The 288,358-nt window shown below is 35.2% G+C and overlaps 2 protein-coding genes across 2 annotated transcripts; one reads left to right on the top strand and one right to left on the bottom strand.

Annotated features, from left to right (window-relative positions):
- Nucleotides 1–109,680: 109,680 nt before the first annotated feature.
- Nucleotides 109,681–283,885, bottom strand: CDC73 (cell division cycle 73). The gene is made up of 17 exons (XM_001367480.4): nt 283,370–283,885; nt 277,532–277,637; nt 275,578–275,647; nt 273,289–273,351; nt 273,150–273,202; nt 264,914–265,002; nt 260,675–260,891; nt 223,950–224,048; nt 222,317–222,395; nt 200,625–200,689; nt 146,842–146,899; nt 139,141–139,176; nt 138,239–138,326; nt 130,609–130,770; nt 129,111–129,211; nt 113,413–113,554; nt 109,681–112,724 (listed from the first exon to the last, which is right to left on the bottom strand). The coding sequence occupies exons 1-17, from the start codon at nt 283,498–283,500 to the stop codon at nt 112,688–112,690; spliced, it is 1,596 nt and encodes a 531-aa protein (XP_001367517.1). The 5' UTR covers nt 283,501–283,885; the 3' UTR covers nt 109,681–112,687.
- Nucleotides 171,843–179,679, top strand: B3GALT2 (beta-1,3-galactosyltransferase 2). Its single transcript, XM_056815676.1, has 3 exons — nt 171,843–171,980; nt 172,211–172,435; nt 177,021–179,679. The coding sequence occupies exon 3, from the start codon at nt 177,156–177,158 to the stop codon at nt 178,422–178,424; it is 1,269 nt and encodes a 422-aa protein (XP_056671654.1). The 5' UTR covers nt 171,843–171,980; nt 172,211–172,435; nt 177,021–177,155; the 3' UTR covers nt 178,425–179,679.
- Nucleotides 283,886–288,358: the final 4,473 nt, after the last annotated feature.

Below are 288,358 nucleotides of genomic sequence, written 5' to 3'. Positions count from 1 at the left end.
GTATTTCATATTTTCTTTCTTCCTTTTAAAAAACCATTGCCTTCTGTCTCAGAGTCAATGCTATGTACTGGTTTTAAGATAGAAGAGCATTAAAGACTAGGCAAAGGGGGTTAAGTGACTTGCCCACAGTCACACATCTAGGAAGTGTCTGAGGCCAAATTTGAACCCAGGACCTCCCATCTCCAGGACTGGCTTTCTATCCACTGAGCCACCAACTTCCCCATTCTCATATTCTTTTAACAAAAACTGATCAGTCTATTCCTCAAGAGCCAACTCCAGTTCCTTTTTTTTTATAAGACCAAATTTATATACTTTTTTATAAGACCAAACTTATATACATCTCAGCAGTACATTCCAGATGTCAATGTAAATTAACTATGCTCAATCAATAATCTGTAACCTAATCAGAAGTTATTTTTAACATTCATCCTTGAAGTTAGCAAAATAACTTGTCTGTAATTCTTTTTACTCCCTTGAGTTAATGATAATAAATTATTTCTTTTTTTTTAAATAATGTGATAGTATGGGGGGAGGGGAGGGAAAAGGAAAGGAGGAAGAAAAAACTAATTTAAAATTTTAACCTTCCAATACATTTTGCCCTGTTTTTTCCTCAACATACGCACACCCTCCTCCCCATTTCCATCAGTCTTCTCTTCTCCAAGTTATATATCCTTATTTTCTTCAACCAGTCCTCATTTATCATGAACTCAAGACCCTTTACCATCCTAGTGACATTTTTCTGGATGAAGTGCAATTTATCCATGTCCTTCAATAGTCTGAAAACAAGTAAGGATAGAAAAGGTGAAACTTTCTGATAGAAAAAGTAGGCTGGTCTCTCTTCCTCTACTATTGAAATATGGAAACTAAGGGTGGGGTGGGGAAACTAGATATTAAAATGTACACTCATTAAACCAGCTGAAAAAGCAATTGTGCCAACCGAGATCGCCACTGTATTGACTTTACAGAGTCTGCTTCAATGTCCACACCTTCTAATCGTGGAATTTCCTTTCATTTCAGTTCCCCACAGAGGCAAGCTCTGATTCCACTAGCATACATGGCTTCTGAAATTTTGAAACTGAGCCCCTTATGTCAGAAAGCCAATCCTAACGTCAAACAATCAGCCCCTCCTCTCATGTTCCTTGCCCAGAAATTGATAGGGCAGTGCCTCAGCGGGCAGTTAATTGACCCAGGCTCTCCTACATTCTGTCTCCTACATGAAGACTCAACAAGAATCCTCCTCTGGCATCTACAGGGTGGATATCAATTTACCTCTAACTCAGCACATTCCAAGTTAGTGTATTTGCTCTTTAAAAACAAAATAAAGTGTGAACACATATTTACAACTAGAAGATAACCTAACTCATTAAAATAATAATTGAAAGTTTCATTTTTTTTTTTAGACCACTCATCAGGGCTTAAGTAAGATTTATGGAAGTCGCTACTTCAAGTTGACAAATGAATGTCTTAGAGACATGGCAGCTGGCAGCAAGACACACAAGTACTCACAACAGCCCTCGGGCTTTTTTCTAAAGCCTCTTCAACACCCAGCCTTTTTCTCCTCCTTCCTTCTAAGCTTTCAACTCCGATAACTGTTTATTTCCCTTTCATTGCTCTTTCTTGTAGGAGTTTTATTGGGTCTGAATGTAGCAGAATTCAAAGGAAATAAATAAGGATGTTTGTGTACATATCTTTTCTACTCTTTGAGTTATACATGTATACACACACATCCATACACATGGGAGGCAGCTTGGTACACTAGGGAGGCAGCTGGTTAGAGTGGAAAGAGCCCTGACTATAAAAAGTATCTAGTTTCAAATTCTTTTTCCAACACAGTGCCTGGGTGGCTTTGGGCAAATCACTCAATGTCTCTGGGCTTTGGTTTCCTCATCTGTAAAATGAAGAGCCCAGACTCGATGCTCTCTGAAGTTCCTTCTATCATCTTTCTCTCGCCTTTTTCTGGGTGTGTAAGCACATATATGAACATATACATAGTCTAAAACATATATGTATATCTATAGGTCTGTGAGACTGTGGGCATATATATGCATGTATATATGTGTGTATGTATTAATATATGTATATATATGCTTTTGTATGTTAGAGGCATATATATGTATGTATAAAGAAAAGAAGGCCAGTTTGGGAGTTAGAAAGGCCAGAGTTCAAGTTCTTTCTCTAACACATACTAGTAATGTGATCTATAGCAAAGTTCCTCAAGGCATTGCCAATCTACATTGGTAGAAGTTGGTGGATTTTCCATATCTCAGACCTGGACCACAGTAAAAAAAAAAAATGTATGAGTATGTATAAATCTATACTATATGTATGTGTGAGTGGATAGGAGGATGGGCAGATGGATGGATGGATGGATGGATGGATGGATGGATGGATGGATGGATGCAACATTCCTTCTGGGCCATTCTGTTGGCCCATTATTCCTAGAGGGAAGAATGCTACTTCTCCCATCTGCATTTTACTGTTAGTTAACCATCAGGGAGAAAGTTTTCTAACTATGTCATTTATAAGCCTCAAGCCATTATGCCTTCCACAATACTGATTGATCAGTTGGCATCAATTAGTTTTACAAAGAGATATTTACTGAGACAAAATAGCAAGAGCAAAAATTACAAAAATATTCCCCAAGCCAAGGTGAACTCTCTTCTCTTCACACAAATAGTCCAGGAGAAGTGATTGAAATCTAAAGAACAAAAGTAACAAGGCACAAAATGGGAGGAACCAGAGGGATCAAGGGCTACCTCTCAACTTAGGGATGTAAGAGTCCTTTTCTCCCTTCGCATGGTCCCCAAGTTCATTTTGGTGCATCAGAAGAATGACTTTCTTGTTCACCTGGGCTGACTGCTTCCTGGCCATGGTATCTTGGATAACAAAATCAATCTACTATTGGTCCGAGTCAAACATATAAGCTTAGGTCTTCTGTGAGGCTCACCACCAGACATAGCTGCTACTACTGTTGCTGTTGACTGATTGCTGGTGAGAACTCTTCGATCTCCCAAATTCACTGGCCTCCTGGGCAGTCCTCTCAGAATACTCATTTTACCTATAGCCAGGAAAGAAGAAACACAAAAGAATCAAAAGTGCCAGGAGCTTCGGGGAACATGTCGACTGAATAGAAGATAAAACAGTAGTTCTCACCCCAGCTGCCTGGGCAAAAGGACTCAGAGGAGGGTGAATCTATCTTTTTTGTAAGTGAATTCATTTGGCTTTGTGCCTCTTGAGTCATCAGTCCTTTGGTCTCCTAAAGCATTTAGAAGACTTTTTGTCACCACATGGTTTAAACCTTTAGGTCATTATAGTTGCATTTGGCTTCTAAAATTTGACATATTGGATTGTCAGCAGGCAGAGAATGTCTGCATGTTCCAAAGACTGGGCCCTATACAACCAGTAAAAGGTCAAATGACTGAGGAATAAAAGGTTGATCTTCTGAGCATATCAATGTATTAAGCAATGCCTACCAATTGCCCAAGAAATTGAGACCAAGCCCCTTCCTGGGCTTAGTGTTCAATCCTAAACATAAGGGGAGACACAATTTTACACAATAAAAACAATTAATAAAAAGAGACAAATTAATTAAAGGAAAATGACATAATTGCTAAGTGGATGATATATTAGGGACTTTCCAAATTCAGAGGGGGAGAACAAATAGGTTCAATTCCCTGAAGTTAAGGGGGGAAAGGGTCCCACTCCTCAAAAAAAAATCTGTAAATAACCAAAGAAACATGGAAACAATAACTGATTGATTAGTATGGGGCCAATTTTCCAATAAAACATATGGGTTGCTTGAGATGTACAATTACAGAGAAAACTCCTTCCATCAATCTTAGTATTTGACTGCATTTCTAGTCAGCATAACCTAGGTCCTTGGTTTAGGGTCTCTAAATAGTAACTACATATGGTTCACTTTCCCAGCCATGCAGGACTAGATTCAAACAATGTAATAAGGTTTTCTTCCAATTCCCAGAATTGAATAAACTTTTTTCACAAAATAGAATTTGGACTAGGCCCATAATTGAATAGCAAGGGAAATAGACTAGCTCTACAGTGGTCACAAGATGGAGCCGGTATGGTTCACTCAGTTCCCACAATTAACCACTTGTTGTCCTCATATCCTCAATTCCTTAAATTTTCTCATAACTTTCCTCAGAATCCTCATCGACAAGTCACGCAATTATATATGGGTTATATAAACATACATATACAATAAAATGTAGAATAGAAGAAATAGAAAAAGATATAAGATTTATATTTTTTATTTTTGCTATGAAATATACCTCCCAAATTCCTTTCTCTAACATTAAGTTTGCAAAATGGAGTCCCAAAACATCATTTTGTCAGGGTTTATTTTTTTACATTTTTTTCAACTTGTTCTTTGACTGTAATCCATCATACCTGCAAAGCTTATTATGTGCCATGTAATTTTGACTCAAACATAAATACTTTACATGTCTCCCAGGGAAAATAGAATATTCTTGCATACTTTACTAGACATCAAAGTTAGAAAAGCATTAGTCAGGATTCACCTACTTTGCTCAGATTCTAAAATAACCTTAAGGAATCTTGGAAATAAGCTCATTCAAGTCCCTAGTTTCAGAAATGAAAAAAGTGAGACCCAGATAAGGTAACTTAATTGAAATCACATAGCTAGTGCAAAAGTAGTCCCAAACCCAGGTTTTCTGAATCTTGTTCTAGTTCTCTTTAGTGAGCCACATTGTCTCAGGTTCTATTTCTTCATTTTTATGTTATGGCTTATTTTATTTGTTTTTATGTTATTTATCTTATGAGGAAAACACATAGGGACATTTTTATGTTAAATAAGAAGGTGAGAGATGTGCTAAACATTATCTCATAGCTACTCATCCTGAAATAAACACTGAAATCCTGAATACCAAAATATTAGAAGCCTAAGAATAGCAATTAGGAAAAAAAATCACTTTCTAATAAGCCAACCAAGCTGTCTTCACTTGTGTAAATTGGCTGGGCTGGTGAATGATGGAGATAAACTAAGTTATATTGAAAGACTATATCTATCACTTTTTTACATTCAAAGATGGCAGTCTGGTGATGTCATTGAATCTCAATTTCAGAATTGCATCTATAGACTATTTCAACATAAAAAAATTCCATTAAAATATGTCCTAAAAGTAGTTACACAGTCATTGCGTGGAGATCTACAATAAAGATGAATCCACTACCTTCCAAGGAAGCCCATTTCATTTTTTGAATAGTTCTAAATATTAAACAAATATTTCTTACCTTGTATTTCTTTGTAGTTTCCAATTATTTCTAGTTCTGCCCTGAAGAGTCAACTAGATCAAGTCTACTCCCTCTACCATGATAACCCTTAAACTACTTAAAGACAATTATGATGTTCTCCTTGAAACTTCTCTTCAACCAAACTAACCACTCTTCACTTATTCAATCTATCCTCAGGAAGTTATTTTTCCTCCCCTGAACAGAAATTAGCTTTTCAATCTCTTCCCTAAAATGTGGCACTCAGAACTGAATAAAGTACTCCAGATGCAGCTTAAGCATGACATGTAAGAAATAAAGAAATCTCTGGGCCTTAATTCTGAACTGAAACTGACTTTATTAGGCAAATAGAGTCAGTGGTCCATCACTATTCCCAGTTTGTGATGAAAGACATCTTATGGATGTTCACAATTTGTGTTTATAGGATTTTGACAGTTGGTACAACTCATTGATTAATATCCAATATTCAAAATATGTTAGCTATAGTTAACAAATTCTAGTGCAAATTCCAAGTGCTTTATTGATCCTGTCACTACTATCTTCATATAATATTTTAGGGAAAGACTTATTGTTATTATAACAGACAATAAATCACAAGAAGAAATTTAAAGGTACACAAAGTTGTCTCTTTGATTCATAAAATCTGAGGACTCCACTACTGACAGATATTTCTAGAAAGGCAAATACTAGTCCTACTTTTACAACTGGATCTATGATTGCTTCTGTTATCTTAATTCAAAATCAGGAGATAGTAAAGATGTGTACTTGACATATGAATCTCTTAAGCCATCTCTCTCCTTATCTGTCACAGTTAATAAACAACTGGGACCAGCCTTTTTAACTTTCTAGTTACATATACTACATAAAGGATTATATAAGATGAATTAATTTCATACTAAATGATATAAAAAGAAATTAAATGAAATAAATGTAAGTTAAGTTATTCAAACAAAACAGTGGTACTAATGCCTTCTTATTCCTGGAAATGATACCTATTGACTTGACTCCATATACATATATATGTATACATGTATGTGCATATATATATATATATATATATATATATATGATATAGATGTGGTATCAAGTGGCAAGATCCATACATAAATACTAACTTCACATTTAATTCCTTGAGGTTGTAGGAATTAAAATTAAGGATTTGACTAAAATAAATGAAGATTATAGATAATAGAGGTGGTTGCCAATTTAAAGTATTATTGCTCAAAATTGAAATGACTTTAATAACGTTTATTTACAAAAGAGGTGGAAAGAATGAAAGCAGAGAAATACAAAAGGGTAGAGAAGACATTAGCCTAACTAAAAAAAAAAAAAAACCTTCAACTGGAATTAAACTCTCTCCAGAAGCCAGTAAAGGAAAGTTGGCTATTTACTCACCCAAGTTCCCTCCAAGAGGCAGGTCAAGACCATGACTCAAGCTGAAGGTAACTCCTGAGGCCGATGTTCTTCCTTAATCTGACTTCCTTCTTGAAGTCCAACTCCTTGAAGCCAACTTCCTTCTTGGAGTCAACTTCTCTAGCCCCAGAAATTCAGGGTCTTTTATAGTGGCTTCTTGTCCCTTCCCCTTTTCACAAGGGCCAATCACAGCTTCCAAATTGTCTAGCACTTACCAGGGGGTTAGTGTCTGTAGGATTGATTTCTCATCTTCTGAAGGTTAAGTTCTCCAAAAAGATTCACAGTTTCCTGGCTGATTGAGTTTCTGAGGGTATGAATTCACTAAGTGGTTTAAGATCTCCTCAACCTAGCTCAAACTTGTAAAGTAGACAAAAGAAAATTAATCCTGTTTTCATAATCTAGTGAGGTACTAAGTAGGCATACTTAAGTTATTGCTAATTCAGAATAGACAATAGAGTAAAGAATTCTCTTTCACAAGGTGCATGATCTTATTGCTTCTAGAGTCTTATCTGTTTCTCATCTGTGCATCTATGCTCCAGTTGAGTCACTGTCTCTCTGTTGATTAGGTAGCAGTATCTCAAGAAAATCTAAAACTTAACTCCACTTCCAACATTCCATCATCATATCACATAGCTTGAGTCAGTGCTTTACTCTTTCTTCTATCCTGAGGCTTATAGCTTACCATTAGCAACTGTTTAGGCAGATATTTCTCCTTTTTTCAAAATTTTATCAGTACAGATATTCCCTCTGTAAGAGTAAAATTAATATCTAATAACTCTAAGTATTATATTTTATAAGGTTTGTTAATAATCACTTGAAGTTCATTGCTGGTGGAGCTGTGAACTGATCCAACCATTCTGGAGGGCAATTTGGAACTATGCCCAAAGGGCAACAAAAGAATATCTACCCTTTGACCCAGCCATAGCACTGCTGGGACTGTACCCCAAAGAGATAATGGACACAAAGACTTGTACAAAAATATTCATAGCTGCGCTCTTTGTGGTGGCCCAAAACTGGAAAACGAGGGGATGCCCATCAATTGGGGAATGGCTGAACAAACTGTGGTATATGTTGGTGATGGAGTACTATTGTGCTAAAAGGAATAATAAACTGGAGGAGTTCCATGGAGACTGGAACAACCTCCAGGAAGTGATGCAGAGTGAGAGGAGCAGAACCAGGAGAACATTGTACACAGAGACTAATACACTGTGGTATAATCGAATGTAATGGACTTCTCCATTAGTGGCGGTGGAATGTCCCTGAACAACTTGCAGGGATCCAGGAGAAAAAAACACCATTCATAAGCAAAGGATAAACTATGGGAGTGGAAACACCGAGAAAAAGCAACTGCCTGAATACAGAGGTTGAGGGGACATGACAGAGGATAGACTCTAAATGAACACTCTAATGCAAATACTATCAACAAAGCAATGGGTTCAAATCCAGAAAACATCTAATGCCCAGTGGACTTACGCGTCGGCTATGGGGGGGTGGGGGGGAGGAAAAGAAAATGATCTATGTCTTTAACGAATAATGCTTGGAAACGATCAAATAAAATATATTTTTTAAAAAATCACTTGAAGTAGAAAGAAAATAAACTAAAAGAAATGGAAGTTCAAATCTAATTATCTAACAAAAGTTAAACCCACATGTGTAGATTCTACTGCCTGGAATAAAGCCATGTTTCCCAGCCATGATCAGGGGAAATGAGAGAGAGGGAAGAGCTACACAAAACTTATATCCTCCCTACATTAGCACATAATGTGAGAAGGAACATGGGAAGCTGGAATTTAGAGTCATGGGAAGAAAACTCTAATTATACACCTCCAATAATTTTATGAACTGCCATGGCCAAAAAAAAAATTATTACTTTGGATGAATTATCTAGTAATAGTCTCTTAGCTGGTCCTCAGAAAATAGATATATATCCTTTCCTCCGATCCCTATTTAAAGTGCTTCCAATTTGTTTTGGTATTCCAGAATTTACACTCTACTGACAATTTTTGAAAACACTGTATTAACTCCATCCAAATGCTACAATGGGACACCAAATGTCAGAACTTATGTGACTGGTGGCGTATTTGTATATCCCATTATTTATCTATACCCTATGAGTCCAAACAAAAAAGAATGGCAACAAATTGAATTGATTTGAGAAAAATGATTGTATCTCATAAAGTTACTCTTAATAGACTTATCTCTACATTTGATGTTCAGTATGGCCTTTGGGTGATGTTCAGGATTGGATTACCCCTAAAAGGAAATTAAGTGTAAGAGATATAATCTGTGTTCTGACTATGTAGATTATGTGTGTCAACATGAGTCTGTCCAGATGTGAAATGAGTCTGTCCAGATGTCCTTCCTCTTCAGAAGGAAAGTGTGAATAAATATCTCTAGTCTCCTCTCCAACCAATCTTCTCCAAGTTTGACTGATTCCTGCCAAGAGGACATCAAGAAGTTGGGACCAGAATCTGCCTTTCCTCTCAGAGGAAAAATAGTACTGGGACTAGAATCACACTTATTCATATTCCTAAAACTTGTTAGTCTAGGGGAAATAATGTTTAGGTTCAAGCTAAGCTCATGATCACTATTCCTTACTGAAAAAAAAAGTGCCCCAAGCTATACATGAAGGGTTTAACTCCCTTCCCACCAAATGCCAGTTCCACAATGAATGGATATAGTGAATAGCTAATAAATCCATTAATCCAAACTGCTACCAGAAAACTGTACAGTTGAGAATATATACCAAACAATACAAACTCTCCCATTGGGGGTGAAATATCTCGGTTCAACCAAGATACAGAGTCCCGGATTTCACTCAAAGGGAAATTTCCTGAAGACGATCATTAGTATAGTAAGTTAAGAATAAGAACATAATAGAGGCCCTAGTTCTTCCATATATTGGTTTCTTCCCCAAGTCTTTATCTCCTTTCAGAGAGCTGAAGAGAATCTTAAACTATATGTTTTCTTTTTCAAAGCTGGAAATCAAAAGACCAATTCTCTCTTCTCTCAAACTCTCAGTTACTACTCTTCATGCAGGTAATGAGCTTTGAGGAATCTCTACCACTGAGGAGAATCTTAAGCAAATGGACTTTAAGCCAAAGGTGACCTAAATATATTCTTAATGGCCTATGTAACAATCTATATTGTTTTTTTTATTCTGGAAGGTACATCAAAGGCCTCCTGTAGATTTCCTCCCTTCCCACCAATTGTATCAGTCACAGTTCATCAGTTGCTCCTAATGATGAAGAATTGCCTCCACTACTCTGCAAAAGCTTTCTTCTCTTCACAATTCTTGTTGTCTCCTAGCCCTCCTTCATCTTCCTGTCTCCTGCCTCTTTGCTTAGCTCTCTGAAAGTGATCTCCATCCCAGAAAAGTGTCCATTATCTATCAGCTTTCTGGCACTCATTCTACTAGCTGCTTTCTGCAGTTCAATTCATCTCCAGCATATGGTGTTCATCCCCATTTCCTAGAGAAAAATACATCCATAACTCTTAGACATTTATTTATGCATGATCCCTAGAGTCCCAAATGTCTCCAGATATCTTTATTGAAATTCTTGCACCTTTAAGTTGGGGATAAAGGCTCCAAAGATGGAAAAGCATGGTAAAGTAGAAAGGACTTTTGCTCCAGTCATAGGACATAGGTTTGAATCAAACCCCTAGTGCTTTGTGATTTGGGGCAAGTCATTTAACTTCCATACAATTAAAAGGTTCAATCAGATGGTTTCTGAAGTTTCTTCCAGCTCCAAATCTATCCTTTAAATGGATCTGGTTATTCCTATCCATAGCAAGAGGATATTGAACTGCGATAATAGAAACTGGGGCATGATGTAAGATATATGAGTCCACCCTGGATCAGCACTTATGATGAATATGCAGGAGCACATCTTTGTAGGTGTGCTTACATGTTCCTGATGTGAAAACATACCTTAGAAGCCAAATTTAGTATCTGTATAGATGGGGTAAGGGGTAATTTCTTGATAATAAAAGAATTAGCCATCTGTTCAGAGAGAGCTGGTGTGAGTATTCAGGTGAAAACACAGCTGCTCAAAAGTTCAAAATGAATTTAAAACCTTATTTACAAGTAGAGTAGGTAAAAGAGAAAGTCGGGTTTTCATGTAACAGTCTACATTCAGTGTATTTTCCCCATCGAAGCCTAATAAGATTATCAGAACTCCCTTTGCAGCCAAAACTTTATAGCCCTTCATCTCTTCAGTTCTCTTTGTGCTTTTAAACAAAGAAAATAAAACAATAAAACATTTTTATCTGCTTTTATAACCTGCTTCTATGTGAAAATCCCCTGAGGGAATCTCTATTCTCTTTTTGCTTAAAATTCACTAGTATTGCTTCTCTCTTGTTTATTTTCCCTTCTTGATGTTCATTTTCCTTCTCTCTGACTAGTGGTGTCAGATAATCTCTATCCCCGAGAGAACAGCAAAGGTCAATGCAGAGGAAGTTGAGTCTGTAAGTAAGAGAAGTCACAAAAGGTCTCAAACTAAGCTTAGCAATATTTTTTTGGAAGCCAGAGGAGAAAGGGAGGAGGAGGCCAATAACATAATATCTGATACTATCTGGCCCCAGTATTTTATCTCATCCCAGAATGAGCTGTGCAGTTCTGATACTGAGACCTTGGGACCTGAAAAATACATTTTTACCTATGCCTAAAGAAAAGAGTATTATAGTGAAGCCTTATGCTTGAAACAAATCAATGGTGATATATCCTACTTGGTGTGACCATTATGTTAATTGATAATGATAGTTGCTATTATTATAGGTAATAATAAGTTATTAAAAAGAAATAATTTTCAACCAATATGGAGTCAGAGGGACCTAGGTTCCAAATGCCCCTTCTTTCCAGAATCTCAAAAATCACAGAAGTTAGAAAAGACCTCATAGGCCCTCTTGTCCAACTCATACTTGAACAAGTATTCCTGTCCATAATAGTTCAACAAGTCTTTGCTTGAAGATTAGTAGTGAAAGACAACCCACCTCTTCCAAAGGTATCTCCTTCTACTTTTTGATAATTTACATTGGTAGAATATCTTTCCTTACCTTAAGCCTAGATTTGCCTCTATGAAATTCTATCTCTACACCTAGTTTTACCTTCTGGGGAATGTCTAAAGAATAATTCAAAACAGAGTAAACCAAAACTCTTTTCCACATGACAGCCTTGGGAAAACCACTTCATAAAAATAAATTTCTTTTTCTTTAAAAAAAATAAGAAGGAGGAAGAGGAGGAGGAGGAGGAGAAGGAGAAGAAGAAGAAGAAGAAGAAGAAGAAGAAAGAAGAAGAAGAAGAAGAAGAAGAAGAAGAAGAAGAAGAAGAAGAAGAAGAAGAAGAAGAAGAAGAAGAAGAAGAAGAAGAAGAAGAAGAAGAAGAAGAAGAAGAAGAAGAAGAAGAAGAAGAAGAAGAAGAAGAAGAAGAAGAAGAAGAAGAAGAAGAAGAAGAAGAAGAAGAAGAAGAAGAAGAAGAAGAAGAAGAAGAAGAAGAAGAAGAAGAAGAAGAAGAAGAAGAAGAAAGAAGAAGAAATGGGTATTGACTAGATCATCTCCAGTATTTCCTCCAATGTTTAATCCTAGGACCTCCATATGATTCTCTTCCCCAGCATTTGGAAAGCAAATTTCTCTGGCCTTAGTATTCACTTAGAGCAAATCCTCCATGTAAATGGAAAACCAATTTACACATGAAATGCCGGCTACAGCAATTCACAAAGTCTATTCACCTCCAGAACATCTTTAATGTCAGCAGGTAGATGATATTTAAATAATTCCTGTGGGAACTACCAGCACTGAAATCTCTAATGCAAATTTATATTTTGACACTAACCTTATATTCATCTCCATTATGAAATCCACTGTCGAGAAGTGGATAGAACATCATCACAGTTATATTGTGGTCAGTGGTAAATAAGACAGTTTTATTGTGGTCAGTGGTAAATAAATAAATTCTGGGTGAATGCATCTACTGTTGAAGTTTAATTTCTAAATACTACTCTACTGCCCATTGTGTAGCTTTTAGGGGAATAAAAACAATTGAATTTAATAGAAATCAATTATACCATTTACTTAGGATTATCTACACTCATGGAGTTAATGTTATCTTAATTTGGAAATTCATATACAAAACAAATCCTTAAAGATATCTTTTGCTTCACAGTTCTATTCAGCATCAATGAAATGTTTTCTCTATGACCTTTTTCAAATTCTCTCCATTTCCTAATATCCCAAGTCTCAACTAGAAACTAGAAAATTTCTACCAAATGTTTATTCTTTGGCAAACATTTCCTGAGCCCCTGTTAAAGCTGCTAAAATTATGAAGGTTTTCTTGTTTACTTCTGTGCTAAGTGTACCAGCCTCAGCAATAACATTGCAGCATTGCTCTGGGAATATGGTTTGTAATGCAAACTTTGCTATAGGACCAGAAAAATGATATACTCAGGTCTAATTGGTAATACTCAAAAGCAGTAAGAAGGGTTTTGCCTTGTTTTTTAAGCTTTCACTTCACATTACTTTTTTTTTAAATGAAATAAAAGTATTCATAGTTCAAACAACATTTTTAACCAGATTATTAAAAGCATCATTCTTCCCATTCATTGAAAGGTAAGAAATGCAAAAAGTCAAGAATAGAATTTGGACTAGCTTTTAGTTACCAATCTCCTTTGCCAGTTTTCTTTTACCCTAAATACCCAATTTTTCAATTTAGTATTAGACTAATTATATTTCACTTTGTATTTGAGATGATTCTTTCTCAGGACAGAAATAAAATGTTTTAAATGGAATATCTATATGGATCCTAAAGTATAATTTTGTGACTAGTTTGAGAATTATTCTAATTTTCAATGTAAAAATTCACCTTAGAAATTAATACTTTTAAGACACCCCAATGAAATACTAGGCATCTAATTTAAAAGGTTCTTTAAATGTTATTAATGTGCCCATATTATTTCTTCCATGATACCTTCACTGGCTCCCCAGGTAGAAGAGATCTCTTTCTCCTTGAGTCCTTCAGGCCATTCTTTTTTTAATTTGCATTATTGTTATTAGTACACTTAATATCATAGGTTTAGAGATGGAATAAACCTTGGAAGCCATCTATTCCATCTTATACAGGCTGAAATTGAAGTCCAAGGAAAAGCGACTTGCCACAGGTCAGAGAGGTAGTAAACTTCAGAGGAAGAATTTGAACCCAGATTGTCTGCCATTAGAGTCAGCGCCGTGTCCAATATAGCACACCCCCTCCATGTTGCTCGTCCTGTTCCAGCATTATAAACACTTTAAAAGACTTCCTTGAAAGAAGTAATATGAAGGAAGGGCCATTGTTTTATCTTTGTGCACCTTGGCCTAGCACAATGTCATATACGTAATGAACTTTATGCATATTGTTTAATTAATCAATTTCTTGCTAAGCCCATAGAATATTTTGGAAATCAGTTCTGAGACTCTCTTCCTAAAGCAGTTTGTAATGGCATAAGCTAAAAGTGTTGGTACAGAGTTCAGCTAAAGAAGATTACTGTACTTAAATATCAAATCAGCACTTATGCTGCAATGATCCGTTCAGGGGTAGAATGTTTCTTCATTAGAACTGTGATAAAGGATGGAAAGGTTTGTAATTTGCAAAACTGTGCAAAAACTGAAAAGTGAAAACCTAGGTATGATTGACAGTGGCATGTGACCAGGGTCACATGGGAGCCTGAGCAGCAGGTTCTGGGAAGACTCCATCTAGCCCCAATGGATTTTTTTCTTCAGGGCTCCTGAGGAAGTCAAGAGGAAGGTCTGAAGAGGATTTCCTGGTGTTGAACTGAGGAAGAATTCCTGTATCTGGCTGCTGGCAGCATTCAGTCTCACTTGGACATCAGGACTTGCTTAGACATCTAACAACAACAGATCCTGGCTCTAACTGGTTTTAAGCCCCTGCTATGATATTTGGGTATTTTGTTAAGTTCTTTTAGTTTAGTAACCTAGTTAGCATAGTTAGTTTTTTGAATAAGAACAAGCATAAGTAAATCCCTAAGCCCTTATTCCTTCCACTTCCAAACAATAAAGTAGATTTTTATATGGTTTTTCCTCTTGTGTTTCCCTTATCCAAAATCCTATCCTTAGAGAACTGAGTGGAAAGTTACTACCTACTGATTAGATAGACAAATTAGTCACTGATCTCAATATTTTATGCTGCTTCAGAACTGTTTCCCTCTCCTTTTTTCCTTCTGCTTGAAAACTACAAAAAAGTGAATTGGAACTTCCACTTTAAGATGGCACTATGAAAGATTATAAAGGATCTCAAATCTCTGCATGTACACTAGCAAAAATGTAAAAAGATTACCAGAACAAATAATGATAAAAAAAGTACAGAGATACAAAAGTAAGTAATTTTATCCATCTAGGCCTAACCAAAAAAAAAAAAAATCTGAAGCCTGGGAGACCTCTGTCCCATGAAAGCCAGTGAGAATTCAGATGAATTAGCAATAATTCTTCCAGTGTTCTAATTATCAGTGCTCTGAGTGCCTAAAATATGCAACTCTATATTTGGAGGGAGCAAGAAGCCCAAGAAAGTAAGAAGTAGAAATTTTCAGTTCTTTGACCACTTTGATCACAGATACAGGATCAAGAGACAATAATACTCTTTTCTAAGTTGCTCCACAAGATCCTGAAGAATAGTGTTCTAAGTACAGAATAGGTTAGCCAGCTTCATTTCTATCAGCACTCCCAGCTTGGACATGCCAAGAAAAGTGAAGCCAGAGACAGGACCACAAGAAATATAGATTAGCATCAATGGTTACCTCATCATCCCATATATGAATGGTAAAGGAGCAGGTACAAGCTCAGGCAAAAAGTTTCAAGTAGAAAAATAAAACTAGAGATATGAGTATACAGAAGAAAACACTAAGTCTAAGTACTCAGAAAAAATTATTATGAGTCAAAAGCCCTTCAGAAAGGAACCAGAAGGACAATAAACAATTTAAAACAGAAAGTGGAAAACCTTATTCAAGTAATAGGTTCCCTGAAAATAAGAATTAAGCAGCCATAACTTCCATATGACATAAAGAAGTGTTAGAACAAAACTCATCTTTCAAAACAAACATAATAAAATGTAAAACACATATTATAAGAAATAAACAAACTAGAAAGCAGGTCAAGAAGAGATCATTTAAGAATCTTTGGACTCCCTGAAAAGTGTATAATTGAAAATCTGTTATCCTAAAGAAAAGAACAACATTTCCCAGGAGCCAACTACTTCCTGTCATTATGTACTTCCTGTAGACAGAGGATATAATACGAGGAAGAGGAGAATCCTGCCTCTTCTTAGGCTTGCAGCCAGTGGTAATGGTGGTTAGTGGGGATTGTAAAAATGACTAAACAGTCATAGGCACATGGTTTTTATTTTGTACACTCTTTAATCCTTGATTTCTAATTATCTTTAATAAACCTCCATAAAATATAATATTTCTATTATTAGAGATTTAATTTTTACAGTTGGTGACCAAAAGGGTCAAGAAACTTTCTCAAATTTTTTTAAGATAGCCTAGATAACTTTTTTAAGCCATGTACTCCTCCCAAGGGTTTTTGCCCACCCAACCCACCCTCGCAATTCTGACTCTCTTTGGAGCTGCTGCATTTTTTTTTCCTACTTTCTGCCTGGTTGTTTGCTCTCCTTACTGGCCAGGCTATTTTTAGCCTGGGGACTCTTGGTGAAGAAGAGATAAACTGCTTCTCTCACCCAACTGCTTGAGTCCTTCATTCCTCGTTCCTTATTCCTGACTCTGGCGTTGCTGATACTGTTTCCTCCTGACCTTCTCGACCCAGATCGCTCACCAACCCAGGCCCTGACCCCAGTGACTTCTGTTCTGAAAATCAGCCTCTGACCAGACTCTGACCCCTACTGCTTTTGCTGATTTCTGCCACCAAGAAGCTAGGAGTCAGGGCAGGTGGTAAAAAAACTGGGGTGTTCTTCCCTTAGGCAACAATTAGCCTCAACATGGCAGGGTACTTTGGGGTTGGGGGGAAGAGGAGAAGGAAAAGACTCTTCCAAACAGGAAGGTGATTACAAGCTTGGCATATTCTGTGAAAGAGCAGTGCATTGCTTATTTCAAACATCTTCTACCATTCATTAGTGCACTGATCCTTTTACTTATCTTACCTGAGATTCAGGGGAGAAATTCATCTCCCTACAACTCTTTGCCATTTTGGCCTGCCCAGTTTGAGATTCCTAAAACCTATGCTTTCCCTCACTGTGGGATATCCCACAGTACTGACAAAAGGAATCTGAATGGATAGAGAAAGGAACTTTAAGAAACTGTAGGTGAAGATTTTAAGTCTTTTCAGACTCCATTGTTTTTATGAAAGTCTCTGTATTTTATTGTATTTTGCTGATTGTTTTGTTTAAGATTTAATTCTGTTGTTTTAAGTTCATATATTAATATATTTGATACTGTTCTGTTATACTGAATCATTTTAATCTACTGTATTTTAATTATTAGCTATATTCTATTACCTTTCCCCTATGGCTACTGAACAAAATATTGTAAAAGCCCATAAACATTTTTTTCCATTTTTCATTTCCTAATTGTCACATAGATGATGGATAGACTCAACCTGGCTAACAACCTTTGGAGAATTTAATGAGCTAAGAACTTAAGTGGTAATTCTAAGGGGCCTTCAAAATTAACTTTAATTAACTAGTGGTTTCTGAATGGATGATTTTTTGTTACATTTATATTATAAAGAATGTTGTATTAAAGGTAGAGAAACAAAGAAATATTCCTACCAAGGTGTTTCTATGAAGCAGGAAGCCAAAAAGAGCTCCTGCAAAACTCTTCAGTTTAATTTACTTTCACCAGAACAATCTAGATTTCTTGTTGATGTTCTAGACCAAAATAAATTTTACTTGTTTAGAAATATATTTGCCAAGGTTGAAATATTTTCTATATCTGTAAAAATTGTGACAAATATCCATCAGTTCATAGGTTTCTTTTTTGTCATACAGCAACTTATATGAAATATGGTAGTGGGTTTGTTTGCTATTATAATTAATTGGACTATTGCGAATTTGGAGGACTTTGGAACTCCTTTGAATGTGCATTATCTACTGTATTACTGTTTGATTCTGAAAATCATTTGTATTCACACAGAGGTTAAGTTAAAAAAGAAATGGATCTCTTTTGGGGGTGAGAAAGCTTTGTATTCTACCTTTTCTTAGCTGACACAGTGTGTCAATGATTGTAAGCTATATATTTTTTTATTTTTAAAACTTTTTATTGTTGTTTTTCCTTGCATGTGCAATATAGTATCTGAGTTTTATTTTTTCTGTCCTTTTTATATTTGAAGCACATGTCACCAGTACTGAGAAGATCTTCTTTAAGTTTTTTGATTTTTGCAGTAATTTAAGTTTAAAATGCATTTGCTATAATGTCAATGCATACCCAAAAAGCTTGAGACTATAAAAATGATGCTACTGATTGTTTAAAAAAAATTATGGGGCTTTGCTTAATGATTCTGTCTGATTCTAGGACAAGAGAATACAAAAAGAGCCATTACACAGTGCCAAAGAAACACAAAGCTAACCTGCATAGTGGCAATCGAGCACAAGATCAAAGAGACCAACCAATCTCAATGGTATTGCTGAAAATTTTGAGCCAAGACAAGGGGACTTGAATTTGTTTGGGGTTCGAGGTTGCAGCTGTTTAACATGTGTTAAAGGCAGGTCTTCCTTGTCCTATTCTACCAAGAATTTCAAATTGGGCTCCTTCCTGGTTCCTCTAATCTAGTCCCTTTTCTGTCTTTCATGCTGTGGCAAACTTTCTATAGTTCTGGCTACTGATTGAGTAAATGCATAATTGCTTAAATCATTTTAACTGGGCCCTGATTCAAGGACCTGTTATGGATTTATTTTTCCTTTACTTAGAATTTTTACACATAAGACTTTGATAGTCTATATTTCATCCAGAAATTATCTTTTTTTATTTTGATGTTTTTGATTTCTCTTTCCAGTTGATTTATATACCTCATAACTCAGCCATGCATTCCTAATTGATGCCTGGTTTTTTCAATACCCTTTTCAGGGGGAATGTATCATTATTATTTGTATATATGTATATATTGTATATATTGTACATATATATGTACAATAATTATTATTATTATAAATTAAAGTTTAAATTCTTTTTGAGAGTAATTTTAGGATAAGAAACATGCTACCTCTCCAAATCCGGAAAGTGTTTCAAACAGTTGTTTGAAGAAGCCACCATTAAGATGCCTGCACAGACCACATGCTGCACCAGAAGATCCAGAGTGAACTTTGGAATGTGGTCATTTGAACTGTGTGGGTTTGAATATATTTGGGTTTTTTTGTATGTATATTCTTATGCTGAAGGGGACTGCCCCTTAACTGGCTTTTTGTCAATGTGCCTAGCAATCATTGGTTTTGTTTTCTTTTCCTCTTATCCTCAAATTATTGTAATTTCAAAATTGGTATGTTTATAAGACCCATCAGAGAGACTAGTCTTCCTTGACTCTTGGGGGGAATGTATAATTGAAAATCTGTTACCCTAAAGAAAAGAACAACATTTCCCGGGAGCCCACTGACTTCCTGTCATTATTTACTTCCTATAGAGAGAATATATAATGTGAGGATGGGGAGAGTCCTGCCTCTTCTTGGGCTTGTAGCCAGCAGTGATGGTGGTGAGTGGGGATTGTAAAAATGGCTAACAGTCATGGGCATGTGGTTTTTATTTTGTATCCTCTTTATTCCTTGATTTCTAATGATCTTTAATAAACCTCCATAAAATATAATATTTCTATTATTAGAGATTTAAATTTTACAAAAGCATGACCAAAATAAAACTTACATGCCATAATTTTAGACTATAACTAAAAAGTGTTGAAAACTATTAGAACCAGAAGGCAAAATAAAAATAGGGAGGAAATCCCTGATCATCCTTTGAAAGAAGCCGTTCTTTCTACAATTTCTAGGTCAAAGAAGAAATACTGTAAACAAACAGAAAGAAGAGTTCATGTGCCAAGTAATCACACCAAGGAATCACACTCAGGAGTACACAAGACTTGTCACCAATGACCATAAAGGAGAAAAATTCTTGGATTACAATATGTGAAAAGGCAAAAGATAAAAGCTTATGATCAAGAATGAAGAGACAGTTTTTAGATGAAGAAATCAAGCCATATGCAACTGTATGAAAAAATGTTCTAAATCATTATTTAGTAGAGAAAAGCAAATCAAAATAATTCTGAAATATCTCACACCTATCAGATTGGCTAAAATGATAAAAGTGCAAAATGATAAATGTTGGAAGGGATGTAGAAAACAGGGACACTAATAAACTGTTAATGAAAAAATACAACCATTTAGGAGAGCAATCTGGAATTATACCCAAAGAGTTTTAAAACTGTGTTTACCTTTTGATCTAGCAATATCACTATAAGGTTTATTTTTTAAGATGATCAAGGAAAAAGGAAAAGAACTATATGTTCTAAAATATTTATAGTAGTCCTCTTTGTGGTGGCAAAGAAATAGAAATTGAGGGGATGATCATCAATTGGGAAATGAATAAGCAAGTTGTAGCATATGATTGTGATTACTGTGCCATAAGAAATGATGAATATGTTAAATTTTAGAAAAACATCAAAAGATCTATCTGTAATTATAAAGACTAAACTGGCAGAACCAAGAGAATGTTCTATATAGCAACAGAAATATTGTGTGAATAATGATTTGTGTATATCCACCTCCAGAGAAAGAACTGATAAATAGAAATAAGATATATAATACATACATATTACATACATATAATATGCATATATATTACACATATGCATCTATGTCGAATGATACCTTCTCTAATGGAAGTATGCGAAGGAGAGTATTTTAACTAGGTATTTTAATGTAACAAACAAATAAATAAACTTAAATCTAAAAAAAAAGAATAAATCACCCTGTAAAGTTAATTATAATTCCATATGGAAAATATTTGTATTTGATGGTAAGAAATGATGATGGGAACTATTGCAGAATAGAGTGAATATAATCAGGGTAACAATTTATATGATATCATATTTTTTTCTTATTTCGGGAAAGGTGATTTATATTTTCTTTGACTTGTTTAATGCATTCCTAAATAATTGACTCAGCCACGTGTATATCCCATACTACGTTTATTGCTGTAAGACATTATGTACAATGTTTTGTGTTAGCATCAAGTTATGTAGGCGCTAATGCACAGGATTAGATCCATGACACTCCTAAGGTGGGGGGGGGGATGTCAAGCTATTCTAAAGGTTCATAATTCTTTGTTTTAAGGTTTTGTAAAGCAATTTGAGGGAAAGATGTTGCCAGTGACCTGGACCAGGAAAGCAGAATATACTGGAGAAAGTGCTATAAGGACCATCATAATTCCAGATGACCTAAAGAGGTGACATCAATAAAAAGATACACCCCCAAATCAGACACTACATCATGAGACTGAGTAAGCCCTTTGATATGATGAAATGAACTGTGAGGGTTGTGTCACCCATCCTTTTAGTCTACCTGATACACCAATATTTTATTGTGATTATAAAACCCCTGTGCCAAAAAAGATGAATGCCCCCAGTGACTCCTTGTTTTCAACATTGCTATCATTCATTTTTAAGATGTTAAGAAACATCCCAATAGAAATGTATAATACCTTTTTGGGCCCTTATGTATCCTGGGGAAAAAATCCTGAAATGTGTAGATATCATGCATGGAATGATTCATTGGGGAGACTTAATATGTCTCCCAATTAGTCAGTAGGGGAAAATGGAAAGTTAATATTAATCTGAACCCCCTTTTGGCACACCAAAACAACTTTTTGATTTAAAGCAAAAAAATCTTACATCTGAACCTCTGAAACATATCGCTCTGAATTGTGGAGTCCTCTCTCTTCACATCTGCTATGCTAGGAAATGTTATGCATGCTCTGTGAAGTCATTCTAAAACCCAGATGGTTATTCCTAGCATCCAGAAGACCTATCTCTTCCCTAGGCTGAAGTCTGAGTCTGCCAGTGAAGGGGCATGGGAAAGGGGCTTCACCAAGACATTAACTGGATAAAGGGAGAGGAAATTATTCACTTCTTGTGGAACCATGAACTGAGCAGCTAGCAGAGGAGGCAGCTAAGAGAGCTAGACACATGGGGTTCAGGGTTTTCTCTTTCCTTCTCTGGTCCACTCTTTATTATCTTAGAAATAATTACAAAATTAGTTATGGTCAACAGAGAATTTTAATTGTAAATATATCAACACTATAATAATATTTTCAAAAATTTTTTAAACTTTGATCAATGTAATGACCATGATTCCATAAGACCAATGACAAAATATTTTACTCATCTCCTGAGAAGGAAAGGTAATGGAAATAGGGTACAGAATGAGACATTTTTAGACATGGCCAAAGCAGGAATTTGTTTTGCTTGATTGTATGTATTTGTCACAAGCTTTCTTTTTCCCTTTTTTCCCTGAATGGTGGGGTAGGATGGAAATATTTTTTCATTTAAATATATTTTTCATTTTTTAAAGAAATCAATGAGAAATAAGGGAATTAAAAATAATGAATAAAATTTTTTTCTGGGAGTTTGTGAAAGAGGATGATAGGAACTGGTTAAGGTTCTTTCAGGTTAGGAGAGATTTGAGCACGTTTCTAGGCAATGAGAATAAAACCCGTATATGAGAAGAGTTTGAATATGAAAATAAAAACGTGCATTATCCAATCTTTTGAGGGGTAACTCATACCAAGAATTCTGTCCTAAATGGGGAAAAGGACTTGGGAAAGAGTATTGAGTAAAGGTGGGATGACATATTATCAACATTCATGATATTATATATGAGATTCTGAGTAAGGTATGGATTGTACTAAGTGATAACTGAGGATTATCTGAACTCTGGTATTCTATATCTTCCAACAAGGGAGAACCAGAGAACCTGGGCCAAAAACTAAGGAAATCTAGACACGAGGTAGACCTGCATCAGGAATTCAGGCAGCAGCTCAAATTATCTTATCAGGGTGATTTGGAGACTTGAAAATTGGGAGCCAAACCAAAAAATTAAACACAGAGAAACCCCTTCCAGAAGGGCTCAAGATGTGAGCTCTACTCATTCCAGGAGCCAATCCCCATGCCAGGATTTTGCTTTTCAGGCCCTTTTTATATTTAATTGTAACCCTAACTCCCTAGTCCCACCCCCTAATCTACTGCTTGTAGTGAGACTAAACTGTATTTCATTTTACATTTTTAAAAATATCCTCCCATCCCTCTTTCCATCTTATTCTGACAACCATCCCACCCCCAATCCTTTTTTTTTTCAGCAAGATGAGAAAGTTATATCCTTTATTAACATTTGTCTCTTCTTTCATCTTGCTAGATTTCTCCTAGGAACACTTCCTGAAAAGTTTGGCTGACTCAAGCTATCTTCTTACTTGGCAAAATGGAATGCAACTGTTCAAAATGTTACCCTATATAACTTACAGTAAAATAAGGCTAAGTGCTCCCCATGTGAGTGGAATGAATCAATATAGTAAATGCTTTGGGAATACTTGCCTTGGGAAGCATGGCTCTGATAAATATCGGATCTAATGAGTTACAAGGTTTAATCTAGCACCTCCCTTAGAAATACATTTCTGGATTTCCTCCTGGCTCAAGGGAAGAATTGATAACAGTCTTTAGTTGTCTCATTTTCTAAAAATGGTTCTTCACTGCTATACCATAAGGAATGGTTAAGGGCAGGTTCTGGATTTGTGATTTCATTGGCACAGGGAACTTTCAGAAAAGGAAATGCTCTCTCCTCCAATCCAGGTGAGCCCCTTCAGAAATATTTAATATTGGAGAGTCATGCAAAGCAATGAGAGATTTAAATGACTCACAGCTGGTGGGTGTCAGAGATGAGATTTCAAATCCAGCTCTTCTTAGCTTCAAGGCTCGCCCTCCATTCACTCGGTCATGCCTCTTCTCAATAAATAACTGCAAAAGGTAGAGGCAAAGGCAGAGGTAAGTATAGATGACTGAGTGTTGCTAGAAAAAGGGGAGACAAAGGCCAGACTTTGCCTGATCTTAGCTTCTGGTCCTATACATTTTTTTCCTTTCATTCACATGCATGAGGAAGGGAAGGGATTAAGCATGTATATAAATATAAGTAGTGCATAGGTAAATAGATTTATATGTGTATTGAAAAATTGGGGAGGAGGGACACAAAGAGAGTCTTGGGATTTTGCTGGAATGATAGCCTATAATGATACTGACTGGTCATAGTTTAGTGATCAAAAGGTAAGCAGGAGTTGTAAGCCCTTTCAAAACCTGAGAGAGAGGAAAGACCTATATTGACAACCTGCCTTTGATGACAAGAAAATAAGACTCCAAAAAATAGAATTAATCCTAAAAGCATGAGTTATCTAGAGCTGCTTTGTGTTCCAAAAAGTTTGGCATCTGGGACAAAGAATCTCCTTCTATAAAGAGGATCTTCTCTATATAGTAAATCTTATTCTATAGAGAATTCTAGCCAAGGTTAAGGGAAAGCAAAAGATCCCTTATGGAAGAAAAATCACTTAATTTTTTTTCTGCTTTGATAATTTGTTGCCTTAAACTTTTTTCTTTTCTTTTTTTAATGTATCAAAAAAAATCTTTAGGATTTTGAAATAAAAAGAATAATGGCACACCTTTCTTGACATCTTATGAAAAAAAGTTAGCAGCTCAGCTAAGGACTCTAGCTAAAGTCCCAAACTAGAAACCAATAAAAAGACCCAACATCTCATGTATGGTGCAGTCTAGTCTAACAACAGTCAGCCATGAAGTCACATGAGCAATCATATGTCAGATTAGATGACCTCTTAAATCTCTCTAAAGTAGAACCCATGTACCAAAGAACAATTAACTGTGACCACAAAACTAATATGTTAACCAACAGCCATTCAAGACCAGGGAACAATGCCTATAAAAGACTAAATTCCAGTCCACACATTTAGAAAAGACTTAGAATAACTGCATGTTATATATGATCAGCATGAAAAAGCCCTGGAAGGAGCATAATGATAATATTACCCAAAAGATATCATCAACCCAAGTGTCAAAGGCATGGAGTCCTGCACACATGTGCCCTGACCATAACTGTTCTCTTTATGTGTGTCTCTCTGTGTTTGTTCCCTAAAAGTGCCCATTCTTCCTATTGGTTAGGAATATTGGCAGTATACTATGAAAGTGCACATTTTTATTTCTATTTGGTTTTTTTATATATATATTGGACATTGATATATAGGAGCTAGTAAGATAATCCTTTTTACTAATACAGATCTGTAATTGTTTTGCAATTTACAGTCTTAGAAAGTATCTGAGGGGAACTGAGAAGTTAAATGATTTTTCAGACTCACACAGTATGGCCAGAGAAAGGACTTGAACCCAGGGCTTTCTCCAAAGCCAGTCTTCTATCCACCACACCAGACACATCCCTTCTCCTTTCTGTAAATAATCTATAGACTACACTAGAAACTGGCTTGTGCCTGTAGGTCATTTTGCTTATGTTTTTTCAGGGTTAGGGTGAGGGTTCCTATTCCTGGCAGGGAATGCTTGTGCGTTATTTTAAATGTTTATTATTTCAACCAAATATGTCAATAGATTTTTTTAAATTCCTAAACTTATTTACTTTGTAAATTTTTATACTTCATTTAAAATGACTGAGTTGAAAATAGTGATTTTTTTACAACAGAATTCAATATAGGTGCCTTGCTAATTTTTTTAAAGGGTAGGAGATGGAGTAGGTAGGTGACTCAGTGGATTAACAGCCAAGCCTAAAGAGAACTGGGTTCAAATCTGATCTCACAGACACTTCTTAGCATCTACTCTGCCAATACTGTTATAGAGTGTAGCCAGGGTAGAGATAAGGGACGTTATTTATTCTTCTCTCTCCCATCAAGAGAAGCAGGTGATGGCAATTTGTCATCGAAACATATGGGAAAGTTAGCTTTAAAGGAGAAATCTTAAAAATAGAACTTACAAGTTTAACAGACAAGTAGACACCAGTACACTAACAGACTTTATCTAGCAACAGTTAGAAAAGACAATATGGGTATGCCATATTTATTATAAAAAGATAGTTGATTAAGTCAATGAATATTTATTAAGCTCCTACTGTGTGCCAGGCACTATACTAAGCTCTTAAGGTCTTGTTGAGAAAACTGATAGTCCTTGATCTCAAAGAACTCACAACCTAAAAGGGGAAGACAATATATAAAAAGAATCTGTGGTAAGGGAGGAGAAAGAAGGGAGGGTATGAAATCTTGAAGTTTGGTGGTAGTACCTTTACCTCTCTCCAGTGGAAAATCTGGGACATCTTTAATATCCACCCTGCATCCTTTCCAATCAAAAGCAGGGGGGAGCCCCAAAGGCAAGGAGTACAGAGAAGGTGTGAATTTCAGAGCTGATTCAGTCTTGAAAGAAGATGAGTTTATGGAGACAATGATAAACTTGAGAAGAACAAAGAGATGGGAAATGATGAGGGAGCTGTCCTTGACCCCATCCCCAAATAGATGTTCTGGGAGGGTCTCTCCAATGTTCACCCTCCATCTCTCTAATCAAAGGCAGTAGTCAAATCAAGTAATCAAAGGTACCTCAGGAGCTTGGGAGAAAATTCATAGAAAAGTCTCATGAGACCAAACTCACCTTGAAAATGGAAATTTTTGTTTCTTCAGAAGCATGAGTTCAGAATCTAACCTTTTTAACAGGAGGGAGATTTGTAGAGCAGCACCCCATGGGTAATCCCAACTTAAGAGATATACAGTTTGAAAATTCAAAGATCAAACCTTTTAGAGAGGGGGGAAAAGGCTTCCTGATGAACATGCTTCTGGGAGAAAAAGAATATTGTCCACACAGTTCCTTCTGCAGCAACTAGATGTTGATGTAAAGATAGTGCTAACCCTGGAATGAAAAAGACCTGAATTCATATTCAATCTCAGATACTTACTAATTGTGTGACCCTGAGAAAGTCATGAATTCTTCCTGTCTTCTGTTTCCACAACATAAAATAGGGATAAGAGCATCATCCACCTATTGGGTTGTGATGAGAATCAAATGAGATAATATTTGTAAAACACTTGGCACAGTTCCAGGTGTATAATAAATGCTATACACATTATTATCCCCCCATACAATTTCAAAAAGAAAGTTAGTGAATTTTTTGGATGATCCAGGTTCACTGGGAAGAAAACTGTTTATTCAGAAGTCTCCAATGTATATTTAAATTTTCTTTTTTGTATATTTCATTTTTTGCAATTACATATAAGAACTATTTTTGGCATTCATTTTTTAAATGTTGAGTTCAAAATTCTCTCACTCTTACCTCACCACCACCACCCCTTCATTTAGAAGGCAAGTAATCCAATACAGGTTATATATGTGTAGTCATGCAAAGCATATTTTCACATTAGTCATGTTATGAAAGAAAAAAAAACACCTAAAAAAAAGTCCAAAACAATAGTTTCTTGAAAGTATGGTTGGATATGCATTTAGGTTCTATCAGGTTTTTGTTTTTTTTTTTTCTTGAGGTGGATAGCTTTTTTTTATCATAAGTTCTTCAATACAAAATTGGATCCTTCTGGCGCTGAAAACAGCTAAATCATTGACAGTTGATCATTGTACAATATAGCTATTTCTATGGACAATGTTCTACTTGTTCTGCTCACTTCACTTTCCATCAATTCAGGTAAGTCTTGGTAAGAGAGTTTTTATTAATTTCTCCTTTTTATATTTAAGAGGAAAAGGAGTGATAGATAATATTTTTCAGTGTGAGACCCCCTGCTGTTCAGGTTGTCAGTTAGTGAGAGTTAGAAGGATGCAGCAGATGGGAGTTAGTCAGTTGCAGAGAGTTGCAAAGGGTTTTTTTTGTTCCTGGGTCTCCAGGGAAGAGGTTGTGCTGCTAGCATTCTCTCTGGTTGGAGGCAGAGAAATGAATTAAGACCTTCACAGCCTTATTGGTTATTAATAACTTGGGTAAATGAGGTATATAGATAGTGGTTATATTTAAGATAGTGAGCATAGGAGAGTAGACAAGGGCTTCAGCCTAGCAGAAGATACTACCCTTTGAGGCAGATAGATTTAGGGGTTTTTTAGAAAAATTTAGTTAGGATTGGGATCTGGGGTATAGGTACAAAGTATTATAAGTTTACTTTCACTTTCCTCCTTCCTATTTCCTATCCATATTTCCTAATATAAACTAAGTGTTTTGCATTTAATAAACTACTCACTGGCTTTTGTTCCAACTTCAACTTCAAAAAATTTAACCCTTCACAGTCTTTGCTGTATTTTTTCTGAAAGCATCCTGCTTATCATTTATTATAGCACAATAATATTTCATCACAATCATAAACCACAACTTGTTAGACCATGCCCCAATTAATGAGCATCCCCTCAATTTCCAGTTCCTTGTCATCATAAAAAGAGCTGCTATAAATATATAAATATGCTATAAATATTTTTTGTATTCCAAGATCCTTTTCCTTTGTTTCAATCTCTTTGGGATACAGAGCTATAGTTGCATTGCTGGGTCAAAGATAGTATGCAGTATGCCCTTTGGGCCTAGTTCCATATTGCTCTTCACAATGGTTGAAGTTCACAATACATTAGTGTCCCAATTTTCCAATATTTCCTCCCAAAATTGTCATTTTTTTCTATCATATTAGCCTTTCTGATAGGTGTTGTGCCATAAGAAATGATGAACAGATTATTTTTTTTACCTTGGAAAGAACTACATGAGATAATTAAGAAATGAGTAGGACAAAAGAACATTATACACAGCCACAGATTAAATATTTGAAGAATAATTTGTGAATATACACCTCCCCCAGAGGATAAACTGAGAAGTGGAAACATGAAAGACAAAATATAGACACATTTCTGTTTGTCAAGTGATGCTTTCTATGGCATGAGAACGGGAAGGAGGGTTGAGATGCCTGGAAAAAAATTATATTCGGAATAATTTTAATCTGCTACATAGGAGATAATAACTTAGAGTTGTTTTAATTTGTATATCCATAATCAATAGTTATCTAGAGGATGTTTTATATGACTAAAGATAGCTTTGATTTCTTCATCTGAAAACTACTTGTTCATATCCTTTGACCTTTTATGAATTGGCAAATAGTTTTATGCTTATAAATTTGACTCATTTCCCTGTGTAAATTTGAAAAATTAGATCCTTATTAGAGAAATTTGCTGCAAAAGGTTTTTTCCCAAGTTTTCTTCTTTCTTTCTAATCTCAACAGCACTGGTTTTGTTTGTGCAAAGCCTTTTAAAAATATAATCAAAATTACCTATTTTACATCCTGTAATGCTCTCTGTCTCTTATTTGGTCACAAATTCTTCCCTCATCCATAAATCTGACAGGTAAACTATTCTGTATACCCTTTAGGTGCACTTTCTAGTTTTCCCAAAAAGCTTTTGTCAGGTAGTGAGTTCTTGTTCCAAAATCTTTGTATTCATCAAATATTAGATTACAATGGTCATTTACTATTGAATATTACATACCTTACCTATTCTACTGATCCACCACTCATTTCCTTAGTACCAGATTGTTTTGGTGATCATTGTTTTGTAATACAATTTGATTTCTGGAATTGCTAGCTACCTTCATATACTTTTTTATTGATTCCTTTGGTATTCTTAATCTTTTGTTCTTCCAGATTAATTTTCATTATTTTTTCTAGATCTATAAAATATGTTTGGTAATTTTATTAGTTTGGCACTGAATAAGTACATTACTTTAGGTAGAATTGACACTTTTAATATATAAGTTCTATCTACCCATGAGCAATTAATATTTTTTCCAATTGTTTAGATGTGACTGTGTAAAAAAAAATGTTTTCTAATTGTGTTTATATGGTTCCTGGGTTTATCTTGGGACAGATAGATTCTCAAATATTTTATATTGTCTGCAGTTATCTCAAATGGAATTTCTCTTTCTATCTCTTGCTGTTGGACTTTGTTGGTAATATATAAAAATGCTAATGGTTTGTGTGGATTTATTTTATAACCTACAACTTTGCTAAAGTGTTGAATTATTTCAAGTAGCTTTTTAATTGATTCTCTAGGATTCTCCAAGTATACTATCTTATAATCTTAAAAGAGTAATAGTTTTGTTTCCTTATTGCCTATTCTAATTTCTTCAACTTCTTTTTCTTCTCTTACTGCTATAGCTAGCATATCTAGTACAATATTGAATAATACTGGTGATCATAAACATCCTTTCCTCACCCCAGATCTTATTGGGAAGGTTTCCAATATCCTTATTACAGATAAAGCTTGCTTATGTTTTAGATAGATTTTACTTATCATTTTAAGGAAAGCTACAATAATTCCTATGGTTTCTAGCGTGTTTTTTTTAATAAGGAACAGGTATTGTATTTGGTCAAAAGCTTTTTCTGCCTTTCCTGAGATAACCATACAACTTTAATTGTCAATAATGCTGAAGGTTTTCATAATATTGAAGCAGTTCTGCATTTCTTGTACAGATCCCACCTGATCTAATATATGATCTTTGTGATATAGTGCTATAATCTCTTTGCTAGTATTTTACTTAAGTTTTACCCATTCTCATTCCCAGTTATGATTACTGTGTATTTCCCTCCCTCCAATTTTCCTCAGTTCTTCTCTCCTTTTACCTTGTCCTTCCTCAAAAGTGCTTTGCTTCTAACCACTGCTTCCTCCAATCCACCCACCTTTCTATCAGCTCCCCTCTTCTTGTCCCCCTTCCCCTCCTACTTGCCTGAAGAATAAGATAGATATACCCAATCAAGTATGGAAAGTTCAACCAATTCAATGAAAATAAGATTTGAGTATTGCCCCCCACCATCATCCCCATCTTTCCTTCCATTGTAAAAGCTGTTTCACACCTCTTTTGTGTGAGATAATTTACTCTATTCTGCCTCTTCCTTCTCCCTTCTCCCATTGTTTCCCTCTTTCTCACTCACTAATTTTGTATTCTTGGATATCAGCCCATCAGTCTACTCAAATCTGTGCCCTCTGCCTATGCATATTCCTCTTAATTGTCCTAATAATGATTAAATACCTAGGAGTTATCAGTATCACCTTCCATTATATAAGAATGCAAACAGTTTAACTTTATTGAATCCTTTATGACTTTTCTTTCATATTTACTTTTTTATGCTTCTCTTATGTCTTTTCTTTGAAAATCAAAATCTTATCTTGAATAATTGAAAGTCTTCTAGTTCATTAAATATCAATTTTCCCCTTAAAAGATTATACCCAGTTTCATTGTTTATGTACTGCTGGTTATAATCCTAGTTCTTTTGCTTTCTTGAATATCATATTCCAAGCCCTCCAATCCTATAATATAAAAGCTGCTAAATCTTGTGTAATCCTAAAGGTAGCTTCATGATATTGGAATTGTTTCTTTCTGACTACTTGCAGTATTTTATCCTTGACCTGGGACCTCTGGAATTTGAGTATTACATTCCTAGTAGTTTTCACTTTGGGGATCTTTTTTAGAAGTTGATCACTGGATTCTTTCCATTTCTATTTTACTCTCTGGTTCTGGGATATATTAAGGCAGCTTTCCCTGATAATTTCTTGAAATAGGACATGTAGGCTCTTTTTTATGATCATGGCATTCAGGTAGTCTAAAAGATTTTAAATCATCTCTCCTAGATCTAAGTTCTAGGTCAATTATTTTTCCAATGAGATATTTCTTCTATACATTTTGTTATATTTTGTTATTCTTTTGATTCCATTTGATTGTTTCTTGATGAATCATGGAGTCATTAGTTTCCACTTGACCATTTCTATTTGGATTTTTTTTTCTCTTTGACCATTTGTAAGGAATTTTTTTGAGTGAGCTTTTGTACCTCCTTTTCCATTTAGCTAATTCTATTTTTTAGGGAGTGGTTTTCTTCAGTGGATTTTTGTATATTTCGTTCCATTTTTGGTTCTTCCTTTACTAAGTGATGACTCTTTTTTTCATGATTCTCTTGCATTTCTCTCATTTTTCTCTCCAATTTTTCTTCTACCTCTAACATTTTATTTTTTTAATACTTTTTGAGCCCTCCAAGCTATTCTTTTCTGGAACTGACACTAAGTCATATTTTTCATTGAGATTTTTCATGTAGCCACTTTTGCTATCTTTGTGTTTTGACAATTTGTCTCTGTTACTTTAGTAACTTCTTTGGTCAGGTTCTTTTTTTTTGTTTTGCTTTGTTGCTCTTTTTCTTACCCATTTCTTGACTTTTAACTTTATGTTAAATTTATGCTCTGCTCCTGAGGTTGAAGAAGCACTATACCAAGCTTCAGGTTTTTAATGCTGCTATTTTTAGAACTAATTCTGGAGACCTACGTGTTTTTAGTTTTTCCAAGATATCTAAAGGGAGGTGTGATTATTGCTCTCCTGAACTGTGTGCTGGTCTGTAAGCAACTCCAAGTACTGTTTTCTACCCTGGAACTATGACTAGTATCACTATTCCCTTGCAGATCATGTTCTAGTATGTCAGTGCTTCTGCTCATCCTGGAACTATGACCTGGACCTATGACCAAAATCCCTGTATATGCAATGCAACAGAGTCCTGCACCCTTGCTAGCAAAGTGTCCCCTATATTCTCCTTTTGTCTATTACTGTCCTTATTGTCTATGAGTTAAGGGTATCAGAAGTCATCACAGCTGTTTAGTCCTTCCAGAGGCCTGCACTGGTTTGCCAGGGTGCTGCCCATGCTGGACTTCATTCCCCTCTCATTTTTTCTTCTCACTTCCCTCTCACATCAGACCTATCATGTCAACCTAAGTTGCGTTGGGCTGAAAATTTCTTTCACCTCACCCTTTTGTTGGTTCTGCCACTCTATAATTTATTTTGTGGCATTATTTTAAAATTGTTTGAAGGAGACTTTTGAAGTGTTCAGGTGAGTCTCTGCCCTTTCTCTGCCATCTTGACTCCATTCCCAATATTTACCTTTCAAGAAGATTCTAAAACACATTCATACTATAATTCTTGTCTAGAGGGAAGGCTAGAGGGAAATTAATTCACCATATTATCAAATGGTTTCATTTGGGGAATGGAGGAGGGAATATAATATGAGTGCCTTGTGTGTTTTCTGCATCTGTTGATGAGTTCCTCTGAGTCTTTTGAAACTTATCCTTTCTTTCCATTTTGGTAAAATAAAAACTTATCCTTTAATTAATAAGAATTAATAACTTCAGTGTTTATTTGGTAATTAGTGTTTCCTTTCCCCAGGGAATGTCTATCCCAGGTTCAAGAATCATTTTGATTTCTAAACTATGGTTCTAAACATTTCTAAAACTGTGGTTCAGGAGTTCCTATTAATGAGTTTCCTCTCAATAGGACACAATTAACTTAAGGCAAAGGCATTTACTGAAATAGTATGGTCAGAACTAACCAATTCCCCTATAAACCTGAGGCACATTCCTAAAAATAGACATGGTGTCAGTGAGAAGATTGGATATATAGAGATCACAAGAAGAAAGGCACATACAAGAGAATACATGAGACCAAGGAACTAGAGGAGGCACAATTCAAACCTTTAGTGCTGAAAAGCCGCTGATATCCTCAAACTGTTTTCATTTACCTTAGTCAAAGGGTAACCACTGAATGATGTTTCTCTGCTTGTCTATAATGACTACTGCCTCCAACTCCTGCCTCCACTGAAAGGCAAGCTTAATTTACTGCTCTGTCATTTCTTACTCTTGTATCAGCAAGAAGCTCTGGTGCCTGCCATAAGCATGCAGCATCTTTACTCAAAGCACCATACACACTTCTCTTCTAACTAGCCTGATCAATTCTGGTCCATGGTTAGACTCCCTGGAACTGCGTAATTTCTGATCCTCTACATAAATGTTTAGGATTCAGGAAACAATGTTCTTAAATTCTCTTTGTAGGCTGCATAAAAGATGTCATTGCCAATGTTTGGGCTGGGGTCCCAAACAAGAAAAGACAAATTTCTTTTCTTTGCTACTCTCTATAAGAAACATGATAGGAAAAACAAAGAACCCTTTTAGGAGCTAAATTCTCCCTTCATAGCTAGATTATTTCTCAACTTCCAGAGCTCACTTACTTGACAGGAGCCAGCTTGCTTATTTTATGTATACTCAAGAACCATGACCAATCCTCCTAGCCGATCACTAAAAACACCCTATGTGGTATCATTTGATTCCATTTAATGGCCAAAGCCCTATGACCTCATCAGGTCAATAGAGGAACTTTTTCACATCTTACTGTTAGATTGTAGGAAAATTCAACCCCTCCTTTATATCATATTTTTTAAACTTTTTTCAGGATGCTAGAGCTGAAAAGATAGCACTCTGTGCGAATTATGAAAAACTAAACCCAGGATCATAACTAGAAGTGTGCCTCTGTAACCCCTTGTTGAAAAGAATTTCTGAGGGAATGAAGCAGTCACCAGCAAATCAGTTTCTTGGAACAATGAGGCATAGTTTTCTAAAACAGTAAATCACTGTGATTTCTTTCTTTATTTTCTCACCTTGAAGAACTGCTACTAGGTTCATTGGGGCTGCAGTACTGCATCACTCACTCTCTGCTCTGTACAGCAAACATGCTATTTGGATTGGGTTCAGGCCTGCTGAGGCTGTCTTTAATGAAAGGGGTTAAGCTCCCTTTCCTCACACTCTTTGGCTTATTACCTCTTCTCACCAATGCTCCAGAGGATGTTTTACTTTTTGGCTCTTGTCTAAGGGCTCCCCAGAAAGGGGAAGTGAAAGGAAAAAATGTAGGCAATAGACAATAGGAATCAGATACGGAGCAGGTAATTTATTCCTATACACAAAAAGAAAAGTAAATACAGGACATTCATAAACATACATTTCATAAAAAAAATAAACTTAAAAGAAGATTCAATAACTTAGCTTATAACTACTGGTACAATCTTCTGAGAGGCTAATACTCAAACCCCATCAGAACATAGTGCAGTCTGCAAAATTGCTAATTATCTTACATTTTACCTTGGCTCTGCATTAATGTTGTATTCCAAGCCTACAACTCCTCTGAAATTTCATACTATGCTGGTTCCACAATCAGTCATGTTTACTTCTGCCAAAACCAATTGCTTTTATTTCCACAACTAATCACTCCTCTCATTAAACTCAAGATCTCCAGACCAATTGTACTCTATGCCTCAAAGTCTGGATATAGTTGCCTCTAGACATGTTCAAATCCCTTATTCAAGAAGGAAACATATCCCCAATACCAGGAGAAAAGTCAAAGCAAAGAGGCATTCAGCTGTAAACTATTCTTTCTTATCACTAAGATAGAACTCCATGATTCTTTTCACTGTCATGAGGAAGGGGTAGGACTAAGAGACCATTCAAAGTCCATCTTATACAAGTACTAAGTTTTCCTCCTAGCTCTAGCCCATGACCTGTTTATGAGACAAAACTCACTTGATTTGACAGGGAGCAGCCCCAAAGAGTTCCCATGGGACATGCCAGAGCCAAGAAGGTGACTCTGAGAATGTTCCTGGGATGGGCCTTTCTCTCCATATATTTCCCTTTCTCCTTTCTCCTTCTTTCTTCCTCCCTTCCTCTTCACATCTCTGTCTGAATGTCTGTCTCTCTCTCTGTATGTGTCTCTGTTGCTTTGTCTCTGTCTTTCTGCCTCTCTGGCTATCTCTGTCTCTGTCTATCTGCCTGGCCATCTGTCTGTCTATCTGTCTCTGTTTCTCTCTTTCCTCTATCTCTGTCTCTTTCTCTCTCTCCCCTGCTCTGGACAACATAAAATTAAGAAAGAAAAAAACTGAATTGAAGCATCTCAGAAGCTACCCATTCAGAACACAGAGGTAACTAAGGTTGAATATAACCTGATCCTCTTCAGAAAAATCCTAGTATTGCCAGGTTAGAATCATTGCAATTCCTTTTTCCTGCCAAGCTTGTCCTTTAAGTAACCTCTCCCTATATAGGATAGATTGAGCATCTCTCAGCAATGCTGACCAACTGGAAACTGAATAAAATGTCTACTCAGAAGAGAGAGCTAAGGCCATATTCTAAAAATGACATACAGATGGCATATAGAGCACATGCAGGATCTTAAATAACTGCTTTTCCAAATGGGCAGGCTTGAGTTACAGCAGAGCAAGGGAGTTTATTTGGCATGAAGACAAGAACTATACTTATAGCTCCTGACCATCAACTAGCTTTCTAGAGGCCTCAGCAAAATTCTTGGTGCCTTCTGACTGAGCTTTTTCCTTACCCAAACATAGATATTTCCACATCAGATAGCAGAAGAATAAGAAAGTATTAATTTAGGGATGGAGCCTATAAAGGTCTGGATTATACTCAGTTTCCCCTCCCTGTCAAGAGCTAGTTTAACTCTCATGAACACCCAGTTCAGGAATCCTAGAGTTTAATCTCCTCTACTCAATATCTAAAGAATGTACTTGCCTATATTCCTAAATGTCACAGTTGTAACTAGGGTGGGATGATCAGGATTTTTAACTAGAGCATTGAAATTTAGAGTGCTGACAGCACCATCTCAGAAGGTACTTCCTTTTGTGGCCACACTTCCTCCCTCAGCTCTCTGCCTGTTGCTCCCAAGCAGCAGCCAATCCATTCAAAACATATCAATCTTGTCATGGGTTGGGGCACACCTTTCCAACCTCAATTAAATACTCCCTTTCTCCCCAGTCCTTGACCCAAACACAAAAATCTTACATATAACTCTGATAAGTCATCTCCTCTGTGATCTTGTATCCAAGAGCACAAAGATTCCAAGTCAGCAGAGACTAAGAACTTTGGCACCTCACCCCCATCATCAAACTCCATACTTATAGGGAAAATCTCTCAAATTCTGAAGTTGGATCCAAACTCCTAGAGCTGAATTTTGTTCTACAGGCAGTTTTCAGGCTGGCGTCCTATACAGACTACTACATGGAGCTCAGCAGATAAGAAAAGAAAAAGAGGAAGAATTTCAGACTCTTATAAACATACATTTACATCATTTCCTTGAGATATACAAAATAAACTCACCTATTGCTTTCTTATTCCTTTCATGAGTTATTGGGGATTTGAATGTTTATCCAAAACAACAATGATGTGAGAAGTCATTGAGTCATTTTTGTAAAGCGTGCCTAACTCCTTAGAGGAGAAAATGTTATACAAACTATTGTGGGTATAATGATTAATTATTATGCTATTCTCTAACATTGTAGCAATGAGTCAAATTGGAGCCAAGTTTCATATAAGTCAAGGGAACTTTATCTGCAGACTCGACTATGTTAAAGCTTTATAGCGAGATATGAAACATCAATTAAAACTGAAATATATAAAGAGATTATCACAGATGACTCCTCTGTGCTAAAAGAAACACAGCAAAGTGGAAGGAGGGGGGAAATACCAGCTAGAAGATTAAATTTCCTTAAGATGCCAAAGACCTTTAATTTACCATTTTAATCAACCTTTAAGGGCAGTGGGTAATTTTCTGCAGCCCCCTTTTTTAACACACAATTAGGGACAGGACATGCTTAGGCTGACATGTTTCTTTTATTAATTTCTTATCTTTATGCTAAGGAATAAGACACAAGGGTAAAGGGATTAAAAAAGTAGGTTTATTAAGGCAACCACTTCATATGAGAAACTAATAGCTGAAAAAAAATTCCAACAGATACTTTAAAAACCCAACTAGGACTAATCTTTGTTTTCCATCCTTCAGAAAACACATTGAAGAACCCGTGCAACTGTAAATAATTGTGCTCTGGGAATAAATCTACAATGAAGTGCTTTCTAATTTTCATCTGAAAAATCCCAAAGCAGGGGTGGCAGTCCTCCATTTCCTGGGATCCCATCCTTCCCTTAATTCAAGTGTACTGTAACTCTTTTCTATGTGCTCCTGAGCCTTTATCCACTAGCTCTGAAAAAGTGAAGCAAAAGTCACTTTTCTCTACAACGTGCAACATTGGATTTTGGTGAAAACTGTAGCATTGAGTGCTTGGATTGAGTACAGTGAGTCTTTAGCTGTGATAACTCTAAGAGGAAAAAAATGGTACTTTATGAGGAATTTTCTCTTACCCTGAGCAAGACATGCCACTTGGGAAAAGAATCCCATTTGTTCAGGTACCCAGGCAGAGCCTGAGTTTTACCACAGAATTTCAAACCTAGTGATTTTAGAAAGCTTACAAGTCAGGGCTGATCCAATTTTTTACGTCTGTCATAGTTGCTCAGCAAGTTTCCATCACCACTCCCTCATTCTCCTGAAAGGTAGGTGGTTCGTAAAAGAAAAATAAATTTGACGTGTAGCTGTAATGACGAAGCCTAGAACCAGAGAAGTGAGAAAATTGACCTTGCTCCCTCCTCAGCAGAGGTAGAGGTAACTGTGGGAATATTGAATATGCTGTCCAAAACACTGGTTGATGATGTTGATGCTGATTGGTTTTTACTAAAATGCTCCCCCCCCCCCTTTTCTTTTTATACCCTTACCTTTAGTTTTAGTATCAATTCTAGGACAGAAGAGAAGCAAGGGTTAGGCAATGGGAGTTAAGTGACTTGTCCAGGATCACAAATCTAGGAAGTATTTCCTAGAGGTTAGATTTGAACTCCAATCCTCCCAACTCCAGGTATAGTGTTCTATCCATTGGGCTATCCAGCTGTTCCTTCCCTCTCTCTTTTTCAAGAGAAGTAGTCTGACAGTGAACAAAGAGCTGGCTTTAAGGCCAGGAAGAACAGAGTTTAAATCCTCTCCAAGACACATATTGGCTATGTACCTCTTGTTAAATCATTTAGCAATAATGTTAGTATTATAAGCAAATAAAATAAATAAATAAAAATAAAATAAAAATAAATAAAAAAACTGGCAAAAGGTTCCTCACTCCAATGTTTCTGTATCAATGAAATCACAGGTCCTGTCTCCCCATCCTTTTTTCTCTTTCTTACAAAAGATGATTTGTTGAGGATTGGGGCAGGAGAGAGAAAGAATATTTGGAAAGGAAGGTGATATAAAAATGAAGAGTTAAAATAAAAATAAGACAAAATTTTAGAAAAGAGAAAACACTAAGTGATTCTTAAAATGAGGTAAAAGAAAAATGAGAAACATTTTTAAATTATAGAAATCATGAAAATAAGATTTCTTTAAGGCAAAATTTCACCAGGTCAATTAGATAAGAATAACAGGATTGTTTCAGGCCCTCCCACTCAACTTTATCCCACTATGGACCACTGTGCCCCCCATTGCAAGCAGAGGATATGGGTTTTAGCTCAAAGACCACTTGGAAAATATTCAAAGTCCAGTATTCCCCATGATATATCATTATATCTTTATGATTCCACTCCAGCTGACCTCAGCTAATTGTTTTTTACCTTTCCTTATATTCCTGTCACATGATACAAGGCTTAGTACAAAGTAAGTACTTAACAAATGTTTGTTGGTGATATGTCATCACAAGATCATAGATTTAGCGCTGGAAGAGACCACGATATAAAAGTTTAATTTGCAGTTAATTATCAGTTTCCAAGTGATCAGTTTGACTATACCTCTTTGCCTATAGAGTCTAGAGGTGCACACTGGCAAACGAAGATCCTTATTGGTTTCAAATGACAAGGGGTGACTGAAATGGTTAACTGATTGGACCGCCAGAAACTGGGCTATATTGGAATGAGTTATCCCTTTACACCAGCCTAAAAGTGGAACAACATTATCCTATCTCCCCAATTTTCATCTTTTCAAACTTTCTTCTTGTTCTTTTCTTCTGGAATGCCAAAGTTCCTGAATTCTATGCATGCTGGGAAAGGAAAACAATTTCTCTCCTTCTTCGCTACTACTTCAATCATTCCTGGTTATTTATAGTGATCTGTAGCAGAAATGCCCAAGTATTGCAATATTTTTTCAAGTTCAAGACAGTTAGGGCACTGTCTCTTCCCAAACTTTCCATTCTAGGCTCCTCACAGCTCTGTATCCACATATACATACTAAGACAAATCCTGGGAGACCCTTGTGCTCTAGAGTCATTTAACTAGAATTCTCTGACTCATTTTGGTTCCCAACCTGGATTCCCAGGAAGAATCATTTAAAGCTTAAGCTTGAACTAAAACCTAGGATCTCCCCAAAACTGAGAACTTGGTGTACAGTGTAAATGAGGGGAATTAAAGAGTTATCAATTTCCTCCCCACCAAAAATTTAAAAATAAAAATGCTTACTTCAAGATACTATAAGCACCCATTAACAAAGCCTTTAAACAAATAATGGTAACCTAGAACTTCTGTTAAATTCTCCCATGAGAGTGAAAATTAAAATATTAAAACATAAAACATCATTCAAGACTGGTGAAAAGGCACTTCACCTTCCTCCCAACCCTCATTGGAGTCCACAGAGTAGTCATACATGATTCACATTCTTATAGGAAGAAGGAAAAGAGACAGAGATAGAGATAGAGACAGAGAAAGATAAAGATAAAGATGGAAGTGGAGGTGGATAGTCAAAAAGAGAGAGACAAGCAGACAGCAAAAGCTGTGTCACTTTTAAAAGTCTATTAAGCAGATAGCTCTTCCAGGCTCAATGGCTCATCCTCTTGATATAGATTCTCTTGTTACCAACTCAGGGCCAAGGAACCAATAAAGGAATTACTTCCACAAACCCTAAAGTACCTGATTCCTTAAACACAGAGTCGAGTCAGTGTAGCAACCAGTTGGATGTAGCCAAGGCTGCTGAGTATATCTCCATTCATGCTTCGTGGAACATATCATAATCTACTATCCTAATCCGAACTGCCTAGGAATAACAGATTCTTCTATTTGGGGCTAGCAGGGATCCCAGAGGTCATCTAGTTTATATATATGAAGAAACTGAGGCTCGTAGATCACAGGATCACACAAGCCAACTAAATACTCATGCTTGTATATAACCTGAGGGGACCAGATTGTGATTTTACCCCACTAAAAGAGGTCAAAAGCCACAGCACATGGTAGAAGTTGACATGACATGTGAACCCCTTCATGGTCCAAGAGGGTAATTCACAGGCAATATCCTGAACCTAATCCTTCTAATTAGAGGAAGAAAAGAAGGGGAAATCTCCTAAGCAGTATAATTCCAGAATCTAGCCTTCTAAGCAGAGTAAGAAAATGTCCTGGGCAATGTCAGCTTTGGGGATTGCCTAGTGAATAATTCTCAGTTGGAGAGTTCCTGCATTTGAGTCTGAGACCTTCTGTAGAGAGGAAGGGATTTCCTGAATAATGTGCTTCCTAGACAAAGAAGAAAATCACCCAGGTGAAGAAACAACGAAGTCATTTCCCATTACACACACACACACACACACACACACACACACACACACACACACACACACACACACACACATTCCCACTATTAACCATGTGATTTGATCTGTGCTAGTCATGGGTGTTGCTTGTTCAACAACCCCCAAATATGAGTGTCCTTCTGATGAAAAGAAATTTATGGACCATTTGGATGCTTTGTATGTGTGTGTTATGAATCTGCTTATGAACTCATAAATTCTTTGAGCTCTTTACATGTTTTCTGAATCTCTTTACAAGTTTTTGTGAGTCCATTGAACCCTCTGCATTTTCAGTAGAGTAATATAAAATCTTCCCCATACCTGATACTTAGATTGTTACCTTGAGCACTTATATGAAAATTAGGCTCCTTTTAGCCACCTCTGTAGAAACTCAAACTCAACCTATATACTTGGTATATACATAGTACCAGAACCATGTGAGCTCAGGGTCTGCGGGGTCAGGATATGGCAGGGTCTTAGTCATGGATTAAATATGTCAACATACATTATCAATAGTAAATGACTGTATAAATGTTGAGAAATAGCATGGTGTAATGGAAAAGAATAAATTTTGCTCATGAGATTCAAACAAAAGATGGTAACTTCCTCATCACTGTCAAGAAAACAAATTTTGAAGTCAGAAAGATCTGTTTTCAAGTCATGCTTCTAACACATACTGATTATGTGACAGTGGATATACTGATGACTAAGTTTATCAAGGTGTCAACGGTCTACATTAATGAATGGATTTTTCACACTGGGAGTCACCCACACAAGCAAAAAATGAAAGGGACATAACAGAAAAACACAAGAAGGTAATTACCAATTTACCTTAGTAGCACTAACAGTCATTTGATTTGTGAAAATGGGTGGAGGAAGACTGCAGAAACTCTGGACTTGCCTGTGGTGAACATCTTTTCCAAAGGTAAAATTAGGACACATGATATGACCAAAGATTTTTCTTCTAGTTTGCTGGCACCAGTGGCACAGCATTTGTGAGTTTTATGACTAGAAATGACATAGCCAATCAGCATCACTGAATTGCTGCCAGGACCTCACCATCTGCACTCCATGTATAATATATACCCTGTGCATAGCAAAAGGCATCCATATACAGATGAGCATGTTCACTTCTAGGTAGGCAAATTTTCTTCAGACTGCAAGTTTACATCTTTTTTGACCATTCATGATTTTGTGGCACACACACACACACACGTACACACACACATACATATACATATATATATAATTAGAAAGTTTACAGATTTCTTATCTGAATTTTAATTTAGTTTACATTCAAAAAGCATTTATTAGGAGATGCATTTTAGGAGGATGGTGGGATAGGACAAAAGATGATTTCAATTTCTAAATTCTCCCACAAATAATTAAAAATAGTACCTCTGAGTGATCTTTAAAGCAACAAAAATGGTTGAGTCATGGAAAAACAATTGTCCAGCATAAGCTAATTTGGGAACAAACCAGAAGGGATCTAGGTGGCTGTCTGAGGACCAAATAAGTAGACAAGCGGCAGCTAAGTAGGCTATAGCCACAGCTTTGGAATCTTCAATCAATTGACTGTGGGATTGGTCACCTGACTGGAAGAAGACTGTGAGGCCTACTGTGCACTGACTAGATACTGTATCAAGCTGTGGCTGCAGAAGAGGAGAAGCAAATATATACAAATTAGTGAGCCCTGGAGGAATGGAACTCCTGATTAAAGTTTCAGGAGAGGGGTAAGAAAATGCTCATGGCCTCTGGAAAAATCACAGGGAGTAAGAATGTTGAAAGTGATAGTGTTGCTGAGGATGTTGCAACATAGAAATTAGAAGAATCAAGAAAACCCCCAGAGAGCTCAGGAAAGAATAACAAAAACAAAAACAACATTAGCATAAAACTAGACCCCAAGTCATTATCCCCCATATATAGGAAGAAAAATCTGACACTAATATAAAATTTTTAGGAAGAAATGGGCCACTAAAAATTAAAAATTAAAAAAATGAGTTTGCAAAAGAGAAAGAACTCAACTGTAGATAATTTTCTTGAAAATAAAGATCAGAGTTTAAATTCAGAAGAGATTAAAATTAAAGCATCCACTTTCAAAATTTCAAAGAAAACATAAAATGGACACAAGCCCCCAAAACAGTTCCTAGGAGAGCTTTAAAAATACTTTAAAACCAAAAAAAGAGAAATTGAAGAAAAATTAGAAGAAAAAAACAAAAACCATGAAGGAAAATTATGAAAGATAAACCAAATGAGGGAAAAAAATTACAAAAATTCACCAAAGAAAATGATTCATTAAAAATTAGAATTGGGCAACGACCAGCTAAGAATTTCTTAAGACAAGAAATAATGAAACTAAATTTTAAAAATGAAAAAATATAAAAGAATACAAAACATTACAAAAATCTTGGACAAGGGGAAGCTAACAACTTATTAAATCAACAATAAATAATGAAAATAAATATAATGGAATGAATCATTCAAAAAAATTTAATTGGGTGAAGAGGGATAAAATGGAATAATTTTCCCACATAAAAAAGGCATGAATGAAAGAAATTTTATAGTGAAGGGAAGAAAGGGATTGAGGACTGGTAATACTAGTATATTATTCTCATTGATTCTCAGTAAAAAAAAAAAAAAGAATAGTACATACATGTAGAAGGGTAAATTTTTTCTTAACTTACAAGGAGATAGGACAAATGATAAAGATTAAGAAAAAGAATTTTAGAAAAGCATGTAAATTAAGAAAAAAAGAAGGCCAGGGAAAAAGATAAGAGGGAAGCATCAAGATAGTTTATATTTACAAATAAGAGAGTAATCAAGGGATAGGTGAGGGGCTCATAGAAGGATAAATAGATTATCAAGTAGGAGGGTAAGCGAAGTAAACAAGGGAGGGAAACTTAGAAGGGTAGAGGAGGAAAATAAGAGAGGGGTTAAAGAGGGGTTTAGGGAAGTAGTGGTTAAAGGAAAATTAGATTTCTGAAGAGGAATGAGAAAAAGAGAGGCAAAGAAAGAAACAGAGTGAAAGGAAATATAATGGAGGAAAATATACAACTGATAATTATTAATTTGAATGTGAATAGGTTGAATACACCCATAAAATGGAAATAGAAAGCAGAATGTATCAAAAACCAAAACCAAACAAAATATTGCTTACAAGAAACATGTTTTAAAATGAGAATCATGGGGAAAGTTAGGTGGCTCAATGTATTGAAAGCCTATCCTGATATTCTAGAACCAGAAGACAAATTAGGAATTGAAAAAATCCACTAGTCACCTCCTGAAAGAAATCCCAAAAGGTTAATTCCCAGGAATATTACATCCAAATTCCAGAATTTCAAGGTTAAGGAGAAAATATTGCAAGCAGCCAAAAAAGAATAATTCAAATATTATGGACAATGGTCAGAATAGCATAAGATTTCACAGCTTTTATATTAAAGGAAGAGGGGGGGCCTAGATTATGATATTCAGAGGGCAAAAGAGCCAGGACTTCAACCAAAAATCACTTCACCAGCAAAACTGAGTATAATCCTTTAGGGAGGAAAATGGATATTCACTCAAACAGAGGACTTTCAAATATTCCTTATGAAAAGATCAAAACTGAATGGTAAATTTGACTCTCAGATATAAAACTAAAGAGAAACATAAAAAGGTAAACCAGAGAAAGAAATCAAAAGACATTCAATGAGGTTAAGCTGTTTATGTACCTATATGGGAAGATGATTCTTATAACTCTAAGAACTTAATCATGATTAAGATAGTTAGAAAGTGCGTAGGACAAATGTGTAAATTTAATATGAAGGTATGATATAAAAAAATAAAATTCAGGCATGAGAAAAAGGAATGCATTGTCAGGAGACAGGAAGGGAAAAAAAGAGTGGGGATGAATTATTGCATATAAAAGAGGTATGAAAGAGCTTTTGTGGTGTAGGGGAAGATGAGGGATATGGGCTGGAGATTATGTGAACCTTCCTCTCATCAGAATTCGATCAATAAGGGAAGAACATATATATTCAATTGAGTATAGAAATCTATCTACCCTATAGGAAAGTAGAAGGAGAAAGGGATAAAGAAAGAAATGGAGCTAATAGAAAAGAGGGCAAATTGGAAGAGATGATAGTCAGAAACTAAATAGGGAGAAATAGGATGGAGAGTAATACATGGTAATCAAAATGGTGCAAAAAAATTATATATTTCTCTAATAAAGTCCTCATTTCTTAAATATGGAGAGAAATTAGTTGAATGAATAAAAATACAAGTCATTCCCCAAATGATAAATGATCAAAGGATAGGAATAAGCAGTTCTCAAAATAATTAAAGGTCTGTATAATCAAGCAAAAAAAATGTGCTCAATCACTATTAATTAGAGAAATGTAAATTAACTCTCAAGTAATACCTCAAAAATCTCAGATGGGCTATTATGAGGCAAAAAATAAAATGATAAAACTTGGAGGGGATGTGGGAAAATTGAGGCACTGATAAATTGTTGGGGAAATTGTGAATTGATTCAACCATTTTGGAGAACAAGTTGGATCTATGTCTAAAGGGCTATAAAATAGTATATACCCTTTGATCCAGCAATACCATTACTAAGTTGTATCCCAAAGAGATAGAAAACAAAAAAGGGAAGAACTTATATGTATGAAAATATTTAAAGCAGTTCTCTTTGGAGGAGCAAATAGTTTGAAAGGGAGAGGATACCCATCAATTGGGGAATGGCTAAGTAAGTTATACTTCATTGTAATTGTGCTATAAAAAAATGACAAGCAAAAGGAGCTCAGAAAAACCTGGAGAGACTTACATAAACTGAAGCAGAGTGAAATGAGCAGAACTAGGAGGACAGTGTATATAGTGACAGGAACATTGTACAATGAACAACAGTGAATGGCTTTTGCTAGTCTCAGGAATACAATGATCCAAAACAATCCCAGCAGCCTCATGATAAAACATGTCATCTGATTCCAAAGAAGGAACTGATGGAACTTGAATCCAGGCCAAAGCAATGTTTTTTCACTTTCTTTTCTTTGTTTTTTCATTTCCTTCCACAAAAAGATTAATAGGGGGAAATGTTTTACATGATTGAACATATAAAATCTATGAGTCTGCTTACAATATCAATAGGTGAGGGATTAGAGGTAGAGAACCTGAAACTCAAAATTCTTTTTAAATTGTTCTAAACTAGAGGCATTGTGGGAAGATGGCAGAATAGAATGTGAATCTTTCTCAGCCTAATACCACCATCCCCCAAACAACCAAAAATAACTCCACAGATTCGAATTTAAAAGTGTCAAAAACAGATGGGAGTTGAGAGTGAAGCTAAACAGCCTGGAAAACCAGGAAGGAAGTTTTCTAACTTCCCTGGCCTCAATCTCACCTCCTGGGAACAAAAATAGAACAAACCATGGGAATCAACAAGGTAACCCCAGGAGGAAGGATGATAACCCCACCTTATTTGCTCAGCTGAATAGCCTGCATCCGTGAGGATACCACTGGAATCCCCAGGCAGAGGGGCGTAGAAGTAGTTGTGTTTTCTGGGGCCTCTGCTCCAGAGATTCCCAATGCCCCTTAGCTAGGGATCAAAGGAGTGTACACCGTGGAGCCTGCAGGTGCTAGGTCTGAGGGCAGGAACTTAAGCCCTAGTGCTAGTAGGAAAACAAGGAACTTTGGAGACCCAAGGAACATGAACCAGACACCTATTCTCTCCCAGGCTATAGCAGTAGGAGAAGAGGAGTAAGGAAGGAATGTACATTGGTGAGAGTGATTGCTGAGGGATTTGGGCCCCATCAGCTATGGTCATTCCCAGGAAAGTGGAGTCCCTGGTTGCTGCCACAGAGGAAAGAAGACTGCGTTTTGCTTGCAAAGGTAATTGCAGAACTGCTCACAGGCTCTGGTCAGAACACCTGAGGTCAGTCTTGTGCTGGGGCTTGAATAAGGGACCCAATATTACATAAGATCCTGGACTATAAACTGAAATAATTAAATAGGACCCAGGCAAAAACAAACACTCGCAAAAAATCCTGAAACCTAAGTTAACGTACCCCAGCAAACTAGTCCAGTAAAAAGTCAATAATTAAATCTATTGGCCTGGTCACTAAAATTTAAAAGATAAAATAATTTAAATGAGCAAGCAAAGGAGGAAAAAAAAACAACTATTGAATGCTATTATAGGTGGGGACAGAAAAAATGTTGGCTCAAGCCCAGAGAATAGTGAAGTAAAAATACTTACTTTAAAAACATCAAAGAAGTACAATAAAAAGCCATTAGCTCAAAAGAAAACTTTTTGGAAGAGCTTTAAAAAGATCTCAAAATCAAATGAGATAGGTTGAGGAAAATTAGAAAAAAATAAGAGCAACTCAAGAAAATCAATAAAATCATGAAAGATCACTCAAATAGAAAAAGAGATCCAGAAATTCATGGAAGAAAATAATCTTTTAAGAACTAGAATTGGTTATGGGGAAGCTAATGATTGCCTAAGACAATAAGAAATAATAAAGCAAAATCAAAGGAATGAAATACTAGAGGAGAATATTAACTATCTTATCTCAAAAACAACTGACCTATGTTCCTGTGTATATTTCATATCTATGGTCTCTCTGGTATAGGGAATTTCCTAAAGAGAAACTGGTTTCTACTAATATGTAGGGAATTTCTTAGAGAGAAACTTGTTTCTACTAATGTATTGTAACAATTGTTCTGTAATTTTTCATTTTAAAGAATTGTATGGGGCACTCAGATTCTTGCTCAGGCCAAGAGTTATGCTTTATCAGGGGCAAGATTTAAACCCAAGTCTTCCTGACTCAAAAGCCATCTCTCTCCACTATGCTAAATTGCTTCTGTGCCTAAGAATGTGGGGCTTAGGAATATTTTCAGTGAACCATCCTCTGAGGCACTGGAGACCAGCATATTTTGAAGATAGAATTATCTCTCCCCTTGCCTATTTTTAAATAAATCAACCAAAAACTTTAACACCCCTACTTAACACTAAGTAAGGGAGTTTCCAAGTCATTTACTAACATGGGTGACAACACCAGATGTGACTGACCACCCCCTGGGTAGTACTAAGCAGATTGATAGACTGCAATTGGTCCCCATAAAGTGGAGGAAGGGACAGGAAGTGACATGGGGAAAGGACTATAAAAAGGCCTGAACTTCCTGCCCAAGGAGTCTTTGGCTTGAAGCTTTGGCTTGGGACTTGGCGTGGAACTTTGGATCATGAACTGCTTCTGGTAAGACTGCTCCTGGATCTTCTTCTTTGGAGTTCATCTTGGGTGAGTGAGTAGCTAACCATCCTTTCCTAACTTCTGGAAAGATTAGGTCCAGAGAGGCCTTACCCTCTTGAAGGAGGCTACATAGGTGGAATCCCCTGTTAATTTACCACCAGGTCCTCCAGCTGAGGGTTATCAAGCCCTGCCAGGGTTGCTCCAGACACCGGAGCAATATTTAGTGTGATAGACTAGACATTTTCTCTACCCTCTTTATATTTCTCTACTTTCACTCTTTTCATCTCTTTATAAATAAACTACTGAAAGTCATTTTGTCTTCAGCTATAATATTTTCAAATTGGTGACCACCATATTATTTTAGAATCCTCATTTATTTAGTCAAACTCTAAATTTAATTCCTTACAATATATCTGTTTCTGCCAAGAGCTCCTGAAGGAATGCTCTATCACTGCACACATAGGTTAGGCTATGAAGATCTACTCCAAAGGACTTAATTTTCATTTATTTCACTTTATTTCTTCTTTATATCATTTATTATAAATCCAAGTCATCTCATATAAACCTTTAGGTAGTGACTATAATGCTTTTCCAGTTGTTAAGCAAATAAGATAAGGAGGAAGTTTGTATAAAGTTCCTGTTATCAAATCTAGAATGTACAACTTGACTGAATCCTGAATAAAAATAAAGAAATATTAGTTGCTTTAATGTCAATAATAGGATGCTCAGATTTCATCTTTAAATCTGTTTCCAGAGTCAGTGAAGATGATAAGATCAAAATGTCTCTTACTAGTTTTTGTCTGAGAGTAGTAGCTACAGAACCAATAAAATGCATGAACTTTGTACTAAAATGGAGCAACTATTAGTTAACCTGCTTTGAACATCTGGTCCATGGATTCAGCTACCTGCATTGATTGTCAAAATCCTATAAAGACAACTGCACATCCAAAAGATGTCTTTGCCTCAGGGTAGATATGTTTAGATCTCCAGCTCTACTTTCCACAGTTAAAGATGAATCTTTACCTCCAAATGATGGCCAGTTTTTCTTTATTTCTTACAACTCTCAGGCATTCTCAACTGAGGGAAATTCATGTCTTCCTCTGCCATGTCTACTTCTCCTTAGACAAGGCACTTTACCTCTCTGGACCTCAATTCCCTCATCTGTAAAATGTGAATATTCACACCTATACATATCAAGTATTTGCATTTATATATACATATAGATATATTATAACATATAATACCTGAATATATTTCCCTATCTTGAAAGGCCCTATGGATAGACATTGAGCTAAGCTTAGAAGGTAGAGCAGGTATTTAATAATTGCAAAGTATGTTCACAAGTTCCAAGGTTCTCAATTGTCTTCATAATGTTCTGATTATGCTCATCATGAATACTTTGATATGATAGGAACAAATAACCCTAACCCTAAGTACGCCTAACACGATATTTCTTGTTACCTTTTTAAAGAGAATACAAACTAACTCCACCAACTATTTCTTTTTCTTCTCCCAGGAGAACATACTATCAAACCTTCCATGTACCTGCAACTTCTTTATATGTTCTGATTGCATTGATGTTGGAAGTATCACTGTTGATGAGCTTCAATTTCTCTAGTATTAAGTAGATTTGATCATTAGGCAAGAAGTTCATGTTTAGAGTGAAAAGAGTGAAGTTAATGTTTAAAATTCTCTTAAAAAACAAGCCACTGAATAACATGCAAAAAAAATTGAAAGTGCCGGATCTTAACAGATAGGGAACTGATCAGTTACCCATTATGGGAGTCATTTCTATATCACTCAAATGCATACAGTTAGATGATCAACTTTTAAAAGCCAGATTGAAATCAGCACCAAATTAGAAAGAATAAAAATGAGGAGAAGACTTGGCACACATTTAATACAGCTCCAACTTGACCTATTTTTAAAAGTTAATGTAAGTTGTGTAAAAAAATACCTGAAAAAATATTCCAAGTCACTAATAAGAAGGGAAATGCAAATTAAAACAATTTTGAAATACCACATTATACAAGCCAGCAACGAAGGGAAAAGATGTGAAAACATTGCTGGAGGTGCTACGGGAAGACAAGAACACTAGCTCACTATTGGTGGAGCTGTGAATTGGTTCAACTGCTCTGAAAAACAGTTTGAAATTATTCAAGAAAAGTTACTAAATTGCTCATACCCTTTGACATGGATTCTACTACTGGCACAATAACTAAATAAGGTTGCTGACAACCAGAAAAGATGCATTTTACAGTGTTAACAGAATTCTTCATGATAAAAATCTGAGGCAAAATACATATGCCCAACAGTTGAGAAATAGCTCAGCAAATAATGTATAAGAATTATAAAAATGATGTCCATTATCACCAATATTATTTAATATAGTATTAGAAATGCTAACAAGAGCAAAAAGAAAAGAAAAAGAAACTGAAAAAATCAGAATGGAACTTTGAGCAGATGTCCATCAATTGGAGAATGACTAGACAAATCGTGGCATACGATTGTAATGGCATATTACTGTACTGTAAGAAACAATGAGCAGATTAATTAAAAAACACTTTTAAAGATCTACATGAAGTAACAAAGGCTGAAATGAGTAGAACTAAGAGAACATTACATGCAGTTATAGAACTAATATTTGAAGAATTGTTTATGAATGTCTACTCGGAAATGAAGTGAACAACAAAAACACAAAAGACACAATAAATAAATATACATATATATATATATATACATATATAGGTCAAGGGTTCTATGCCCCCAATGCAGCTATATAATTAATAGTCAAAAAATTATTTGTGAATATCTACTTCCAGAAAATGAAGTGAAGAATAGAAATATGAAAGATACAATAAATAAATAAATTTGTGCGCGCACATGCACGTGTGTGTGTGTGTGTGTGTGTGTGTGTGTGTGTGTGTGTGTGTGTGTGTAGGTAGAGGGCTCTATGCCCCAATTCTGGAAAACTCTTCATTCCCCATATCCCACCCCACCTTCCTCACTCCCCTCCTTCATTCTCCCTACTTACCCCCTTTCTAACTGTGCCTGGAGCCTTTTGCTTCCTGGAAGCCTCTGCCCAGAACACATTTCATTCCCTTCCTGGATCAGCCCATTATTCACCTCCCTTTGTTAGAAAAATATATTAACTGCTACTTGTCTTTAAGCTGAGCTGTTCCAGCACTAGACTGCCTACTCCACATGTGCATGTAGGTCTTTGCTTACCTCCTGACTTTTACAGACATGCTATTCCTAAAGTATTCCTCCCCAGACAGAAAGAGGGACTTCAGCCTGGTAGGGCTCATCCTTGGCACAGTGCCCCTCAGCTAATCTTCCTCTTGGATTTCATAAGGGTCTGTGCTTAGGATAGTGCCTCTCATGTTGTTCCCCATCAGGGTAAGAGAGAACTACATTCCATAGGGTTCCTGCCTCAGTTTACAGAATGTAATAAAATAGTACTGATGATAAATGAATGGCAATGGTACAAAGTGTGACTAGAGGAGTGACCTGATCACACCTCTACTACATAAAAAGTATTTTGGCATCTTTGTGACAGCTAGATTGGAGAGGAAAGGAAAAATGAGGCAGGGCCATAGATTTGGGAGGCTACTGAAATAGTCTGAATAAGACTTTATGAGGTCCCAAACTAGGGTAATTATATTGTAAGTGGAGATAAAGGGAGAGATTTGAGAGAATGTCTGGGTTAAATCAATTTAAAATGTTTTGAAAGAAGACAATGGAATTTTCGAAGGAAAAAATATCCCAAAGGATATTTAACCTGGAGGAAGAAATGATTCAAGAATACAAGTGATAGATATCTTCAAGTATAGAAAAGGAGACCAAGTGGAAGAGGCAAGAGACTTTACATGAGAGAAGATGGCAGGATCAAAATATACATGCTAATGGCAATTATGTAAATGAAGACAACATTTAATGGCAAGCAAAAATCTGATCAAATGTAAAGGATATGATTGGTACTAACCTTGCTAATGTTGTTACACACTTCATTTTTTAACAAACAAATTTCAAATATGTAAAGATACATCTGTTGCCATTTGAAAACACTTTTACATTCTGTTTTGTCAAACCATGTGAGTAGAATATTCTGTGTAGATGATTGGTTTAAGTATGAGCTGGACTATCTTCTACATCAAAACAAAAGTCATCAATAAACAAGCAAGTTGTAAAGAGGTTGGTTTGAGCTCTATGTAAGGGGGAAAGGTCTAGTAAGTAGAACTATTCAAGAATTAAATGAGCTGCTTTGGAAGACAGTTAGGTAATGCAGTCAGTAGAGCACTAGATCTGGAGTCAGGAAGACTCGAGTTCAAATCCAGCCTCAGACACTTACTAGCACTAGGACCCTGGGAAAAAAATCATTTAACCTTGACTTTCCTCAGTTTTCTTAACTATAAAATGGACATAATAACAGGATCTTCTTTGCAGGATTTTGAGGAGGATCAAAAGACAAAATTTCTGAAGCACTTAACTTTATATAGTGCCTGGAACATTTTGTTGCTGTTGTTGAATCATTTCAGACTCTTTGTGACCCGATTTGGCATTTTCTTGGCAAAGAAATTGAAGTGGTTTGCCATTTCCTTCTCCAGCTCATTTTGTAGATGAGGAAATTTAAGCAAACAGGGTTAAGTGACTTGCCCATAGTCACACAGTCATGAAATATCTAAGGCTACATTTGAACTCAGGTCTTTTTTGACCCCACACTCCAAACTCTATCCACTGTGCCACCCACCAAGCTCCCCTAGCACATAGTAAAGAGTATATAAATGCTTATTCCCCTCCCCTTAACACCTTGGTAGTGTAAGGCTAGTGTGAAGGTGAGGAGCTCACTGAAAGTTTCCCACATAGGGCCTAAATAATCACTTGCCAACAATAAAGTAGAAGGAATTTTTGTTCAAAAACAGGTCATAATAGATGTCTTTTGAGGTCTCTTCTAAGGTTAAGAGTCCACTATGCTGTGAAGATAACAGTTTCTTTTAACATGTTAATGGAGGGGGGCAAGTAGATGGCTCAAGGACTGAAAAACAACAGGACTAGAGATGGGAGGTCCTAGGTTCAAATCTGATCTCAACACTTTCTAGCCATGTGACCCTGGACAAGTCATTTTACTCCCATTGCCAAGAAAGAAAGAGAGAGACAGAGACAGAGAGAGACAGAGACAGAGAGACAGAGACAGAGAGAGAGAGAGGGAGGGAGGGAGAGAGAGAGAGACAGAGACAGAGAGAGACAGAGACAGAGAGAGACAGAGACAGAGAGAGACAGAGACAGAGAGACAGAGACAGAGAGAGAGAGAGAGAGGGAGGGAGGAAGGGAAGGAGAGAGAGGGAGAGAGGGAGGGAGGGAGGGAAGGAGGGAAGAAAGTAGGGAGAGAGGAGGAGGGAGGGAGTGAGAGAGAGGAAGGAAGGAAGGAAGGAAGGAAGGAAGGAAGGAAGGAAGGAAGGAAGGAAGGAAGGAAGGAAGGAAGGAAGGAAGGAAGGAAGGAAGGAAGGAAGGAAGGAAGGAAGGAAGGAAGGAAGGAAGGAAGGAAGGAAGGAAGGAAGGAAGGAAGGAAGGAAGGAAGGAAGGAAGGAAGGAAGGAAGGAAGGAAGGAAGGAAGGAAGGAAGGAAGGAAGGAAGGAAGGAAGGAAGGAAGGAAGGAAGGAAGGAAGGAAGGAAGGAAGGAAGGAAGGAAGGAAGGAAGGAAGGAAGGAAGGAAGGAAGGAAGGAAGAACATGTTAATGATACTTACTTGTGTGGAAAAGAAATAAGACTGACAGTTTGTGGGGGAAGGGGCATCTGGAAGTGGCTATTGGGTCTTGTGACTAGCACTTCCTTCCTGCCAGGTTGGTCTTGCTTCCGCATGTGGGAGGAGAGAGGAGCTTGATCAGCCCAGTCTGGTGTGGTGTGCCTCTTTTAGTTCAGCCCGAAGATTCAGGCCCAAACACTTCTGAAGGTCAGACCTGTTCTTGTTTGCTTTTTTGTCTACTGCTAAGATTCTGAATTAGACAAAGCAAGGACTGATATAGAGTAGATGGGAGTGGGAAAAACTCTCTGCCAGCCTCTGGGCCTGGCCTCAACTCTGTAGCTGAGGAAAAAACTCCAATCCCAACTGGTTACTAAACTTTATATTATTTGAATTTGCAGTCAGATAAGTGGACTATCTTTTCTGGTCATAGAGGGAGCTGAACTTCAGTTTAGTCATTCCAGGACAAACAGTCCTTATTGGACCCCTGCCGCTTCCTCTCAGCAGGGGGCATCTCTCTCCTTTGATTCACCGAGCAATATTCCCTCTCTCCCCTCAACTCCTACATACCCCATACAAACCTCCCATTATTCCCCATTTTTCCAATCCTCCATTATCCTTTCCCAATAAATATAACACTTGCAATTCCTGACTCTTAGAAAAGGTGAGTCTCTTCAGACTTTGGGTGTTCCTGATTTCCAGCTTAAAGAGAAGATGGAAGATGGCAATCTGATTTCAAGTTGCTGGAGGAAAAGTCTCTAGAAAGAAGCTGACATGAGAGGAAATGAAAGTGTCCATCATTTGCTACATCAAAAACTTCAAAGAATTCTCCTTGAGTAAGATCTGGGACTCTGTTGGCTCAACCAAGTTACCTTGCTCTACATCATCTGCTATAAATTCATGTGTGTGTGTGTGTGTGTGTGTGTGTGTGTGTGTGTGTGTGTGTGTGCACAGTCTTATTTGTATGTATATATGTATATATATTATTTTCTCTGAAGTCTGTTTTGTAATAGAGTTGAGTAAATGGGTTTCTTGGATAAGTACTGTGTATGTTCATTTTGAAGCTGGTATTTGGTGGGAAAGAGAACAAGATTTGGATAGAAAGCTTGGGTTTCTGCTTCCTCCATTAATCAAATAGCAGTTAATCAGAAGTTAGTTTGAACCTTAAATTCATATCCCCTAGACAAGAGTTGTCAAACCTTTTTCCAGTTTGAGTACCCAGAGGACAAATCTGAGGTGTCTGTGAGCCCTGGGCAATAGGACAGAGGGTTGGGGCATGCAAAAATTGTCCTCAGCTGCTGGGAAGAGGGGGAATGGAGCAGCTCCCCAAGTGCTGTGCATGTCTATTACAGCTTGGCCGATGAGGCCCTACACTGGAGATGGAGAATCTTTTAGAGATGGAGTGCTATGCCCCACCTCCACCTGCCCCCCCAGACAATGAGTGTCACACCCCCATCTCCCACCTCACCCCCCCACAACCACCCCTTACCCCAGACAGGGGAGGGAGGAAGTACTCCTGGGTAGAAGGGTGGGTGATGGGAGAAATGTATTCAGGTGACTGTGGAGCCCCAGTGCTCCACTCCCCTCTAGCTATGTACCACACTGTGAGTTCTGCTCCCCTCAGACCTAGCTCCTTTCCAAACCTACCACAGGAATCATCTTCACCACAGACTCAACAGGCATCCATCACACCACACCCTCACACAGCAAGTGAGCCCCTCCCTCCTCTTATCCCAGACAAGGGAGGAAGGAAGCACCCCCATTGCACTACTGGGCAGAGGCATACGTCATGTGAGGAATGTCCTCAGCACGTGGAGGGGGGAGGGGAATAGCTCCACCCCAGTCTCTCTGGCATTCTAGTAGTGCCCACAGAGAATACTCTGTGTGCCCTTGGTTTGCCATCACTGCCCTAAACTAACAACATTTAAGGAAGCAGATAGACAAAATTCTAACCACCAATCACTGACTTCCATTCTTGGAAAAAATTAAAATCTCTCCCTTAGAGAAAGATGGAGTAGAAGAGACTAGAGATGTCTATTCTACCTCTTTTCAAGTCATATAATAACATCCCTCCATGCTAACAATGGGAGGCAGACCTTACAACACACAGATATAACTTCTCTTTACTATGAGAGTACTCTGTGATGTATGGGTATAGTTCTTCTGATGCTGGAGTCAGCTGACAAGAGGTAAGGAAGAGGGGGAAGGGGCTGGTAAAGTTCCTCTCAGGGACCTGCTTTTTCTTCCTCTTCTGGCTCCAATTATTAAACTTTAAAATCTTCAGCTCCTAAACTGGCACCTTCCACCTCTTGAATAACAAATTTGTAAACTAACTTTCTGTTTTTGTACATAGGCTCAAAGGATATAATTTATTCTCTCCAATAATCACAAAATGTTTCCTATATAGGGACAATGACCTTTGTCCAATGACCGAAGCCCTATAATCTTTTCAAATTAATTGGGTATTTCTTCTCACTGTGGTGAGGTTGTAGAAAAATTCCTTAACACTTGCTTTACAAATTGTTATTATAATCTAGGTCTTTGATTACATTAATTGAGGTGGGGTAGGTAGAACCCTGTTCCTTAACAATAGAAAATGCTCAGAAAAACAAGTAGAAAACTCCCAGGAATATAAAATAGTACACAATCCACTCTTGCTGAAATAAGTCCCCCATATAATAAGTTTTCACTGTTGAATAAAATATAGAATCCCATTTGTCTGACTGGCATTTGACCTACTTAAAGAGAAGAATATGAAACACCACAAGTTTGAGCCTGGAATGAATTAGAGTACAAACAATAGGGACATTGATTACAAACAATAAGAATCTGTCCTTGGCCCTGTTCTTTTGAACATTTTTACCATAAATGGCACCGCTATTCATTTTGGCCCAAATACAAAACTGAGAGGAATAGCTAATGAATTGGATGACAAAAGTGGGATCCAAAACAGGCTTAAATCATAAGATGAATCTAATAATATAAAAAGCAATAAAGGTAAATATAAAGTTCTATTCACAGATTCCAAAAATCAATGCTACAATCAAGGGTGGGGCACTTTGGCTATATAAAAGTCCATTTTTTTTAAATCTAAGGGTTTTAATGAGTCAGAACTATAATTTGAAAATCTAAAAATATCAAATATAATATTGAACTACATTAATGGAAGCATAATGTTTATAATGAGGAAAGTTACCTTACTGGATTCTCCTCTAATCAGATCGTATCTGAAGCATTGGATCTATTTTTTAAAAGTCATCAGAAAATTAGAATTTAGCCACTAAGGTCGGAGAGATCTCAAAAACACAATATATAAGAATTGTATGCTTCACCTGAATAAAATTTAAAAAATAAGCCTGAGATGAAATCTATTTAGTGTCTTCAAATATTCAAAAGCCTATCTTTGAAAGAAAGGTTGGACTTTGTTACGCAAACTTAGGGTGGAGTTCAGATGACTAGCATTCAGTAACACTGGGATAGGTTAGAATGCTTTATTTATAACTCATAATTAGGTACAGAATTGGACAGCACCCCAATTCTGTCTGGGATAGAGTCACATGTGGCCTCCCTTGCCTCCACAGTCCCACATGGTGGCAACAACATAGTGACCAGGATATAGAGTGGGAAGTCCTTTCCAGGACCTACCTTAATTGCTGGTATGATGACGAGGTCAGGGAGTATGAATCAAGAGCAAAAGGTGCAGTTCCTAAAAATTAACCAGGAAAGTCTACTCAGGATGAGAGAGGTGAGTGTGTAACTGTCAATCAGCAGGCATTCAGGAGAATCTTAGTTGAGAGTTCTAATGAGAACTGGTTATAGTTTAAGCCTTCAGCTTACTGGAGCAGTGTAATAGGAGATGGTCTTAGGAGAATAGGACCATAAACTCATCTAGTGGTTCAGATTGACTCTGCTTGCTCACAAAGGGCACAATCAGAAACAGTGAACTCTGCAAGAAGAAGACCATCAGATATAAGGAATAACTTGCTAATAATTGCAATTGTCCCAAAATGGAACCATTGTGGGAATTCTGTCATTCTTTGTCTTTTCATTCCCAGTACCTTGCACAGCTCCTGACATATAGGAGGCGCTTAATAAATGTTTGTTGATAAAATGATAAATTAAGCTCATCAAAAAGATCATGAGGTAGGTCATAAGCCAAGTATGGATAAAGATTTATCAGGAATGTTGCAGAGGGCTTTTCTGTCTGAGGTCCCTTCAAAATCTAAGATTATGCAATTGTATGATTTTTTTGTTGTTGTTATTCTAACACTTCTGTCAAGGCAGCAAAGTGATGGCTAAACACAGTAACAAAACAGCCAAGCATTGCAGTCTACGAAGAAGAGACTTAGTGGTATAATGTAGCTTTGTCAATTATCTTGTCACCCAGCAATTGCAAACAGTAACTGTCATCCCAAACTATAAGTGATTTATATATGAGGCTACAAGAGCACTTAAAATCTGAAATGTAATGAAATGAGATATACTAACAGATTGCATGTTCTGTGGTTATTACCACAGAGAATAAAAAAGAGCAACTTTCAACAAGAAATAACTATTTAAGAGCAATCAGCTCCAAAGCATGAATCGCTTCCCACCTCCCAACTCCAAGAATATTCAGTCAATAGATCAATCTGACTAGCTAATCATCCCTTGGTAATTTACCCAGAGTAACAATAGATTCAGCACTCTTATTGCTTGCCAGTCTGTTTCCAGCTGACAAAATCCCAAAGTCTTTGCTAGAGGCAAGAAAGAAACAGCAAATTCAAGGTAGGTTATAAGCGTTAGCTCTAGTGACTAAATGTGTGATGACCAATTATAATAGGAAGCAATCTTCACATTTCTCAAGGCCTGACCTTCAGAATACCATTTTTAAATGGAAGTATTTCAACATTTATGCTTCCTGTTGCTAAAACCCAAAAGAAAACAAGTTCTGAACAATAAAAGAATCAGGGATCAATCACATACCTAGCTCATTCATCAGTAACATCATACATCCACTGTTCCTAATACTTACTTCCTATCTATCTACCCATCTATCCATCTATCTGTCTGTCTGTCTGTCTGTCTATATTTCTTTCTATTTATTGACATTACATTGGTAGGGATTTTATGAGTGCTTAGTGACGTATTAATATCTACTGTTCCTTCTCACTTCTGTTGCTTTCATTTTCTACAGGCTTTAAAGGTGGTATAGTGTGCTGGTCTTGGCATCAACAAGACCATGGTTCAAATCCTGCCTCTTCTCTTGCTAGGCAATAATGTAGATTTTTCCAAGCCTTATCTATGACATGAAAAGAATAGCAACTACCTCAGCAGGTGAGGATCATAGATTAATGGATAGAAAAGTCATCAGAAGTTATAAAATCCAAACTCTCATCCCCACTTTACAGATTAAGAAAACAAAGTCACAGGAAATTAAGTGCCTTGTTCAAATTGACAGAGGTTAATAAGTAACAGAGATAGGATTTGAACCCAGGTCTTCAGCTCCAAAAGCCAATATTCTTTCCACTACACCATAATTAAGTGATAATGGACATAAAGTGTTTTAAATATAGGAAAGCGCTATATAAATGTTCATTTTGATTATGTGTTCTACTAGTCTTCTTACTCCATTATAGAAATAACATCCTGCTCTTGTTGAAAATTTCCCACCAGTTGTATTCTTTTGGACTAGTCTTTATCTTGGCCCCAAGTAACCTCATCATCAGGAAATGCTATATCATTAGAGATTTCTTCACCTTTAATATTTATACCTCATTAATACTGGCTACCTCTCTGGTTAGAAGACTGAAGAACCCCTCTGAAAGCTTCCATTTAAAAAGAGTTTCCAAGCCAGTGACCTTTTCATTTCCCACCAACTATACTCTTTTGAAATGGATTCCATCATCCTGTAGCAGCCTGCATGTCTTCCCTGCTCCTTTACAGCTTCCTTTTGTGTGAGATCTCCTCCCCTTAGATTACTTGAGAGCAAAAACTGTCCTTTTTCATATCTGTTTCATCAGGGGTTAACACTGTACCTGACACACAGTAAATGCTTAGTAAACATCTATTGGCTCCTCCTTCGTTTCATTCTAGTTTCAATGTCAGTCCACTTTTGATCCATAGATTCTGACTCTTGTCTTCCTGCCCTTTGTTTGACTTCATCCTTTATCTTTTTCATTCTTAGTCTGACTTTGATGCCATCTTCTGATTTTGCTTTTACGCTATTAGCTAAGCTACTGTTTTTTCCTTACATGCTCCCCTGCATTGTCCACTCTCAAGCACATGAGGGTAAAGAGAGTGTAAAGCTATCTCAGCATTCATTTTCCAGGCTTCCTCAATATAAATTCCCTCTTACTCTTCACCTGTCCAACTTGATGCCTTTGCGCAAAGCTAAGCAAACTAGGCTAGCTCAGCTCAGTTGGAAACCTATCATACATAATTGAACATAATATGAAACAACTGTGAATTATTCTTGCTCATCAGGAGGAGACATTGTGTTCTTTATTTAATGAGTGAGTGAGAGAAAGAGAGAGAGAGAGAGAGAGAGAGAGAGAGAGAGAGAGAGAGAGAGAAAGAGAGAGAACAGACAAAAGGAAAGACCAAATTCCAGATCATAAAGAGGAGGCAGAGCTGAATTCTTGTTATCTTTATGTAGTTCAGTGAACATTAAAAATCTCCAATGTAAGGGCTAAGTAGGAAGATGAGAATTTTCTTTAGAAATAGAAATCATGGGGAGAGTCTGATGCTTGAGGATGAATTTGGTACCCATTGAAGAAACTGCTTTTTAATTCTTTCACTGCCAAGGGGCAATTGCAATCTTGGTAGACTTTATGAAGCAAGGTTGATCTACTGCACACCCTTTATTGTATTTTTCTATCGGGATAACCCCAGTGAACCACACATATCTAGCTTTTCTCAACACATCTTATATTTTTTGTTGAAAGAAACTACAATTTTGTGGAAATTCCCACACACAAGGAGCACAAAAATCTCTTGAAAATGTAAAACTATTCAGATCTGCTTGACCTATGCAGCTGAACCATGCTGTCCCAACATCAACAAGGCCACACTGACTATAAATTAAACTATAGCACATGAACCAGAATCTCCTAGACTCTGGATTATTCTCATACCTATTAATAGAAAACACATTAAGCAATTTAAACACTCTTTAATAGATCAAAATAATATTTGGCATCGTAGCATCAACCAACTTTGCCTAAGGCTACTATGTCATAGGTAGCTTGTGATCTGCATTGGTGGAGGGAGTTTCCACATAGGAAGTTCCCATGCTAATGAAATGGCACAACCTTTTCTTATTCATATACTGAGCATCAAAGGAAGGAAATGAACACTGGCTCTGGAGTCAGAGGACCTGAGTTCAAATCTTACCTCTACTGTTAACTGCTTATATGACCTTGGGAAAATTATCTACCCATTCCATGCCTCAAGGTTGTACTTAATAGTCTCTGTGGTCCACTGAAGTTCTGGTCTATAATTTTATGAACTATAAATTTCTTGAGAGCAAAGCCTTTGTCGCTAATGTCCTTGCAGCCTCAGGACTAAATATATATACTATTTGCATATTGTAATATTTCATTGTACTTTTGATCTCATGAATGCAGATAATCCCTCCCCTAGTACAGATTGTAGCCCTCTCTCTCCCACCAACACATGGTCAATATGGCTCTTGTTTCTGCCTTTATACAAATCTTTTACAGAATATCAACCCAAATCACTTTCTTTTACTCCTTTAATGTTTCATGGACACATACAATTTTGAATTAGTGAAAACCTCAGTCTCCCAGTATTCACATATACTAAGGCTAATAAACTCAGAAAGTAGGCATTACCCACTCCAACCCCATCACCACCACCCCTAGCCTTTTGTTGGAAGGTTCAGGGGTATATTGACTCAGCCAAGATCATACGACTAATAAGTTGTTGTTCTATCATTTATGTCTTCACTTTAGTCACTACTAGACTGTAGAAGATCAGGGACTCGGTTAGTCTTTTTTCCCTGTCCAATTCAATAAGTATTTGTTGAATGAATGTGTGAAATATAAACATAACCACCAATTCAACAGGTATCTGTGGGAAAATATAGTAAAATCAACTTAGCTTTGGGGTTACAAAAAACAATGAAATTTATGTGCCCTCCTACCGCCACAATAACCTCAGTTTGTCACTTGTTTGAAAGGATGCTTGTTGTTTTGTAATGAGAGAAGGTGAAAGTTGTAGGAAGTAAATAAATGTCCTTCCATAAATCCCACATCACACACCTGAACTGATTTGACATAATGTCTTCACAATCTGCTTCTATGCAAATGACTTCACAGAGACTTTTAAAGATTAATCAAGGGCACTTAAACACTTGGTTGTACCTACTGGCTTTCATTTGAAATCAGGAAAAAAAGGGATTTTTTATGAGAAAGCTGATTCATGACAATTCCATTATTTCATAGCCTACATCTGTATCAATCTTGGCAACCCCACAGTGTCCTAGCTTTACTTTTTATGATAACAATAAAGTTAACTTAAAAGGAAAAGAAAGCTCTTAGTTTCTCATATAAAACTTGTTCTCTACCAGATTGACTGGTCAGGACGTGTAGACTCATGAGAGAAACATTACTTTGAGGAGGAGGAAGAAAAAGGAAAACTTTCTGAAATGTTTCTCCATTATCTAGAATGCCCATTCACCTGCTGAACTCAGGGGAATACTTCAGGAGTCTGCTAGATAACACTGGTTATTAGCTGTCTTGTGATGTTTTATCTGCTATTCCAATATTTGGCTCTTGTGAGGGAAGTTATAAGACCAAAGGCACTTTATTGTCAGTGGAAATTTAAGTGGAATCTGTGGACATAACATTGAATCCTGGTACTTATCCAAGTAGTCTAACGTTACAGAAAAAGGATGGAAAATGAATTCCTCAGTAAGAAAGGTAGAAGCAGGAAAAGATGGAATGCACAGTAGTACATCTGCCCAAGAAGAAGAAGAAATGCAAGAATCTGATATTTGTTCTGACAAAATGAAATTTATTTTAAAAAAATGAGAATTGTCCAAAGGAACAGTTTGGATCTTTAGCCTGGAGGGTTTGACAGGTATCTTTTTTGTTATTAACACAAAGCAGGCAGGATAACTGCCAAACAGGTTGGTTTTTCCTTCTGTAAGGCATTTGTCTAATCATTTTAAGACATTTACAATTTAGCAGTTGACAATATGGCCAGAATTTAAGAATCTCAGAACTGGAAGGATCTTCAGAGGTAATTTGATCCAATCCAGACCTGAGTAGGTATCTCTACATCCTCACCAAGTGATCATCCAGCCTCCATGAAGACTACTAATGAGAGGGACTGTGGGGGATCTCTCATTGTTTTTCTTTACAGTAATTATAATATCTACCTCTTTATAATGTCTTCCTATTTGATTAGTGACAATACAGAAAGAGCATCAAATCTGAACTCAGAAGACCTGAGTCTGAGACCCTACTCTGATACTTATTAGCTTTAGAGTAGGTGTATTACCCATCATGCCTTCTTGTAGCAGGTGGCCCTTATACCTACATTTCTTGCAAGTCTTATGCAAAATTGCCTTCCCTCCATAAAGCCTTCCCTTAACAAGTTAACTCGGGGTTCCCTCCCCCACTTTGCACTTACAATAAAGGGCAATAACTTTAACACTTAATATTCTTATTTGTTTTATGATTTAGCCTTCCCTTTTCAGTATACTATAATTTTTTGAGAAAAGCAATATTTTATAATCTTTTCCTTTTTGGTGCATAGCAGAATGCAAAACATATAATGTCAAATTTGTTGATTGATTGATCAAAAATGCCCACCTCTTGATGTAGCTTTTCTAATTTACAATAATTATAATAATATTTTACATTTCTTTGGCACTTCAAGGTTTACACAGCAATGTACTTACAGCCACTCTGGGAAATAGGTAATGTAAATATCATTTCCCCATTATTACAGATGAAGAAACTGGAGCTTGGAAAAATTAAATGTTTTGTCCATGTGTTGGCACTAGAATTTGAAACAAGATTTACAAGTCCAGATTGATTTCAATAACATTAGCTTTTAACCTTTCCAGGTTTTGTTTTTGTATTTTTCGTGAGATTTACCCATAGTCTGTTTTGCCCTTCTTCAATGTTACTCTGTTAAAGACTAAATAATAATTAAAATGTGAGAATAATTTTCATGAGAATCACTAACCTCAATTAAAGAATAATTCTTAGCAATTAGTTGTGATTATGACCTGAGTTAAATAAATCAAATCAAATAGCAAAAGATTATTTTTTCCTATTGTCTTCATTTTAATTACCAATATGAGATGTGTGTATAAAATATATATAAACACATACTATATTAATTATATTGTTATATATATATACATATGGGTCATGCATTTTCCAAAAAATCTTGTTTCTATAAAATTTGAGTGTGATATATAATTGTTATTATTTTAAATTAGTCACATATATGTATATGTATGTGTGTATATGCATATACATAAAAAATAATAGCTAATATGTAGCACATACTATGTGCCATTTTATAGATGAGGAAACTGAGGCAAATAGAGGGTAAGTGAATTTCCCAGAGTCTTGCAGCTAGTAAGCATTTGAGGCTGAATTTGAACTTAAGTCTTCTTGACTCTGTATGTTGACTAAATAAAGTTTATTCACTTGAGATGACCAGAAGAGTAAAAGAAATTTTTAAATGATGTATAAGGATAAGTTGAAGGAAACAGATAAGTTTAACATGAGCAAGAAATGACTTGGTGAAGAGGGAGTGAAAACTCAATATTTCTCTTCAAGTATTTTAAGATCTTCTCTCATAGAAAAATGATTAAACTCTACTTGGCCTCAGTGGACAAAGGCAGGAAGGATTGGAGTGTTCAAAGGTAGTTTTCAGCTCAATGCATGGTTCATCTGTCTAAAACTAGAGGTGTCCCAAAATGGGATTGGTTACCTCAGGAAAGAGTGGGTTCTGTCTTACTAGAAGTCTTCAATTGAGAGCTAGCCAACCCCTAAGTGAGATATTGAAGGAATTCCCTTTTGGACATAGGTTGAACTGAGAGCCCTTCCTGCTCTGAGATTGTTTCTTTCTGAACTTAGCTAGGCCAGGACCTGTGAAAGAGGAATAATGCGGAGACTTGAGGGACAGAGCCTGGAGGACACACAAAGGTTTGCATCCACGGCTGGGGATGGTGAAGGAGGTTTGGAATCTTGAGGGAACAGGAGATTCCAGGGGGAGACAGTTAATCTCTCTCTTGCCTGAGAAAACCAAGGGTGACAGGCTGATCAGAGATTCCTCTCCTGAGCCATACAAAATCCCTCACTAATTCTAATCACCATTTTCACCCCAAAGATAGCAAGAGTTGTGGCAAATCCTGAGAAGAAGAACAGCATCAGAAGATCTCACACAGCTCCTGTGACCCCCTGAGTCTGAACATTGACTCTGCTGTGCTAAGATCAGGGGTCGCCAAACCCTGAGTCTCTTAGAGACCAGGCTGACAAGCCTGGGTCTCTCAACTATGGGGGGAGGGAGAAAGATATTTTTAGACAGACAGGGGCTTTCCTTACCCTCTTTCCTATAAACTCCTACCTGCAGACCTCTTGTTTATCTTACTCCTAACCAACATTTGTTAGAATAAAGTGTCAGTTATCTTAAATTGACTTCCTTGTCATATTGAAGGGGGAGAGAGGAGATTTCTCTCTCTTTCCCCAAGGGAAAAGGTTCACCCTTTAATCAACTATTAGAGGGGAGTAAAGGTAGGGTTAGTGGAGAGACATATTTGAAGAAGACTGAAGGGGATTTCTGGATTCATCTACTCTTCCTCCATTATGCCCAAACCAACCCTCTAATATGTACCTTGGACAGCATCTAGACATTGTATCACCAAACTCATACTCAATGACTGCAGCTCTGTAGGACTACCTGGGGTTTGAACCTCACCAGTATTGCCTTTGACAACCTGGGACTAACATCAGATTACACTGATACATTGAGGCAAGGCTTTAAAGGAGAAAATATGATCTCAGACTAATATAATTAATGTTTTTCTTTTTCTTTATTTTTTTAAACTCTTAACTTATGTCTTGGAATTGATACTAAGTATAGGTTCCAAGGCAGAAGAGCAATAAGGGCTACACAATTGGGGTTAAATGACTTGCTCAGAGTCACATAGCTAGGAAGCTTAGGAAGCTAAGGGAATATTTGAACCCAGTATTTCCCATTTCCAGGCCTGGCTCTCCATCCACTGAGTCATCTACCTGCCCCAGTTTTCAACTAAATTAAAACCCATGCTACAATGAGGTCAAAAATGACCACGCCAAAAGGTTGGGCTGTAGTGATAGCTAACAAAATCAATGTAGAATGTGTTTCTCCTTGGGAATTGATTCTGGATGAGAAGTATTTCTTTCTATCTTCTGATTGTTTTTCTTGAAGTTACTAGGCACTTAAAAATATAGCAATCAGACTTTCTTCAAGTGAAAAAAAAAACCATTTTTTTGTCCCCATTGCAATTGTCTGCATGGTCATGCATGGTGATCTCTTGTTCCTGTGCTCTCAAAAGCATAGAATGTGTCCAGTCCCAATCATCTGTAAACTTCCTCTTGAGCTGATATTCTGACAAGCGCCTGCTCTGCTAAAGTTGTTCTAAGACATTTCTCATTCGGCAGAGGAGTCAGAGTAACCAGAGATTTCATGTATCACCTCCCTGCCAATCCATATTTTCACTTCTGTGGTTTTCAATGACAGGCAGTTTGATGCATACACCTCTGTATGAAGAGGCAGCAACCCTTTCATCCCCTCAAATTTGACTTGAAAACTAGATAGGAAACACTACTCTCACTATCACTTTTGACATCACAATATTTCTGCCCCCAATCATTTCTACCTTATGCAATTAGGGTGGGTGTTACAAAAGATGTCTGGTGAAATGGAACTCGGAAAATATACTAAAAATTAAAATTTTAACATTCCTCTCTGGATTTACAGACTGATACGTGTGTGTGTGTGTGTGTGTGTGTGTGTGTGTGTGTGTGTGTGTGTGTGTTTCAGGTGATCTTTGATTTGGTCTGTTTCACAAATCTAAAACTATCCAAAGCTCTTTCTATTTAAGGCAAAAGAGGAAAAGGAAAACGAAATGCTTTTGGAACAGTAATTCAAAACACATGCCATTCTGACCTTAGGATGAGAAGACTTAGAGCTAAATGTTGCCATATGGGTATCTAGTCCAACTCCTTAATTTTATGGCTGAGAAAAATGATACCTATTGATGTCAAGTGACTAGACCAAGCTCACATAGCAAGCCAGGAATTAAATCTATAAGTATGAATCTATAAATATTAAGTTTCGGGAAAATAGAAAGGGAAATTAAGAGGCTGCCTCCAACTTTTGTAAGCAGAACAAAGATAGGTGCTCTAGATTCAGTAATAAAGAACCCTACCCCATCCAGTTTTACACACCTCCCTGGGACTTACCAAAGCATTTGTCAATTCATGTTATTAGTTGTGGCCTCACCTTCATACTCTTAGAATCTCTTGTCTCTGTCAAGACTCATTTCAACAACTCTAAAAATGGCTAACAGCTATATATTATTTTAAGGTTTGAAAAGGACTGTATATGTATTTGCACATTTGTAAAGAAAAGATCTGAGCAAACATTGTGTAGAAGGAAATAGTGAAAGAAGAAAAGGCAGGTAAAGGAGCAGAAATCAAAATGCTGGGAAATACACAGCTAGTAATCATAACTCTGAATGTGAATGGAATGAACTCACCCATAAAACGCAAGCGAATAGCAGAGTGGATTAGAGTCCAAAACCCTACCATATGCTGTCTACAAGAAACACATATGAGAAAGGTAGATACATATAGGGTGAAAGTAAGAGGGTGGAGCCAAATCTATTGGGCATCAACTGACAAAAAGAAGGAAAAAATGCAAAGGAAGGAGGACTTGCAGTCCCAGATCTCAAACTATACTATAAAGCAGTGGTTATCAAAACAATTTGGTACTGGCTAAGAGACAGAAAGGAGGATCAGTGGAATAGACTTGGCATAAATGATCTCAGCAAGACAGTTAATGACAAACCCAAAGACCCCAGCTTTTGGGACAAAAATCCATTATTTGATAAAAACTGCTGGGAAAATTAGAAGACAGTGTGGAAGAGATTAGGTTTGGATCAACACCTCACACCCTACACCAAGATAAATTCAGAATGGGTGAATGACTTGAACATAAAGAAGGAAACTATAAGTAAATTAGGTGAACACAGAATAGTATACCTGTTAGACCTTTGGGAAGGAAAGATTTTAAAAAGCAAGACTTAGAAAGAGTCACATAATGTAAAATAAATAATTTTGATTATATCCAATTAAAAAGTTTTTGTACAAACAAAACCAATGTAACTAAAATCAGAAGGGTAGCAACAAATTGGGAAACAATCTTCATAAAAACCTCTGACAAAGGTTTAATTACTCAAATTTACAAAGAGCTAAATCAATTGTACAAAAAAATCAAGCCATTCTCCAATTGATAAATGGGCAAGGGACATGAACAGGCAGTTTTCAGCCAAAGAAATCAAAACTATTAATAAGCACATGAAAAAATGTTCTACATCTCTTATAATCAGAGAGATGCAAATCAAAACAACTCTGAGGTATCACCTCACACATAGCAGATTGGCTAACATAACAGCTATGAAAAGTAATGAATGCTGGAGGGGATGTGGCAAAGTAGGGACACTAATTCATTGCTGGTGGAGTTGTGAACTGATCCAACCATTCTGGAGGGCAATTTGGAACTATGCCCAAAGGGCGATAAAAGACTGTCTGCCCTTTGATCCAGCCATAGCACTACTGGGCTTGTACCCCAAAGAGATAATAAGGAAAAAGACTTGTACAAGAATATTCATAGCTGCACTCTTTGTGGTGGCCAAAAATTGGAAAATGAGGGGATGCCCTTCAATTGGGGAATGCCTGAACAAATTGTGGTATATGTTGGTGACGGAATACTATTGTGCTAAAAGGAATAATAAAGTGGAGGAATTCCATGGAGACTGGAACTACATCCAGGAAGTGATGCAGAGCGAAAGGAGCAGAACCAGGAAAACATTGTACACAGAGACTGATACATTGTGGTACAATCGAAGGTAATGGACTTCTCCATTAGTGGCAATGCAGTGTCCCTGAACAATCTGCAGGGATCTAAAAAACACTATCCACAAGCAGAAGATAAACTGTGGGAGTAGAAACACCAATGAAAAGCAACTGCTTGACTACAGGGGTGGAGGGGATATGACTCAGGAGAGACTCTAAATGAACACCCTAATGCAAATACCAACAACATGGAAATGGGTTTGAATCAAGAACACATGTGATACCCAGTGGAATTGCGCATGGGCTATGGGAGAGGTGGTGGGAGGGAGAGGAGGGAAGAAAAGAAAATGATCTTTGTTTGCAATGAATAATGTTTGGAAATGACCAAATAAAAATTTTTTTAAAATGGAAAAAAAAAGAAAAGATCTGGAAGGACATAACTTCTGAGTACATTGGCTTTCATATGAGGCATACGAGTCATACAGAGTCAATAGGTCTGTAGACATACCCGGTGTGGTATGAGATCCTAAGCTATGGCATCAACATGATTTTTACAAAAGAAAAAAAAAAGCAAAGCTGGGGATTACACCAAAAATACTTTTAACAAGGGAACAAAGGGTAAAAATAAACTGAGGAGTGAACACACAAGGGGAATTCCACTATAGATGGATTTGTAGGATTTCACTCGTGTGGAATGGAAGTGAAGGGAGGTGTATCTAAAGTGGGACTACTAGTGATTCTAATACAGGATCGGTTTAAAGTCTATGTCTATCATGCTTTCATCTGTTTTGGAAAGTGAGTTGTGATAAGCTCCTCAGAAAGAGGTTCTAGAGTCCATGGGGCAAGAAATCTCCATCCTCTTGACTAGTTTGCCATTGGTCTAGAAAAATGAATTTCAAAAGGGTAATGGAGAAGGATTTTGATAGCCATTCTTTAATATATATATATGTGTGTGTGTGTGTGTGTGTGTGTGTGTGTGTGTGTGTATACTTATATCTAAATAATTCATGTGATTATCTCCTTACATGAGTATATTATGTTTAAATGATTATTTTCCCAATAATCCTAAATTCTAAAATTGACAACTCTGAGACTATTTCTTACTACAAAGTCAGAGCAATCAGTAACAGTAGCTCATTCTAAATTGAACGTATCACATTCGAGTTCACAATAATCCTAGGAGGAGGTACTATTATTATCCTTATTTTACAATATTTTTTAACATTTTTCAATTACATGTAGAAACAATTTTTGACAATTGTTTTCTGACATTTTGTGATTCATATTTTCTCCCTTCCCTTTCCCTACCCAAAGTTGGTATAAATGGTCTGACATAGGTTATACCAATGCTTTTATGAACATATCACAAATACATTAAAAAAACTCATTAAAGAAATAAAGGAACATAAGGATCTCTACAGGATACCTGTTGACTTTGTAATATTATCTCTGTTTTATTGAATTTTTATTTATTTTGTTAAATATTTTCCAATTACATTTTAATCTAGCTCAGGCCATACTCAGTTCTACATGAGTTTTTTCCTGATCCTGCCAGGTTCTAATTGGAGATTGCTAGCTGATACAATGGCTAGAGTTCTAGACGGGGATGCTGAAGGGCCTGAGTTCAAAAGTGGCTTCAGTGTAAAATAGGGATGATAATAGCCCTTATCTTCCAGGATTGTTTTGAGGATCAAATGAAACCGTATTTGTAAATTGCTTGGCACAATGACTTGTTTACAGCAGACCCTAAAAATCCAGCTGTGCTCACAAATGCATGAGAAAGATGGAATTGGAACAAATCACTAGAATCTCAATAAATGTTTCTTTCCAATACCCTACCACTCAAAATTAATGATAACACTAGATAGAATTTGTATAGAATTTTAAGTTTTGCAAGTTTTATTCTTACAAAAACCCTGGGAGGCAAGTACTATTGCTTTTATTCCCATTTCCCGGACTAGAATACTGAGTAAAAGTTACTGAGGTTAAGTTGCTTGTCCAGGAACACACAGACACTAAATGTCTTACGGCAGTATCTAAACTCAAATATTCCTAACTCTAGGTCAGATACTCTATCCAATGAGCCACCTAGTTGCTTTCTATTTATAATGTATAGATAATGCACATACTCATACTCCATTTAAATATAAACTCCTTGAGGGCAGGGGTGATTTCATTTTTTGTTTTTATTAATCCCCAGAACCTAGCAGAGAGCTTGGATGTGGGAGATGTTTAATAAGTGCTTGTTGATTGAACCTTGTTCAACTTCTTATGTTCTTAACCGTCAAACAAGCCTCCCTAGAACTTTGTCCGTTATTATAATATCTAATCTTTGCCCCCACCCAACTGTGATCTGTCTGGACACTGAGTCCTTTCCTTCTTTGGGGCCAAACGCCTATTTTTGGTCTTGCTGAATCACTATCTGTGAAGAGAAAGCTTGCTTGATAATGGAGGATGTTCTGTTTTCAATATATTTTCTTCAACCAAAAATTCAGAAGGCAGATTGTCTTTGCATTTGTAAACTCTGATTAGCTTTATCTTGATGTTTCTAGATTGAGACTTGTTAACAAAACTCCTAGGGGGAAGATTCCCCCTTCAGAGTCCATCCCCTAAAACCCCAAGAGTAAATAGGGCATTGTTCATTAGCTCAACACCAATAAATCATGTACACAAATCTTGAATGATGGAGGATTATATTTGATTCCCATAAGATTAAAATGCACATTGTATATTTAGGGGAGATGTTCATTTAAATCAACCTTGCAGATCTACCCCCAATGTCTTTGCAGATGGTTTAGCTACTTTTAAAAAAGCAGACCCTAAAAATCTAGCTGTGCTCACAAATGCATGAGAAAGTGGAATTGGAATAAATCACTAGAATCTCAATGCCAACCACAAGACAGAAGTCCTGAGCAACACCAAAAGCAGAAAATGAAAGAGAAGACACATGAGGCTGATGCCCAGGAAGAAAAGCAGATGTACGTGCTTCTCACAACACAGGAGACAACTCAGCAAGAAAGAAGAAAGGTCTATATCTTTATTTTTTCAACTAGAAGTCATGCAATGTAAGTTGAATGTTTACCTGTTTTATTCTTTGAACCAGAGGTCATGGAATATAGGCCAAATGTCAGATGCATATTTCTGGGCTCAGATTCACCTCCCTAGAAATACTCTTTTTTAAAGACCTGCCACTACGATCCAAATTCTTCTAATACCTTGGGAGTGAATTGCATTCTAAATTCTATGTAAGTGCCTCCTAAGGAGTATGCTGGCGTTAGCTTGGGCCAGCTTGAAAGCCAATTTCAACATGAACATTTAGGCCTCAAAAATGCTACAAACCAAGCTTAATTTATTGTTTTGTCAACTGTCTAGACTTAAGAAAGTGATGGAGAAAATGTCAATAATACAAAATAAAATGAAAAATACATTGTGCTTTTTGGAGGGTCAATTTGCCATCACATCTATGCCTGCAATCCTCTGGTTCCCTGGGAATTATTACGCTTTATGAAATAGTCTGGTTTATGTCAGAGAAGTTTGGTCCTGTCATCAACCCAAAGATATTCACTTGTCTCAGACCTACCATTCTAGCAGAGACTGACCCTTTTCACTTTTCACCAGGTTTACAAGACCAAAAAGAGGACAGATGAGAACTGCACAAAATAAAGGTTTCACACTACACCATTGAAGGAGTACTTACTCCAATAAAATAATAAATCCCTTGGTGTAGGGAAAGTAAATATAATTTTGCTCACTTCATTTCAGAGTACAAGAAAATATCAATCATTTCTCAGGAACTAATATAACAATAGTAGCTTCCATTTATTTAGATTTTCACAGTTTATAAAGTACTTTCACATAAATTATCTCATTGGGCCCTTACAACCAAACTATGATGTAGGCAAGGTCATATGTTATTATTATTCCCATTTTCCAGGTGAGAAAATTATGACTCATTTGCCCCAGGTCACATGACTAATAAACAATGGTGCTGGGAATAAAACCTAGATTGTCTGTCTTCCAGCCAAAATCTTCTTCCAATATGGATTCTGTTTCAGGAACACTTTTTAAAAAATTCTTCAGTGAATTTAAGCATGGATGGAACCTTTCTTTTAATAATAACATCAAAATGCAGTACTATCCTTTCAGAATAGAAGAGTCTATAAATAATAATTTCTAAAACATGAAGAATAACATTAAGGTTCAGTTTCTCCTGTCTGAGCTTTTGTGACCTTGATCTTCTGGCTCTCTCTCTCTATAGGTTCAAACTCTCTTCCTCCTCCCTATTTCTATATATTTCTGTTGAGAGCACCACCACCCTTCTGGTGACACAGATTCACAACTTTGGAGTCGTGCACGACTCTCCACCTTTATTGAACTCCCATAAATTATCAATTGCCAAGTCTTATTGATTTTACCTCCATAATAATTCTCACCTCTGTCCTCTTTCTGTCCCCTCATACATACATCATTCCAGTTCAGGATCTCATTACCTGGATTATTACCATACTAGATCAGTTTCTTCCTCCACCACCAATCCATCTTCCACACATAGCTTTCTACCTCTGGTGTACATATTGAAGATCAATTCTGCCCCTGCCCTTGGTAACTGGCTTCCCAGAATCATTTTCATGGCCTCCTTCATTTTTGTCTCTCTTTATTATTAATTGATTATTACTTGAGGTCTTCCACTTTTCCCATCCCTGTGGAGTTTGTGTCCCAAGCTCCAAGGTCTCTCCTACTCCAAACTGAATTTGTCTTGGTGTTTGTCCCAGGCCCCAGAAGCTAGTTATGATTCTTTGTAGGCCCTTAATAAATTGTAATTTCCTATAGTGTAAGGAATATTTGCCCATAGTAAGTATTTTAATAATACTTCCTGAAATGAAATGAACTTGTTGAACTGAAAAATCAAAGTAGGGACTAAAAGACAAAAAATACCCATTCTTTGGAATAAAAGCATGTTAATATATTCTATATAAGGAGGGGCAGTTAACTGGGCTCAGGAAGCAATAAAGTACCCTGAATATTTTTAATGAATCTTGGGAAAAGATATATCTATAAAATATTAAAAACAAGTAGAAAAGGAGCCTCCCTTAAAACTCATTATTCAATTTGTGCTTCAATTTTGATGGCAGTGGTTTCACCCCAAAACATTGTCTAGTAGCCCCAATAAATGGCAATTATGACTACCATAGCAGACCACAGTATTAGTTGTAACATATTTCCCCATTAGATCTTTTCTAGGCTCTAACTGCCAGGATTTTAACAGTTAGAAAATGGTTGTTATCCCCACACGCTTTGCTTCTAGCTAATAGGATCCAAGATGACTAGATCCTATCGCTGACAGCCCTAATACAGCCTCCCTTTTACAATAGCCTCTCTTCCTCAGTTTTCCAACTGATCAGAGTGGCAGTTGGTAACTGACTTGTACTCCCCCCCACCAGGAGTCAAGATGTTTTTGATCCTGTGTGGAAACCCCTAGGCAGAGCCAATGACTATGGTTGCTAGCCTCAGGAGTTACAACTGACAGTTGGTGACAGTTAGTGACAGTTGGTCACTAAATCTTTTTTTAAATGAGGGTTCTTTGAAATCTAGGGTGCCATTTGTATTTGAGGGGTTGTTTAGTTGTAAGCAAGGGGTTCAGTATTTCAGAATAGAGAGAGAGGAGAAGAGTGGAGAACCCCCCCTTCTCAAAGTGGGGTTTAAGGGAGATAGCAGATGTAATGAGTTGGCTCAGAGAGAGGAGAGGGGGGTTGAATATTTTCCCCCTTCTGCCTTCCCTCCTTAGCTATGTCTGCTCTCTCAGATTTGCTCTTGTCCCTCTTGTCCCCCCCTCCACTAATCAAGAACAAAGGATCTCCCCTTGATCTATTCACTCACACTTGATTCACAGCTTGGGGAAAAAGATAACCATTTAATGTCAACTTAACTCAATCTGGATAATACAAAGAATAATTGGCAGGGAAAGAATGGGAAAGGAAAGTGGGGGAAAAGGGGTCCCTGTCTCTATCTAAAACCCTTTTCCTTCCCTCCTCAAGTTTGGGGGGAACTCAGGCCTTGGCAGCCTGAACCCCCTGAGAGAAAGTCAGGTTGACTCACCCTGGGTTTGGCCCCTTGGCCACAGTTCAGACTCAGGGCAACAGGAGCTGAAGTAAAGTTGGACAGAGATTTAAAATGTCTTTCTTAGGTTTCCTCTTCAATAGTCTTTTCAATTGGGGAATGTTGGGGGGAAAGATTTCCCATCACAAGCAGGAAAAAGTGAGTAACCCTCAGGAGAAAGTCTTTTTCAATCTTCTCTCTTTGACTTCTTCCTACTGAGAGCCCAACTGCTCTTCCCACCAGAATCTTCTGCTCCTCCAGATTTCCCCCTCCTGTTGCCCCTCCCCCCATCAAGGTGATCAGTTCCACACACTCTTCAGTCTATCACTTTTCTTATGTGCCAGCCTCTGTCACAATATACCCTTTGTTTGCTTTTCAAGGAAAATGAAGTATTTATTTATTGAAGAGACAGCTGGAATAATGGGGAAAGGGCTGGATTTGAAGTCAGAGGATCCAAGTTCAAATTTGATATCTATATACTAACTTGTGACATTAGATAAATCACTTAACTTTTATTGTCTCAATTCCAGACTACAAAATTAGGAAGTTGGAATAAAAGACTTTTTAGACACCTTCTAATTCTAAATTCTGTGATACTCTAACAACATTTATTTCACTCTAAATGAGTCTAGCCTTTCTGCAAGAACTGAGCATGACCCTGGTTTTCCAAGGTGGATTCTAAATTCGAGAACTAGAAAGTTAGAAAAGGAAATCCTATTAGTCTATAAATCCTTAGATTATAGATCTGGTGATAGAATATGATCTGAAGATCACTCTAATTTCAAAGAGTCTCATCTCCAGAGGATTGCTACAAGATCATAAGATTTCTTAGCTCCAGAAATTTATATAATCCATCTAGTAACACATGTTTGGAGAGCAAAGATGTGAATGGGACTGAAATCTGCATTCGTGGAAAGAATAGCCCATCAACGAAATCACATTTTTGAAGTACTGAAGAAACTATAGCTTTGCTGAATATTTTCATCAGCTATTATCTGATATCATTATGATGTTGCTTTCAGAAACTGAAAGATAGATATAGATATAAATGTAAATACAGTTTTAGATGTAGATGTTATTGTTCATCCTCTGTTTTCAAAGTCTTGACTTGTAAGCAAAATGGATTTCACACAAAGATGTCGGCCTCACTTTCTCTTCCAGTCATTGAAATCCAGTGGCAGGACAAAAGTCAGGACAACTGACAATGGTCCAGGATGCAGTATCCTTGGTGACCTTTAATGCCTGACCAAGCTCTAGGTGTTTCACAGCACCTACTTCAGCTGACGTCATGGTCATTGAAAAAAATTGTTCTCATTCACCCATTTTTCCAGGGGAAGTCTTCACATGTTTGGGGTATACATTCCCCTAAGTAACTGATGGAGTTTAAGTCCTATAAATCGCCCTCAACCTAGTTTAGCTATATATGTAGATATAGACAGTAAAATACACCAGTATATATATATATATATATATATATGTATATATATATATATATATATAGCCCCTGATTAGGATGAATCACGAATCCCCTGAAGTAGTCACATTACTTGAATTTTTTTAGCCTTGAATTAACTACCATTTCTTAAAATAAGTTATAAGTTCTAATACTAGAGATTCTAATACATGAGATCACTTCAAAGAATCCATGATGTATCTTATGTACCTATTTTATGTGTATATATGAACACATTAATATTACTAGACATTAATATATATGCACACAAATATATGTGTTTGTACACACATGTGTATGTATATAGTACATATGTGTATACGTGCATCTAAGTTGATATTAATGGAAATAGAAGCCCATATTTTAACTTGAAGGTTGTTGAAATTTCCATCAAGCCTTTTTTGCACTGTGTGGACCCTTCTGTGCTCATTCAGCTTTAGATCTTTCCTACTAAGACTGACAATAAGGAAAGCTATTGCAATAGCATTTTTTGTGATGTAGCCATTAGTCTACTAGGAATTGGATTGAGAACAACGCATTTTACACAGAATATCCAGCTATTGGATGATAACATTCAATCACTATCATGTTGTACTGGATTTGGAGCAATAAAAAAAGAGTGGTATGCAGCTAATGCTTGAATTCCCTGGGGAATCCAGACCCCATCTTGTCCCTTTTTTTAATCTGAACATTTTTCAACTTAGAATATAGCTAGTCAGATTAATTTGATAATTAATATTACTTCAAAGAGACTAATAAGAGAGGTAATAAGATATAGTTCAAAGAGCACCAACTCAAGTGTCAAAGAGCCTAACTTAAATTCTACCCCTGATATTGACTGCCTCTACTTGGTCCCTACCCTCAGTTTCCTGCTCTGAAAAGGAATTGTATAAGATGGTGCCTGAGGTTCTTTCTAGTTCTAGATTTATGATGCTACAAAGTTTAAAGTAATAGAAGTTGGATTTTTGGCAATGACATGCCACAAAGAAATTTTAAAGTTAATTATCAAAAATAATAATTTAAAAAACTGTCATGAGTTCATGAACTCTTGGAATATGGAGCCTTGGCATGAAACCATCCTTGGAGATTATTTATCCAGAAATTCTTAACCTGGGATGTGAACTTAATTTTTTTTTCTATTTGTATTTTAGCATAATATTTTCTCTTATAATATTGTGTTTAATTTTATGCATGTAGAAATATCATTCTTAAAAGTGTAAAGGGAGAAAGGGGCTAATTTTAAAAGGGTTGGACTGGATTATTTAAGAGTATGGTCACCAGGAATTTAATTTATTTCAAAGAGTTTTATTTACAAAATGTAGAAAGAGTAAAATAAGAAAAATTAGAGAGAGGATAAGGTAAGTCTCTCCTGAGGTTGGTTTTTTGTTTTTTTGTTTTGTTTTGTTTTGTTTTTCAGAAAATCCAGCAATTAAGAGTCAGCTTTTCACTCACCACTTGTCAGTTCAAAGGAAGAGATTTTACAACAGCCTCACCAGGAACAGGTCCAGCCTCTACTCCAAAGAATGAAGAATCGTCTCCAGTCTCCACTTTCAAAGAATGAAGAACTCTCTCTCACATGAAGTGACACCTCCTTTTAAAGATGCTTCTTTGGCATAACTTCCTGTGCATTCCCCTAATGTTATGTCTACCAATCACAGTTGAAGCTTTGCTTTAAGACTTCCTGGGGCAGTTAGTTTAATTCTGATTCATCACCCACTACTGCACAGGTGGGTCACGGGCCTCCCACTTAATGATTAAGTGTGATGTTTATACTTTTGGTGATTTGGTCTAAAATCTCCATACTCAACTTTTAAGTAGGGTATTTACACTTTTGGTGATTAGACCTAAAAATAGGCAGGTGTTAGTGGGGGACTAACTAGACTGGGGGAAAGCGACCTCAGCAAGACAGTATACGATAAACCCAAAGATCCCAGCTTTTGGGACAAAAATCCACTATTCGATAAAAACTGCTGGGAAAATTGGAAGACAGTGTGGGAGAGACTAGGAATAGATCAACACCTCACACCCTACACCAAGATAAATTCAAAATGGGTGAGTGACTTAAACATAAAGAAGGAAACCATAAGTAAATTGGGTAAACACAGAATAGTATACATGTCAGACCTTTGGGAGGGGAAAGGCTTTAAAACCAAGCAAGATATAGAAAGAATCACAAAATGTAAAATAAATAATTTTGACTACATCAAACTAAAAAGCTTTTGTACAAACAAAACCAATATAACTAAAATCAGAAGGGAAACAACAAATTGGGAAACAATCTTCATAGAAACCTCTGACAAAGGTTTAATTACTCATATTTATAAAGAGCTAAATCAATTGTACAAAAAATCAAGCCATTCTCCAATTGATAAATGGGCAAGGGAAATGGATAGGCAGTTCTCAGATAAAGAAATCAAAACTATTAACAAGCACATGAAGAAGTGTTCTACATCTCTTATAATCAGAGAGATGCAAATCAAAACAACTCTGAGGTATCACCTCACACCTAGCAGATTGGCTAACATAACAGCAAAGGAAAGTAATGAATGCTGGAGGGGATGTGGCAAAATAGGGACATTAATTCATTGCTGGTGGAGCTGTGAACTGATCCAACCATTCTGGAGGGCAATTTGGAACTATGCCCAAAGGGTGCTAAAAGAATATCTACCCTTTGACCCAGCCATAGCACTGCTGGGTCTGTACCCCAAAGAGATAATGGACACAAAGACTTGTACAAAAATATTCATAGCTGCGCTCTTTGTGGTGGCCCAAAACTGGAAAATGAGGGGATGCCCATCAATTGGGGAATGGCTGAACAAACTGTGGTATATGTTGGTGATGGAGTACTATTGTGCTAAAAGGAATAATAAAGTGGAGAAGTTCCATGGAGACTGGAACAACCTCCAGGAAGTGATGCAGAGCGAGAGGAGCAGAACCAGGAGAACATTGTACACAGAGACAAACACACTGTGGTATCATCGAACGTAATGGACTTCTCCACTGGTGGTGGTGTAATGTCCCTGAACAACTTGCAGGGACCCAGGAGAAAAAAACACCATTCATAAGCAAAGGATAAACTATGGGAGTGGAAACACCGAGAAAAAGCAACTGCCTGAATACAGAGGTTGAGGGGACATGACAGAGGATAGACTCTAAATGAACACTCTGATGCAAATACTATCAACAAAGCAATGGGTTCAAATCAAGAAAACATCTAATGCCCAGTGGACTTACGCGTCGGCTATGGGGGGTGGGGGGGGGGAGGAAAAGAAAATGATCTATGTCTTTAACGAATAATGCTTGGAAATGATCAAATAAAATATATTTAAAAAAAATAGGCAGGTGTTGAAATTTTAATCTTCACAATCAGAGGAGAGTTAATTTTAATCTTCACAAAAGAGATCCAAAGACTATGCCCCTGCCAACTTCTTTCCCCACCAAAATATACACAACTACTCCTACTCTTTCTCTTTATTCTCACACACTGAAAGAACAACTGTATTCTGCCTATGATCCTCAAAGAAAATAAAGGTAATGGCTCTTATTTCAAAATTATAAGGGTCTATCATTTTGTTGAAGTTGGTAATTACTATCCCTGAATCAGATCTCAACTCTAGATATTACAACTCATCAAATGAGATTAAATATCTATGTATAAATACACATATATGTGTGTGTTTATCTAAACAGAGAAATATATACATACATATAAGTATAGATAAACTATATTATTTTTCTCATCTTAAAGTACTATATAAATATTAGTTATTATTAAGAAGACTGTTTACTAAGATATAAATCAACATTGGAAAAAATGTTCATACTCTCCATATTAATTTATGGACTTCAGTCCATACCAATGGTTTTGTAAAATAAGAACAGGGGAAGAGGGGTTTAGATTGAGAAATATAGATAGATAAATAAATAGTCTAAAATTCAAGTGACTCTTTTGAAAGAAATAAACAAAGTTGCCTAGCATATAGTAAGCATTTAATAAATATGTTTAATATTACTAATTAATAATATATTCTTTAATTATTTTAAGTAGATGAAAAATTGATTAGTGATTATTATTAATAAATAATTGACTGGGTGGCAAAAAAGTGATGAAGGTAGACTTCTAGACTTTACAGGATATTACAAAATGATTATCATATGACAGTGCACTCCTTTCAAGGGGATATTATCCTAATAGAAAAAAAAAACACAAGTTAAAGCAATTCCCTAGTACCAGCCTGACAGTCATCAAAATGCCCCGTTGTTTTCAGTTAGTACTAGCATATACACACATGTGTGTATAGGTATATATAAATACATATATACCTACAGGTATATAGATGCACACACATATATCCAAGTTGATAGGAATGGAAATAGAAATGCATATTTTAACTTTTTTGTTTAATATTTTATTTTCCTCCAATTACATGCAAAAACAAATTTTAACATTTTTTAAAATCTCAAGTTCCAAATTCTCTCTCTAATTCCCATCCTCCCTCTCTCATTCCTTATATCATTCCTCCTTCCCCCTTCCCAAGACAGCAAGCATATATTTTAACTTCTAAGGTACTTCGAAGGCATATTCCATTCCTTGAGCAACTGCAAATTGGTAAGATCTTTTTGAAAAGAAGTCCAGCAGCACACCAAAATAGTTCCAGAAATAATCACACCCTTTGACTCAAAAATCCCATGTAGGGAATCAAGTGATTTTGTTTGCTGATGAGAAGCTGAGTAAAGGTCACTACTTCTACCTAGGTCTTTTCAGGATTGCTGCCAAGTTAATTTACATGGAGACCAAATTGAATGTGTGGAGATCCAAAATAGTTAATTTACGAGTTCAACAGAAATTAAAAGGAATTATAGATCATATCTCAAATAAGAAAGGCAGCAGAGGTAATAGGTAAAGTACCAGTCTTGAAGTCAGCAAGACTTGGGTTCAAGTGTTAATTGGGGTTCAGGAAGTTTATTGATCTTTCCAACCACTTAGCAGCAAATGGTCTTTAAATTGAAGAGTGGCATTTCTAGTAAGTTAGCAGCTACACTAGAAAATGAAAACACACATACACACAATTGAGTTATCTGAAATCAAATTTAGAGATGCAAAATTTAGGGGTGCCGCAGATTGGTCCTCAGCTTGTCCCATTCAGGGCATTTATCTCCAGCTCTTTCAGGTTCCATTCAGACCTATTGCTGAAACTTACTGATATTAAATGAAAACCTTTTGAAGGCAGGTCCTCAGAGCTGGCAACAGCCTGAAAATGGGTCTTTGATTTTTCTTAATATGCAGCCAGGAATCAATCCAGCTTGCTTACCTGGACTATGTTCCATTAATCAGTCCCGGACCTACCGAAATCCACACTAATGGGAGCTTGTGGGATCCGATCTTAAGTCTGTGAAAGGATATTCTAAAGTGATTGGATTCAATATGGAAAAGGTGGGGTGAGACCTTCAGATGGATGCTTTTACATATGAGCTCTTGTCAATTGTGAGAACTGACAGAGACCTTGGTTTGACATTTATAATTCATCATAATCTGTCTCCAATTTACCTTTCCATTCTTCTTCCACATTACTTCCTTTAAAGTACTCTATATCTCAATCAAATGTCTTTATTTTATATCACTAGTACATAATCTGCAACATCCCACCTCTAGGTTTTTACATAAACTTGTCCAGAATACTTTCTCCCTTTCTATTTCTTAAAATACCTAGCTATCTTCAAAGCTGAATTCAAGTGCCACAAAGTGTTTCTGAGTTCCCCACTCCACCCACAAGTTTTTAATACTTTGTAAAATTACTTTGTTTTCATTTATCTGTGTATATGATGTATCCCCTTATTCTAGCATGTTAATAGATTAAGACCTATCTTGTTTTCCTTCTTATATCCCCAGGGCTAGTTTAGTGCCTTGCATCTATCTATTAAGGGATCAACATATTATTTCAGAATGTAATTTAAATGAATAGCCAATTGTTGGGATTTGGTAGAATTATAAAGAAGCAAATCATGGATATGATCTGGGTAGAATCCAAATTGCAATTGCCCCAAAGGTCAATAAAGAGTCACATCATAGGCACAAGGAGACTACAACACAATCTCAGTGTTGACCCAAGAATGAGAAATCATGAAATTACAATAGGAGGGCATGGGCTCAAGGGGTAACAAAGGGATTAGCTGAATGGTCCATTGAGTGTTACCCACAAAATGCAGTTGGACCCTCTGGGGAATGTACCTCAAAACAAGGATAAATGAATGTGGATAGATTGTGCTCAGATTGTGCTCGCATCAGTGAGATTGCTGATCTGTTACATCATTATGGTATCCCTTCTTATTTTTACCGCTACTTTTGTCTTTATAACTTTTGCCATTGTTTCCTTCCCAATCTTTCTACACTCAATCAGCCTTTTTTGCATTATCTAGAGATAGCATATTTGGAAGCTACTGAGAATACATCCTGGATCTAAATAAATATGCATAATTGACCCCATGCATTTAGAATCTATTTTCACAATGGATCCGCCAACAGCAATTTAACTTTTTCCCAAGATGGGGGAGAAGGGGTTTGAATATCCTTTCTAACACAAGCTAACTATAGGCAGTGCCCTGAAGGACTTATTCACAACCACTTCAATGACTTGTAACAGTGATACATTTTGACCTTGCTTTATAGTTCTGTTTTCAATGATCCAATATACTTAGCTTTCAGGGTAAGATGCCCTTCAAATACCGTTAGCACTAGCATTGCCTTTTCCTGAAGAGCTTCGGGCTTCTTACTCTATAAAACCAATAATCAAGTATTCATTGATTCTGTGGCCATCCAACTCCATTTTAAGCATCTCACCTTTGCTGTATTGGGGAAATTTTGTCTTAAAAGTGTTTGTTACTTCAGTGTAAAAGTAACATTTCCCAATTACACACTTCTCGTGGATTTCAAAAGGACTGGATTTCATTTTTTTTCTCTTTATGCATTTGTGTTCATTGGCATATCAAAAATTGAATGTTTCATCAGTATTTCCAACATGGCTTAGGACCTGCCATATCATTCAACCAAAATGTCATTGAAATAAAATGATAATAATATTTATATAGCATTTAGTATGTATCAAGAACTGTACTAAATACTTTCCAGATATTATGTCCTTTGATACAACCAGCCTATTATTATCTCCATTTTAAATATGAGAAAACTGAGGCAAACAGAGGTTAAGTAATTGCCCAAGGTCACACATATAGTAAATGTCTGAGGAAGGATTTTAAACTCAAGTCTTAATAACTCCTATCCAAATATGCTATCCACTGTACCATCTAACTTCCCCAAAATGACAATTAAAGATACAAATGCTTGTATCCAAAGCAAAAAGACACTTTTTTGATGAGTGAGTCTCCAGTCTTTTTCCAATGCCTGCTTTAAAGGTCTTCTAAGGCATTTTAAACTTGATGACAATTTTCTTTTTTAATAATATTTTATTCCCCCATTACATGTAAACACAATTTTAATTTTTTTTTTACTTCTAAAATTTATCACTTCTTCTGAACTGCCCACCCTCACTGGCTCTTTTTCCTTCTTCCCTGAAATAGTAAGCAACATGATAAAGATTTTACATGTGTACTAATGTGAAATAGTAGTCATTTTATGAAAGAGATCATGAATGAAAACGAAGAAAGAAAATGAAATAAAGTATATTTCAATCTGCATTTAGAGTCCATCAATTATTTCACTGAGTGCAGATGGCATTTTTCATCTCAAGTCTATGGAATTATCTTGGATCGCTGTGTCGCTTAGAATAATTAGGTCATTCACAATTGTTCATGAAGAAATATTGCTGTCACTATATGCAATGTTTTTCTGCTTCTGCTCACTTCACTTTGCATTAGTTCATGAAAGTCTTTCCAGATTTTTCTGAAATCATTCTACTTGTTATTTCTTATATCACAGTAGTATTCCTTAACTATTACATACTATAACTTGTTCCATCATTCCCCATTTGATGGACAACCCTGTAATTTCCAATTCTTTTCTACCATAAAAAGAGCTACGATATTTTTTCTACAAATAGGTCATTTTCTCTTTTTTTTTTATTTCTTTGGGATACAGACCTAGTAATGGTATTGACGGGTCAAAGGATATGCATGATTTTAGAGTCCTTTGAGCATAGTTTCAAACTGCTCTCCAGAATAGTTGGATCAGATCACAATTCCATCAACAGAGAATTAGTATCCCAATTTTCCCGCATCCCCTTCAACATTTATCATTTTCCTTTTCTGTCACAGTAACAGATCAGATGAGTGTGAGGTGGTACCTCAGAGTTGTTTTCATTTGAATTTCTCTAATCAAGAGTAATTTAGAACATTTTTATATGCCTATAGATGACTTTGATTTCTTCATCTGAAAACTGCCTGTTTACATCCTTTGACCATTTATCAATTGGTGTTGACTTTTACTTTTGTAAATTTGACTTTTATCCAAATATTTGAGAAATTTGTCCCTTATCAGAGATAATTGTGGTAAGAAATTTTCTCAACTCTCTGCTTTCCTTCTAATATTCATTTCATTTACTTGCACAAACCCTTTTTAACAATAAATATTTTCAATTTTACATTTTATAATGCTACTATTTGTTATTAAATTCTTCCTTTATCCATAGATCTGACAGGTTAACTATTTTTATAGTATCACTCTTTATATTTACATCATGTAGCTCAGTTGACCTCATCTTAGTATAAAGTATAAGATGTTGGTCTACTCCCAGTCTCTGCCATACTATCTTCCAATTTTCCCAACAGTTCTTGTCAGACAGTGAATTCTTGTCCCAAAAGTTTGGATCTTTTTATTTATCAAACATTAAATTATTATGATTATTTATTACTAGATTTGTGTACTTATCTATTACACTGATCCAGTATTCTTTTCCTTCTCAGGACCAGATTATAATTAAGTTCATAGAGTTCGTGGCTTTGTTTTGGCAGGTGGATTCCCAGGTATTTTATATTATCTAATGTTAAGTTAAATGGAATTTCTTTGTCCACTTCTTGCTGTTGGACTTTGTAATATAGAGTAATGATGATATGTGAGTTTATTTTATATCTTGGAACTTTGCTAAAATTGTTAATAATTTCAACAATTTTTTTAGTTGATTCTTTAGGATTCTCCAAGTATATCATCTGAAAAGAAGGATAGTTTTGTTTCCTCCTTTCCTATTCTAATTGCTTCAATTTCTTTTTCTTCTCTTGTTGATATAGCATTTCTAGTAAAATATTGAATAATAGTATTGATAATGGACATCCTTGCTTCACTGCTAATCTTACTGGGAAGGCTTCTAGCTTATTCTCATTACAGATATTATTTGCTATTGGTTTTAAATTGAGATTATCATTTTAAAGAAAGCTCCATTTATTCTTGTGCTTTCTATTGTTTTAAATAGGAATGGGTGTTATTTGTCAAAAGTGTTTTCTATATCTACTGAGATAATCATATGATTTCTGTTGGTTTTGTTATTGATGTCATTAATGAGAATGATAGTTTTCCTAATACTGAACCATCTCTGTATTCCTGGTATAAAATCCAACTAGTCACAGTGAAATAATCTTGGAGATATATTATTGAATCTCATTGCTAGCATTTTATTTAAAATCTTTTCATTAATATTCATTAGGGAAATTGATCTATAGTTTTCAGTCTCTGATTTTGTTCTTTGGGTATCAGCACCATATTTTTGTCTTGAAAGAAACTGGTAGGACTCCTTCTTTGTGTATTTCTCCAAATAATTTGTATAGGGTTGTTATTAATTGTTCTTTAAATGCTTTGTGAAATTCACTGATGAATCTATCTGGCTCTGGGAACAGTTCAGTCTTGAATTTCTTTTTCTAAGATACAATTAAGTATTCTATTTCCTCTTCCGTTAATCTGGGCAGTTTACATGTTTTTGTAAATATTCATACATTTCACTTAGATTATCAAATTATTGGCATGGAATTTGATCAAATAACTCTTAATAATTGCTTTAATTTCCTCTTATTGGTGGTGAACTTTTTTGCTTTTTATTCCATTTTTTATACTGGTAATTTCACTTTCTTTTTTTATTTATTATCAAATTATTTAATGGTTAATCTATTTATTGAGGGGGTCATAAAACTAGCTTTTATCTTCATTTATTAGTTCAATGATTTTCTTATTTTCAATTTTATTGATCTCACATTTAATTTTCAAGATTTCCAATTTGATGTTTAAATTATGGTTCTTAATTTGTTCTTTTTCCAACTTTTTTTTTGTTACATGACCAATTCACTGATCTGTTCTTTCTGAAATTTATTGATATAAGCACTTCAATACATGAATTTTCTGCTAAGTACTACTTTGATTACATTCCATAAATTTTGGTATGTTGTCTCTTAATTTTCTTCAATGAAATTATTTCTATAATTTATTCTTTGATCCTTTCATTCTTTATAATTAGATTATTTGGGTTCCAATTAATTTTAATCTCTTTCCATGACCCTTTATTGAATATAATTTTAATTGCATAATGATCTGGAAAAGGTGCACTTAAAACTTTGATTTTTCTGCATTTATTTGTGAAGTTTTATGCCCCAATGCATATGTGTATGTGTGGGTATGTGTGTCTATATATGTGTACACATCAATGTATATATATATATGTGTGTGTGTATACATATATATATGTGGGGGTGGAGTGGAAGTATCTGTATGTGTCTGTCTAGATTATTCTGTCAGCCAGTAAACAAGCCCTTACCATGGGCAGAGCACTATGCTAAGTTTTAGGGATACAAAGAAAAACAAAAATAGTCCCTGTCCTCAAGAAGCTCACAACCTAATGGAAAGGTCACTGATTTTCTACCCTTTTTGTACTAGACACAAGATGCCTTCAGTAAAGAAAGGTGGGAGTAAGCTTGCATCTGGGGAATCTGAAGAACTGCACTTCTAGTAATGCATGCACTGCCTCAAAGCATTTGATCCAACAAACATACATTTTATAGTCTCTTTAATTTCGAATTTTACTTAGAAGCTAAAGTTTGAATCAACAACAATATAATTGTTCTGTCATTCATCATATTAGCAATGCACAAGCTTTCTATTTTGCTCCTGATCTAACTTATATTTCTCTTACACTGGCCTTCTTGAGACCATTTGAGAAATCTTCCACATTCTCCTTCTTCAGGAATTACTATTGCCTTTAATTCATTTATACCTCAAACCTCTATAGTTGATTTTCAGTTGATGTCTAATTACTTATTTTGTTCTTTGTTGTGTTTTGATACCTTGTATCATCTTAACCTTTTTAATACTATTTCCAATTACTGATTTTTTAAAATCTATAATTTCTAGCATGCTTTTATTTTTCAGATTCTTTTCCATGCATGTTTTTGATCTTTTTAATCAATATTTCATTTCAGTTTTCTGCTGTGTTCACAGTCTAAATATGTTGATATAATTATTCAGAGTCTTTCTGCAATTCTTCTATGATTCTCTTTGGTCATTTTTGCCATCTAGCTTTTTGATGCTTATCCTTAGGTGCTTTCTTCTTTCCTCCTATGGCTCTTATAGTGACAAAGGCTGCCAGATAGTATTATACTCTAGTTCCTAAATTTTTTTTTTACAATTTCTGTCAAATAATGTGATAAAATATATTACTTCTAGTTATAGCTACTACCAGCTCTTAAAAATTATCTGTTTTGGTTTAATTAATCTATAAGTTGCATTCATGCCATCAAACCCAAATGGAGCTATTTGGAATTCCAATCTAAGAATATCCTTCTCCTTTTTCAAAATTATTTGAGATATTGGTGCTGTCTTGTCCTATATTTTATTACTACATATAATTTCTAGAGTTCACAGGAAGTGATGATTTTTCTATATAATGCTATGTTGGTGTGAGGATAAGGAATACGGGATAAGGTAGTCATCATCAATTCATTCCAGAAGGGTGTAGGAATTTTTAATAATAATCAAAAGGGAGGGGAAAGGAAAAAAAAAAAGGTTCTTTCATTCAAGTGAGCAGAGAAAAGAGAGACAGAGACTCATACCTGCAGTACTTTACCAAAAGCACAAGCTCTGAAAAAAAAGAGCCCTGCAGCGTGGTTCTCAGCCAAATTTATCTCCTAAGCATCCTTATGTAAAATGAGGACGTAACTTAAAAGGATGCTGGGAATGTAGCTCAGGTGTTGCAAATTTTCCATCTGTACACATCCCCCTGTGATCCTTTGGGAGATTAGTCTTCTCAATGGATCATTTTAAACATAATTAAGGTACATACAATTTTACAAAGGGAAAATACAACAACTTGAGATAAGGAAACAAATGGGAATCAAGAACAAAACCAATTAGGGGGCAGTCCCCTTTGGTACAACAAAGTACATATAAACAAATGTATTTAACCCCCCAAAGTTCAGTTCTCCACATTCAGTTTTGCTCAGGAACTCCTGGAGGAGCGTTGCAATCTCTGCAGGAATCTCCATGGCATTTTCTGTAAGGAAATCAGTGTATAGATTCTGGGAGGCAGCAAATTTCTTATCCTTAAATTTTGTTTTTCTCAAAAGGAACTTAAACCTTTTTCATCACACACACACACACAAAAAAAAATACATTCCCTCCCTGAAGAGGATACAGGGATACATACAGGAATCACACAGCAATACATGGTCAAGTCATAGGGCATATGGATCATTTATCAAAAACATGAAAGAATTCAAAGAAATATAACCTCTGAGTGAAATATAGAATATCAAAAATGTGAAAAAAATTTTAGGAAAAAAGGGAGAAAAAATTCACAAATCATAACAGGTTCTTGTAGTGATCCATGTCCCATAAGCCTGCAATGACAATTACTCACTAACCCAATTTAGCATTCTGGACTACAGTAAGTAGTGAAAGAAAATAGAAAAAAAAATAGGTCTCGAAAAAAAAAAAAGGAAATGGCATTCCCTGGGATTTGACCCTTTTTTCCACTTTCAAGGATAATGGAGCCAGTCAGAACAATCAATGTAATATACTTGATAAAGAGTGTGGTACAAGGAAGTCCTGCATTTAACACATGTCAAACAGCTGCAACCTTGAGTCTCACACATGATTAAGTCCTTGTGCTCTTTGCCCAGAATGTCATCAATCCCTATAGGACTGGTTTGGTTTTTTACCTTTTGTGCTTATATGGTACTTTGCAGGTCAAGTTTTGTGCTCCTTTGTAGTCCATTTTTCCTTGATTTAGACATATTCATTGAGCAAAAATATATCTCATGATATAACTTAGTGGCAGGTTGAAAGTACAAAGCTTTCTGGGTACATGTCTATATGCTAGGCAAATAGACATCGTAGGTTATTCTATTCCAAAAAGTAAAGCAGTTTAAAAAATCTTTTCAATATTGGTGACATGTACTTTAAATATAAAAAATGAAAGAAAAACTCAAATACTGTATCACACATGCAGGAAGAAAAATAATAATGAAAAAATATCAAAATTGCATATGTTTCAAAATTACAGAGCTGAAATATAAAGGCTACTTGCTGAAAAATAAGATTAATTTCCTCCTTAACTTGCCATGATTCACAGTGTGAGTGCAAATGTGGTAGATAAAGTAATGGAGGTATAGCAACAATAATATATTTAAGAGAAAAAAATTTACAGAAAGCATAAACTGTTATGAAAGGCACATCAGGTCAATATAGGTCACTAATATAGTGATTCGGGGTTTTTTTTTTTTTGAGGCAATACATATATTGTTCTATAAGGGCAATTTGTTCAAGTAGGATTAAATTAAGTCCAATAAAAAATACAGATCCAGCAATAGAGAAGTCTTATCATGATTAATAGTCAAAAAAAAAGCAATGTGACAAGTAAGGTGTTACAAATGAAGATAGTAAGAGGGTAGACATGCACTGTATTCAAAACCCATTTCTTCTTCTTTGGTACTATTTGTAGGGGAGACAAAATTGAAAAGGTTTAGCATCAGCAAAAACAATAGAGTTTAAGGAACATCACCTTCTGCCCCATGTGGAGAGACAGTAGAACCCTGAGTATTTTGTGGACAATCTCCACTAAGGATATACTGTGGAGGGATCATTTGGTTTGGTTTATCAGTTATTTGATTTAAATTTCTAGAATTGCTATCAGTTCTAAAATTGCAATTTCTAAATTCATTATGGTAATTATAATTTCTATATCTATTATTCCACTGATTATTGTTTCTGATTACTACAATTCATCATTATGTGGCCCTTCTTTCCACAGAAGTGGCAGGTAAGGAATCGATAATTGGGTTCTTGGGGAGGGACAAGTGGCATTGGTTGAGTATCATGCTGTTTTTTTTGTTTATCAATTCTTTCAATTAAAGATTTTAATTCTATCTGGATCTTTTCTAGTAGATCATTAGTTTTTTATTGTTTTTCTTTATTGCCTTTGAAGACATAAGCATCAGTTCACCTTAGCTCATCAATGTCCATTTCAGGCCACTTTGAGCAATTTGTTTTAAAATAAATCTTGGAGTACTGTGGAACAGTTGTTTACAAAATGTCTTTTTATATGTCTAATACCACTTTCTGTAGAAATATCAAGGTCTAGGTACCTACCTCCCAGTTCAAGGAGCCTATCCATAAATTTGGCAGGTGGCTTATCATCAGATTGTTTCAAGCATTCACATTTAGTCCAACCATCAGGTCTTTCTGAACACTCCCTCATTACTTTTAAAATGGCGTCCCTAGCATGTTGTAGTTGAATATGTTCATCTTGATCGTTATAGTCCCAATGGGATCTACAGGTGGCCAGTGTGGTTCATTGCACCCTCAGGCCTTATTAACACCAGAGATGATCTTATCCCTCTCACGTTCTGTCAAATAGGCATGGAACAATTGTTCAACATCCTCATAAGAAGGATCAAAATGAAAGAATATATTGGTCACTTTTTTGTGACAAGGATAGGCTCATATTCATAACTGGAAACATGTCATTTAAATTCTTTAACATCCTGCAGTGTGAAAAGTCTATGTTGTCTTAATGTTAAAGCATCCCCATTTGGTGCTAATGTGGGCACTTCTCCTAAGGGGAAAATAATGTTGTAGGAATCATTCAGTGCTTGTGGTTCTCTAGGAAGTGTCTGTGTGGATACTGAGGTAGTACAAGTAGGTACCTGTATGATAGGGGATGGGGTTTTTGGGGGGCTGGGATTGGTAGTGGGGTGAGAGAAGGGAAAGGGGCATCAAGAGAAGGAGAAAGAGAGGGAGTTTTAGTCAAGAGTTGCTCAAAATGAGAGGATATTTTCCATCTGAGATATACAAGAAGAGTCCATCTGTGTTTCAGGAGAAATGGGATTTTCCTCTCTAAGTAGTTTGGGAACAGGCTTGTAAAAATTTGAATTAGACATTTGAATGGGATCCTCCTTTTCTATTGGATCGTGTAAAGAGTGTTTAGAATTTTCCAACTCTAGTTTCTACTGCTTGTATTTTTGCTTGCAATTTCTGCTTTTCAATCTTTTGTATCTTGATATTAATAGGAAAAGAAGAATTTATAGCAGCATTAGGAAAAGGAGCAATTTGGGAACCTTAATGATTTCCAATTTGACAAAAGACAAGAGGCTTTCTTATAGAGAAGCGATCATGTTGTTCTGTTTTTATTCTCTACAATGATATAGCATGGCTGTATTGGATTGTTTTTTAGTTGCTATATGTATATATATATATATATATATTTTTTTTTAATTGGTTCAGCCTTTAAGGGGAAGAAAGGTAGCACTGCAGGTCAGCAGAAAAGGGGAAAAAAATAAAACAAAACTGAGTGCTCAATATTAGCCTCTAGTGGCAGGGGTGAGGAGGTTTAAATCAAGGATTTGGGGCTGGAGTGGGAAGAGGTTTTTTGTTTTTTAGAGGGAGTATAGGAAGCTGGGTAGGGTATTTTTTGGAACAGGATTTAATTAGGAGAGAGGACTAGTACCCCCATGAAAAGGGTAAATGAATCCCCCTCCACTGGACTGGGATTTGGGGGGCAGGGAATGTAAAGCTTACCAGTATCAGGAACAGCAAGCAGCAGTGACAACAAGTTAGCAGGAACAGCTTCTGTGAGGGAGAGACCCAGCTACCCGGCCCTCCTGGTGGGCAGGTGTAGGCAATGATCCTGAGAAGGCTTTGAAGGGTTTTCAGAAGAGAGAAGGGAGAAGAGATAAGGAAAGGGAGAGAGAGAAAACCATGGCAGGAGAAGAAATCTGGTTCCTCTAGTTCTTAGTCCCTTCATGGTCACCAAAAATTATAGGAATTTTTAATAATAATCAAAAGGGAGGGGAAAGAAGAAAGGTCCTTTCAGTCAAGTGAGCAGAGCAAAGAGAGACAGAGACTCACACCTACAGCACTTTACCAAAAGCACAAGCTCTGAAAAAAATAAAAATAGCCCCACAGTGTGGGTCTCAGCCAAATTTATCTCCTAAGCATCCATATGTAAAATGAGGACATAACTTAAAAGGATGCTGGGAACGTAGCTCAGGTGTTGCAAATTTTCCATTTGCACAAGGCCAAGTACCAAAAGGGTCAAGTACCAAATGAATTTTTCCCATAAGGAATGATGTAAATTGAATTAATTCACTCAAGACACCCAGAAAACACAGATTTTAGAAGACATTATACACATTGGGTTATATTTTATTAATAAACATTAATATACATAGACATAAATGAAAAGCAATCATTAGGCAAAATAATTTTATTTTATTATATATATTTATTTATAATAAATATTATTAATTTGTTAATATACCTATATTGAGAGGGATTCATGGTCAAAGGGAAGAGTATGGAGAAATGCTATTATCTGAAAGAGGAGTCCTGTTCCATAACATCTGAGGGAATCCTGGAGTTCTTTGTCTTTCTCTTTTATGTCCCTCTGCTTGAGATTCACTGGGTATAAGTTTCACAAAAAAAAATTATCCAGTGATATTTGGTTTTGTCTACATTTTTTAAATCCTCTAAAGTAGGAAATGGTCTGATCATTTCACAAATTTACAATTCTTCTTGTTAAAGTTTTATCAGGGTGATATTTTTCAACAATGTTTTGCACTTCTACCCATTTTGCACACATTTCCTTGATTAATGAACTGAGGATATCCTCCTTTGTCTCCTCCTCACCTGATGAAAACTCTCCTGCTCCCTCTAAAGTTCCTGAAGTTCCTTAATGTTGGGCTCCTGTAGCACTTCATTAACTCCTTTATTTCAGCTGGAGTGGCCATATGCTTCCTGAGTCATGACATCAAGTTCTAGCAAGTGCATCAAGTACCAAGCAAACATTGAACACTGTGACAACTTTTTTTTCTCATCAAAATGTGTTGAATACCAAATTCCATGAGTTCCAAAGTCTAGTAACAAGTTTTAACTGTAATCTCAGATTCAATTTTTTCCTCCTTTCAACTTTATTAGCTCCTAAATTTCATCTTTTATTTGCTCTAATTTAGACTTAGAGAGGAAGTTATTTTTTATTAGTATACTGCATTGGTCAGTAAAAGCCTGTTATGTGACTTGGGGAGTCATTTTTTTTGGGGGGGTAGCATTTGTATCCAATTTCAATACTGAACCTAATAAAAGATGATGCCTATGCATTTGGTACTGCCCCTCCTGCCCCATTTTGGGCTTCCTTTTGTGTATTGTCTTTCCTCATTAGATTATAAACAACTTGAGGATAGGGACTGCCTTTTGAAAAGAAATTTGCACCTCCCCCCTCCCCCATGTAGGCTAGAGACTGGAATATGGTAGTTACTTAATAAATACTTACTGAGTTTTTAGTGAGTTAGTGTGAAGAAATGCTAACTCACCATGCAGGATAACACATTTGGTGAACTGAGGTAGCTGATAGAAGTTTGAGGTATGTGTATGTATTCTTTTTATGCTTGGTTCAACTGAGCCTAGTTTTCTGTTCAACAATGATGAAATAAAGCATATGTTAACAGAAAATTCAGGGTATGCTCAATAGGGAATCACTAGAGATTATTGCATAGCAGAATGACATGATTAGCCCCATACTTTAAGAAGGATGATTTGAGAGCTGAGTGGAGGATAGAATAGGGTGAGGAGATACTAGAAAGGAAGACCAATTAGTTGGATATTGCAATAGTCCAGACTTAAGGTAATAAGGGCCTGTGCCAGGGTGATAGTGTTGGAAGAGAGGAGGCATATATGAGAAGGGTCTTTCAAAGCACCAAATTCCTGTAGATATACACATTGTAAGGCACTCAACTTCCTTAACAGAATATCTCTACTCTCATATGAGCAATTATTAGTGGTCCCTCCTCTAAACATTGATGCACAATTTATCCCTTTCCCCCTTTTTCAAATCCTCCCTTTGCCTCCTTGTCCACTTTCTTATAGGTATTCTTGAAGGACTAAAGAAATTTTCATTCATGATTAGCCTTGATTTGATTAGGATTCATCACAGATTTCCCTCATTTTCTTCCCTTCTTCCCCTTATTATACATGATAGCATAGGACATATTCTGTCATTTAGACCTGAAATTATATTCTGTAACTTATTCCTCCTCAAATGTCCAAGTTCCATTGACCAGTACCTCTCACAGCCCTTCCCCAAAACCTTGCTTTATTCTCTTCCCCTTGCCTTCCTGGTTCCATATTGACCAATCTTTTCAAAGGTCCATCCTGTGTCCCTTCCCTCTTACCTTTTCTTTTAATTCTTATTCCATCCATCTTTCTAAAAATTCCTTCTTTATCCCCTTATGCTCTTTTACTTCTTGATGAGTTCAGTTATAAAAATCCCTCCCTAAACTGTCCTTAGAATCTCTCCCTTATCCCCACACCCTAACCCCACACACTTCTTGACATGTAATCCCCTATAGGTATCCTTTCCTTCCCTACCCTTTCTTATCCTTTTGTTCTTCTTTCTCTTAACCCACCCTTCCTTTTCTTATTCCCTCAGTCCCCCAGAGACTCCAAATCACTCCCTTATTCCAGCCCCCTTTCCTCCTGTTTCCCTGTACTTTAAAAAGATTTTTACTCTTCTAATTATTAATTATCTTCTCTCATTATCCCAGTTCTGATGAGTAGGGTTCTAGTACCACCAGCTCTCCAGTCATTTCTCTTCCTCTATGATAGTCATTCAATTCTACCTCCTTCTAATCTACATTCATTATCACCAGTCTATGCCACTACCATCACTACATTCCCTACCAATGGCTCATTCCATTACATTCACCCTGACCTCAAGTCTTCCATCTACATATGCCTCTTTAAAATACCATTTTTTAAAAAATGGCAGTGATGTCATTCCCAGCTATAGATGCCATTTTCTTAAACATAAAGCAAACAATTTGACCTTTGGGGTTACTTACAATTAGTCTTCATCATTACTTTTGTATGTTGCTTATAGAACAAATTTTCTGCTGAGTTCTGGATTTTCCCTCATGTTGCATAATTTCTAAGCACAGGAACACAAATAAGAGAAACAAAGTCTCCAAGTCAAAAACAAATAGGTTTATTGGGAGAGGGCCAATCTCACAATAAAGCCAGATTTCTGGTCAAGACAAAAAGACCAAAAGCCTTGTGAGAGGACTTCTTTTATGCCCAAAGAATTAGACAACTTATATACCAGTTTAAAAATAATTCAGGACAATGACAAATATAGAGATGTAGATTGGTTGAAATAGTCAGGAAATACGTCTCATTGGTAAATGAAGTCACTTGATAACTTGAAAGTCACTTCATAGACAAGTGGGGAGTTGGGGAGCCTGGAATGATGATGTAAAGAAGAGTGGGTGGTGCTTTGAACCCAGGGTCAGGCCTAGTGATGTATCTTGGGTCACAAGTTCAAGACCATAATTATTGCTGAGGATGTATGATATAGCAAATTAAAATAAGGCCTGAAATTGACGCCCAGAGTTGAGACCCATGCTACCAACAATTAACTATGCTAAACTTAATTCAAAATCTTAGACTTAAAGGAATAAAAGGCCTATTAAAATTATCACTTATGCTAATAATTTTAACTATCCTAGAGTTATAATTATGATTATCTTAATACTATTGCTAATATTAAAATCTAATCCTCATAGGGTAGGGAAATTTTCACTCTTACTCAGGAAGAGTTGAAACTCCTTTAGTTTGTAAATTATCTATTTTTTGCTTTTTGTAATTATATTCACATTTGCTGAATAAGTTATTCTTTGTTGTAAGCCCAGTTCTTTTGCTCTATGAAATGCTGTGTTCCATTTCTGGTGTTCTTTTACTGCTGTGGTTAAGCTTTGTGTTATTCTAACTGTATTTAATTTTTTTTTCTTGTTGCTTATAGTATTTTCTCCTTAACCTGGAAGCTATGGAACTTAGCAATGATGTTGCTATGAATTTTCATCTTTTGGCCACTCTGAGGTGGTGGTTGGTGGATTCTCTCCATTTCTATTTTACCCTTTGATTCTACAGTTTCTGGGCAGTTTTCCTTATGGTTTTTTGGAGTATAGTATCTAAACTCCTTTTTTATCACAACTTATCAAGGAATTTACAATCCAGTGGAGGTAGACATATAAAAGGAAGCAGGAAGGTGGGTGTACATCTTGTTTTGTGGAATTTAAACCAAGCAAGAGCTGCACATGGAAAATAGAGTGGGCTGGGAGTCAAAATTGTGCTCTCTATAAAGGAAAGCTTTGGGAGGAGTTTAGTGTTCTTCCCTCCATACCTCTAATGAGAGGGGAGAGGAGGCTGAGGAAAATGAGAAGATATTGATTATCAAAGGTTGATATAGCAGCATAGTGATGAAATTAGGGATATTCAGTTTAATCACCGAGGAACATCTTATTATGGAGTTGAAATCAAGATTTGCTTATGGAGAATATGGATATCTGGAAAACATTCCCTTTTCACCTTTACATTTAATTCAAGGAATAGCTTAAAAATCACTTTTTTAGATCTCCCCAGTTCCTACTGTCATTCTTTCCTCACTAACTACTTTGTATTTTTCATACAGAGCAGGTGGCACAATGAAGAGAGACCTATGCTTAGAATCAGGGATTTATCTTCATAAGTTCAAATCTAGCCCCCAACACATACTGTGTGACCTTGGGCAAGTCACTTCACCCTGTTTGCCCCAGTTCCTCATGAGCGAGAGAAAGGACATGGCAAATTGATCTAGTAGAAAAGAAAATCCACAAATGGGGTCATAGAGAGTCAAATATAACTGAAGTCATTTTACACAGAGTGTCCTTCAGTAAAATGTAAACTTAATTGAGGGCAGGGATTGTTTCATTCCTTCCATTGTAATTCCTAGCATCTAGAGGTTCGGGAATTTAAACTTAAATCTAAACACCTAGTATTTTAAAAGTACTTATTGATTATCATTTAAACATTGGCAAAATTCTGAGTGATTCTGATTGAGCTTGATGTCAGAAAGCTCACAAAACTCACTTCTAAAAGTTTTGAACTATGTGGCAATAATCTTAGGCAACACCCTAAGAGTATAAGTTAAAAGACTGATGCCCCACTTTCAATTTTGTTTACATCACTTAATAAAAGTAATCTACTGCCTTTTTGACTTAAAAATGTTTTCTGAAGCCATAAGAACACACTTTTTAAAAAATGATTATTCCATAATCAAGTAGCTGAACTTCATAAAACTCTTGATTTTTAAAAAATTCTTACTTTCCATCTTAGAATCAATACTAAGTATCTATCCAAGGCAGAAGAGTCGTAAGGGCTAGGCAACTGGGTTGAGTGACTCGCCCACTGTCACAAAGCTAGGAAGTGTCTCCAGGCTTGGCTGTCTATCCTCTGAGCCATCTAGCTGCCCCAACTCTCAACCTGTAAAAAATGTAAAGTTGTGATTTTTATCTGCTTAGCCATTTCTTAATTACAAATTCAGATACCCATCTAAACCAGAAAGCCAAAGGAACTGAAGAGTTCACTAAAATTCACGTTTTAGTAAGCACTTATGAACTGAATTAAAATTAAATTCAAATACGGTTCATTAAACTTCATAAAAGGAATTTTGTTACAGAGTTTCACACATATTACTTCTAGAACTACTTATTATACCACTAATGATCTGATCCTGCCCAAATGTTTATTTTAATTTTTAATTAGTTAAAACCAAAAGGCTTGCTAAAATGTAAAAATAAGGCTATTAATAAAGACACATCTTAATATATTAGAATGAAGGATACCTGATTATAACAAGATAGTAAATTCAAAAGAGAACATATCCCTTCTTACCATATCCTATGGGAAGGGAACTGCTCCCCCCATTATTTCAGTTTGTTTTGATGTAATCAATCAGCATTTACCATTGAGATGTGCAGGAACAGACAGGCTCTCAGAGAAATAAAGTTCAAACTAACGACATGGGAAACTGATTCCACAAGCATTGCCCTCCTGGGCAGTGCCAGGCAAATTAAGGAACTATGATTGGTTCCTGAGATGTGATGTGGGAGAGCTAGTGGATGGAGAAAACTGCCTATAAAGAAGAGACCAAAGGTCCACTGACACTCTTGCACTCTTCTGACTAGAGATTGGACCTGAAGGAGTCTTTATCCATGGTGAGCTTAAATCCATCAGAACAGCAATTAGGCTATTTAGCTAGGCAACTCTCTACCTCTTTCCCACAATTCCCTCTCTTTACTATCACTACTTTGATGTAATAAAGCTACTAAAGCTACTAATAGCATCATAATTTAATTTTAAATATTACAATCCCAAAGTTTTATCATTTATTAAAAAAAAACTAATATTAAAGCTTTCCTATCCACAACTTTAAAATTCCAAATAACTTGTTAGTTTTTCTTGGAAAATAGCATATACCTTGCTACTTTTAAGAAAACCTAATAATAATAATACTGGTAAGCTCCAACAAAATTCATTTAATGCTACAAACTGCCATAAGATTAAATTCTTCATAGATGTGTGTCATATATCAATGAATCCAAAAGTCATCTATTAAATGCCTGCTATTTGTCAGGTACTATGCAAAATGCTAAGGATTTAAGTACAAAGAATAAAATCCTACTTGCAAAATGCTTCAGAAAAAAAGTTCTGTATATTATCAAATTGTAATAACTACTTAATTTTTTAGCACACCTACATCAGGGCACTGGATCTGGAGTCAGAAGACCTAGGTTTGACACTTGCTTTTACTCCTAGGAAGTGATGGGCAAATTTTTCTCTGGACCTCAATTTCCTTATTTGTGTCAGACCAAGATAATTATTCAAGTCCCCATCTCTCAACCTATGATCTTCTAATGTTCTGCCCCATATTAAAAACTCTAGCCATGAGACAAAGGTCTCTTCTTTCTGAAGTTCAAATATAGTGTTTTGTTTTCTTAAACCCCAAATTGAAACATGAAAGAATCCAGTTCAAAATGGCATAAAAATAAAAGTAATTTAATTAGCCCATATGGCTAGTTCAAATTTCAGCTTTATTCAAGCTACTTGCTAAGGGATAAACACAAATCTGCACTCAGAATGTCACACAACTTGATCATTAAACACTATTCCTGCTGTGTGTATGCTGACTACAGTATATATTAAGCACTATAATCAAGTTTCCCATTTAAGTGGTTTTTAGATAAATTTAAGTAGAGGGAAATAGAATTAAATGGATACAAACAAAATCCCTAAAGAGTGACAATTTGTTGGAGATTTTACATATTATCTACTTATTTTTAAGTTTTGGCAACAAAACTAGTTTAAATTCATTAGCTTTCCTCATTTAAGAAGGCTTACTGAATTCTTTGTAAATGTTCACATTTACAAGGCTTGAAGTGCTTAATACAGTATCTGTAAGTATATCTGCAAATTCTAAAATATACTTTTAACCTCAGTTCTGAAAAATACACAATCTAAAATAATATAGCCTCTTGAAGTTGCCCTTTCCCCATGCCTTCTCCCTATCAATATTTGCTTTTTACCAATAATTACAGTAAATGTCATTTCTATCATCAAAGCCAAGGGATGATGACTTTTCTTTTTGATTGGTAAACTACCTCAAACACCAGATTCCTGTATAATATTCCACCCCTACACCCAAACATAATCAATAAACATTCATTAAGCTCAATGTGCATGTTGAAACCCTCTAGAACAAAGACAAGACTTGGCGAAGATTATGAATCTGGGATTGAATTCATTGAAGAAGGGGAGTGGCCTGAAAGTCTAAAACCAACCATTACCAGGATTTTGATAATTATGTGGTCAGTGAATTGTGTGAATCTCAAAAGGGGAGGAATAACAACAATAGGAATAGGTAGAGAAAATGAAAGTGGTAATGGTAAGCAAGTACTAAAACTTCTTATCTTTACTCACTAGAGAATCAGGGGAATGGGTAAAAGTGCAGTCAGCATCAGAAAGAATGGTCTATGTCATCAGAAGACTGCCAAGTCTTAGAAAGAAAAGATGGAGTGGGAAAACAAGATTTAATTTGAAAGCAAATTTGTTGACTATGGAGCAGCCATTGAAGAGGACACAATGGAAGCCTTGAGTAACATGGTGGGGGTGGGGTTAGTAGAATGGGAAAAAGGAATCAAGCAGTGGGGAATAGGGACTGGAGTCTGGATAATGACTGATGAGAGTTCAGAATCACTAGATGGGAGAGTATGACCAGGGGGAGTTAAAACACTAAATGAAATCTCTAATTTTCAACTTTAAGAGCATATAAAATCAGGGAGGGGGGAGAGATTCTTTCAGTTCCAAATTCAAATTGGGGAGCTGGAATTTAGTATAGGAGTGGTGATACTCTCCTTCCCCCCCAAGACAGATCAGGCTGGAAACTTGATGGAATGACACATCTCTTCTTTCCAAAGCTGTTGATTAGGCAGGAGATTCTTCATGTAGGAGAATGGCGGGATGTTAGTTGGCACCCACCTATCCCCTTCTCACTCCCACAAGAGACTGGAGAACAAGATTTGTGGAAATTAAACAGGAGTGCAACAGGAAATGATGGCATGGCACTGAATTCTCCACCTCCCACTCTCACCAAAGAATTGTAGGGACCAGGCAGGAGACAAGGAACATAAAAATTCTTTCTTTGGAAAAAAGAAAAAGTATTTTTTTCCAATTAAAAAAAATTAATTGCACGTAGAAATAATTGATCTTTTTTTTTTGACATCTTAGAATTCAAGTTTTTCCCTCTCTATCTTTACCCCTCCCCAAGGTGGTAAATAGTCTGATAAAGGTTATACCTGTACTTTCATGTAACACTTATTTCCATATTACTTATGTCACGATACAATAAAATCTCATGAAGGAAACATAGTGGAAAATAGTATGTTTTCAACTGCACTCAGATTCTGACAGTTCCTTCTTTGGATGTGGATTTTCATCATGCCCTAGAAACTTGATTTGCTGATAATGGTTTACTTCTTCACAAATGATAATCATATATTTTTTGCTACTGAATGCATTATTTTCCTGGTACTGCTCACTTCACTTTTCTTCAGTTTTTATACATCTTAACAGCTTTTTCTAAACTTATTGTTCATTGTTCTTTATGATCCAACAGTATTTCATTATAATCATATGCCACAATTTGTTCATCCATTCCCCCAGTGATGCACAATTCTTCATGTTCTGATTCTTTGTCACTACTTATATATATATGCTAAAAATATTTTGGCACAGGCAGATTTGGGATACAGACCTAATAGTGAGATTACTAGGTCAAAAGACATAGTTCTGTGGCCCTTTGGAAGTGGCTCCATATGTTCTAAAGAACTGTTGCATTAATTCACAATTCCATGAACAGGGTATTAATATCCCAATTTTCCCTTATTTCCTCCAACATTTATAATTTTTCCTTTTTAGTTATGTTAGCCAATCTGGTGAGTGTGAGGTGGTATCTGAGTTATTTGGTTTTTATTTCTTTTATCAAATAGATTGGGAGCATTTTTTAAAATATGGCCAAGGATAGTTTTACTTTCTTCTATTGAGAACTGCCTGTTCATATCCTTAGACCATTTTTCAGTTGGGGAATGCTTTGTATTCTTATGAATTTTACTAAGTTTTCTAACATATTTGAGAAATGAGACTTTTCTCAGAGACACTTGGCTATTAATGCCCACCCTCCGCCACCAATTTGTTTCCTTGATAATCTTGATTGCATCGGTTCTATTTGTACAAAACCTTTTTCATTCAATGTAATCATAATTATCTCTTTCACTTTTTGAAATGTTCTCTGTCCTTTGATCATAAATTTTTCTCTTATACATAAGTTTGACAAGTTTTCCTCTAATTTGTTTAGGTTGTCACAATTATTTTCTAGATCAAGTATCTATTTTGACTTTATCCTGGTGTATGTATGGTGAGATGTTGGTCCATGCCATACTACTTTCTCCCAACAGTCTTTGTCAAATAGAGAATTCTTTCTCCAAAAGTTTGGACCTTTGGGTTTATTAAACAGTTTCTATGGACATTAACTGTCATAAATTTACCTAATTGGTTTCATTGATCCACCACTCTATTTTTTAGCCAGTACCAGACTGCTTTGAAGATTACCACTTTATAGTATAGAATGAGATCTGGTATAACCAGACCTTCCTTCCCCCCCACCCCCCAATTAACTCCCTTGATATCTTTGGCCTTTTCTTCTTTCAAATAGCATTCTTTCTAGTTCTATGAAATCTTTGGATAGCTTGATTGGTATAGTATTTAGGTAGGATTCATTTTCACTCTTGGCTTAGTCTATCCATAATCAATTAATGTTTTGTCTTGTTTTTCTAATTATTTGGGTATGATGCTGTGTTGTGTTCTGTCCTTGTGTTCCTGTAGTTCTGGGTTTGTTTCGATAGCTATACTCTCAGGTATTTTATATTGCCTAGAGTCATTTTGAATGGAATTTCCTTTTCTATCTCTTGCTGTTGGATTTTGTTGGTGATAAACAGAAACACTGATGATTTATGTGTTTGTTTTATATCCCGTGACTTTGCTAAAGTTATTTCTACTCTTTTGTTTTTGTTTTTGTTTATTCTCAGCATACTATCATATCATCTGTAAAAAGCTGGAACTTTTTTTCTTCATTGCATATTATAACTACCCTAATTTCTTTTTCTGCTCCTACAAAGCAAGCATTTCCAGTACAATATTAAATAATAGTGGTGATTGATAACAGACATCCTTGACTTAACCCTGATCTTACTGGGAAGAGTTTTAGATAATTCCCATTACAGATAATGCTTGCTGATGTTTTATATGCCATTTACCACTTTATTGATGGTTTTGTGAATACTGAAATCATTCCTGCATTCCTGTTATAAAAATCCACTTGACTGAGGTATACAGTTCTTGTGATATCTCATTGCAGGTATTTTATTTAAAAGTTTTTGCATCAATGTTCATTATGGAGATTGGTTTTCTAAGTTTTAGCTTTTATTGGTTTTAGGTATTGATACCATATTTATATCATAAAATGAGTTTGGAAGGATTCCTTCTTCCCCTTTTTTTCTATGTAATATTAGAATTAGTTGTCCTTTAAATGTGTGGTGGAATTCACTTGTGAATCTATCTCCTAATTCCCTACAGGGTAAAGTAACTAACTATAGCTATACTACATATATATAGGTATACTTGGAGCTAGTTCAGAAGAGTTAATTTTTTCCTCTAGGAGGATTGCTTTTCTAGGTATTTAATTCGGAATTGTAGTCCCAGGTCTATTGCTTTCAGAATATTATATTCCATGCCTCCCAGTCCTTTACTGTAGAAGTCGTTAGGTGCTATGTAATCCCAATTGTGGCTCCATAATATTTGAATCGTTTCCTTCTAGCTCCTCACAGTACTTTTCCTTGGCATGGGCATTCTGTAATTTAGCTACAATAGTCTTGGAATATTTTATTTTACAGTTTCTTTCAGAAGATTGGCAGATTCTCTCAGTTTCTATTTCCCCCTCTTGTTTGAGGTCATTGGGATAGTTTTAAAATAATTTCAGGTAATATGGTATCTAGGTTCTTTTTTTGTCCATGGCTTTCAGGTATTCTGATGATTCATGAATCTCTCCTGGATCTATTTTCCAGGTCAGCTGTTTTTGTAATAAGGTACTTTAGATTTTCTTCTTTTTTTTTCAATTGTTTCCCTTTTGTTTCCTGATGTCATTGGCTCATTCACCTGATTCTAATTTTTAGGAAGTTGTTTTCTTCCTTGAGTTTTTATGCTTCCCTTTCCATTTGGCCTTCTCTATTCTTTAAAAAGTTTTCTTTAGTGCCTTTTTTGACTCTCATTTCTATTTGGTCTATTCTATTTCTTAGGAAGCCTTTTCTTCACTGTATTTTTTTTGCCTCCCTTTCCTTTTGTCCTATTCATTTTTAGGGAGTCAAATTAAATTATTTCCCAAGTGTTGAGTGTTTCTACCGAGTCTCTTATTTAATTTTTAAACTTCTTTTAAAGATCTTCCAAGGGTTCTTTTGGGGTCTGACATCGTTTCACACTTTCCTTTGAGGCTTCATGTTTACCTTTTTGCATTGTTCTCTTCTGAGTTCATATTTTGATCTTCCCTGTCAAGAAAATAATTTCTAAAACCGGAGTTTTTCTTTTGTTCATTTTCCTATTCCCCCCACCTCCCATTACCTAATCTATCTGTTGTGGTACATCTCTGTTCCTGGTGTAGAGGACATACTGCTCCAAATTTGCAGAATATTCTTCTCTGGTAGTCCCAGCTGTTTCTCACATTGTCTATTGAGGTGCTGACCCTGATAACTTGCTCTGAGGAAGTTTGCAGCTATTTTGTCTAGCACCACCTGTTTCCAGTTTCCCCATTATTTCATGGGTTGGGCTGGTTCCTTGCTCTGGGATCTGCTGCTATATGGTTTCCTGTAATTCTCAATCCTCCTCTCTGCCCCTTTGTGGCCTCAGGGCTCTACTGCTATGTGGAAGTGAGTAGGTTCCTGAAGTTCCCAGTTCCCTTCTCTGCTGGCCTTTCTATAATGACCAGTCATCATAAACTTACTCTACTAGAGGAACACATGGATATTCTTGCTATAAAGAGAACCCACAAAGAAATCTCAAGGAACAGAAGGGCACCTGGCAAGAAAAATGAATAAAGGAATTGACATTGATTTTTGTTAGACATGGAAAGGCAACAGGGAAAAAATATATTATACATTTATATTATACCACATATATTTTTAAATATACATTTATTCTATGTAATATTTTAATATAATTAATATAATTTTAAATATTATACACCCTCTCGATATTTTAAACCCTTACCTTCAGTCTTAGAATCAATACTCTCTGTTGGTTCCAAGACAGAAGATTTATAAGGGATAGGCAATGAGGGTTAAATGACTTGCCCACGGTCAAACAGCTAGGCGAACCTCAATCCACTGAGCCACCCAGCTACCCCCAACAAGAAATGCTTTGTGAGACAAACTCTTTGTAGGTTTGTGGAGGTCTTAATGAATGAATTATGCAAAAATTCTATGAAGATTTGAACTTGAACATTCAAACATCTTCCAAAGTAATTAAACAGGTAACGACATTCTGTAACTTAAATGGGAAAATGGACGCAGGGGAGTATGTTTTTGGGAAACACAATTAACAATCAATCAATAAAAGAAGGCAATGCATATTACAATGTATGAATATAATAACCCCCTTTTTAGGAAAATCATTGGAAAGCAATAGAGTGAGTAGCAATCAAGCGTTATTTGTAAGAAAAAAGCCTATTTTGAGAGGAAAAAAAAAACATTAGAAAGTATATGTAAAAAAGGCTGCAGAACAGTTGAGGATTTGTATTGAAAAAGGAAACTTCCTCAATGGGAGTTTCCTTTAATCACTGGAATTATAGATTCATATCCCTGCTCTAATATTATATAAAAAATAAAGAATTTAAAAGAAACAGACCTGCAAATAACTGTAATGGCTGATCTTGGAACCTGAGAAGAGTTAAAGACATGTTCCTCCTGCCCTTCATATCGCTGGAATACGTCAAGTGCATGAATATACTATCAGATATAGTCTGTGTAGTGGTTAATTTTGCTTTGCTGTTTTTTTTTTGTTAGACAATTGTAATGCTAATGAGGTGAGATGCCATATACAGAAATGACAATGTGCAAAAAAAAATCGATTAAAAACTAAAAAGAAGTAAATCTGATATTTTCAGTCTCTTTTTTTAACATTGGCCTATTTTATCATTAGGGAATTATAGTAGTAGAAACTCCCTCCAACCAATGTAGTTCAACTCTGTACTTTGTTTTAGATCACTGAGAAGGTAAGTGATTTATTTATTGTTATAGAGAGACAAAACTTGAATCTAGGTCTTCCTGATTACAAGATTGATGCTCTGTATGCTAGGTCTGAACTATGTCAGGTAGCTTCTCTCAAAAATGAGACATGCATGAAAAGCCCTGATTCTTTTATCATTTGTTGCTCTTGTGAGTGAAGACAAATTGGGCAATAAATAGACTGACACAGTAAATCTGTTATGTGCCCATGGGCAAATCATACCGTGAGCATCATTTTCCTTATTGACAAAATTCAGAGATCTGTAGTACCTACATCACAGGGTGGCAAAAATCTAGTGCTATAATCTAGTGCTGACAAGTGAGTTATTATCAAAATATATTTGTACAAGGAAATCCAGGGAAACTTCAGGAAGAACATTTGGAGAAGGATCAAATAAAGAAAAGCAAAATCAATACATATTAGGATTTATTTATAGTCTGGCCAACAAAAGAAAAGGAATGATGTATTCCAGAAGCAGATTATTCTCACAGAAAAAGGATAGGGTAATGACAGAGAACTTCAATTATCTTGACAACTTAGTTGAGATAATAGGGGTTCATAAAGAACAGGTCATACCAAGCTAACCATCTTTTTTTTCCCTTCTCCAAGTTTAACTAGTCTGGTGGGAATGTCACAGAGGTAGTAATATACTTGAATTTATTAGTCAAACCATTTAAAGACATCTCTTTGCAATCCTCATGGACATGTCAGAAAATTATAGGCTGGAAGAAATTATTATTAGATGGTTTTTAGAACTTGTAAAATGATTAGACCAAAAATGATATGGTCTTCAAGGATATGTTACCTAAAACGTCCAGGCATATGGGTTCATGAGATCTAACTGAGGGCCTGCTTTATTGGTAGTCTTAAGTTCTATAAAGAATAATAAAGACTTGTTTGGAAGATTTATTGAGATGGAAGATGAAAACAAATGGAGGAGTTAAGACCTGCAAAAACAGTGGCAATGCCCATACTCCATAGTAATAAAATAAATGCATTTAAATAATTATGGATATGTTGAATAAAAGACACAAAAAGAGCATGAATTAGGTCCAGATTGAGAAGTAGAATGGACTGGATTACATTTGGGAAATATGTGGTATGTGGGTATTATATCTACCAGTTGAGATCTCAATCATCCCCCCAAATTCCTCTATTTCTTTCCACAATTTCCAGATGACTTTTCTTTAAAAAACAAAACAAAACAAAACAAAATCACAACAGGGATACCAATAGCCATTGAACTATTCATATCTCATACTTGTGACAAGAAAAAGAAGTGATTTGATCTCATATTGAGAATGTAAAGCCTAAGAGTGTCTCACTCATGAGACATAAAAAGACCTTTTTGAAGAAGACTTCCAGAACTTTCAGTGGATCTTATATTTAGGATTTCTGATGGAAGAGCAAGCAAGAATCACAAGGGATGAGAAAATGTGATAAGGTTACCTACCAGTTTACATAAATGGCACATTAATTAAAATTACAAACTTACCTTAGTACCAAATAAGAGTCTTTTTTTCATTAATGTAGAATCCTTTACTATCTGGAAAGTGGGTTACTAATAGAAAAAAAGTATATTAACTATGCAAGCAGTGGCATTTTAAAAGATAGAAAGTAAGATAGAAAGCTATCTTCAAAGTCAGAAAGACCTGAGTTCAAATCCTAACTAACCTACACTGACTGTGTGATCCTGGACAAGTCAATTGACCTCTTACGTGTTCCAACAAGTTCTCTTAGACAATAAGAGTCTCCTATGTTGGTAAATTAAAAATTCATCAAATGCAGTGAAAAACTCAGCCCCTCTCCCTATCTCCACCCTTACCCCCATCTTCTTTTGAAAAAAGAATCTTCCATTAATTTAGGCTCCCTGTATTAATGCTCCAATGGTCAAAATAACTAAATAAACCAAATTCGAGTAGAAGTAATAGTTAAAATTCAAAATGAAGCAATGAAAACAAATGAAATTAATCAACTTTTCCATTTTTTTCTACACTAATAAAAAATAGCAGTTTTCTATCAACATTTCAAAATACACAAAGCCAAATTTCTATGACATATTATGTATAAACTTTAACCTAATAGGGCAACCATTTCCTAAGGCTGAGATTTAAATTTTTTCATGAACACATTGCTTTAATAAAGTACTCTGCATTAGTATGGCTTTTGCATTAAAATGAGCACAGTCCCAAAACATTAAATTTCAAAACCAGAGTGTAAGCTATTTTTTACTATTTTTTTACTATTTAAGCTTACTATTAAGTAAGCTATTTATAATTTTAACACTCTCTTTATAAAAAGTTTTGCAAAGTTAGATACTAACCTTCATTAGCTTTTTTGTTGTTTTTGTTCTGTCATTCAGTCATATCTGACTCTTCCTAATTCCTTGTATCATCTATAGGCTGCCAGAGCCTGCCAGGCACTTCTATCCTCAACTATTTCCTGAAGTCTGTCCAAACTCAGGTTTGTTGCTTTCTTGACTCAATCCATCTCATCTGCTAACTTCTACTTTTGCCTTTAATCTTTTCCAACATAAGGGTATTTTCCAATGAGTTTTTATCTTCTCATTATGTGGCCAAAGTATTTAAGCTTCAGTTTCAGTATTTGATCTTCCAATGAATATAGTCTGAATTTCTTAAGGTATATTGACTGATTTAATCTTGTTATCCAGGGAACTCTCAAAAGTCAGCCTTTTTAGAAAGGGGATAATGCTGTAAAGTTTTATACACTAATTAAAATAAATCCAAAAGCAAATGAGACAGATGTTTATCCAACAGAAATATTACATTAAGCTTTAACCATTAATGAGCCTCATTAGAAACATCTATAGTATATCAACATATTGCCTTTAGGTAATGATAAGAATATAGGTTAATAAAAAAATTTTAAAAAAGCAAGAAAAAATGAACCTCTTATTATTCCCACCCTTAAAAAAAAAAAAAGAAGAAGCTTGTAGCTCAAACTCAATTGTGAGTCACAAAAGAATTTTATTTAGGAAAAATATTTCCTGCAATTGACTACTAGATTATCAATCCTACTTAAGTGGAGGATTTAATTTTTAGTGTACAGATTCATTAAAAAATGACCCGTTAATTTTCAAAAGTGAAGTGCTTCTGTTTTATTCTGCATGGCAGATAAGAAATGGTTGTACTTCTTTCCACCTTAAATATTCAAGAAATGTTTCCTTTTAAAAATATAATTCCTCTTCCTCCTCTATCATTCCCCCAACCCATTACTCTAGGATTAATGAAACATTGCCTTGTCTTTTAAAGTTAACATTTGATATGAAACAAGGGAAACAAACTATAAGCTTTAATACTAATTAAAAATGAAACATATATTAAACATTGTTTAAATATTAAACAGTAAAATTCTTCCTTCTACATTAAATAAGTATTGACATCTTAATTTGTCATTAATGGGACGCTGAAAAGACCACTGCCCACACTACCACCAAGTGATCAGGGCAAATGGCAACCAATAGGAAAAAAAAAGAAACATAATATCAAAACTAATATTTGTAAGTTTTCAATGTCAATTTACATTTGAAAATAAATTTCTTAAAACCACCAAATTCAGGAGTGTGTCCTGCACAAATGAAATTCAATTTTTGAAATTCAATTTTCTCTTTACAGAGGCTGAAAAAGTATCTCTAATCATAGTAACTAATCTTATAGTCATGTTTATGCATTAAATTCATAATTCTGCTTTTTAAAATTTTGTTTATGCATCTTCATTCCCTGTAAAATTATGTTTTTGTATGCCAATAGCAACTAGTTGTATAATCAAAGTAACACATGAGACTGCAATCAAAGTGCATCATTCATTCATGCAACAAATATTTACTGAGAGCTTACTATGTGCAAGGCACTGTGCTATGTGCTGCTGTAAGACTCATAATGACTTTTCATGTGTGAATGAATAGCGATTGCCAGATATGTCTGCTTCCCACACAAAGTTCATTGCTCTAAGATGGAAATCAGGTACTCAACTTCAAAACAAAAACCATACAAGTCCACACAAACTACAGAGTATTTCCATTTTCTCTAATATTTCTTACAGTATTTGAGTCTGTGCGCATATAGATATAAGGCAAATTAAAGGGAAAATAAATCCTGATGAAAGTGTGTGTTTTCATAGTTGCAAAAATTGAAATTGATAACACATCTATAGGTATACATATTTAAAGTATTTATGGAAAAGGTAGTTGGTACCTACATATAGTAGTCTTAACAAGGATAACTAATGGTTCTTTATCATTACAGTTTGTAACCCAGGACCACAGCATTTTATCATGACAAGATTTTTACAAAATACATAATTATGCCTTAAGACTCAGAAAACAAATCAACACTGCTGAGTAATTGTGCCATGGAAAACTCAAATATCTACCTGGGGAGAGAGAGTTAGAGGAGAGAGGATTGTCCCAATTTTTCAAAAATAGAAAAACCCTGTAATACAAAATTCAACCAGAAATTTTTTTCTAGAGTTTGAGACTTCTACACAGCAAACATTCTTTTTTTTCTTCACTACTACTATAGAATTTCTGTGATTAAAAAAATTTCCCAATTCTGTACTATGTTTAAATTTCAACATGAGTCCTAAGCAATGCCAGTATAGCACAGATGAAAGTGCATTTCATTTTATAAGAGCCATGCTACCCAAAAGAGGTGGTTGGAGAAAATAATGTAAAACAGAATGATTATTAATTACTCAACTTATGAAAACTCCTGAGAGGATCCTGATACTCTGAATTAATGAAAGAGGAAACGAGGAGTGAAAAATATTACCTGGTTGGACACCTCAGATACAACAGTCTAAATCTTTATTTAAAGTGGAGAAATAGGAAATGGGTATACCCTTTCCAGAAAGTTAAAAAAGAGGATTTATACCTATTTTATATAATAGAAAGGGAACACATAGATATACAGGTGTTCTTTTATACTTGTGTTGTGTTCATAATTTTAAAGGAAATAAATGTTCTTTGGTGCACGGGAAATTTTTATCAATACTAGTGGATAGCATGGGATAGGAAATCCAAGACCAAGATATAAAGAAAGAATGGCTTAAAATCTCTTTGCCACCAAAAAGAATGAAAATAATGAAGGCTAAGCATTTTATGTTTCTATGACTAATACAATGAATGAATATTCCACTTCTGAAAATTACACTCTGGCTCTCAAAATAAAATGTATTACAACCTATTTAATCTCTAGGTTTGGACTTCCATTTGGAAAGGTATTCCAGTATATGCTTCAATAAACATTCTAAGTTTTAAATCACTGAAATCAGTGGGAAGAACAAACATTCATTAAATGTTTCCATAATAAAGATTTCTTAGATTGAACAGTACAGCCACAGCCAAAGGGTGGTTCTTGATTTTTCATTATCCCTCTTTAAACAAAGACTTGACAGAATATATAGTACACATACAGGTTGACATTTTGATTCACTCAAAATAGTCAATTCATTTTGCTTAGTTTTTCAAATTCTAAGACTAAAATTTAATATCATTCACAACATAGTATTTTCCAAAAGTAAAACAATGGAGCAATGAAAAAAATCAGAAAATTGGAAGCAAAGTGGCTAAGAGCCTCATTACATCTATATATACACACGTGTAATCTGTATTTATCTTCTAAGGAGGAACAAAACTTTTTAAGTGATGCTAATTTAAACCAATGGAGAAAACCTCTATCAAAATATACAATTTCCATTACAGACTAGAAGGCTAATATTATTATTATTATTAAAAAAATACTTGTAAGCAAAAAACTTTTGCTTATAATGATGACAGATATCATCCTGTCAAAGCATGAAGCATCAAATAAGGTCTTAGAAAAAAGATTCATTTGTGACCTTCATTTGTAAAGTTCTTGACAAATTCATAAATCAAGAGCTTCAGTCCCCACATTGGAGCAGTTTCATGCTTCGTAATCCAAATTTTTAGGAGGGGAAATGGTAGCCAAGTAATTCAGAATCTCAAATGGGATTTATGCTTCACCATGTACCTGTAAAATAAATAAAAACAAAAAGTATTACATTAAATCACTGTAAATCAGTATAGTAGGAAGGCAAAGGAAATGAGTTCAAGTCTTTCCCTTGCCATTAACTGCCTATGTGACCTTGGTCAAGCAATTTTATCTTACTGACCTGAGTTTCCTATCCATAAAAGGGGCTAGATGACCTCTGAGGTATTTTCCAGCGTAGATCTATGAGTAAATATGAAATGCAAGTAGCCAAAAATTTTGAACTAGAAAGGTATACATATTAAGCAATGTGTAGGGGTGCTGGATTTTAGAATAATAATGAGAGAGGAAGGGAGAGAAGAAAGGTAAAGGGGTCAGGGTGTGCCACCCAGGCCAGAATCAAGATGACTTGAGTTCAAATCTAAATTCTGCCACTTCCTAGCTGTATGACCTTGGGCAAGCACTTTTCCCACTTTGCCTAGCCCCTACCTTTCTATCTTACAGTTGTTACTAAGGTTAAGGTTTAAAAAAACTATTTTATGTATAAAATACATAGGAATTTTAAACATACACATATACATTCTCTCTCTCTCTCTCTCTCTCTCTCTCTCTCTCTCTCTCTCTCTCTCTCACACATATCCCTACTTTCAAGTTTACAATGTAAGTGGGAAAACAAATAAGTTTGACAATTAAAGAGTAATACATCTTTAGTTTTATTATTTAGATTTACCTGTCCAATGTTTCCCAAAAACGCAAAAACACTGGTCTGTCCAAATGACGTTTGTGGTAGCTTAATTCTAATACTGTTACATCCCATTTCTGTACATTTGGATCTAGGCGTACTTCATCATACTTTAGATGAAAGGCTTTAACTACAAGGTAAAGAAAATAAAGATTAGACTCCAAGAAAAATTATGGCATTCTACACATGAGATAAAAACAACAATTCATTTATGTAATAAGAGAAATAGACCAGACAGTACATAAAATTCAGTAATTCTTCTATGTATGCATTATAGTTATGGTTCAGAAGAAGTTTTGATTGCTATTTCAGGCAAAACAAATACCTTTTTTTTAATCATCGGAGTCAGAACAAAAGGGAAAAATTACAATTCTGTCTATGTGTGATAAAATCAAATTTTCATGACACTTTACAATTTAAAATACAAAAGAAGGAAAGTGAATGAAATGATGGCATTAATATGGCAACTAATCTGGAAATGATGTGGATTCAAAACATAACTATGGCATATTGTATATTTTTAAATTCATTTTCTAAAAAAGTTACCTCATATGAAAAAGACCAAAAGGAAAAAAAGTAGCATGACCAATATTTATAGCTGAGATGTCTCTTTTATTATGTCATTTAAAATTAATTAACTACTGAAATAAGTATTTTATAACTGAAGATATTAAAACTTGCATTATAACAGAAGTAAAATTTCTACTCATAGCAGATTTCAAAGGATTAGAAAATTATACAAGAATAATAAATTGCCTGGAATCTGAGAACATGCTAATGGAAAGATATTTCAAGAATAGCCTTAGCAATACCTTTGATAATTCTCATTTTGATGTAAAAAACACAACATAAAGCATTCCATAATGACTACAGTTTATACTGTGGATTCAGATTTGTGGCTTCAATGGAGAAATGGAATGGTAAGTATAATAAAAGTCCTTCCATCAACATGGATCAGCAAACTGCAATTTACACCCAAGAGTGGCCAGAAGAACTTAGAAGTTATGTCACTTGCTCATAGTCTAAGAGCTGGTATATGGTGGTGGCCAAAAAAAAAAAAATCAGCCCAGATTTTCCAGAATGCTAAGACTAGCTCTGTTATACACCATTATTGTTTGATGATGATGATGATGATGATGTTGACGACGAAGAAGACAAAAGATGAAGATGATGATGAAGAAGAAGAAGATGATGATGATGACAGAGCAGTTACTTGAAGACTATGTGCTAATTTGTAAAAGAACAGTGATATGTAGATAGAGTGCTGGGCCTAGAATCAGGAAGACTTAAGTTCAACTTTAATCTCAGATGCTAGTTATGAGACCCTGAAGCAAGTTTAACCCCCCATTTGCCTCTGTTTTTTTCCCCCCGAACTATAAAATGGGGCTAATAACAGCACCTTCTTTGCAGGTTCAAATAAGACAGTATTTATAAAGTACTCAACATATTTCAATAATCCATCCACAAAAGCACCACTATATCTGAAGCATTTAAAAATATTCATTTTGAGAGATAGACTTCCAGTCAAGATGGCGGCATAGAAGCAGCGAGAGTTCAGACCTCAGAAACCCTTCCTTACCAATCGCAAACAGAGTGCTACTAGGCCACCGAAATTCAAGCTGAACAACAGGATAGACCTGGGGAAACCTCCTCCTGGACCTGGATCAAAAGGTACCACACCCCAAAAGCCAGAACCCTAGATCACTCGGATCTAAGGGGTAGACAGAAAGAAGGTCCCAGGACCCATCCCCCCCCCCCCCAACCCAGAGTGCTGAGCCCACGGCAGCAGGAGGAACCTCAGGGCTCTGAGGACTCACCTTGAAAGCAACCTGAGCCAGGCTCCGGGGCCCCCAACACAGATGGCAGGGAAACATCGAGAGAAGGGGGAAGCCTGTAGCCCCCTGGATGGGTCCTTCCATCTGAGCCTCAAGGGAGGTCCCACCTTTAGGGCACCAGCTGAACCCAATCCCATCAGGAGCCCTCAGAGCTACTGAAAGGACAGAAAACTCAGGGCTGGCAAAGGGGTTGCTCCAAAGAGCTTTCCTTGAAAGTAACCTGGGCCAGTTTCCGGGCATTCAACACAGACTGTGGAAGAAGAGGTTGCTGCTTTTTTTTTCTTCCTTTTTTTGGCTCCGGGATCATTCTGCTCACACCACCTGAACCTAATCCCATCAGGAGCCCTCAGAGTCCAGGCAAGCCACTACCCCTCCCCCCTTAGAGAGCAGGGTCTTCTGAAAAAACAGAAACCTAGAGCAAAGTCAAGATGGCAGCCTAGAAGGAGCATAGACCTGGCAGCCTGGCCAGAGCTTTGGAGATCCTCCATATCTGCTCCAGCCGTTCAGGAAGTTCAAAACTCAAAGTAAACCCAGCCCAACTAAGCTGAACTCAAACCCATCAAAAGTCTCCAGAACACAGGGAAGCCCAGGCTCCCCATCCATCCTCATTGGCTGCTGGACTTTAAGCCAATCAAAAGCCTCCAGAAAAGAGGAAAGCTCAAACCCCCAACAACCCTCCCCCAGAGATCCTCTGTTAAAGCTCCAAGAGGGGAGACTGATAGAAGTCCCCCCAAAAAATGAGAGGAACAAGAGCACAGACAAATACAGGGAGGAAAGAAGGGGTGAATTTGAACAAACAACAGAAACAGAAGAAAGAAACTACAATAGACAGCTACTACTCACCAGATGGAACAGAGGGGGAGAGATCAGCAAACGATAAACCAGAAATGCCAGCGAATTGGAAACAGGCTGTGGAAGAACTCAAAGCACAACTAAGAGAGGCTTAAGACAACTGGGAAAAGAACTGAAAAATTAAGATAAGTTATCTGGAAACAGAGGCACTTGAGCTAAAACAAGAAAATTGTGTCCTGAAAGCCAAAATCATCCAGCTGGAAAATGAGGCAAAGGAGATGAAAGACGAGATAAAGAGGATGAAAGATGATCTTCAAAGAAAATCAGACCAGAAGGAAAAAGACGACCAAAAAGCCAGAGATGAAATCCAATCTTTAAGAACCAGAGTAAAACAACTAGAATGAAGTGACCTCACAAGGCAACAGGACACAAAACAAAAAGAATTAAAAATTTGAGGAAAATGTGAAGCATCTCATTCACAAAACAGACGATTTAGAAAATCCTTCAAGAAGAGACAATTTAAGAATAATTGGACTACCAGAAGACCATGACAAAAGAAAAAGCCTGGACATAATACTAGAGGAAATTATCCAGGAAAACTGTCCCGAGATCCTAGAACAAGAAGGGAAAGTGGAGATTGAAAGAATCCACAGATCACCCCCTGTATTTAATCCCCAACTGACAACACCAAGAAATGTTATAGACAAATTCAAAAACAATCAGATTAAAGAACAGGTATTAAAAGCTGCCAAGAAGAAGCCATTCAGATACCATGGAAACATGGTGAGGATAACACAGGATCTGTCTGCATCCACACTGAAGGACCGAAAGGCATAGAATACGATATTCCGGAAAGCAAGGGAACTAGGCCTACAGCCAAGAATAAAATACCCATCAAAACTGACTATATTCTCACAGGGGAAAGTATAGTCATTTAACACAACAGAAGAGTTCCAAGCATTCATAAATAAAAGACCAGACTTGAACAGAAAATCTGAAGTCCAATCACAGAACTCAAGAGAATCATCAAAAGGTAATTAAAAAAGAGGGGAAAAACAACAACAACAAAAAAGTTTTTTTAAGAGACTCAATAAGTTAAAATGATATGTATCCCTATAAGAAAAGAGGTCATTGGCAACTCTTAAAAACTGTTGCTATCACCTAAGCAGCTAGAAGAACTACACTTAGAGGGAACAGTGACAAACTGTATAGGATGAAAGGACAAGACATAAATAGGTATATAGATATATGAATGTATAAATACATATACATGTGTGTGTGTATACACACACACACACACACACACACACACACACACACATGACTAAAGCTAAAAAAGAAAAGAGGTTATGACTAAAAGAAATGGGAAAAGAAACAAATGGGGGTAAATTTATATGTCACAAAGAAGCTCATGGTGAGAGGGGGGAGAACATCGATATACTGGAAGGGTAAAGAGGTTGGAGATATGAAATACTTAACCCTTACGTACTTTGAAACTGACCCAAAGAGGGAAGAACAATCCAATCCATTGCGGAAGAGAATAGATTTGCGCCCTATAGGGGAGTAGAAGGGTAAAAAACAGACTGGTGGGGAGGGAAGCAGTACAAGGGAGGGGGGGGGAGATTTTAAAAAGACTACAGGAGAAAATAAGGGAGGGAATAAAAAGGGTGGGGGGTAGAAAGGGAAATACAAGGGGGACTGATTTAAAGTAAATCACTGGACTAAAAGTTAGACCTGAAGAAGAAAGGTTAGAATTAGGGAAGGATATCAAAATGCCAGGGAGTCCACAAGTGACAGTCTCATGACGTTGAACGTGAATGGGATGAACTCACCCATAAAAAGTAGACGAATAGAGGAATGGATTAGAATCCAAAACCCTACCATATGTTGTCTTCAAGAAACACACATGAGGCGAGTTGACACCCACAAGGTCAGAATTAAAGGATGGAGTAAGACCTTCTGGGCCTCAACTGACAGAAGGCAGGAGTGGCAATCATGATATCTGATAAAGCCAAAGCAAAAATAAACCTGATCAAAAGAGATAGGGAAGGTAATTATATTTTGTTAAAAGGGACGTTAGATAATGAGGAAATATCACTAATCAACATGTATGCACCAAATAATATAGCACCCAAATTTCTAATGGAGAAACTGGGAGAATTGAAGGAAGAAATAGACAGTAAAACCATATTAGTGGGAGACGTGAACCAACCATTATCAAATTTAGATAAATCAAATCAAAAAATAAATAAGAAAGAGGTAAAAGAAGTGAATGAAATCTTAGAAAAATTAGAATAGACATATGGAGAAAAATAAATAGGGATAAAAAGGAATACACCTTCTTCTCAGCACCACATGACACATTCACAAAGACTGACCATACATTAGGTCACAGAAACATGGCACACAAATGCAGAAAAACAGAAATAATAAATGCAGCCTTTTCAGACCACAAGGCAATAAAAATAACGATCAGTAATGGTACATGGAAAACCAAATAAAAACTTAATTGGAAACTAAACAATATGATACTCCAAAATCGTTAAGTTAGAGAAGAAATTATAGAAACAATTAATAATTTCATCAAGGAAAATAACAATGGAGAGACATCCTTTCAAACCTTTTGGGATGCAGCCAAAGCAGTAATCAGAGGTAAATTCATATCCCTGAGTGCATAAATGAACAAACTAGGGAGAGCAGAGATCAATCAATTGAAAATGCAAATTAAAATACTCGAAAGTGATGAAATTATAACCCCCCGGCAGAAAATCAAACTAGATATCCTAAAAATTAAAATCGAAAGTGATAGAACTATTGACTTAATAAATATGACAAGAAGCTGGTACTTTGAAAAAACAAACAAAATAGACAAAGTACTGGTCAATATAATTAAAAAAAGGAAGAAAAGCAAATTAACAGCATCAAAGATGAAAAGGGGGACATCAACTCTGATGAAGAGGAAATTAAGGCAATCATTAAAAATTACTTTGCCCAATTATATGGCAATAAATATACCAATTTAAGTGATATGGATGCATATATACAAAAATACAAACTGCCTAGACTAACAGAAGAGGAAATAGAATTCTTAAATAATCCCATATCAGAAAATGAAATCCAACAAGCCATCAAAGAACTTCCTAAGAAAAAGTCCCCAGGGCCTGATGGATTCACCAGTGAATTCTATCAAACATTCAGAGAACAGTTAATCCCAATACTATACAAACTATTTGACATAATAAGCAAAGAGGGAGTTCTACCAAACTCCTTTTATGACACAAACATGGTAGTGATTCCAAAACCAGGCAGCTCAAAAACAGAGAAAGAAAACTATAGACCAATCTCCCTAATGAATATAGATGCAAAAATCTTAAATAGGATACTAGCAAAAAGACTCCAGCAAGTGATTAGAAAGGTCATCCACCATGATCAAGTAGGATTTATACCAGGGATGCAGGGCTGGTTCAACATTAGGAAAACCATCCACATAATTGACCACATCAACAAGCAAACCAACAAGAACCACATGATTAACTCAATAGATGCAGAAAAAGCCTTTGATAAAATACAACACCCATTCCTATTAAAAACACTAGAAAGCATAGGAATAGAAGGGTTGTTCCTAAAAAATAATAAACAGTATATATCTAAAACCATCAGCTAATATCATCTGCAATGGGGATAAACTAGATGCATTCCCATTAAGATCAGGAGTGAAACAAGGATGCCCATTATCACCTCTACTATTTGACATTGTACTAGAAACACTAGCAGTAGCAATTAGAGAAGAAAAAGAAATTGAAGGCATCAAAATAGGCAAGGCGGAGACCAAGTTATCACTCTTTGCAGATGACATGATGGTCTACTTAAAGAATCCTAGAGATTCAACCAAAAAGCTAATTGAAATAATCAACAACTTTAGCAAAGTTGCAGGATACAAAATAAACCTACATAAGTCATCAGTTTTTCTATATATGTCCAACACAGCTCAGCAGCAAAAACTAGAAAGAGAAATCCCATTCAAAATCACCTTAGACAAAATAAAATACCTAGGAATCTATCTCCCGAGACAAACACAGGAACTATATGAACACAACTACAAAACACTCTCCACACAACTAAAACTAGACTTGAGCAATTGGAAAAACATTAACTGCTCATGGATAGGACGAGCCAATATAATAAAAATGACCATCCTACCCAAACTTATTTATCTATTTAGTGCTATACCCATGGAACTCCCAAAAAATTTCTTTCCTGATTTAGAAAAAACCATAACAAAATTCATTTGGAATAACAAAAGATCAAGGATATCCAGGGAAATAATGGGAAAAAAAAACAAATGAGAGGGGCCTTGCAGTCCCAGACCTCAAAGTATATTACAAAGCAGCAGTCATCAAAACAATTTGGTACTGGCTAAGAGACAGAAAGGAGGATCAGTGGAATAGACTGGGGGCAAGCGACCTCAGCAAGACAGTATACGATAAACCCAAAGATCCCAGCTTTTGGGACAAAACTCCACTATTCAATAAAAAACTGCTGGGAAAATTGCAAGACAGTGTGGGAGAGATTAGGAATTGATCCACACCTCACACCCTACACCAAGATAAATTCAAAATGGGTGAAAGACTTAAACATAAAGAAGGAAACCATAAGTAAATGGGGTAAACACAGCATAGTATACATGTCTGACCTTTGGGAGGGGAAAAACTTTAAAACCAAGCAAGACATAGAAAGAATCACAAAATGTAAAATAAATAATTTTGACTACATCAAATTAAAAAGCTTTTGTACAAACAAAACCAATGAAACTAAAATCAGAAGGAAAACAACATATTGGGAAAAAAATCTTCATAAAAACCTCTGACAAAGGTTTAATTACTCAAAAAATCAAGCCATTCCCCAATTGATAAATGGGCAAGGGACATGGATAGGCAGTTTTCAGATAAAGAAATCAAAACTATTAATAAGCACATTAAGAAGTGTTCTAAATCTCTTATACTCAGAGAGATGCAAATCAAAACAACTCTGAGGTATCACCTCACACCTAGCAGATTGGCTAACATGACAGCTATGGAAAGTAATGAATGCTAGAGGGGATGTGGCAAAGTAGGGACATTAATTCATTGCTGGTGGAGTTGTGAACTGATCCAACCATTCTGGAGGACAATTTGGAACTATGCACAAAGGGAGATAAAAGAATGTCTACCCTTTGATCCAGCCGTAGCACTGCTGGGTCTGTACCCCAAAGAGATAATGGACAAAAAGACTTGTACAAAAATATTCATAGCTGCGCTCTTTGTGGTGGCCCAAAACTGGAAAACGAGGGGATGCCCATCAATTGGGGAATGGCTGAACAAACTGTGGTATATGTTGGTGATGGAATATTATTGTGCAAAAAGGAATAATAAAGTGGAGGAATTCCACGGAGACTGGAACGACCTCCAGGAAGTGATGCAGACCGAGAGGAGCAGAACCAGGAAAACATTGTACACAGAGACAAACACACTGTGGTATAATCGAACGTAATGGACTTCTCCATTAGTGTAATGTCCCTGAACAATCTGCAGGGATCTAGGAGAAAAAACACTATCCATAAGCAGAGGACAAACTGTGGGAGTAGAAACACTGAGAAAAAGCAACTGCCTGACTACAGAGGTTGAGGGGACATGACAGAGGAGAGACTCTAAATGAACACTCTAATGCAAATATTAACAACATGGCAATAGGTTTGAATCAAGAACACATGTGATACCCAGTGGAATCACGCATCGGCTATGGGGGGTGGGGGGAGGAAAAGAATATTATCTTTGTCTTTAATGAATAATGCATGGAAATGATCAAATAAAATACTATAAAATTTAAAAAAACATATTCATTTTGTGCTTTTTTGTATTAAACTATACTCTCACATATTCTCAACAAAAATATAAGAAATTACATTTTGCTTATAAAGAAATTCATAGATTCATGTCAACTCAATAAATATTTATTCAATGGAAGCATTGTACAATGGAAAGAGTTAAAAGTTTCAAGTAAAAGACCTATGAAAAAATCTTGGCTCCTCCACTTAGAACTTTCAGGACCTTAATAACTTGCAATAAATCACTTAATCTCTTTCAGGCTCATTTTTATTATTTTTAAAATAAAGACATTAGTTAGACTAGATAACCTCTAAACCTCAGTTCTAAATCTATTATTTTATGAGTGATGTTATATTTACTGGAGAAAAGACTTTGAAGAGTGAAAGAACAGGGGATAAGGAAGGTTTTTATCAGGGTATGGAAGAGTTGAGGGGAGAGAAGGAATATTGATGCTGGTGAGGCAAAGGAGAGTGATGTCCCCTGCTGAGAGGCAGCAGCAGGGGTCCGATAAGGACTCTTTGTCATTGAATGACTGAACTGATGTTCAGCTCCCTCTTTGCCCCAGAAAAGATAGTCCACTTATCTGACTGTGAATTCAAATAAGATAAAGTTTAATAACCAGTTTGGATTTTAGAAATATCAGGAATGAGGAGCAAGTGATGTCCCTAAATAAGGTTGGAGCCTCCTCAGCTTTAGAGCTAATGCCAGGCCTCACAGGCTAGTGGAGGGTTTCTCCCACTCCCATCCTCTGCACTAGTTTTGTCAACTTCAGAATCTTAGCAGTAGACAGAAAGCAACAAGAAAGTCTGGCCTTCAGAGCTGGTTGGGCCTAAATGTTCGGATTGAACCAAGTAGAAGCTCTCCTAATCCAGACTGAGAAGCCAACAATTTTCCACCTCCAATACCAGAAAGGAAGTCAAGCCCCGCAGGAAGGAAGTGCTAGTCACAAGACCCAACTGCCACTCCCAGTTGCCCCTTCTCCCAACAACTGTCAGTCTTGACAATTTCTTCTCTCTTGATATTCCCACTGTTGCTTATTCCAACACAGTGGCAGAAAGTTCAGAACTTGTTCTTTCTTGTTTCCTTTCTACATTGAGGTACTATGGATATAAAAAGAAATGAAAATGCTTGCTGCCTTTAAATAGTTTACATTCTACTGGAGGAGGAAATGGTTAGATAAGGAAGACAATATAAAACAATTTTAAAAAGTAGAGTATGGAAGAAGGGTGATTATCACACAAAGAGCTCTAGAAATTTCTGAGGAAGAGGTTTCTAAGCTAGGGAAATCAGGAAAATATTCATGGAGGGAGTGAAAGAAAAAAAAATCTTATAACAGTGCAGAATCAAGATGCTGGCTTAGTAGCAGCAAAAGCTGAAACTATTCTGACCTGCCATATCAATCTTTAAAAAGCACCTCAAAAAGATAGGAACCAAAACCAAACATCAAGATGGAGTCACAGGCCTCTCCCTCTGAACAAAGCTTAAAAGGTAGGCAGAAAGAGTTGATGGGGGGGAAGAGCCTAAAACAAATCTACACAGACCTCCCACTCCCTACCTATAGCACTGGGATTTATGATTATGTATAGGCTAACTTTGGAACCCTGGGATGGGGGCTTTTCCAATAGAAATGCACCTCAGACACAATCCTTGAGGTCCTGAGCCAGTGCAACAGGTGGAAGGGAGGACCAAAGGCCTATCTGGCTGGGCATCTTCCGGCCTCACTGGCATGAAAGATTAGCTCATCCTGCCTAATCCAGTAAAGCAGCAGAGAGAGAATCAATAAGCCTGCTTCAGTCAAGATTTAGCACCAGGGAACATTAGCTCAACTGGCCTAACCTAATAAACCAACAGAGGAGAGACCTTATAGCCTACAGGCAAAATAAATGAATAAATGAATTAACAAACTAATGAATGAAAAAACAAACAAATAAGTAAATGAAGCAAAATTAAAGGCTATGAAAATGAGTAACCAACAGAAAAAGAAGCTATCAAAAATTTCTACAAGGAAAAAAGACACAAGAGCAGAAGAAACAGAGGATGACAGGATACAAGAAAGTATAAGGAAAACCTAAAAAAACAAAAACAAACAAAAAAAAACAAAAAAAGGAAATTGGGTTCATACTCTGGAAGAAATCAAAAAGGAATTCAGAAATCAAACTAAAAAGGTTTTTAAAAAGGCAAAAAGAAAACAACAGCTTAAAAAGTAAAATTAGTCAACTGGAAAAGGCACAAAAAACAAATGAAGAGAAGAGTTCCTAAAAAACCAGAATTGACCTACTGGAAAAAAGGGGCAAAAAAATCATATGAAGAAAAGACATGAAAAGAAGAATGGAACAAATGGAAAAGGAGGATCAGATGATCAGGAAAGAAATTCAGTCCTTAAAAATTAGAATTAGGCAAATAGAATCAAATGACTTCATGAAACATTAAGAAACAATAAAACAAAAAGTTATATCCCATAAGTGGATAAAGAACTAATACAACAGAAGGGAAGAAAAGGGCAGTGATGAGTAATACTTAATTAAACCATACTCTCATTAGAATTGGTTCAAAGCGAAAAACAGCCAGATCAAGATCAAATCAAGATGGAGGGGAATGCACAGATGATAATCATAACTGTGAATATAAATAGGATGAACTCACCCATAAAATGGAAGAGGATAGCAGAATGGATGAAAAACTAGAATCCTACCATATATGTTGTTTACAAGAAACACATTTGAGACAGGTAGACATACAAAGAGTAAAGGTAAGAGACTAGAGCAAAATATATTGGGCTTCAACTAAGACAAAGAAATAGAGTAGCAATCCTGATCTCAGCAAAAATAGATCTGATTAAAAACATATAAGGAAGGAAATTAAATCTAGGTAAAAGCTGGTGTAGATAATGAGGAAAATCAGTACTCGACATATATGCAACAAATGGTATAGCATCCAGATTTTTAAAGGAGAAACTAAAGAAGCTTAAGGAGGAAATAGACAAGAAACCATATTAATTCAAGACCTCAACCTTCTCCTATCAGAACTAGATGAATCAAATTAAAAAAAAAATTAGAGTGAGTACATATCTGGAGAAAATTGAATAGGGATAAAAAAGGAATATATCTTCTTTTCAGTAGCACATAGTACATATACAAAGAATGATCATCTGCTAGGGCATAAAAACATCACAACCAAATGCAGTAAAAATAAATGCAACATTTTCAGATTATAATGTGAAAAATTATACTTAATAAAGGTCCATGAAGAGGCAAACTGAAAATTAATTGGAAACTAAATAATCTAATTGTTCAAAACTGACGAGTCAAAGGGCAAATCTTAAAAATAATTACTGATTTCATTGAACAAAATGGCAATGAGAAGACAAACTAAAGAGCAAACTAAAAATTCCCAGATAAAGACTAAATTGGAAATCCTAAAAAATCAAAGGAGAAATTAGTAAAATTAAAAGAACTAATGAACTAATAAATAAGATGAGGATTTGGGTCTATGAAAAAAACATTAAGTAATGGTTAATTTGATTTTTTTTAAAAGAAAATCAAATCATGGGTATCAAAAATAAAAAGGGGTGATTTCATTTCTAATGAAGATAAAATTAAGGCAATTACTGAAAGCTATTTTGCCCAATTATATAACAATAAATATGACAATCTAGATGAAATGGATGCATATTTACAAAAATAGAAGTTGCCTAGATTAACAAAAGAGGAAATAAAATACTTAAATGATCCCATCTTAGCAGAAGAAATTAACAAACTATTAATGAACTCCCAAAGAAAACATCTCCAGGGCCACATGGATTCATAACTGAACTCTATAAAACATTTAAGAAACAACTAATTCTAATACTATGTAAACTATCTGACGAAACAGTCACAGAAGGAGTCTTACCAAATTCTTTTAATGACACAAATGTGGTACTGATACCCAAGCCAGGAAGATAAAAAACATAAAAGAAAACTATTGACCACTCTCCTTAACAAACACAGATGCAAAAATCTTAAATAAAATACTAGCAAGTTATCACAAGAATATTTCAGTATAACCAGTAGGATTTATACCAAGAATGCAAGGCTGGTTTAATATTAGGAAAATCATCCTTTTAACAGACCATTATCAATAACCAAACTAATAGTAATCATATGATTATTTCAATAGATGCAGGAAAAAAAGAGGGCAGATGGGTGGCTCAGTGGATTTGGAAAGCCAGGCCTAGAAATGGGAGATCATAGGTTCATGGGCTCGGATACTTCCTACCTTTGTTAACCTGGGCAAGTCACTTAACACCCATCACCTAGTCCCTACTGCTCTTCTGCCTTGGAACCAATACACAGTAATGATTCTAAGACAGAAGGTAAAGGTTTAAAAAAAAAAAATAGATGCAGAAAAAGGCCTATGACAAACTATAATACTCATTCCTATTGGAAACACTAGAAAGCATAGGAATAAAAGGGCCTTTCCTCAAAATAATAAGTAGTATTTATTCAAAACCAGCAGCAAGAATCATCTGCAATGGGGATAAATTGAAGTCTTCTCAAAAAGATTGGGAGTGAAAGGATACCCCATTATAACCACTATTATTTAATATTGTACTAGAAATGTTAGCTATAGCAATTAGAGAAGAAAAAGAAATTGAAGGAATTAAAGAAGGCAGTAAGGAAACTAAATTATCTGTCTTTGCAGAGGATATGATGGTATACTTAGGGAATCCTAGAAAATTAACTAAAAAACTAGTGGAAATAACAACTTTAGCAAAGTTGAAGGATACAAAATAAATCCACATCAATCATCAGCATTTCTTTGCATTTCCAACAAAACTCAGTAACAAGCTTTAGAAAAAGAAACTCCATTTAAAATCACTCTAGACAATATAAAATATTTGGGAATCTCTTTGGCAAGACAAACTCAAATATTATATGAACACAATTACAAACACTTCACACAAATAAAACTAGATCTAAACAACTGGAAAAATATTAATTGCTCATTGGGTAGGATGAGCTACTATAATAAAAATGTCAATCCTACCCTAAACTAATTTACTTAATTTAGTGCCATACGAATCAAACTACCAAAAAAATTTATGAAACTAGAAAAAAATAGTAACAAAATTCATCTAGAAGATCAAAAGATCAAGAATATAAAGGGAATTAATAATAATAATAAAAAAAAAGGGATTGGAGGGTGGCCTAGCAGTACCAGATCTTAAACTGTACTAATAAAGCAGTGATCATCAAAAAAATGTAGTACTGACTAAGATATAGAAGGGTAGATCAATGGAATAGACTAGGGGCAAATGACCTCAGCAAGCTAGTGTTTGATAAACACAAAGATCCCAGCTTTTGGAAGAACTCATTATCTGAAAAAAAACTTCTGGGAAATTTGGAAAAAACAAGGGTGAATATTAGGTCTAGATCAGCATGTCACACCCTATACTAAGATAAGTTCAAAATGGGTATATAACTTAATCATAAAAATGATATTATAAGTAAAGTAAGTGGACATAGATTAGTATACCTGTCAGATCTCTGAAGAGGGGGAAATTTTAAGAACAAATGAGAGAATATTAAAAGATATAAAATGGACAATTTTGATTATATTAAGTTTTAAAAATTTTGCACAAACAAAGGCAATAAAACCAAGATTAGAAGGGAAGCAACATGAGAAAAAAATTTTATAACAAATTTCTCTGATAAAGATCTAATTTCTCAAATAAAGGACTAAGTCAAATTTATAAGAATCCAAATCAGTCCCTAATCAACAAAAGGTCATGGAATATGAATAGGCAGTTTTCAGATGAAGAAATCAAAACTATCAAAAGCTATATGAAAAAATATTCTAAATCCCTGTATTAGAGAAATGCAAATCAAAACAACCCTGAGTTACTACCTCACACCTAGAAGATAACTGGCCAGTATGACAGGAAAGTGAAATGAAAAATATTGGAGGGGAAGTAGCAAAATTGGGACATTAATGCATTGCTGGTGGAGTTGTGAATTAGTTCAACCATTCTGGAAGGCAATTTGTAACTATACTCAAAGTGCTTTAAAAAGAATGCATGCCCTTTGATCCAGCTATACTATTACTGTGTTTGTACTCCAAAGAGATAAAAAAAATATGGATGGACAAAAATACTTATACCTGAGGTTTTTGTAGTGGCAAAAAATTGGAAAATATGGGGTGTGTTGTCCCACATTTGGGGAATAGCTAAATAAACAGTGGTATATGACAGTGATAGAATGTTATTATGCTATAAGGAATGATGAACTGTTTGATTTCTATAAGAACTACAAAGAACTGATGTAAAGTGGCATAAGTAGAACCATGAAAACATTGTACACAGAAACTGTCTCATTGTGGGATGATCAACTGTAATTGACTCAGCAATGCAAAGATCCAGAACAATTCTGAGGGACTAATGAGAAAGAACACTACCCACAACTAGAGAAAAAACTGTGGGAGTGGAAATGCAGAAGAAAACATGATTTATCACTCGTTTATAAGGATATATGATTTGGGGCTTGGGTTTTAAAAGACTACTATGAAAATAAGTTTTGAGAGATAATACATGTATAACCCAGTAGAATTGCTTATCTACTACAGGAAGGGGGAGGGTAGAGGGGAGGGAGACAACCTGAATCATGTAATCATGGGTGGGGAGGGGGGAATAAGAAGAGAAAAGAAAGAAATCTTACAATCACAACAAACTTGCTAAACCTAGATTAATGTTATGGATAAGAAAAGTGAGTTCTTTTTTAGTTTAAAAATTTCCAGCTGTAAAACTTACATGTAACATTTTACAAATTACCAATATAGAAATGAACTGAATTGTCTCAATGGCAAACACTATGAGTACTGAAAGCATAAAAAACAATGTACTCAGTTTGTTGGGTGTATATAAAATCTAGAACAGAGAACTGTCAACATCAAATACTAAGGTCATTTATTGATTTTACTTGGATCTTTCAATCGAATCATGTATTCAATGCCAAACATGTAACTGGAAACATGTCAGGTTTTAGGGATACAAATTAAAAGCCAGACAGCTGTAGTCCTCACATCTATGAACGTACATATGTGTGACAACAAAAACAAAAAATACAATTACTTTTTCTACTGAATTTCTAGGGGGGGAAATTGTCATTCATAAATATTATAAGGGGGAAATAATATCAAAGAAAAATGAGAAACTAACTTTTAGCAAATATGTCAACTGGTGATCCATCGGGTAATAGCCATGGCCAACCTTTGAACTGCCATGCAGGCCCCTGTACAAAAACTGCCACAACACGATCCCTATAAATTGAAAAGGAAAAGACACTCTTTATTAAAGACCTTGAGTTTTAGTTACTGTAAATCCCTAAAGAACCAGTCTCATATTTATTCATGTGATAGAATCTGCTGTCAACACTACTGAGAGGCAAACAGAGCACATTAGCATAATTTCTCTTTATAATGACACTGTTATAGCACATTAATGACTGCTATACCACCAGTGCATCTGCTTTTTTGCAGTTATATGTCTTTTCAGCATAAATACACATAAAGCTATTTTTATGTGTGATCCTTCTGGCCTTTTATGCCTATTCTTTTGCTAACTGCAAACTGATCTTAAATTTCACACATTTTTTGATTGTTACCAGAATTAACTGACATTAATACATTACCCTTTAATTTTTAAAAACTCTATGTCCATTCAAAAAAAAAAGGAAAGAAAATATTATAGTATTATAAAACAGATGCTGAAAATATTGAAGAGAAAGTCTTATAATGCTAAATAAATGTGAGATAAAGTTTATTTTTTAAACACAGTGGATACATTTGTAATCTCCACTTTCATTCTAGTGGTTGCAACAACTGCCCTGCTAGTGCAATACTCAATGGTGATATTAAAGAGAAATAAGGTGAATGTACTATTTAACTACTTGCTTCACAGTGAGATTACAGATCTCAAGCTAAAAAGGATCTTAGAAGCAAAGTAGTTCTAAATACTGGTTTTACATAGAAGGAAACTACAGTTTGAGAAAGTCAAGTAACTTGCCCAAGATAACATCAGTTATAAGAGCAAGCTCAATATTTAAATCAGGTTCCTCTAAAAATTGTTGGTACTCATTCAATTGTACAATATTATTATACTTAACACTAAATTACAGAGCGTAAGAGTGTGTGTATGTGTGTGTAATTCTATTTAAACAGTTTAAAAGTATGTTCTTATCCTATGTAAAAGAAGTATTACAGGTCATAAAAGATTTAAATGTCTCAAATAATTTAAGTAAATTAACACATTTAATTCTGCTTTGCCAAAAGAAGTTAATGACCATATTGAAGTACATATAATTGGTAGAAATATCCAAATAAATACTTTTTTTAAAAGTGTATGTTCGTTCATGCATGCATATGTATAATTATTTATTTATACAAATTATTTATATTCATTGAGCTTTCAGAAAGACAAGTGTCCTATAAGTAAAAGCTAATATAATCTTATTTTTTCCAATTTAAATAAGAATATTTAATATATAATTAAAAACAAACTACTCTTTTTCTAAGTTAAAACAGATTTAGATTTCAAAAGACAAAAATTGGTTATACTGTGAAACTATGATGATGAAACTTGAGAGGATCTGAATTTAACAACAAATTGAAGATTTAAAAAAAAAAATTAATGAAATATTTTAAATTGTATGTCTTACCAGTCTTGAGGCATAAGTTTGAGGGGCTGATCTACTACCCGATAGGGGACTGTCACACTTATAGCAGTGCCCCCGGGCTGCATCTGATCTTTCCGTCTCTGGATGAGTGTTTCATTTTCTCTCTGGCAGCCTTGTTTTTTCTTCTCATCTGATGGAACAAATCTTCCAGAAAACAAAAATCAAAGAAGAGATCAGTATCATAAAATATCAGAGTTGGAATGGACTTCATAGGCCATCTAATCTAAGTCATAATCAAATACTATTATTTTAATTCCCACAGTTTCATAACAGATTTTAAATAATACTAATTTTCAAAGACTGGTCAAATTTGAGCATTAAAGTCAAAAGAAAACTTTTATTGTAGAAAATGTATAAAGTTTAACCTGGTAAAATTCTCCTTACTTTATATGTACAAAAATTATTAATGCTTAAGAATAAGACATGAGGGGGCAGCTGGCTAGCTAAGTGGATTGAGAGCCAGGCCTAGAGATGGGAGGTCATAGGTTCAAATCTGGCTTCAGATACTTCTCAGTGTGACCCTGGGCAAGTCACTTGACCTTCATTGCCTAGCCCTTACTATTCTTCTGTCTTGGAGCCATACACAATACACAGTATTGGCTCCAAGACAGAAGGTAAGGGTTTAAAAAAAAAAGAATAAGACATGTCTATGTTTTTAAACAGTACTTACCATTCTGAAGGATATAATACTAAAAACTGCTAATATCACTTGGGAATTTTGAAAGGTAACATTTAATTGTTTTTCATATTCACATTATCATATCGTCTCTGCTTTAATTAGCCACCCCTATTCAAACCTATTACTTCAACATTCACCAAGTGCTTCAAAGAAGTATTACTAGTGCCATGTAAGTATTTATATTATATTACTCACTAACAAACTTAACTTACAATGGTACCCTGACAAAAGTGAGGGACCTGGAGGAGGGAGAGTGAAAAAGCACATATTAAATCTAAGGGAATATACTCAAGGGAAATTGTCCTTATGTTTGCTCTCATTACTATTTAAAAAAAAAAAAGCTCACCAATCTTATAAACTGTTAATGCTGTGGTCAGAAAAATGCTTAATGATGATGAGTCACTAAATGTCAGTTATCCCTTTCCTAAGTGTCCCATACTTATTCTTCATGCAAGGTAAACAATATACATGTTCATAGAAATAAAGAATGTTTACAACATAACTAATCTATCTCAAACCTCTTTAATTCCACGGGCACTTAGGTTATCTTACTATTTTACTTAGGACTTATGATCATTTCAGTATGAGCTTCTCTTTCCTAAGTGTCTTGTACTTATTCTATATTAAGGTAAATAATATACCTGTTAACAGAAGTAAAGAATGCTTACATCATAACTAATCTATCTCAAACCTCTTTAATTCCTTGGGAACTTGGGTTGTCTTACTATTTTACTATGGACTTATGATCACTTTGGTTACAAGCTTTATTTAGGCATATATACAATTCCTGTAGGCATTATACTTAGCATAAAAAGCCAAAACAATCCATACATTTTATGAATTATTAGTTTACATTAAAGCCAATATAATTTAACAAATACTTAAGTATCCATTATGTATAATGTTCTGTGCTAAAGCACTATATGATACCAAAACAGAGCCCTCAATAAGTTTATAGGACAGCACTCAAAGAATAGGTGGGTTTATAAAGTAGTCTCTTATTTTTAAAGATCTAAATCTCCCTATAAACATCTTAGAAATAAACATGCGAAAGAAAACTATATTAATGCTGGGAAAGAAAAATATTATAAGAGCTATGTTTTAGAAAAAATGTTATTTAAAATTATCTATAGCCTTGAAATTTCATAATTATTAATACTTCAAATTGATATGTAATTCAACAGAAGCCTCTGAAGCAAAAGTCCACCAATAAAATATTATTCAATAAACAGAGCCAAAAAGCATCCAGACCAAGAGAAAAAATGTTATCAGTCTAGAAGATATACATTTTCTAGATTCTTTATTCCTAAATAGTATTTCTGCCAAACAATGCCTTCTCATGAAGGTGATAATCTAAAACTGCTGTCTCAATGTCAGTCTCTTAACTCCACCCCCCCCCACCCACATGCAAGCACACATACACACAGAGAATAATAAGGGCACCAGTGATAGAGAGGATAAGTAAACAATACTCATTCTTCAGGAGGAGCTATCTATGTAGCCCGAATCATCCTTTTCTCTTCAATACTCTCTTCTCTCTTGGGTTTTGGGAGCACTGCTCTCTCCTGTTTCTCTTCCTACCTGTCTAATTACTCCTTTCTCCTTTGCTGTACTATCATTCAAGTCATGCACACTAACCATGGGTCAAGGCCCTTCTTTTCTTTATCCTATTCCCTTTGTGATCTTATCAGGTCCCAAGGTATTAATTGTCATCTCTATGCAGATGAGTCTCAGATCTAATTGTTCAGTCCTAATCTCTCTCCCAACCTCTGGTCTTGCATATCCAACTAGGTATTTTGAAATGGATGTCCTGTAGCTATCTCAAATTCAACCTGTCCAAACCTGAATTCATTATCTTTCTCACCAAACCTTCACTTCTCTTGCAGACTTTCCTACTACTGTCAAAAGACACACATTCCTCAGTCACAAAGCCTTAAAATTAGATGTCATCCTCAACTCCTTATCTCTCATCTCCCATACCAAATCAATTCCTATCATTTCTACCTTGACAACATCTTTCCAGTATGCTCTCTTCTCTCCTCTGACACTCCACTACCCCAGGTACAGGCCCTCATCCCTTCATTCCTGGACCACTGCAATAGCCTATTGTTTAATTTCCCTGCCTCATCTTTCCCTACTCAAAGTCAAATTGATTTTCCAAAAGTACAGAGCTCACCATATTCATCAAATAAGTTCAATAAACTCCAGTGTTGCCCTATTACCTTTCAGATCAAAAAGGAAATCACTTTTTGACTTGTAAAGTCCTTCATAATCTGGTCCATTTCTCTTTTTCTGGATTTCTTACAGTTACTCCACTCCATCTACTCTGCAATACAGTGACACAGCTTTGCTCTTTCTTCCTTGCATACAATGCTCCAACTCTCAGCACTAAGCATTTTCACTGGCTATCCCACAAAAGTAGGGCTCTCTTCCATTACCCCTCAAATATCAGCTATAACCTACATTCTGCAAGAAGTCATTACCAGCCCTTCATTGCAGTGCCTTCTCTTTAGAGACTACTACCTCTGCTTGTGCATAGTTGTATGCATGCTATCTCCGTCAAGGTGAATTCCTTAATAGGTGGGCCAGGAGCTTTTCTGGTCTTTCTTTAATTCCCTAGAGCTTAGCATAGTGTCTTAATGGATGGAATCAACTAAGGAAATAAAAATTAACATGACATGCAGCTGCTTCACTCCTAAGAAGTCAAAGCCAAACTAACTCTTAACAATGGGTGCCATGGTTTTGCTATTTCTACAACTGCAGTTCTTGAAGCATCTTGTTACAATAAATGTCTCTTCCTGTGGCTAGATGTACCTGATGGAAAGGTCAAATCAAGTAAAGTAACCACTCCTCTCAGAAACAACAGAAAAAATTCAGCCAATTTTGTTTAATAGAATACTTTAACATAAAGTCTTAAAGTAATCTAACTTTCATTGCTTTCCTATGTGACTGATGAGTCACAGGTGGGAACTGAACCCAAGTATTCTGGCTCCAGATCCAGGAAAACTAGTACCTCTGACAAGACAGCTTGCAGAGTAATTTCCTCTTATGGCATTCATCTGCCACTCAGCTCTCACCTATGGCTCTAAGAAGCATGTGCTGCTGCCACATCCCAGGAAACCATCTCAACAGGCAGGCTAAACCAGGTTAAGGATAACCCACAGACCTTAAACCCATCCAGTGAGTTAAGGGGATGTCTACCCCAAGCAAATGAAGACTTTCCCTGGTTTAAGGGGCAGATGAGAACAATGTATTCCATTGGCCATGAAGGTGGTAGAAATGAGTGATGTATAGTGCTTAGAGCTTGGTTAGACATTGAAGAAATCAAGGTCAACCACTGCAACCCAAACCATCACCAGATACCTTGACTTTTGTCTTGCCCCTGGACTTCAATGATTCTGGAAGAGAAAGTAAGGCCCACAACTCTGTCTCACTTAAATCCTATCTATGCAGAAATCAAAAGGCATCTTTGAATATGAGTTTGAGGAAATAATGCTTAGGCGAATGACCTAGGCCTTTCTCCTTAAGTCAGTCTTTAATCATTCACCACAAGATCCTTCCAAGCAAAACTCTTAGTGTTCAGAGAGACCCTCCAGTTCAGCTCAGGAAGCTGACCCAAGTTCAGCCACGGAGAGAGAGAACAGCTTTCAATTCAGCTCCAAGGCTGAACTAACTCCAGAGCCCTCTAGCTCCTTCCTTTTAAAGAAAATTTTCTCCTATGTCACCTCCCCTAAATTTTTACGTCTACCAATCACAGTAGATGTTTTCCAAAGGACTGACCATTCTTAATTCACACCTGAGTAGATTAATCTTTTCCTTTGCAAGCTGCCTGATTAATTTGATCTTCATAGGTACTTAGCACCCCTTTGTATTAGATCTAAAGTATGGCTAAGTATGGGTGGAGTAATGTTAGAGTTCCCACCTACTTTCCTGACCAAAGTCCCTTCATTGTTTTAAAATGGGGAAAGATCCTAACCAAATGTTCTAAGGTAGAGTCTGAAAATTTTGAAGATTCACAAATCTGAGAAATTTTAAGATTCACAAGATAGTTTGGAGAATACTCTGTAAACCATTAAGTCCTATATACATGCCAGCTACTATTGTCAAGAATGCTAAATTTCTCTTGTAACCAAGGAATAATGTTCTAAATTGACTAAGAAATAAAATAAAATACAAACTCCAACAGATTCTACTAACTGGAAAAGGCTCCTAGAATAATTCTGATGACAGATTATGTCTCAGATGCCTTCCAAGAACCAGCCAAGCTCTACACAAAGAGATTCTGGTGATGACAAGCCAAAATATCAAACAAAAATAAAAAACCAAAATAGTCTTTCTACACAAAGGGAGGCATAGGGGAATTTGAAGTTATTAAAAATTAGATAAGAATATTAAAGAGTTTGAAAAAGGTTTGTAGATTCCACAAAAACTTCATACCTACCAATTGTGAACATCAAGAAGCAAGGAGATTTGGGATACAATAAAGAACAAACATCATCAAAAAGGTCAAAATGAGCATATCTTCTTTTTTAAACTTTTACTTTCCTGAACTAATAGCAACTCTAAAAGACAGAAAAGAAAGGGCTCCACAATTGGAGTTGAGTGACTCACCTAGAGTCAAACAACTAAAAAGAATTTGAGGCAAAATTTAAACCCAGATCCTCCCAGTTCCAAGCCAGGCTCTCTATCCATTGTTCTTATATCTTAACAGAAAAGGATATAACTGTTTCTCAGAATCACAGGCTCTTGGGAGGAAACTCTCTTCCACCATACTCACACAAGAAGACTTACGCCAATCCTGTCTCTGATACAAACTAGGAGTGGGATATGGGGGAAGACTGATCTTTTAAAATGAACATTAATATTCCCAATACTATCTACTTTGCAGGATTGCTATGAGGATCCAATGAGATAATGTATATAAATTACTTTGCAAACTTTAAAGCACTTTACCAATGCTCCTATATTGTGAGCTGAAAGAAGGGTACAGATAAAAACAGATGTTGTGGAAATAGATCCAAAAGGATTTGGCAAGTGAGTAGATTTAGGGTTTGAGTGAGCAAGAAATGTTTATGTAAATTGAAAGCCTAGGTACCCGAGTGACTAGAACAGTGATAATGTCATTTAAAAATTCAGATAAGTGTGAGTGGGAAATATAGTGAGTTCTATTTTGATGATATAAGAGCTTGAGATACCCATTGGACATTTTGGCAGAGATATTAGTCATCTATGTCTATTAAGTGACCTACTCTGTCCCAGGTACTATGTTAAGCAATGGGATTCAAAGAAAGCCAAAAGCATCCAGTCCCTCCTCTCAAGGAGTTCATTGTTAAGTGGAGATCATATGCAAACAACTCTGCACAAACTACATACAGAATAAATTATAGGCTATCTCAGAGGGAAAGAATTAAGATTAGGGATTAGGATAGTTTGCCTGTTGCAGAAAGTCAAATGTTATTAAGGTACAAGTGGCAAGATTTGGCAACTAATAAAGTATGGGAATGAGAGTGAGGAGTCAAAGGTAACAACCCAATGCTACCCAGCTAAAAATATGAGAATGCAATTCACATTAGAGAATAATAACTGTTAGCATTCATATGGCACTTTTATCTCATCTGATCTTCACGATGATCCTATGAAATTGGGACAGTTATTATCATCTCCATATCATGGATAAGGAAACCGAAGCTGAGTGAGGTTAAGTGACTTGCCCAGTATGACCCAGTTAGTAAGTGGACTCCGTCAGATTTGAGCTCAGGTCTTTCTGGCTGCATGTAAGCACTCTTTCTCAAAGTGTCATCTACCTGCCTTTAAGTAGGTAGCACCACTTAGCTCTCTGGATAAGATCAAATGTTTAAAACAAACAAAAAAAGGGAAGAAGAAAAAAGATACCCTAATGTAGGGGTTGTGTGTGTGTGTGTGTGTGTGTGTGTGTGTGTGTGTGTATACACATACACTACATACATTCATAGTGATTTTATATAAAAATTCACTTTGACTGGTTTCATTTGAAATTCTATATATTTCATCTTATGCATTTAAAAATAACATTGAGAAGTGGTTCCATACTGCCAAAGGGGTCAACAATGCAAAAAAGGTTAAGAATCCTTTTCCTAGTACACAAAATTTACAAAAATAACATTCATACACAAAAGCTTAAAAAAAAGAGCAATTAGCAAATCTACTATGACAATATGACAATTTGAATTCTATTATTGGTCCTTCCACTAACTAGACTGGAATAGATTGGTTTACATTTAAATTTCTCTGCTCTGTTTCACATTCACCATATTATTTGTTTCCTTACTCTTCAAACAGTTAAAGATGCAAAATGCACTTCAATGTCAAAACTTCATAAAAGTAAGAAAAACTATATGCTATTTCATGTAGTTAAGTGGCAGTACTGTACAGGACATGAAGTCAGAAAGATTCTTCCCACCCCACCAACCCCACTGCCCAACTTAAAATCTGATCTTAGGCATTTACTAGCTATGTGATATGGGGTAAATAACTTAACCCTGTTTGTCTCAGTTTCCTTCATCGGTAAAATCAATTGTAGAAGGCCAGGGCAAACTATTACACGACTTATCCAAGAAAATCCCAAATAGGGTCACAAGAGTCGGATATAACTGAAACAAGCACATATAGTATTTCAAAAAAATAATTTTATGATTCTTGATCTAAGTAGGTTGCTGACCTCATATGATTTTATGACAAGCATTTTAAAGACTCCAAATAAATAAGTCATACTTAATTATTTTAAAGTCTCCAGTCATAGAGACCTTATTAACTATCATTCCAAATGATATGTCTACATCATAGTACAAATAAAAAACTAAATCAATAATAAATACTGCTGTCAGTAACTCCTTCTTACTGTCACTTCTAAATCTGAAATTAATCTTCTCAAAAATAAGTTAATCAACAACTTACTTTAGGTCTTGGAGAAGATCTTTTGCATTAAGCATAGTTATTAAAGATGTGGTAGCTGCTGGAATAATGATAATGGGTGTTCGAGATCCTAGAAATGAGAAGAGGTAACAAATTGTTTTTAATAAGAAGAAATGAAAATTAACACATATATTAAGTGTCACCTCATTCCAAATGCCAAAGAAAAAAGCAATAACCCATTGTTAAAGGGAGTAGGAAGATAGTTTATAGGACTAGAAACATCACAAAATTGTTCACACTCTGACCAATTCTACTATCAAGAATATGCCTCAATAATGATGATGACAGAAGAAAATACTTCATATATGCTAAAGTAGTCCTAAATACATTACAGTAAACAAAACAAAAACAAATCCCAAGCCAAAACAAAATTAAAACCCCCTGGAAATAAAAGAGATGCCCAATGATAGGGGAAGAGTTGGGCAAACTGAAGCATATGAATATAGTAGAGAAATTACTGTAGAATAATGAAGAATTAAGAGCAGTTTTACATGAACTAATGAAAACTGAAGTGGAACTAGAATATACATAATGGCTATAGAAGTGTTATAGAAAATTAAAAGGTTATATCAAAGGCATTAGTCAATTCTTTGGAATATAGTCAGTTATTTTTAGCGAAGAAGTGGTAGACTATGAATGAATGAGGAAATGTTATATGCTATGTTGGTTGTGCTCACTATACTGCAAATCTTATCACAGGAAACAAGAAACTACTTAAGAGTGGGGATTTATTGGGAAATTATAATATCAAAAATGTTTTAAAATAACTGATATAACCATTTAAATTTAATACATTTTTTTCCCTTATAGAAATTTCATTCATCAATACTGTTCACATTTGGGGGTGGGGGTGGGGGGTGGGGTTAAACTCTATAGGCACTTACCTTTTTTCTGGTTTGGAGGAGGTCTTGCTTGAGAAACTGTATATGAGAAGAAATCACATTATTTGGAATGTTTAAAAATTTGGAATGTTTAAAAAAAACTGAATTACTTTTACAAAATAAGACAGTCTAAAAATACAAAATCCCAAAAATAAGAATAGTATAACAACAGCCTAGTGAAGACAATGTGAGACTCACTTTAATGGTTAATGAATTATCATTTATTTTTTCACCAACTACGTCAAAATCCAAAAGTACTAGGAATAGCCTTTTGGTCAAAAGTTGTTAAATCATAACAGATGATTTTCTAGTTTTCTGTTAAGAAGTTATTCATAAGGAAAAGCTTCAAAAACGTTATTAGTTTTATAATAGAAATATTAGGTTTTGCCTCCTTTTGAATGTAGGAAGGATATCAACAGAAAAAGAATTAAGATTCTTAGGAACTGGGACAGCTAGGTGAACCAGGCCTCTAGAGATGGTAGGTACTAGGTTCAAATCAGTCCTCTGACACTTCCTAGCTGTGTGACCCCAGACAACTCACTGAATCTTAATTGTCTGGACCTTACCAATCTTCTACCCTAGAATTGATTGTGGATTGTATGGGGTTGATTAGCTAATATTATTAATATGGTGTATTCAATAAAATGTACTTCATTCAGCCAAACAAAATAAGAGGTAATAAAAAAATACATCATCCCAATAAAATTACCAAAAATGTATTTTATGGAGCTAGAAAAAAGAGTAACATAATTCATTTGGAAGAACAAAAGGTAATGAATATCAATAGAATAAATGTAAAGGAAGAACATGTAGCAGTAGCAGATCTTAAACTTATGTGGTATAATTATCAAAGCTAACTGACGCCTTCTAAGAAATAGAATGGGGGATCAAGAGAATGAAGTAGATATACAATACACAGTAGTAAAGTATTATTGTAACCTTGTACTTGATAAATGTAAAGATTTAAGATTTCACGATAAGAATTCACTGTTTAGTAAAAATAGTAGGGAAAACTGGAAACTGCAGCAGAAATTAGGTACTATACAATATCTTACATCATTTACCAAAATATGATCAAAATGAATACACAAAGTAGAAATAAAAGGAGATATCATAAGTAAATTATGAAAGCAAAGAATATATTACCTATCAAAATCATGGATAAGAGATAAAAATATGAATAAAGAAGAAAATATAAAATGTAAATTGGGTCATTCTGATTACATTAAATTAGAAGGCTTTTCTACAAATAAAACAAAGATAGTCAAGATGAGAAAGCATGAAATTTGGGAAAATATTCTAATTTATCTAATAAAGGGCTTATAACTCAAATAGAATTTTGTCAAATTTATAAAAAATGAGTCATTCTCAAACTGATAAATGGTTAAAGAATGTAAAGAAGCAATTTTGAGATGAAACAATCAAAGATATCTAGTGGTCATATGAATGTATTCTCTAAATCATTATTGATCAACAATTCAGATACCATCTCATACTTATCAGACTGGCTAAAATGATAAAAGGAGGAAATGACAAATTTTGGAGGGGATAGAGAAAAATCAGGACACTAATACACTGTTGGCAGAAACTGTGAACTAATTCAACCATTCTGGAAAACAATTTGGAATTATGCCTATAGATATAAAACTATGTATACCCCATAATGTAGCAATAACACTATGTCTCTCAATTGGAATGGCTGAATAAATTGTACTGCACAATTACTTACACTTACACACACATGCACACCCCAAATATTGGCCTACTCTAATGCAGGGTTGGAAGGGAAGAAGGGAAACATCTTGGAACTCAAGTGAAACAAATATCTTTAAAAAAATAAATACATTTAATGTATTTCCGTGGGAAATATCTTCAGGACAGAATAGATAGAAAGGAGAAAAGAAATGGATGCTTAAATTGGTAGCTAGATGATAAAACTCTTAGGAACAACTTATCAGGCAATCTTCTTATTTGTTAGTAATCAAAACACAAGATTTGGTTTTGAATGGTTTTAAATTACTGGCCAAAAGAAAATATACATTATCTGTAAGTTTCATTTACCTGTGCCAACTATCGACTATTAATGGAAAATTGAAGCCATTCCCTTCTTATATACTTCATTAGCTTCCACCTAGTCAGGCTTTCATTACCTCATGCCCTGATTACTCCAGTAGGCTCTAGTTTCTTTTCCCTTTCTAATCCATTTTGCCTACTTCCATGACATTAATTTTATTCAAGAAAACACTCTTATTATTTGCCTACTAAGAATCCATCACTGGCTCACCAACCAATGCCTCCTAAAAGCTCACATTTTCTGTCATGATTCTCCAAACTACATAAAAAGTGAATTAGACTGGGAGGCAGAAACATATGTCTGAATCCTAACTCTACCTGAGTGAATGAAGATCACCATTTAATTTTATAAATTTAATAAATTTATTCTGTGAAAGTAATGACAATATTTATACTACTTTATAAAGATTTCAACAATTATCAGGTGAGAAAATATATGTAAATGTTTAATATGGTGTCATATAAATCTAAGTTGCTATTGTTAATTCCTATGCTTTACTTGAACTATTCTAATCATATAACACCCAATATCTATAATGTTACCCTTCAAAGTTATACTTATAGTTTCACAGATTTAGAATTGGAAGGAGTCCTGGATATTGTCTTGTCCAATCTTTTCATTAAATAGATTATGAAATTGATGTAGTGACAGGAACAATCACTGAATTCAGATACTCTGACTCAGAAGTCAAGTGTTCTCTCCTGCCATTCCCTCATCACCACATTCCAGTGCCTTTTCTCTAAAATAACCTTCCATTTACATTGCATATCTTGAATATATGGTTTGTTTAATTATATTATCTCTCTTATTAGGATTTAAGTTACCTAAGGGTAAAAATGGTATATAGCCTTTCTTTGAATCTTCAAGAGTTAGGTACTGCATATTTAGCGCATTGCAAGTGCTTAATACATATTTGTTAAATGACTGCTTCTCAATTCTATCCCACCCCAATGTAAGCACTCAACTTACTTCTTCAAGGGCCAGATCAAATTATATCATCCAACAGTAAATGTTCAATAAGTTCTCTAAATTTCTAGAATTTATAATTTATTTCATTGTGGCAATAATCACTGAATACCCAAAAAAGAAAGTTTTCAGCAGTCACTAGAAATGTTAAACAGTACAATACAAATAGGTATAGTTGTATTAATGGAAATAACCTTAACTGAGATACCCTATCATCTCCTTTTCTGATACCACTAAAGAACATAAGGTTTTACCCTCAGACTTGAAGTTGAAACCTTATTGTCTTATGCGATTAGAATGTGCACTCTTTAAGAGCAAGGACAGTCCCTGGTTTTCTTTCTATATCTCAAAGTTTAAGCATGATGTTTTTATTCCATATATGACATATATGTAAAATTTACTCAACTATATTGCAAATTCACATTTCATGTATTCAATTCCACAGTTCCTCTGTGAATTCAATTTAGTTCAACAATTATTTATTAAGCACTTATTCTGTACATTACTATACCAAGTGTGGGAGAAGCAAATAAATTAATAGTTCTAGCTGCTTGGAGTTAATTAAGGAAGACAAAAAGGCTATAGAGAAAGAATGACACATACACAATATAAAACACAAAAAACAAAATGATAGAGTAAAGTGCTATGAGAAAAATAGAGTAAGGTCAGGTCCCTTACCAGATACAGGATGTTTAAGGAAGAGACAGTATATGCATGCTTAAGGCTTTGTAGGAAGGGAGGTCTTCAATTCCTCCCACAGTAACTAGTAAAGCATCTGTAACATGCCATGAATGCAAAAGAGAGAGGGCCTAAGAAACCAGACCTAAATTTTCACTAGTATATGGAACCGCAGATGAGAAAATGCCCTCCACTGATGTAGACTGGCACTTTTTCTGAAATTTTTAATATTAGAGGGTTGTCTACTGTTCTTAGAGGTTAAGTGAATTGCTCAGGGTCACACACACAGTATTTATCAGAAGCAAGATTTGAACACCAGTTTTTTAGCCTCTAAGGCAAGCTCTATCTATTCAACCTCTAAAGCAAGCTCTATTTGTTTTTATATGAGGGATAGAGTATGTGAAAGGGAGAGATTATTTTATTCTTGTATAAAATTATCATAATATTCTTATATTTAGGACCTGAATGAATTAAATTCTATGTGACAAATGAAACAAGACAGCCCAGAGATGGTGAAAGGGAGATGAATGTAGAAAACAAAGATGAAAATAGCAGTAACGGAAAGGTAAAAAACAAAACGTGGTAAGAATGAGAACTGCAAAGAGAACAGAGAAAAGAAGAAAGAAAGAAAGAAAGAAAGAAAGAAAGAAAGAAGAAAGAAAGAAAGAAAGAAAGAAAGAAAGAAAGAAAGAAAGAAAGAAAGAAAGAAGAAAGAAAGAAAGAAAGAAAGAAAGAAAGAAAGAAAGAAAGAAAGAAAGAAAGAAAGAAAAGAAAGAAAGAAAGAAAGAAAGAAAGAAAGAAAGAAAGAAAGAAAGAAAGAAAGAAAGAAAGAAAGAAAGAAAGAAAGAAAGAAAGAAAGAAAGAAAGAAAGAAAGAAAGAAAGAAAGAAAGAAAGAAAGAACAATAAAGAACAAGCTAAAATAAAAAAGAGTAGAAGAAAACCAAAATTAGAAGGGAGGCAACAAATTGGAAAAAAAATCTTTTATAACAAAAACCTCTGATAAAGGTCTACACAAATTTATGAGAAGCTAAATTAATTGTACAAAAAATCAAGCCATTCCCCAATTAACAAATGGGCAAGGGACATGAATAGGCAATTTTCAGATAAAGATATCAAAACTATCAATAAGCACATGAAAATATGTTCTAAATTTCTTATAATTAGAGGAATGCAAATCAAAATAACTCTGAGGTACCACCTCACACCTAGCAGATTAGCTAAAATAACAGCAAAAGAAAGTAATAAATGTTGGAGGGGATGTGGCAAAATTGGGACATTTGCAATACTGCTAGAGTTGTGAATTGAACTAATCATTCTGGAAGGCAATTTGGAATTATGCCCAAAGGGCTTTAAAAGACTGCTTGCTTTTGGATCTAGTTATACCACTGCTGGGTTTGTACCACAAAGAGATAATAAGGGAAAAGACTTGTACAAAAATACTTATAGCCATGCTCTTTGTGGTTGCAAAAATTTGGAAAATGAGGGGATGTCCTCCAATTGGGAAATGGCTGAACAAATTGTGGTATCTGTTGGTGATGGAATACTATTGTGCTAAAAGGAATAATGAACTGGAGGAATTCCATGTGAACTGAAATGACCTCCAGGAATTGATGCAGAGTGAATGGAGCAGAACCAGGAGAACAAATACACTGGGGCACAATTGGATGTAATGTACTCCTCTATTAGCAGCAATGCAATGATCTAGGACAATTCTAAGGGAATTATGAGAAAGATGTTCTCTACATCCAGAGAAAGAATTGTGGGAGTAGAAACTACAGAAGAAAAATAACTACTTGATCACATGATTTCGATGGGGCTTGTGTAATTGGGAATCTTGTGCCTTTGAACTACATTTTCCAGGAGCCCATTGACTTCCTGTTGTTACATATTGATATAGAGGGTGGGGGGTGGGGGAGGAGATAAATTTGGTGGGGTTCCTGGTCTTGCTATCTTTGCTTCTGTTCCTGACTGTGGAGTGGGCCATTTGAAGAGATAGATTAGCCATGGGCAAGTGGTTTTATTTTGTTGCCCTTTTCTCTCTTTATTTCTAGGAATCATTAATAAATCTCTGAAAATAGAATATTTTAAATAATTTGAGATTAATTTTTAATTTTTGCAGGCTATGATATGGGATACAGACTCCAAACGATCACCCTAATGCAAATATTAATAATATGGAAATAGGTCTTGATTAATGATTTACATAAAACCCAATAGAAGTGCTTGTTGGCTATGGGAGGGAGGTGAGAGGAGAGGAGGGAAAGAACATGAATCATATAACCATATAAGGAAATATTCCAAATTAATTAAATAAATAAACTTTTTAAAAGAACAGAAGACAAAGAGTAGCATTTAAGAAATGTAGTGTGGAAGAAAAATAAATTATGTGAGATTTAATGTAAAAGACTGAAAAGAAAAAAGGAATGCCAAGAATGGGACTAGAGAAGGTAGATTATAAATAAGTAGGTAGATGGTCAAAGCAGTCAAATATAAATACAGACAATTTTGCTATTTTTATTGCCCAGTCCACTTTCAATAGGTCAGAGCCAGAAAGATGTTTTGACTTACTGGAATGGCAATTTTAAAATTCACCCAAAAGGGACTTGAATTATATTATCCTGCAATTCAAGTAGTTTATGCAGATGTGTAAAAAAACATTAAATATCTTTAAATATCAATGGGTATTTTTATGTTCACTAAACCTGGCTAAAGGGAATGATAGACTCTAAACTCAATCCGGTATGATCTTTCATGATGCTCAGTCAGAGTAACTGTTATATACTTATAAACCTTGTGGCATACCATATTCACACAAGTTTAAATATGAATTTTTGAATGAATATTTCTACTTCTTTTATATTTTTGTGTAAAGTAAGGCTTATTCTCAAAAACCCTGAGATGAGCAGAAACAATATTATAACATTCCTACATTAAAAATTATACAAAAACAAGTAAATTCTGACACAGTATTGCTGTCTAAATATATTTTAATATTCAATTCAATTTTTAATCCAACCTGTGGGATTATTTTTATAAAAGTAAAACAAAGAGTTATCCCTGCTAAATATTCAGAAACAATGATCCTCCATGTAGTTCATGATCTAGAGGTTGTTACTTAAAAGTAGGAGACAAAATCATTATATTAAGAGTTTTTCCATGTGGGGTGGGTGTGGGGGCAGGGGAGACTTTTCCTATAAAAGCATGATTTAGAAAATGTTTACCACTATATGAAAAAGCCTTAAAGTAAGGTTACATAAGAACTAATGTTTTATTTTCTTTTTAAAAACCCAGTTACCTTCCATCTTACAATTGATACTGTGCATTTCCAAGGCAAGAAGAATGTTAGGAGTTAGACAATGGGTGTTAAAAAAAACTTGCCCATTACAAGGAAGTATCTGAATCCCGATTTGAACCCAAGACCTCCTGTCTCCAAGTCTTGCTTTCAAAATCTACTGATCCATCTTGCCTCCGCCAGAAGTCAGTTAAAAATCTTTTCCCAGATGCTTTTTTTTGCCCTTCTTAAAAATCAAAAACAATTTTCTGAAAACTGTATGCCTATTCAAGTTTCAAAAATATCATTCCCCAAACCTTTTAACCATATCTGGTAACACTGCAAATGGTCACTGGCACTTTTTTTTTGAAGGATAAAGTAAAGAAAGCTTTAAGTTATGTTTAAACTTAATACTATTAACCAATGCATTAAGAAAATAAAAGAAATTGCCTTTAAGTAAATTACAAGGCAAGTGTTCATTTGGGAGATTTATATACCAAGACAAATATAAATAGTCCATTATGCATCATTTTTTAAAAGGTGCCGTTGCTTTTATGAAAAACACATTAGGAAAGAATACAAACCTAAGATCTCTCTTTATGTGTCCTTAAGTGACCATAAGAACAAGATATAATTTTTAACTTTTTCAAGTCATTCAATATAATTTTAAATGCTATTTGTTTTTAAAATATAGTACTTTTAAAATAGTTTTACCTGGTCTTGGCACTGGCTGTGCAGCTGGAGTTTGAGTCTTACGAGCTGATGCACCCTCCTTTAAAACAAGGAGAAATAAAAGTCAATTAAAAACAATTAAAAAACATTCCAACATTTTAAAAAATGTTTAATGGGTAGAAATCCTTAAGGATAAAAATACCCTTTCTACACGTGATCTCAGCAAAAAGGCCAAAAAGCAATAATACCCTTCTTCATACCTAATTAAAACATCTCTTTTATTCTTGCTCTTGTTGCAGCAAACATTTAGGTTAGAAATGAACAGAGATCTAGAGAACGGCAAAGAATTCTCATATATTCTGTTGTTGTGGAGTATCTATTCTCCTATTTCTATTTATCCCTTGTACAAAGGGCCCTAGTGCTAGCATTCCCTTATCTTGAACCAGGTCACAGGTGATTGTCTGGCCTTGGTGACTGGGTTACTCAGGACCTCTAAAAAGGTTTACATTATCTCAAAAAGCAAGAACAACCAATAAGGCACATTATGGTCAAGAAGTATACTTATAGAACACATGATGATTATCAAAGGTGTCGGAATGCACTTCAAGCAACAGCTTCAGGGAAAGTGATCCTGTACCATTCTAGTATTCAAAAAATCAGACCTGGGTCATTGTTGGAGAGACTTTTTCTTCAGAAAGGCAAGTTATTCATTCATGGCAACTGTACTAGAATCTCCAGATCCTCAAGAACTTCAGCTTTATCCAATAATACTGGAATCTTTGCTATTTTTAAAACAAGTCACTCCATTTCTTGACTCAGGAAAATCTTCACAGGTTCTCTCCATGCATGTAATGCTTTCTGGAGCTCAGCTTCCTAATTTACAAAATGAAGGGATTGGCTGAAAGGGCAGCTAAAGGCCCTTTCAACTCTCAATCTGGCTATGATCTATCAATTATCAAATTTGATTCTCAAATAAGGAAGTATTATTTTCATTTTACATTAGAGGAAACTGAGGCTTTGAGAAGTGTATCTTATCATGACCAAAAAGCTAGTAAAGTTCTTGAAATGAGATATGGATTATGTTCGTTCTTAACTACATCTTATCATTACATTTCAATGTACAATTAAGTCATTTTCTTTTAAATCTTTTAAACTTTTTTGTGTATCAGTACATCATTCAAGCCTCTCAGTTTGGCTAAATAATAGGCATCTCCTTATTTCTCATCATATATTTCCTTGATATCCTTTTATACCACAATGTTTCTTGTGTACATATCAAAAATAAAAAATTATAGCTTACTTATGGATGCCCTATGTCTCCAGTAACGTATATGTGTATGTGTATATAGAAAACAAATAATATAAACTTAAAAAACAAATGTAATTAAATGCTTCTTTAATGTTTAAGAACACATTTACTAAAATATTAAATTTTCTACATGATCCAAGATGGTAGATCATATTTCATCTTCAATAGAATTCATTATCATGGGTAGAAACCATGATTAATGAAACGAATCAAGAAGTCCAACACAATCTATATTTAGTTAAGATAATTTCTCCAGAAAGATTAAAATAGAAACAAAAAAAAAGGAAAACTAGAAAACATTAGACATTGAGACTTATGTGAGTTATAAGCTATGGCACTCTTATAACATTGCTAAGTCGTTTTCAAACATAGATCTGACTTCTTGACCAAGTCACTTCTATAACAATTCACAAGACCTCTTCTTCTACTTTTTAATATACATAAAAACATTTTTCAACAAATTTAATCATTTCAGAATACTGCCAGTACCAGATTATTATTCAGAAGAATATAAATGAATCAGTTAGTTATAAAGATCCAGTACAATTTTTTTTAATGTAAACAGATGGTTCTAAAATGCTTGAGGTCCTTCAAAAGTTTGCTCTCTTAAACCAGAAAGTATAAATATGCCCCGGCAGTGTTATTTGCAAAATTATTTTGCTGAAGAAACTGAGAACGTATTTTTGCCTAACTATGCCTGGTTTATAATGAATTAAAAATTGGTAGAATTCAGATTTTTATTGTACATTTACATGTCAAGAAGACTATAAACATTTCCAGACATCAAATCAACATTCTAGTTCTAATGTATATAAAATTCTAATAATAAAATTATTCTACAGTATTAGAATTATAAGGAATAATTCCAAAATAATATTTATTTGTAAGAGATTTACATGATAAATTGCCATCATTTGATACAACATATTGGCACTTGATATCGATTCTGTTTTGAGTGACAACAAAAATGAGTAGTAAGAGAATATAATTCATTCTTGATAAAGGGGTAGAATTACTTCTAGAAATCTATGAGAATGCAGATTGTTAATATCTTCCCAGCAGCATCTTCCCTTCTACTTGAAGCAAAATACCTTGGATTTGGAGTTAGAACTCATTAAACCTCAGTGACTTGGAATAAGTTAACTTAGTTTCTTTGGGCCTTAATTTTCTAATCTGTAAAATTAGGGTGATAAGATGATCTAAACTCTCATTGTATTACACTTCGGGATAATTATAAACGTCTTTTGGAGAAATTTCCTCATGAAAGTTGTAAAATCAACATAAAGTTGTAAGCTATAAAGAAAAATTCCACTTTAAATAACTCAGTGGGCCAGGGAGGGGAGTATGGTACAATACAATATTTACTTTAAATTGGGTGATGTCAAGTTTGAATCCTTTGGCTACTCTGCTGTCTGTCCAAAGACATTCTCAATTACTTCATCTAAAAACTAGGGAGTTGAATTTTTCATTTTTAGTTCTAAATGCTTAGATCTTGTCATTTCAATTTTTCATCATATGCTCTTATATCAAACAGGAACCAATTAGTCTGACAAACTGCACCAGTATTAAACCTATTCTGGTGGAAGATAGAACAATAAATAGAAAAAGGAAATCAGTACAGCAAAGATAAAACAACATTTTAAGGCTATTTTTTGTTTGTTTGGAATAGTAGTGATTAATGAAAGGAAAGGAAAAGGGGGTGTGTTATTAAGTCTTTCTGTCATCAAAAGGCAATGTTCAAGACTACACTTAATATCTCCATATTGGCAACCAACTCAATTGTGTTTTGTTATTATACCTCAAAAATAAAATATCTTTAATTATTGACAAATGATTATATCATTCTATTCAATGCATGTTTGTTAGATAGGAGTAAATTAGTCAAAATGTCTAAATGTGTATCTCCTACAACTTCTTGGATCTTTTAGTAGTAGAAATCTAAGAGAATGACAGAAATAAAAGAGAAAAAACACATTTCTGTCCAATTAAATAGGTTCCAAAATTGGATAATGCTGACAGCTATAGAAAACTAAAGGAACCCTAAAACTCAGAGAGGTAGACAAAGATTTAAACAGAAAAAAAAAAACTTTAATAGATTAAACCTATAACACATTAGAGTATGCAAATTGTTTTCATACATACATATAGATGTATAATTTGAGCTTATAACCCTGCAAGGTAAATAATATATTATTGTTTGGATTTTACACATAAAAAACTCAAGGAGGTTAAATGTTTTGCCCATAGTCACATCATGCCTAACGTAACAGAAGTGATAGCTAACTTAATATTAATATCAGAGCATATTAGAGAAAATCAGATAAGAGATATTTAAGAAAAAACTTTTCCCCAAAAAACTTGAGGTGGGGAGATTAACTTTTTCCTTACCCTTTTCTGAATCAAGCTACTGAAAAAATATGAATTTGGATTTTAAAAGAAATTCCAATAATCACTTTAGACAAAAGGTTTCTTTTTCCTTATCTTAAATTATATTAATATTATAAACCAAAAATTCTTAGAATGGGATCTATGAATTTTGAAATGTTATAACTAATTGAATATAATTGGTTTCCTTTTTAATTGTATTTTGTTTTATGTATTTAAAAACATTTTTCTGATAAAGAGTCCATAGGCTATATCAGACTGTCAAAGGGGCCCATAAAACCAAAAAAGTTAACAAGTTTTATTTTAGGACAAATATAATTTTTTAAAATATCCTTAAAAAGTCTTTAGTATTTTTCCTATTAAATAATAATTATACTACCCTATATCACAGACAAATTATGAGGAAATAATTTTGTAAACTTTCAAGTGCCATTTACATGTGAGTTACAGTAGTAGTCTCTCGGTAACCGAGAATGACAATTGTCTTTGTGCATTTTCATCTATGGAGGATAGATGAGTGTGCACAAAGACACTTGTGCATGAAGGAGAGTTATATTATATAATGTGAGTTATAATTATCATAATAATCACTAAACTAACATTAATTAAGTACCTCATAGCATCATGGAATTTTAAGATTTTGAATAATTGATTTATCTAAACTATTTTTACGTTGAAGAAAATTACAAATAACTTGCTCTAAGATCACAGATAAAATTAATAATGGACCTAATAGTAGTAAAATTTAATTTTTAAAAAGTATGATTCAATATTAAGGGTTTTTTAATATTCAGAATGGGAAAAAAATTACCTTCCAGAAATGAGGGGATGCCCCTCAATTGGGGAATGGCTGAACAAACTATGGTATATGTTGGTGATGGAATACTATTGTGCTAAAAGGAATAATAAAGTGGAGAAGTTCCATGGAGACTGGAACAACCTCCAGGAAGTGATGCAGAGCGAGAGGAGCAGAACCAGGAGAACATTGTACACAGAGACTAATACACTGTGGTATAATCGAACGTAATGGACTTCTCCATTAGTGGCGGTGTAATGTCCCTGAACAACTTGCAGGGATCCAGGAGAAAAAAACACCATTCATAAGCAAAGGATAAACTATGGGAGTGGAAACACCGAGAAAAAGCAACTGCCTGAATACAGAGGTTGAGGGGACATGACAGAGGATAGACTCTAAATGAACACTCTAATGCAAATACTATCAACAAAGCAATGGGTTCAAATCAAGAAAACATCTAATGCCCAGTGGACTTACGCGTCGGCTATGGGGGGTGAGGAGGAGGAAAAGAAAATGATCTATGTCTTTAACGAATAATGCTTGGAAATGATCAAATAAAATATATTAAAAAAAAAATTACCTTCCAGGAAAAGAAAGGTATTAGCGCCCCTATGGATGAGCCCCTTCACTCGTATCATTTTGGTTTTTGTCCTTTTGATGTGCTTTATATCGGTAGGTGGTGAGGAGGGAAGCCCCTTGCTTCTACTCTGAGGCCATTTTAGCCCGGAAGTGAACAATAAAATTTAAAAATGAGTATGTTAAGTATAGTTGTATTTTACTATGAAGGTTATATTTAGTTAAAACACAATTTAATATCAAACTATTGATCACTTCGGAGTAACAAAATAATAAATAATGTAAGAATAAAAGCAACAAGTTCTAATTCCCCGGTACTACTGTTTTAAGGTTTTTATTTTATTTTATTGTTAAAAATTTGGATGTTCAATATTGAATTATCCCTCACAACAGTCCACACACTTATATTCCAGCACAGCAAAATTAGATTTCCTGTTACTACTTTACTAATGTGTCTGAAGAATACTCAACTTTAGCAAGCAACTTTAGCAAAATTATAATCACAAAGAGTTGTTCAAAATAATATTCAATATTTTGAATCTTCCAAGACTATTTAGATTCCTCATTAGAAAGGTATTTGGAAAGGGGGTGAAATTTAGAAACGAATAAAAAAAAATCTTTACTACCTATAAGCATCATAGGACACAATCTTGCACCTTTAATAGAGGAATATAAAATCAATCATTTTACATAACACAAATACACTAATTTAAAAGTACATTATAACAAAACCAGAGAGACTTAAACTTTAAAATCATCATGGCTATAATAAATACTAGAAATAGAAGTATTTTATTTAAATGTTACAAACTTGAACATTTACACTTAGCCAAGAGAAATTTATTCCTTATGTAGGAAAATTAATTTTTTTTAAAAAATTTCTTATTCCTCCTCCAATCCTTAAAATTTATTTCTTCTAGTTCTTTAGTCATTTTCTGTTGAATTCATTTTCTACATGTCATGAGAAGCAATGATAGAATGATGTAGTTTTATAGCCTTGTATTTAACATCAATATTCTTCCCTATGTTGTGAATTTTAATTGAATTAGTTTCTGTTAAACTTTTAGTTTTGTTCTTTAAAATATTTTACCATTTTTACAAATAAAAGATCATTCAAAATATAGCATTTGCCTCCTATTATGTCATAGAGAGTGTGAACCTTGAAATTGCTCAGACTTGTGAATGTTTAAAAATTCCCCATTGGGACTATTCTCCATTTTAAACAGTGAAGCTACTTAGATCTAAAATGTGAAGACCTCTACTCCACCCGTACTTAAGCCTGCTTTAGGGGAGAAAACTCCATGTTGAACAATGAAAAATACTTAAACACATACCTAAGCCAATCCTATTTTTAGAATTAATACAGGGGGGTGCTAAGTACCTATAAAGGTCAGGCAACTTGTGAACTTACAAGGAGCAAAGAGGAAAAAACTTACACAGAGATTCTAACCTACTCAGGTGTGGATTACTAAAAGGATTAATCTTCTCTCTCTCTCTCTCTCTCTCTCATTCCTCATTGTATTATTAATTAAATTCTCTATAAAGCCCAGTTGACATGGGTTTATTCATAATTGGGAATATTTCCCTGGCAACCACCTTATATTGATTTAAAAACAAGACACTGTAGTGAAAACATATTTTCTGCGGTCACAATTTACTCACCCACTCTTATATCTACTACAATTTATATCTTCCACTATTTTACTCACTACAGTTTATAACGTCAATCATTTTAAATATCACAGTTTATGACATCCAACTCTTTTAAATGCCACAAGAGAAACATGATTTGTGGGGAATAAAACCAGTAGCCTATGTTAATCATATAGATGTTGCTTTTTAAAAGGAATTAAAGTCACTTAATTTACTATAGGCAATCTCTTTAACTTCCCTAACCTACTCCTTCACCATCTCAGCTGTTCAGGTAGAAAGGCAACTTGTTATCCCCACCATCCAGAACTGTTACAGTTCTATCTATGATCATGATTCTAAAATCTCAAATCTAAACATAGCCCCCTAAACATAACTACCTCTCCAAGTTTGCTGTTGTTCAGTTGTATCTGATTTTGTGACCCTATGGACCATGCCACTACTATCCATAGGGTTTTCTTAGCAAGGATACTGGGGTTGTTTACCATTTCCTTCTCCAGTGAATTAAGGCAAATAAAAGTTAAGTAACTTACCCAGGTTCACACAGCTACCGAGTGTTTGAGGCTAGATTTGAACTCTGTCTTCCTGACTCCAGGTCTGGTACCCTTTCCACTGAGCCATTTAGTTGCCCACTCTAAGTTTACTATTTGTTCCAACCTTTACCTCCAGTCTCGCTGACTCTCTGTACTTTCCCAGACTATAAAATCTATTCCACTTTCACTTTAACCAGTTAAAAATATTATACTATTCCTTATTCTCCTTTCCCTTGCCTTCTTACCAAACCCCAAACTGGACTAATTGTTTGTCTCTTCAATTATTACTTGGGTGATGCTGAATGAAACTGGACAAAGTCAGACAACAGAGATGAGTGAAGTGCTAGAAAATTTCTTCAAAGGACCCTAAAAGCAACAAAAGAAATCTTTTTATTGCTCCTTAGTTGATTCCCAGTCCATTTCTGGCAGTAGTTTTTACACTAATCCCACAACCAGTGCTACAAGAAATGATATTTCCTGAAATATTTCATTATCGTCTGTTGTAATATTCATAATAAATCTTCACAAAAAGGCAACCATGAAAATAACTGCAGTTTAGAAATCAACAATGGTTGAAAAGGCTGAAGAAGTAAAAAATATTCTCTGGAGGAGTCACTCAAACTAAGTGACTTATAAGACAAAGATAGGAAAACTCATGTTGTTGGAAAACATATAGGAAAATATGATTTAGAAAAAAAAATAACTGAAGACTATTATTTATAAACAATATAGAAGTTTTACATCCTAAGATCATGAACTTTTCTTCAAGAAATGAACTGGTACCAAATAATATCCCTCACCACCCAAATTAAACTGATTAAATAATAAGAGACTCATTTGTAAGTTATTCCTTAATTAGCTGTGTAAAATGGGACTATCTATTTGTCAGAACAAGAATAAAAAGGAGTACAAAATTAGACTAATGAGAAAATTATATAGCATGCAATTCAAACAATTCACTTCTAAACTATTTAAGCAAATAAAGGTCCACATCAAGAACAACAAAGGAGCCCTAAAAATGCCTTAGCAAACACTTGACTTGCATGTCCATCTCAGAAATGGTGACCAAAAATAAAGTCAATTTAGAATACAAACTAGTTTGTAACAACTGACAAAGGATAACATATGACTATGGGCAATTATGATTATAATCAGTGTCATTATTATTATGTTGTAAATTTTCCTTAACAAAAGCATAGCTTTGGGATTAAATAAGAGAACTCTAAAGCACTCAGCACACTGCCTGGAATATAGTAAGCACTATATAAATGTTAGCGTTGTTATTATTATTATTATTATTATTATTATTATTATTATTATTATTACCAAAGGCATAGAACAGATATCAGATTTTATTAATATTTTATTTCTACTTTAAAAAGGTCACTAAAATAAAATCATGCTGGGCTATATGCCTATTTCTCCAACCATGTAAAATGTTTATGAGTCATTAATACATTCCTAGAAGGCATCCTTGATAAAGATTAGAAATAAGAGAAATAAGTTGACTTTAGCAAGTGATATTCAACAATGAACCACATTTTTATTACTTCACAACTGACAGAAAGATGCAGAAAGATCCTGCTGTACTTGTGTGCTGATTTTTTAAAAGATATTTTATTTTCCCAATTACACGTAATAACAATTTTCCATGTAAGTTTTCAGAAGTTATAAGATCCAAATTGTCTCTCTTCCTCCCTTCCCCCCTTCCAGAGATGGCAAACAATTTGACCTGGGTTATACATGTATTATCATACAGAACCTATTTCTATATTGATTATTGTTGTAAATGAACACTCATAAAATGAAAATCCCAAAATAAAAAAAATGAATAAATTGAAAAATAGTATGGTGTGATCTGCATTCCAACTCCAATAGTTCTTTTTCTGGAGGTGTATAGCATTCTTTGTCTTAAGTCCTTCAGAATTGTCCCAGATCACTGTAATGCTGAGAATAACTAAGTGTTCCCACAGTTCATCAGTGCAATACTGCTTGTATTCCTGGTTCTACTTATTTCACATTGCATCAGTTCATGTAGATTATGGAATCATCCTGTTCCTCATTTCTTATATTTCCATCACTAACTTATACAACATTTTGTTCATTCATTCTCCAATTTATGGACATCCCTTCAATTTAAAAATTTTTGCCACCACAAAAAAGAGCTGCTATAAATATTTTTGTACAAATTGGTCTTTTTCCCTTTTTTTTATTTTTCTCTCTTTGTGATCCAGACCTAGAAGTGGTATTTACTGGATCAAAGGGTATGCACATTTTTATGTCCCTTTGAGCATATTTCCAAATTGCCCTCCAGATCAGTTCACAACTCAACCAACAATGCCTTACTGTCCCAATTTTTGTGTGCTGTTTTTTGGGGGAAAGTATTTGATGTGGTGGAGCTAAAAAGTTACTCCCCCATCAAAATTATTCAACATTTGGGGCAGCTCAGTAGCTCAATGGATAGAAAGGCAGGCTTAGAGAGGGAGGTCCTGGATTCAAATGTGGCCTCAGACACTTCCTAGTTGTGTATAACTCCTGACAAGTCACGTTAACCCCACTGCCTAGCCCTTACCACTCTTTTGGCTTGGAACCAATACATGGTATTGATTCTAAGATGGAAGGTAAGGGTTGGGTCTTATTTATTAAGATAGTGAAAGTGGGTTGGAGGGAATAAAGGCACATAATCACATGGCCAGTGGCTTAGCTTATCTGAGTTTGCCCCTCTCCTCGTGTATCTGTTGGCAAGCAAAGAGACCAAAACCAGCTGCCTTACCAGGCAAGTCCAAAGAGAACTGTGCTGCTTCCTCTATTCTCAACTCATAATCCTGGTGATGTAATTCTCTGAGTCTCCAAGGCTAAAGAGACACGTTCTCAGTCTGAGTAGGTCAGGTTAGTCCACCAGATGCCAGGAATCATTTGGGAGAAGCAAGAGTCTTCTGAAATACCAAGGAGCCATAACCCTCTTACATCCTCCCATAGTACACATGCAGTCAAAGGGTTGAGCTGAGATTGAAATATATTTTCTAAATTTTCTTTTTAAAAAATAAGAGGCACAAATTTATATAAAATTAATGCAATCACTTTCAACAATGAGATTACTCTCAATTAGTGGAGACAACAAGTACATAAGTAGATTATGTAAAATGTATGTGGAAGATAATTTCAAGGGGATAAAACACTACTAACTGAGAAGATGGCATTTATCTGAATTTTTAAGGAAACTTTATGGATGACACTATATGCTGGTCCCATTAAGTCCTAAAATACTTCAGATCTTAGAAAAAAAATCGGTAACTATTTAAGAGCTTGGCCTGACCACCACTCTCAGGAATAACCAGACAAATGAGGAATGCCACTGACCAATTTGAGATCTCTGGTTGGACAACCTAAAGGGTCTAACTATTTCTCTATTCATTCTTTTAGGTCAGGCCCTCATCACTTCTTACCAAGACTGATGCAAAGGTCTTTAAATAAGAATCCTGACCTCAATTTTCTCACCAGTTTACTGTACCTACTGTCAAAGTAATTTTTCTTAAATAAAGATATGTCTATGTCCTCCAACTCAAATTCAGTGTCTCTCTATTACCTATAGAATAAAATATAGAAACTTCTTTAGCTTTTGTAAAGCTCTTCACAAGTTGGTCCAAACTATCTGACTATTGTTCCTCCTTCTGAATCTACTATCTAGGTAAATTGACCGCCTCTATTCTTCACATATGGCAGGCATTCTTCTTTCTTCCTGGCAAAATATAAGCTTCTTGAAAATTAGAATTGCTTGTTTTTTAATATTTGTATGCACAGAACCTAGAACAGTGCCTAACACCGTAGGCATTTAATATTTGCGGATTGACAGTATAGATTAGTGTTACCAAACCTTTTAGAGATCACGTGACCAAACTGAATCTTCAAGCCACCTATGAGCCTACTGCATTATCCCAGACAGAGGAGGAAGTGCTTGCATTGAGTGACTGGACAGAGTGTGGGGCATGTGAACATTGTCCTCAGGCATAGTAGAGAGGGGGAGCAGAGCAGCCTCCTCTGGCACAACAGAGCACATTTGCTGCATCTTCACCAACACTGGTACAGATGATCAACCAGGTGGGCCCACAATTGGAGGGCAGTAGGCTTGACTACCATTGAAAATGTATAAAACTACGCCAATTAACTCAAGTTATCCCTCAAAACAAAGAATCAACTTTTTTAAGCTAACACTGTACTGGTGCTGCTGTATGGCGGCGAGGCATGGAATACAACAGTTTTTGATAAAACGCTGAATAAAAATAAATATCATATAGAGGACAATAGAGAAGCACAAGGTGGGGCTGAGCTCATTGTATAACATATAAAGAATGAGGAACTTTGAAGTACAGGAATAAAATGTCATGAGGGAGATGCATGACAAAAAAAAAGAAAATGAGAAGGTGGCGATGATAAGGGATGACGGGTAGAGTGTCCTACTGGGACATAGTAGGAACATAATAAAATGCTTGTTGATTTAATTGATATGAGAGTAAATTAATTTATGAAAGTAAATTTAAATGTAATTTTGAAATCCTTTAAAAAGGAACAAAATTTCACCTTGATTCTGGATATTAACTTTGTATCAAAGAAGCTATTAATATTACATATTTAGGTAACAACATATTATGTATTCATTAACAGTGTGTGCATTTCTGGAAAATAATTTCCAAAAAATTTCAAAGTTCTTTTTATAACTGATTCACTCTTCTATTTTGAAATTTCTTACATATTCTTTTCAAATATTTCCTTGAAGTTGCTACATTTAAGGAAGTCTTCACAATTCCATAAGACTACTATATGATTAAATTCACCAATAAAAAGCCTAATTCGCCTGTATGTTACAAAGCAAATATTAATTCAAGTATTTATTAAATGGTTACTACATGCAAGGCCCTGAAAAGACTTGAAATCAGCAAGAAAATTTAAGTTTATTTTCTAGTCAGCCAATCCTATACACTATTCAAAGTCCTCTAATCTGTCCCTGTCTTTTCTTGCCTTTAGCTACCTTGTTCCCTTTGCCCCCAATGAGCTCTCTATCAGTTTGAAATGCCCTCCAGTGCCACGTTTTCCAAGAAATTTTCCTTTATCCCCATCCCAACATCCAGAAATCAGTGATTTTCTTTTTTTCCCTTTCCTTTCTGAGTTATCAAGTTAACTCCATTTAAAATTATTACATATATATCACATTGTAACTTATACACAGTTATTTTTGTATGTCTTATCTTCTCTGTAGACTAGAAGTACCTTGAAGGTAATCCTTACTTAATCTTTGTATCTGAAATGCCATGAATAAAATAATAAAATTATTTGTTAGATTAAACATTAGAGCTTAAGTCCTCAAGGCAAAAAGCTTTTTGTGTCAGAAATTCAATGGAAAAAGTGAACTTGATGATTCAACAATGACTCCCTTAAAATGAAAAGAAAAATAAAGAAGATTACAAACCAAAGAAGTTTAAGGAGTGGGGAAAGTGATGGGGACTAAACAGAAAGAGAAGAAATTTTGTTTCTCCTGCCTCAGTAAACATGTTCAGAAAATTTTGGCATGCTCACTAAGGCTTTTTTCTGGGTATCTCTGAATCATATGTTGTACTGTGAGAACAGCACATTCTCTAAGCTACCAGGAGTTGCTGCTACAACAAGAATTGAAATACTTCAATGAAAAAAAAAGAAATAATTTCTGAAACACAATCCTCTTCCCCCAACCCAAACTAATTCATTATATCTCTGAAAACTATTCTTTATTTTCCTTTCCTACTCCCAACTCCCTATTTCATAGACTACTGTAATAACCTCTTATAGTGGTGACCCTGTCTCCCTCTAGTCTCTCCTCCAATTCATCATAAACACCAATATCATATTAGTCTTCTCATAGATCAACAAAAATGATTAATATAATCAATGAGCTATGTACTAAATATTGCTCAAAACTCTTCAATGGTTCCCACTACCTACTAAGTAAAATAGCCTGCCACTCCAAGATTTGCTCTGATGGACCTTTCAATAATTACTTTCCCTTTTACCTTTCACATACAATATGGACTCTCACTTCTGTAGCTTTATTCATTCTATTCCTTATGCCTTGATTTTCCCCGGCCATCCAAAGCCCAATACTTGCCTCTGCTGCATATACTACCATTTTACTCACAAACTAAGGCATAGATCAAAGGTCCTCTTCCATGAAGGCTGTTATCATTTCCTGGTACTTGAATGGAAATTTTCATTTAATACACCTCTCTGAACTCATCATTTTGTTTATAAAGAAAGCTAGTTGATTAGATAAGCAGGATTTAGAATCTAAACACTTAATAAATGCTTGTTGACTAATTGGTTAGGTTGAGGAAATGAAAAGCATCTACTTTTCTAAACCACTTTAAAGTAAAAATACAAATGCCTTTCACTATTATCCACCCTACATATATTACTCATTGTCTTATTCCCTCTCCTATTCAGTTGACTTATACTGATGAAAGTTGCCATAGTTGTTTCAATTACATCTGACTTGGCAACCCCATTGGGGGATTCCTTGGCAAAGACACTAGAGTAGCTTGCCATTTCCTTATGTAGCTTATTTTACAGATGAGAAAACTGAGGCAAACAGGGCTAAGTGACTTGCCCAAGGTCACACAGCTATTAAGAATCTGGGGCTACATATGAAATCAAGTCTTCCTGATTCCAGACCTGGCACTCTAATCCACTGTGCCATTTAACTGCCCACTAATGACAGTAGGGATAGTTAATGAACTATAGTTTCAAATATGCAAAAAGACAAAAACTGCTGGATGATAAATATAAATTACATTTGTTATCTAATTTCTCTTTATTGTTAAGAATAATCTAGAATTCAATTTCATGAATTTCTATTCTAAATCACAAAGTAGTTTACTTCTTTGTGTCATTGCCAAGCATTCAAATTTTTAAAAAGTTAAATTAATGAGATAATATGTCAGAATTCATGGGAAAACTTTCTTCTCAGAGAAAAGCAGTAAAAGATAATAGTACTCAGAAACATAGATTTGACAGATATACCATGAATGGAAAGATATCCAAACCTATAACTGTAAGAAAAGAAAGGAAAAAGCAATACCTAAATGAGCTGACATTCTAAATACAGAGAAAAAAGGAAAGGAACAATAAGGATTTATATGACTTACCATGAGTCAGGCACTGCGCTAAGTGCTTCTTCCAAATATCTCATTTGATCCTTCTCAACAACCATGTGATGTGGTTGCTGTCATTAATACCATTTTATACATGAGGAAACTGAGGCAAATCGAGGACAAGTGGCTTGCCCAGAGTCACACAGCAAGTATACAGAGGTGAATTTGAACTCAGATCTTCCTGACACCAATCAATTTCTAACTAGGATGTGAAGGAACTGTACAAAGAAAAGCAACTTTCCCTTCCATTTCAGGTCTCCTATCTCCTGCTATACCAGTCCTTTGAGGATAAAAAAGAGGTGCCCTCCACTTAATGATGACCATTCTTACATCTGATGTGGTCATACACATGACATCCTAATGACTGAATTCCTGTACACTATTATCCAAATTCCATTTCTCATCCCTACCACCTGATTTCTCATCCCCATCCCCCTCATTTCTTCCACCCAAAATATTCATCTTAATTCTACCCATTCCTTCTAAAGTATCCTCTGGGATGCTTGTACTACCTCCACATTCAAGAATTCTGAAAACCTCTTATCCAACCATAATCAATTGGATTTTCACCTTTCCCTCTGTCTTCCTTTATATAATCCTACTGAATGGAGGGGAACTGGAATTAAGAAAGAATTGAGACAAGCAGATCCATATTCAACCACTAAAGTGATTTTTCCTAACATTGAAGTTCAACCATTTCAAAACCTACTCTCCCCTCTAGTGGCTTACTAGTGTCTTCAGGATCAAATAGAGAATATTCTTTCTGGCATTCAAAGCCCTTCATAACCTAGCCCCCTCTTTTATCCAGTGATACTACCTTTCTCTTGTAAAATGAACAAGATACCCATTTCTCAGATCTGGTCATTCTCTCTGGCTGCCCACATGCCTGAACGTTCTCCCTTCACCACTTTAAGACTTCTCTGGCTTCCTTTGATCCCAACTAAAATGACACTTTCTACAAGAAAACTTGCCCATTTCCTCTTAATTCTAATTCTAGTGCCTTCCTTCTCAGTTATTTCCTAAGTATCCTGTATAGATACAGATACAAATAAAGATAGAGATACAGACATAGATATATCCTATATAGAGCTATATTTGTTTATATGTTGTCTCTTTCATTTAGAGAAGTAGGAAAAGAATCGGGAGAATACAGTAACCTAAATGTCAAAGGAGAAGAGAGTATCAAAGAAGCAGATATTCAATTCTGTCTACTGTATAATACTAAAAACAGGCTAGAACTGAAAAAGAGCTATGAACTTTAGCAAGTAAAGGTTCATCAATGACCTCTGGAAAAAGAACTTTCAATGGGATTCAAACAGCAAAGGTTTAAGGGATACCCCCTTAAAGTGACTGAGAAATAGATTGAAAATTGGAAGTAACACAAAGACTACTCCTTCTAAGAATTTTATAAGAAAATATAGACCAGTGACTGCAAGAAACAAGAAAGGAATTTTTCATAAGTGAAAAAAAAAAGCAGAATGTGATCAATGGGGGAGGGAGGGGCACAGGTTGGAGGAGAGAAATGGAGAGAAAATGCATGATTATGAAACAAGGGTCCAGAGGAAATAGGAAGGGATAGAATCAAATTATCCACAAAGAATTGTCATCCACATCTTTAATGTACACCCCACACACTAAGTAAAAAACACACCCACCTTAGAAATATAAGCAGCAGAGACAGTCTTTAACATAAAGCCAACTCTGGCAGAGGGAAATGAAGCACTGCAGTCACAGCCTGTTTTCTACAGCTGACATGGCCCAAAAAAAACCCATGAATAAATGACAGATTAATAAACAAAGTATGGAAATTAAGTTTGTTACTATTTAGTCAAACAGTTAACATTCATATAAGCTATGGGTTTGCAAAGTGCTTCACAAATAAGGAAGCTCTGCCTCTAATTGGAAAAAAAAATCATAAAGCTTAGAAGACCACTAACCTCACAGTCAAAGAACCAAAATTTGAATTATGGCTCTGCCACTTACTACCTAAATGATCTTAGACAATAAACTCAACCATCCTAAGTCTTCCATCTTCTTACTATAATATGAGGGACACTATTTCCTTAAGACAACCTCTGTTTCATGACTTTTAGATGCAATTCCAGATGACCTCTAAGGTCTTCTTCAGCTCTAGAATAACTACTTCTTATGCTTATACAGAATTACAAAGATAATGACAACATTTAGGACTTCTTTGGGGCATTTTTTTAAACTCTGAAAGTATGCTGCAGGCAATCTAAAATAAAAACAACAAAAGAAAACTATGTTAAATACACATTCTTCCTCTGAATCATCCTGATTTATAGATTCAATTTTACATTTAACACATGAATATAACAATTATATTAAAGCTTTTGGGGTTATTCAATGGCCTTTATTTCTAAAATTATCATAGAATGAAAATGATTAATGGGGTCAAATGAACTTAATAATCTCAATGAAAGCCCTCAATTAACACTATTGGGGAAGAGTCAAATATCTCCACACAGAAAATATAAACTACTGCTTGGATTTCCACTACCACAAAAAGAATATTGGTGAATTTATGAACAAACTATACCTGAAATCAATTATACCTTCTATACCACAGTACTTGCGGCCATTGGGAATACTAGGAAGATAAACTTGGGAATCCTTACAGAATTTTATGGATTATAAAGCTTAGATAAGTCTAGTTTTTCTATCTAAAGTCCCAGATAAGTCTAGCTTTTCTATCCTAAAAGATTGTACCCTAAACCAATGAGTTTTTTTCTTTTTCATTTCCTTTTGTTATCAAGAATTTCTACCAATTGGAGATTTATTCAGTTGACAAATATGTTCCTAAGAATGCAAATATTCCACGGAGGATTGGATAGTCATCAAATATCCATACATTATTATTGTTTTCCTCTTAACAGTTAGAAATCTGCTTCAAAAAGAATATGTAAATGCTGACTGGAAGAAAATGGACATAGGTGATTTTGATAGCTATGGAGTCCTAGTAAAACTATATGAAAGGACTGGGTAGCTTGAGACTACATGTGTTTAACAAGGATTTGATTTTACTTTAAAAAAGAAAAAGTAAGGTTAAAGCAGAAAAGTACATATAAAGGAGGTTAGATGATGAACTTTGCTAAAAGAGAAAGTATGGTGAAAGGGAAAGTTAATTTGAATACCAGAATTGAAAACAAAACAGATACCCATTGGGGTATGCCTAAACAAACTGTAGTACATGAATGAAATGAATTATTACTGTGCTGTGTGAAAGCACTGAAAACAGAGAACCATAGAAAAACTTACATGAACTGATTCACAGTGAAATATGCAGAGCCAAGAAAAAATAAACCAAAAAACAATTGGAAAAACATTAACTGCTCATGGGTAGGACAAGTCAATACAATAAAAATGACCATCCTACCCAAACTTATTTATCTATTTAGTGCCATACCCATTGAACTTTCAAAAATTTTTTTTCACTGATTTAGAAAAACCCATATAAAAGTTCATTTGGAAGAAAAAAACATCAAGGATATCCAGGGAAATAATGAAAAAAATGCGAAGGAAGGTGGCCTTGCAGTACCAGATCTCAAACTATATTATAAAGCAGCGGTCATCAAAACCATTTGGTAATCGCTAAGAGACAGAAAGGAGGATCAGTGGAACAGACTTGAGGTAAGTGACCTCAGCAAGACAGTATATGACAAACCCGAAGACCCCAGCTTCTGGGACAAAAACCCACTATTTGACAAAAACTGCTGGGAAAACTGGAAGACAGTGTGGGAGAGATTAGGTTTGGATCAACACCTCAGACCCTACACCAAGATAAACTCAGAACGGGTGAATGACTTGAACATAAAGAAGGAAACCATAAGTAAATTAGGTGAACACAGAATAGGATACATGTCAGACCTTTGGGAAGGGAAAGACTTTAAAACCAAGCAAGACATAGAAAGAGTCACAAAATGTAAAATAAATAATTTTGATTACATCCAATTAAAAAATTTTTGTACAAACAACATCAACGTAACCAAAATTAGAAGGGAAGCAACAAATTGGGAAACAATTTTCATAACAAAAACCTCTGACAAAGGTCTAATTACTCAAATTTATAAAGAGCTAAATCAATTGTACCAAAAATCAAACCATTCTCCAATTGATAAATGGGCAAGGAACACGAACAGGCAGTTTTCAGTTAAAGAAATCAAAACTATTAATAAGCACATGAAAAAGTGCTCTAAATCTCTTATAATCAGAGAGATGCAAATCAAAACAACTCTGAGGTATCATCTCACACCTAGCAGATTGGCTAACATGACAGCTATGGAAAGTAATGAATGCTGGAGGGGATGTGGCAAAGTCGGGACATTAATTCATTGCTGGTGGAGTTGTGAATTGATCCAAACATTCTGGAGGGCAATTTGGAACTACGCCCAATGAGCACTAAAAGACTGTCTGCCCTTTGATCCAGCCATAGCACTGCTGGGTTTGTACCCCAAAGAGATAATAAGGAAAAAGACTTGGACAAGAATATTCATAGCTGCTCTCTTTGTGGTGGCCAAAAATTGGAAAATGAGGGGATGCCCTTCAATTGGAGAATGGCTGAACAAATTGTGGAATATGTTGGTGATGGAATACTATTGTGCTAAAAGGAATAACAAAAGTGGAGGAATTCCATGGAGACTGGAACAACCTCCAGGAAGTGATGCTGAGCGAAAGGAGAACCAGGAAAACACTATACACAGAGACTGATACACTGTGGTATAATTGAACGTAATGGACTTCTCCATTAGTGTCAATACAATGTCCCTGAACATTCTGCAGGGATCTCAGAGAAAAAACACTATCCACAAGCAGAGGACAAAGTGTGGGAGTAAAAACACCGAAGATAAGCAACTGCTTGACCAAAGGGGTAGAAGGGACATGAATGAGGAGACACTCTAATGAACACCCCAATGCAAATACCAACAACATGGAAATGGGTTCGAATCAAGGACACATGTGATACCCAGTGGAATCTCGCGTTGGCTATGTGAGGGGTGGGGGGTCGAGGGTGAGGGGAGGAAAAGAAAATGATCTTCATTTCCAAGCATGTTTGAAAATAACCAAATAAAATAATGTCTAAAGGGGGAAAAAAAAGAAGCTCTTTATATCTACCACTTATTAAACTATATGAGAATAAGCAAGTCATTCAATCTCTGAACCTCAGTTTTTAAAACCATAAAATGCAGATTATTCTTGTATGACATGATTCACAAAGCTGTCGTGAGGGAAATATTCTGAAAATTGTCAATGCAGCAATTCAAACAACTCTTTACATTGATTATAACTACTCAATTTTACTAAGGATTTGCTTTGCTCACAAGTAAAAGAAAAGGTTCTTTCTCTTCTTTTCTTTCTCCCACACTCCTTTCTTCCAAGGACCTCACACTCAGGATAGTACTATTAAAAATACAGTTTATATTAACAACAATACAATGATCCCAGACAGTTCTGTGGACTTATGAAAGAACTGTAGTAGTAGAAATGCAGATGAAAACATACTATTTATCGCTTATTTATTTGGGCATTTGGGGCTTTAGGTTTTATGAGATTGTTTGCTTAAAAATGAGTAATATAAAAAATTTTTTTTTGTGTAATAATATATGTATAATCCAGATCAAATGATTTGTCAGCTCTGGGAGGAAGGAAGGAAGAAGGGAGGGAAACAATATAGATCATATAACTTTGGAAAACTTATGTGGAAATTTGTTATTAAAATAAAAATTTAATAAATTTGGCTAACTCATAAGAAATATAGCTTAACTACATTTATCTTTTAAATAAAAATTTGTGAATTAGTCTAAGAAATAAACTACATATTATAACACTGTTTCTATGGGGAAAATACATTTTCAATTTAACCATCATTTATCCAACAAACTATTGGAACACAACCCATCGATGTTATTGACTATAAAGTTACCCTGGGTAGATCAGAATTATATTATTCCTTACATAATTGTAACTTTGTTCCTTAGATACATGTTAGGTATAAATATAAAAACATACATAAAAAATTGAAAATTCATTTGTACTTTAGCCATTTTTCTTTTTGAAGAATTAAGATAAATTACACTGAGTTGAAATTATTAGCTTCTCAGGTAATATTTAAAAATTTTGCCTTTATTTTAAATTAAAAATTAATATTAACCAAAATATGTAATCAGGATGTACTAAAATATCATAGGTACAAAATGATTACTGAAAGAATGAAGCAAAGTTTTACAGTGAAAATCTTAGCAAGACAATAAATCAGGCAACAGTGACACATGTGGTCATTTTGAGATTGCCAATTTGTAATCAGTTAAGCTAATCCTTAAACAATCTAAGTTAATAAAAAGGCAAAATAAATTTTCAGCTAAGAATCCTGGAATGTATGTGGTATGAAATAGTTTTCTTATAAAAGAAAAAGTTACCATTTACCCAGAAAATACATTTTTAAATTATGCATTAAACATTAAATGAAAAAATGTATACGAAAGGAAATTTATTGGATTTCTGATTGCTATTAACTGATGAAAACAGTAACTTCAAAGTTTCACATGAAGTTCAGCAATGAAGCATTTAAAATATAACTTAAAAACACAAATTATTAAAAACTATATAAACTTATTGGTTTAACCTATCAAAAAATGAAAGAAAAGAAAAGAAAAGAAAATCCCTATAACTGAGTGAGGAGTCATATTTCCAAAGTAGCACCATGAGATCATTGTAACTGCTGTATGATCTGAAACTAGTGTTTTTGTGTTTTGTTTTGTTTTATTTTTTTAGTAAGGGTATTACAAAATAATGCCTTAAATATTTAATGCTAAATAAATCTTTTTTTATACTTTAAAACCTAAATTATGGGGATATAATATTATTTTGACCAATATTATTATAAATAAGCCCCATCCAATCAATCCAATAATGAAGAGTGAATATGAAAAGGTTTGCCCTCAGAAAGCTTATATTATATAATAGTAAAACAAGAGCACAAAATATATACAAAGTATTTGCAAAGTAAACTGGGAGAGAGTATGGGTGGTCCAAGTGGCAAATGATCTAAGTCTAAAGTGAGCTAGGAATTCCAAGAGAGGAAAGCATTCCAGTCATGGGGAACATAACAATCTAATGGCACAGAGTTTTTAGAAGAAGAAATATCACATAAAGTAGCTAGCACCTATATGACCAAGTTTCATCTACAGCACTTAGCACAATACTATTCATACAGAAAGTGTGTAATAAAAGTTTTTTTGAGCTAATTACCCATTTTGTAGCTAGGTAGTGTAATAGAAGAATGTGAGAGAGAAGGATTGAGAAGGGAACAGGGAAATGGAAGCAAAGAGAGGGAAATGGGGAGAGAGGGTACCCAAGTCTTGTCCCCCTGACAGAGGGAATATGTCTCTTCAGAGAATAGTTCTGGGAGACAGAGGTCAAGAACTGGAGAGATTAGCTTTGGTAAGATGACCTACTGCCCCCCTTTTGTTCCCAGCTGTTGTTGAGAGGCAGTATGGATTCTTCTGCCTCTGGTCTCCTTAGGGACACCCACTGTCACTTCCCTTTAGAAACCTGGGGTCACCCCACTATCAAGGAGAGCTGTTCCTTGGGTGAGAGTTTGGATCCCTGGAATCCTGAGCTAACCTTCCCCTTTTGGGGAGATGTGATTCTCCCCAAATCTTCTGTCCCCTTTCCTAGCATCAGAAACCAACCAGACCTAATTCTAAAGTAGTAAACAATTTATTTGGGTTCACACAGGGAAGGAGAGGTAGGGGTGTACAGCAAGGAAAGTGGGGAGTAGGAAACCCTACCACTGGTCCCCTCTGGTAGGCTGCCCCCCCCAAGTTCTCAGGGTTCAAGGCTGAGTGCCTTGTACTTGAGCTGCTGGTTGATTCCTATTCCTCAGCTAACTAACTTTTAATTCAGGAGCCTAGGAACAGGTCAGGGAGAGAGAGAAATCTCAGGGAGAGATCTGGATGGGTCTGGCCAGTTTGAGTCCAAATCCAAAACCCCTTTGAGAATTCCGGTAGCTGTTCTTGAAGAGTCCTAATAGAGGTGTTTTGGTTCCCAGAAGGAATAACAGGTCCCATATGGATGGGCTCTTTCTGAGCTTCCAGGAAAATCACCTTTCCTCCTCCACCTTCTAGTCTGGAACACTGTTGACAGTTGGAGCTTCTCTCTCTCTGCCCCTCCTCCACTGCTCTTCAGCTGAACTCTCCTTCAGCTTGGCTTCTTACATTACAGTAGAACAGTGATTGGCATGTAGTCTCTAAGACTTGTGTTCAAATTTTACATCAAGCACTTACTGCGTGACCTTGAGTAAATCACTATTTCTGTTTGCCTCAGTTTTCTACTCTCTAAAATGGGAGTAACAATAGCACCTACTTCGTAGGGTTGCTGTATGGCTCAAATGAGATACTAACTGTAAAGCATATAGCACAGTCTGCCTGATACATACTATGTGTTATATAAATGTTGACTGCTATTATTAATTTGATTAATATCTTCATAAAAGGTACCTTAATAAAGGGGAATAGATAAATGTTCTCCTTAGAAGTTTTGAAAAGGACTTTATGGGGAATGAAATTTAAATGAATGGTTAAAATAAATAGATGGAACAGTAGATTGAGGACTAGACTTGGAGTCAGGAAGACCTGAATTCAAATTATGCCTCCAACTTATTAGCTGTATTACTTAACGATTTTCATCTGCAAACTGAGGATGATAGCACCTACCTCCCAGGGTTGTTGTAAAGATCAAAAGAAATGCTATACATATGTACATATTTTATACATACATACACACATGCATATATATCTTTGCAAACCTTAAAGCACTATAAGTGGTAATTATTTTAAAATTATTAATAAAATTCATAAAAGGATTTAGTGACATTTATCTATTCAATAACTCTTCCCCATAGTTATTTTTTCAATTGCCACTGAATATAATTTTAAAAATCATTTAACATTCTTGTATTTCTGTTTGTTCTGTTTCTATCCTCTATATTATCACACTGTCTCTTGAGACTATGAGTTATGAACAGGTTAACTCCAGTAGTGTGTACACACACACAGTGACAATGTATATGAATATGAGTATTTGCTGACAAAATCTAAAACTCTTATCAATAATCCTCAAGAAGCAAGAATTAGTTCTATGGACCTAAATGGATTAATCTAGACTGCAAGTACTACAGAGGTAAATGCCATAATTATTGTTTTCCTCATTCTAATTATCACTTTTGAAGAACCAGTAACATTAGTGAAATAGCCCATGTATTACAGGCTTCTCAATTTTATCTTGTAGGTAAAACAGAACGCAGATGAAACAAGAAGATCTTGCCCTTATGGTCACTATGTGATTTGGGGGAAGTCATTTAATGTCTGGAGCTCAGTTTCCTTAGGAATCATTAAGGTTTCTCTTTCTGTTCTAAAATTCTCTGATACTGACATAAACACAAATTAATACACACACAGAGTAACTAAAAGGTTTAAATGGGATTACATATAGAACATCAAGTTAAAAATAAAGTATATTTTAATGCACTTGAGATAAGATACTTTCATGGCAATCTGAGAGAGATGTGTCCAGCATATGTTCTGGGACTTCTAGGAACCAATTATTGTTCCAGAGCCCGAGAGCTAAAACTAAAAGTAGAAACTATTACAAAGTCAATTTTCCCGAAGGCTCTTTAAAAAAATGTGAGATGTCCAGGAAAGAGTGACGTTCATATCTAAAGTTATTCGAAATTTGAAAGAAAAAAATCATCAAGCCATTCTGAAGTTTTAAAATATGGAAACGTAATTGGTAAAACCTTATTACCCTCCATAGAGTTACCTTCAATACCCTCCATAGAGTTACCTCCAATAAGTTCCATCTGATCTATTAGGATGATACAAAAAAATATATTCTAACATGCTTTTTTAAGGAAAAATAAACATTAAAAGTAATTTTTAAAAATCTGATATTAAAGACAATAAAAATAAAGCATCAACCTCAAGCAAACCAGAAAAGGATGAGGTAAAACAATATGTTTTTAAAAAACAAGCTACCTTATAATCTAATGTCAGTAAAGGAATTCAAATCAATTTATTTATATCAACTTTACAAATGAGGAAAAACTTCTAAAGCTTTAGAAAAAAAATGTGGATGGTAGTCATTGAGTCTCAGAAAGGAAATAGCAGATGGAAAAATTTTGAGATAAAGAATGGCTATTGCAGGAAGAAACTGCAAAACTGGTACTATAAGGGTTAAACCAAACTAAGTTACATAAAAAAAAAAAGCTTTTTACTTCTTACGCACTGCAGAAGTGTGTTAGGAATATGAAAACCAATGTCTAAGATTAAAAGCATTTTGGAACCCATAGTTAAGGAACAAAGAAAAAAGGAGAATCATCTGAAAAAATAAACTCATAAACCATGCATTTTATAATCATCCCACTTTCATATTATTCACTCATCACTACACTTGCACTGAATATGGATCATTTATCAAATAGAAGTAAAACCTCCAAGCCCTCCTCCCTGCCTTGGGATTTTAGTCGAAATGAATGCAAACAATCACGTGGGATTCAGCCAAGCAGTGACGTTAAATTCTGCTCTGTCAGAAGACAGCATCTGTCAAAGCCCACATTTAAACTGCTGCCTGCCCGTGCAGCAGCTGAGGAACCGTGGATTTCATTTTATAGAGAAAAACCTCAGTAAAACTGCTCAAAATCCTTCCTGCAGCTGCTTGGCAACAATGAAAGAAGAGAGGTAAATCCTATTATTTTTCAATACAGTCAGACCAGTACATTCTAGCTCTAGCTGCTTCACATTGCAGCTCAGCACTAAAAATATGGATACTGAAAAGAGAATACAGCACTGCATTGTCCGACAAGGAAAATACAAGATGTAAAAAGCTTCAATGCATCAATTGTGGGGGGCAAACAAAAGTGCTCCAAACAGAATGGACAACTAAAGCTCTTTTGTTTAAAATTTAAAAGGAAAAGAAAAAAAGCAAAAAAACACCTCAGAAGACCAACATACATATGAACAAGGAGAGAAGCAGACAGATGGACACATTGGATCCTGTGAAAAGCAATCGCAGGAAGCAGACAGTTGGGGGATGTGCGCATGTTCGATAGCATCTTTTTTGCTGAAGTGATGGCGTGCCAAAAGTATTTTCAGTGAGCATAATCCTCTCACCATAAATGGCTTGACCAAGGAAGGTATGTCAAAACCTTGTGTCTAATATTCAATTGATTTTGTTACCTTTTCAACCCTAGAGATAGAGCACTGAGTATCTTTAACATTGAATTCTATATATCACTGTGTTTAAAAAGACTAAAATTTCTAATGTATTCCTTTTAAATTCTGTATTGTTTTGAAGAAAATAGCATTGCCTTAACTCAGATAAGTATGTAGCTTATAATCATTTTATGCATAAGTACAAGGAGAAAGAAACTGAAAATAAGAGCACAGATGTACTTACAGGATTCATTGGGAAATTCAACTTTTAAAATAATCTCGGGGCAAGAGGAATAGTAAATTTTTACTTATCAATTATCAATTTAATAATTCTCCTTTATCAATTCAATTCTCCAAAATTTAAAACAAGGGCAAAATTGGCTATATGACCCTAGCATTAAACTATCAGTCTACGCTCTGTAGTCAAATTATACCAAGTACCTTCAAATTTGGTAGTGTGCTGGTTTTTCCCATACTTCTTTTAAAATATATAAATGCCACTAATAGTAGCCAACCCCAATTTTGTGGGTATTTCCTCTAATATTACTTCCACTGTAAATGTAAAATGTAGTGTAGTTTCATGTACTGATACTATTAGTTAGACATAATTTATAAATACTATTGAGCTGAATATGTCAAAGAAGAATCTTTAATATAAAATGGAAGTAGCATACAACATGGCACCAGAAATGCCCATTTTCCTATTAATGAATAAAATGCAACTCTGAACAAAGAGACACTTACATTGCAACTAAAATAATTTGACTCAACACAATAATCTTTTTTCTCTTAAATATACACAACTGATGAAATTTAGGTATGTCAAGATTGCTAGAAAAACAAACTTCAATCAGAATTCAAAGAAACATGCTGTTTCTAGGTGATTTCCTACGAAATTTACGAATATATCAAAACAAGGAAATAGAAAGTTAAAATGTGCTTACTCTGCTCCGGGCTATGCTCAAATGTAATAAAACTAGTGCAATTCACTGTGTGTGCTGAACCAAGAGTCAAAATCTAATTAACTATTTTAGCAAGACACTACTAAAGTGAGAATGGCAATTTACTGCCAAAGATTCCAAATTTATTTCCCCAATCTGCTAAGAAAATTGGTAATATGCAACACAGTGAACTTTTCTCATGTTCACTACAATTGACGTTAACTAATAACAAAAGATGAACAACATGAGTGAGAATTAAATAGCTTACTTTAAACTTGAAGGTCTGTTTTTGATTGATTTTTGGCACAGTGCTATTAATAACAATTACTGCTATTTATCATTTAATCATCAACTCAAGCCTATCAAATTTACTTCTAATAAAGAGTTATCTTAAACAAAAAATGGCCTTATTAAAGTATTGAGTCAAGACGTTATTTAAATTCCGATAGTTAAATAAGTCAAATAATTTCATTCACAAACTACAAACATTTCAAATTAAAAATAGTAATACCTTTAAAATCTGGAATATTTAAATCTAGCCTGTTTAAGTATGCTACAGGAATAAATGCAGCAGTTTTCAAAAAGACAAATGAAAATACATTGAAATGATATTTACTACACAGAATTTTAAAATACCAAAATGCAAATATCAAAAACAAAAAACTTCACACAGGTGAAATGAATATATACTCAAGGTAGCACAGACTTTTCAAAGTTTTAAAGGTAATTTAATCAATACCACTGCCTTGTTGCAGAATGCAGAAGCCAGATTTTATTTGACAGAGTTGGATAGTACTTATCCTGTGCCATTATTTTAATAATGTAAAACAAGAAAATTTTAAGGGGAGGAATAGAATGGCACTTATAAATTGTTTTCATCACAATGAATAGTTTTAAACAATTTATTTTTTTTAAGTACTAAACACTTGAGAAACTTTTAACAGGGCATCTTAAAGAGCTACACACATTTTTACAGCTGCTTCATTTTTAGAGGGGAATATTAACATATAGCATATACAAAGTTTTTAACTAAATTATGTACACTTATAATTATATATGTGCATATGTAAAGAGATAAAGATTAACATTTAGAACATAAATTAAAATTAATGAGATTTTACAAGTATAAAATTTATTAGATAAGCTTCTGACTAGAAAGTTGCAGGGGGAGCTTTTCTTTTTAAAGATCTTTAGTTCTAGGCCTTATCTTATTTTTAAGTATGAGAACATCAAAAGCAGACCTAATAAACTATCGCCTATTCTGACAAACAAGTTACAAATCATTATTTGGGGCAATGAAAAGTTCATTGGAACCTTGGCCCTTCCACTGTTAAATATTCATAAAGAAAAGTGTCTACTCAAAATGTTAAAAAAACAAACAAACAAAACATGGAATTCAAGAAATCACTACTTTGAAAGTAAAATGTTTAGGTGTCGTTTCCTATCTTAGCACACATCTTTGCCAACTATTTATAAAATGAGTGGGGAGATAATTTCTAAATCAAAACATGTGGCACTAACTTTTATTGGGCTTAGCTTCAAGCAAATACCTTTGTGATGAAAGAGATAGCTTTGAATTTTCTTTATGGTGTAATGAAATAATGTCATGTAATTACATTCCAATAAAAACAATTCTACAATAGTTTTACATTTTCTTACTTTAGTCCAATTCTTTTCATTAGTTTATATTGAAAATTTAAAAAATAAAATATTCACTATAAAAGCTGCTATGAAAATTCAAAATACTCTGTAAACCAGAAACTTGAAAAGATTACATACATGGAGCCTGCATAGTAATACCTTAGAAATCACATTTAAAATTTCCTATTTTCTTGCTCCTCCTAGTGGCTGTTAAAAAGATAGCCCAAATTACTTTCATTCATATTGCTTCAATCACTGCATGCAAGTACTGAGTGTACATATGAATGACAATTTGACCCTTCTATTAGTAAATTAAATTTTAAAAATCTTATATTGAAATTTCTATTTTCATTTAAGCCCATTCTTTTCTTTGTCAAGGTAAAAAAAAAAGATTAATCAAGAATTGTTTATAATAAAAACCTACTTTACAAACATATACCATCAAATTTACCAAGTTATCCATAATTAGTTATCATCAATTAGAAATTATGAATTACTAAAAAAGAGTCTTGAGTAAATCACAAATTTAACAAAAATGTTTTGTAACTTTTTAGTGAAACTTGTGTTATGGTTAATTGGTCTTAAAACCCTGATCAAAACTCCTGGGTCCAGAAATAAATTGGAGTAAATGAAAATTACAAACAGATTTGTACTTTGCAATAAATGGGTTGTTCATGGTAAGTGATTAGTCTTTAATATTCAACATCATAAATTTGCCAGTCATTGCAAAAACTAATGTAGGATACATTGCAAAAACATTACAATTTCAAAACGTTACTTTGCAAAAACAAATGTAGGATATAATGCCACTGAAGTTGTAACATTTTCTATGTGCAATAAGGTCCAATTCTGAATTTTAGAAGTTTTTGAAGTTAGTTGTATATAAAACTATGATTATAGTAGTAGCCATTGCCTAAGCTCTACATTAAACAAATTACTAAAAAAGTAGTTCTTTATTCAACTCTATTATGTAGATGTAATTTGTAAAACCATCTGTTTTGCCAAAATGATAGATAATGAAAAATTATATGCTAGATTTCAAAATTAATATTAAGATTCAAGCAAAAAAATGCTCCTAAAGAGACAACACAGTAGAACTAGTACTAGTCCTGCCACCTTAATGGCTGTGAAGAAGTCATGATATAACTTTGGGTCTCAGTTTCCTCTAGAAAATGAAAAGTTTTGGTTGAATGATGAATCAATCAATAAGCATTTATTAAGTGATTACTAACCACTAAAAGACTGGTTTTAATTTGAAAGTTTACTATTTTTTAAAGTAGCTAAAATCATTCATCATTATTGCTGTCTAAAAAGCCCAGCAGAGAGGTTACTAGACCCTGAAAATTAATTTTGACAGGTGCATCTTCTCATTGACTTTCTGAACACAGTAGGGGCCAATGGAAATATGCCAAGCAGTGTACTGTGACTAACTGAACTCTGCTACAATCAACCTTGTACCGTCTGTCCCACTACTAATACATGACCATTTTATTTTTTAAAAAGGGCAGCTGACTGTGCACCATACTACCCCCACTGTATGTCAAATCAATTTTAATTAATACCAATAAACCTTCCATATGCTATCAAGACACTTTTCAAATGGCTTTTCACAAGACATGGAGAATAATTCTGGTCTCAAAACAGATACAGCTGTTTTAAGTTGTTAATTTTGGTCAAAAGTGCACTTACATCAGTTTCTCTAAGCAATAGGAAATGGTTGAAAAGAAAATAATCCTTTTTTATATGAGATTTTCTCAAAAAAAGTGGCTTGGCTCATTTTAAGTGATTAAATTGGATAAAGATAGTTCACATTTCAATTCAGTCATTTGCTGTATAATCTATTCTAATACATTATTTCATGTTTTTGTAATTATCTTTTCATATTTTGAAAAATCTTAAATTTACTAAAAGCTATAATTCCTAATCAACCTAATCATTTAAAAAGCATAAACATTTTGAAATATCCTATTTTTCACTTTTTCAGAATGCTTTAAAGAGGACAGCCCTTAAGATCAGACACAATTTAAAAATGATTACCAAAGAATAGCACTGGTTCAGAAGAGAGAACCATCATTTTGTTCTACCATTATCCCATATCTCATTATTGGATATTTACAACATGCTTCAGTGGAGGAGACGACATTGCTGCTTTGCTAAGATGACCTGGAATGCCAAGAGGTCTTTGTTTCGTACACATCTCATTGGTCTACTCTCTCTTGTCTTTCTTTTTGCTATGTTTCTTTTTTTTAATCATCATGATTGGCTGCCAGGCAGAGCTGGCTTCAAAGAAAATCCTGTAACCTACACTATACGAGGATTTCGATCTACAAAGGGTGAGACAAACCACAGCTCCCTGAGGAACATTTGGAAGGATACAGTCCCTCAAACTCTAAGGCCTCAAACAGCTACTAATGCCAACAACACAGACTTGTCACCTCAAGGAGTAACTGGCCTAGAGAATACACTCAGTGCCAATGGAAGCATTTACAATGAAAAAGGTACTGGACATCCAAATTTATATCATTTCAAGTATATCATAAATGAACCTGAAAAGTGCCAAGAGAAAAAACCTTTTCTAATACTACTTATAGCTGCAGAACCTGGACAAGCAGAAGCAAGACGAGCTATTCGACAAACTTGGGGAAATGAAAGCCTGGCACCTGGGATTCAAATCACTCGCATTTTTTTATTGGGCTTAAATGTAAAGCTGAATGGCCACCTTCAGCGGGCCATTTTAGAAGAAAGCAGACAATATCATGATATTATTCAACAGGAATATTTAGATACTTACTACAACTTAACCATTAAGACACTAATGGGCATGAACTGGGTTGCAACATACTGCCCACACATTCCTTATGTTATGAAAACGGACAGTGATATGTTTGTCAATACAGAGTATTTAATACATAAGCTATTAAAGCCAGATCTGCCTCCTAAGCATAACTATTTCACAGGTTACCTAATGAGAGGGTATGCACCCAATCGGAACAAAGACAGCAAATGGTACATGCCACCAGATCTCTACCCAAGTGAACGGTACCCTGTGTTCTGTTCTGGAACTGGTTATGTTTTTTCTGGAGATTTAGCAGAAAAGATCTTTAAGGTTTCTTTAAGCATCAGACGTTTGCATTTAGAAGATGTGTATGTGGGGATCTGTCTTGCCAAGTTGAGAATTGACCCTGTTCCCCCTCCCAATGAATTTGTCTTCAATCACTGGCGAGTTTCTTACTCAAGCTGTAAATACAGTCACCTAATTACCTCTCATCAGTTCCAGCCTAGTGAACTGATAAAATACTGGAACCACTTACAACAAAATAAGCACAATGCCTGTGCCAATGCAGCAAAAGAAAAGGCAGGCAGGTATCGTCATCGTAAACTGCACTAGAAAAGGCAATTCGGATCCCATGTGCAATCTGTAAATACTGCAGAAAGCATGTAAAGTAAAAACTGATGAGCTTCATGGAGCAGTTTTTAGTTAATTCCATTACAGGATGGTATTCAAAAAATTTTTTTTTAATTTCTGAAGAGTTTATTTAATTCTTAAGACAAAAAAAAAATTAACCAAAAGCTATCCTAAGAGAATCTGTGAAACAAACTGCATAAAATCCTTCTGTGTGTTAACATGCAATAATAAGCAGGCACACTTAGTGGTAAAATTTCTAGTTTATGTGCCAATAAAATATAATTGACTATTTTCCACACAAAGTTTAGAGAAATGGAGATTAAATCACAAAACCCACTTCATTTCTCAATCAGTTTTCTATTATAAAGAATGACTGTAAATAAAATCATATACAACTTGTTTTAAGAAAACTTAAAACTGTATGAAGAAAATTTTTCCTTTGGTCTAATATATAAATTATTTTCATAGCAATACTGAGATAAAATTTTGAATTATCCCATAAAACATTTGCAAAGATCAAAAGTTTTACAACTGAACTCATCTAGTTACTATTTTAAATTACCAAAATAATCACTTTAATTTAACACTACTGACAAAAAGCAAAGTATTATTCTGATATGACATGTGAAAGAAGGTGACCAACAGTGTGTCTCAGGCTAAAGTTTAAAAGCAAAGTCACTAAACAGCAACACAAGCACATATTCTATTTCCTTCTGAGTATAAGTCATATCATTACTAATAGCATTCATTTCTTAACTCATTCAACTAGATCAGCTTACTGCAATCTCCTAAAGAATGCCATCTTTTAGCAGCAAATGTATCTGATTCTAAACATTTATCATGTTCTTAAAATGAAGGAAAGGTAGAAAAAGGAACAACTGGGGTGTTATTACTGAAAAGGATGAAGAGTACAGAAGCAGTTTCATTCAATACATTTTTCAGATGCATGTCCGCCAAAGTGCAGCATATGGGAAGCTCATCTCCTGACAGCAGGTGTTCACATGCTGGTACTTAATCATTTTATGGCACAATTTCTGTTGTCAGAGTGCCAAGTTTACAACCCTACAGTTTTAATTTTGTGGATGACATTCTACATCCTCAAATAAGACCTTTTTGGGGGTGGGGGGCCGTACAAATGTTTGAAGAACATTTGATGATTCTAGTACTTAAAAAATGTGTATGATGCACTTTTATCAAATTTTTAATAAAAGGGGATAAACAAGAAACCCCAAAAAGCTTTGTTCAGTTTCATGAGTAAAATGAATTCATAGTAATTTCATATTCTTTCGTCACTAATTTGAAAATGAACAGAAACTAAGTTTTCATCATAACAGTATCTAGTTGCTTCCAAATCACTTTTGGAATATAAATATATCAATCTCCATTTAAAAACTGATGTCACTTTTCACTCTTGTTTCTTAGATAAATCATGTGAAAAGAATTTCAATAATTATATTTTAAAGCTTTGCTTTAGAAACAAAGTATTTATTATTTCCTATCTGAACTTTGCTCAAAATCCATGCACTTTGTTTTTCAACTAAGTCACTCATCTTCAGTGTACTCTACAGACACATATATCAACACATATATCAACACATATATAATCTTAATTCAGGCCTGCTTCTTGTTTCATAAGACAAAATTACTATATAAATATGCCAAAAGTTATAGGATGATGTTATTGGAGTGACAAATATTTTAAGGTAACATCAACGATTCAGATCAAACAAGTAAACTTGATGATCAAAGGCAAATTCAAGAACTTTTTCTCAGCATATCACAAGCCCACACATACCCAACATATTATTTTACTATTTGCTCAAATTATTATTACTAGCAGAAAACCTACCTCTTTTGGTTTCAAGAAATTTGATTTTTTAAGATATAAAAGACATGTAAATTCAATTCTTTGGAAGATTAAGTTTCTTCACTTAGCTCCTCTTTCAGGTAAAAAATTCAAATCTTTTCAATGTCAATGGAGGGAAATGACTCAGATTTAATGTTTTTAAGAGGATTCAAGAATTTTCATATAAACAAGTTGAAGAGAAATCAAGTTTCTAGGAAGTCATCTACTTTAATCAGCATTAATGTTTTGTTTTGTTCTTAACTGACTCCTTGCTCAACCAGAAGTTATTTTCAGTGGCTAATTATAAACTTTCTTCCCCAAATTCTATCTTTGTAAAATATATTTACACTAAATCAGTACAATAATGTGACACTTCAAGGATCTGTGATTTCATTGACATTGATTCCTTTCACTGGTACAGATCAAAATCCCTTAAATAATTAAAAGAAAAAAAAATGTCTGAGAGCTCCTGGGGTTTAAAAAAAAAAATCACATGGTGACTAACCTTTTCAACATTTGAATGAAAGATTGGGTGGATATAGTAAGCAACCAATATTTAAACTGAGTAAGACAAGCTATAGTTGATGCTTTATTTGGGGGGCAATATAGATGCTAAGAAATGTTTGTTAAATTGCATAAAACAATTTTTCATTATAATTATGAAAAAGTATATCTTAAACTAGTTTCCTTAATCAAATGAGTAAAAATGAAGGCTCTAGCCTAAAAAGTTTTCAAGTTCACTTCCATTCTAAGTTCATTCAAGATTTAATCACGAGCTTGCTACGTTACTTGCCAAACAAATCTAAAATTTATTTGGAAGGAAGCATCAAAAAATACCTAAGAATGTGTTACTAGGACACAACACATCAATGGCCCTAGTTGTGTGTTCATGTAAAATGGTAGCGGAGTTCAAGTGATAGCAGGAAAACAAACTTCTAGCTTAAGGAATAAACTCCTCTGCATGTGGAATGAGGCTGGGGAAGAGAGGGTAGCACACAGAGAATAAAATGCCAGAAGAGCCCTAAAAAAAACTTGTGAGACTACCCAGAACAATCCTATCTTTAGTTCTAAACTGAGATAAATACCTGGCTCTGAGTCTTTTTCAACAGTTACCCTGAATTTTACAACTGCCAGCAGTAACTTGTAAGATTTTAAGTGCTGAATATTGTTTTTAATGTCCTAAACCATATATTTAGAAAGTATAGGGTGGTAGGAGTATTGAACTTTGATCCAGAGTACATGAGTATAAATTGTGACTCAAGTCACCTAACCTCTGTGGGCCTCAGTTTCCACATCAAATGAAGGAGTCAGAATAAATCATTCAATCATTCTCACTAAGTATGTATTGACCACATGCCAGGCATGGGACTAGCATATGGGTTTCAAAGACAAATATAAAATAATTCCAGTCCTCAGGGAGAAAAGAGACATGTACATAAATAATACAAACAAAATATAAAGTATAAGGTATATTTTGAAAGAGAATCAGGATTGCGTTCATGCAGAAGGTGTCACTTGTGCAATTTTCAGAAAGAAATAAGATTCTAAAAGGCAAAAGGGAGGGGAAAGGGCCTTTTGGAAACAAAGCATAAAGATGGGACATAATGTTATCATTTATTGAGGAGTAGCATCTTAATAAATTTGAAAATTTAGATTGGGGCTAGGTTATAAAGGGCTTTAAAAGATAAGTTTATATTTCTCTCAGGGGCAATGGAAAGACCTTGGATAAGTTGAATGTTGTCAAAGTCAGGCTTGGACTCTAGAAAAATCACTACGGCAGCTGAATGAAACGAATGAAAAATGGACTGGAGAAAGTTAGGTCCTTTTAGCTCTAAATCTATGATTTATGAAATAATGCTAGTAAAAGCAACAGTATAGGAAATTAATTCAGAAGAATAAAAGGAAAGAAATAATGATAATAGCATTCATAAAGAGCAAAGAATTATGCTATTTCTTTTGGTCCCGACAACAATACTATAAGGCAAGTGCTATTATTATCCCCATTTTACAAAGAGGAAATGGTGACTGAGAAAGGTTAAGTGCCTTGTTCAGGGTCATTCACCTAGTTTCTGAGGCGCTTTTGAACTCAAGTCATTTTGACTCTAAATGTACCTCTTAATAACATTGTCACCTAGCTGCCTCATTTACTTTCAGATGCATGCTTTAATAACAAAATTAATTCAAAGTTAAGTAAATGGTGATAATACCATCTAATGGCATTAATCGGGTCTCCCAAAATATGAACATGTTTATAAGTAGCAGTTAGCTCTAAAAAATAAATGTGTATATGAAACAAGCAACATAGAAACTGATCAGGGGAAATTGTTTTAAGTATGAATTCTGTTAATCACTGTCCAAGAGACAAAAGTGAATTATGTAATCAGTCCAAAGATGGTAGCTGAATGACTTAATGGTAAAGTTCAGCCATAAAGTAAATGAACTTATAATGAAAATTTATTTTTTAGGCCCAAAGCAAAAAAACCTAGGTGTATTTGGGATCTGAGTATCTTAGAGGCAAAGGCAAAAGGGCCCTCTCAGAAGCCATCCAAAACAACTGATTCTACTTAAGTGATTATGTCAAGGTTAGGAAACAGTAAATTCCAATGGCAGGATTTGAATCTAGGCCTACTGACTCTAAGGCAATTGTTCTCTGCTCTGTGCCTTCCAATTACTTCACACACTATAAAGTAATAGTGACTGATTTCATGTGGCAAATAAAATATTCATTTCCATGTAGAAAACCAACAGGATTTACTAGTTTCCAAGGAAATAAATCTGCTAAATATTTGATTTATGTTTTTCATTTAAAAAAAAAAAGCTAAATGTGAACTCATTGTGCAATATTAAGGTTATGCCCATATCAACTAACCAGAAAAAAATAAAAATAATTTTAATAGACTTTTAATTAATTAAATTATAATTCTACTCTCCTGTTTTAAAGAATTTAATAAAATTAAAACCAGGGTGACACAATGATGTAATATTCTGAGATATCCTAATGGAATGACAAAATCTTTTTAATGCAACACATTCTTAAATCTTTAAAGAGTTCAAGACAAAGCAGTCGTCTAATGAAATTGACTAAGAACACAACTTTATAGCCACTGTTTGTAGAAAGGTTGCAATATTTTAAAACAAAGCAAAATATTTTAGCTACATGACATTTAAAGGCCTAAATTGAAGGATTATAGATAAAAATGGCATTAAAAAAATTTAGGCAGACATCCTGAATGATACTTGTTTAGTAAAAGCTAAAACAAGTAGCATTCAAGAATACATGTTTATGCTAAAACTGTATTGACACTACAAAGTTTCCCTAGTTGTACTTCACTTGTCCTCTTTGGTTTTATAATTTCCTTCCCCTCACTGTGACTTTTGTACCACTACTTTTATCCCAGCCATTAGTACAGCTACAGAATAAAACAAATGCTGGGTCAAATTGAAATTAGATAGTAAGAGAATTTAAGAGTAGGAAGAAATATCAAAAGCTCTCTAGGAAAAATTGATATACAGAAGAAAATATCAACATTAATATACCCACAGAATAATTAATATTGTGCATAAAGACCTCTATGGAGTCTATCACATCTGAGGTAAGTCAGTGCCTCAAACTGAATAACAGCACTATATGAAAGCATGTATGTATGTATAAATGTACATATGTTTTTATGCATTTTAATGTATATGTTCCCCAAATTGAACGAAATTTCAGTATTTTAAAACCGGTCAGTCATAAGGTAAAAAAAATAGCATCTTTAAGAGAATGCAAAATTAAAGGTGCTAAAAATGAGATTCCTATTGGTATTACCTTTACATAAATTAAGCATATTCCACGAAAGTCAATAAACTGACTACAGCATAGACTATGTATAAAGATGAAGATAACTTTTCAAAAATATGTATGCTTCTTTCATTCTAAAAAACAGTAGAGAGGCTACAAATGAAGCCATTTTGTTGATTGGTCAAGATGAATTTTTCAAGGGTCTCCGAGGTTTGGGGTACTTTAGATACCAAAAAATCGAAACTACTCTCAAACAGTTTTACTGTACTCGCTGAACTACCTATTTTATTATACAGAAAATGACATGTAACACTATTCAGATTGTCTACTGTTTACCACTGGGATCTGAGAGTCGCAGATTAACAACTATTAAACATGAGGGCTGAAGAGCAGATTACTCAGATGGGTCAAGTAGGAGGAAAAGTTCACTATTTCATATATATTTTTGCTTTTTTTCCCTTTTCTCTATATTACTGTTTGTGGATAGTCTATAAATATCTGATGGGAGGGAGGGATTAAATATATTAAATGATTGGCATAACTGTCAAAGTACTGATGGATATGAGGAAAAGCAACATTTACTTATTTATGACTCAATTCGATCAAAAGCATTTTATTAAAATTATATGGACTTATCTTTGCAGTTTTTCTGCCTACATCTAAAAATGTCTCCAAAAAAAATTGTTTTACCATATCTAGAATGAGTGACTGTGCATGTCATAAAGGTCCATATGAAAGGAAGATGGCTCTTTTCCTCTGCAAACAATGAATTTTTTTAAATAACAAACAGAAGATTTTGTATTTTATTCTAGAGCAATAAGGAAGTCACCGGAGTTGACCTAGTGAAGAAGTCACATGGTCAGATATACAGAGAATGAAAATTACTTGGCCAGCAATTTGTAGAATGAAAGACTTGAGGCTGGAAAACCAATGAGGAGGCTATTATTCCTAATAACCAAGTGGTGAGAAGTGATAAAGGCCTAAACTAAGCTGGTGGCTTTCTTTGTGAACAGAGAGATGTGAGAAATGTTGTAAAGGTAGAAATGTAAAGCTTTTGCAAATGACTAGCTAAACAGGTTAAAAGAGAGTCAGGAGTCAAGAATAATGTAGAGATTATGAACCTATGAACATGGGAAGGGTAAGTGCTTCAAAAGACAGAAGGAATTTTGGGGAAGGGTTTAAGGGTAAAGAAATAAACTCAGTTTTAAATATGTAGAATTTAAGATATCTCTTGAACATCCAGTATGAAAATATACAGCAGGCAAATGGAGTGCCACAAGTGCATATCTAACTCTTTTTATTTTCTGTTCTGTATAAGGAAATGCTCCCTTTTTTTGGTGCTTAAGGTCAGAATGAAAAAAATTTTTAAAAAGATTTGGAATTTTCATACTAGTCCTGATCTTTACTAATTTACTAACCATTATCTCAGGCAATACAGTGTCTTTCAAATACATTTCTCACATGGTTGTTGTAATAATGCCCTTCACTAAAACCTAAATACAAAATATGTAAATGTGAGTTGTTACTCTTATTAGTGTACACCCATCATTTTTTTCATGAAGATATTACAGTTCAAAGAAGTGAAATGATTTACTCAAGGTCACAAAACTATTAATGGAAAATCCAGGAATAAAAACTCAGACCTAAATCCATTAGTCTTTCCAATATTGTATGTTATCTCATGTCAGTCTGTCTCACAAATAATAGCACTGTGCTAATAAGCACTAAGGTTACAAAGAGAGGGAGAGAGGAGGAGCAAGAGTCCCAGACCTCAAGAAGTTCACAGTCTAATAGGAGATAATATGTAAACAATTATGTAAAAGGCATATGTAGGATGAATTGGGGGTAATTGACAAAGGGAAGGCCCCAGAATTAAGGGGAATCCAAAAATATCAAAGGTAGGGGAAAACGATCTTACTTATACAAAAATATTTATATCAGCTCTTTTTGTGGAGGCAAAGAACTGGAAACTAAAGGGATTTCAATCAATTGGGAATGTCTTAACAAACTATGGTATACGATAACAATGAAACACTATTGTTCATAAGAAATGATAAGCAAGATGATCACAAAAAAAAAAACAACCTAGAAAAGACTTAATATGAAGTGACACAAAGTGAAATAAGCAGAACCAGAAGAACATTGTATACAGTAAGAGCAATAATGTAAGATGATCAACTATCAATCACTTAAGTATTATTGGCTATGCAAAGATCCAGGACAATTACAAAGGTCTCATAACAAAAAAGGTTATCCTTTTTCTATCTGTTATAGGAAAAACTAATAGAGCCTGAATTTAGATTGAAACATTCCATTCTTCATTTTATTTCCTCCATGAATTTTTCTCTGGTATAAGAGATATTTGTCTTCTTTCATAATATGAAAAGCAAAGAAATATGTATTGCAAGATAACATGTAAAAGCTATAAACAAATGACTGAAGTTTCTTTTAAATTATAATAATTGATTTTTTTTTTGTAAAAAAAAGAGTATGCATCATACAGAGCTCTGGCAGCCATGAGGAGAATCTTCAATAACATGAAACATTAATTAATTTGATTGAAAAAACAGAAATTATTACAGAGTAAAATTCAAAAAACATCTTTAGCATAAAACAATGAAACAGTTATTTCCTCTTTAATTACAATGATTTGTTTTATAAACAAAGCAGATACCTCGACTTCCATTAAGGGAAGCCACCACAATCAGGATGCCTTTAGGAACAAAATTTAAAATATAACTGAAAGGTTTCAAGTTAGAGCCTAAATAAAAGTATTATCAAACTCAAATATAGCATCTGATACAGTCCTATTTTCTATCCTTTTTCCCTCTCCCCTATTCCTGAAAATGAGTTTGGTAATTTATTGACTGAATTTCACATAAGTATAAATAAATTAGAAAAACATATAATCTAAAATTGGAAAAAAATTTCCAGAAAATCTGTCAGTCAATTTTGTTCATCAAAAATGCCTCACACTTTGCAATTATACTAAATATATATATATATATATATATATATTAACATCTTAAAAGAAAAATGCTACTATAGCACTTTCTAGAGCTGTCAGACTCAATGGGTAACAAAAGGTTCACCTTGTACTACTGGACAACATAACTATTAAAAAACATTAAAATTTCTGTGTTGATGCTTGAATTAATCAGTAAGACAATAAATATTTATGCACCTGCTAAATGTCAGGTGCTAAGTGCTGGGAGGAAAAAAAGGCAAAAGAAAGTCTTGACTCTCAAGGTCTTCATGGTCTATTGGAGGAAACAACACTCAAATAACTATGTACAGACAAAATTATATATACGGTAAAGTGGAGATAACCAACAGAAAGAAGGCACCAGAATTTCCACCTTTAAAAGGTGGAATTTAAGTTAGGACTTGAAAGAAGCCAAGGAAGTCAAGCGCTTGACATGAAGAGGGAAAGAAATGTAGACATGAGTAATCACCAGGGAAAATGTCCAGAATCAAGAGGATTGCCTCATTAGTATTTTGCTTTTGTGTTGTTAATGTTACATTTTTATCTCACCTTGATGATTTTTTATTTCTTAAACTATCAAACAAATTAATAAATCTGAAAAATAGACTATGGGTAGAAAAAGGTATATAAACTGTTATAACTTCATATAAAGTTGTTTTGAAAATAAGTCTTTCCACAAGTAAACATATACCCTCATATGCATATATAGAGACTTCTATGTTTATATACATACATATATAAACATAGAAGTCTCTATTCAAAACTAGGCCATGTGTATTTTTTAATATAACAAATAGTGAATAGGGATATAATATCTTCTGGGCTAACAAAAAACATATTGTCAAAGTATCCACCTTAATAGTCAATATATCACCAAACAGAAGCTCTTAACCTTTTTTGTCATACCCCGTTGGGAAATCTGATGAAAACTAGCACTCCCTTTCTCAGGATGTTTTTAAGAGCACAAAATGAAATATGTAGTTTAAGATTTTGTATCAGTGATAATTAAATAGTTATAAGTATTTTTAAAACATTCAAGACCCAAGATTAAGGATCTCTTCAATAAGGATTTCCTTAAAGTTTATATCCTTAGCTGAAAAAAGTGAAGTAATAAAACTCAATTATGAGACCTACCAGGAAAAATTCTAAAACCTGAGTTAACATTGTGTCCATGACTTGAATCTGTTATTTCCTATCAAGTTATTAACCTATATATCCCCCCCCCACTTTTCATAGCCAAAAGTCTAGAATAAAGTCATCATCTACACTGCTTCACCTCTCACTCATTTTTGAACTCCTTCCAATCTGGCTTCCAAATCTGACAACTAGAATTAAAAATAGCTTGCAAAAAATAACCACCAGGAAAAAAAATTATTTCAAATATCTCTTATAAATATGTTTCCAAGATATAGTAATGTGACTTTAACACTAATTTAAATTTCCTAGTAGCTAAGAATATGAGCAAATAGATTTCAAAAGATGAACAACAAACCATCAACTACATAAAAGACTTCTAAACAACAATTAATAAGAAAAATGCAAACTAAAACGTTTTAAAGCCTGAAGTTTCACCTCACATCCAGCATAAGACAGAAATAAACCATAAGAAATAGCTGTTCTAAATCATTCTATGTGAGCCTATGGACTAATCCAACAGGTATGGAAAACAACTTGTAATTATGCCACCAAAGGGAACAAGATGTACCTATTCTGGAGCAAGAGAACACATTGTGGCCATGGGCATGAAGCACAATATTTCTGGACCTCAGTTTTCCTTATCTCTGAAATAAGGAAAGCTGGGCTCTGGTCCCTTCAAGTAGTAGATGTATAATCCTATGATTGTATTATCATTTAACCCAGAAAAATCTCACTGCTAGGCTTACAAAATCATATATACAGCAAAATGTTAATAGCAACACATTTTTGTGGCACCAAAGAACTGAAAATAAAATGCATGCCCAAAGAGTAGGGAACAGTTAAACACATTGTGAAACATAAATATTCCACTATACTGAGTCCAAAGAAATAATGAAAATAAGGATTTCAGAGAAATGTGGGGAAGATTTATATGAACTGATAAAGAATGAAGTAGAACAACAAAAATAACATACCCCATGGCAATAAAGCAAAATAATAATCAACGAACATTTAAGTAACCTCCTTTATGTGGCAGGTACTATATTTAGTGCCAGTGATATAAAAACAAAAATATAAGTATTTGTTTTAAAGCAATTTACCTTTTATCAAGGGAAACATGATGTACACAAAAGTATGTGCAAAATCTATACAAAATAAAACCAAGTAATGGAAGTGTGGAAGAAGCCACTAACAGTACAATCTATTGTGTGGAGTCTCCAATTAAAAGGCATAAAAAATCAAAATATTATGTCAATATGAGAACTACGATAAGGAAAGGTTAGCAGGAACACAGAATGAAGGGGAGTACTGTATAATAAAGGTGGTAGGTTAAGTTAGAGCCAGGTTGTGAAGGGCTCTAAATGCCAAGAGACATTTGTATTTATCTCAAAAATAAGAAGCCACTGTAATTTGTTCAGTAGGGAAGAAATGTAATCTAACCTATGCTTTAGGAATATCATTTAGGCAGCTATGCTGAGGACAGATTCAAGAGGGGAGATTTTTTGAAGATTAAAAAATTAACATGTTGTTCCAATAGTCCAGGGCAAGAGATAAAACTTAACTAGGGTGGTAGCTGTGAGAATGAAAAGAAATAAATGCAAAAACTACTGTGGAAGTAGAAAACCTGACAAATAACTAATAAGTGGATTGAAGGAACTGAAGAAATGAGCATGACCCTGAAATTGAGAACCTGGAAGCAGAAAAAGGGTGGGTCTAGAAGGAATAACAACTTCTGTTTTGGACAGCAAGAGTTCAAAAAGCCTATATATATATATATATATATATATATATATATATATATATATAGCACATCTATCTAGTTTAAGGAATCATGTAGGAATGAAGAGCAAAATAAAGACTAGATTTGAATGTGTGGACTGGGAAGACATTTTTATAGAGATGATAAACTTATAGAAGCTGATCAACTTATCAAGAAAGTGTAGAGAGAAAAAATAATTCAGAGGAATTCTTGGGAAACATTCACAGAGGACATGACATAGATGATGATCCAGCACAGGAATGGTCACATGAATAGTATGAAAACCAAGTAAGAAGAAAACATTACAAAAACTCCTGGAGAAAAGATTATTTTAGAGGATAGAGTGATAACTAGAAAATGCTACAAAAAAATTTTAAAAAGATGAGGATTAAGAAAAGACCATCATATCTGGCAATTAAAAACTGAATGGTAACTTTGAAGAGAGCAATTTCTGTTGAGCAGAGGCTGGAAGCCAGAGGGAAAGGTGTGAAGAAGAGAGTCTGAGAAGAGAAGAAATTAGACCAAACAGCTTTTTATGAAAGGAGTTCTGAAAGGAAAGGTAGAGGACAGAAGGGATGATTAAGTCAAGTGGAGATCTATTGAATACAAAAGTTCAGGATCAATCCTAACCATCTTAGAAGAATCCCCCAGTAACTGGTGTGGTACGTCATCATACTGAAATCAGAAAATTACTTTTAGATATTTTACTTCTTCAAATCTATATCTTTTCATCTAAATCAAGACAAAGGTGATATTTAAATCTTTTCAGGAAAAAAAAATTCTATCCATCACTTTTTAGAGTCATCCTCTTGTTGCACAAATCTAATTACATCACTCTTTTAATTAAAAACCTTTAATGGCTCCATGTTATCTAGAAAATAAATTTCAAAATCCTTAAGCCTAGCATTCAAGGATCTCCAAAATCTGATCCCACCCTTATCTCAGACTATTCCCCCTAAATTATTCTATGCTTTAGAAAAACTACTTAACCTATCCAAATAGTCTGTATTCTGCTTCTGTGCCTTTGATAAAGTTGTTCTTTATTTCTCTAATACCTCCTATCTAAAATGTCCACATGTCAATGTACTATTTAAGATAATTTTAGAGACATTTTATTGACTTATAATTTAAGGTGTATTACTAAAGATAACTTTAAATTATTAGGTACCTCTCTATGAAACCTTCCCTAATGAGGTAAATTTCTGAATGATCTCTTAGCTCTTTAAAAAGTATTATTACATATATCTGATTGCCTCCATATTAATTTATGCATTGATAATATCCTACTTGTATTATAGTTACATGGAAAATGTCTTATTTCCATTTAGCTTATAATCTTTAAGGGAAGAAATCATAAATTATTTATACTTTTATCTTTCCCCAAGTGTCTAGCATAGTGCATTACACATGGTAGATATATTAAATGAGTAAAGAAATCAGCCCACTAATATAACAAATTGTTATTTTTATTTATTTTTTAAATTTAACCAATAAGGGAGCAGCTGGGTAGCTCAGTGGATTGAGAGCCAGGCCTAGACATGGGAGGCCCTAGGTTCAAATCTGACCTCAGACACTTCCCAGCTGTGTGACCCTGGGCAAGTCACTTGACCCCCATTGTTTAGCCCTTAACACTCTTCTGCCTTGGAGCCAATACACACAGTATTGATTCCAAGACGGAAGGAAAGGGTTTTAAAAAAAACTTTAACCAATAAATCTTTCTAAAATGTTTGCCCATTTTTTCCTAATCTTTCCTTCTGCCCACTGCCACCTCCATGACAACAATGCTTTATTTATAAGACATTCTCATGAAACTGTCATGAGATAAGTTTGATTAAGATATCATGGGTACTTAAGAGCTTAGTAAGTTAGAATATTAAAAATTTTTAAAGAATAAATGGAATCTAGGTTTACTTATATAAAATAAAAACCTATTAATCAATAATTAATTATTATTTTGTTCTGGTATGATAGTACAGTTGAGTATCTGGAAAGGATAATAAGAATACTCATAGATAAGAGATATTAGTCCCAACAGGCACAACTTCTTCACTCCGTTTTTTTTTTAGTCTTTACCTTCTTAGAATCTATACTAAATATCAGGTCCAAAGCAGAAGTGTGTATAAAGGCTAGGCATTGAGGTTAAGTGACTTGTCCAGGGTCACACTGACAGGAAGCCAGATTTGAACCCAGGTGCTCCAAATTCCAGGCATGGTTCTCTATCAATGAACCATCTAGCTGCCCTTCATTACAGATTTTTAGAGAATAAAGTCCTTGCCTCTACTTAAAATGTAGTTTTGAGAAAATAAATGACATGAGGCTTCTTAGGATCCAGATTCACTATTTGTAGAAGGGTGAATGATGAAAAGGCATTAATTAGGTCTTCCAGGATTAAATGACTTAAATAATAAATTTTACTTAAATTACAATTACATTAGTCTGAATAGGCTATAAGGCTACAATGAATATAATGCAAAGAATAGAAAATATTTATTAACTCCTATTAAACTGCTGGAAAGCTGAAGTAGTAAGACAAATTCCAAACACTAATTGTTCTGACTTTTGCCTCTTTTTAAAATAAAAAAGCAAATCCCAAAAGATACACATCCCTCAAGAATGTCAGATGATTATATCTTCAACAACTCTAACGCAAGGCACTATGCTAAAATCTGAAATACATACTTAATTTCCATACTAAAAAAGTAAGATGGGGCCAGACCAAAAGCAAATAGAACTTCAAATAGAGATTTTTTTAAAAATAAATGAGGGAACAGTCAACACTCACAGAGGAACATGAGAAGCAGGAAAGACAAGAGGAAGAACAACACTAAAAGAAACAGCCATCAAGAAAAAGACCTGAAAAAGAAACCAAAACTTAGAATTAAACATTAAACCAGGAAAAAAGACCACTAGAAAATCCAACTAACACCAACAAAAATAAGAAAATTTGACCTTATGAGCCAAGACATGGCTTAAAAAAAAAAAAGAAACCAATAATTCTAAAAACATTTCACTAACGTCTGAATATCACAAAATATACCTCTGAATCTCAGGAAAAGGAATGAGACATCAGAATGAAAGAGAATAGATCATACTTAAAAAAAAAAAACCCCTATCCATTATAAATAGTTTAATTCTAAATCAGAGAACAAAAAACTAGACTTTTTAACAAATTAAAATTTTCTCTTGAAGATATACTACTTAGAGCTAAGAGAAATATAATTACGTACCTGACAAATTATTTACAATGGTTACAATGTTTTGCTATAAAGCATCCTAAATTACAAATAATGAGCAATTTTTAAAGTAAATTTGTTTTCAATTAAAAAGGTATATTAGTAAGGATATATGAGTTATGGACAGAAAAAGCTACAGAACAGAATAATCCAAAACCCCAAATTATCTTTTGCATTGAATAAGAAAAAATTAGGAGTAATATTTTATGAAATTAAGCTAAATAAGATTTAAGTTTTAAATTTAATATTGGATTTTCTTAAAGCATTTTCTCTACATTTAAGAAATACACTGAGATTACTTATTAAAATTGTACAACCTTTTCCCCCATTTCCCAAGTTCCTTCAAGCATTTTCTCAACGTTATCTCCTCTTTCTAAGCGTTAATATTAAATCCCAAGAGTACATTGAATATAAATTCACATGTAATCATATTATAAATATTATAGTCTAAAATGTGATGTTATTAATGATCATTGTGTGAAGATGGGATTAACTCCACCCCACTTATTCTTTAGATTTAGCTACCAGGAATGTATACACCCCCACTTAAGGATGTGCTAGCAACTGACAAGTCAGAAACAACTGGGCAGACCGAAGCAAAGTTTAAGCCAACATTGGTACATGTAAAAAGTGAACCAAAGATACAGGAAGTGATGGAAAGAACTGTCTTTAAATCTGGGGGTAACTTCCTGTGAGGGGTCTTCACCTTTGAACTTGGTCTTTGAGGAGCTTGGGCTTGAGACCTCAGACTGCTTCCCTTTGGACCGACATGTGGTGAGTGAAAAAGCCATGGTTCCTTGGCTTTTCTGGAGTCACTAGCCTCTGGAGAGGCCCCTCATCTTGGTGGAAAGGTCTCAAACTCTGTCTCTGTCTCTCTCTCACTGTAAATAAAACTACCATAAAAGTCATTCTGACTTGAGTAATTCATTGGAATTTAGTAACTAAATTCCTGGTGACCATATTCTTAAACATTCAGTAAAACCATAATTTTTACCCCTTATAATTGTAAAATCTGGCCTGAGTAAAATAAAACAATTTAATCTTTATAAGTTTATATTAAATGCTTGGAAGTTTTGTACAATTTAGAAATTATAATTTTGATAAAATATCTTGAAATTTTTAAAGGAAAAATAATGGCCTGGTTCCACATTAAAAATATCATTTCAAATATTTTATTCTCATGAACATGGCATACACAAAGTAAACACCAAATCAGAAAAATAGCTTACAGTGTAATGATTAAATATACCTTATCAAATCACAAAACTAATGTAGCTCTAAAATGTTATAGTAAGACGGTCCTTCTCTTTCTGTATACAACCTTTTATCCTTCTTCCTCTACCACTGCACAATCATCGTGAATCTGCTATTCAAGTATATTTCAACTTTATATCCCTGGATACCATTTTATTATTCCAGGACCTTAGGAGGCATTGTGAACAGCGAATTTGACCAATTGCAGACATTTACTAGAGCTTTGTAACTCTGGGTAAGTCACTTATTTCTCTCATTTTCCTGATGTATAAAAGGGGATTAATAAAAGCACATACTTCCAGTTGTGAGGGTCAAATGAGATATTTATAAAGAGCTATAATATTTACTTGTCCTTCCAACCCATCCTGGACTCTACAATTAGCTATTTCAATGACAATTTTGTCAAAACCTTAGTTAGAACCTAAGCTATCACTCATTTGTCTTTGAAATCTCTGACCCTTTGAAAGTAGTTGCCACTGACTTTCTCTACACCTGCTCCCAGGCTTTTAAGAGCTAGAATAGGAAATCATGAAACTAAGCCAACTGGCTCCACTATAACTGTATACCAACAAATCTCAGCTGGGCCTTCAATATAGCTTGCTCTCCAACTGATGCCTGTTTAAATTTGTCACAACAGTTGTGCCAAACCACACCCACCAACACTCAGCTTTTTAAACAAAATTTCCACTCTAATTTCTGCATATGTCCTTCCATGATGTAATGCATGATGGGGGAAAGTTACTTTAATGAAGAGAATCCATGATACTATTGTAGTAAATGACAAAATAATGGATTTTTGAGGGCAGGAAAACCTGGGTTGGAATCCTAACTTTGGCATGTGGGCTATGAGACCATAGTAAGATCACTTTTACATAAAGGGCTTAGTTTGTTCCTTATGAATCGCAATGCCTATAGTTTGGGGGTATTTTTGCATGAAGTCATCCTTACAAGAATTATATTCTGGTCATATTCAGTTCATCAAACCAAAGTTATATTTTCATAAAGGTCAATTTCTCTTTGTAGTATGATTTTGCTTTCTTGGATTGTGTTTACACTAAAATTCCAAGAAAGCTATTAACTTCCCATTTTGTAGTTACCCTCTGCCATACAAAGTTTATTGACTATAAATAGTCCTATTCCTTTACGGTTTTATAGGCTTTTGATTGGATTTATAGGAAGCTAAGTAATAGGTCTTACTAATTCATCTCTGATCCTGATTTAAATCAGTCCAGAAATGTATCAGACATTTTCTTAAGCAGTTTATTTCCTTAGTTTCCCTTTCTTTTTTGAATCTCATGCCTTAAAAGGGCATATGAAATATCACCAATCTTTTGAGGTCTACAATTGCTTTTTCAAAACTTCAGTCTTTAAAAATGTACTCTAGGTTTCTTAAAAGAGCATCATCTATGCCAGCAATAATCACTGCAAATAAGTAGAAGTCATCTATTTTCACAAATCTCAAGATGTCCTCAGCTACTAAGAAAGTACATTTCTCTATTATTGACATAAACCTGAAAAAAAGCAGCCGAACTACTCCATCTTGTCAGCGAGCGGTACTCAACCACCACTACTCTTCTCTTACTCCATTGCCTTTTCCTGGATGATTGTTCAGCACAATTTTTAAAATAACTTTATCATTCCCTACAAAACATTTTTTCCCCATAGCTTCAAGTGATCCTTCTTCACTTGTTTGTAATATTCTTCCATCATCCAACCTTCCATCACAAGGCAGAATTCATCTCTGCCTCTTCAAATCCCTTTTTCTTCTCAGTTTTCAAAAGGGGTTAATAAGTTATCTTTGAAAAAAATATTATTATTATAAATGAAGTACTTAAACCTTAAAGTTGACTTTACAAAATGAAAAGAAACAAAAGACACTGAACTTAAGGTCAAGTGAACTTTGTGAAGAAGATAATAGGCTAATATCATAATTGTAATTTCTAATTTCCATTAGAAATGGAAAAATGATCACCAATAAATTTAAGTCCTTTTCTGTTTAAGAAAGTTAAAATGTTTCTTCATGTTCTGTTAAGACCGAAATGTGCACTTGCTGCTTATCCTCTATCATAAGAAACAATGAAACAGTTATATAAAGGTTACAAATACTGTATGTGCAATTCAAGTGTGACCTTCTTATAGCTATATAAATCTGATAACAGCCTGTTTGTGACAACCTTAAACATCTCATCAAATTGCAGTAAGAGGAAAATTCATGTTTTCTGTCTTCAGCAAAGATACTGTCTTAGAATTCAGCTTTATATGTATAATTTCATAAGTAATCTACTTCATAGAAAATACAGAAAATGAAGATTTACACCACATTTCCTTTCACCTTATATTTCAATTTGGTCTCCTTCCAAGCAGTAACTTTAAAAATATTACTAAATTTATACAACAAAAATTTCTGAACCATTACTGTTAAAGCACATCAATTACCATGAAAAGAAAATGTTTGTTTAGATTTCATTTAATCTTCCAAATAAGTTAAGAGCTTTTAGAATCTGTCTGTCATTCCTAAAGATTCAAACATTTATACAATGGGTTTTATTAGCACGTGAGATCAAGTCAGAAATATCAGGAAATTCAAATCCAAATTACCAAAAGAAAACAGGAAACAATTATTTAGAAGTTTTAGGACTCTGGATTTTTTTTTGGCGTGGTTCTCCTCTTCACTCTGAGACCATTTTTTCTCTCTCCCTCCTCCTACTCTTTAAGTGACCACCCTGGGCAAGTCATTAAGCCTCTCTAGAACCTGTTTTCTCAACTGTAAAACTGAGACTGAACTATATGATCTCTATATCTATAATCCTATTGTCTAAAGGCTCAGTTCTCAGGCTTCTTTATAGTTTTAACATCCCTTCAATAATCTGTAAATATTGCACAGAAATGGATTGCATTCTATGTCCTTTGTATCTCCAATAGTCAGCACACAATAGGAATATGATAAATTTTGTTGGTGATAGAAATGATAAATGTCATGTAAGTAGAAAAACCTTTTTATATAACAGTCACTTCTTCTTGGTCATCTCTAAATGAAAAACCCAATCACCTACAGTTCGTTTTTACTACTTGCCCCATTTTGAAAAGGATACCAACAGCCCTATCCTCCCCTAAACAAAAGTAGCAGCAGCAACAACATCCACTAAAACAGTTTTGCAATTGCTATTCTGCTACTATTAGAAGTTTAGAAAGTGTAAAACAAAAGGCTAAATCTTCATATTTCCTGGCATAATTACTCACTCTAAACCTAGCAAGTTTTATGTAGTAAACTCATCCTAAGTAAATAAAGGTGTAAGTTTTTTAAATAGTAAATGCATTATCTAGATCAGTTGTATCAGATTCAGAAATGGATCCTTTTATGTCACATTTAGATTCCAAAAACTATATATGTTGTATTGTGTTCTTAATTATTTTGTTAAACATTTCTCAGTTATAGTTCAATCTGGTTCATGGGGCACTCAGGAGGTCTGCAGGCTACGTGGGGCCCAATTTTGAAACCTCTTGTCTATATTTTAATCATTCTATGAGGTATTTTGAAGGAATTGTGCTAGATTTTAAAAATAGGAGTAACTGTGATTCATACTTTCCACATCTTTGTCTCTTATCTCCCTTCAAAACTCAGCTCAGTTCTCATCTCTGTTCAGTCTTCCCCAAGTTCTTCTCTTCAAATGACCTAGTATTATGTGCCTATTAAATCCTACGTGGAGAACAGATTTTCTTTGAGAGCAGGGACTATCATTTTTGTTTTTATACTTCCTACATCTAGTATAATACACTTTATCTAATGAATACTTCATAAATCTTTTGGTAAATGGAAAAGGAAGGAAGATAGACAATTTTTCTTAAAATTTCATCAGAGAGAATGAAAATTTTCCTAGATGACTCACTCTGACACTTGTTAGACTACTATTAAAATCAACATTTTGAATTAAATGTCCACTGCAGATGGTGGCTATTTTAAGAAAGGCCATAGTGTCAGAGCAGAAAATATCTGGTTCAAAGTTACAACTCCTGGAAGAAACTGTGAATTTTAGATTTACTCCAACCTGTTTAGTCTTTAGAATTTTAGCAACCAGGAATGTACACACTCCACTTAAGGATTAAGTGTAAGGGAGGAAGGTCTATGACCCATGTGTGCTAGCAAGTGACAAATCAGAAACAACTGACTGACCCCCTGGGCTGTCCAAAAGCCAAGTTTAAGCCACCATTGGTACCTGTGAGACAGAGAAAGCGATGTAAAGAACTGCCTTTTTATTTCGTGTCACTTCCTGTGAGAGATTTGGCCGTGGAACTCAACAGTGGAGGAGCTCGAGTGTGAGACTTCAGACTGTTTCCCTTAGATGATCACGTGGTGAGTGATAAGGCTGACTCCCTGTTCCTTGGCTTTTCCGGAAGCAACGGCTTACAGAAAAGCCCCTTGGGTGAGGCCTCTGAACTCCCGCTGGGTTCAGACCACACTGGGTAAGCTATCCTACCCTTTTCCCCCTCTCTCCCTCATTCTTAATTTCTTCCTTCTATTTTAAATAAGCCACCATGAAATTCCATTCTGATGTGAGTATTTCATTGGGATTTAGAATTTAAATCTCTGGCAACCAACTAAAATATATTCAGTTTCAACCATAAAATTGTAAAAAATAGACTCGAATACAGGACTACAATCCCCACAAGCCTTTGCTCCACTTCCCCAAAATGCTTTGTAATCTCATGGAAATTCTGAGGTGGGCAGAGATCGAGGAAGGATTTAAGCTGGTGGCAAAGGTTTTTGGTCTCTTTTGGACTTCCATTTTGGAGCAGAGGCGTCTCTTCCATGGTGTGAGGTTATTTTGTCTAGGCCTCTGTCCTAGGCACATGTTTCTTACTTGTATATTCTTTAATCCTTTAACCTTTAATAAACCTCTAAAAAATATAATACTCCTTGCAGAGAGAAACTAATTTCTACCTGCCTCAGTCTCCCCCATATTCCCTAAATTTTAATCTTTACAAAATTTACTTTAACAAAAGTTCCTTCAGAAGTATGTCTCAGATTCATATATCAACTACCTATAACATACATACAACAACCCTTTTTCAACTAAGTAAACCAAATCAAAAGACAGCCAATCCAACCATCAGACAGTTGGTATATGTGGCAGTGACTCTAATTCCAAAAGGACTTTGATATTGTGGGATTCCAATAATACTTACTAAGTGAAAGACATAAAGAAGTGGTGATATAAGAGAAGTGATAATTCAATTTCATCCCTAAACAGAAAATATGAAGTGGTCCTGAATCCCTCAAGTTTATTGTAATTTGTTGAAACTTACTTAAAATAAAATGAGAACATGATCCCTTCAAGAGAAGAGTCTCTATGAGACACATTATTAGATTTGTTTAAATCCTATCAAAATTTACTGTTATGTTTAAAAAGCACAGCATATACAGTATATTAAATATCAGCTACATGCTATTTCAAATTAAGCATTTTTATTAGCACAGCTCATCAAAACTTTGCTATTCAATTTTTTCATGATTAAAACAGGCAAAGTATATTGGAAAACTTCAAATTTAGATTTATAATTTCTGTAGAGAGTCTAAGAATATCCCTATTTAAAATAAAGTAACTGAAACTAAATAAAAAAATTAATTAAATTAAATTAAGTAACTGAAAAAATTAATACTATTAGAGAATTTTATATTCTACTAAAGAAGTTCAAGTTAGTAGGAATTAAGGTCACTGCATTTACATTCTAGGAAATACTTTTGTTGAATGTAAGAGAAAACAATAAGTGGATACTCAGATTTAAGAGAATGTTTGCTGTGTCTATTCACCAAAGTAATATTAGTTTACAGATGGAAAAATTCTTAACAATGTCCCATCCATTGGTATCTGTAGCATCTGGCCTATTTATAAGTAGATCTAAACAGCATTTATTTGAACATATATAACCCAGTTTTGAGAAGAGTAAAAAAGCAAGGTACAGAATTTGTTACTCTCTTATTCTTCAATCTTCAAAGAATGGCACAACTCAACATTAAAGGCACAAAATATCAATTACAACTAGTTTTTAATGATACTTTTAAAACAAATGCTTTAAAAACTAATTTTTAAAAATATATGTTACTGACACAAATCTCTTAGGGCAAAAGGAACCCCAATATTGGTTACTTAAAAAACAAAGCCTAAGTGAAAATGAAATTTTACTGACCGTTACAGACTTCAGAGTCATTCCATGGTAGGTGCCCATTGTATCAATTTTGAAGCCTTCCGTTTCTGTAGAAAAAAAAGGATTTCTAGTTAAATCTTCCCCATTTAAAAAAGCAAGATATGCTCCATTATAATTTGCATCTCAGTTGGCCAATCAATGGTAGCACAATATCAGGTGTATTTTTTACAAATTGATTCAAATACCTGTATAAATATATGCCTAAATATGTATACCCATGTACATATACATGAAATTTGGTTTTCAAAATATTCTTTAATAAAGAGAGTCTTAAAGGTTAAATTAGGTTAAGTTAACAAAGGTTAACAAATTAGGTTAAACACCCTAACATGCCTAAAATTTGAGCCAAGTTTGACTTAAGCTATATTAATTTAATACTTCTAATCATATGTTCACATGTTTGAGTTTCTTTAATCTCCTGAAGTGTAATAAGATTCCTCATGGCAAAAGAAAAAAAATACTAATCTATGAAAAAAGAACATTTTTAAAACCACTATGTTTTAAATGACATATTACATTCTAATAATTTCTGATAGTAACAGTATTCCACAATCTAATTCAACATAATTTCCCATTTATCTCATACTATCTGACCTCCATATTCTACACAACAGCTATACACTTTTTTCAAAATCTACTTTCCTATCCTTATGCCTTTCCTCCTAATTTATTCCCTTTGACTAGAATGCCTCCCCCTCTTCTCACATCTTTTTCTCCATCTGTTAATTTCCAACTTAGCTATCATCCAAAAAGACAATGCTAAAATACTATCAAATAAAATGAGATAAGAAATATAAAGTGATTTTGTGACTTTAAAGTGATATAGAAATGCTATTATTATTACTTCCATCTAAATAAGGCCCTTAATGAGTCTCTATCTAGAAGTAATTATATCATTGCTTGAAATTCCTACAGAATTTTATAGAACTTGTCCTTTTGTTATATTCTATTTTCTATTACTCATTTGTTTATATGTTCTCTCCCCTGTTCTTCCACAGAGATAAGGGCAGAAACGTTTTATCTTACCTTAATAATTCATTTCCCTGAGTTTTTTTGAAATGTGATTAAATATATTAGCATTACTCAATTTATCCTAAAAATAAGCATCATGCTAAAAATAAATTAGCCTCAAAAACATTCAGACCAATTAGAAATGTCACTGAATCAAGAATATATACAAAAAGGGATAGGAAGGTCACTCAGGAGATAGGAAGCCAAGAAAGAGACAGAAGGTCCTGGGTTTAAATCTGGCCTCAGACACTTCCTAGCTATGATACTTTCCTGGGCAAATCATTTAACCCCAATTGTCTAGTCCTTCCCACTCTTAGTATTGATTCTGAAATGGAAGGTATGGGTTAAAAAAAAATACATACATATATGTATATGCAGGAAGGAAAAGAGGTAAGCAGAGAGAAGAAATTAGGCAAGGGGTACAAGTACCCGCATTGAGCCCTAAGGAAGAGGACTAATATCCAAAATATATATGAAAAGCTAAATAAAAAACAAAACTTCATTCTGCAATATATATGCTAAAAAAGATATGAGAATACAGTTACAAAAGAAAAGATGCAAAATATCAATATTCACATAGGAAAGTGCTCACTTAAGCAATGAAAATTAAAACAACTCTAATGTTACTAACCTTACGGCCATTGGTTTGGCAAATGAGACAAAGGAAACTAATAATGTTGGAAACTCTGGGGGAAGCCAAGAGAGCTATGATAATGTAGGTTGAAGTGAGAAGTAGTCTAATATATTCTGCAATGAAATTTTGAACTATATCTGAAAATCACTAGACACTTGAATGTACTCTGGCCCAGTGATACCATTACTATTCAAGTTCCCCAAAGAGGTCAAACATAGGAGGATCCATAGATATGAAAATTTATAGGATATTTTGTTGAAGCAAAAAAATTGCTGATGGGTAAAAAATGAGGATGAATAAAACTCTAAAAATATCTACAAAAGAGGCCATGAACAATAAAACACTGAAAGATAGATTATACAAGATACAGTTCATTATTTTATATATAACATTTATTCAATGTGTATAGAAATTTTCATGTTTTTTAAAATCATAACAGAAAAAAATCCACACACCCCCAACAGCGGAACAAATGTCTGTTGTCAGTCCTAACCTTCTCCACTAGTCCAACAACAAGTATCCAAGCCTATATATCACAACATAAAGAAGCCAAAGTGTTCTACCCAGCAGCAAAAAGGAAGAGAGTGAATAACAGAAAATTATCCAAAAGAGGGGCAAAAAAACAAGAAACATATCAAATGGGAAAATTACAATAAATATCCAAAATGAAACAGAAAAGCCAACAGAAAGAATCCAAAGACCAGAAAGAAAAATGCTCAAAACCACCAAAAGAATTTGGAGCTTTCACACGAAGTTGACTGAAATAATGCCCAATGAAAAATAAACCTCACAGCCTTTTCAAAAGCATGTGGGGTGGGATTAATATCGTAATACCCCCAAACCCTACAGACATTATTAAAACCATCTCTGAGACTTCACTGGCTCAGGAAAGAAAGTCTCAAGCTATTAATAATAACATAACATTGATATGGCATTTACTTTGTATCAATTGCCATACTAAAGCACTTTACAATTACTCTTTCAAAAACAATCCTAGGAAGTAAGTGGTACTGTTATCCTCATTTTATAAATGAAAACACTGAGTCAAACAGAAGTTAAATGACTGGTCCAGGGTCACACAGGACAAGTCTGAGGCCAGTTTTAGACTCAGGTTTTCTGGACTCCAGGGTAGGCATGTAAGAAAATACACTCCTACAGGTAATATACCAGGTATTATATTATACCAAGGGGGGAGAGGCACAGACGGGCACCTAAAGATTTAGTGTACCTGAGGTTACAAAGAACCTTCTCCCCTAAGAAAACTTTCAGGGTCCCCTCACCGTTACATAGATTATCTGATTGCATTTAATTAACTGAAGATGATTTAATAACAAGTTCAAACTGGGAAGGTATCCGGGTAGAGGGAATAGGGATTTGCCCTATACTTTGGCACAGATTGATTTCAAGTCTCTCTCAACTTTGAGCTGAGTCCTGGCCTCACAGGTTGGTGGAGGGTTACTTTTATTCCTTTCTATACTATATCTACGCTACCTTTCTTAAGTTCAAAGTCTTTAGGAGTAGACAGCAAGAGAAAAAGAGATTCTGAACTTCAGAGCTGGTTGGGCTTGTCTCTTTGGGCCAATGCCCCTAAAGACTGGCCTTCCAGTTCAAGCAGCTCTCCAAAAAATCCTTTTGTTCGATGGCATGATCCACAGGAATCCAGGAAGAACAAACAGTTGGGAAAAAAAAAACAGGAATAGAGGTAGTTTCTATTCCAAGATGCAAGGAGAGAGCTCCATCCAATTCCGAGGTTCAGAAAGGAGTTTTACTTGAGAGCAACTGTAACTGTCACTCTCCCAAACCTCTCCACTCCCCCCTCCAACTGCCTTCACTGTCAATCTTCACTCAAACATTTCAAACCCTTTCTGTGCAATTTTCCCTACAATATCGTCCACTTTCACACAAGGAACTAACAATAGCTCAATAACATGAACTAGTATACTTGCCTTAATTATCCTATACTATTTGCTAAACTAAACTCCACTCAAAATAATAAAAATCCTTATCTTACACTAAGCTATCCTAGATTTCTAACTACACACCCTAAGCCAAGACATTTTGGGAAGATTTGGCATGAGAATTGAGGTTTACAAAAATGAAGACTTCCGGGTAAACATGGGAGCAAAATAGACGTGAAGCACTTCCTATCCCTCAGCACCCAACAAAATAGACTATATCAAAAGGACATAAAAATCATCCTTGGAGGAATGGAGGGACTCTACATTAGGGAGCAACACCGAAGGTACGTGGGGTTTGAGCATTTCCGAACTATAAGAAGGAGAACAACTCCTACCCAAACGTGATTTGAACTATCTCCCCCACCTCACCTACGGAACTGTAGACGGGGCCAGCACGTCACCAGAGACAGCGAATAAACGAGGGACGTCTTTGTATTGAGTGGGGGGCACACCAGGATCCTGGGGATCTAACTAGGACTACCAGGGATCTACCCCTCAGAGCAGTTTCACAGGAGACCCCTACGCACTGGAGAGCACAGACCGGGGGTTCTCTTGCAAACTAAGGATGCTGTAGAGACTCCAGAGCCTACCTGAGGCAAAAGCCCCACTCCTCTCTTGTAGTGAGTGGGGGCTACACAAGGGTCCTTGGGAACTGACAAGGACTGCCAGGTATCTACCGCTGAGAGCAGTTACACAGGAGACCCTGTGCACTGGAGAGCACAGACCATGCTTTAGCAAACTGCGGAGGCTCCTGAGGCACCAGGACCTGCTTTAGGCAAAACACCGCCACGTAACTCCACAGAAAACCTGCCCATCTGACTCAGATTTTAGACTAAAAAGGGAAAACCACAAAAGGGATGGCTCATTGTGCCCAAAACCAACCCTCCAAGAGAAACAGGAAGAAAGTGACTCTTGAAAACTTTTATGGAGAGAGAAGCCAGGATACAGAGGAAAGAGAGGATAAAATTCAAACAAAATGAAAACCTTCCCCCAAAAAATGGAAATTGTCCACAAGCTCCAGAAGAATTCAAATTGGAGCTTATCCAAAAGATGGAAGCCTTCTGTCAAGAAAAATGGGGAAAAATACAAAGAGAGAACAAGTCTGGAGAAACAGCTGGAAGCCACAAAAAGCAGGGCAGACCAAGGTAAAGAGGAAATTCAGTCCTTAAAGACCGAATTACAATGATCTTGCAAAACAGCAAGAATTAAAAAAGCAAAGCCAAAAAATTAACAAATTAGAAGAAAATATAAAATATCTCACTGACAAGGGGACAGACCAGGAAAACAGAGGAAGGAGAGACAATTCGAGAAACATTAGTCTACCTGAAAAACCAGAAATTAAAAAATTCTTGACACCATACTACAAGAAATAATCAAAGAAAATTGCCCTGAAGCCCTTGAACAAGGGGGTAAAATAGAAATTGAAATGATTCATACAACACCCTCTATGCTAAATTCCCAAAAGACAATTCCAAGGAATGTAACTGCCAAATTCAAGAGCTCCCAAGCTAAGGAGAAAGTCATACAAGAAGCCAAAAAGAGACAATTTAGATACAAAAGAGCACCAATCAGGATCACACAAGACCTAGCAGCTTCCACGCTAAAAGACCACAAGGCCAGGAACATGATATTCAAAAAGACAAGAGAACTGGGTCTTCAACCAAGAATCACCTATCCATCAAAACTGACTATATACTTCCAGGGGAAAGTATAGGCATTCAACAAAATGTAAGATTTCCAAGTACCTGTAAATAAAAGACCAGAACCCAATGGAAAGGTTGACATCCAAACACAAAGAGTAAGAGAAACATGAAAAGGTAAATATGAAAGAAAGGGAAAAGGAGAAAAATGTTTTTTTCCTATTATTCAAACTTTCTTCTATAAGGACTACATTTAGATCAAATTATATATATATATATATATATATATATATATTTGCATATATATATATTAATATATGGGTAAAATGTTATGTGTAACTCTCAAAAATTCTATGCAATATTAGAGTAATTAGAAGAATCACTCAGGAAAGACTGGGGCATTCAGATGATTTTGGGGGGAAAAAAAGAAAAAGTGAGGAGGGGTGGAATCGATGATGGTACCAAGATATACTTGAAGAAATACAAATATATTAAAAAGAATACTCTTTGTCACACAAAGATACACACGGGAAGGGGAGGGGAAGAATTCTCTTATAAGAAGGAGAAGAAGAGAGTGCTAATTGGTATTATTTAAACCTTACTCTCAGTGAAATCAACTCTGAGAGAGAAGAGCATTTAGATCCATTGGGATCATGAATTCTATCTTATCCACCAGGCTAAGAGAGAAGGGAAAACTAAGGGGGGAAAGGAGTGGAAATACAAAAAAGGAGGGAAAAAGAGGGGGAAGGGAAATTAACAGACCCACCAAAAAAAAAAACAAGAAGGAAACAAAAAAGGGAGGGGCCAGAAAAGGAAGCATAGCAAGGGAGGGGACTAGAGGGACTGATTTAAAGTTAACCACTGGTTTAAAAGATTATAGCAAAAGAAGAAAGGTCAGAATTAGGGGAGGATATCAAAATGCTGGGGAATTCACAAGTGACAATCATAACTGAACTTGAATGGGATGAACTCACCCATAAAAAGTAGATGAATACCAGAATGGATTAGAATCCAAAACCCTACCATATGTTGTCTTCAAGAAACACATGAGACGGGTAGATACTCACAAGGTCAGAATTAAAGGATGGAGTAAAACCTATTGGGCCTCAACTGACAGAAAGAAGGCAGGAGTTGCAATCATGATATCTGACAAAACCAAAGCAAAAATAAACCTGATTAAAAGGGATAGGGAAGGTAAATACATCCTGATAAAAGGGAGTATAGACAACAAGGAAATGTCACTAATCAACATGTATGCACCAAATGGTATAGCACCCAAATTTCTAATGGAGAAACTAGGAGAATAGAAAGAGGAAATAGATAATAAAACTATACTAGTGGGAGACCTGAACCAACCACTATCAAATTTAGATAAATCAAATAAAAAAATAAATAAGAAAGAGGTAAAAGATGTGAATGAAATCTTAGAAAGAAAAATTAGAGTTGATAAATGTATGGAGAAAAATGAATATGGACAAAAAGGAATACACATTCTTTTCAGCAACACATGGCACATTCACAAAGATTGACCATACACTAGATCATAAAAACATGGCATACAAATGCAGAAAAGCAGAAATAATAAATGCAACCTTTTCAGACCATAAGGCAATAAAAATAATGATCAATAAGGGTACATGGAGAGCAAAATTAAAAATCAATTGGAAATTAAATAATATGATACTCCAAAATCAGTTACTTAGAGAACAAATCACAGAAACAATAATTTCATTGAAGAAAATTACAATGGTGAGACATCCTTTCAAACCTTATAGGATGCAGCCAAAGCAGTACTCAAAGGAAAATTCATATCCCTGAGTGCATATATTAACAAATTAAGGAGGGCAGAAATCGATGAATTGGACATGCAAATCAAAAAACTTGAAAGCGAACAAATTAAAAATCCCCAGAACAAAATCAAATTAGAGATCCTAAAAATTAAGGGAGAAATTAATAAAATCAAAAGTGATAGAACTATTGACTTAATAAATAAGACAAGAAGCTGGTACTTTGAAAAAAGCAAACAAAATAGACAAAGTACAGGTCAATCAAATTAAAAAAAGGAAAGAAAAGCAAATTGACAGTATCAAAGATGAAAAGGGGGATCTCACCTCCAATGAAGAGGAAATTAAGGCAATCATTAAAAACTTCTTTGCCCAATTATATGGCAATAAATATGCCAATCTAGGTGATATGGACAAATATTTACAAAAATATAAATTGCCTAGACCAACAGAAGAAGAAAAAGAATTCTTAAATAATCCCATTTCAGAAAAAAATCCAACAGGCAATCAAAGAACTCCCTAAGAAAAAATCCCCAGGGCCTGATGGATTCACAAGTGAATTCTATCAAATATTCAAAGAACAGCTAATCCTAATACTACAAAAATTATTTGACATAATAAACAAAGAGGGAGTGCTACCAAATTCCTTTTATGACACAAATATGGTACTGATTCAAAATCCAGGCAGGTCAAAAACATAAAAAGAAAACTATAGACCAATCTCCCTAATGAACATAGATGCAAAAATCTTAAACAGGACACTAGCAAAAAGACTCCAGCAAGTGATCAGGAGGGTCATTCACTATGATCAAGTAAGATTTATACCAGGAATGCAAGGATGGTTCAATATTAGGAAAAACATCCACATAATTGACCATATCAACAAGCAAACCAAAAAAATCACATGATTATCTCAATAGATGCAGAAGGTGAACACAGAATAGTATACATGTCAGACCTTTGGGAAGGGAAAGACTTCAAAACCAAGCAAGACTCAGAAAGAGTCACAAAATGTAAAATAAATAATTTTGACTACATCAAATTAAAAAGGTTTTGTACAAACAAAACCAATGTAACTAAAATCAAAAGCAACAAAGTAGGAAACAATTTTGGTAAGAAAAACCTCTGACAAAGGTCTAATTACTCAAATTTACAAAGAACTAAATCAATTGTACAAAAAATCAAGCCATTCTCCAATTAATAAATGGGCTAAGGGACATGAATAGGCAATTTTCAGTTAAAGAAATCAAAAGTATTAATAAGCACATGAAAAAGTGTTCTAAATCTCTGATAATCAGAGATGCAAATCAAAACAACTCGGAGGTATCACCTCACACATAGCAGATTGGCTAACATGACAGCAAAGGAAAGTAATGAATGCTGGAGGGGATGTGGCAATGTCGGGACATTAATTCATTGCTGGTGGAGTTGTGAATTGATCCAACCATTCTGGAGGGCAATCTATAACTATGCCCAAAGGGCGATAAAAAGACTGTCTGCTCTTTGATCCAGCCATAGCACTGCTGGGTTTGTACCCCAAAGAGATAATAAGGAAAAAGACTTGTACAAGAATATTCATAGCTGCGCTCTTTGTGGTGGCCAAAGATTGGAAAATGAGGGGATGCCCTTCAATTGGCGAATGGCTGAACAAATTATGGTATATGTTGGTGATAGAATACTATTGTGCTAAAAGGAATAATAAAGTGGAGGAATTCCATGGAGTCTGGAACAACCTCCAGGAAGTGATGCAGAGTGAAAGGAGTATAACCAGGAGAACTTTGTACACAGGGACTGATAACAATCAAATGTAATGGACTTCTCCATTAGTGTCAATGCAATGTCCCTGAACAATCTGCAGGGATCTATGAGAAAAAATACTATCCACAAGCAGAGGACAAAGTATGGGAGTAAAAACACTGAGGAAAGGCAACTGCTTGACTATAGGGGTTGAGGGGATATGATTGAGGAGAGACTCTAAATGAACACCCTAATGCAAATACCAACAACATGGAAATGGGTTCATATCAAGGACACGTGATACCCAGGGGAATCACGCGTCCGCAATGGGAGGGGAGTCGGGGAGGAAAAGAAAATGATCTTTGTTTCCAATGAATAATGTTTGAAAATTACCAAATAAAATAATGGTTAAAAGGGAAAAAAATGAATACAGAAAAATAATAACTGTTGCAATACAATAACATAAGCAAAAATCAATAACCATTACTATTGCTATTTTTTATCTTTGCAATTTTTATACTAATACAACAATTTCCTAATTTAGTTTATCACTATGCAAATTCAATTCAATTATAAAATTTCTAGTAACACAATTTCCAGCTAATGCTGTGACATATAACTTCTTTAAAGCTAACTATTCTGCTACTCTAGTTTCAAATCCTAAGATTACCTTATGTGCTAATCTAAACTTAAGTATCTAGGAACTCTTAAACTATCTGCTGTTACTCTAAGTTATTCTAACTTCCCTATCCTGTACATTTTTATATACTACTTATAAGTATCATACAGTATTTACAACCCTACAACTATAATATGCAACCCTATTTACATGTATTTACATATGTACACTTTTTACATCAATTATATACACGTACAGCAATTATGTTATTTCTTACAAATTGGTGTTAATCAAGCAGAAAAATTTGGGGGTTTTCTGTTTGTTTAAGACCTCATGCATTTTAGCTAAGTATTTACACATTTTGCATTTCTTTGCAATCATGGACTCTCATTTATATATACATATGGTCAACAAATAGTTTTGCATTGGGTATGTGTCCTTTTAATGTATTGTTGCATGAATACTTACATCTTCCTTTTTGACTCCTCTTCATTGTTGACTAATAGCTCTCTTAATTTCTTCTGAGTTTTGTGTGTGTGGCATGTTTTTTCTAATGTGTGAAGTTAATTTTTGTTTCTATGCTTTCACTGTACTATCTTACGTAATTGTCCAGTTTGTCATCTGACTACTTCTTAATATATACAAACATACAAAGTTCAGAAAGATTTTACTGTCTCTGTTGTCAGTTCAAAGCTTTTCTTCTGTCTTGTCTGCTTTTGTTCTTTCTTGTCTTTTCCTCAGGGCTGGTTTTTCTTACTTTCTTTAGTTGTTTTCATCATTTTTGCTTGTGGTCTAGACTTGACTGTAGTCACTTTACTTGACTGATGATCTTTTCTTTTATTGGAGTTGTTTTCTGGAACTCTGACTTATTAGCACTTATTTCTACTGTTCCTTCTTGATGTTCATTCTCAGCACTTTGTCTATCACTTTCAGTCTCACTGTGATTTTCATTTGTGGTTGAAGACTTGTAAAGTTTTGTGTGAGAACAATGGATCCATGACTTCGTCTCTTCTGCCTTGATTGCTGTCAGAGTAGTTAATAAAATTTGAAATGGACCAACCCACTTTGTGTCTGTAGCTGATTCTTTCCTAAAACTTCTTACATACACTTTATCTCCCGGTTTGATATGTATTGAATAATCCAAAGGGGTATAGTTTCTTGAATCACACTCATTTCGTGTAGTTCCTTTATTCTTGTTTGCAAGGCTTGTACATATGATGTAAAGTACAATCTCCTCCTAGCATAGAGATATAGGCCTGTTTATAAGGTTTCCCCTGCCAAACTGGATGTCCATACAGCATCTTGATTGGAGAGAGATGTAAGTCTTTACTCGGGTGAGTTCTTAGATGCAATATATGGGTATATTTTACTATGAGTAAAATTTCAGTCCATTTCAAGTGAGTCTCTGAACAAAGTTTTCCAAGGAGTGTCTTAAATTCTCTGTTCAGTCTCTCCACTTGACCTGCATTCTGAGGAGGATAAGCTGTATGTAAACTAGCTTTTATTCCCAGGTTTTGATATATTTGATTCAGTATGGACTCTGAGAAATGAGAACCCCGGTCAGATCCTATCCTGAAAGGAATTCCAAATCTAGGAATGATAGTACTTTGATCATGAATGCTGCAGAGTTTTTATTGGCTGGAAAACCTTCTGGCCATCTGGTCAGTCTGTCCACTATAACTCTAGGCATGTTGATGAAATCCACTTGTATGCACTCAAATGTTGTGTAAGTTAAAGGTTGACCTGCCAAACCTTTGTTTTTGAAGACTTTTTGACTGAATTTCATAAAAGTTTTACACTTATGACAGACCTTAATTGCATATGAAGATATTCCCAGTGCAAGCCAAATCCATCAGACTGCATCTATCACTCCCTGGGGGTTTCATGTCCCTTGTTATGTATGCAATAGTATACATGGTAAAATAGTTTTTCTGGGCAAGATGGGTTTGCCCGACTCTCAAAAACATATGCCTTCTATGTCTTTGGCTCCAAAGTTCTTTTTCCATGACTGAATTTCACTGTCCTCATAAGCATTGTGTATATTTTTGTTTTCTAAGACAGTGAAGTTCAATATGTGGACTGGGTTCATTCTTGAGGCATATTTGGCAGTGATATCAACTCTATGGTTTCCTAACAATACTGGGTCTTTCCCCAACGAATGAGATTTGCAGTAGACTACTGCCACTTCCTTAGGCAATTGTATGGCCTTGAGAAGTTACATTATTAAGCTTGCATTCGCTGTCTGTCTTTCTCCACTTTTAATAATCATCTATGCTTCCATATCTCCCCTGTGGTGATTATTAATGAAATTCCATACTTGGAATCTGTAAAGATGTTCACCCTTTTATCTTTTCCAATGTGTAATGTCCTTATCAATGCCACCAATTTCGCCCCTTGAACACTCACCTCTTTTGGCAGAGATCCATACCATAATGTTTCTGACTGAGTAACTATTACTGCTCCCGAAAATCGTTCACCTTGACACATAAAACTAGATCTGTCTATGAAAATCTCCATGTCTAGTCTTATCAATGGTATATCTTTTTAAGACCATTCTGGTCTTTTTCACTAAGGATATAGTTTCATCACAGTCACATAATGGTTCTCCCTTGAGTGGCAAATCTGGAAGTAATGTTGCTGGGTTTAAAATGTTGCAACATTTCAATGTGAACTTTTCAGTGCTTAAGTAAGACAATTTCATACTGTGACAATCTGAGGTGTGTGAAAGTTTATAAATTACATTTTTTCAGTATTGCTTCTATCTGGTGGCCAGAGTGAACACTAAGTTTGGAACCCAGGACTAAATCTGTAGATTTTTGAATCATTAATGCTGTGGCTGCCATTGCTTGGTGATATGGGATCATGCCTCTGGCCACTGTATCTAATATTGAGCTATAGTATGCTACGGGTCTAAAACTGTGTCCTAGGCTTTGCACTAAAACTGCAGAAGCTATTCCTTTTGCCTCGTGTACAAATAGATGAAAATCTTAGGCATAATCAGGGATTCCAAGGGTTAATGCTGTTATTGTGGTTTCTTTCAACTTGGCTAGTGCTTGGTGATGTTCAGATGTAAATCTTAAAGGTTCTGTGACTTCCTTTCTAGTTAGGTCAGTGAGGCACTTGGTTATTTGACTGTAACCAGATATCCATTGTCTACAGAAACCTATCACTCCCAGAATTGCTCCAAATTGCTTTTTTTGTTTCTGACACACTGAACTTTTGTATATCTGCCACTCTTTTCTTTGAGATTTTTCTTGTTCCTTTTTCTAAAATGAATCCCAAGTATTCCACCTTGGGAATGCACCATCGCAGTTTAGATATTGATACTTTGTGACCCCTTTTGTGAAGTTCTATTAGGAGTTTTGTACTGTCTTTAAGGCAAGCAATCGAATTCGGACTGGCAATGAGGATATCATCCACAAAGTAGACGATCTTACTTTCTTAAAATACTATGGACTTTAAATCTTGTTTTAAGATTTGGCAGAAAAAATTCCCACTTTCACAGAAACCTGGGGACAAACGGGACCAACAAAACTGATTTCCATTCCAAGTAAAAGCAAAGATCTTTCGGCTTTGCTTGTTAATGGGTATTGAAAAATAGGCACTATACAGATCTATTATGGTATAAAATTTTGAATTGCGAGGAATTTCGGCCAGGATACTAGACGGACTTGGAATGGCAGGGTAGCTTTTGATGACAAAGTCATTTATTGCCCTTAAATCCTGTACAAATTTCCACTGCACATTGCCTTTCTCATCTAATTTTTTTTTTCTTTATAGGCATTATAGGTGAGTTGCACTCTAAAATTACTGGTATCATAGTCTGCTGGATCAGGCCATCTATGATCGGGGTGATTCCGTCTATTGCTTCCTTGCTTAATTTGTACTGGGGTATTTTAGGAGGTATTCTTTCTTTCACTTTAACTTTTACTGTTATTACAGATTTTAAAATTCCTACATCGGTTGAATTCGTTGTACATACTATGTGTGGAACTTCTTTGGGGATTTTCAAAGATTGTATTTGACTCATGATCTTGGGTTTCATCCACTTGCCCCCAGAAAAATCAAAGGATGGTATTTCAATGTTTCTTTTGGCAAATGTAGGAAAATCTTTCCAGATGTGTCACACTGTATAGCAGCTCCTATTTTACATAAAAAGTCTCTACCCAGGAGATTTGATGGACTTCCTGGTATTAATAGGAATGTGTGTTCCATGGTTAAGGGTCCTAGCATAATCATTTTTTATTTCAGTTTGGGTACTCTTTCTGTTTTTCTTATGGCACCCATAAGTTTTACAGAAGCCACAATTTTATAGTCCTTAGGTGATGGTTTTAAGCACTGAACGTGTGGCAACAATTTCTATTCATGTTGGATATATTTTTTTTGTCCCACTTTTATCATCAAATGTAGCTCAGGATTGTTACTGGGATCATTGGTGCTTGTAATTCTATTTTCCCCAATTTTCATTCTTGGTCCAGTGTTTGTATGTGAGAATTATTGGCAGCTACAGATTCTTGATTTGAGAATTCACTTTGTAATCCATCTGCTTTTTGCATTGGAATTGTTTGAGCATAAAGATTTAAGAATGGGATCATGTCTTTGTTGTTTAAAGATTCTTTGTTGTTGGTTTAAATTCTTCATTGGGTTTTTAGATTGTTGTAATGTCAGTGACATTTTCCTTTTTTGAATTATCCTCTATATTTGTATCTTCCAGAGGTTTGCTCATGTGAATCTCTGGAGATAGTTTATTTCCACCCATATGTCTTTTCTGGTGCTGCTTTTGATGTTTTTCCCTCAAGTTCAATGAAACTTTTTGCTTTTGCATCATTAGAATTCCCTACTATTTGTGATTCTACTATATTTGTTTGTTGCTTTAATTCCTTATCTTTAGTTTGTGAACTATAGTTCTTTTCCTCTAATAAGCTGTTTTTGGTTTGTGCTGATAATGCTTTTAAGTATTATTACTAGAAATTGTTTCTTTTTCTTCTTGGCTTGCTAAATCATTTCTTATTAGCAAGTTTATTGCATGTGTACCCATTATTGTAATAATATCTCCATTCACAAGAACCCCTTGTGTCTTTATCCACTGTTCCATAAACCTTACTCCATATTTCCTCAACATCTTTCAGTAATTGTATTTCCTCATCTTTCTGTTCTTTAGTTTTGTGTTTCCTTTTTGTACCCACTAACTGTATGTCAATGCAATTTCCTCCCAAGTCCTTTTCCCCATTTCCTTTCCCATTTTTGCTTTTTGCTATCACCCCTTGCATCTGGCTTCATAATAGTTTTCCCCACAGGCACTATAACTAACATACTACTAAGCTGCCCTTGTCAAACTTAAGTACAAAATAGCCTAAAGGAACAATTCAGAAGCAGATGAGATTAACTTAATTGAGTCAACTCAGGTGTCATCAATGGATATTCTTGTTAAATAGATGCTTCTTCTATGGCTACTCTCATTACCTTTTGAATAACTTAAGATTAGATTACATTAGATTAATGACAAAATATAACTACCAGAGTACTTCCTTGATTCAGGTCCAGCCTAGAATTACTTAAAAACATTAGAAACTTAAGAATGGTTAAATGGAGAAATAAAATCCCTTAAAAATGAAATTAGGAATAATAGATTAGAAATTAGAGTTCTGAATGCGAAATTTTAAAATTCAATTAGGACATAACAAAAAATGAATCCTAGAGGGAGAATCTCTTTACAAAGAGAGTAACAGCTTTGAAAAATTAAAATACTAAAGCTTCAGATTCTTCCTAGCTATGGGACCCTGGGCAAGTGACTTAACCCTCATTACCTTGCACTCACCACTCTTCTGCCTTGGAACCAATACACTAATTCTAAGATGGAAGGTAAGGGTTTTAAAAAAAAAAACTACTGAAGAAAAGAAAAGTCAGATCCTGGGAAAGCTTGCATTTGAGAAATGCGTACATCTATAATGGGAACGCATAAATGATTTAGGCTTCCCTTCCCCTTAGGTGCTTCTGTTGTAGATGATATAGTTTGCAGATTATAGAGATAGGGAATGTGAAGGTAACATTTTGTTATTATTGTCTGAATGTATAAGCAGAATGTATATGCAACAAAGTTTTGGTATGGTTTAATTTTGTATCTATTTTCCCTGTTTGTTCTCTGTTTCCCTTCTTTTCCCTGCTTTCTCTTGTTTGTGCATGATTCTGGATTAATTCCTCAGTTTGATTGACAGTTAAGCAAGCGGAATTACTTTCAGTTGGAAACTTCCCAGAAAGATCACAAGCTTGGAGTTGTGGCATTGTTTGAATAGAATTGTTCTCTGGTGATGGCTTTGGGGTAAAACTCTGACTTCTGGATTGAGGTTTGAGTGTATTGATATATCTATCAAAGGTATTGTCTTCCCCTTTAATATTCTCATCTACCACTTCTCCAGGAGGTCTGCTTGTTTTTCTGCTTAATTCGATATTTGTTCCTTTCCAATGGTCATTTTTAAAGACAGGTTTTCATTCAGCTTTTCCCCTCAGTTGCTGTTTGTATAAGAAACCACTCAGAACACTCAGTTAAGTTCATTTCTAGTAGTAATGTATTCTGTTTTGTTGTCATTTGTTGTTGTTTATTTATTCTTGCTCCATCATGATCTTTTGTGTGTGGAACATTGTTGTTGTATGCTAAAGACTAAATTTGGATCTGTTGTTTCTGGTACTCTATATTTTGCAATTTCCCTATCATTGTTAATCAAAACTCTTGCTATATTTGATGTTAAGTCTGTTATAAGAATATTTTTGTATTTTTCTTGTGTTTTTGAATCTTTAGCTGCTATCCCACAGACTCAATATAGACAATTTAGGTAAATAAAGTCAAAAAGCCAAATTTCTCCAAGTCAGGGTAGAAAGTTAGATTTTATTGGAAGAGGGCCAAATCCTCCAACAAAAGCTTTCTCTTACATGTATTGTTACATTGTTGGACCTGGCAAGACACCACGCCCAGAGGCTGAGACCAGGTTTATATATTGGACAGTAACAAAACGAATATTTCCGTGCAAGGTGGATGACATATCACAAGAAATAACATAATATAGACCTTATTTAGAAACAAGTTACCCAATTACAAAGCTGATTGGTTAGTTCATTTCAGAAAGCCCATATTAGTCTAAAGGCCAAACCATAAGGCAATACCCTTACTTTGGCAAATAGTGGTGACCATTACCTCACTCTCATCTGACCTGGGGAGAAGGATGGCTATTTTCAAACAGGGAAGGGTGCATGATGTTTGCACCATATTGAGACATGAGATTCAGATGGTGAGCATCTTATAATAAAAAGATACACAAACTTATGAAGGGGTTAGAAATCTCCTGAGAAGCAGTTTTTATGCTTTAGTTAGAAATCATTATAAAAATCATGAATTCTACTGATTGTATTAAGATTATAATGGAATTTATACGGATCTCTTTAGAATCAAATATAATGGGCTAGGGGTCTATTTTCCCAACACATTTTTGATTTGTCACATCCCTTAATATCTGTTGTTTTCCCTCTATTTGCTCTTCAGTTTTAGCATGTACTTTACTATCCCCATAGCCTATACAAGCCCAAAATTTTTATATGTTGTTTCCCATGTTTAGCCTCATTCCAGCACCCCTTAAATTTTCTTAAGTGTTAAAGCTGGATCCTGGCTTCATAATTCTACATTATGTCCTGCAACCACGTTCAAATAATGCGGCTTTGTTCCCTGGGCTATAGCTTCTTGCATGCTCTTTAGATCTGGACTTTATCTATATATCTTATAATTGTGATCACAGCACCTGCTTGACTTGCTTGAATTGCTAATGTTTCATGTGTTGTAGTTATTATAGTTCCTATTTCTGTTGTTTGTGTTCAAGTTTAATTGAGTTTTGTAGTGGCAAAATCTGACAATATGTCTGAAATGTCCACATAAGAAACACCTTTTATTAGTGTTGTTGTTGTATGATTTTCTTGGTTGTCTAGGTATCTAGGTCTAAAGGCTTGGAGAATAACTAATATTTCACTTTCTCAATTTCCCTAATTTTTATGTTTTCCTTTGCATCTTTTAATTAATGCTTTAAATCATTGATGATCTGGTCTTTTTCTTTTAGAGCCTGTTTGGAGTCAATGATTTCTTGGGATCCTTCATGAACATAAGATGCCCTTTTACGAAGGTCTTCAATGTTAAGTTTTTCCCAACCTAGACAATGTAATTTGAAATACGTCCTGATAGGTAAGGAACTGCCTTTAATGAATTGCCTTCTGTTGTGATGGAGGTCTTGAAACCCCAGTATAATTTCCCCAGTTTCTCGCAAGCAGTCGAGGAATGTAGAAGGATGCTCTGTTGTTTTTTGCTTTATGTTTTCAAATTTCCCCCATGAGTCAGGACTCTTGGCAAAGATTTTCATACTTTCTACCAAGTCCTCTCTGGCCCTTCTTAAATAAGTTTGAATAGTTGAAAAGTTCCAGGTCCTCAAAATGTTATGGCCATGAGGTTAAATTAGGGCAATTTCTAGTCTCCTGAATGAATTTTACTTTTTCTGCTGGAGTAAACATCTCAGAAATTAGAATTTCAATGTCTGGGAGAGAATGTCGAATCAAAAGGTCTGACTGCACGTTTGAATTCTTTTATGTCCTGGAAAGGGCTCAGGAAAAAATCAGGTGCCCTGTTTTTCAGATTTTCTAGATCTGAGGCAGAGAAAAGTTTATGGGGCATTACATGGACAAAGCCCAAATCTGGCTATATCATGGGATGATCATGAATGGGTAGGATAGGTACTGGATTCCCTACCTCCTCTTTAGCTATTTGCACTTCTGCCTTTATCTCTTCTGCAATTTGTGTTGCCAAGTCTAGTATTTGTTCTTCCTTGTTGTTGCTTCATTATCTCTCTTTATTTTCTAATTGGGTTATCTTTTTAGTGTCAGGATCTGTATATCATTATCTTCCTTTTGCCCAAATATTCTGATTAGATTCTTTAGACAGTAATAGAACTCAAGGAAAGATAGATAACATGACTGCAAAGATTATAGGCAAGAATGCAAAGATTTCAGTTCTATTTTTAGCCATTGGTATGTGTCAAGAATGGTTATAATTACTAAGATGTATTATGGAATCACTTCCACCCATATGCCAAAGAGCATTGACCAGAATTTGTATAGCAAGAAGATGCTTCTGAATATTGCAAACAGCACTGTTATTATAGACGAGGGGTCCCCAAACTGGGGCCCCCAGAGCCCATTTATCCAGTCCACACCTCACTTCGGAAGGGGCACCTCTTTCATTGGTGGTTATGTGGCGGTTCACATACAGCACTACCTCTGGTGACATAATCCTTTGCGTGGTGCCTTATTCCAAGAAGAAGAACATGGTGTTGTGCAAAGTATTATGTAGCTGCACAGTGGAAGACATCAGCATGGTGAGTGGTGATCTGGGGGAGGGGATTCCACATTGTGTATACTACTGCCCGGTACAGTGGTGGCTGTGATGGGCCTGTGCAAGGTGTGACAGGCTCATCATAGCCAGCACTGCAGCCTCCGCTATCCCAGAGAGCAATATACAGATTTGTTAATAGTTTCTTTTTAATAGTCTGGCCCTCCAATGGTCTGAGGGACAGTAAACTGGCATCCTGTGTAAAAAATTTGGGGACCCCTGTTATAAACTTTTCCATTGTTTTGTATCTGTCTGATTTTGTACTGGCTGTGTTGCTGCCCCTTTAAAATTTTCTTCTCTGAGATGTTTGAACCTCTGTAGGTTATTGTAGTGGGAGGAAAAACAAAATGGCTACCTCCCAATTCTCCCCTGATTAATGTTCTGTTTTTAAAATAAATTCCTATTATCCTATAGCAGGTTTCACCCCAAAACTGGCCCAGCTAACTGTAATTTGGGGGGACTCCTTCGATGGAGAAATAAAGGTTGAAAGCAGTGAGGAAAGGGTTGATGAAATGCCTTCCCTCACTACCCCAAATTACATGAAGAGACACAATGGAGATCTCCTCTTGGTGAAGGATTGCCACTTGATGGCCATGTTGGCCCTCAAAGGCAGCAGGGAAGTGGTCTCCACAGGAAAAGGTATGTGGAACCTCAATCCAACTATGAGCTACTTTGGAGCGCTCACAAAATTCTCCTTTGTGTCTTATTCAAAACTGGCAGCAAGATGGAGTCTACCGCTGAGCTTAATCCCTTGATGCAAATAAATAAATTTGAAGGCTCTGTCTGACTGCTTATTTTTATTTAATTGTGACTGGAATAAAGGAAGAAGTGGGTAGAGATTAGGGGGTTGTAGGTCACCCTAATTTCTGAATTCCTTCAAGGGTCCATCCTCTGAGCGGGCAGAATTTGCCACGTCTCAAAAGTCCACCTTCCCTTCCCAAATCTATCCTAAAAATATTTTTCTAAATAATCTAATTATTGAAGTAAAAGATGTTTCTTTTATTTTATTAAATTTTCACCTAAAAATTATTTTTGCCATATGTAACAGTGGAAAATGTATTAAAGAAGCTTAGGTTGTTAGTCCAAATTCTACTGACAATATGGTTAAGTGACAGAATTAAACTAGATATCCTCTGAGGTCTCATCTAGCTCTAGTCCTATTATGCAATGAAACCCAAGATTCAGAGGTAGAAAAAAACCTTAGAGAAGACAAAATCTTCAAGAAACTGAAGTCCTAAGAAGTTAACTCCTTTCACAGGGTCATATAGGTTCTTTATATATTCAAGCACAGAACAAACAGAGGTAGCATAGTATAATAGAAAGAATTCTAGGCACAGAGTCATGAAAACTTAGGTTCAAATGCCAACAATAGCATTTACTGGCTGTGTGACCATGGGAAACCTTTATGGGCTTCAATTAACTCTAGAAATTAACTCAAGTCCTAGACAAGTTATTTGTCATGAGTGGCATAAATTACTACACTGGTTATTCCTCACACTAACAAAAATCACACATACTTCACATAGAAGGCAGCTGGGTGATGCAGTAGAAAGAGTTCTAAGCCTACAGTCAATAAGTCATAAATTAAGACTCAGATAAAGTCATTCCTCAGTTTCTTCAACTGTAAAATGGGGATAGTAACAACAGCACCTATCCAGAGGACTGTTTTAACATTAAAGAAGATGATACTTTTAAAGCACTTAGCAAAGTACTAGGCAAATAACTTGGTATATGCTAGTTATTATTACTACTATTATTATCATGTGTTCCACCCGGTACATAGATTTTAAGCAAAAGAACAGAGCTTTAAACCCAAGCATTCTATCCACTATGACACATTAATCTCTCTTGGCTTTAGTTTCCTCATCTATAAAATGGGAGGAAGAAGATAAATGACTCTCTCTCTCTCTCTCTCTCTCTCTCTCTCTCTCTCAAGTTCCTCCCTGTTTTAACATTCTTTGGTTCAATTACATAGAATAAATGAATTAAGTATAAAATGTCTCTTCTCAATGTAAAAGGAGTGGTTTTCTTTTTCAAAGATAATACATATCATTAATTATTTCCAGCACTTGATTTATGCTTTAGATATAGCGAACTAAATCTAACTTAAATAAACCAACCAAATTATCATTTAACTATATCCCTGATAAAGAGAATTTTTATTTTTGCTATTGGGGTGGCTTATAAAGAACAAAAAAATCCTTGGTTAAAATTATAGTTTCTTGCCTGTGGAATCTTGGGCAAGTTACTTTCTCCTCTAGGGTTTTCAATTTCTGCATCTATAAAACTGGAAGAGTGGGGGGGGGGGGGGGGGGGGAGGGGTGGAGAGGGATACTTCTAAATTTCAAAATTACAACCCTTTTGGTAAAAACAACTAATCATCCATTAATTATTGTTGCTATAAATGACCGTTTACTATGGCAACATTAAAAGGACTTCATTTGGTGAGAATCACAAAAGCAATAGAGTTTTTTAAAAACCATGTCTCTACTTCCACTCCTTAGAAATAGCTAAATGCAGAGGTACTGAATATTCAAAGTCTTCCATGGCAATTGGAATGCTTCTTCATTTCAATTAATTGCTCTATATCCAGAAAATATTTTATTTTATAACTGTGAATTATATAGGTTTACACTTGGAAGGACCCTAACCTAAGAAATTATCTAGTCTAATCATTTGTTTTACTCAAGAGGAACTGAGGTCCAAAAAGGTCACACACACAGTAAGCAGATCTAAACCCACATCATCTGATTCCAAATTTCACTTTACAATCAACTTTTCAGTAAAACAGTGATAATGTGCATTCAAGGATATTACCAATCAACCAAAATGTATGCAACTATAACATGGGAAAGTAATGATTAGATACTGGCCTTCTTTTCCTTTGAATCTTTCCTGATCATATCTGTTATAGGCAGCTGGAATAGGTGGTTTATTCCGTAATGTGGGATCCTGGAAAGAAAAGCACAATTAGCCATATTTTTAAGAACAAAACATCATGTAACAAAAAGAACTGTTAAAATCTCTATTAAAATTTAACTAACTCTGAGGTTTGTCCACTACAATTGTGATCAAAACAAAAGCGAAAACTACATGTTCCAACAGACTGAGTTAAGCGAAGCACGTTCACAAAACAGCTGAAAATTATTAACCCTTCAGGAGAATACCAAATACCCAACAATGTTGAAAAAAAGACAAATACTACAAACATGTCAATTGTATCTTGATTGAATAAAGTAAAAAAATTATTTGTACAGCTTTCATTTTAATATCAGAGATTTATTTTTAAACTAAAGTAATTTAACTGGTTGCCTTTCTTTGTATACCAAGCATTTAGCATAATGCCCAGCACATAGTAGGTTCTTAATAAATGCTAGATAACTGATTCAGCCAGAAAAGAAAAGAACTTAATAATGCTTTAAATGTTTTTCAAAGAATTAGGGATTCAAAGAATCATCATGTAATGAATAATATTAACATTCTCCCTCCATTTTCAAATAAATTCAGTTTTCCTATACTCATTCAAGTATTCCCTCCCCAATGATTTCATTAGTAAATAAATTATATTGTTTATTATTTAATTGGAACAGCAAGAATTTTTAGTAATTTGTATTACAAAGCTCTACTAAAGTATTTCTTGCTCAAAATCACCCATGTCTTCAAAAATATAATTAAATGATAAATTTTAACCTGAATATGGAGAATTGCCATGTTAAGAGTACAAAATTATTTTTATACATAACTTTTCAAAGAATAATTTCACTTCAATTATAATTTTTTAAAGTATATTTGAAAACTACTTCAAAGGTTGCTTCTGTGGCCAACCCTATAACACTGGTTGCCAATACATCCAACCTAGACATTTTAACCAAGCTGAAGTATGTATGCTACATTTGGAATTTTATACATTTAAATGCATGTTGCTTTATTCAAATGTACTAGCAACTTTATTTCCTAATGTCATCCAAACATTGGATAAAATGAAATATTCTCAGCCTAGTCAATCCATATGAAAAAAATGTAATCATCAGTAACATTAACATTCCAAATCATTCTAGTACCTAGAAAGATATATAGATTCAGGGCCTTGATTATAATACTGAAATATTCCAAGATATGACTTTTGGTTCCTAACCATAATCACAGAGGAAAAATTAAATAATTCCTAGAAAATATCAACCAACTGATAAGGTTACTAAGAACCAATAATAATAAGGGAACAGATTTTTTCCAAATATCAGAAAAATTGTTTTAGCTTTAAATGTTAGTACTAATAAAAGTTCAAAAGAAATAGTATCTCTTACTACTAAGGCAATATTAAAAACAATCCAATTTTCAGTGTATTTTAAGATATTCACTATGATCATTAAGCAAGACAAAAATAATAAACCAAAGCAATTGATTATGATGACTAACCATTTAAATTAATATTGATAGGTTATACACTTTAAAGTGCCTTTCTATTAAATTGCTACTACTAGTCAAAAAACACAGAAAAGGTCTTACCACAGGAGCTGTATTAGGTGCAGGCCTCTGCTCCGGGGCACGCCCTTCCTCCCTGGCTTTTACAGACTGAAGAATTGCAAAAATATTCTTGGCAAAATTCTAGAATGTAAATAAACTTTTATTAATGTCACCAAAATAAATTTAAAAGATTTTAAAGAGTTACACTTTGTAACATTTATCTTCAAACCTAAAATCAGGTCTTCTTTAGAATGTTATCACCACAGTGTTGTCTAACTGAGGGACAATGAATTATAATATCTAAATTCAGAAAGTCATATTTTCAATCCATCAAAGTCATTACATGCCCCAACAGATGTTTAAAGACCCAAAGTTGCTTTTTAAAGCAAAAAATCCATAAGCCAATATTAAATTATATGTCCAACTATGAATTAGCTGATTTTGCTATTCATATATGCTGCAATAGAATATAATAAAATTTCTTTTTCTTGCTCCTTGTCCCCAACAATATGGTTAATGTTGAAATGTGTTTCACCTGACTTCATATGAATGATGGGTATTTCTTGCCTTCTCAATGGATAGGGGAGATATGGAGGAAAAGTGAGCTTGGCACATTTGTTTTTTAATTAAAAACAGCTACAAGTGGTTTCTTAAATTTTAATTTCCAAAAACGAAAATGACTTTCTTTGGACATCATGAAGTGCTTCCACTTACAGAGGACATGTGTCCCTAGAACCAGTGAGGAAAAGAGATTGGTCATCTCATTTCCTAATCTTTTCTGGAAAGACTAGTCTTATGGTCTTGCTCTTTTAGTTCTCTTGCTCTTTTCTCCATGTTTTTCTTATTCTTGCTCATCCATCTGCTGCTATCAATAAGGCACTTGTTTCCAAGTGGTAATTTCAGTGTCACCATGGCACCTTTTAGTGATTTTCACATGAATCTGATGAATCATGGTCTTAAAGAGGAACCTGCAGCTAACTCCCAATTTCTGAGGGGGGTAATATCATATAGGCAGCTAAACAGCTCAGTGAATAGAGTGCTGGGCCTGGAGTCAAGAAGACCCGAATTCAAATGTAAACTTGGGCAGTTACTACCTATGTAACCCTGGGCAAGTCATTTAACCTCCATTTGCCTTAATACACTGAAGAAAGAAATGGCAAGCCACTCCAGTATCTCAGGAAGGTAGGTGGCACAGTTTATAGCTTCTGGCTTGAAGTCAGAAAAACTTATCTTCCTCATTTCAAATCTGGCCTCAGACTCTAACTAGCTGTGTGACCCTGAGCAAGTCACTTAACCCTGTTTGTCTCCATTTCCTCATCTATAAATGAGCTATAGAAGGAAATGGCACACCAATAAAACTCAAAATAGGGTCTTGAAGAGTTGGACACAACTGAAAATGACTGATTAATGTATAGTTGTGTGTTCTTGAATGATACAAAGCAACTGGGCAAGCTTGAACGTTTCTCAGTAAGGTGGTACTAAGCACTGAAGCTGAAGAAACCAGGTGAGCCTGCATGGTGTTTAGATTTAGAAAGTCAAAGAATGCAGGTTAGCTGGACTGGACCCCAGGCCCTGACTAAGTTCCAAAGCAAGACCTCATATTGATATTCAGGATGCTTGTTACACAGCTGGAAGGGTAAGCTGGCTGGACTGAGTCCCTCACCAAAATGGAGGGGAAAGAGACTTGGTTAGACTGAGGCCTTACCAAAAATGGGGAAAATATTTCACTAGCCTGGTCCTCTCCCCAAAATAAAAGTTGCAATACAATTTCACCAACTGGAGAAAGGGACCCTTATGGAACAGTCATCTTTTATGTTGTAAAGCAACAAATCCACATGGATGTTCCATGGTGAGGGAGCCTCAGCAAGTGACAGAAATTCCAGGGTAAGATTGAAAATAAGTGATGGCACTTCGGTCTACAGTGGCAGAAGCAGAGCTAGATAAAGAATTCAGGTTTACTAGCCTGAGCCCCTTGCAAAAAATGGAGGGATTTAAAACAACATTGGGAGAAAGGGTGCCAATTTGGGAGAGCGGTTTTCAAGGGAAGTCTGAAGATCCATGCATGTTCCGAGATGATAAGAGTCATAGTGGCTGAGGGAAGGTCTAGTGTGAGATTGCAGCAGAAGCATGATTCTAATATCCAGAAATTTAGATTCAATATTGTGAGGGGAAGGAAGTTTGGCTGGCGTGGGCCCCCTTTCCAAAAGGCCTTGTAAAAGACTCATCAATAGGAAAAGGGGAATATTTGGCTGAAATTATCTTGTAAAGCCATAGGACTATAAGGCTGATGCAGAATAAAGGGGCCATAGGTAATTAGGGAAGTTTCTAGGTGAGACTCAGCTGAGGCATTTATGTCTATATCAAAAGTGCATCTTTGAGGGAAATGAAGGTTGGTTAGCTTCTGCCTCTCACTTAAATGAAAGCCTCTGTATGAATTTAACAAAGGGATAAATGAACCAAGTAAATGACACAGATATACCAGAGTGAACAAGAAAGAGGGTTCCATGTATGTTCTAATATAAGAACATAGTAATATATAACTAATATATGGCATAGTGTTGGAAGACTGGAAAGCAAGAAACATAATTAAAGGAAGATGGGTGGGGGGCTTGGGGGTTGGGGGTTGGCATGGAGACACATTGCCAAAATGGAGTTCTTGGACAGACAATAAGGCAGAGAGAATCTGGGAGTCCTCATACTGGCTGACCTTTTCTTTAGGAAGTTTATGGAGCCAGGGAGAGAAGTCACTAAGTTATGAGTCTTATGTCTCCTCACAGGAGCTCTCAAATGATCCCTTGGATGACAACTTTGCTCTACTTTGCATTAGGCCTTGAAATATTGTCCCTAATAAGGATGGTGCTGCTGATGTTATTGAGATACTGAGGATGACTTGGTTCCTCAATAACCCCACAGTGAAGTAAACGAGCTCTTGGAAAAACATCTCTTACTTCCTGTAACCCATATCTCTCCTTTCCTTATTACAGCCCTTTCCTGGAGGTGAGAGGTCCACATATTGCACATTTTCCAACTTTCTCAATTTGAGAATAATGGTAAATCCCAAAAACAGTATTCAAGTTGTATTGTTACTCCAATACAATAAGCATATCTTAATTTAGCTACCCTGGAAAAGGTGAAACAATTAGGCTCATTTTGGTTTTTGAATTAGAGACTTAAGAGTCTACTAAGTATTTATATATTTTAAATTTCTGTATAAACTTAAATTCAGTATTACTATATTAGAATATATTATAAATATATATAGCCTTAAATTTTTTACTTTTAATAAGTCATAATTTCAAATAAATTAACTGAAAAAACTGAATAGTAAATGAACATGTATTAGTTCCCTACTCTGTGCCAGGCAATATGCCAAGTGCTGGGAATACAAATATCAGAGAGACATTCTCTGTCCTCAAGGAACTCAGTCTGACAGAAGAAAATACATGAAAGGAAGCTGAAAGGAGTCAGGGCACACCATAATGGAATTCAGTCAAAAAGAGTATAGCCAGTGGAAAATAAAGAAATGGTCAACATGGAAGCCCTAATTCAATGGGAGGTTTGAGAGGAGTTCTTTGTTCTGCTTTCCAATCAAAGGGGCAACAGATACTAATGAGATATATCATGGGGTGATGTATGTAATAATGAAGTATGTAATAATGCAGGATTTCCCGCTATCTCCTCTTGCTGGTCCCCTCTCTGACCACCTCTAAGACAATCAAAAGCTCTGGGGAGACAAGGACTTTTAATAAGTGAGACTTTACCTTATCCTAACCGGGCTTTCATGTCAAGTTGTTTTCCTTACAAACCATTAGTAGGTTATGTTCATTGGAATCTGGGACTATCAAATTTGCTTTTAACTATCTCCTTAATAAATATGTTATCCACTATCTATCTTATAGTAGAGAAGGAAAACAACTTTAACCAGAATCTGTCAGCTATCATCTACTAACTATCAGGTCATTTTCTCTCCTTTTGAGTTAAGTAGGCAGCTTAATCTTCATAATTTGCCTCCTTTTTCCTTATATCTTGTGAATTCCATATGCTATCAAATGTTTGCTCTAGAGTCCAAGGACATGTTTGAGGCCTTTTACTGATACTTGTATGACTACTGACAACTATCATTTATCTGTAAACCGAGGTCTTTACATTAGAAGCCTCTGAAATCCCTTTCAATTTTCTATGATCCTATGAATGATTAGAAGAGATCTTAAACATAAATATTATTCTGAGTACCAAGTTGCCTTTTTTCTATCAAAACCAATCCTATCCCTGAACTTCCACATCACTGACCAGAACACTACAATCTTTCCAGTTCCACAGGATTGAAACCTTTTTTATAGTCTTTAATTCGGTATTCTTTCTCACCCCACATATCCTATAAGTAACCAAATCTTGTCATTGATTTTTCCCTTTGACATATTTCAGACACTTCCTTTCCTCTACTCACATTGCCATGACCCTCATTTAAGCCCTCATTACTTCTAACCTAAAATAACTGACTCTGCCTCAAATCTATTCCAAATCCAACTTTTCAAACTGTGACATTTCTATAAAGTAGATTTTATATATATATATATATATATATATATATATATATTTTCTATAGAACACATCTACTCCATGAGAGAGAAAAAGAGATTATATAGTGGCAGCATGGTACAGTGGGTAGAGAGGGCTAATCTTCAATCCAGGAAGACCTAGCTTCATCTCCTGTCTCTGATACATAATACCTGTGTGATGGTAGGGACTTTAACCTCTAGTTGACTTGGGTTAAGACTAAAAACAGCAGAAAAAAATCTGATTTGTATTTAAAGTGGTAATTTCCTCACCTTGGCATTCTCCATATTAATGAAATCATACTTGTCCCAATCTTGACTGTCATTCAGTTAAAATGTAAAATGCTAATGGGTAGAGTCTATTGTCCTCTACCTATGCATTGTCCTTCTATGACCAGTGATTAGCACAGGGTGTTATACATAGTATAGTATGCGTTTAATAAAAGTTTCTGGTGAATTTATTATACAGTAAGAGGTAGATAAGTCTTCTCCACTTTTGAGGAGATAGGCTGTTTTATCTTGGCATTTTCAAGAACTTTCATAATCTGATTTCAACCAACTTTCCACTTTTATTTCACATTGTTCCCCTTTACTCACTCTACATTCAAGCAAAACTGAATTATTAGCAGTTTGCCTGAAACTAAACCTGACTTCCAGGTTTGTTTGATTGTTTGTTCCCAGAATCATCAGCAATAAAATCCTTTAGAGATGTGCACTAACATCAAAGATAGAAGGAAAGTTTGTATGATTGTATTTTATCTACAAAGGGCTAGAAAAACTTTGGTCTGGCATGCCATGTGGTAATGGGGAGAGTGTTTATTTCCAATAATGGCAAAAGTAAAGAAAGTAGAAGAGCTTGTCAGTGCTTAAGCATCCTCAAAATCTGACAATGAAAATAATCACAAATACATAAAAGCTTTGGAACTGGAAGAAACCTCAAGGGATCATCTAGTGTAAAATTAATTTCCCACTCTATACCATGCACTGCACCAGTCTTTACCCTCAATAGGCCCCAAGAAAACCAAAACCTCAACTCTCTACCCAATAATCACTAGGTAAGGTAAATCCAAGCATGTCACTTACCCTCTTTAAAACTCAGTTTCCACACAGACATGCTGTGAAGATCAAAAGAGATCACTGAAGTAAACTGCTTTACCAACTTGAATGATGAGGTGGTAGTGGGCTTCCCTGCCCTTATTTTCCTTAAATCTTTAATTATCTTTGTTCTTTAAAATGTTCCTTCAGCTAGTTCAATAGTTAAAATTTATTTGCTTTAAAGCTGACACTGAAGAGAACTTAAAACGTTTTTAAATCACTAAATACTATGGAAACCCACATATGAGTGGTGGGTTTTTATAAAAACTATGAAAACAGGATCAGAGGCATAAAATAACTGCTACTTTTGTTTTGGTTTATAGGCATTTGTCATGTTACTTTAACAAACAGTTCATTATTAGAAAGCATATATTAGGAGCATATATAAAATTTACAAGGATTCTACCATAATTTGAATAGGTTTCATCAAACTAAATTTTGGTATGTACACTTGGAAGTGAAATTATTCCTTGATAATTCCAAGAACTAAACAGTAAACTAAAAAGCTGAGTACTCTGCTCTGTTAAAAATCTCAACTCAAATCCCCTAAATGTAAGAATCCCTTCTTCCTGGAAGCAGGAGAGTAAGTTCAGTACAAAAACTTTGGTGAGATAGCATGAGTTTGTTTAAATCATCTATAGTTGTAGTTATATTTCTTCTTTCCCTACCACAAAGAGGTTAGCACACTTAGCTCCTAAAAAGCAACTGTTAAAATGGAGGTCAATTATCCTTAAATCACAGTTCCTGAAATAACAAATTAGATCCAAAAGAATCTTTAAGTACAACACAATGAACACAATGAGAAACTGAGACCTACAGGTTAAGACTTGCATACAATAGTACCTTAATAACAAAGGTTATTTAATAAATGTTGATTTAAGTATCCTAGGTTCCAAACCTTAAATTTCATAAATCACATTCTCCCTCACCCTCAATATCCCTAATTCAGTAGCCAAATCTTCCCATTACTACAATATTTTTCATATTTCTCTACTCATATAGTCAATACATTCCCTCAAGGCTTCATCATCTTTCACCTCCTAGACTATTTCCAATCACTTTCCTGTCCCAAATCTCTCATTACTTCAATTCTATCAATAAGCCAGTCAATTAATAAACATTTATAGTCATCCCTCACTATATTGCAGTTCACTTATCACAGCTTCACTGTATTGAGGGTTTAAAAATATAAATAAAAAAAATATATATATATACACATATATATATGCACATATATATATATTCTGTATCACGGAGTTTTTGCTATCTTGTAGGATTTTGCAGATAAATAGTGTACTGTACACAATGGAAATGTAGTATGGCACACTATTGCCTGATGGAATGAAAGGCGACCAACCACAGTTCTGTGTTCTGTATCCTGGGAGCTAACTGGCTCAGTAACTGTATCATCAGTCTGTTTTCTGTAAGCAAAATCAGAAAAACATACACGATGACTCTTACTAGAATATAATTGAAAGAAAAGAATAAGAAACAAAATCAAAACCCAAAAATTGAATGCTGAAAAATTATACTGACCAACTAAGACTAAACTGCTTTCCACCCTTTTGAGAAAATGAGGAATTATTCACAGGAGAGAGGTGAAGGGATATATTGTAAAATATAAGTAATAAAAAAAATCAATAAAATTCATTTTCTTAAGAATACATACTTTAGGAATCTAGATTTTGTTGATATCAGTATTTCCCCTACAAATATAGTCAATAACCCCCAAAAAAGATGAAAGCTCTAGTATTGCTACCCCTAAAAAATTCATCCTTATCCACAAGAAGAGGACAAACGGTGGGAACAAAAACACCAAAGAAAGGCAACTGCTTGACTACAGGGATCAAGGGGATATGATTGGGGATGTAGACTCTAAATGAACATCCTAGCGCAAATACCAACAACATGGAAATGGGTTCAGATCAAGGACACATGATACCCAGTGGAATCTTGCATCAGCTATGGGAGGGGTGGTGGGAGGGGAGGGAGGAAAAGAAAATGATTTTTGTGTTCAATGAATAATGTTTGAAATTGACCAAATAAAAATAATGTTTAAAATAGGAAAAAAAAATTCATCCTGGCGTCAACCTGTGATCAGCCTCTCCTAACTTAGCAAGATTTAGTCCTCAGGTAAGGAACAGTATCTGGCATTTATACATTACCTTTAAATGAGTAACGATTCCAGATTTATATTGTAATAATAAGTTGAACAGTCCAAAATTTAGAGAAAAACATAATTACAAGGACAGGTAAATGGCACAGTAGATAGAGGAGCAGGCCTAGTGTTCAAAGGACCTGGATTCAAATCAGATCTCAGATACTTCCTGTGTGACCCTGGGCAAGTCACTTAACCCTTGCCTACCCCTTGCCATTCCTCAGTCTTAGAACTCCTACTAAGATAGAATTCAAGAGGTTAAAAAAAAAAAAGCACATTTACATACTAAACTGTTCAACTTGTTTTAAACTCCCATTTTCACAGAACTATTGACTCAAGGTTGGAAGGACCACAAAGTTCACTTTGACAAAATTTATTTTGCTCATATCTTGGCACTATCTAGCTTTCACTTTCAAAACCATGACCTACCACTGTCTCATCTCAGAATTTCTCCCACTGCCTGTTACCCTGCTCACCCTAGATTATCTAACCACTATTGCAGGCTTCTTGGAATATCTTTCTATAAGGCCTACCCTTTCTCCTGGGGTCTATACTTTATGGAAGTCCCTAGGTTAGACTTCATTCCCACCTCAGACCACTTCTCAGCTTCCAAACTTCACAACTATTCCCTCTTCATATCATAGTCCTACCCACTTTCAGCTCTCTTATGTGTATTACCTTCTATCTAAGCTCCTTGCAGGATTATCCCTATCATTCAATACAGTGCCAAACTCTCCAAAAGGGTCATCTAGGGAAACTAACTCTATTGTAGGGCAATCTTTTCTGTTTTTGAAAAGCTCTAATTGTCAAGAGTTTTCCCCCACCTTCAATCAAACCTAACTAAATCTGCTTTTGCATCAACTTCTGCACTTTGTCTCTAGTTTTGAATACCTGGATGATGCATTTTAAGGAAATTTTTGCAGCAAACATGAGAATAGGTATACTTTAAATGTAAACAGTTACATAAGTATATGATTTTTCACAAATGCTATTTATCACAAGCATAAATATAAAGACACATTCCAAGATCTGAATAGTTCATATCTGTAACTAGGATGTTAGAAAAAGTAGTTCCAATTGTTGATTAACTGTGTATAATCAGTGACAGAGTTAATTTAAGAGTTCCTTTTATCAACCTTGGAATGTTAAGTACACAGCTTGACTAAATCTTGATTCTGGATAAAGATAACTAACGATCATAGGGTCAGTTGTAAAAGTAGGAATTTATTAATAATTATTTGCTTCCTAGGAATTTATGTCAATAACAGGATCCTCAATTTTATGACTCAGAGAAACAACTCTATGTATCTATGTGCCTCTTAAAGAGTTACTACTATCTGAGGGCATTAGTTATAAGATCCATAAAATGCTTGGACCTTGCAGAATTTATCAACAATTAGTTAACGTAATTTTGAGCATGTGGGTTTTGTTAACCAATGGTTTGTTATCAATTGTCAAAAGCCTATAAAAGCAACAGTGAATATTTACAAGATGTCTTTCATCACAGACTAGATGTAATGAGACTACTGACTGTGTTTACCTAAGAACAAAGTCAGTTTTCAACTCTGAATCATAGCCCAGAGATTTCTTTATTTCTTTCAAAACTAATTAAAGGGTAGCAGTATGGCACAATGTTCAAATCAAGAATCAAAAAGTCCAGCATTAGTGGAGGGACTTTTCACATATGTAGTATACGAAGGTAGGCTAGTAAAACTCCTCCTACAAAGCATTTAACACTGTCTGGTCTCCATTGTTCTATACTGATGCTCTTAAAAATGGATTTACTTTTTAATGATTTTATAAATCCAAGGGACATCCTTCCTTGGTGAATATAAATATCAATTAAGCCTCACAGAAAATTGCAGACAAACAGAACTCTCAGATCATAGACAGTAAAGAGGCTGGACAACCAGTAAATAGGAGATTATAAAGCATCTTTTGCTGGCACTAGATGAAGGACTCTGTTGTATTGCCCATAATTGATACTGAGTCCAAATAACATGGTAAAGACTACTAACACACTATTAACCCACAAACCAAAATGCATGCCAGGTGAGTAGCAAAAGTAAAAACTGTTCAAAGGACAAAGATAAGGAAGGAAATTACATCATGATAAAAGGCACCATAGACAACAAAACAAAAATCAGTATTTAAATATATATGCACCAAATGGCATAGCATCCAGAATCCTAAATGAAAAATTACACAAGTTACAGGAGAAAATAGTAAAATGTTATTAGTGGGAGACTTCACATGTAGATAAATCCAACCAAAAAATAAACAAGAAACAAACTAAGGAGGTAAATGGAATATTAGAAAATTGGAAAAGATAGACCTCTGGAGAAAACTGAATGGGAAGAAAAAAGTATACACCTTTTTCTCAGCAGTACATGACACAAAAAAATCCAACCCCATCTACAAGAAAAAAACGCTATCCACATTCAGAGGAAAAACTGCGGGTGTAGAAACATAGAAGAACAACAACTGCTTGATTAATAGGTCATGGGGATATGGTTGGGGACTCTAAATGAACATCCTAATGCAAACACCAACAACATGGAAATACATTTTGATTAAGGACACATATAATACCCAGTTAAATTGCACGTCAGCTACAGGAAGAGGAAGGAGAGGGGAGGGAGGGAAATAATATGATTCTTGTAACCAGGGAATAATGTTCTAAAGTGACTAAATTTAAAAAAAATTTTTAAAATAAAAATAAAAAATTCCCTCAAAAAAAAAATCAACCCCATAATTGGTCATAAAAATGTCATACCCAAATATAGAAAAGCAGATATATTAAATGTTTTCAGACTATAATGCAGTAAAAATTACACTCAACAAAGGGCAGCAAAAAAACTAAAAATTAATTGGAAACTAAATAATCTTATCCTAAAGAAAGAATGAGTCAAAGAACAAAATCATGGGGGGAAAAATATCAACAATTTTATTTAAACAAATGACAACAAGGAGACAACATATCAAAATTTATGAGATATATATATATGGGATATATAAGCAGCACTTAAGAGGGAAATCTGTATCTCTTAATGCTCCCATCAATAACTTAGAACAAATCAATGAATTGGATATGTAACTTAAAAGAGCTAGAGAAAAAAAATTATTCTCCAATTAAGCACCAAATAAGAAATTCCAAAAATCAAGTGAGAGATTAATAAAATTGAAAGAGAACTATTAAACTAATAAATAAGACAAGGAGTTGGTTTATGAAAAAATAAATAAACTAGATAAACCGCTGGTTAACTCTATTTTTAAAAAAAGGAACAAAACCAAATTTCCAACATCAAAAGTGAAAAAGGTAAAATCACAACCAAAGAAGAAGAAATTAAAGCAAGCACTGGAAGTTATTTTGCCCAACCATATGCCAATAAATCTAATAATCTTACTGAAATTGATGAATTGGTTAATTTAATTGAAATTGATACTTACAAAAATATAAACCACCCAGATTAACAAAAGTGGAAATAGAATACTTAAAACAACTCACAGAAAAAGAAATTAAACAAACCCTCAAAGAACTCCCTAAGAAAAAGGCCCTGAACCCAGATTATTTCACAAATTCTACAAAATAATAAAAAAAAAAACCTAATTTCAATACTACATAAACTAATTAGAGAAACAGGGGAAGAACTCTTTTTATGAAACAAAATATCGTATTAATGCCTAAAGCAGGAATAGATAAAATAAAGAAAATTACAAAACAAGCTTCCTAATGAATATTAATGAAAAAGTTTTAAATAAAATACTAGAAAGGAGATTAAAACATTTTGCTTGAAGAATAACATACCATAATCAAGTGGGTTTTATATTAATTCATGAATGGTTCATAAGGAAAGCCATCAGCATAATTGCCCATGTCAATAACAAAACCAAGAGAAATCACATAATTATTTCAATAGATGCAGAAAAAGCATTTGACAAAATACAACACCCATTCCTTATAAAAACATTGGAAAAAATTGGAATAAAGGAAACATTACTTAAAGTAATAAATGGGGAGTGGGGGCAGGTGGACAAAGGGACACACAGATAGATGGCTCAGTGGATTGATTGAGAGCAGAGCACACAGACTAGAGGTTTTAGGTTCAAATCTGGCTTCAGACACTTCCTAGCTGTGTGGCCCTAGGCAAGTTACTTAATCCCCATTGCCTAGCCCTTTCAAATACACAGTATTGATTCTAAGATGGAAATAAAGGTTTAAGAAAGGGGGGGAAAGGTAATAAATGACATCTATTTAAAACCATCAGCAAGTATCTGAAATTGGGTCAAAACAAGACTTTTTCGAGTAAGATCCAAGGTAAAGCAAGGATGCCCAAGGGTCATCACTGTTTCTTAGTGGAGGACAATTCTAGAAGCAACAGGGTTTTGTAGACCGTGGATCCCTTGCTATGGAGAAATTACTAAACCCCTTATAGCTCTAAAAAAAAATTCAGTCCCTGAACTGCTTAGATTAGAAGAGGAAAGCCTGTCAGCTCTTTCAAAATAAAAACAGGCCATCCTGTCTGCCCCTGCTGTAAGAACTCCAGATTACAAAAAGTCATTATTTTGTATATACACAAACAGAAAGGGGCAGCTTCAGGTGTTTTAACTCAAACTTTAGGACCTGTTCAGCGTCCAGTTGCTTATTATTCGGCCCAGCTAGACACAGTAGCTTTAGGAGCCTCACCATGTCTTAGAGGCATAGTCTCCACAGCTTTGTTAGTAACTAAATGCCCATTAACCATAATGTGCCCACATGAAGTAGAAGCATTGTTGCTAAGGCTTGGAACATAGGCATTTTCTGATCAAAGATTGGCTAGGTAGGAGGTAATCTTGTTACATAATAAAAATATTACCTTGAAACACTGTATAGTTCTTAACCCTACAACTTAGCTTCCAGATTTACCAGTTTCAGGAGAACCATTGCACAGTTATTAATCTTTAGTGGGCATGGCTGAAAAGCCTCAAGATTATTTCCTAGACACTCCTTTAGACAACCCAGACTTAAGTCTTATTCACTGATGGTTCTTCTTTCATGAGAAATGGCATACACTACAATGGAGCTGCTATAATCACAGAATTTGCCACTGTGTGGTCAGCTTCACTGCCCAAAATATAAGTACTCAAGGTGCAGAACTCTAAAATATGCCTGTATAATTGCCAAAGATAAGAAGGCAACAAAGACTCTAGATGCATTTGGATTTTGGAATATATCATGCAGTGGGTATGTTATGGCTCCAAAGGAGGTTTTTAACCTCAGCTGGAAAGTATATCACAAATGCAGAAATCATCAATAAAGTTCTTTCTGCTCTCCAGCTATCCGAAGCCTTAGCCGTAGTTCATTGCTCTGCCCATACAAGTGGAACTGACCCTGTCTCTCGAGGAAATCACCAGGCAGATACTTCAGCAGAGCTCACTGTCTCTGAAGGACCTGAATTAATTTTAAATTTGGCAACTAGTAACAACTCAATGTTATCCCTTTCTTACAGTGAACAGGAAGTGAGAAAATATAAACAAAAGTTTAAAGCAAAACAGATCAATGTAGTATAGGTCTCATCTGAAGGGAAACCCCTACTCCCTAGAACTTTTCATCACTGAATATGCTTATCTGTTCACAAAAACAGTTACTTTGGCACCTAGGGCATTGTAGATTCTGTTAAAAGAGTATAGATAGCCCCTGGCATAACTACCATAACCTCTAGAGTATGTGCAGCCTGCCCCATGTGTCAAGTCTATAATCAGCATGCTTTTCATGACAAAGCTTTTGATGGCCATCCTCTGGCATACGCATCTTTTGAGCATTTATAAATTGACTTTATCATGATGCCAAAGGTTGGAAATTATAAATGTTGTCTAGTCATGGTGGATTAGTTGACCAGATGGCTAGAAACATTTCCTAGCGCATGAGCCAGAACAGCTTTTGTTGCCAAGGTACTCTTAAAAACAGACTATTCCTTGCTTTGACCTATCAGCACATATTGATTCAGACAGGGAAACTCATTATATAGATTCGGTTTTGTTTCAAATTTATTCCTGTTTGCGAATCACTCCCAAATTCCATGAGTGGGGAATTATCATCCCCAGAGCTCAGAACAAGTTGAGAGAATGAAGATCTTAAGACTACGATTAGAAAATTGTGTACTGAAAAAAAAGACTATGAATGGAAAATTGTGCACTGAAACTCACTTAAAATTGCCTGAAGTTCTCCCTCTAGCTCTATATTATCTTCAAAGGAGGCCCAGGGGAGATCTACACATCTCACTATTTGGGATGCTTTTTGGATATCCCCCTATACAGACTAATCCTTTATCTCCTGCTTACACATGGGGGGGTGGGGGCACGAACAACACACTTCTATTGCTTCATATATACAGAACTTAACAGATCAAATTGCAAGAACTCCATGAATCCTGAGCTGTTATACAAGCAGGATGTACAGATTTCTAATTTCATGGCCTACACCCAGGAGACAAGGTACACATAAAGAACTTCCAGTGCACTGGAGGAACTCAAGTCTGCCTGGGAAGGTTCATTCCAAGTCTTGTTAAATACTACAACAGCTATCAAAATTGGAGAAAAGGATTCATTGCTCACATGTAAAACAGGCACCTTCTATTGACACTGATTGAATGTATCCTATAATGTAATTGTTTCTATTTTTACTCCTCCTATGATTGGAACAGAGATAATACCATTACAAAAGTCCATAGACAAGTTGAACACTTTTGGCTGACATACTGTTATGGAATGTGAACTATGAATTTTTGATTTTCTAAAGCTTTTATTATTGTTTTTATTTGTAATAGGATACGGTTAAAATGTCCATTAGTCCTACTATCTATGTATACCCAAAAGCTTTAGACTATGGAAACCTGCCATTGATAAATATCATGGGACTGTTACTAATAATTGTGTCTAATTTTAAAAAGAAGGGATCACAAAAAAGCCACTGTACAGTGCCAAGAAGCACACAGTTAAAGAGACCAACCAATCCCAGGATTGATGAGAATCTGCACCAAAACAGAGAACTTGTTTTGAGGTTCAAGGAAGTGGATGTTTGACAACATCAGATACAGGATTTCCCTGTGCCAGATTTCCAACAAGTACCTTAGTATGGCTGCCATTTTGAGTCCCCTATCCCTGAGATCCAAGGTAAAATCAGATCAAGGAAACATATTACACTTTTACTTCAAAAAATCTAGTCCTTTTTTTTCCTCTCTAATACTATGGCAATTTTCTGTAGTCCTGACTGCCAATGGGTAAGTGCTATATTGTTATAATTGTCCCGGAGGCTTGTGGGACATAAATCACTTTAATTGGGTCCTGATTCAAGGACCTGTTATGGACTTATTCTTGCTTACTCAAAATTTTTGTATAAAATTTTATTTTGATTTTTCCCAAAATTTAATTTTTTCTCTATTATTTGGGGTTATTTTTTATTGTTTTTGGATTTGCTTTTGACAACTGATTTATATACTCAGGCATGTATCCTGGATTGATCTGGGTGTTGGTCAACACCTTCCTCAAGGGGCATTGTATAATTTTTTGTAAAATCTAAAACTAAAAAAAAAATTTTGAGAGAAATTTCAGGAAAAGAAGCTCGCTAATTAATTCCCTGAATCAAGAAAGTGAACTTTTTGAAGAATGTGCCATAAAGAAGCCTGCAGAAACTAAACACTGCATCAAAAGATCCAGAATGAACTTTGAGATGTAGTGAATCAAACCGAAGGGGATTGAACACACTTACTCTGAATTTAAGCTCTTATGCCAAAGTGGATTGCCCCCAATTGGCTTTTTGTCAATGCACCTGCCAAAAATTGGCTTTGCTCTCTCTTTTATTTCCCTCTTATCCCCAAATTATTGTAATTTCTTCTTAGATAGTGCAATATTATATGCACCTCTAGCTAGAAGATCTTTAGAGGTATAAGCCAGTTATGTGAAATGATTCACTGGGGAAGACTAGACATGTTAACCTCCTGATTGGGAGATATCAACATGCTCGTCTCCCAATAAAATCATAGGGGGAATTGTGTAAATGGAACCCCTTCCTCCCAGGATCGTGAACTTTCTTCTTGTCCAACCTATCTCATTAGTGTGGTTGGAACCCTCCAAACAGAGGTCAGAGGTTAAGAGCCCTAGAAACATGACCCAGAACTAAGGGTTATGGGTCCAGGGCAGAGAGACTTAAATTGGTTCCTGAGATGTGATAGACCAGCTCAGAGAAACAGGAAGTAATGTGGAGAAAAGAGCTATAAAAGATGAGACCATAGAGATCAAGGACTTTAGGCATGAGTTTGCTGGTATTGATTCTTCTACTACATTTGGTGTAGGTGGCTCAGGCAGAAGACACCCTCATGGGCTGGTAAGACTCTTGCTCTGAAGAGACTATCAGTCTTTCAAGTGGAGATTGGAACCTTGTTGGAGAACAAGCTGAAATTCTACAGACTAGACTTAAGAGTGATAGGCTAGGAAATAAATTCTCTCCTTCCTTCCTTCCTTATTTCTGTCTTATGCTATATTTATATTAAATTTAATTGTTAAAAGCTACTATCATCCATGTGACTTAAGAGTTAATTTATGAACAGCAACCACACCAATTTTTTTACTAATATTATTTAACAAAACCCATTTCTAAATATTACATGTAGCATTTTAATTATTATACATTACATTTATTTTCATTATTATACTACTTAATACTGCACTACAAATGCTCACTATAACAATAAGAGCAAAATAATAAACTGAAGGAATAAGAACAGGAAATGAAGAAATAAACTATCATTCTTTGCAAATGATGATAGTATACTTCAAAAACCCTACAGCTGTGATTGTGAACCTATCACACACATGCCAAAGATAGGATGCAGAGACCTCACAGTGGGCACTCAAGGTTATCTCAAACAGAGTTGCTCCTTTCCTTCTCTACACAGTGTTACCCTGCCCCTCTATGCTTTCCTTCCCATGAATAGAGGGCTCAAGCCATATCCATTCCTGTCTGGGACTAGGGGACTCCTCTCTCAACACCAGGGCCAGCCCTATCTCCTAAAAGATCTCCACTTTCTTCCTTTCTTCCCTGCCAGCCATCATCCTCCAAAGGCTAACTGTGCTTCCTCCACCCCCTGCTCCCAATCCCACATGGGTCTCAGCCCAATAGGAAAGCAGGATTGGATGTAGGGGCAGGTCTTTTGACCACAAGAGATGGTTTCCCCAGGCCCAAACTGACTGGGACCTGGCCCTGCCCCCAAAAATAGAGTAAGGGTTACTGGGTCTCTGAGATGCCTAGCACCTAGGCTTATCCCACCTTCCCAGTCTATCAAAGTGTGGCAGCAGTCACCTGGTATAGCAAGTACACTGCAAATGCAAGAGATGGGGCACTGCATGCAGTAGGGGGGCCGGGGGGAGTTGGACCATAGGCATGTAGTCTGGGAGGCAGCACCAGTTCCCAAAAAGGTATGCCATCATTGCACTAGAGACTAAACCAAAAAAACAATAAAAATATTTAAAGACTTCTACAAAGTCGCAAGATACAAAACAAAACAAAAATGAAACAAAAAAAAACCATATAAATCACCAGTTTATCTATTAACCACCAACAAAATACAGCAGCAAAAGACAGAAAAGGAAATTCCATTAAAAATAACTCTAGACAACATAAAATACCTAGGGTATGCTTACCAAAACATACCTAAAAATTGTAGGAATATAAATTACAAAATATTCTTCACACAAATAAAATCAGACTTAAACAATTGGAAAAAAACCATTAATTTTTCATAGATGTGTCAAGCAAATATGGTGAAAATGACAACCTACCTATATTACCTATTCAAAGCCATTCTAATCAATTATGTCATAAAAATAAAAAAAATTAATATTTCATCTGGAAGAATAAAAGGCCAAGAATATCGAGGGAATAAATGAAATATGAAGGCCTGGCTGTATGAAATATCAAACTTTATTATAAAGCAGTCATCATCATTACAAGCCTATTTACATCATTACAGCTAAGAAAAAGTGGTGGATCAGTGGAATATACTAGGTAATCAACACATGGCAGTTAATGTCCAGAGCAACTTAGTGTTCAATAAACGCAAAGATCCAAGCTTCTGGAGAAAATACTCACTATTTGACAAAAACTGCTGGGAAAACTGGAAAGCAGTATTGGAGAGATTAGGCATGGACCAACATCTCACATCATATACAAAGATAAATTCAAAATGGATACTTGACCTAGAAATAAGGGGTAATACCATAAACAAATTAGAGGAACATGTAAAAATTTACCTGTCAAGACTTATGAATAATGGAAGAAGTTATGATGAAATAAGACATACAGAACATTACCAAAAAATGAAATAAAAAATTTTGCTTACATTAAATTAAAAAGGGTTTGCACAAATAAAAACAATAAAACCAAGATTAAATGAAACAAATTTGGGTGAAAATGTTAAGTATCTCTGACAAAAGTCTCATTTCTCAAATATATGTAAAACTAAGTCAAATTTATAAGACTACAAAGGATTCTGCAACTGAAAAATGGTCAAAGGATATGAACTGGCAGTTATCATAGGAAGAGATTAAAGCTATCCATAGTCATGAAAAAATGTTCCAAATCACTATTGATTACAGAAGTGCAAATTAAAACAACTCTGAGATACCAAAGTAACCAGATGAGCTAACATGACCAAAAAGAAAAATGACAAACATTGGAGGGGATGTGGAATATTGAAATATTAATACACTGTTGGTGGAACTGTGAACCAATGCCACCATTCTGGAGCACAATAAGAAACTAGGCTCAAAACTACGTATGTCCTTTGACTCACCAATACCACTACTGGATCTGTATCTCAAAGAAAGAGTTCAGAGATAAGGGAAACAGAACTGCCATTACAAAAATATTGTTTTTAGCAGCTTGTTAGCTGTAGAAACAGGGGTTATCTATCACTAAGAGACTAGATGAACAAGTTGTCCTATATGGTTGTAATGGAATGCTATTGTATCATATGGAATAATGAACAAGATGAATATGGAAAGACATATCAGTAATGGAAAACCTTAAATAGACAAAAGTACCAGGCCTTGCCCTCACCCCTCAGAGACCAAATATAATGCCCACTCACCCAAAGACAGAGTGCCACACCCCACCCCACCTCCCTTATCCCAGTGGGGCGGTGGGAGTGGGGGGGATGAGGGTGGGGGTGTTCCCATTGGGCTGCTGGGAAAAGGAGCAGCAAAGTAAGAAATGTCCTCAGTCTCATGGAAGGGGGAGAAACAGATCCACCCCGAATCCCTCTGACTTTCTAGTAATTAATTCGGGCAAGAGACAGTAGGCATGGTTCTACATGCCATACGTTTGCCATCACAGACTTATATGAACTAAATCAAAGTGAAATAAGTAGAAAGAGAATAATGTATACAGTAACAGAAATGATCAACTGGGAAGGACTAAATCACTACCATCAAAGTAAATCTCCAAGATTATCACAAGGAACTCAAGAAGAAAATGTTATTCACAGCCAAAGAAGGAACTATTAAAAATCTGAGTGCATATCAAAACATCCAATCTTTCACTACATATTCTTGATGACATTTCTATTATATATATGGTATATATCTTCTGTCATGAAATAAGCAATATAAAAATTTTAATTACATGAAAATATGGGTATAGCCTTTTATCAAACGACTCACCACAAGGATAGGGGGAGGGGAGAGAGAAAATAGCTCAATTTCAAAATAAAAAAACAATTATCAAAAACTGTTTCTATATGTAACTGAAAAATTAAAAATTAAAACATTAAAATAATAAAAGAGATCATACACTTCTTTGGATAAGTAAACTTACACACTCCAGAAATTAACTCCTAAAATAGCACCAAGGGGGGTGGGGGTGGGGGAGGCAACAGGGAAGCTCAGTGGTTGAGAACCAGGCCTAGAGACGGGAAGTCCTAGGTTCATATCTGGTCTCAGACACTTCCCAGCTGTGTGACCCTGGGCAAGTCACTTAACCCCCATTGCCTAGCCCTTACCATTCTTCTGCCACAGAGCCAATACACAGTATTGACTCCAAGACTGGTGGTAAGGGTGTTTAAAAAAAAAAACAGCAACAAGAAAGCCCTGAAGCTTGGAGATGGTGATCCCCCTATCATGAGTTTAAAGGAAACATATGAAGTTAATAAATGGGTAGAAATATAAAATTGTTGGAAAAATAAACAAACAAAAAAAGAACCTGATCATAGAAATTTAATATGGTAAAAGAGAAGATCAAGAAATAAACTCAGAAGATGACAACAACATAAAAATAACTACAAAGAAAGACTTAAAGGAAAAAAATGTGAACTGGTCACAGGATCCAAAGGAATTGCAGGAGGCAGCTGGCTGGCTCAGTGGATTGAAAGCCAGGTCTAGAGATGGGAGGTCCTAGGTTCAAATCTGGCCTCAAACACTTCCCAGCTGTGTGACCCTGGGCAAGTCACTTAACCCCCATTGCCTAACCCTTACCACTCTTCTGTTTTGGAGTCAAAGGTAAGGGTTTAAAAAAAAGAATACCAGGAAGAGCTCAAAAAGGTTGTTGTTGTTGTTTTTTTTAATCAAATTAGAGAGGTAAAGAAAATAGGGATATGCAACAAAATTATGAAAAGGGGTTCAAGAGCTTGGTAAAGAAGGCATAAAAAAATACTTAAGAAAATAACACCTTAAAAATAAAATTGGCTATATGGTAGGAGACATAAAAGTATGTTGAAAAGAAGAACTACTTAAAAAGTAGAATTGCCCAAATGGAAAAGTCACTGAAGAAATTTTTTAAAAGGTAGAATTATACAAATGGAAGGAGGTAGTATAAAAGCTTACTGAAGAAAATAATTCATTAAAAAATTAAAATTGTGCAAGTGGTAATTAATGATCCCATAAGATGTCAAGAAATAATAATACAAAACCGAAAGAATTAAAATAGAAAAAAATGTGAAATATCTCTCCAAAAAGACAATACATAATATTGATTCTAAGACAAAAGGTAAGAGTTTAAGAAAAGGATTGAATCAAAGAGAAAATAACAAACACTCAGCTGGATACAGAATTTCTCTTACTCTACAAGGCAGAGGTGGAGTAATAAAAGGAAGGATAATTTGGATTTGGGGGAGGTGGTAGTCAGAAGCAAAACATTTTTTTGTGGAGAGACAGGATAAAAGGGGAAAGAGAAAGGAGGATAAGGAGGAAAATACAGTTAATAATCTTAATGTGAATATGAATGGGATGAATCCATCCATAAAATGGAAATAGATAGTACAGTGGATTAAAAAAAATGTCCCATACATATGGAGATGGCGGCTACAATAGTGAAAATCACTTCAAATTCATCTATTACATTTTTATAAATGTGGAGGTGGGGAATATAGAAGTGCTACAGCACTTCACTTCAGCTACTAAATGGATCTGTTACCTCTTGTTACAAACAACTCAAAGGTAGACAAATGATAAGTCAGAGGTAGTGGTGCTCCTGGATATCTAAATATCATTTCTGAAGGCCCCTTAAAATCAATTTAAATATTTAGGTCATTAAATTTTCCAAAGGTTGTATACAGGTTACAACCATCCATCATCATCTATGTGACAATTAACAAAAGGCAAAAAGGCACAAAAGGCCATAAGAACCGCTGTCTGTAATCACAATATAAGAATATAGAATGTTATTCAAGCAATTTGTTAAAAGTTACTGTATCACTTTTCCAATTATTTTTTTTTAACATGTGTGTTGGGTAATGTATCTGTGTGCCAAGAAAATGGGTATAAAAATAAATACCAGGCCTGGGGATGGTGGAGCAGCTATCAAATGCAAAGCATTCCCATGGCCATAAAGATACAGCTGTCTTCCGTTTTGTTATTTTTTTGAATGAGGGTTCACCACCTGTCGGGAACCCCCAGAGTTGCAAGTTGAGGCTGGACTTTGCCCATGGCAATTTCTGAATGAGAAATCTTTGTATTCTGCCTCTGTTGAGCAAACACAGTATGTCACTGATTGTGATAGATAGATATATATATAATTGTTTTTCCTCAAATGTGTAAGGATATTTGAGTTTTCTTTTTTCTCTCATTTTTGTACTTGAAGCACAGGTTACCAGTATTTAGGGGTTTTTGATTTTGCACTAATATAAGCTCACAATATCCTTAGCCCTAATATTACTACACACCCAAAAGCTTTAGACTATGGAAATCTGCCATTAATTATGTAGCATCCCAAGCATATTCACATCTATGAAATATAGATGACTGTATTATTACTGTGTCTCCAAGCATGAGGCTTTACCGATAAGGTTTGTGAAGGTAACCTTGACCTGATCACGAGACCTATTGCCCAACACAAGTCCATTAACATGTTCGGAGACTTGCCCGGGAAAGGGCAGTTACGTCCTACACGCCCAAAAGGTGTTCCCTCCACTGTACCACCCAATCATGATTGTCTAAGATATGTGATGTAATTGTTACGTGATTAGAGGCATCCCTCTGCCTCCTCATCAATAAAAACAAGGCAACCCCTGGAATTCTCTCTTTTTAGGAAGGTTCTTTCCCTAGATAGGATTACCGTTTCTCTCTCTTTCTCCTTCAAGTCCTTTCCTTCCCCGAGGCTGTGACCATCTCGGCCTGCATTCTCTATCTTAATCTCCTCAACCACCTTGTATTCCATTATCCTCATTTTCCGCCTTAAGGAAAATCATAGGGGTTGCCTGCCCTATCCAACCACTGATTTGTCGGTGTCTTTCATTTCCACCCTGGTTCTCAGTCCCTATCTCTCCTGGGTCCCATTACAAAGGTGAGCCCCTTCCTTTGTGGGACCCTGCTGGTCAGGGTAGTTCATTAGGAGCGAACCCACAAATTATTAAATATTATGGATATTTGATTAATAGTTGTGCCTGATTCTAGGAGAAGGGATCACAAAAGAGCCATTATACAGTGCCAAGAAGCACAAGATCAAGGAGACCAACCAATCCCAATGGAATTGATGAGAATCTGTGCCAAGACAGAGACTTGTTTTAGGGACTGAGGATTGTGACTATTTGACATTGTCAGATGGAGGTCTTCCCCATGCCATATTCCGAAAAGTACCTTGGCAGTTTGGCTAGAATATTCACTACCCTATCCCTGAGAGCAAAGTTAAAATCAGACCAGGGAATGCTATTTCTCATCTGCTACAAAGATCTAGTCCTTTTTCTGTCTTTTATAAGTGTGGCAATTTTCTGTAGTCCTGACTAATGATTGGGTAAGTGCATACTGCTACAATAGTCCTACAGGCTTTTGGGACATAAATCACTTTATTTGGCCCTGATTCTAGGACCTGTTATGAGCTTATTATTGCCTACTCAGTATTTTTATATACTATTTAGTTTTGATTTTTTTCTTTTCCTCTATTTGTTTTTTTTTTTAATGTTGATTTCCTTTTAACAATTGATTCATATACACATACTTTATAACTCAGCCATATATCCCTGGGTGATCCATGTGTTTGCCAACACCCTCCTCAAGGGGGAATGTATAATTATCATATAATTCTACAATTAATAAAATTTTCTTGTTTGAGAGTAATTTTAGGACAAGAAACTTGCTACCTCCTCAAATCTAGAAAGTGAACTGTTTGGAGAAGACGCCATGGAGATGCCTGCAGAAACCTCGCACTGCATCAAAAGATCCAGAAGGAACTTTGGGATGTAGTGAAATTGAACTGTGGGGGACTGAACACATTTATTTTGAATCTAAACTCTTCTGCCAAAGGGACTGCCCCCTAATTGGCTTTTTGTCAATGAGCCTAGCAATCATTGGTTTTTTCTCTTTCTTTTTTATTTCCTTTTTATCCCCAAATTATTGTAAATTTACCTTTAGAAAGCATAATATTGTATGTACCTCTAGTTGAAGATCTCTAGAGGTATGAGCTGGTTATGTTTAAATGATTCATTGGGGAGACTAGTCTCCCAGAGGATCACAAGGGGGTTTGTGTAATTAATATCTTTATCCTTAGAACTACAATTCCCAGCACCCCACTCTCCTCCTCACATTATGTGCTGACGTAGAGAGGATATAAATTTGGTATAGCCCTGCCTCTCACTCTCTTGTCTTCTTGCCTTCCTGAAGCAGCTTTGGTTGAGTGGGCTTTTAAACAGGCAAGGAGAACTTAGTCACATGGTCTTATTTTGTTAGATAATTACCTTTTTATTAATTTACTTCTTGTGACTATTAGTAAACTTTAAAAAATATAATTCTTGGAATTCCTAGACATTAATTTAAACCTTACATTAAGTAGTATCTTTCTAAAACCATCAGCAAACATTATCTATATTGGGGATAGGCTAGAAGTCTTCTAAGATGAGGAATTGAAGCAAGAATGCCCATCATCACCAGTACTATTTAGTATTGTACTAGAAATGTTGTCTATAGCAATGAAAGAAAATAAAAAGAATTAAAGTGAGCAATGAGGAAACTAAGCCACTTTTTGTAGATGTTATATTTAGAAAAATCTAGAGAATCAATTAAAAAACTAGTTGAAATAATTAACAACTTCATTAAAGTTGTAGCATTTCTATATATTGCCAACAAAGTACAGAAGAAAAATTCCATTTAAAATTACTGTAGACAGTGACAGCTAGGTAGCAGTTGATAGAGTACCAGGCATGAAGCTAAAACAACTTGGGCTCAAATTTGACCTCAGACACTTCCTAACTATCATTCTGGGCAAATCACTTAACCACAAATGGCTAGTCCTTGTCACTCTTCTGCCTTAGAACTGATACTTAGAATCAATTCTAAAACAAAAAATAAGGATTAAAAAATAAAATAAAAACAACTATAGACAACATAAAATACTTTAGTCTACCTTTCAAAATAAATTCAGGAACTATAGGAACACAAAAAACTTTTCACAAAAATAAAATTCAAATCTAAACAACTGGAAAAATATTAATTGCTCATGATTAGGCCAAGCCAATATAATAAAAATGACAATTCTACCTAAATTAACTTGATCAGTGCCTTACCAAACTACCAAAAAAAATTTTATAGAGCTAGAAAAAAATTATCTAGAATAACAAAAGATCTATAATATCAAGGGAATCAATGGGGGGGGGGGGGGGGAAGGGAAGGAAGGCACTCTAATAGTACCAAATCTCAAACTCTTACAAAGCACTAATCACCAAACAATCTCAGAATGTATAAGAAATGGAGTAATAGATCAGTGGATAGATTAGGTACACAATACACAGTAATTAAATGACCACAACAATCCATGTTTTACAAACATAAATATCTAATATTTGGAGATCACTATTTGACAAAAACTGCTGGGAAAACTAGAAAGTGGTTTTGCAGAAACTAGGTACAGACCTACATCTCACACAATATTCAAAGGTAAGGTCAAAATGGATGCATGATTTTACAAAATACCAAAAGAAAATTAGTGGAAAAGAGATTTTTTTGCCTATTTCACCGATGGGTAAGAGAAGTATTTTTAACAAAACAAGAGGTAAAGAACATTACAGGATATAAATTGAATAATTTTTATCATAATAAATTAAAAAGGGTGTGCAAAAACAAAGTTAATGTAGCCAAAATTGGAAAACCAAAATTGAGGGAAAAAATTTTGCAGCAAGTTTCTAAATAAAAGTCTAATTTCTCAACTAAATAAGTCAAATTTATTAGAATACAAGTCATTCCCCAATGGATATGCAGTCAATGGATATGAAGAAGTGGTTTTCAGGTGGAGTAATCAAAGCTAAAGTTGTATGAAAAAATGTCCTTAGTCACTATAGATTAGAGAAATGCAAATTAAAACTTTGAGGTACTACTTCTTGTCTATGAGATTGCTCAATATGACAGAAAAGGAAAATCACAAATGATAAAGGATATGTGGAAAAACGGAGACACTAATGCACTGTTGGTAGAATTGTGAACTGATCCAAATACTCTTAGAGAGCATTGGAATTCTGCCCAAAGGGACATAAAACTGCATATACCCTTTGGACTAGCACTACTAGGTCAGTATCCCAAAGAGAGTGGAAGGGAAAGAGAGAGAGAGAAGAGGACCACTATGTACAATATTTATAGCAGCTCTCTTTGTGGTGGCAAAGAATTGGAAATTGTGGTATGCCCATCAATTGGAAAATAGGTCAACAAGTTTTGGTATTGAGTTGTGATAGAATATTATTGTGCTATAAGAAAAGATGAACAATATGCTTTCCAAAAACCCTGGAAACTTACATGATCTAATACAAAGTGTAGTGAGCAGAGCCAGGAGAGCACCATCTATACATAACAACAGCAAATTTGCAATGATTAACTGTGAATGACTCAACTATTCTCAGCAATATGATGACCCAAGATAATTTTGAAAGACTTATGATAATCTGCTTCTAGGAAAAAAAAACCTGAGAAGAGTATGAATGCAGATTAAAACATACTTTTTTTAAACTTTTTCTTTTTTTTTTTAAAACCCTTACCTTCCGTCTTGGAGTCAATACTGTGTATTGGCTCCAAGGCAGAAGAGTGGTAAGGGCTAGGCAATGGGGGTCAAGTGACTTGCCCAGGGTCACACAGCTGGGAAGTGTCTGAGGTCAAATTTGAACCTAGGACCTCCCATCTCTAGGCCTAGCTCTCAGTACACTGAGCTACCCAGCTGCCCCCTTAAACTTTTTCTTGGTCTTTTTTTTGGTCAGTGTTTTTCTTTTGCAACATGGCTAATATGGAAATATGTTTTGCAAACCTGCACATATATAATCTATGTCAAGCTGTCCAATCTAGACAATAATTGAGGCTAGAAGTCAAATGGCCTAATAAATCATAAGAGTCTAATTTTACCATTAGAAATGCAACACTCGATTTTATTGGAGATTTGACATCATTTCACAAGAATTATATAAGCTTCTCAAGAGCAAGGAGTATCTTTTGCCTTTCTTTTGATTCCCTGGCACTTCACATAATTCCTAAAGCAGAGCAGACATCTAAATGCATATGAACATAGTTTTAATTTATGAGAATGTCCTCATTAAAAGGCCATTACATGATACATGTAAAACCCAATTCAACTGCTCATTGGCTATGGGTGGAGGAGGGAAAGAATATGAAACATGTAACCATGGTAAAATATTCTTAACTAATTAATTAAATAGAAATTTTTGAAAGCCCATTGCAAATAACACACTTAAAATTTTATTATGAAAAGACAAAGCTACTTACTTTGGATGTTTATAACAAGCAAAAAAAAAGTTCTTTAGCCACATCTGGAAGAAAGCATGTCTTTTCTATCTTTTTCTACTTAATTCTACAAGGTTGAATACAGTTCCAACATAACAGGCCCTTTTGAAATCATAGTACCTTATCTGTTTATTTTTAATACCTCAAAATTAAAATATTATACTTATGGAACAGCACTCAAAATATTTATATTTATGATTCTTAACAAACAGTAATATTCATAGGTAAACACCACACATGAATGAAGTGGAACTCTAGATTTAAAAAAAGGTTATCAAGATTATTTACCATTCAAGTTACCAGACAATTCTGAAATTAATAAATTATTTTAAAGTATAGGAATAACAAAATCATGATACAATCCTGCCACCTACAGCTCAAAAAAAAATCATTCATCTGGTGATTCTCAATCTGATATGTGTTAAGACTGAAAAAAAGAGGATTTAACATGGGTTTTTCTTATTCACTACTTGAGTATCACTGCTTCCAAAAGATTTAACATCAATACTTTGTGTCATGGAAACTCAGAGTACATGATGATTACCATCAGTATATATGCACAAGCCACAACTCTGAAATACTCTGTTGATACAAGTGAGCATTACTAATACAATAGTAATGAATAAAGTTATTGCCGTGTTCTCAGATCACTTAACTCTACAGCTCTAAAATATGTCCTGTACAATTCCCTGACTCAGTTTACCTTAGCTCAAAGAAGATAAAGAACTTAAGGAACAAACCAGGCTAGGTAGAGAAAATTTCTATGCTAAGTTTTCACAGCCTAACTGCTGGTCACCTAGTAAAGTAGTAGTTAATACTAGATTTGCTTGGAGCAACAATGTTGTTAAGTGACAAATCCTTCTTCTAACAAATATCAAAACTGGGATCTGAACCAAAAGATTTCTGACTAAATGCAAAACCTATCCACTGGTCATACTTCAGCTGGCTAAAAAATGCAGTTAATGTTGAAAGAATATATCTGCACATCTGCCTCAAAACTGATGGTGGCAGTAAGGGAATAAACTAATATAAAAGAGAATAAAACAATTTATAGAATTAAGTACCAGTTCTGTATATCTGAGATTTTAAATTATTATAACCCTTAGCAAATAAACAACATAATACCGTGAACCACTGTCTCGATGGGTGAACTTAGGCAAGCCTCCCCTCTGAAAAATCTCAAATCTAATTTTTCTTCTAAGTGAAATGAGAATTTGGACCAACTTATCCCAAAATACTGTCCTCATCTATTTATCTTATTGTTTTTACTGGCACAATTTTAGTTCATGTCCTCACCAGAATGCCCTGGGATTACCAAAACCTCCTAAGTGGCTCCCAGATCTATGGTTTCTACTTTCTATCTATGATTGATTACTTGAAAATAAATTTTGTGCACAGATTTGATTTCATTAAAATCTTTTTTTTCCCCCATAAACCCTTACCTTCCATCTTAGAACCAATACTGAGTGGCAAGTCTACACAACTGGGTTTAAATGACTTGCCTAGGAGTCACACATCTAGGAAATGCCTGAGGCCAGATGTGAACCCAGGTACTCTGGATTCTAGACCTTCTGCTCTATCCACTGTGCTGCCCTTATTACAATTTTTAAAAAAAGGATATATGCCACTGACTTCTATCTCATGCTCCTTCTTTAAGCTTTCTTCAGGTTTTTAATTTCCTTTTTTATTAAAAAAATTTTTATAAATATCAAGAAACATGACTATTTCCCTAAACAACAAACTGAGAAAGAGTGTTTGTGTGTGTGAGAGAAAATCTTAATTTATGTCCACTTTGAGGATTTTTTAAAGTTTAGTTTGAATATAGCATGAAAATTCCAATATAGCTCTTCTCCTGTCTTATTCTGAACTTCCTTTTGTTGCTGTATTCTATTCATATTTTTAAAGATCCAATGATTCTTTTCTATTATAATCACCCCTAAATACAGTCATGCAATTCAAATCTACCCTGGCGCTTTCTAAAAATGTATTATTCTGAACCTTATAATCAATTATCTTTCTGCCCAAAAGGTGAAAACTTTGATTCATAACTTTACTGAAGTAATAATTAGCTATTACATTGACCATATTTCTTCCTAAGCCTTTCTGAACTGTTTTTCTTTACAATGTTGCATACATCATTCTCCTGGTTAATTCAGTCCATTTTACATTGCTTCACAAATGTCTCCCTCAATTTTTCAAAATTCATCTATGTGTCATTTCTTGTGTCGTTACATTCATATGCCACAATTTGTTTAGTCATTCCCAAAAGGCAGGGCACCTACTATTGACAGTTCTTTGTTACAACAAAGTGTTACTATAAATAATTTTATACAGAAAAATCCTTTCTTTCTTTTTAAAATCTCTGGCACATAAACTTCATTGTAGTAATTAATCAATAAACATTTAATAAGTCCTTACTATGAGTGAGGCATTGTGTTAACATTGGAGAAACACAAAGAGGAAAAAAAAAGAGTTCTAGACCTTAAGGAACTCAAAATCTAATGGAGAAGACAACATGCAAATAAATACATAAAAACAAGCTATATAACAATAGCAAATAATTGAAATAGAAAAGATTCTAAAATTAAGAGAGGTTGGAAAAGGCTTCCTGAAGAAGATGGAATTTTAGGTGGGAATTGAAGGAAGCTATTGATATCAGTTAGCAGAGAGAGATCAGGTGGGATGCTGTTCCAGGCATGGGAAATAACCAGAGAAAATGTCCAGATCCAAGAGATGAATTGTTTTGTTCAAGGAAAACAAGAGTATCACTGAATCAAAGAGTATGTAGAAGGGAAAAATTTGGGAGAGAAATAATGAGATATCTAGTTTCAAATATCTGAAAGTCACTTAGAGACAAGAAATTAGAAATCATCAGAGAAATTAGGATCCAATAGGAAAATCTTAGAATCACCGGCATAGAGATGGTAATTAAATCTATAGGAACCACTGATTACCATAATGCAAGAAATAATAGAAATGTGCCCAAAATTTGTAAACATAAAAAACAAAATGCCAATTAAAAGAATTTACAGATTGACTCCAAAAACAACAACAACAACAAAAAAAAAACCTGCCATATTCTATAAAATCCAAGACATATAATGGCTTACATTAAACAATTTCAATGTGAAAAAAACAAATTCTGCAAGCAACCATATCTTCAAATATGAAGGACAAGAAAATTTAATAACACAAAGACCATTCTGTAAAAACAAGAAATATAAGGAGAGAATATATTCATATTCTCCAAAGTTCTCAGAGGAGGGCAAGATATAATCCACGGTGACACTATGAAAAACCGAGCCAAATCATCAATGAAAAAATATGGATGTTCAATAAAAGAGAGGCATTTGAAGTGTTCCTATGAAGAAAACTTGACGTAATTAGTATTTGCTTTGCAAAAACCCTTTAAAGGCAATACTGAGAATCAAGATTGAAAGAAGCAATCAACCTGGAACAAGTACATACGTAAGAGTTCTGTGCTAGAGACAACATAATTTGGTGGGCGCTGAAAGGTATCTAAAGGAGATAATGACACCAAAGCTATGGACTATATTGGACATTTAGTCTCAGTGATCAATAAAATGTGAGTATCAATATTGATTTTACAGAACACGTAAGATTTTCTTGTGATTCACTTCCTTTCCATCCCAGATTTTTTGTAGTCATACAAATAACATGTGGGCAGAGGGAAGGGGAGATTGAGAAACATTCAGAAATTTTGTTAACTAGTTTTTTGATGCTGTATCCCCAGTGTCTAAAAGAATGGCTGGCACATGGTAGGTTTCTGATGTAAAAATAGACTCGAATCCAGGACTTCAATCCCCAGAAATCCTTGTTCCACTTCCCCAGAATGCCCTCTAATCTCACTGAATTCTCACCTGGGCCGAGAGCAAGATGGGGTATTTAAACCTAGTTGTGAATAGGCTCGGTATCTTTTGGACTTCCATTTTGGAGCAGATGCTTCTCTTTCATGATGTGAGGTTTTCCTGTCTAGGCCTCTCTGGCCTAGGCATGTGCTTTCTTGTTCTGCATTTTCTTTAATCCTTAACCTTTAATAAACCTCATAAAAATATAATACTCCTTGCAGAAAGAAATTAATTTCTTCCTGCCTCAGTTTCCCCTAAATTTTAATCTTTAGACTGATAAATGTTTATTGGTTGGCCAGATAACTGAGAGTACTTTTAAGTCATACTTGGTGAAAAAAGAAGACTATATTTAAACGCTATCAAATTTTCATCTTTACAATACTTAAGAGGGAAAACAGAAAGTATTTTTCCAATAAAATTTAATTACCTAACCAAAATAGGAAAAAAACATGTAGAGATATATAGGCCTCATTAGGAAGTTACAGAAAAGATGACACTAAAGTGAAGTTTCACCCAGGCACAGTTTGATAAACTGAAATACAATAAAGAAAAAGCAGAACCAGAAAACTAGGCATAATCATTATAATAATCAAAACAAAAAGAAAACAAAGCTGAATTCTGCATGATTGAAATAACTGATATTTACCCTAAAGACTAAAATAAACCATACCTCCCCCTTTTCAATGGAGATGGGACCCCAAAGATGAAGATTATCATTCTTGCTGTCAACTGGATTAGTTTTACAATTTTACTTGGTTCTAAGATGGACACATACCAGAAACGATTAAAGTGAAAACAAAAGGCTTCCAAAAAAACTAATTTTTCAACCAAGTCAATAAAAAGGAGAGGTTTGAAATTAATTTTGATACTTCATTCCCAATTAACTATTAAGCTGGATATGTCCCACAAAGATATAGTACCAATATATAATTTAAAAAATAAAAATTCAGAATTCAGAAAAATTTTTAAATTACTAATTTAAAGGATAAATATTTGAGGAACTGTTAATTTTTGGAAGGGGTAAGGGAACCAAAACTGTGATTTCACTGGGATAGGGAATTTTCAGTTGGAAAATAATCATGGCAATCTGTACCTATTTACAAGTTGTAGTTTTTAAGACTTACTTGGGGGATTGAGGTTTGATAACTTGCCCAAGGTTCCACAGCCAGGACATGTCAGAAATGGAAGCTGAACCAAGGTCTTTCTAATTCTAAGGCTAGCTCTCTATCAACTGCTACATTCTGCCTCTCAAAAAAAGTATTATCCAATATTTTAAAGATTACTAAAGATATTCAATAAATCACAAAATACTAATACCTAAATAAAATGCAAATATTACGGCTGTTCCAAAAGACAAGAGCATCCTTCAATCTCTCCCTTTTCTGGTGTAGCTCTGTGCTCTGCTTGTGCTCTCTGTCTGTCTGTCTGTCTGTCTGTCTCTGTCTCTCTTCATATTCACTTAATAATCTCTAGATACTCTCTCCTGGTGACATCAAGTCTAATGGGACTAATTATCATTTCTACACAGTTGACACAGAAATCTATATATCCAGTCTTGGTAATTTCTGAGTTTTAGACCAGCATTACCAACTGCCAACTGGGCAATTCAAAATGTATGTCCTGAAAATTACCCTGTCTAAAATTGAGCTCATTATCTCTTTAACCCATCTCTCTGAAAACTCCCCTATTAATAGCAAAAGGCACTGTCTTTGTATTCTAAACTCATAACCTCAGCATTGTTCTTCATTACTCACTCTCCTTCAAACTATCAGTTGCCAAATCTTAATGTCTTTACCTCCCCATGAAGTCTCTACCTCTCCACCTCTCATATTCAAGTCCCCATGCTATATTCTCACAAAACCATCCACCTTAATACAAGTGCTCATGTCCTTGTACTTAGTTTTCTATCTCCCTATTAATGGCCTCTAGTTCTCAAGCCTGTCCTACACACCGCTGCCAAAATGTGGACTGATTATGTCACTGCCCCACTCAAAACAACTCCAGTGAGTCCCTAATACCTATAGTTTAAAAATACAAAGGCTTCTGTGGAGATTTTTAAAGTTTTCACAACCAGGTCCCAACCTCATATCTTTCCAACTTCACTCTACAATCCAGCCTACTCTCTATTCCTCAACATCCTCCTTACCTCGCCACCCCCAATCATGTCTCTGTGCCTTTGCACTGATCTTCCACCATGTTAAAAGTATCTATTCCCTCCTTACCTCTCTCTTTTTTTTTTAAACCCTTACCTGCCATCTTGGAGTCAATACTGTGTATTGGCTCCAAGGCAGAAGAGTGGTAAAGGCTAGGCAATGGGGGTTAAGTGACTTGCCCAGGGTCACACAGTTGGGAAATGTCTGAGGCCAGATTTGAGCCTAGGACCTCCCATCTCTAGGCCTGGCTTTCAATCCACTGAGCCAACCAGCTGCCCCACACTGAGCTACCCAGCTGCCTGATAAAATCCTACTCATTCTTCAAAATACACTCCTTTCTCGTAAGAAAATAATCCTTTCTACATAAAATCTTTCTTGAACTACACTACTAGTACTGTTCCTCCCAAACGACCATGCCATTAATAGTCTTTATATATTTATATAGGACAACTGAGTGACACAATAGATAAAGAAACAATCCCAGAGTCAGGAAAAACTGAGTTCAAATCCAGCTTCAGACACTAGCTATGTGACCCAGGGCAAGCCATTTAATCCTGTTTGCCTCAATTTCTTCATCTATAAAATGAGCTGGAGAAAGAAATGGCAAACCATTTCAGTGTCTTTTCCAAGAAAACTCCAGGGGGCAGCTGGGTAGCTCAGTGGATTGAGAGTCAGGGCTAGAGATGAGAGGTCTTCAGTTCAAATTTGGTATCAGACACTTCCCAGCTTTGTGACCCTGGGCAAGTCACTTAACCCCATTGCCTCCCTTACCACTCTTCTGCCTGGGAACCAATACACAGTATTGACTCCAAGACAGAAGGTAAGGGTTTTAAAAAAAAATCTGCTTATATATAAAGTCCCTGTCTCCCATATTAGACTATAACTCTAGGAATGAAAGGAGTTTCATTTTTAGTTGTATATACAGCACCTAGCGAAATGCCTGGAACATAAAAAGAGTCTAATAAATACTTCTTATTCCACCTGAGGAGCCACACATAGCTTTGCACACCATCTTTAGCCATATCTTACTTGGCTCTAGACTAACAACAGCACTTGAGTATCTCTAGTCAAGCCACAATCTACCTTTTCAACTTACTGAACTCATTTGATCCATAATACAACTCTCTAATGACCAATATGGAAATGTTTTACATGACTGCAAATGTTTAACCTTTATCAAATTGCTTGCCTTCTCAATGAGGAAGGGAGGGTAAGAAAAAATTTGGTACTCAAAATTATAAAAAAGAAATGAAAGCCAAATATTGTTTTTATATATGATTGGAAAAAATAAAAGATAAAATTGTAAGAATACAAAAGTATAAGTTGAGTGTTTCAAGTATTACTCTCTCACAGTTTTGTAAGTAAGAAAACTATGGCTCAGGAAGATGAGATTTTTTTTTGTTCAAGTTTGCACAGCTAATAAGAATCAGAATAAGGATCTGAATTTAGATCTCCTGAATTCAAATTCAGTGTTCCTTCCAGTAGGTCAAAGCTTTGGGGTGGGGGTGGGAGGGGGGGTTATAAAGAAATCTGAGCGTAATAACATATATGTGTTATCAGTTCAGTGCAAATAAATTGTTTTCTCCTATTAAAATATAAGGTCTTTGAGGATAGGGACTGTCTAGGTTGTTTTATTTATATCCACAGAACTTAGCACTTAGAGCTTGGTTAATGATTTATCAATCCAGTTGACTAATTAAACAATGTTCTAAAAAAATATTGCAATATGCAAAATAAAACAAATTTTTACACTAGAGTATTTTTTTAATGTTGTAAACTGAAAACATCCATTAGAATCTATGCTGATTCCACTCAAAGACAAAGCATTAAGTTCGATCTTTAATTTTAAAACTTATATTTAACATCTATTGCAAAGTGGTTAGGCAGGTCTTTTACTCTTGCCACTTTAATATGGTATATAACTAAATTCAAAAGCTGCAACAAAATGAAAAAGACATAAAATATGATTCCTAATCTATGCATGTACTTCTCCAAATACAAACCTTTGAGACTAAGTAAAAAGAATTTATCTGAAAAAGGAAATGTCAAGCAAGTCAGCCACATGTTGACCTCATAAATTTCTGAAATAATCACCAAAATGCCTAAGAAACCTAAGTTTTAATATTAAACAGGTAATGTTACTAAAATCTCCAAACCAATATCCTTTTACAACAGTTCTATTAATCATCACCATTCCAAACAAACATTAAAAATTCTGGCAAGCTGGCTTTCTTCTACCATTTTTAACAGAGAACTGGAGATGTACATCTATATACAAACACATATATATAAATGTATGTATACAGATTTTTTTCACAATCAGTTTAATCTATTAAATAATTCTCCAAGAAGGATAAAATTATTTTAGTATCATAATATCAAAAAACAGACTTGAAAATACCAAACCATGTTACTATATTTTAATATAATTAATTGACTCATATAGAAGTTCAAACTCAAGTATAACTACTGATTAAGACTAAAAAAAAAGTTTGGAGTCATAAAAGAATTAGTATCTTACATAGATTCTATCTTGAGGTAAGGATTTTTTAAAAGGTTTTTCCCATTTCAAAGAAACTTGAAAAAATACTATTTAAAAGACATCTAAAGAGTTGTGATGTTATTGAAGACTGACTACCATTAAATGATAGAAATGTATCAATTACAAAGATACAACTCTTAAAGTTTTGTCCTTAATCAAAAAAGTAATACCAATTAATTATTGGAAAATCTGATCCCAGAAGAGCCTATTACATTGATTTGCACTAATATCACTTATATGTTGTATTATCAAGCAATATTTCTTGCCTTCATTATCAAGTATAATGTGTTATAATGAAAAGAACATTTGATTTGAACTCAACATAGCTAAGTTTAAGGCCCAATTCTGATCCTATGCAAACTTGGCAAACACCCTCAACTTCTCTGAATCTTGGTTTTTTCATCTATAAAGCTGAGATAATAGCTTCAATACCTAATTCATACATATATATATACACATAACAAAAATCACATAAACTGTGGGAGTAAAAACACGGATGAAAAGCAATTGCTTGACTGCAACGGTGGAGGGGATATGACTGAAGAGAGAATCTAAATGAACACTCTAATGCAGATACCAACAACATGGAAATGGGTTAGAATCAAGAACACATGTGATACCCAGTGGAATCGCGCGTGGGCTATGGGAGAGGTGGTGGGAGGGGAGAGGAGGGAAGAAAAGAAAATGATCTTTGTTTCCAATGAATAATGTTTGGAAATGACCAAATAAAACAATGTTTAAAAAAAATCAAATGTAATAATATGCATATTTATGTATATAGTTTTCTCCCAATGAAATGACCTCCTTGAGGATAGTGACTCATTTTTGTTTTTATATCCCTAGCACTTATTACTTGTTGAAGAAAAAGCCCAGGTAAAATGTATTTTAAAAGTTAATAAACCTTAAAAGCACTATTTAAACTGCCACTAGTTAGGTAGAAATAAAGGAATAATTTTTTTTCAATAAGGAAAGATGGTCACATATCAATTGAACAGGTGGTTAGGAAAGTTAATTTATATATAAAGTATGAAACTGGAAACTTCAATTTCATGAGCATCTAGCTTTAGCCAATCAGTACAAAAAAATCACTGGTTAAAAGAAAAGGATGATATCAGATAGAAAGTACCACACATAATTACTAAAATTTTAAAAGATTACCTTTCCTGTGCTTTGCAGAATAGTAGTTCTTGTCCTCCATACTCTCTCTCGACTCACAATATCTCTGGTCACATCCACTTCAGCATCAACAAAACTTCTTTGTTTAAGTGCAGTTATATCATCATCTAGATCAGTCTTGATAGTAGACCTTTTCTTGGCCATAATTTTGGCTTTGATTGCAGCAATTTTTTCCACAGACATAGCTTCAGATAAGGATCTAAAGACAAAAACGATTTTATTTTTCCTCAAAGGAAAAAAGTCACTTAAATTATGGTAACATTTTCTTTATACTTACAAGTTTCACCTTTAAGAGACATACAAACCACTAGGAATTTAAATTCTGTATAAACTCTTCCTTCGGCAACTTGACAAATATTTTTTAAATGTCCACTAAGCAAGAGGTCCACTATGCTAGAAACTGAGGACATACAGACAAAAAGCAATGCCTGCGTTCAAGGAAGACCCTTTACTGGGAGAAAATAACATATTCACAGAGAAGTATGCAAATAAACAAACAAATAAATATTTTCAGGAAGGGACATAACAAAAACTGGGAATTTAGGAAATGCTTTTTGTATGAAGCAGCACTTGAGCTTCTCTCTCCAAGTGGCTATAGTGTAATATATCCCAGGGATAAAGGATTGACTGTGTTAAAAAGAAAAACTGAGATAAGTGATGTTGTATACCAGGAACAATAGCAAGAAGGCCAGTTTCACTGGACAAAGAGCACATCAAAGGGAGAAATACTGGGAAATAATTCCAGAAAAATTAGTTGGAGCCAGATAATGAAGGACCCTATAGGGTAAAGAGTAGACTTTGTAGTTTACTCTTGAGATAATAGGGATCCACTGGATTTTATGAAGCTAGAGTAATAAGCTCAGACCATTGCTTTAGAAGAGATCAGGCTATAAAAAGGGAAAACAATTAGTAAACTACTGAAGGAGTCCAAATGAGAGGAAATCAAGACCTGAATTAGGAAAGTAGGCAGATGAGAAGACAAAAGAGGAATGCTATAAGAAAGGTAGCATAAGTAGAATCAATGAGACTTGTCAAGTGACTGGCTATAAGGGATAGAGAGCAAAGAGGCAAAAATAACAAATGTTTTAAATTTGGGTGACTATAATCAAGAGTGGTGTCTTATCAAAAAAAGAGAGAAATTACAAAAAGAAGTACGTTTGCAGGGGGAGGGGACATAGAAGATAATAAATGTTGTTTTGTATCTGGTCAATTGAAGATATCTACAGGATAAATGAGGGCTAGATTTGCAGTCAAGTGCTGAAGTCGAGTGTCTGGCCTAGAATTAGGAAGACTCATCTTCATGAGTTCAAATACCAAAACAACCAAACTAACATATAGCAACAGAATGAATATAGAAGCAAATATGAAGATAAAAGCAGTCTTCTATTAAGCTGGATAAAGCCATTCTTGTCATTATTTTTATTTTTGGAAAAGCTAGTTTTCCATAATGAAATGATATTTATGTTAACATGTATTGAGTTTATTATTATTTTTAAATGAAAAAAAATTTAATGAGCAGTTTTAACTTCTTATATAATAAATGTAAGTGGGAAAAACCCATATTTTAAAATAAAACTCTTTTTTTTGTTGTTTTTTTTTTAAATGTATTTTATTTGATCATTTCCAATCATTATTCATTTAAAGACATAGATCATTTTCTTTTCCTCCCCTCTACCCCCATAGCCAACATGTAAATCCACTGGGCATTACATGTTTTCTTGATTTGAACCCATTGCTATGTTGATAATATTTGCATTAGAGTGTTCATTTAGAGTCTCTCCTCTGTCATGTCCCCTCAACCGCTGTATTCAGGCAGTTGCTTTTCCTCGGTGTTTCCACTCCCATAGTTTATCCTTTGCTTATGAATAGTGTTTTTTTCTCCTAGATCCCTGCAAATTGTTCAGGGACATTACACCGCCACTAATGGAGAAGTCCATTACGTTCGATTATACCACAGTGTATTAGTCTCTGTGTACAATGTTCTCCTGGTTCTGCTCCTCTCGCTCTGCATCACTTCCTGGAGGTTGTTCCAGTCTCCATGGAACTCCTCCACTTTATTATTCCTTTTAGCACAATAATATTCCATCACCAACATATACCACAATTTGCTCAGCCATTCCCCAATTGATGGGCATCCCCTCGTTTTCCAGTTTTTGGTCACCACAAAGAGTGCAGCTATGAATATTCTTGTACAAGTCTTTTTGTCCAAAAATAAAACTCTTTTTAAAAATGTAGAAGACAATTAGAAATTGAAGGGATGTCCATCAATTAAGGAATTGCTCAACAATTTCTGGTATATAATTGTAATGGAACACTATTGTGCTATAAGAAATGATAAGCAGAATACCTTCAGAAAAACCTGGGAAAATCTATGTCAGTGATGGTGAACCTTTTAGAAAATGAGTACCCAAACTGCATAGAGAGGGGGAGAGGTGCAATCTCACCCCGCATCCTTCTGGTTTTCTAGTAACAAACTCTGGCAAACTGTACTGGAGTCACAATGGATATGACCATAGAGAGGGCTCTAAGTGACCCCTCTCTTGCTATAGGTTTGTCAACATGCATCTATATGAACATATGCAAAATGAATCAAACAGAACCAGGGGAACATGGTATACAGTAACAGCAATACTATACAATGATCAACTGTGAATGACTTAGCTATTCTCTGCAATACAATAACAAAAGTATATACCATGCATACACTTCCAGAGAAAAAAATGATGGGAGTACAAATGCAGATACATCCTTTTTTACTTTCTTTAGTCTGGGCTCTCTTTTGCAACACAGCTAATATGGAAATATGATTTTTATGATTGTACATGTTTGTTATATTAGAGTGCTTGCTTTCTCAAGAAGAAGGAAAGAGGGAATTATGAAATCAAAAATTACTTTAAAATGTTTTTACATATAATTTAAAAATTAAAATATCCATAAATTTAAAAATGTAAAAGGTTCCTAGGACCAACAGTTTTGATGCTTTAGACAAAGGGGTCACTCTGCTCTTTCCTATATCAAACCCAGAAGGGTTCATGGTAGGGTAAAGAAAAAAGGGAAAGTTTATTGATATCATGAACAGCCTTCAATGTTGTTATTGTAATCTCAACAATCTCTCTCAGGTAAGCACTCTTTCACTAGCAACCAGCTTAAAAATTCCTCAAAGAAAGGAATCCCTGTTCTTCACCAGAGTAAATATATTACAGCACAATAGAGGCATCAAGTCACAGTCCACAACACTCCTAAATATGGCCCAAACCAAATTAAAATGTAATTGGGAAAAATTTAATAAAAATACAATAAAAGTGATAATATTAAATTTTAAAACTAAGTCAATATGTGGTTCATAGGGATCTCTTTCTATGCATTAGTGTCCCACATGTCTTTTTGAATTTGACACCACTGCACTATGAGAATTTTTTTATTTGCTTGTTATAATTTTCCTTTTCTGATTAAATTTAAGAGTATCTCAATAATAGGAAGGATTCCCAGGAGTATAAACACTGAGACATTGTCCTTTAAACAATTGTTATCTAGGGACAGCTAGATGGTTCAGTGAATTGAGAGCCAGGCCTGGAGATGAGAGGTCCTGGGTTCAAATCTGGATTCAGATACTTCCTAGCTGTGTGACCCTGGGTAAGTAACTTAACTCCCATTGCCCAGCCTTTACTGCTCTTGTGCTTTGGAACAGAGAGTGAGTATCAATTCTAGGTAAGCAAAAGGGAGGGAGGAAGGGGAAGGAAGAGGGAGGGAGAGGGAGAGGGAGAGGGAGAGGGAGAGAGAGAGGTAGAGGGAGAGGGAGAGGGAGAGGGAGAGAGAGACAGAGAGAGAGACAGAGAGAGTGTGAGATCAGAGAGAAAAAAAGAAGGAAATTATTATCCAGTTGGAACAACGATCTATATACAAAAATAACTTAGATAACAACTACAGGGTAGTTTGTGATCTAAATGTCAAAATAAAATCCTGGAAGTTCTAAAGAGAGTAAAAAATGTGGAGTAAAATGGAAGGGGAAATTTTTCAGAAATTTAGGGAGACTTTAATTATCTAACATAATGGTCCCAAAGAGCCTATCATCATAGGCAAATATTCTTGAAAGCCAAAAACGCAGACAATTTATTAATAGTAAACTCATACTAAATGTTTAATTATCCATACGAAAGTAAAACTCTACACAGACTCCTAAGTATAAAAAAAAGGTCGATCTCAGTTGAGGAAATTCCTTACCTAATCTGCTCCGTCTGTACAATCCCTTCTTTGTGACCCTCCAAGCGAGCAGCCAATCGCTCCTTATCAAGACGTACACACTCTTCATCCTAGTAACATTAACTGATTAGTTATGAAGCAAAACTTTATTTCATTCTTAAATTAAAATGTATATGCTAATAGTAATATTTTCTAGCCTTTGCAATCCATTAGATTACTACTAATTTGGGTAACTATCAGTTGTATTATAGCATGGTGCAAAATACAAATGATCATAAATATATTGGATTTGCTAAAAGTTCTTAAGTAAAATGTACCTGAAATAAAGAATCATGACAAATATATAGTAACCATGGTGCATGCATGCATATGTACGCACATACACATTCCACCAATTAAAATTTCATATAGCAGGCAATTAAGGTTCATACAAATTTTACTCCTTCACAAAATAAATATATCAATTTAATGAGCTGTGAAGTCTGTTTTTTGATCAAATGAAACAACAGATGTTGTTTCATGTTGATCCAAAAATTTAGCTATATGAAATTATATTTTTACCTGTTTTCAATCCCAAATTATGTTATGTTGCTACAGATCAGACTTAACAGCGATTTTTATTCACTCAGCTAATGGCAGTGATATTTTTTAATATACAAGTTATATAGTATAATAAAGTTATTTTTGAGCCCTAAGGCACAAGGAATTTAAAGAAACCCAGGGCAATTTGTATGAACTGATTCAGGGGGAGGTAAATAGAACTGAAAGAAAAAATATACATAATGACTACACACTACTATATACATAATGTAAATGCAAAGAATCAAAATTAAACTGAACCCTATAATTCCAATAATCAAATTGAGAGCAGAAAAGAGATGAGAAAATACACTTCTCTCCTTTCATGGGGGAAGAAATACTAATGGCAAAAGATGGTGTATATGTCAGAAATGAACAATGGGTCAACTGATTATGTTTAATTGGTTTTTATCTTTTTTATAATAAAAGGCTCAGAGGAAGGGAATAAAGAATATTTGGAAATGACTTGTGATTGAAAAAGATCAAACTTTGTAAAATGTAGCTTTTATATACTTTTGCTAATTAACAAATAAAATTATAAATTGTATTAGATTATGAGAGCAGTCATTTCTTATTCTACATAACTAGAAACAGAGTAATAAAATGTTACATCACAAAATTTGTATAAATGCAGAGTAGATTATAAAGATGTTGAAGGATGATGACATTCTAAGTAATAATTAAGCCTTTAATTAATAAATAATTAAGCCTTTAGTCTTGAGTGCTGCAACAATATAAGACATAATTAAATATGGGCACCATGGTATGGAAAGAGCTCAGAGTTTATAATTAGAAGACTTTGGTTCATCTAAGGGCTGTTAATTACCACCTCACCTTAACCTCTGAGCCTTCAGTTTCCTCATCTGTAAAATAAGTTGGTTGGACTAAATAACTAATAAGGTCCCTTAAATATCTAAAATTTAAAAAAAAAAAGTCTGGTAAATGGAATATAATGAATTTGGAGCTAGAGAATTCAATTTCAAATCCTAGCCCAACTATTTACTACTGATATAATTTTGACTAAGTCACATAAGCTCTTTGGGCCTTAGTTTCCTCATTCATAAAATTGAAGGAGGTTGGATGAAAGGATCTTTAACATTCCTTCTAACTCTAATTTTATATTCCTAAACTTTTGGAAGATGCAAAATATATTTCTAAGATAACTCATTTTTTTTAAACCCTTACTTTCCGTCTTGGAGTCAATACTGTGTATTGGCTCCAAGATAGAAGAGTGGTAAGGACTAGGCAATGGGGGTCAAGTGACTTGCCCAGGGTCACACAGCTGGGAAGTGTCTGAGGTCAGATTTGAACCTAGGACCTCCCGTTTCTAGGCCTGGCTCTCAATCCACTGAGCTACCCAGCTGTCCCCAACTCCTTTTTGTAAGCACCTACTTTCTCTAAGTCTAGCTGATCAATAACTCATACAAAGTTCCATCCCCCTTTACTGAATGTAGAAAAAAAGGAAAGCAAAAATAGGAAACAATGGGAGAATTGAAGGCATAATGCATTCCTATAGCTTAAATAAATAGTTCTCTATCTTTCTCAATGATAGACCATTTAAGCCAAAGCTTAGAAGATATAACAAACTTTTGAATATAGTTATTTCTCAGCAAAAGAACAACTCTTTGAATTGTGTTTTCATAGTCAGTTACTTTGAGTTATGCCCCAAAATATAAAAAAGATTTCAAATTTCAAAAGAGGTATGACATCTTTTTATCCTCATTTAGAGCCAAGATAAATGGACAATAAAAGTAAACTATTATAAAATCTTTCCCCTCAAACAAGACATGCCCATTATTTATAATTCTTTATTAAAATCCCACACAATTATTTCTTTGTGTTTTCTAAAGGGAAGGCAAGAAAAAGGAAATATGCATTACTTTTGCCAGAAACTGTAAGCACTTTGTAACTATCCCATTTGATTTACACAACAGTTCTGGGACATAGGTACTATTTTGATCTCCATTTTAGAGTTGAAGAAACTGAGGGTGACAGAGGTTAATTGACTTGTATAGGGTCACCCAAGCTCATAAGTGTCTGAAGCCGGACTTGAACTGAAATCTTCTAGACTCCAGGCCCAGCACTCTATTCAAAGTGCCACCTTGTTGCCTTAGAATAACATACATATTTTTTGTTTTAAAACTCTTACCTTCTGCCTTAGAACTGATACTAAGTATACATATTTATGATACATAAGTATCAGTTCTAAGGCAGAAGAATGGTAAGAGCTAGATAGGTTAAGTGACTTGTCCAGAATCACACAGCTAGGAAGTGTCTGAGGCCACATTTGAACCAAGGACCACCTGTCTCTGAGCCTGGGTCTCTGCCCAGTGAGCCACTGACCCAGAATCACACAAATACACACACACACACACACACACACACACACACACACACACACACACACACACACACACACACATTTCTATTATACATATATACACATTCATATATTTAAGTGGATAACATGCTGGACAAAAAAATCAGACTCCAAAAACATCTTAACACTAAGAGAAATCTAATACCACAAAAGTGAATAGTAATAAATGTAACATCATACACATGTTCAAAAAGTCAACAACACAAATATCAGATGTGGAGAAATAGCTAGTTCCCCATTCATTTAACAGTTTGTGAGTTTAATGAACTATGGGTTTAATATGAATAAATGGTACAAAATGGAAGCCATAAAGATATAGGCTGACACTAGAAGGAATGAGATCAAGAATAAGAGAACTGAGCTATTGGGGCCCCAGGCAGACAATAACTTAGAAATGTGTCCACTTCCAGATACTTTTTTCAAGGAACTCTGACAAAACGGAATACCTCTAAAAGAAGGTCAAGTCAAAAGGATACTGAAACAATTAGAAACAGTACCAGGCAAAAATAAGTTGAAGAAACTGATAATATTTGGTATGGAGAAAATAGTTAAGGGCAGTGATGGCAAACCCACGGTACGGGTGCCAAAGATGGCACACAGAGTTCTCTCTGTGGGCAGACGGCCCTCCCTCCTTCTCCCTGAGTTAGTTACTAGAAAGGCAGAGCTGTTCCCCTCCCCCCTCCACCTGCACTAATGGCATTCCTTACTTCATTCACCCCTCTGCCCAACAGCCCAGTGGGAGTGTTTTCTCCCTCCCCTGCATGGGGTAAGGCGGGGGGGGGGGGGGGGGGGGGGGGGCGGGGGGGGGGCGGACAAACCTAGCGTTCAGTGGGGGGCCAAGCACAGCACGTGGACTTGAGGGACAGGCATAGCACTGGGTGTCAGGGTCAGGTGGAGGCAGGGCCCCAGCATTCCATCTCTAAAAGGCTCACCATCAATGGTTTTAGGGAAGTATGAGTTTTATCTTCCAAGTTTTTAAAAGATCGTCAAGTATTAAAGTTCACGAAATCTTGGGTGACTCAGGAGATAGAGTGACAATCTTAGTCAAGAGAACCTGACTTTAAATGAGACCTCAGACATTTACTAGCTGGATGACCCTGGGCAAGTCACTTAGTCCTGTTTGCCTCAGTTTCCTCATCTATAAAATGAGCTAAAGGAAATGATAAACCATTGCAGTATCTTTGACAAGAAAACCCAAAATGGGGTCACAAAGAATAAAGCACAACTGAACAATGACAGCATGTAAAAGACTTGGATTATCCTTGTTCTACTGGATCCAAAAGCTAGAATTAGAACAATAAATCTAAGTTTAAGTGAATATTTAAGCCCTAATATATCAAATTTGTTTCTAGTCATTAGTGCTGTACAAGAGTGGTACAAGCTGCCTCCACACATAAAAAGCTAGAGATTTCCCAGCATGGACTGGATTGCCATTTCACAATAAATGATGTTTGCTCTCAATTAATTGATTGGATTAAATGTTCTCTGGACATTCTTTCAAATTCTAGGATACAATGATTATGTATCATTCTAAATTACTTAACTTTTATGTATTATATCCTTTGACTAACAAATCAGTGTTTATGAAGTAAGAATTAAAGGTCTATTTCAAAGAATTTAAGCATCTTAAACCAAAATTAAGTCTTTACTCAAAGCAATGAGTTTTTTAAACATGACTTTTACACTTTTGGACAGAAATATAGGAAAACTGACAGTGTCAGGCTTCGGGATATAAATTAGACTTATTTGAAACCTAAACTTTAACATTTATTATCCCACCCAGTAACATATAGTCAGAAGATGGGGAAAGAGGGGATGAATTTTTTTAATTGAAATCCAGAATCATAAGCCCCCTTAAGAAATAAAAAAGAGGGTGGTTGGGTTGAGCTGATTCAAAAGATAAGAACCAAAAGGTCAGATTAGTGGGAAAAGAGAGGAATTATAATAGATCAAGCTTAATTCTTTTTACATTTCAGTAAAGACTACAGTTACCTACTATTTTTAAGACTTCTAATGTTGTATTCCTTCCCTAATTTTGTGTCTATTTAAATTCAAGCTCTACCAATTACTGGGCAGCCATGGACAAATCACTAAGTCATTTAATCTTTCTAGGTCTAAAATAAGGTAGCTGAACTAGATGATCTTCAAAGTCCCTTCTAGCTATAAATCCAAAGATCAAATTTAAAACCCAGGTTTCTATTTCCCTATAGTTACTAAAGCAATTTATTAAAAACAAAACACATTTTAAAATCTAAATAATTTTGTATTATGTGTTTAATTCAAAGCAAATGAGATTGGAAAGGAATCAGAAACCTTGATTCATTTTCCCAAAGAGAATTTCAGTAAAAAAATCATTCCAGAGGGAAAAGAGATGTGGGAAAGATGGTAAAGAAGTAGTCAGTCAAAGCCTTGGGGATCCCTAAAGAAATAAAGCATTCTAGAGGAAAAAGAATATGTCAAGTGCAAGATTCTCCATTACATCCAGCTGCCTCTTAGAAAAATGTATAAACCAGATAGGCCCAAACAAAATAAGCTTGCTATCTAAAAATGGCTTTAGTTGTCAAAGGAGGTAGCAAATTTTCCCATCATTCTAAAATTATCTATGTAGAGGTTAGAAGTGAATCAAATCAAAGACATCATACAAAGGATTTGTGATAAAGCTTGTACTACATGACCCCCACACTTGGGCACAAGCTGTTCATCAAATCTATATATGGCATAACTCATCTTAGATAAGTCTAGATCCACAAAGAATTTTAAAGGACAGATCACTAGAGCAGATACAAAAAAGATAAAAAAAATTAATAAAAATAAAAATAAATGGTCTTCAGTTCTGGGCATTACATTTTAGGAACATGGTAAATTAGACAGCTTCAAGAGGAGGGCAACTACAAGAAAAATGTGAAGCCTTAAGACCATGTTGCAAATAAATTATGCTAAAATATAAATCCACTGAAAGAATTGGGGATGTTTATTTAGCCTAAAGAAAACTGAGATGGTAAACAACAACTGTCTTCAATATGTCAAGGCATGTCCCATACTTCCTAATCTCAAACAAGAGATTAGAATTGTTCAGCCTGATCCAAAGAAGTAGGAACAATGTTATATTTGTCTCCATATTTTAGCTGATTTAGAGCTTTATGAATCCTGATTTCATCATTCAATGTATTAACTGACAATCTGTAGAACTGATAAACATGCAAAGCACAGATCTCTGGAGAACTCCACTAGACCTCCCTCCAAGTTGGATTTGGATGGGACACCAGAAGTTATTTAATCTAGTATACACCTGAATAAAAATGCCTCCTTCAGAATAACTAACAAATAAGTTCATGCTTTAAGACCCCCATTAAGGAAAAACCATTGCCAAATGAGATAATAAGCCTGACTTATTTCTGGATATTGATTATAAAGGATATTTTCCCCTATAAATCAAACCTAAATTTCCTCTTTGCAAGATAACATATTATGATAGAAATAACAATAGATTAAGAAGATAAAAGTTTTAAGTCCGTATTCTACACTATTTTGCATAATTTGGCAAGATAAAACTAAGCTGTGCCTGTTTGTTCTTCAATTAAAAACAGATCCTTCCCTGACCTAACTCACTAGAATACCCTGATGATTAAATAAGATATTTGTGAAAGCTCTTTGGGAACTGTAATGGTCTAACTATTAAAATTTGATCTTTCTGGGAAGCTATCTTGGAGAAAAAAGTACAGAAATTTTAACACCATTCATACCCTCTAACCAGATATGTCTTGTTTGGGGAATACACTTCAAAAAATTAACCCATATAGAAAGACATTCAAGGCAGAACTACTTATAATAATAAAAAACTGAAAAGAAACTAAATGGTCATGGACAGAGAAGCAGCTAAGGTGTTAAATTTGTCGTCAGAAGACTTGGGATCTAAAACTAGTTGAATGAATGGACTCAAAGGTATAAAATGGAGATTTGAACCCCAGACTTCAATTCCCAGAAGTCCTTGGTAGTTCCCAGAATTCCCTAAAATCTCACCAGAGTCCTCACCTAGGCTGAGAACAAAATGGGTATTTAAACTGACTGTACCGCCTACTGGCTCTCTCTGGGCTTCCGCTTCTAGGTACACGCAGCTCTCTACCTAGCAGGCAAGATGTAGGTTGCACGTGCTTTCTTATTTTGTATTTTCTTTATTTCTTAATCTTTAATAAACCTCTAAAAATATAATACTTTTAGCAGAGAAACTAATTTTAACTGTTACAAAGGATAGTCGCTAATGGTTCAACATAGACTAAGTCTTTAGAAGAGTGCTCTATGAAGCTATCCTTGATCCTACATTATTTAACAGAGTTCCACAGGATAATGGGTCTAAGAGGTGAAAGGAACTTTAGTAGTCAAATCAATCCAATCTTCCTTATTTTACAGATGAGGAAACGGAAACCTAGGGAGGTTATATGACTTACCTTAGGTCATATATGTAGTAGGTGGCAAAGCCAGGATTCCAACATTGTTATCCATGTCTTGGATAAAAACATAGATGCCATGTTTCTTAAAATTGCAAAGGACACAAAGATAGGAGAATTGCTAATACAGGAATGATAGAGTCAGGATCCAAAAAGATTTTGGCAGACAATAACTTTAAGCCAAATCTAGTAAGATGAAATTTAAAGAGCTGGAAAAAAAAAAGGGCAGCCTTGGTGGGGTACAATAGGTAACCTCTTACTAGAGGTCTTCAAACAATATCTGAAAGGGGAATTATAGAAAGAATTCTTGAACTAGAGAGTTTCTATTGTTTCTTCTCGCTATGCAATTCTGTGAAATTCTGCCTGACACTTAATAGTAGAGGTTTCATAAGCAAATCCCTTAGCCTCACAGTGTTTCCAAGTTCTCCCTCTTAAGAATACTTATATTAGCTATCCCTCAAAGCTATTGTGAATACAACACTTTGCAAATCTTAGAATACAGTATAAGTGTGAGTTATCATTAATATTAGAATATTAGTATGGCATGTTAATACAATGCAATATTATGATAAATACATATATCAAAGTGACACATGTCTGGAATATGCTGACTTATGAAAATATATACATACATACACACGCGCACACACACACATACACAACTAACCTAACTAAAAAAATACAAATTAATAGTGCATAGAATTTAATCACATAAAAACATTTTTAACATCTGTGATTAGATGAAAATTTAAAATAATGTAAATAAAGCTTTATACCCAGTTTTCATAATTCACAAATTTTTTTAAATGTAACTAATTTGTTGTAACAATAAATCACATTTTGTAATTATTACCTCAATTCGTGGTTTCTTTGCCTCTGCTAATATTTCATCTGCTGCTCTTTTTACTGAAAGAAAAAAAAGAGCAATTTTAACAATACAATTTCCCAATGAATTAGAATTTAATGTGAACATATTAATATTTCAGACATACCTTGTGTGGATCTTTGAAGGCCTATTTCAAGGGGTGCACTTCTGTCAATACTTGCAGATGTTGCTAAAGATTCAAAAAGATTCATTCAACAAAGTTCAATATTATAGTGAATTTTAGTTTAAAGTTTGTTTTCACATTCATTGTTCCTCATTTGATCTTTACAAATGACAACCTGATAACCTTAGGGAAAATGCAAATGAGCATAACACAAAAAAAGTTTACCATTCTGCAGATCTCACTGAAAAACCCTCATCTCTTAAGATTCTCTGGCATAATTTCATTTGAAAAACAGAAAGTCTACAAGATCATTGACATAGAACTAGAGGGGACCTCAGAAACTATCTAGTTCAAATCCCTCATTTTAGAATTGAAGAAACTAAGGTCCAGGAAGTTTAAATTATTTACATACAGGTAGTAAACAGCAAAAACAGTTTTCAAATCTAGTTCCTAAATTGAGATTCATAATCTGACTTCTTTTAGAACAGCTTTATAAAAATACCTTCATTTTGAAGGATTCTTGATAAAGAATATTATAAAATGGTAAATAACGCAGAGCTATATATGGCATATGTAGATTTCTGTTTCTGCAATATCTATAAACTACACTGAGATCAGAGAGCACATCATATTTATTGTTTCATTTCTCTGAGTAGCTAGCATAATGCTCCAAAGATAGCACCTATATTTGTTCATTAAAGTATTGAAACGGGAGATCCTAGGTTCAAATCTGGCCTCAGACACTTCCTAGCTGTGTGACCCTGGGCAAGTCACTTGACCTCCATTGCCTAGCCCTTACCACTCTTCTGCCTTGGAGCCAATACATAGTATTGACTCCAAGACTGAAGGTAAGGGTTAAAAAAAAAAAGTATTGAAAGAACAGACCATCTGTTTTCTCACCTAACTTAGGTCTACTTTAAGTGTTAGTTAATTATATGCTTATATATTCTCTTTCAAAAGCTTATAAAGTTATAGAAGATAAAGAGAGAGCTCTCTTAACTTAGCAATTTTTTGAGGTTTTTGTTATTCATTTAGTAATATGCTATAAATGGTAGAAAAATAGAATTACTAAACCATGTGGTATAAAAAAGTTGATGATATGATTAAATTGATATCTTTTATGTAGGGATTCTTAACTTAAGGTTTGTGAAAGACAGAGACAGACAGACAAACAGACAGACACAGACTTCCCCAAAAATCCATGACAAAAAAATTAAACTCCTGCTGTATAAGAAAAATAAGTGGGGGCAGCTGGGTAGCTCAGTGGATTGAGAGCCAGGCCTAGAAATGGGAGGTCCTAAATTCAAATCTGGCCTCAGACACTTCCCAGCTTTGTGACCCTGGGCAAGTCACTTGACCCCCATTGCCTAGCCCTTACCACTCTTCTGCCTTGGAGCCAAAAAAAAAGAAAAAAGAAAAAAATATGTGGCAGAAAATGAAATGGAGGAAAGGAATACATGATAGAAGTTTTCAAACTCAGGAAAGAGAACTAACTACTGAAAAGATTTTAAACCGAGTCTGTGCAAAAAATGTTGTCTAACATAAGACCTGGCAACAGAAGAAAATGCTGGACCACAATGTTCTTGTTGGCAGTTTCTCCATGTCAACTAAATTTATATGACAGTTTCTAATGAATAAATTCAACAAACATTTATGCGTTTAAATGCCTATAGTGTACAAATAGAAGACAGAGATAAATAAGATTAGACTTTTCCTCCTAGAGGTCAGTATCCAATAAGAAAATAGGGCAATGACAGCAAAAAACTGCTCTAGACCCTATAACCAATTGCACCCAAATTCCCATAGTCCTTTTTCTGTCCTTGCTTTCCCTCCACCCCAAATAGGCTCTGACAACTTTCTGCTGAGTACTGTTTGTCAGTCCATAGAACTAACTCCCCAAAGAGCTCCAAGAGCCCAAAATGATCAAATACATCAATCATAAATGTGTTATGCACCTATTTTTATATATATACACACATGTGCGCACATTCACACATATATGTACGTACACACAAACACACACCAGGTATTGAGGATATAAATACAAATAATAAGACAATCTCCTATTCTTATTTTACAGCACCTTATAGTGGAAAACTAGTAATACACATATGGAAGCTCCATACAGAGTAGAGGACTAAGAACAAACAGTATTTCATAATTCAAAGAGACAAAAAAGCTACATTCTAATGTACTTGAAATGCATATTAATGAAGTCTGATAAAATCAATTGTAATTTCCCTTTTGTATGTCAATAAGTTTTACATTCAATGAATAATATTAATCACTCACAGGTTTCGCCATTTAGATATGCAAGCAAATCTTTTCTATCAGGTCTTCTAACCACAGGAATGTTTTCAGTCTAAAGAGAAAGTTATAGATGTGACATCAGCAAATAGAACTTTAAAATTTAAGAAATTTGATCACTTAAAAACCATATGGCTTCTTAAATTTCACTCCAAAATATTTAGATGCTAAATACTTAGATGATGATTATAGAAAGCAGTCAAAAGATGCTAATCAATCTAACCTTTTTTTTTTCCCCCCAGAAATAGATTTTGGCTGAACTCTTTTCAAAAACATAGGTCACAGAAATAATTTCTTTTGAAAAAGAACTATTAATAGTTATTCACATTTATGTATGGCTTTAGGATTTACAAAGCACATTTTTTCATAACAATTTTGTCAGGCTACAGAAAAGTAGCCTTTAAATTACTGCTTCCAATCACACAGCTATTATGTGTTTGAAATAGAATCTGTAACCAAGTTTTCCGATTTTAAGTGTTCTTTCCACTTTCCTCAATGCAATCACATTTTGTATCTATCCTGTTTTATTCTCCAAAACCAACTCTGAAAATTCGTTATTTTAAGGTAGGTACGTCATACTTTACACACATGAGAAATACTATCTTTTCACTCCTAAAACTAAAGACTGTCTTCATTTTACTCCTCCTAGATTATCAGATGCCTTCTCACTTCCTCTACTCTCAATTAATGCTTTGTGAAATCAAGATTTAAATTGTATTTAAAGTGGAAACAGTCCTCTTGGTTAGCCTAATCCCACTTCATTGTGCAGAGAATGAAATAGAAAATTAAGTGACTTGCTCTAGGTTACATGTACCAAGTGCCAGAGACAGGATCTAAAGACAGATTCTCTTTTTCCAAACCAAATCCTCAATCCATGTAGCTTCTTTTTCTCCTCCCCTTTAATAAGGTTCCATATGTGTAAAAAACCCTAATAGTCTCAAATAATTACTATGCAGGCCATTTCATGAGGGACAGAAAATAAGCTTTAATAAAACTAAAATGCTGCAAATACCTGCAATTTATACAGGTGATTCTGATTTCTAATTTTTTTTTAACACTATTAACACATACAGAGGAGATAAAGAAAATAGGCAAATTTTCAAAGAATAATGGAGGGAGGGGTTTTTTTTAATCAACTGGATACTTTAATTGCCTCAAATCTCTACTCTATTTTCCTAGTATGGTTAAGATTTTTTTTGCTAAGTAGCAAAGTTACATATTCCAATTTTATCAACAAATAGGGCCACAATAAAGTATAAGAGCAATGCTAACTGGCTAAAAAGCCCCTACACAAGAATCTTATTCTGATTATCTCATTCTACATAGTATATTCACTTCATTGTTAAATATAGTACAGAGGACAGTGCCAGAGACTCTGTGAAAATCTCATGATAAAGACTATCAAAGAAAGTATTTACTTTTCTTTACAAATAAAATCATTCCTATCACAAAAACAAAAGGCTAATTGGGTTCAATTGTATAAACTGGCTATCCATGATAAATATGCAAGATTTTTTTAAAAAGTCAACCTACTTTATGCAAGATACAGAAATAATCAACTAATGATAAATATATGACATAATATAAAAATATGACCAAATATTCAAACCATAAAATATTTTATATTATTATTATCAAAAAACTTGATATAATGAGAATCATATCATAAGAGAGGGAGGGAATCATTCTTGCAACTTCTCCCTATTTTTGTTAGTGTGAACAGATTAACAAGTTTCAAATGAAAACAATATAAATCACAGACATTAGTCTGACTTTTAGTCTTTTGTATTCTTACCTAAATCATTTTCTTTCCTCTTCATTCTTTTGAAGTAACAAAGTTGAAAGTTAAAAATTTAACCAGAAAATGAACCGTCTCAGATAATTTACAGCAAAATAGTGGCTCCTATAGCAATATACCAATGAAATAAGTTCCACTTACAGCTGCACGCCGGACATATACAGGATGAGAAAGATGTACATTATTAAGCAGGAACAAAATGGAATCCAAAGTGTAGTACTCTCTGGGTTGGCCTTCCTTCCCTGTCCTGAAATAAGCAAAGTAAGAGTTTTATTCACAGGTAGGTATGACATGCTGGGAAAAACAAAAAATAAAACAAAACAAACAAATTGGCTCTGAAGTTAGGGTACCTCAATTCAAATCCCAGTTCTACCACCTACTGGTTGTATGGCCCTATACAAGTCACAATCTTACCTAGTACCTCAGTTTCCCTGTCTGTAAAATCAGTGAGTTGGACTAAGTTATTCTGATGTTCCCTCTAGCTCCAACTTTTATGACTATTAATATGTTTGGTAAAAAACAAATAGCATCCTAACCAGTTTTCCAACCTCTACTTCCTCCCCAAACTTCTTTTTATTCATCCTTCGTAATATTTATAGGGAAAATGTGTTGGGAATTGAAGAACAGGGGATACAAATGGTTTTGTAACAGGGAAATGAGGAGTTGAAGGGAGAGAGGGAATATGGCTGCTGGTGAGGTAAAGGGTGAGAGATGCCCCCTGCCAAGAGGCTATTTTTTTTTTAAATGGGGTTCCGAGAAATGGGCCACTTATGATAGCCTGAGGGGATGTCTTCTCTATGGATTGATGTTGAAGATACACCAGAGCAGGTAAGCAGGGACCCTCCTGAGGGTCAAGCCTCCCCCCAGACCCAAGTTCACCCAGCAGGGGTCCGATAATGACTGTCTATGGTTGAATGGCTGTCCTCAGGTTCAGCTCCCTCTATGTCCCCTGAAATGATAGCCCTCTTATCTGACTGTGGTTATTTAAATAAAGATGAATTTTATTAACAAGTTCGGATTGGGGAGATATCAGGGAAGTGGGAATTGGGATTTCCCTAGATTGTGTTTGAGTCTCTCTCAGCTTTGGAGCCAAGGCCAGGCCTCACAGGCTGGTGGAGGGTTTCTTTTATTCCTATCTGTGCTAATCTGTGCTAGTTTTCTTATGTTCAAAGTCTTTAGCAGTAGACAGCAAGAGGAAGAAAAGTTCTGACATACTTCAACACTGCTGCAAAATTCATTTTTTATGCAGACTTGGTCCCTATCATTTCTCAATTTAAAAGATTTACAATTCCTTACATGGACATTAAAAATTCTCTTTCTAGTCTTATCTCATACTATTCACTCTTACCTATTTCAATACCAAACTAACTGGACAATTTGTCCATATATGTCCAACACATTTCTGTCTCCAGACCTATACTAAGCATGGTCTTCCCTCACTCATTCCAATCCAATGAAATTCTACTCATTCTTAAAACTCAACTCAAAAATACCATCTCCTACATTAAATTTTCCCTGAGCTTCCCTCATCCACACTTTCCCCAACCTTGGACATGACAAAGCATAGCACTTTATAACTCTATGCAATAACAAGATAATAGCCTTATATTTATTTGTACTGTGTCATATCCCCTACTTGAAGCTCTATGCAATCAGAAGTTGACTTATCTAATCTTCACATTTTCCCTACTAGTGCACATCATAATAGGCACATAAGGGTTTATGTTAGTGTTGAATTATACCACCATCAAAATATTTCACTATATACTTTGGTCTAATAAAAGACAAATTGAAGACATTTGTAAGACTTACAACTGACTACAACATATGTAATATAATCCTAAATTTAACTGCTTCACTTAAAGGTTTCATTTTTTTTTTAGTTATTAAATTTTCATTGATTCATACCCACCCTCTGGCACATGTAAATTAATATTGCCATCTACATAAAAATAATAACATAAAACATTGATGTAGGGCTTTAGAGTTTACAAAGTATTTTATATACATTATCTCTTTTGGGTCTCAATCTTGTGATGGTTCACCTAGACCAGAGATGTCAAATTCACTATCCAATTCCGGTGCTTAACTAGGAAATGTTTTGATACAATAAAAATACAACAGATAGCTATTTTGTAGTTTTCTAAGTCAATATGCATCCCACAGGTTTGACACCATTGACCTAGATGATTATCCTATGTATAAAATTATACACATAAGAATATTTTAATTAGAAATTTAACTATCAGACAACTAAAATGGAGTTGGCAGAGAATAAAAGAAGATATTTGCACAATATCAAAATATATTTAAGAAGTAGGCAGGTATAACTACTTCTCCCAACATTTTATCTATTTTTTTAGCTTTATATCACTTCATTTTAACTTCACAACAATTCTATGAGGGAATTGTGGAGCTATTATTAGACCCACTTTACAGAACATTATAGGCATTATGCTTTCAAACAGAAAACCTCCATGGGTTCAAATCTCACATCAGACTTCTTATTAACTGTATGACTGTAGCACTTAACTTTTCAAAGGTTTCCTCACCTGAATACCAGTATTATGTATCTAAAAGAGTTTGAGAAGTTTTTAGAAAATTATGTAATTTTGAGCTGTTTATTATAATTATTACAGCATGTAAACTACCATACCAACAAACTGGTATAATCAACTTTTGTTCTTTACTATTTACAAGCAACAGAAAAATAGCTCACTCATAGCTTCAAAATTCCTTTGGATCAAGATGCCAATGATCATTTCCCAGGATATCTAAATACAGATATAATAGTTTTCTATGATTTCTACAGATATATAAGTTTTCTATGATTTCTACCCACAACTTAAAACATATTTGTAAAACCTGAAAAAGCATGCTTTCCAAAAATAACCAAACTCTTATCTTCTATGCTAGGTTTTTCTTGAATTGAATTCCTTAAATCCTCACCAAAAACAAACCAAAAAAAAAACCTCCAACCATCACTCAAAGTGTCTGTTTTATTCTCTCTACCCATCTCCAAAACCCAAATCTTTCCTCCAACTAAACCATTCACTGGAACAAACTAGAGAACATCCTATTCTCTCAAAATTCCTTCATCAGACAAATGCTCCATCCCATTTAAGGCCCAAAGCCTGAACCAAAACCTTTACAGTAATTCCATGAAGATACACTGGGTCTTCTGCACTTTGCGTAACTCTCTTTGAAAGGCATTATGGTAGGAGAAGATCAAAATGATGTATTTTTGTCATGGAATAAAGAAACAAATTAGTTTTGAGCTTCTGACTTCTTTTTCCCCCTAATTGTCTAGGAAAATAATAAATTATCTTGCATAATTTTTAAATTAACAGAATATAATGTAAAATCATTTAAAATCTTTTGATGGGAAAAATGTCACTCTCACTATCATTCTAGATTATGTTAAGTATTGCCCCAGAAAATTTACACAAAATGCCTTGATCAAAGGCAAGGTCTTTAGTGTGTACATTCATCACAGCGTATTAGGCTCCAAAAGATAGTATATGTGTGTGTGTGCATACACACCTCACTCCCTGAGTTTCATAGAATGACTTCCAGTTGTATAGTTGAGTCTAATAAGCCCATACTAAAAGTATAAGCATAAAATCAATTTATCAGGTTTGCATAACAATAAAGATTATTATAGCCTGTTCTCAATTACTCAGGGTTTGGGTCATCCAGCCTAGAAGTTCAACTGTTTGGCTTTTCCTCCTTTTTGCAGATCACATTCTGAGAATTTCATCATTTGTCAAAAGATGAAAAATAGGAAATTAAGATTAATATACCAAGCTAATTTATTAAAAAGTTCAGTAGGGGCACTGTTACTTGGTAGAGTTAAGAGTCAGAAAGAACTAGGTTTGAAACTTACCTCCAGTACTTTTTTCAGAGGTTAGTATGGTAGGAGGAAGGAGCACTGAATTTGACTAAGGATTTATGTTCAAATTCCACCTTAGACATTTACTATTTTGCAAGACATTTAATCTCCATGGTCCAAATATTCCTCATCCGTAAAATGAATAAAGTTGGACAAGTTGATCTCTGAAGTCTCTTCCAGATCTGGATTGATCATCCTATAACTCAACTTCTCAGTGCTTCAGGGCACTCCATAGGACTTTATATGCTAAAGATCCTTAGACCTACTACAGACTCAAGGGCTCCACTTTCAAAATCTACATAGTTAAAAAAAAAAAACTAACAAAACTTCATTGGCTAAAATGAAGTGTCTAGGGAAAGAGAAAATGAATATGTATGCATGCATATTACATACACAAAATAAAATATAGCACTGGTAACTGTACACAGTCATAATAAATGGGAAGGAGGAGTTGGCCCTATTCTTTGGTCAATACAATATTTATAAGCAATTAGGTCATAATCTGGTAGGTCCCAATACAATTTTCTATTCTGGTCTCTCATTACTTTTCTAGTCCATCAAAACTAAACTAACAACCTGAGTTATCTTGCCTTTGGCCTTTGTAAGGTTGCACATGCAACTTGATCTTCCTTTAAAGTCCTAGCTCCCCATGTCTCATTTCTGTAAATTCTGCATGTCCTCCCAAAACCCAGCTCAAAATCAAAATTTAGTGTGATCATTCCTTCTCTGAAATCCCAAGATGCGCTTATCACTCAGAAATAAATACCTATGTAAATGTCACAACTAAAAGACTATAATCTTCTTTAAGGTAAAGGTTGTACCATTCTTTGTCTCCTCGGTGCCCTACCAGCTCAGTGAATGTTTAAAGGGAAAAAATGGTAATTTTAAAAAGTTTTGTTAAACTGTGCAAAATCTGTTAAGAAGTTACATTTCAGAAAAACTGATGATTCTAATACTGTACACAAAAATTAACCTAGAGAGATCTAAAGAAACCTAAACCTTTGTCTATTTTCAATATGTCAAAAATCTCCCAAGAAAAAGTAAATTTAGCCTGGCTTATCAACTACAGTTCAAAGTTCCACACCTTTCCCTTGCTCAAAACTGAAATTTTTGTCCCCCCCAAACCTAAATGTTAGATGAGTACAAATCTCACCAAGAATGACAATAACATGTAAGTACACAATGATAGCAAGGATCCAGGTACAATCTTTGTGCTCAAGAATTTATGATAAATCACGATTTTATTAAATCAAAGGGACTTTATATTGTGCAAAAATCTGTACTAAAAGTGTAAATGTGTCCTCACAAACAAGCATACCCTTTGCTCCATTATACTAATTTTTTTTTTCAACACATCCCTTATGTCTACCTCCTCTCCATTAGACTCTGCACTCCTTGGGAGAAGGAACTGTTTGTTTTTTGCCTTTCTTTGAGCCTGGTACAAAGTAGGCGCTAACTGAATGCTACTTTGACTGACTGATCTCAACCACAAACTCCCAGAACATCTGCTGCCTTCACATCTAACCACCCAGATACAGGGCATCCATCTCCCCAACTTTCAATGACATCCTTCGCCTTTCCCAGAACCTCAGTGGGCTCCTTCCTACCCTGAACACACCCACCAAATTCTTCAGTATCCCTCTTCCCTGGAACACCTGCCCCAGCTTCTTCTCTCCCTATCTCCGGGTGCTTCTTCTAGCGTGCTTATAGCTCTGGCAAGCAGAGAGGGAAAGGAAGAATGCAAGCAGAAGGAGCAGGGTGGGGGGCGAGCGGGCGGGGGAGGGGACGCTTCGACACATGGCAACCCGCCAGAGCCAGGGGCCCCAGAGGGACGCGTCCGCAGCTGGGGACATCAGAAAGGCCTGTGGCCCCTCGGAACCCTCTCGATCCCGCCCCCTCCCTAAAGACAACACCAGAGACAGTCCCTCCCCTGCCTCTCTCGGCCCTAGAGTGAACTCCAGCGTCGTGAGGGAAACTTTCCCCGCCGCACGCTTCCGCTCTCCCCTCTCTCCTCGGGATCCTGGGCGTCCAGGCAGGAGTGAGGAGGGGGTGCTGTTCTCCTCAGGCCGCAGCGGCGCTTCACTCACCCCCAAATCACATAGTTGGTCTTGACATTCTTGGGCCAGGAGAACTCGCCGAAGATCACCTCGTCCCCCTTCACCACGATCTCCTTTTTCTGGATGTTATATTGGCGCAGGACGCTCAGCACGTCCGCCATCTTCCCCCCCCACCCCCCCGCACTTCGGCCGCTGCCTCGGCCGCCGCCGCTCCGCTGGTCGCGCCGCCTTGGCCGCTGCCTTGGCCGCCTCCTTCTTCCGGGCCCTCTGCTCTCCTTAGCCGGCAGGCGACACCACCACAACAACGCACCAAGAGGAGCAGCACTAACAGACGCCCGCGAAGACGACGGCACTAGACACCTAGGCAGCTGAGGACCCCGCGTTATCTGGCAAGGCCCCGCCGCCGGCTGCCCGAGCTGAACGCCTGAGCCCGAGTTGCCGCTACCGCTGCCACCGCCGCCGCGGTCCAGCTGCCACCAGGGGGAGCCAAGGCCTCCTGGGAAAGGGGCTCGACCAGACACGCACGCGGGGCCGCGGACGGCGCAATACTCAACACGCTCAGTCTAGACTAACCCGGGTACGCACTTGTGCGCGTGCGCGTGCGGCCCGAGCGCACCCGGGCGTAGCGCGCCCCGCCACGCGCCCCTTACTAACAAGCCGACTGCGGGGCGTGGTTAAAGCGTCTCCCAAAATCGAGCAGCTCTTGGACCTTTCCTAGGTCACATCTTGTCTCAATGGCCACTCCCAGTGTCTTCAAATTTAACTACAACCCCAGTTGTGTCCTGCGGTTGCTAGGTGGCTGTCCGACTCCACCCTGGTCTTCCCTACTCTAGTGCCTCCAGACCTGTGGGGGTGGGTTGTTTTGGCGTGCTTAATTTGCATGGTACGGGTCTACCTCTGTGAACTCTCAACTTGGGTGGCCTAAAAAGGTTCTGAGACAGCTGGACGCTTGTATCTCATTTCCAGAAAGATTAAGCCTCGACCGCAAACACTTATGACAAAGGCAAAGAGTAGCCCCTGCTGTCATGGTGTCAGTCATTCACGCATCCATTAAGTCCCTACTGTCTGCCAGGCATTAGGATAGGCGTAGGATATTCAGGGGTTTAAAAAAAAAAATCCTTTTCTTCAAGGGGTTCAGGATCTACTATGTAAGACAACAGGAAAACAACTCTGCACAAACAAGATCTATTCAAGACGCATTGGAAATAATCCCAAAGGAAGGCACTAGTATTAAGAAGGATTGGGAAAAGCTTCTTGCACAAGGTGGAATTTTACTTGATGTTTGAGGGAATGCAAGAGAAATAAATGAGGAAAGAGAAATCCAGACATCACAGGAGATGGTGTGTCGTATAGAAAGAAGATCCCAGAATATAAAAAATAGAAATCTCAGAAACTAAATAATATGAGTTCCGATAAGGGAAGAGAAGGACGTCTCAAACACTTCCTAGCTGTGTCATCCTGGGCAAGCCATTTAACCCCCCATTGCCTACCTCTTATAGCTCTTTTGCCTTAGAACCAATATATAGTATTGATTCTTAGATAGAAGGTAAGGGTTTTAAAAAGAAAGAGAAGGTGAGCGGATCAAAGTGATAATTATGTTGGTAAAGTTAATAATTTCCATTCATGGAAAGGAAGCAAGCTCTTGGGCTTCTACTTCCTACCAGGCATTGTGCTATGCAACTGGCATTTCACTTGATCCCCATAAAAACCCTAAGAAGCTTGTATTATTTTTATTTCCATTTTACAGAGGAAGAAGTTGAGGCTCAGGTAAGCTAAATAAGCCTCCAAAGATGTTACTCAATAGTAGGGCAGTGAACAGGTTTTAAAAAACAATTCTAAAGACCATCACTATTGCTGTTCTCTCTCCCTGGGAGAATGGAACAGAGAGAATAAGAGGCTCATAACGTATCAGGATAGGGCTATGGACTTGGAATCAGAAAGACCTGGGTTTGAATCTTGCCTCAAGGATTTACCTACTGTGACTCTGGGCAAGTCATTTAACCTTTCTTGGCTTGTTTCCTATAAAACTGAAGGAGTTGGACTGATTTCTAAGGATACTTCCTACTCTCTGGTTCTGATCTATTCGGTAGAGTTGTGACATGATATATATTTATATGTGCATTGATATGTACACATGCATGTATGTGTTTATAAATAAATGTACATATATATGTCATATATGTTTAAATATTTGTACACATTTGTCATGGCTGATTAATTATATTGCATGAAATCTATAATGAAGCCAGTTTAAGACTAATTTCCAAAACCTACCCACCTTAAATCTGTATTCATAAACTGTTTAATGTGATTTCATAAGAAATAACTTTTTTAAAGAATTCTAAGGAAAATTTAACAAACAAGTTTGTAAAGAAGCCATAACCAATAGCAACCAGCAGGTGGGGTATTCTCCATTGTAATTAGACGGTAATAGAGCAATGACTAACTATAAATTCACTAGGTAAATGCTTGCTTGGTAAGTGAGCTTACTAACTAGGTGCAAGGCACTTGGCAAAATGCTGTGAATTCACAGAAAAGCAAAAATAGGTTGTTCTTCTAGGAGTGCATATTCTACAAGATGTATGTAACATCATTGGATATCAACCCCCAGGGAAGACCTGGAAAAGACTTCCTGCAAAAGGTGGGATCTGAACGGAATCTTCAGAGTAGCCTGGGGAACCAGCACACTGAGCAGGAATAAGAAATACATTTTAGGTATGAGGAGTCTACAGCTTAAAATCACAAAAATTTTAAGCCAAATTTCAGGGGAAATGACTAAATGACTATTCATAAGAATAGTTGGGGGGGGGGGGGGAGGGTGGAAATCTTCCACTTTCCATAACCAGAAAGAGTGTGATTCTACTTACAATACTTACATGTTCATATATTCTCAGCAGTACTAAAACTGATGAGGAGATTTGAGGTCCTTTCCTACCTCTTTGGGCAGAGAGAAGGCCTCAGGGTTTAGGTAATTGATAAGAAGTGTTAGGAAGGCATTTTCACCCTTGATTAAGTTGGGAGCACATAGAACACTAGCACTTGGAACATTTGTCTACAACTTAAATTTTAGAATGAATTGATAAAGTAAAAATTCAGATGATTAAGAAAGGTATTTAGACATTCATTTCTTTAAAGAAATTGCTTTTCCCCCTTTAACTTCTCCTGGAGCAATATAAATCTTTCCACTGCTTTCATTACTCTTTACTTTATATTGTGCATTTCTTCATTTTTTAATTATTTCTCCTCTTCCTCCTTTCCCTCATAGAATGTAAACTCTTGCAGCATAATTACTATTATTTTTAACTGGTATCACCAATGCTCTGTAACCCCAGAGGGAGAAGCTAGTGATCTAGCTTGGGAATTTCCTACACATTGCAGATCATGACCTAAAACAGGTCTAAGATATATCTAAGTTGCTTGAGGCACATGGAAGTTGAGTAACTTATCCAGGGTAACAGTGCTTGCTAAGTGGCAGAGACAGGATTTCACTTTGAATTTTACTGCCTCTAAGCTTTATGGATACTTAATATTAAATAGAGTTGATTCCTAAATTCCATGCTGACAGGGTCAAATATTGGACTTATCCACTTCTTGATTAAAGACTTGGTTTTTCTGACTGCTTTAGTATTTCTGTGTTATTTTCAAGTTAATATTTCCCTCCCTTTCTTCCCTCCCCCCTCCCAGAACTGACAAACAATTCCACGAGGTTATACATGTATCACTGTTCAAAACTTATTTCCATATTATTCATATTTGCAATAGAGTTATCTTCTAACATCAAAACCCATCGAACCACATTGTCCATCATATGTTTTTCTTCTCTATTTCCACTCCCACAGATCTTCTGAATGTGGATAGTGTTCTTTTTCATAAGTCCCTCAGAATTGTCTTGGATCATTGCATTGCTGCTGGTGGAGAAGTCCATTAGTTCAATTGTGCCACAGTGTATATCCTTCTTTGTGTACAATATTCTCCTTTCATTCTGCATCAATTCCTGGAGGTCGTTCCAGTTCACATGGAATTTTTCCTTTCAGCACAATAGTATTCCATCACCATCAGATACCACAATTTGTTCATGGCTAGTGCTGACAAGGGTCAGTCTAAGGGTTTCAGAATCAAATTGTCATCAGCAACGACTGTCATGAGACACTTCTGAAAGTTTTGCTCTCCTACCCTTCCAACATATAGAGGAAAGAGCAAGGGGAGATTCCATTTTCCTTTCTTTACTGACATTATGACTACTTCCTCTTGACACTAGATTTTACCTGAATCAATAGGCCTAAGGATTCTAAGAGACATAGTAAGGTGTTCATCAATTATCCCTTGTGGCTAGCTTATCTTTTTTCTCCCATTTTTTCTTTCTTTCTTTTTTTTAATTAAAATTGAATTAAAGAGGAGAAAACCAAAAAATACAAACAAGGGGTAGAAATATTACTCAAACTCTGAACACAAAAGGAATATGAAAATGAAAGGAATACTGACTAAAATAATCATTTGGATTTGCTCACACTTTCTTTCTAGAGGTCTCTGATCCTGTGAAACCTTGACATAATAACAGTACTTGGCAACTGTAGTTAAGCTCCAGGAAACAGCAAGCACCAAAAGAACCCAGACTGTCAATTGCACCCTGATTCCAAGCAGTCTGAGGGACTTTCAAGGTAAAGCAGTTGCTATTGTCAACTTGAAATCTGGAAACCCCACTTCTGTCCCCTGAGAATTTACCCCAAGGGAAGTCTCAAACTCACCAGTTTCAGGCTGAACAACAGACCTTAAAGTACTCAATTCCAGGTTAGGTGGGGCTAGCAGACCTAAGCAAACCTTTTTAGTCTTGGAAGTTTCCCCTATTGTATCAGATCCATTCCCAAGAAGACCAACACCTGTGCAGTAGCAGGAACTATCCTTTTAGTATCTGTCAACATGTAATCTAGGAATCCCAAACTTGTTACCTAGTGAGATCTGATAAACCCCAAGTTTCAGGACTAGCTTGTAGATTGGAGACCCCAAAGCTTGTACTTGTTC

This window comes from Monodelphis domestica, chromosome 2, assembly GCF_027887165.1.
Source record: "Monodelphis domestica isolate mMonDom1 chromosome 2, mMonDom1.pri, whole genome shotgun sequence".
Taxonomy (NCBI): domain Eukaryota; kingdom Metazoa; phylum Chordata; class Mammalia; order Didelphimorphia; family Didelphidae; genus Monodelphis; species Monodelphis domestica.
The sequence above is the reverse complement of the archived record's forward strand: the minus strand, read 5'-3'. Positions and strand labels throughout refer to the sequence as shown.

Bases quoted from the DNA above. Each gene is read 5' to 3' on its own strand.
- B3GALT2 (XM_056815676.1), top strand. From the start codon at position 177,156: ATGCTTCAGTGGAGGAGACGACATTGCTGCTTTGCTAAGATGACCTGG.
- CDC73 (XM_001367480.4), bottom strand. From the start codon at position 283,500: ATGGCGGACGTGCTGAGCGTCCTGCGCCAATATAACATCCAGAAAAAG. The intron at 273,203-273,288 runs GTATGTCTGAAA...TTTTTCTTTCAG, and splicing joins CCTTCAAAGATCCACACAAG to TAAAAAGAGCAGCAGATGAA. The intron at 113,555-129,110 runs GTTAGTTTCTCA...TTTACCTTGTAG, and splicing joins AGTTGACATATTTGCTAAAA to TTAAAGCCTTTCATCTAAAG.